Here is a 264,275-nt window from a genome sequence, read left to right as displayed (position 1 = left end):
ACATTTTCTTGACAGGTTTCGTGACAATCACCCTTTTATTTGGTCAGTTGACCACAAAAACAATTAAGGGTAATTAAATCCACCTCAGTCTGTTTATTGCATAAACACTTTTAAAAGTAAAAAAAAAAAAAAAGAAAAGCTAGACAGAATTCTTACGTTGGCTTTTCACACTACGCTAAACCCTGGGTTAATGCCACTTTTAACCCTGGGTAAAGCAAAGTATCATACTTGTAGTTTTTAAAGGGCGTTATCAAACTCTGCTTCAGGTGCTAACCCCGAATTGTGTTGCCAAAGGTATACAGTGTGAAACGATGCAGTGTTAGAATGTAACAGCCAGTTGTTCAGCAACAGATCAACAACCAATTAGAAACTGCAACATGCAAATATAACGTTAACTCAGGGTTTACATGCGTATAGTGTAATATCTCGAAATGTGAAAACCCATGATTAATTTCTAACCCAGGGTAAAGTATAAATATGGAACAAGATAACCCAGGATTACCTTAACAATTTAAGTGTTAAAAGCCCATATGTGGTTCTTTAGAGACTGATAAAGTAAAATTGATGTTACATTTCTAGGTTCTTCAGATTGCTTTTCCCCAGTGCATTATCTAAAGAACCAGAGATTATAATATTCTTTGTGGAATTTATAAAGGTACACATATGACATCCGGCTGCAAAACACTTTGGTTCTAATCAAGGCCCGTATTCACAAAACATCTTAAAGCTAAAAGTAGCTCTTAACTTGGATATTTAGGAGCAACTCATAAAAATTAGGGGCGTGTCACTCCTAATTTTAAGACTCATAACATTTTAATCTAAGAGTAATTCATGAAGCATTTTAACGCTAAAATTAGCTCCTAAATCTGAAGCACGACTGCTTGAGATGCAGTTACCTCTCCCACAAACCGAAACAACACAATTACACCGGAGATAAAGGATTTGGCAACTCTGTGCTCCCTGGCCACATCAAAATAAAACTGTGAAGCTTGGATGAATTGTGAATTTCTGCCATCCATCAGCAGAATAATCTATCAAACTATATATAATATGCTAAAAATAGGTTTTAAGCAAAAACTCCTAGCTAGGAACTCTTTGGAGAACTCCTAGTGGTAAGATAAAAATCGTTGTGAATACGGGCCCAGAACATTTATTTTAAAGTATATTGAATGTCTTAAGCTGCCTTCTGTCTTAGTTTTTCAACTGCCTCTTGTATAAGCGCATTCCATGGAGCTGTTTTCTAGGATAAAAGTTGTTTATATCATTAGAACAATATTTTGTGTGGATGTATCTACAGAAAATATATTGTTACATGTACAGAAATTATAGCTTCATTCTCTGACTAAAGCCGGTGCCACATTAGCTGATTTTTTTCAGCAATTTTCAAGTGTAATCTTCATTGACATAATCGCCAGCCAGTAGGTGAGAGATGGAGCGCGAATTAGTGTCTGTCAGCAGGAGGTCGGTATTCCCTTGACCGTCGGGTCTCTCTTCTGAGTTAATGGTTCCAGCATCTGGAAAAGCACATCAAAATGGTTAGAAAAAATTGGTCTGTTGCCGAGGCGGGCTCTTGTGTTCCCATCAAGTGACCAATGAACTCCTTATTTTATGGAAGAACTGACAAGACATCATGCTGATGATTTTCATCAGCGAACCCACTCAGCCACATATCGACACAAATGCAGATTGTAATCCAAAATGATTCTGTCTCCAAGCATTTTTCCTGGGGTTCTCCTAAACTAAAATGACTAATGAAATCAGAAAGCCGAGGCACTATAGTTTGTTTTTACATAACGTAATTTCTTTGTTTTATTTTATTTATTTTAAAATATTTTATTTATTTTAAAATATAAGTCATTTCTTTATTTCTGCATATGGACATGCGCATTCTATGGCAAGCCTCAAGGGGATAAATACACAATCACACACATTCACAAGGTAAAATTACTCCATGAATCGCACCCTAAATCAATCTATTACAATTGTTTATGTTCACGCGGTACTCCTGTTGTTATTTCGGCGAGCTCCACGTGACAGGGAATCAGAGAGAGAGAGAGTCGGGGGGAGTCGTTGTGTCTGTCACCCTTCCATCATTTTGTAGCGGCAAGTGTGTCATATCTCTGATTGAAGAGAGTGAGATCTCAGCAAAACAGTCTGTAAATGTGACACCCTCGGCCAAAATAGTGTTGTTTTTGATGTCTGCTAGTTTGGCGCTGGCTTAAATGAGTGAATGTTGTGTTTATTGATTGAACTTGCTGCAAATAAGAGTTGTGATTAATTAAAGAATTTTACAACAAAAACTACTGTTTGCTACAAGTATGTGAAACCACCTGGAATAATGTCCCATACATAATCACACCACACAGGAAGTCAGCATTTTGCTTTCTAATGACATCGGCCCCATAATGGTTGTCACAGACAAGAGCTATCTCCCGTCAGACATTTTTGCCTCAGTTAAAATTTTTTACTTTCTCTTATGGCGCAAATCTTAAATTGTATTTTGCCTCTAAGATTACATTTTTACTTCACTGACAGTTAGGTTTATTTATGGGCGTTTGGGGGTAGAGTTAATAAAATATGCATTCTTCTTCACTGTATTACATAATTTACAGCTAAAAACTACTCACTTTACAACTCTCTTTTGGCGCCCCTCTGTGGGCATTTCACCTGGAAACTGGAGCTCACATGTACCCTTGCATATAAAACACTTCTTGCTTTGGCCACTTGGGGCAGTGCTTCAAATTTTGGTAAGCACAAGAAACGTCAACATACACTGAAAAAAATGGTGTTGGATTTATTAAAATATATATGTAGCATTTTTGCATCACACTTTTTAAGTAAATTCAATTTACGGTCATTTTAAGTCAGTGTAACTAGAAAGCCTTTGTTATGTTTACACAAATGTATCAGTTCATTCAACTTCATTTAAAAAGTTCTGACACGTATAGGAATAAACATCTAATACTGTAACCAAGTTGTTTCAAATGAACATTTACTGTTTAACATTATTTATACTTCATAATTTAATTAATAAACTTGATTCTCCAAAGAAGTGCGCATAAAACTGCACTTTACAGTAGATTAGCACATTCACATGCGCAAGGAGAAAAGATGTGGTAAACGGTCCAACTTCACCAAATGGAACACAAATCACTCTAATGGTGACTTCACTTGAAACAACTAATTACAGTAAAACAACACCAATCATACTAAAAAGAGCTAAAACCTCTATGAATTCTTAGTAACAACTAATTCAATGCCCACATAAATTAATCATCTTGGACTTACACTGACACCTAGTGGCTTGGATGAGGCATCATTTAAAGTCAATAGTTTTCAGTTTCAGATGATAATGTAGAAATGTAGTATTCACAGTCAGTCATGATTACTTTAATCAATGAGTGAAAGTGTCCAATAACAGGATGGTTACTGAGATTAAGTGTGTAGTATTCGGCTGGTCATGTGATTCCAACATGGCAGCCCCCATGTGCGGACCCTCTCCATGTAGAATAAAACAGCTTTTATAATGTCACTGATATGACTGGAGTCTTCATTTTAATGTGGGTGATCATGATTTCTTACATATATTGTAAAATTACAATTAATGTCTTTAGAAGTTCAACTTTTGTAATGAGGAAAAAATTACTGAGTGCACCTTTAAACCATTGAAGCGAAAAGGCTTATGGGTATTTCCCACAATATCTATTTGTACTTGACTGTTTGAGTTATAAAAACTTAAAATCTTAATTTAATGTATTTTTAAGTCAAAGAAGTTCAAGGAACTTGACATGCAACTCACAATTATTCATTTACTTTATGCATCACTTGAGTTCACCTTATAATTGACATTTTGTGTTTTACTCATTAATGCAAATTACATTTACATTACATTTATTCATTTGGAAGACGCTTTTATCCAAAGCGACTTACAAAAGAGGAAAACATAAGTGAATCATCTTAAGGAGACAGTGGTATGAAAAGTTCCATACTACAAAGTTTCACTAGCATCAGAATAGTATTCAAAACAGATTAAAGTGCAACAGGCATTTTTTTTTTTTTTTTTTTTTTTTTTTTTTTTTTGACTGGTTAAGTGCTCATGGAAAAGATGTGTTAAATTAAGTTAGAGCTAAAGCTAAAACATTAAGTTAAAGCTAAAAAAAAAAAATGTATATGTACATTTTTGATTAGAAGCTATTTTCATACATTATGGTTGTTGAGACAAGTAATAATTTTTTTGTAGTGTACTATTTCTGAATTCACTGTGAGATCAGTCTGATTGTTAATGACTAAACCCTGTTTGTCATCTCAGTGGAAATCTCTGTAGCTCTGCATCAATCATTATACGAATTTTCTTAAAGGAATATTCCGGGTTCAATACAACTTAAGTTCAATCAACAGCATTTGTGGCATAATTTTGATTACCACAACAACAACAAAAATAATTTTTGACTCGTCCCTCATTTTCTTTAAAAAAAGGCAAAAATCCAGGTTCCAGTGAGGCACTTATAATGAAAGGGGCCAATTTTTGGAGGCTTTAAAGGCAGAAATGTGAAGCTTATAATGTTATAAAAGCACTTACATTTATTCTTCTGTTAAAACTCATGTATTATTTGAGCTGTAAAGTTGTTTAAATCGTAATTTTTACAGTCATTTTAGGGTTTGTTGACATTATATTGTCATGGCAACAAAGTTGTAAAATTGGCCATAACTTTACACAAAAAAGGTTAGCAAGTGATTTTTTTTACACTAAAATAGTTGACACATATTGTTTATGTCTTGTGTCTTCACTTTTGAAATAGTGAGTATTTTTAATATTTATGGATTGGCTCCATTTACTTTCATTGTAAGTGCCTCACTGTAATCCTGATTTTTGCTTTTTTTTTTTTTTTTGTTTTTTTTTTAAAGAGGGACGAGTTGAAATAAATTGTGGCAATCAACATTATGCCACAAATGCTGTCAACTGAGCTCAAAATGTATTGAAACCGGAATATTATTTTAATGAAAAACGGGTTTCATAGTGTTCAGTTGTGTTAGTGTCACCTGCTGGTCAAATCAGAATATATGGGTTTAACCTTTAGGAAAGTGCATCTAGTATGGTAGTTGATATGGCAAGCGGTGACAGCAGTGTTATGAACCCGTCTAGGGTGAGGTCATAACATAAACTCGTGACACAGATAATAATCTTTTTACAAGTTTTATTTACAACACCACAAATGGAAGAACAACTTCAGGGGTGAGCAAAACAACAAACAAACACCAAACTAACTCTCAGCAGAAAATGAATTAACATAACAAACAAAAAGAGAAATAAAATAAATTCAATAACCTAACTCCCTAACTAACAAGACACAAAAGAAAAAGATTATATATACACAAAAGAAATGGCACCCACCCCCTACAACTTCCCAAGAGGCTTAACCATTTACCATATTTACGAAATGTACAAAAATGAAATATGATTGATAACAATCAACACACAAAGTAACAGTAACAACAATACTAACAGCAAGCAGGCAATCAGGCCAACAAGCAAAAGCAAAAAGCAAATCTAACAACAGGTTTTTGCACAAGCATTGGCGACAGGAAATCACAGAATTGTGCAGAGCTCTCTCTACTGGTGCAGCAGACTCTTTTATACTCTGGGTCTCCTGGGTCACACCAATCACAGGTGGAGATCAATCATGGATGGTTCAATCCTGTGAAAGGTGGAGAGACAATCTAGGAGAAAAACACAACATGTACAAACTTACGTCACTGGACATAACATACAGTATGGATGCTATACTTCATCTAAACAACAGTTTTCTAATTATTTTATTACTGGGGTAAAATGGGACTAAAAGCAGCCCTTAAGGGTCACAGAGTTAAGATTGAAAAAATAAATGTCTCTTTATTGAATATTTATGACGCAACATAATTTGTGTGAAAAGAAATAATTAAGGAAGGTTGTTTCAATTAAAATTATTATTTTATTATATTTTAAAGTGGCTTGGGAGCCTTTTACCCCACACTTGGGCGAATTATAGTGATATAGTATACATACAGAGGCAATATGTACAGGGCAAATGTATGCAAATACTTTTGAGACATCAAGATGCTTTTTGAGTAACAAACTAAGATCATGCTTATTCAAAATATCCACTTAAGAAACGGGTGCTCAATATCCTGTTAATTTCATTCACATTTGGCATTTCATAACATCTCAATTATTCTGTAAACAAATGAATCTTAACTGTGATCGGATCAGTCAATGTGAGCCTACTTTGAACAACATTATTAACAAATCTTTTCTTTTTATGGGGGCATTTTTACCCCAAAAACTATCCTTTCACTTATTGGACAGTTATTAAAAATGTTTGATTTATCAGGATTTTGTCTCATAATAAAAGTAATAATTTCAGGGATTTTCATTAGCAACATAACTTTGCAAAAAAGTTATTTTTATTTTTGGATTTTCTCCCCTTTTCTCCCCAATTTGTAATGCCCAATTCCCAATGCTCTCTAAGTCCTCGTGGTGGCGTAGTGACTCGCCTCAATCCGGGTGGTGGAGGACGACTCTCAGTTGCCTCCGCATCTGAGACCGTCAATCCGCTCATCTTATCACGTGGCTTGTTCAGCGCGTTACCGCATAGACGTAGCGCGTGTGGAGGCCCACGCTATTCTCCACAGCATCCATGCACAATTCACCACACGCCCCATGGAGAGCGAGAACCACATTATAGTGACCACGAGGAGGTTACCCCATGTGACTCTACCCTCCCTAGCAACCGGGCCAATTTGGTTGCTTAGGAGACCTGGCTGAAGTCACTCAGCACCATGGATTCCAACTTGCGACTCCAGGGGTGGTAGTCAGCGTCTTTAATTGCTGAGCTACCCATGCCCCCACTTTGCAAAAAAATGTAAGTTATTAAATATTAGATCAAATTACCTCAAACTCAATCTTCAGAGATTGCACACAATGATCTCATAGATCAAGATATTTGTGCAGTGCATAGTGACAAACAGGTGTTCAGGAAAATGCTGTGGTGTTTTTTTTTTTGCTATTTAGTGTTTTAGTATCTGTAGGTGTTTTGTTCACTTTGTGGAGGTAGAGTTTCTCTAAAAAGGTAGCATAGTTTAACCATGTGCCATGACAATAGGAAGGTTTTTGTTTTGTTTTGTTTTTTTGGACGTGCACCATGGTAGTACCATGTTATTCAAGTACCTTGTGAACACATGTAAACATCAAGGTACATGAATATGGTAATCACTCATTATATACAGTACCAGTCAGAAGTTTGGATATGCCTGACTGAATGTTTCTCATGATGTTAAAGACCTATAGGCTTTTATCTCAAGGCATGCGCTTAATTGCTTGAAATTCGCAAGACAACTGTAAATCGTATGAATGAATTGTGTGAATTGTGTTTATTTATGAAGGGATGTAGAGTGTGCAGCGCTGTAATCTACACATAGTTTTGATTATAATTACAATTGGTCGCTGCATCATTTCCATACTTTCATTTGTGTTGTTTCATTTTGATGACTTAAATGTTATTCTAAAATAAAAAAGTCAAGTAATAAATTAAAAAAAGTTCAGATATGGGCCAAGTCTAAATAGGACAGGGCAAAATCTAAATAGGCTATGTCTAAAGATCTGTTAGTGGTTAGGGTGGAGTAATTAATTTATCAAGAACAATGGATGTGGAAGTGGATGTGAAAGTCCTCACAAGGAATTATATATATATATATATATATATATATATATATATATATATATATATATATTTCTTTTTTTTTTTTTTTTTTTTTTTTTTATATTGTGGGAACCAGCCAACTGTCCCCAAGAGTACAACAGCATGTTTTAAATCTAAACATGCAGAAAGGTTTCTGTGAAGGTTTAGGTGTAGCCGATAGAACATTTTATTAGCTCTATATAAAAACAACAGAAGCCAATGGAAAGTCCCCGCCACAGTGCGTGTGTTTGCGCGTGTTAAAAGTCATTTGTAATGGCGGTCTGCTGCTTTCCGTGGTGATTGGTGATGTTGCGGCACTACCTGACTTGTAAAATGAGCGTTTCGCGAGCTCTGAATCACGGCGACGCATGACCATATGTTGCAGTAGAATGGGATGAAAGGCCTCACGATGCGTGTTAAGACACCCATGCTCAATAGTTTTTATGATAATTAAAAATAAAATAAACAATACAAAAAACTGATGGATGTTGCCAAGCATTGTAGCATCTTGAAGCAACCATAATATAGAATGTTCGGTCACAGCTGTGCGTTTTGTGACATTTTACAACGGCCTCAAATGCGGCTCATCCAATCAGAAGAGAAAACTATCCGTTTTCTAAATATTTGTTTTAGACGGGAGAATAGAATAGAATAGAATACTGAGAGCTGATGTCATTCTGTTGTGTGCACCTGCTGTCCCACTTCCACAGAGAAAGCACCTGCCTACAGCACCGGACACTTGCTGCATGCTTCCCTCCCCAACACCGGCCGGGTCACTCTCATTAGCCGCGGGTCAATGAGCGGTTTTGTCCGGTGGAGTTTCCCACGTCTGTGTGCTCTGCTGGCAGTCGCGTGGCTCCAGTCAAACAGATCACAGATGAATTCACAGACATCTGCCCATGGCCGAGAGCACTCTTTTATCAGCCCACATCAGTACACTAGTGCTGAAGTACATTTTAATTTATTTATTTATACTGCAGCAGAAATTGGGAGTGACCCTCTATTGTTTTTCCACCTTTGTGTAGATCAATACTTGTTTAAGTGAAAATATAGTAAAAGTGTGTATCTCTCTGATTCTGAAATATGTAGGATAATGTGCAATAGACTTTAGGGGAGACAGGGCTTGTTGTTCCATCCGTCTATCTCTCTGTCTGTCGGTCTTTCAGTCGGTCTGTCTGTCTGTCAGTCTTTCCTTACATCCATCCATCCTTCTATCTATCTGTCCATCTATCTGTCCATTCATTTATCTATCATCTAACTGACTATCTATCTATTTATCTATCTATCTGTATGTTGGTCTGTCTGTCTGTCCATCTGTCTGTCTGTCCATCCATCCATCTGTCCTTCTATCTTTCCATCCATCTGTCTATCTGTCCATCCATCTATTTATCTATCCATCTATTTATTTGTCTGTCTGTCTGTCTGTCTGTCTACCTTTCTATCTGTCCATCTATCATCTGTCTTTCTATCTGTCCATCTGTCTATCATCTATTTTTCTGTTTGTCTATCTATCTGTCTATCCGTCTGTCTGTCTATAACCTTCAAACTATCTGTCTACCTTCAAACTTCAATTTGACATGATTTTGTCAAACAACATCAAAATTTGTATTAACAAACTTCCACAAAAAAATACAATAAATAAATCTTCCACTCAAATCAGTCCATAATCAGAAGGTTTCCATTGTTCCCATATAGTGAGACACTCAGGGACTAAAAACGGTTCAAGGAATGAAAATTAAAACCGAAAACGAATGAACGTTTTTGCAGAACACAACCGAAAACGGGAACAAAGTGATTTTCAATTGTTCAGGAGTGAAAACTTTATTTTTAAATGCTGGTAATCGGTTTATACACTGCTGGTATACGCTGGTTAATTTCATCCAATAATTTTTTCATGAAACCAAAGGCCAAAGGGTTTATCACCGTAATTTTTTGGAACTACACCACTTCATGTTGCCCGGAAAAATAAAACATACTTTGATCTAGAAGGAAACTGCTACATCACACATTTCTTTGCATAATTGCCTTTTGTGGATGCATTTTTTCATCCCCTTTTTCTCCTAATTTGGAATGCCCAATTCCTACTACTTAGTAGGGCCTCGTGGTAGTGCGGTTACTCACCTCAATCCGGGTGGCAGAGGACATGTCTCAGTTGCCTCCGCTTCTGAGACCATCAATCTGCACATCTTATCACGTGGCTCATTGTGCATGACACCGCGGAGACTCACAGCATGTGGAGGTTCATGTTACTCTCTGCGATCCACTCACAATTTACCACGTGCCCCATTGAGAGCAAGAACCACTAATTGCGACCACGAGGAGGTTACCCCATGTGACTCTACCCTCCCTAGCAACCAGGCCAATTTGGTTGCTTAGGAGACCTGGCTGGAGTCATTCAGCACGCCCTGGATTCGAACTCGCAACTCCAGGGGTGGTAGTCAACGTCAATACTCGCTGAGCTACTCAGGCCCCCAAATGAAGACCTTTTTTCACAACTATGTATAATTACCACATACTGTAAACTGTACATGCACAGCTAATCCAGATACAAAGAAAACATTATTAGAGGCAAAAAGTACATTTCTCCTAATTGTTATATATGATGCCTTAACACAGATTTGATATTGCTGGGTTTTGACTGTAGATCTGTAATTAAAATTATACTTAACTGCTAATTAACTGTATGCTTGTTATGATTTCTATGCTGATAAATCCACCACACAGGAAAAAATGTAATTGCTTTTTGCTTTTTTAATTTTCACTTAATTTGGTTAGGCAAGTAGCTTATTTTGGGCTTGCTCTTCCACACTAGGTTGCTTGTTTCTCTTGCGAGATCTGGCAACACTGCAATTGGTATTTCACCCACCCCTTAGTGCAGAGTACTGTCATTTTAAAAAGAACGTTATTAACCGTTCTTTTATTTTTGGAAGGGAGTCCGCGGAACTTCTGAACCGGATCGAAAAAATACAGTTTTTACTCAGAACGAACCGAAATGAAAACATTCCCTGGTAACTCTTGTGGGTATTGTCAGAAAACGTAAATATTTGTTATATAATGGTGGAAATGTACCTGTAGCTTTTTTGTGACCTTAGTTATACTAAGGTATTTGTTTACTGTACTTAAGGTGTCTGTCTGTCCTGCTCTATTATTTGCTCTCTTGCGATTTTCGTCGCGGGCATATTACCTGTAGACAATGGCCCAGAGTGTATTTTCGATACCTTTGGTACTGGATTTGGTTTCGCTTGGATCTATTAAGGACAGGGCGTGAATGCGCACTGTGTCTCAGGTGGGTTGACTGTAACCAAACACTCTTATTAGATCCTGGGAATTTCGAACTGCATTGGAGAACCAGCTTGGGTTTTCACGAGCACGGACAGAATGTGTAGTTTCTGTGTGCAGAACGCTTCTAGGCTGGACATCTGTCGCTTGCTTTGAGTAGGCCAATATGTGTGTGTGTGTGTGTGTGTGTGTGTGTGTGTGTGTGTGTTTGGAGGTTCATACACTGAATAGAGGGGTTGACCTGTCATTTGTGAGTGATGGGAGCCAGTGTGTGGGAAAATATCTCAGCCAAAGAGCTCATGCATTCAGATGCTAATGTCCCTCCTATAAATACAGGCCGTGCGCGGCGCGGAGGACCTTAGAAACACCCAACACCCAGAGAGGAGTGAGTGAAAGTGTATACTGAACAGAAGACACCAGAGATGACTGCTACCAACCTCCAGCAGAACACAGGTCAAAGGCACATCAGCGCCAAAGAGGAGAGGAAGGTATTCTACAAAATCTCTGCAAGATCTCTGGGAGGATGCTTTCGAGTGCAGTTACTTTACCAACTTTCCTTTCATTGACTTCCTTTGTCTGTCTTTTCAGCTACGGAAACCCCTCATTGAGAGAAAGAGGAGGGAGAGAATAAATCACTGTCTGGATCAACTGAGAGAGACTGTAGTCGGAGCATTCAGGCTTGATGTAAGTAGCATATTTGCTCAGCTTTGAAATTAAATTACATCCTTGGTCAGCTATATTAGGTTTGAATTCATTGTTTAGGTTGTAAAAGTGTGTCAAACTGCTTTAGACCAGGTCATCTTTTGTAAATACCATGAGACTGATCAAAACAATTTTTTTTAAACATTATACAGCAGTCTAAGTTGGAGAAAGCAGATATTCTGGAGATGACGGTTAAACACTTGCAGAATATCCAGAGCACAAAGGTTTCTGGTAAGTAAAAGTAATGCACAGATACAAACTTTGCCATGGACATACCAAAACAATCCTTTTAACATAGTTTTAGTTTGTTTATTTTGTTTGGTTACAATTTAATGAAACTGACCAATTCCAGAGACAACTTTAGCCTGTTCTTGAGTACTTTAGAGGAAAGGATATAGTATGTGGGTCAATGACCTGATGCTAATCTTTTTTTTTTCAGATCTTTTAAAGGTGCACTCAGTCATTTTTTCCCATTAAAAAAGTTTAACTCCAGTCATATTAGTGACATTATGAAAGCTGTTTTATTCTACATGGAGAGGGTCCGCACATGGGGGCTGCCATGTTAGAATCACATGACCAGCTGAATACTACTCACTTAATCTCAGTAACCATCCTGTTATTAGACACTTTCACTCAGTGATTAAAGTAATCATGACTGACTGTGAATACTACATTTCTACAATGACATCTGAAACTGAAAACTATTGATTTTAAATGATGCTGCATCCAAGCCGCTAGGTGTCAGTGTAAGTCCAAGATGACACAAAGACAAAAGTTACTGAGTGCACCTTTATATTATTCAAAAATACATTACAAATGCAATTCACACACACAATTACTCTATGATGACATTTTTTTTCATTTACTGAGTTCAAAGTCATTTTTACATTTTTAAAGTCCAAAATGTCATGTGGTTTAACCATTTGGAAACAGAATAGTTAGAATAATCTTTTATTATTTTTTCTTTATAAAACTAAGCAATGAAACAAATTATTTTAAAATATGATTAATATTTTAAAAACTTTTTTCCACCAAATCAAAGTCACGTGGTGTAACCAACATGCAGGCAGCCATTTTGTTGTCATGTGACATAAAACGTAAAACAGAGGACCCCTTTAGTCCTTCATGAGAAGTAAAAAAATAAAATAAAATAAAAATTTTATTGAAAATAAAAAAAAAGAAAAGAGAAAAATATAAATATAATTTTGTGCTGTCATAAAATATTTATATTTTGAAATTTTTATGAAAATGGTCATTTGGTGTAACCCTAAGAAAACAGAAAATCATGATATTTGTACGAATTTATTTTCACCGTGAAAAATAAGTTTGAAAACTATTTTTGAAGTCAATGATTAATGAATTTGAGTATTTTAATAATTTCACTTAAGTATTTTAATAGCTTTTATTTTTATGGTTAAACCACATTACATTTTTAAAGTCATTGAATCATTTTTTTTTTTTTTAATTTTTTTAGAAAATGTAATAAATATATATTTTTTTATTTGTGAAACCAACATGGACTCAAAGATTACACTTCTATGAACTTGTCACGTGCGTTTTCAACTACATTTTTAAAAGATTTATCTTTTAAAGAGATTATCATCTCAGACAACCTTATTTGTCTCATATAATGAGCAGTGTTGGGTGTAATCTGATTAAATGTAATGAATTACTGTAATCAAATAACTTTTTAGTCAAAGAGTAATGTAACGCATTATATTTTAAATCATTGTAAGTTACTGACTTACAATTAAGTACATTACTTGGGTTACACTTATTTCCAAAACAATATTTGTGTAGAACACTTAAAAAATGAAGCATTTTCATATGTTTGTTTGCATTTCTGTGAGAGAAGAAGAGTCACTAATGAGTCAATGTAAAGGAGAAATAAGAGGTGTGCTGAGTGTATGAACAAGGAGGAAATATAGACATTATTTTGAATTCGTTGAGTGGGGGGAAACAAAAACTTAAAGTGTTTTAGAAAGTAACTTAAAAGTAAATGAATAAAAAATGTGATTACTTTTTCATTTAAGTATTCAGTAAAGTAGTTTGATTACAATAGTAATTTGATTACAATGTGTAAAAGTAATTGACTTTTTTGAGTAACTTACCCAACACTGATAATATGACTATATAGTTGTCAAAACCAACATGGAGATATAACCCTAAAGATTTTTCTCATTGATTTTCATTGTTTGTGTATTCACATAATCCTCTTGTCTCCATACAGACACTGTGCTGGACACAGAGGCCCAACAGAGGTACAGTACTGGGTACATCCAGTGCATGCAGGAAGTTCACAATCTTCTTCTCTCCTGTGACTGGATGGACAAAACCCTTGGGTCCCGCCTACTCAACCATTTGCTCAAATCTCTCCCAAGAACAGCCAAGGACTGCCCTCAGCAACTCAAGAACTGCCTGACAAGTATTTCTTCTAACCATAGTGACACTGTTGGTTTTCATGCCGATGAGTTGGAGAGCCCAAGAACCTGCCCTCCTTCTCCTGTCATGCACGGGAGGGCCGCCCTGCCTCCTCAGAGTCAGTGCTCAACTCCCATTCTTGACATGTGGAGGCCCTGGTGAAATATCTGTTGGTGTACGTGATTGTGTGTATGTTTATGTAATATATGTTACTGAATGTATCGATGTATGCTGCCAGTCTGAGTGTGGATGTGCATTGGTGTGCGTCCACACACAGTGCATAAGGGTGTATGTACACCCAGTGTGCTGTCTGCGGTAGAGCCTCCTCTGATATGTATCTTATAGATATGCTTCTTTGCAAGCGTGTTTGAGGTGGATCTAGTCCAGAATAGCTCTCATTACAGACCCTGTCTACTTCCTCTCTGAAGTAAAACTAATGTAGCCTGCATTGTAGAAGGCCCCTATTAATCACCTTATTTATTTAATATTAAAAATTATTTTTAGCTACTACTATTGTATACCTTTTCATTTCCTATCACTTTTCTATGTACACTTTTTAACCATTATTAATAAAGGAGTGTTTTGGTTGCAACAGTCATGATTAGTTACCTATTCACATACATACAAAAACAAAATAATGATTTTAACTCTAGAATGTATATGTGACTTTACCAGTGGCGGGCCATTCATTTTAAATCTAGGCCTTCAGTGTTATTCATGCCATTAAGAAAACACAGTTTCACAATGAATAAGACACCCTATGCCTTTGGGCATCATACATTATGTCACAGCTAACTAGTAATACCAATTGACATTTTAAAAACATGTCCACCCATGGAAGACAGAACTTGAAACTACATTTAATGCTCAAGAAAGCCTAATTTTAACTGCAGCATGACTGTTTTGTGAAATGAACATCTCCCGAACAGACATTCAAAAATCCTAATTTTTCATATGAATCTAACAAGGAGTCTATAATACCTGGAAAAAAATCTATCTAATAATATTTGCGATTTAAATGTTGCTTGCAATAAATTTTATTTCATCAGGGTACACCCTTATGCTGCGTTCCATTCAAGTTGGATGTGGGATATTCCTACTTGATATCTCCGACCATAAATGCATTCCATTCCCTGATATTCGGAACTACAACGCTCCCGTTAGCTTAGCAGGGGTTTGACTCTCATTAGAGATGTGTCCTAGCAACCCACCTGATAAACATTGCTGCAGCGCAAGCATTTGTGCTTCAGGTGTACCATTATCAAAAGAGATTATGATGTTTTATACACCTGTTTCTGCAGCAGGCATTTGTTAAACAAGCTTTAATAACATGTAATGTGGACACGAACTCATTTATCGATATTGCTTAATAAAGTGAATGTTTATCATTTACTTTTTATATCTCCCCGAGTGTTGACATGTTTATGTGACATCATGCCATCAGAGTTGAGAATTTCTGCACGAGCCTACAAGTTGTAATTCTGACTTCAAGATGCATTCCATTGCACTTTTCCTAGTAGGAAGTTGTAAAATCTGACTTTCCGAGTTGAATGGAATGCAGCACTACTTTTCAAGCAGCCTAATTTACACTTAGAAAACTCCTGGTGTTGCTATAACAATGCAAAAAGCACTTACCAATTTACTTGAAGTGAAAATCAGTCCTCCTTTCCTGTTTAATAAATTAAGCAATCACACAGTCATACAGAACATCTCAGGTTTTTAAATCCATAAGGATCTCTTTCTCAACGGCAATACCAGCAGTGATGACAGCCGACTTATCAGACAGATCTCGTGCTCTTCGCTCTTATCACTCAACCAGGACATATCCTAAAGATCACACCCACCAAGAACAAATAAATCAATCTGATTGGCTGATGAATATGACAATCTGACTTTAGTTGCTCATTCATTTGCACTGTTGAGGGATTCTGTGGAAATTCTGAAGGCCTGAGAGGGTGGAGCTCTGACTCACTCGCTGCTTCTGCTTCAGGCTTCGGGCATGTGATTTGGGAAACAGTTGTCACACTTTGCTTGTAAGCATCAAGGAATAAATTCTGATTGGATAAACTTTTCGATTTTCTCTATTTGTTTGTCGATTAATTAAGAGTGGAAAGCGACTAAAAATGCATAGGCAAAAAGGTGATTGAGAATGAAAGGATGAAAAATATTTATTTATTTGGCAAAGGGTTTCTGAATCTTAATGCTGCACCTTTAAAGCTAAAGTGTATAATTTTTTTCCCACTAGTTCCACCCAATGTAATTACAAAAAACAAACTCACAACAGGGGTGGACTGAGACTAAAAAGTGGCCCTGGACTATCTGGCCCAGAGCGGCCCACCAAACCCGGCCTGCAACACACCACACCATAACACACCGGTTCATTGATTTCATTTTCTGACTCAATTTCAAAAAAATGTTGTTAAATTTTTTTTTCTATTGACTGCTAATCATGACATCGGGCCCCACCGGTGCAACAATTGTCATAATTTTAAAACATATAAAACTGGATTTAAGCCTCAAAGACTGAAATTGCCACAAAGTAATCTTATTTTCTGCATTTTTATCAGGCGTGAGCAATATTCAGCAAGCTGCACTTCAGCTCCCTGCATCATGAATAAATTATGCAAATGACCATGTGCAGATTTTGCTGTTATTTTAGTTGTTGTAATTTGCATTTTTATTTTTTTTTTTTGTCATTTTGTGATTATTCAGAGCTCATCTGATACTTAATATGTTGTCTTTGATTGTACCATTATTGTGATTTGTATGTCAAAAAATCAGTTCCACAGGAGGTACAGAGTTAATGCGATCAAATGGAAATGCACTACAATGTGTAAGTAATTTTAAAATAAAAAATCAAATAAATTTTTTTTTTATAAATAAAACCATTGTACCCACATTGTATCCAGTTATTGCACCATCTGCGTCCTATTATATAATCCATTCCCTGTCAAGCACCAGTGATATAAACAAAGACAGCACATTCATTAAAAGTTGGTAGTGTAAATGGACTGTATGCAGTGAATTAAAAGAATAGAAATATGGACTTAAGTTCTTTTGTGCATTAACTGCGTCCTTGAATGTCAGCCATATTTCTATGACAGTGACACGCTCCTTTGTATATGCATGGAAAATGTGGTTCTCCTCAGGATTTGGATGTAGGCTCCGTTAAATTATATTAATCAGTTTCATCTACTAACACACAAATCATGGCTAGTATTAACAGTGTTTGTATCAGCCTTCCAGGTTAGGCTGTGGATCGAGGGATTTTAACACGCACTTCTCTCCTACCGGTCAATTTTGATTAAATTGTTTTTTAAATTCATTTATAATATTCATTCAAAAATATTTCTAAATTCAAATTACACTTTAAACGAAACTAAAATATAATCAAAATAATGAAGTGGTTAAAAAAAAAATCATACCAAATCCAAACCTTTTACTTTCTCCAGCTTCTTCCACCGGCCCCTTTTGAGTGACTTAAAAATGAATCTATGACAACAGGTGAAAAAATACCAATAAAAATTTGATCATAAATACAATTGGAAACATAAATAGCCTAAACATAATACTAATAATAAAAAAAAACTAAACCATGACCTGTTGAAAGTTTAACACAAATCTCATAAATATTTACATAAAACAATATTGATGGTCATGGACATAATTTAATGTTCCACTATATTTTCAGAGTTTGGACATGAACTTTATTAACACCTACTGGTGGAATCTTCAAACTGCAAATTCAGAAATTGATTTTAGATTTGTGCTCTAAGCAGACATGCTGCTGAAACGTCTTGGTGTAATGACCTTTTTCTCAGGAAAATAGCAGATTGGGTCTTTATTAATATGTCTTTATTAACATAATACACCCACAGTTTGCACGCATACACCCACAGATAGCGCAAACACTCCCACCCACATCCACTTGCACTGGCAAAAAAATTGCACTTATAATTAGCGCTCTCACGGAAATTGGCAACCTGATCTCATGAAATTTACGTGAGCATTGCAACATTTTTGCAAAACTTAAATTGCGTGCTTCATAACACGTTAGCTGCACTTTTCAAGTGAGATGTCCAGCAGGGGGTGCCAAAACCGAGTAAAATGAGGTTGTAATCAGATAAGGTTTTAATGGTGAATTTTAGAAGGAGGTTTTAATAAAATGTATCTCCCTAGCATAAAACTTTATCCTAAACTTAATAGTGTCGGAAAAGAAAAGTAAGACTTCAACAAAACAGACATCCTTACCATTAACCAACACCTAACTTTAACTGATAGTGTTTTAAAATGCAGAAGTGAAATGAAAAGCAAATTTTCTGAAGTAACCACGTCAATTCATGTTGCTTCTATGTCTCTGTTGTGTCACGTGTCAGCTTGAGTTCTTCTCTGGTTTTGAACCATGGTCCTCTGAATCCAAAGACCAATGCGTTATGAGGTGTGCTACCACACAATCTAATCATATTGAAATAAGTGTATATACAGTGCATCCGGAAAGTATTCACAGCACTTCATTTTCCTCAAAATTCTACAAATAATACCCCATAATGACAACGTGAAAGTAGTTTGTTTGAAATCTTTGCAAATGTATTAAAAAAAAAAAAAAAAACGAAAAAAAAACAAAAAAAAAACACATGTACATAAGTATTCACAGCCTTTGCTCAATACTTTGTTGAAGCACCTTTGGCACCAATTACAGCCTCAAGTCTTTTTGAGTATGATGCTACCAGCTTGGCACACCTATTTTTGGGCAGTTTCTCCCATTCTTCTTTGCAAGACCTCTCAAGCTCCATCAGGTTGGATGGGGAGCGTCGGTGCACAGCCATTTTCAGATCTTTCCAGAGATGTTCAATCGGGTTCAAGTCTGGGCTCTGGCTGGGCCACTCAAGGACATTCACAGAGTTGTCACGGAGCCACTCCTTTGTTATCTTGGCTGTGTGCTTAGGGTCGTTGTCCTGTTGGAAGATAAACCTTCACCCCAGTCTGAGGTCCAGAGCGCTCTGGAGCAGGTTTTCATCAAGGATGTCTCTGTACATTGCTGCATCCATCTTTCCCTCGATTCTGACTAGTCTCCCAGTTCCTGCCGCTGAAAAACATCCCCACAGTATGATGCTGCCACCACCATGCTTCACTGTAGGGATGGTATTGGCCAGGTGATGATCGGTGCCTGGTTTCCTCCAGACATGACGCTTGCCATTCAGGCCAAAGAGTTCAATCTTTGTTTCTCATGGTCTGAGAGTCCTTCAGGTGCCTTTTGACAAACTCCAGGCGGGCTGTCATGTGCCTTTTACTGAGGAGTAGCTTCCGTCTGGCCACTCTACCATACAGGCCTGATTGGTGGAGTGCTGCAGAGATGATTGTTCTTCTGGAAGTTTCTCCTCTCTCCACAGAGAAATGCTGGAGCTCTGTCAGAGTGACCATCGGGTTCTTGGTCACCTCCCTGACTAAGGCCCTTCTCCCCCGATCGCTCAGTTTGGTCGGGCGGCCAGCTCTAGGAAGAGTCCTGGTGGTTCCAAACTTCTTCCATTTACGGATGATGGAGGCCACTGTGCTCATTGGGACCTTCAATGCTGCAGAAATTTTTCTGTAACCTTCCCCAGAGCTGTGTCTCAATACAATCCTGTCTCGGAGGTCTACAGACAATTCCTTGGACTTCATGGCTTGGTTTGTGCTCTGACATGCACTGTTAACTGTGGGACCTTATATAGACAGGTGTGTGCCTTTCCAAATCATGTCCAATCAACTGAATTTACCACAGGTGGACTCCAATCAAGTTGTAGAAAGTGGAAACAGGATGCACCTGAGCTCAATTTTGAGTGTCATGGCAAAGGCTGTGAATACTTATGTACATTTATTTTTAATAAATTTGCAAAGACTTCAAACAAACTTCTTTCACGTTGTCATTATGGGGTATTGTTTGTAGAATGTTGAGGAAAATAATTAATTTAATCCATTTTGGAAGGCTGTAAAATAACAAAATGTGAAAAAAGTGAAGCGCTGTAAATACTTTCCAGATGCACTGTATGTAGGTGGGTCTGTAATACAAGCATTAAAATGTATAATTTTTCAAAAGATGTGAGTAAAAGTGTCTCGATATCATAACATAGCAGAGTCTGAGTAATAGAGAGAAAAATAAGTGTTTATAAAGTCATAATCAGCCATTGAAGTCATGATTTGAGTGAAAGTAAATAAAACACACAGTTGTTGTGGCACCTCTAGTGTACATTTCACCTGGAAACTGCAGAGAATTGTACCTGGAGACACATATAACAAGTTTTGCAAAATGTATATAGAGTCACGTTTTCACTATGAGACCAGGCTGGAAATTGGATAGGACGTAGCGCACGGTTGTTGCAGTAGCGCTGCACTTAGCGTCATGAAAATACAACCTGATTTCTCAAAAATGAAGATGAAATAACAGACTGATGGCTTCAGCAGAAGCATATACCATTTTTTAACAACCTCAGATCACATAGTAGGTGTGTATTAAAAGGTTTATAAGTTATTGTTAAAAATTAATTAGCCTATGGAAAAAATAAATGGGATTTTTACTTCTGGAACCCGCCGTTGCACTCTATAGCTCCTGGACAACTTCTTAGTGTGTTCTAACCTGCCACTTTTTTTTAATACACATCGCCACACCGAACAACAAACTACACAGAGTAATATAGCAATATAGAGAAGTATAGCAATAAAAAGTACAAAAGGTTGTCATTATACAAGTTTATATCTAAAGATTTTTTTTTGTTAAAAAAGAAACTCCTAGTCCTAGATCCCAGTCCATTGTAATTAAATGTCTATATTTGTGTGGATAGGGTTAAGACATTTCTTATGTTACCACCAAACATTGAAATTGCCCGTTTTCAATCTGTGTGAAACTCTTCAGATTTTAACAAAAGATATCTCAACCATTTAAATTATTAATAAAATGATCATTACAGTTTATTTTCTTTGGAAAATAATATGTTGTTTTATAAAGAAAAAGCATCTAGATTTTACCAGGGTTTTGTTTTTGTTTTTTTGACCCACATATTCATTTTAGGGGGGGGGGTCATTCTTCAATTGGGGTGGCAAACGAGAAGCAGAATTTGTAAAAATGCTTGTATTTTTTTTTTTTTTAATTATACAATTTATTGCTATGCATTTAACATTTGTTTAATATGCTATATCCAGTAAAATGTAAGCTTAAGGACATTTAGATTTTTAAATCATTTAAATCAAATACTGGTGACACAACCACATATGTCTATGGTGTTACCAGTATTTTAAGTAAAATTCTGGTTTGTTCTAAAATGAGCAGGAATATGCAACTTTAGGGAATAATTAAAAAAATAAATAAATAAATAACTTTAAGGATTCAATTTCATTTCATTTAAATTTCAGCTTTTAAAAGAAATATGTTTAATTGTTCATCTTGGCCCCTATTTCTGCCAAAGGAGAATAGTTTTCTTTTTTAAATTTTGAAATAAATCAAAAAAAGACATGTAAAATGGTCTGTGGTACCTTTATAGTTTTTATTCTAAAAGATTAAAATCACTTTACAGTCTAAAAACTTTAAATTACAAGATTAAATGGCTCTGAAGGAAAGAAATTCTTGATACGTTTTGAAGTAACACCACAGACTTCATATTGCATAAAAGGTGTAATAATTAAAAGTTTATTGAGTAAAATAATGAAATTAATCATGAGTAAGATTACAAGAAGAATCTACTCTGATAAAGCAACAACATTTAGAGAAAACCAGTATTAAAAAATAAAAATGAAAACAATATTGAACAATCGTGAAATTTATCCGGAGTAAGATTACAATCGAAAAGTTTATGTTGCAGTTTTTCAGTTGTCTGTAGCATTGCCTTCTCTCTCGGTGGATTTTCTTTTTTCCATGGATTTTTTGCCTGCAATATGTCAAAATACGATTAAGCCATGTGTCATCACTTACAAATGGTTAAGTACATCATTTGAATTATTTACATACAAAATATGATTTACAGTTACAGTCCCTTTTATTTGTCCTAAAACCTGACCTGGATGTGCTGGGTATCCCCCTGGGACTATCTGAACTTGATGGGGTTTCTGGTGGAGTCAAGGCTCTCTGCTCTTTCTTGCCCTGTATTCTGCCTTATATACTTACCTGTTCTTCCCTGCTGCTCTCTTTCCCTCTCTGAGAGATCTCCTATTCTCAGTCTTTTTTTGCACTCAGTGTTTTTTTTAATAATTATGCTGTTTCTTTTGCAGGTACTCTGCTCTTCAAACTGTCTATAAAGATGCTGCTTTTCAGCAGCAGTTAATCTTGCCATACCTGACAAGAGTGATAAAATTACATGATTATGAATGTCCTAAGGTAAAATGTATGCTTTTTATTAAAAATACAACATTTCTGGTTGTATATTGTCAGTGGAGTTACTATGGAGGAAAGACAGTAACACCACAGACAAATTAGCACAAATCCAGACTTTTCTAAAATGGAGGCTGCCATCATGATGATTTCAAGATCAGGGGACATTTTGGAAATATTAATAGGACTCTATTTATCAAAATTTTGATTAAAATATGTGAGATCTGCAAGTTATCAACATAACACCACAGACGCTAATAAAGTGCGACACATGAAATTGTCAGAAATGTAGCTAACTTTAAGAAAGAATGTACTCACCATGCACCCCTCAGATCAACCAGCACCTGCAATGACCTTTACACACAGGAAGTAGTCCAAATAGAATTCCCCCTTTTCTTAAAGGGGCTACGTCCATTGTTGTAACACCACAGACATGAATTTGGGGGACACAACTTTTTCTTTAAATATAACAAAATATGTATTTTTTAAAATGTTAAATAAAATCTATATTTACAATATAACCACTTTATTTGTGTTAAAAATTTTATGTTGCAATTACATTCCATGATACCTCTCTGAGGTATGGCAGGAACATGCACATTTTGTTACACACGCAATCTCAAACTCAATTAAATATGTATTTTAAAACAAAAATGTAACTTTTAACAGTGCACAAATTGTGTTTACCCTACAGAATAAAAACATGCAAACATTTTATGATTTACTGGTATTTAAAGTTTATTTCAACTGTTGCAAAGTAGAGCTACACCACTTGCCACCGCAAATGAAGGGCCAGCAAAGCCTTCTCTGCTGACACTTGTGGCCGTTAAGTGAACTGCAGCCTGTTGCTCGTGATCATGCGCACACACTCCATAGGGACGCGAGCATCGAGCAAAACAAAGACTGAACGTGATTCACCAGTATCATGCTGACAAATTACACAGTTATGATTGTTTTACTACAGACTTTGAGACTGTATATTATATTTGACTCTCCAATGCTGGAACGGCTAAAACAAAGTGTGGATATAGGTCTGGCTATGCAAGACTGTAGTTTAAAGTAATCACTTTTCTTTGCATGATACATTGACTGCATTTATACGATAGCCTATGTCTGCATTAGCTAGCTAGCCAGCTTTATCAATAGCTGTTTGCTAAATTTGGTGGATGATGACAGTTGCTGTTTGTAAAATAGACTGTACATTATAAATATGTTGACACAATTCAGTATTAATGTGTTTCCATCACAACTGTCATTTTGATATATCGATGCGCTATTGTTTTATAATAATAGAATGTATATATTTTCTGTAAAACCAAGTTACGTTACACTAATGAATGGATCTTTTTGCATTATCTTGAGCATTGTCTAGCATTCATTTCATGTGTTATTGTAGTTTAGCTAAAATTACACAGATCAGTCCTTATGGCACTATATTTCACATGCTTTGCAGTTATGTAAGCTTACCTGTCCAATAAGAAGAACGCCAATTCAGGGACGGTTTTGATCCCCAAAACCAAACAAAGGTCCCTCCAGGAATCAAATGCCCTGCCGATGTTTACTCTAGTTTTCGCTCTACCACAAATCACGTTTCCACTTGGCCAGATGGATTTTTTTTTTTTTTTTTTTTTGGCTTACTCTGAGTTTATGGAGGAGTCGGTGTTGTGCTGGGAGCCGGACATTTGCTGGATTCCATCTCTAAGATAACGTTACCTATTGTTGCAGACTGTCTGTTGACATTGTTAAATAGCGGAAGCACTGAGGCAAGGCTCTCGGAAGCGCGCAAAATATCACATCCTTTGGATATTCCCGGCAAAACCGACCCGCTCCCTTCGCATGAAAATCAGTCTACAGGCTTTAATAAGCAACCTAGGAAGTCCGGGAAGGACTACTTTTTAAGTTGCGTTACAAGCCGTTCACACAATGGCAAAAAAAAAAAATGCGAATATTACATGAAGAATTTTACATATTGCACCTTTAAATAACAGCTTTACATTTTTGCAAATGTAATACTGTATTTTTTGCATACGAAATAGGCTACTGCATTTTTTGTTTACACAATGAAAACAAAAAGCTTCTTGATATGAATTGATACTGAAATGAAATTGTATATTTCGTGTTACTTTGAGGACAAGTGTACCCAAAATCTAAAGAAACTTTTTTAAATTGCTGAAATCTGTCTGTGGGAAGGAATCAAAATGCAAGTACTTTATAGATCACCAGAGATGTTTGTCCAAATTCAAACTTTATTCTCAAATGTTGTAAGTATGTGTTAGGATAGACAGTTGTAACGCTGTGAATAGGCCTTTTTTCCTTGTCAGTTACAATCATCCATGCGTTTATCTAATCAGCCAATCATGTGGCAGCAGTGCAGTGCATAAAATCATGCAGATACGGGTCAGGTGCTTCAGTTAATGTTCACATTAACCATCAGAATGGGGAAAATTTTAATCTCAGTGATTTGGACCATGGCATGATTGTTGGTGCCAGACGGGCAGGTTTGAGTATTTCTGTAACTGCTGATCTCCTGGGATTTTCACACAACGGTCTCTAGAATTTACTCCGAATGGTGCTAAAAACAAAAAACATCCAGTGAGCACCAGTTTTGTGGACGGAAACACCTTGTTGATGAGAGAGGTCAACAGAGAATGGTCAGACTGGTTTGAACTGACAAAGTCTATGGTAACTCAGATAACCGCTCTGTACAATTGTGGTGAGAAGAATATAATCTCAGAATACTATTCTGAGATGCGGGTTGGTGCTGTTTTGGCGGCACGAGGGGGACCTACACAATATTAGGCAGGTGGTTTTAATGTTGTGGCTAATCGGTGTACACTACACTTAAAGCTACACTATGTAACTTTTGGCCCTCTAGCAGTTGAAGCATAAAACTGCAAGTTAATTGTGGAGGAACATTGTTTTGGTAATTACGTGAGTTGTGCTTCGGCTCTTCTGCGTGGAGGATGAATCTGATGGTTAGAGGAGTAACCATGGTTACAGGTGATTATCTTATCAGAGCGAATGTCACAAACGAAAACAAAACTTGCCCCCTCCCCTCAAAAAATGAATAAATAAATAACAAAAGGAAGAAAGAGACGGATATCCGAAAATATGTCTTATGAGCAGGTAAGTAGCATATCTAACAGTTGTTTTAAAATAAATAGCATTACAAAAGTTAGGCAACAATAACATAATACGTACGATTGCTAGTCATATCAGATAAAAACGGTGGAAACTATTATAACTTAGCTATCAGCCAAACAGACCAAGGTAGTAGTAACTGGTTTAGAGATTGGCATTGTTACCAGAATAAAAGTAAAATTTTCTTTCATTGTCCTTCCTTCCTCGAAAATGAAAGTATCACAATCCATAATAAAATGCTCCATTAGAGTCGCTAACGCTATCTAACGAACTACCGCGCTAAGAGAGCTACCTGGCTCACTGTCGGTCTAGTAAAATACCTTACCTGTCCAGCAAGAAAAACCCAAGAAAAAACATCTCTGGGTCGGTTTTAAATCCTTTATGTTCTCAAAGTTGTCGCCACCTCTGAAAAGCAAATCCGATGTTGTTTCGTGTTGTATTATGGGTTCTGTCACTTTTCCTTTTTGCTTGCAGACTCTTCTTGGTTGGAGGTTTCTATATTTTTTTAAACGGGTAATTCCCCAGAGGGTTGTCTTTTTGAATGATCCATGGTCAACGTTGCTCATTTGTTGTGGGAAAAGATTTCAGCTTAAAACTGCTACAACTCCAATCACCGCACATACACACGTTGTTGTAACCGGATCTTGTTTTCTTTACGGACATGACGTAAACACGCATGGACGAATGAAGGAAGTATGCAATTTCCTGCCAAATTCGTTCCGACAGCTCTAAAATATAAATAATTATTATAGGCTTTACCATAGTGAATCGGGGTAAGGTAAAAACATGGTTTGGAAGCAGTGGCAGTTCTGGCTTACTTGGTGCCCTAGGCGAGATCCAACGTGGCGCCCCCCTTAACTTCCCACTTCCCTTTACAGAACATTGACGCTCCAAAAAGCACATAAAGGCAGCATAAAATAATCCATAAAACTCCAGTGGTTAAATCTGTTTTCAGAAGCAACATAATAGGTGTGGGTGAGAAACAGATCAATATAAATATTTAAGTAATTTTTTTCCTCTATATCTCCACTTTCACATCTTAAAGTCACATGTGATGCCTGTTTAGTTTCACTTTCAGATCTGAAAGTGTAAATGGAGATTTAGAGTAAAAAGGGATTATCGATCTATTTCTCACCCACACCTATCATATCACTTCTGAAGACATAGATTTATCCACTGGAGTCTTATGGATTACTTTTATGCTGCCTTTATGTGCTTTTTGAAGATTCAAGTTTCTGGCCAACATTCACTTGCATTGTATGGACCTTCAGAGCTGAGATATTCTTCAAAACTCTTTGTTTGTGTTCTGAAGAAAGAAAGCCATGTTTCTGGAATGCATGAGGGTGAGTAAATGATGAGAGAATTTTCATTTTTGGGTATAATTAGACAATGAATATACAAATGAAGTAACTATATATATATATATATATATATATATATATATATATATATATATATATATATATATATATATATTGGCAAATTATATTAACATGTACATTATATATACAGAACTTAGTGCACAATTAAATTATAGAGTCAATAAATAAAGAAAATGGCAGAATACTTACAGATTGCTGCTTGTGCTATTACACATAATTCCTCGTTTCAAATTTAACCCTCCCATCCTAGTTTTCCTTGATGCAAAATCATCAGTGACTTTGTCAAATCTGCCCAGCAATCACATGGTTGCTACTTATTTTCTCAAGACCACTGAGGCGATCCTGTGTCACAGTGTACCTATCCTGTTGATTATGGTTATATTATGTTTGTTCAGAATGTAAGAATGCATTATGAACATCTATAATCCTAACCATTTAGAGCCTTTAGGCTGAGTAGCCTGTCAGGAACAACTCGGGGCACCTTTCCCCCATCGCGATCTTGCGAGGTGTAATGCTTTGTGGCGCGTCTCTCCCATCCTGATATTGCGAGGGGTGGCACGATTTGTGGCACCTGTCACCCATGACGAGCCAGCGGGATGGCACAATTTGGGGCACCTTTCTCCCATCGCGATCTTGTGAGCTCTGTGCAGGGACGATCTGTCTGTCGTGCCGCCTCAGACAGCGTTGCCTATTATATATCGCCTATGCCAGGATCCACTACTGTTTGGAAGACGGATTGTTGGTGTACTTGCTCTTTAATGAAATTGTGTTCATTTCTAACAAAAAACCTACATAGTGTAGCTTTAACATATTGGCTGGGGCCATTCGTTTTAAAATGTAATCGAACAAAAGTAGAGTCAGAGAGACAAAGACGTTTTTAGAATTGCATTTATATTATTGCACTGTCGCTCGCACATGCTTAATAATGGAAAAGTAACCTTTACACATGGAATCTTGTCAATGAGAAGCGCTCGCGGCTGCCAGCTGCTCTCGGAGAGAGAAAGAGTGACGTGTCTCGAGCTAGTCGCGAGGATGGCGTGCTGCCAAACAGCATGCTTCAGTTCAAAGAACAATCACACAAGTACGCACGCACGCGCACACAAAATCCCTAACATAAAATCACCGATATATGGCCCCATTTAGGAACATATATATTTATACAATTATAGTTCATATTTTTGAGGGGAAACATATCAGCAACATATTATAAACGGGGGAGTGTCATATTTACATTCAGCACATGACCCTCATCTTCATTACCATGAAGCAAGAGAAAAAAAAAACGTTTATTTTAATATTAATGTGGTAATGTTCGGAGTGTTGTTGATTTAAAAGATAATGTCATAACGCATACAATTAATGTTCCTAAGACCAGGCCAGGCGTCATTTTCTTATGTAGGTTTTCTTGAGATCACCCAGACAGTGTTCAGTTGAATGCTGCCTTTTCTTCAGCCAGTAGAGAGGCCCATCGGGCGCCATTAGAACAGTTGAACACCTGTCGCTCCCCCTCCTCCCCCAATTTGGTCTTTTCTATTCAACCCTGACCGCCGCGTGCAGCTGCTAACTGACGGCATTACGTTACATCCGAGTGACCCCTCGACCTCTGTAAGCACAGCTCAACAGGCACAATGAGAATCGAGTGTGTTTCACTGTAAGGCCTTATTTTGGTTAAATAATAATAATAGTAATATTGTATTATTTGTGCCTACGTATGAATAGAGCCAGCAAACATTGGAACTCAATACTGTTCAAGAGGATCTCAGGATGCACCTTATAAAGAGCTGAAATCTAGGCAAAGGTTGGCTACTTTGGAGAAGCTAAAATATAAGATAGTTTTTTATTTTGGTACCTATAATTCCCATATATCCATTTTTATTATTTCATAGTTTTGATTAATTTATTATTGTAATATGTGGAAAATAGTAGGGCTAATACTATAGAATACATAGGTGTGTCCAAACGTTTGACTGGTAGTTTATACAAATAAATATAATAATTATATAAAGAAGAAATAGCTACAATACGAAAGAAAAACAGAGATGTGCGTGTTAACCAGTACCAGTTCTAGTCTACATCTAGAAGAAAAATACTGTTAAATGTACGGTGAAAAAACTGGCAGCTGTTATTGCCAGACATTCACTTTAAACAATACAGTGACCATGTTTCAGGCATTATGGGATGTCATTTTGGTGCCTATATTTTACAGTTCACTACTGTATATACTGTATGTCATTAAATGATATGATGTGAATAAACCAACCTTCTGGGACTATAAATATCTGTGTTGCACTTAAAAATGTACTGTTAACCATCATAGTAACACAGATGGTGAAACTGAAGTCCACATGATGACTTCAATTTCATCCCTTTTAGGAGCAATAACAAATAAATATGTATAGACACTGCACAGTGTCACTCACACGAACACAAAACACTATCAGGGTAACACATTTGACCCTAAAATAATGCAATAGACATTAACTAAACAATATAAAATGTACATTATTGATATAAAAAATAAAACGAAACATCAATATTTCATTAAAATATAATCAAATGTAATTTTAACAATAGTTTGCTGCAAAAGTGAATGTGTTGTCTTCAGAAAATAAAATTTAGTTTTTCACCAATTAATTAAAAAAAAGTTTGTTTGTTTGTTTGTTTGTTTGTTTTTTACTGTAGCATTTTAGCATTCTTCTTTTTTCTTTTTTTTTCTTTCTTTTTTTACAGTGAATGTAGTGCTGCTGAGGGACGGAAATTTTTTGGGGGGGAAATGGGATCATGTTATGAAATTCATTCATGCTCTCGAGACTCAAATCAGCGTTTGCCGATGGGAAAGTACAGTATATCTACATATACAACAAATAAATCAATTCGGCAACCTCGCGTATGTGCGCTCTCAGAGACAAAAGCGCGCGCGATGATTGGCTGGAGCGAGCTCAGACTACTGCACGCGAATCTTTCATTCATATGCAAATGAGCCTGTATAAAATCCTCACTGGAGCCCCTCACAGATGAACTGCCAGACCCGTTTGGTGTGAGTGGACGCTATACATAATAAAGGAATCCAAACACTTCATCTTTACTGTCTGCGGTTTCACGTCCCGAGTGAGCGCTTCCGAATCGTGGGTCGCTGGCCAAGCAACTGATCCGTAATGGCTCCCGTCGCTCGTCTCTGTAAAAACGGTTTGGGCATGGAGGAGGAAGAATTGTATGCCATTAAAAGTGATAGAAAGGTAAGACCCTTTTTTGTTGTCATTAAACGACGTATAGGAAATAGACGGCCACGTATGTTTATTGTATGTATTAAACGCATATACATCGCATGTTTTGTTGTTCTAGACGCGAAAACCTTTAGTGGAGAAGAAGAGACGAGCGCGCATCAATGAAAGCCTGCAGGAGCTGCGGACACTGCTCGCAGATAACGATGTAAGTGAAGCCTCTTCTATCTAATGCCTCGATAGATAGATAGATAGATAGATAGATAGACAGACGGATGACGATGATTGATAGATAGAAAGAAAGACAGAGAGACAGACAGAAAGATAGACAGACAGACAGATAGATAGACAGACAGACAAATATAGATAGATAGATAGCTAGACAGATAGACAGACTGACAGAAAGAGATAGACAGACAGACAGACAGATTATGATTGATAGATAGACAAACAGATGGATGATGATGATTGATAGAAAGAAAGACAGACAGACAGACAGACATATAGACAGACAGAAAGATAGATAGACAGACCGACAGAAAGAGATAGATAGATAGACAGACAGACCAAAAGAAAGAGATAGATAGATTGATAGATAGATAGACAGACCGACAGAAAGAGATAGACAGATAGATAGATAGATAGACAGACCGACAGAAAGAGATAGATAGATAGATAGGCAGATAGATAGATAGATAGATAGATAGATAGACAGACAGACAGATGGATGACGATGATTGATAGATAGAAAGAAAGACAGAGAGACAGACAGAAAGATAGATAGACAGACAGACAGATAGATAGACAGACAGACAGACAAATATAGATAGATAGATAGATAGACAGACTGACAGAAAGAGATAGACAGACAGACAGACAGATTATGATTGATAGATAGACAAACAGATGGATGATGATGATTGATAGAAAGAAAGACAGCCAGACAGACAGAAAGATAGATAGACAGACCAACAGAAAGAGATAGATAGATTGATAGATAGATAGACAGACCGACAGAAAGAGATAGACAGATAGATAGATAGATAGACAGACCGACAGAAAGAGATAGATAGATAGATAGACAGATAGATAGACAGATAGGCTATTTACCTCTTCTCTTTTGCTGCAGACAAAGATCGAGAACGCAGAAGTGCTTGATATGACAGTGAAACGAGTTGAAAACATCCTACAGAACCGTTCTCAGGGTAAGATGGTCCAAAATCTAGTGAGCTGCCTTAATGTCTCCTGCCTACATAGGCAACTGTCTTCTATAGCAGCATCCTCATAAGAGACCCATTGAAAGGCTCTACATAGACAGCAACTCCACCCGTCATTCAAATAGTGCTTCTCACGCGCACCGCACAGAAGACTCGACTCGCAACTGATTTCAGTACATGTGACGCGAGAGGAACAATGTGTTGAAGTGAACATTCTAAATGACGTGCAGACAGCATGGACTAATCATCTATGATGGTTAAATGGGAAAATAACCTGTAGCCTACTTTATTTTCAACGGAAATTCACTGGCATTAACATTTACTTACAGTTTTAGCAATAATAGCAAATAATAATTCTGTAATAAAATGTAGTGTCTAAATGTGGTTAGAAACAAAAGATTATTTAAATTCCCTGCTGAAAAGACCAGCACTGTGTCAGAATATCCATACTTCCCAACTATTTAGTATGCCAAAAACAGTATGCCAATGGAGTAGTAGGTCCGAACCAATCACTCTGGGATTACCTACTCTACCTTAAAGGAATATTCCAGATTTAATACAAGTTAAGCTTAATCGACAGAATTTGTGGCATAATGTTGATTATTACCACAAAAACTCATTTCGATTCGTCCCTCCTTTTCTTTACAAAACAGCAAAAATTGAGGTTACATTGTGGCACTTACAATGGAAGTGAATGGGGCAAATTTTTGTAGGGTTTAAAGGCAGAAATGTGAAGCTTATAATTGTATAAAAGCACTTACTGTACATTAATACTTTTGTTAAAAAGTTGTTTAAATCGTTGTTCTTACGGTCGTTCTTACGTTACATTTTCATGGCAACAAAGTTGTAAAATTGGTTATAACTTTACACAGAAAATGTTAGTAAGTGATTTTATCACACTAAAATCATTTTAACACACATATTGTTTATGTCCTGGGCTATACTTTTGAAACATTGAAAGTATTTAAATGTTTACATATTGTCCCCCATTCAGATTTTTGCTTCTTTTAAGGAAATGACAACGAGGCTGTGAGGGATAGACTTACAGTCTCTTTAATAGCTTTTACAGTTGTTTTGGATCGTTTGGCTTATGTACCTTCCAAGCAATTTCAGTTGACAAAAAACTTGCATGCTTAGTTAATTGGTTGCAGTAAAGATAATTGTGTATCTGACTTTCCAGAGGCTGAAGCTATGAACCGTGAGGCCAGTGAGAGATTCGCCGCAGGTTATATCCAGTGCATGCATGAGGTGCACACCTTTGTGTCAACGTGCTCAGGGATCGATGCCAATGTGGCAGCTGAGCTGCTCAATCACCTGCTCGAGTGCATGCCGTTAAACGAGGACAAACTTCAAGAGATGATCATGGATCTCATATCAGAGCCTCACTCTTCCAGTGAATCATGGCCAGCTGGAGAAGCATTGAGTCCAGGAGGCCACAGTGTGTCCGACCTGTCCTCAGTACATTCCCCATCCCTGTCAAACCCTTCCAGTGTGGATATCTGCTCCGATCTTGAGGAGACAGAGCCAGAAGCGAGCCCAGCATCAGCCGAGGATAGCCTGAACTCCACCATCACACAATCCAAGTTCATGTGGAGGCCATGGTAGAGACACTTCTCAAAGGACCATTCATTTTCAATATTTTCCTTCATACTTTACTTAGTCCTGAATTGGAACATGGTGGAATTGTGCTCTCATCAGATTCTCACGTGGATTTTACATGCACAGGTTGATATAGTGGGAAATGGCATCGTCTCATTGATCAATATGGAGTGACTGAAATATTCCTTGAATAACTGCATATTCACGCAAACATGATGGACTTGGTCAGGTTTTCTCCAGAAATTGATGTTTAACAGCTCTTTCAGAAACTGAATTCCGGATTTTATTGCCTTATTAAGCCAACTGTAATAGCTTATACTATAGAGAAAAGTGAAAAAGTTTGGTTTTGGTAGGAGAAAAAGATGTTTTGTGTCTTTGTAGACCTAGTTAAGAGTACTAGAATGTCACAGTTTGAGAGATTGTCACAGATTAAGCCTATTGTAAATATGGTTTTCATGGCTACCATGTAGTAATTATAATAATTTTTTTTTTTTTTTTTTAAGATTATGTACTGTAGGGTTTTGAAATAATAAAAAAATATTTAATTTTACCATCATTAAGTGCCAAGTCACGGTTTGTAAACCAAGTTCATGCAGTTTGCATGATTATTGACAAAAACGTTCTTGCTCTATATTATTGATTAGATGTATAAGCATAAATTCAATGCTCAGAATTGGTGGCTAGAAGGTCAATCAGTTGTTTAATAGAGTTTATTTCACTATAAATAGGTTTTTTGTTAATACATTTAGCAACAGTAATAGTGTCATATGATCCGCATATTCCACAAGTCTTCAAGCTTCTGCATTATCGATATTCAGTTGGAGAAATCTTTATATATTTAGGGGTCCGAGCACCGAAGGTGCTGGAACCCTATTGTATTTGTACTGATTTTCTTGTTTTTCTTCTTATTATTATTCTGTCCTAAAAGCATATTAGCAGCCAAAACCGTAAGTCCTAGGGACACCAGACTTGGCAAGATGGTCCCAAATGCCCCCCACTACTCGGGCGCATACACACACCCCTGTCTGACTCTAGGTGGCGCTATAATTAGCACCTTTACGTTTTGGCTCGTATCTTCACAACCGTAAGGGATAGAATCAAAATTCTGTTTTCCTCTGATTCCTTGGGTCAAGACGAACAAAACATACATCTCGTATATTTTATTTCAGTCTATAAAAATTTTCTGCCATTTTGAATTTTCTGAAAAACCTATTTTTGCAAACTCCTCCTAGGCCGTTTGTCAGATTTGCTCAAAATTTTGCATGCATCATCTAGGGACCGTCCTCAAAAAAAAATTATGGATTTTTTATTTGTCAAATCGTTTCGAAGATATAAGCTAATTAATTCTTTGAGCATGGCCCAAAATTACTCAATGGCCTATATCTTCTGAACGCAAAGGCCAAACTTTACGAAACTTGGAATACTTTGATATCGGAATATTTTGAGGATGCTTGCAAAGTTTCGTCCAATTCTGCCAATAGTGGGCTCTAGAGTTAAAAATTCCTTATAACGCCGCAATCATTTGAGTGAAAAATGTGAAAATTGGCATGCACCATCTTTGGGTCATGTGCTAACATATCCTTACAAAAACTATTCGACAAATCAACAAAAATGGCCACCAGCAGCCAATCAAAATTCAGCAGCTAATAACTTAAGTTGCGAATAGCCTATCGTTATGAAATTTACAGTGTGTTATGAAATTTTGTACACAAAATTTGGTGAAAATAGTCCACAAGGTGGCGCTATAATGATTTAATTTGTGTTTTTGATAATAACTTCTTATCTATAAGGGCTAGAATCAAAATTCTTTTTCGAACTCCTCCTAGGCTGTTGTCCGATTGGCTCGAAAATGTGTACTTATCATCTAGGGACTGTCCTGACAAAAAACTGTTTTCGTATTTTTGATATGTCAAATCGTTTAGAAGATATAAGCCAATGAATTCTTTGGGTTTGAACTGTAAGAACCAGTATGCCTTTATTTGTGTCCAAACATGACAAAACTTAAATTTAGCACATGTCTTCAGACTGTCCTGGTGTGTATATGCTTTAATCAATTTCCTCTTGTCAACAGCAAATAAAAATATTATTTATTTAAATTGTAATTGACAGATGAAGGATGTACTACCGATTTTGTTCACTAGATGGAGCAGCAAGTTATTGAATTCCATTAAATCCTCCTGACTTTGAGTTATTGCTCTTTTAATGTAATATCTGTGCAGTAAAAATAGTAACAGCTATCCAAAAAATGAAGAGCCTTGAAATCTTGAGTTTTTCTTAAGTTCAGTTTTTCCTGATTTAATTGTCCAGCAATCCAAAATCTCATTTTTGCATGGTAAATCAATAATGTAGTACTGATTTTGTCCACTAGATGGACCGCCAAGACTAAAAATCCTTGAAATTCCTCTTTGACTTAGCTTTTTGCTCTTGTAATTTGCTGATGTCCAGCAATCCAAAATCTCCAGTGATTGCTGCTTGCGGCTGTATTTATGTTTGAAATTAGATCTCATTTGACAGTATTTGTGGCATAATGTTGATTATCACAAATTTATTTTGACTCGTTCCTCCTTTTCTTAAAAAAAAAGCAAAAACTGAGATTACAGGGGCCTGGGTAGCTCAGCGAGTAAAGACGCTGACTACCACCCCTGGAGTCATGAGTTTGAATCCAGGGTGTGCTGAGTGACTCCAGCCAGGTCTCCTAAGCAAACAAATTGGCCCGGTTGCTAGGGAGGGTAGAGTCACATGGGGTTAACTCCTCATGGTCGCTATAATGTGGTTCGCTCTCGGTGGGGCACGTGGTGAGTTGTGCGAGGATAGTGTGAAGCCTCCACATGTGCTATGTCTCCGTGGTAACATGCAACAAGCCACGTGATAAGATGTGCGGATTGATGGTCTCAGACACGGAGGCAACTGAGATTCGTCCTCCGCCACCCGGATTGAGGTGAGTCACTAAACCACCATGAGGATTTACAGCATATTGGGAATTGAGCATTCCAAATTGGGGAGAAAAAAAAATAAAAAATTGAGATTACAGTGTGGCTCTTACAATGGAAGTGAATGGGGCCAGTCGGTAAACGTTAAAATACTCACTGTTTCAAAAGTATAGCCACAAGATGTGAACAATGTGTGTGTTAAAAAAATTCTGTGTGATAAAATAGCTTACTAACCTTTTCGCCGTAAATTTATATCTAGTTTTGTTGCCATGATGACGTAATGCCATAAACCCCAAAACGACCAAATAAATGACCAAATGACATCAAGTTTTAACAGAAGCTTTTATAAAGTTATAAGCGTCACATTTCTGCCTTTAAACCCTCCAAGAATTTTTCCCATTCACTTCCACTGTAAGTGTCTCACTTTAACCTTGATTTTTGCTTTTATTTAATTTTTTTAAGAAAAGGAGGGATGAGTCAAACATTTTTTTGTGGTAATCAACAGTTAGTCACAAATGCTGTCAATTGAGCTTAACTTGTATTGAACACAGAATATTCCTTTAGCATCTATATGTTTTGTTGTAAAACGTAACGCCTCTACTTACGTTTTGCGTCATGAATTTAAAGGAAATGGTTGGTCTTACAGCCTATAGAGGCAATTGATTATTCCCCCAACAATTGTGTAAAAAGAACTGAATTTAATATGTTTATCTTTGTGTTAAGTTCACCAAATGTGTCGCACAATAATGTGGGAAAATTTAACCTAAATTAACTTTTTTTCTGTCTAGAAATATTCACAGATGTGAGAAGACTGCAGCCCAACCTCTTGTATAAGTAGGCCTCTAGTGAACAAAAAAATCCTGATGGTCCTTGTGCCCTTTGCATGGCCAGGTGTGACATCTGACACGTCTTTCACCGAGGGGGTGAACCTTTCTGTGTGAAATCCTGTCTGTGTGGCCACTGTTTTAATAAAAAAAGAGATGCTAGGGTGTCACACAGCAGGGCATGGCCTTGGTTTTCTGCTTCAAACAGGACGTGAGTGTCGAATCTCAAGAGTGGGATTGTGTGTCCAGGATTAAGGACTGAAGGAATGGGATCATCCATGTAACCATTCACACCTTTTACTGGCAACCTAAAAGATCAAAGCTGGGGATGTTGAAGGGACGAAAGCGTATGTATGGATGTAACTTCAACTTGAATATTGCATCATATTAAAGCATAATTAAATATTTTGGTTGTATGGAATGTTTTCAATCGGTAACATGTCTTTAATTTTATTAATAACCATGACTAAACCTATTAAACTATATGTAACGTCATTATGTTAAATATCACAGATAACTTAATGTTCCAACAGCAATCAGATGAATGAACAGTTCACTGTTGAGCGGGGTGAGGGGTCAGCTAACCGTCTGCTCGCTGTGAGAACAGATGGTGACGAAACAGATCCCACGGGACAAAGATGCTTTACGTGTGGAGCAGCTGGTTTATTTGTGAGAAAAAATACATTGTGATCAGTTTCACTCTGCCTTACAAAGTTAACACAAAACAAACACTAACCATCATTTTTTTTATAAGTAGTCCAATGAGGCATGTTTGAATCCACCTAACACATATATAAAGCATCAGTATGCTTATTAACACTTTATTTTAAGGGTCCAAAATAATGAAGAGTATTGCTATCTTAGCCATAATTTACAAATTATTAAATGTCTTGTTTTTGTGTAGAATGTCATGTAATTAATGCTCTACTTCAGGGATCCATCATTTATCGAGTTTACTAAATAAACAATATAAAGTGAGTAATTACAAATAAATTATTAAAATCTTCTATTAAAAACCACTGGACCCCCTGTTCTGAAGTGAATTGTTATCTTTTCAAGTTTTTGGATTGTTTTGCCTTTATTTGGTGGTATTCAAGTTTATTTAAAAACATAAAGACATTTTATATTTTACTATTTTGTTACTAATAAATTGCTAAAATCTAAAAAGACAACGACTCCCTGTTCTAAAGTTAAAGTTTAACTTACTTGGTTTGTTTAGCATTTTATATGTTTTATTTTAAACGATATTAAGCCACACTAAAAAAGGATTTTTGCTGCTTGTTCAATTTACTGTTACAATTTAAAATGAACTAAAGCAACACACTTCTAGAACATTTTGTCACAGCTTGATTTCATTGTGTTCCATCCATTTTTTAAAATGGAAGTTTACTTAACCCATTTGAGCTGGGACTACATGAATATTTTTGTGGTGTTAACAGAGGTGGGTAGAGTAGCCAAAATCTGTACTCAAGTAAAAGTACAATTACTTAAAAAAATAAAAAATAAATTATTCAAGTAGAAGTAAAAGTACTAACATTCTCCGGACTAAATTTCACCAACTCTCTGTTCCCATGTCTATCTGTCAGAGGAATACCAGCTTTCTGACAGGCAGCAGCTTGTGAGACAGGGGAAATTCACTTCCAGCACCTGTACAATCAGCACTGGTGCCCCCCAGGTATGTGTGCTCTCCCCACTACTCTTCTCCCTCTACACCAAGACTGCATCGCCAAGGACCCCTCTGTCAAGCTCCTGAAGTTTGCAGACAACACCAGTGTCATCGGCCTCATCCGAGATGACGATGAGTCTGCATACAGAAGGGAGGTCTCTCTGGTGCAGTCAAAACAACCTTGAGCTGAACATGCTCAAAACAGTGGAGATGATTGTGGACTTTAGGAGGAACACCCCAACACTGACCCCCCTCACCCTTCCTGGACACTACCATCTCACAGGACCTGAAGTGGGAGACCCACATTGACTCCATTGTGAAAAAGGCCCAGCAGAGGTTGTACTTCCTTCGCCAGCTGAGGAAGTTCAACCTGCCACAGGTGCTGCTGATACAGTTCTACTCAGCAGTCATTGAGTCTGTCCTCTTCACTTCTATAACTGTCTGGTTTGGTTCAGCTACGAAATCGGATATCAGAATACTACAAAAGAAAATTCGGACGGCTTAGCGGAGTATTGGTTGCCCCCTGCCCTCCCTTCAAGAACTATACACTTCCAGAGTGAGGAAAAAGGCTGGAAAAATCATTCTGGACCCCACTCACACTGCCCACCCCTGTGTGTGTATGTATGTGTATATATATATATATATATATATATATATATATATATATATGTATGTGTATGTGTGTGTGTATGTATGTATGCATGTATATATAAATATATATATATATACAGGTGCATCTCAATAAATTAGAATGTCGTGGAAAAGTTCATTTATTTCAGTAATTCAACTCAAATTGTGAAACTTGTGTGTTAAATAAATTCAATGCACACAGACTGAAGTAGTTTAAGTCTTTGGTTCTTTTAATTGTGATGATTTTGGCTCACATTTAACAAAAACCCACCAATTCACTAGGTAATATATATAAGATATATATATATATATATATATATATGTGTGTGTGTATATGTATGTATATGTGTATGTATGTGTGTGTGTGTATATATATATATATATATATATATATATATATATATATATATATATATATATATATATATATATATATATATATATCTATTGTGTATTCTATATATACTTTTTTCTTTTCAATATTTGTCTATTTTTTATTCAATTTTAAAAGTCTTGTTGTTGTTTTGAATTGTTGTGTACTGGAAGCTCCTGTCACCAAGACAAATTCCTTGTATGTGTAAGCATACTTGGCAATAAAGCTCATTCTGATTCTGATTCTGATTAATAATTACTTGAGTAAGAGTAAGGAAGTATCCAATTAAAAGAGTACTCAAGTAGTGAGTAACTCGTTACTTTCACAAATGACATAATAGATGTTTACTCCCCTATATTCCATTACATAATACACATTGAACATGTACTACAGAATTTGTATTATTGTTAATGGAAATTCTGTCATCATTCACCATCATGTTGTTCCAAACCCGTATGACTTTCTTTCTTCCATGCAACACAATAAGGAGATTTTAGACAGAATGTTTGCCTGAGTCACTATTTACTTTCAGTGAATGTTTTTTTTCTCTATATTTTGAAAGTGAATGATGACCGAGACTGTCAGTCCCTAACATTCTGTCTAACATATTTTGTGTTCCACAGAATACAGAGTCGCACGGGGGTTGTTCCAAACCCGTGTGACCTTCTGTATGAGGGTAAGGAAATTATGACAGAATATTAAATTATGGCTGAGCTATAACTTTAAAGAGATAGTTTACCCAAAAATGAAAATTCTCTCATAATTTACTCACCCTCATGCCATCCTAGATGTGTATGACTTACTTTCTTCTGCAGAACACAAATTAAGATTAAGAATATTTTAGCTCTGTTGGCCAAAATGTTGATGCTCCAAAAAGCACATAAAGGTAGCATAAAAGTAATCCATAAGACTCCAGTGGTTAAATCCATATCTCCTGAAGTGATATGATAGGTGTGGGTGAGAAACAGATCAATATTTGTCATTTTTTGCTAGACAGCAGGGGGCGATATGCAGAGAAGAATGTGAATCACCAAAAACACAAGAAGAAGAATGTAAAAGTGATCTATTTCTCTGTTTCTTATCCACACATTCTCATATCACATCACTTCTGAAGATACTGATTTATCCACTGGAGTCTTATGGATTACTTTTATGCTGACTTATGTGATTTTGTTTAGCTTTAAAATGTTGCCACCCATTCACTTGCATTGTATGGACCAAAAGAGCTGAGAAATTCTTCTAAAAATCTTCATTTGAGTTCAGCAGATGAAAGAAAGTCATACACATCTGGGGTGGCATGAGGGTGAGTAAATAATGAGAATTGTAATTTTTGGGTGAACTATCCCTTTAAGGGCTCTTGTCAGATCTGGATGAATTTGTCAATAAGAGAGGTTTGGAAACATTTCTAGTAATTATTACAGTGAAAATGTGAAAATGTCCCACAAGGACATTATATATAATGCTGAAATATAAACCAAAGCAAGATCATGCTTTATTAATGCCTTCTTTCGCTGTTTCAAAGCTTTTAAAGTCCTGCGTGGATTCTTATTTCAGTGTAGTTACAGTTTTCAGAGTCGAAAGAATTTAGATCATTAGTTCTGTACACAGTACCGCCGCTCTCTAAATGCAGAGCATCCAGCCTGCATAGGGCACCAACCCTGGTCACGGAACACAAGCTGTGTCTGAAACCGCCCCCATCCACTATAAAGTGCACTATTTCGGGTGTCCACTATTTTGTAGGAGTGTCTGAATTCTGAGTGAGCCACTCATTCCCTACTTTTGTTCACTCATTCTTACCCACAGTGCACTCTAATTTCAAGTGTACATCAAATGTCCGGTTAATTGCCCACAATCCACCACAGGGAAGACGTATGAGCTGGGAGTTTACTGCTTCCTTCACTCCTGCAATGTTTTATTTCATGCTGAATGTATTAAATTACTTTTTGACAAATCATTACTTGATTAAAATAACATAATAACATACAGAGAGGCAAAACATACAGATACATTTTAAAATGTACTCTTTATTTGATCAAATGTGTTTACTCTTTATATTAACACGCAGTATATATTAAAAATGACAAACAGAATGAAGATTTATTGAATTAATATATTATTTAATAAGAATAACAAGTAAGGCCCAAGTATTTTAAAAGTTCATATGTGATGTGAATATGAACTTTTGAACTCTTGATCTCCCACGATCAAAATACATCAGCACTGCACTTTATTACCCTTACTCTTATATCTCACACCAGACTGTCATAAATTATATTATTATTATTATATTATGTCTCTCTTAACAACTGACTATCAACCGACAGCCTGAATGTCAATACAGTACAATACTATACATTATATATATACATATATACTTTTTATATATTTTTATTTTTTATTTTTATTGAATAATGTGTATCTATATAGTGCGTATTGTATACTGTACAGTGTATGTTATTATTTCTATATTGTTGAGTGTAATTATGTGTATAACAGATGTTTAAATTGTGTTGTGTTAATTTGATGTTATTGTAAATTGGTATATGTCTCATCACTGTCACGACTGCTATGTTGATCGGAACTGCACCCAAGAATTTCACACACCATTGCACTTGTGTATATGGCTGTGTGACAATAAAGTGATTTGATTTGATTGATTTGATGTTGTTTCTGTGACGGCCCCAGAGCTGCGACACTTGGTGTATACGTCAGCGTCTGAATTCACTCACTCATTTCGTTCACTCACTGCTGAGATATAGTCCACTAACTGCAATTCACTATATAGGAAATAGTGAATGAGTGAATGATTTCGGACACAGCCACTCTCTTCGCCGTATGATCGCCTCGTGCCCGCACATGTGACACGCGCGCGTCCCGCGCACCTCGCTGTGCACGCGCAGAAATGCTGTCTGTTCGCGCTCCATCTGTCAATCAGAAGTTGTCAAAGAATGGCAGAGCAAAAGACATTTATTTACATTTAACTTGGATGTTTACATGGATTTAAACAGTTAATCCACCTGAAGTAGCTGCGCTAGACAATCAGCACTGGTGCCCCCAGGTATGTGTGCTCTCCCCACTACTCTTTTCCCTCCACACAAATGACTGCATCGCCAAGGACCCCTCTGTCAAGCTCCTGAAGTTTGCAGACGACACTACTGTCATCGGCCTCATCCGAGATGACGATGAGTCTGCATACAGAAGGGAGGTTGAACAGCTGGCTGTCTGGTGCTGTCAAAAGAACCTTGAGCTGAACACGCTCAAAACGGTGGAGATGATTGTGGACTTTAGGAGGAACACCCCAACATTGACCCTGCTCACCATTCTAAACAGCACTGTGGCAGCAGTGGAGTCATTCAGGTTCCTGGGCACTACCATCTCACAGGACCTGCAGTGGGAGACACACATTGACTCCATTGTGAAAAAGGCCCAGGAGAGGTTGTACTTCCTTCGCCAGTTGAGGAAGTTCAACCTGCCACAGGTGCTGCTGATACAGTTCTACTCAGCAGTCACTGAGTCTGTCCTCTGCACTTCAGTAACTGTCTGGTTTGGTTCAGCTGTGAAATCAGACATCAGAATACTACAAAGGACAGTTCGGACTGCTGAGAGGATTATTGGTTGCCCCCTGCACCCCCTTCAAGAACTATACACTTCCAAATGCCAATTTTTTATATCAACAACTGAATTCCAACTAGTAAAAATGCTCATATTTGATATCAGATATTCAGTTTTCACTAATGAAAATTTTAATTTCTGATATCTGTAATGTAATTGTTACTAGTAAGAACTTCTTTTTAGATATCATTTATTACACTCCAAATTATTGATATCAGAAATCCCAAAGAATTACTGTGAAAAAATAAATAAAAATAGTCTCTCAGTTCCTTCCTGAGCCTAAGTCTTAATTTTTTTTCTCTCTTCCTAAAAATTTGTTCTCTCTTCACAAAATGTTTTCTCTCTTCAAAAAATTTTTTTTTCTCTCTTCAAAAAAATTTTTTTTTTCCTCTTCCAAATTTTTTTTTCTCTCTTCAAAAAAATGCATGCGGTACCAACCTTGGCCACCAGGTGCCACTATCAGTAAACATGTAATCTTATTCTTTTAATGCTTTCTCTGTTGCTATATAGCTCAATAATACATTTATTATTTATTTAAGGGTTTGCAAAGCATAATCAAGACAAAATCAGGTTATATATGTTTGATAGGGCATTCATTGTCGTGTAACAACTGGTCCAATAAAATCTATTAAATTGCATAAGGCGACCCTTGCATCTCTAGATACAGACTTGACATTTTTAAGAATCTTAGTCCACACTCCATCCTCCAATACCAAATTCAAATCTTTTTCCCATACTCTCTTGAGAGAAGTCAAGGCTCCATCCCCCAGACTCTGAATTAGCAGGGAGTAATACACTGATGCCTCATGACCTTTTCCAAAAGCAGTATTCACCCCTCCCAAAGCACCTGCCACTTTAGGGGGGTGCGTGCCACTCCCAAAAATAGTGCAGAGTAGGTGGTGAAGCTGTAAATACCTATAAAATTGAGATCTGGGAATGCCAAAATGTTGAACCAAATTTTCAAAAGGTCTCAATACTCCACCCTCATATAGGTCACCAAGTGCATTAACCCCCTCACAATCCAATCTGACCAACAAAAAGGGGACTTATTAATACATAGTTTAGGGTTCAGCCATATGCTCAAGGCTGTGTTTAAATAAATATCCGAATTAAACACTCTGGACACTTTTGTCCATATCGAGTGCAAATGCAAAATAACGGGGTGCGACTTAACCTCTCCGGCTAGTTTGATCGAAAGGCTTTGCAGTGGCGAGATGGGGCAAGAACTTCCTTTTCAATACAAAACCAGGGAGGGGCTCTCTCAGGTGGAAGCGACCAATGGGCCAAATGTCTAAGACCGAACGCATAATAATAAAACAAAATCTTGGGTAGGCCTAGCCCAACTTTGTCAATTGGCCTATGTAGCTTATTGAAATTTAACCTGGGGTGCTTACCATTCCAAATAAAGGACTGCGCTATGCTATCAAATTGCTTGAAATAAGAGCGGGGGACATCTACAGGGAGAGACTGAAGCAGGTAGTTGAATTTTGGAATACAATTCATTTTAATAACATTAACCTTTCCAATTATCAATAAATGTAATGAAGCCCACCTGCCCACATCGCTCGAAAACCTTTTTATTAAAGGGTCAAAATTAACACTAACTAAATCAGACAAATTTGCTGGGAATAAAATCCCCAAATACTTAATGCTCTGTTTGGGCCACTGGAAGGTGCCCGGCTGGAAAGCCATTTCTGGGCAGTACGCTGTCAGCGCCAAAGCTTCGGATTTTTGACCAATTGACTTTCTATCCTGAGAACTTAGAAAAGGAATTAATAATTCTGTGGAGGCAAGGCATAGATCTAGTAGGTTCAGAGACAAATAATAAAATGTAATTTGCGTAAAGCAGAAGCTTATGTGCCACACCTCCCGCTGTCACCCCTGGAAAATCATCCTCCTTTCTTATTGCAGCTGCTAATGGTTCCAGGGCAAGACAGAACAATAATGGGGAAAGAGGGCAACCCTTTCGAGTGCCCCTATCCAGAGTAAAATAATCAGAAATTAATCCATTTGTTTGTACCGCCGCTACAGGGTGTTTATAAAGTAACTTAATCCAACCAATAAATGTACTCCCGAACCCATACATTTCCAAAATCTTAAAAAGATAATCCCATTCTACCATATCAAAAGCCTTTTCGGCATCAAGTGAGATGGCAGCGAACGAAGATTGTTCATTCACCACTGACCACATGATATTGATGAGACGCCTGATGTTATCAGAAGAGTTACGGCCCCGAATAAACCCCACCTGATCTATATGTATAAGAGATGTCATAACTGTACTTAATCGGTTAGCCAGAATTTTTGACAATATTTTTACATCTAGTTGGATCAGGGAAATTGGATGGTAACTTTTACACTCGCTTGGATCTTTGTCCTTTTTAAGAATCAGATTGATCCGGGCTTGTGTCATGGTTGGAGGAAGTTTTCCATTCTTTAATGATTCAGTATAAACTTCTAACAAAAGTGGAGCCAGTTCTGTAGCATAGGATCTAAAAAATTCTGCGGCAAAACTATCTGGCCCCGGAGCTTTGCCAGTAGGTAAGGACTTAATTACCTCGTCAAGCTCCTCCAAGGTTATCTCAGAATCAAGAGAGTTTTTTTGCTCAATCGTCAATTTAGGAAGATCTAATGGTTCCACAAAGTTTCTAGTATCTTCATCAGTAGACGAAGATGTGGAACTATAAAGATCAATATAGAATTCTTTAAAGGCATTATTAATATCAATGGCTGAGGTAAATATTTCACCACCAGCAGATTTCACTGAGGGAATGGTAGAAAAAGACTCTCTCTGCTTTATATATCTAGCCAAAAGCTTCCCTCTTTTCTCCCCCGACTCAAAGTATGACTGTCTTGCCCTGAATAACCAAAACTCCACTTTTCGCGACAAAATAGTATTATATCTATATTTCAATCGGGTCAATTCTCTGAGGCCATCAGCTGACATACGGCGTTTCAGCTCTGCCTCAGCACTTTTAATATTTCCTTCCAACTCCACAAGTTCTCGTGCTTTGGATTTTTTAATGAATGAGGCATACTGTATGATCCGGCCCCTAAGAACCGCCTTAAGTGCCTCCCAAGCCACGCCCACAGAAGATACTGAGGACCAGTTAGTCTCCATATAAACACTGATTTCAGTCTTTAACATTTGTTGGAAATCAGGATTTTGCAAAAGGGACACATTAAGGCGCCAACTATATGATTTATTTTTCTGTATATGTGGCAACATCTCTAAACTCACCAGGACGTGATCCGAGACTAAAATGTTTCCAATTGAGCAATCAACAACAGATGAAATGAGGGATTTGGATATAAAAAAAAAATCTATTCTAGAATAAATCTTATGGGCTGATGAAATTTATAGTCCCTACCAGATGGGTTCAAAAATCTCCAAATATCCATAAGACCAAAATTTTTACACATCCTGTGAAGTGTCAATGTTGCTCTAGGGGGTTTACACACTTTTGCTTCACTATGATCAAGGACTGAGTCCATCAAAATATTAAAGTCTCCTCCCAATATTATATCATGAGGGGTGCCAGCAGTTTGCAGCATCCCTTCAAGATCTATAAAAAAAGCCCTGATCATCAGCATTAGGTGCGTAAATATTAGCCAAAATCAGACTTTGTCCTTGAATTTCAGCTAAAACAATAATAACTCTCCCTAATTTATCTTTAGTCTGTTTGAGACATTTGAATTGTAAATGTTTATTAATCAATATAATGACTCCCTTGCTCTTACTTGAGCCAGCACAAAAAAAAAATGTCCACCCCATATCTTCCCAAATTTTTCAGCTTCCTGCAGGGAGAGATGTGTTTCTTGAAGAAACACTATATAATATTTCTTACGTTTAAAAAAGTAATAACCTTCCTTCTTTTTATGGGGTGCCCCAACCCATTTACATTCCATGTGGAGAGAGATAGTATACTCATATTAACAACTGACATATTGATATAATAAAAAAAAAACATTGTGTGTGAAAAACAAAATTATACAGACCACATTCCCCATTAGTGAAACAATCAACCCCCGAACACCCCCCCCCCCCGAATAAAACAAACAGAAAAAAGAGAAAGATGCACATTAACCCCGCGCACGAAAGCGCCAACCGGCGACAATCCCTCTAAACTCAAAAGGTCCATGAACGCCCACGATCCCCCACGAAAACGTTGCCATCGGATTGCTCAATTTTGCCTCACAAATTTGTGAAGCAAAATTACATAACAGAAAATACTTTGTAAAATAAACCCAGTCAATAGGAAGAATGAACACAAAGAATGTGTAGATTCATTCACAGAACTGTCTCAAAGGTGTGATCTTCCACAAAACAAATTCCAGCTGATATAAAACCGTTCAGATTCCTCGGACAGACAAACGAATGTTCAGTGAGCCAGCTGTTATGGGTTCAGAGGATGACATATTCATTCCAATGTCCCGTAAAAATACTCAACAAAACATACTCCAACCAGCAGTAGGAATAAGCACGAAGAATGAACAGATTAATCCACAGCTGTTCCAAATGAGTGTTATTCAATAGAACAAGCTCCAGCCGCAAGGCGGAACCAATACAAAAAGAAACAAAATTGGCATCCTGGTTCCCCAGATGATCAAGTCAATTCACTCGGAGGCCTCGTTAAAGTATATACCATGACTTACACAATCCATCAACTTTATAAAAGACATCCTTTGTGTGAGCTTGTAGATATTTTGCGGTCATCCGTAGTGTCCACTCTCAATCTTTCTGGGAACTTCAATGCAAAAATAATCTTTCATCAATGCAAAAGTTTCTTTAAGGAAAAGTATTATTCACAAAACAGCCGCTCGGCAGAGCCAACGCAAAAAACCCAAAATGTCGCCCAGCTTCCTCAAGAGTAAGTACAGTGAGTCAGACCCACTCACATGAGAAACATCCAATCGTTTACTCAGACATTGATTCTATAAAAGATATTGCCTGATTTGGACATGTAAATACTTTGCGACCGAACTTCGTTTCTATTCTCAGTTTGGCCGGAAACCTCAGAGCGAATGAGATCTTTTTCTGATGTAAGAGTTTCTTACATTCCTTGAACCGATCGCGTTTCTCTATTGTCGAACTCGCAAAGTCCGGGAACAAGAAAATATTATGGTTCTTCCAAGAAAGCTTCCCTTTACTCCTCGCCTGGCGCAACACAAGATCTTTATCGGATGATCTCAGAAATCTGGCCAGAATTGGTCGGGGCCTGTCTCCCTCAGCAGATCTGTGAGCTGGGACTCTGTGACCTCGCTCGATTTCCAGCTTGTGGCCTGTTATGTCAAGCAGACTCAGAAAAACTCGTCTAGGAATTTCACCATATCTCTGCCCTCCTCATGCTCAGAAATTCCAACAATTTGAACGTTATTCCTGCGGCTTCTATTCTCAAGATCTTCAAGCTTTTCAAAAGATGCTCCAAATCAACTTTGGTCGTGGGTTAATTCCCTCTCCGAAGATTCCAGAAAATCATGTTTTTCAACATCAGTCACTCTTGTTACTAAATCAGAGAATTTTGTTTCCATCGCCGTAATCGATCGACGTATTACAGCGAGATCCTCCAAGTCAGCAAAAACCTTCGTCAACATCACCGACATGTTGGACAACTGACGCTGGATCTCCTCTCCTGCCGCGCCATCCACATCGAGTCCCCGGTCTGTAGGCCTGTCGGGGCTTTCATCCTGAACACGTAAGTGTCTCTTAATGTCTCCAGAGCCCGAGGATTTTGACTTCTTTGCCATGTTTTGCAACAAAGGGCAAATGTGTATCAAAATTCACCAGATTATAACATGAGAATAATCGAAAATTCAGCAAAGTGCGCAGAGCTCGTCGCTCACACGTCTGCTCCTTGCATGGCGTCACCCAACCCTCCAAGATAATAATTTGTAAGACTTAGGCTCAGGAAGGAACTGAGACACTATTTTTTATTTATTTAAATTTTTTTTTTTTTTTCACCGTAATTTAATTTTTTTTCCACCTTGCAGTTCAGGGCTTCCATAGAAATGCATTTACAGATATCAAGAATTAAAATTTTACCTAGTGAAAATTAATTTCTTGATATCAGGAATTTATATTTTTACTAGTAACAATGTAATTGTTGATATAAAAATGATATTTTTACTAGTAAGAAGTACAATCTTGATATCAAGAATTAGCATTTTAACTAGTGAAAATTGAATTGTTGGAATCGGTCTTTACCTTTACATAGTTTTGGCGCCCTTTTAACTTTTAATCACATGTAGGATATGAATTGTTGATATCAACAATTCAATTTTCACTAGTTAAAATGCTAATTCTTGATATCAGGAATGTATTTTCTACTAGTGAAAATGCCAATTGTTGATATCAATAATTATATTTCCACTAGTAAAAACGTGAATTATTGATATCAACAATGATGTAATCACTCACGGAAATACATTCTTGATATCAAAAATGGAATTTCAACTAGTAAAAACTATAATTCTTGATGTCTGTAACTGAATTCTTTCATGTAAAAAAGGAATTGCTTCATGTTGAAATGTAATATTTACTAGTTAAAATGGTCATTTCAGATATCATAAATTCCTTTTTGGATATGTGCATAATAATGAGGAGTACTTACGAGTTCCTTACGTACCTTATGAATATTTAAAAAAGAAAGGTGTGGAACCTGGCAGGGGATACGCAAGCGGAAAAGAGAACCGCTAATTCATCCCCACGATCTGTTTCCTCTGTCCTTTATAAACCACACTTTTTTTTTTCACATCAACACCACAAGGTGTATATTATTTTTATATGTAATAACATTGTATGATTTTGTAAAGTGTATCGAGATATGTCCATCTGCAGAGCCTCAGCAGTCTCAGGACCAATGCAGTGTTAGTGCCATCTGTAGTTTGGAGCATCATTTCTTACGTTTGTTTGCTTTTTTTAGATTTAAAATGTGCTGTTTTACATCGATTTTGATTTGATTACTATCTAAAACATTTAATGGTAGCCTTTTCAACACTTTTCAAAAAGGTTCCATGTGTAGTTAATGCAGTAGGTTTCATGAATTAACAAAGAACATGTTTTTTAACATAATTTATTAATCTCTGTTAATGTTAATGGATTAAACATTGTTCTTTGTTCATTTATATTTTATGAACTAATGTTAACATTTACAACTTCTATAATTTTAAAAATATTTTAGTAAGTGTTGAAATTAACATTAACCAAGATTAACAAATGCTGTTACAGTATTGCTCATTGTTTTTCAAGTTAACAAATGAAACTTTATTGTAAGATGTTACCCATTTGACTATATTATATGTGATCATTTGATTTCCTTCCTGTTCATAAAGTTACAAAGAGTACTTAAAAAAGACACAAAGAATGGGCATTTAATGTCATATGTATTTCATCATATCAAATTCAAAATAAACATTCAGTTACAAAGTCTAACAAAACATGTACACTACAAAATAAAATAAAAATCAATTACATCATTGATAAGAAATTGAAATAATAATAAATTAAACTAAAATAATTATTTAAACAACAAAAGCTTGAGTGATTCAAAACCAAATCATTTTTAAAAAACACAACCCGATCGACAATCGAACTGTTTCCAGAATACTGTTTGTTATGAAATACATGTATACAGATCCAGTAGTTAGCAGATAAATACTTAGCTTAATAAAGTAATTGTTTACCAGAAATGCTAGATTTAATAAAACTTTACACAGACAACAACTTACCGTGCTCTCCGGCATGATTGTTCTGTCATTAGCTCCACCCGTAACATCAGTCCGGAGACTGCGGGCCTGAAACTGCTGTGACTTAAGGCCGATTTATACTTCTGTGTCAAACCTACAGCTCTGCAGCTCAGCAGATGGATATTATTGTGTCTAATGTATCTGTGTGCTGTTGATAAATGTATGAAAATGTGTTCCATCGCTTTGCATAAAATCGTAGGCTAAATTAATTTTTGTGTATTAGGAGGAACAAGGACGAGTAGATATAAAAATCTAACAAACGTGTGTAAAGAGGCTGTAAAAATAATGGTTTTCACGTTTTACTTTTTACTTAACCTTTGAGAAAATACATTTTTATTATTATTATTTTATGAAATTTAGTTTAAAATGAAATGCATTAATTTAACAGCCTGGGCCTCGTTTCCCAATAACGACTGACCTTAGCTTTTAAGAGCATTTTCTACGAGTGATTTTACAAATGTTAGTTATTTTTAACGTGCATTTCCCAAAACTGCACTTAACATGAAAGTGCGAGGACGTGCTTTAAGTGCTACTTAAGAGAGACGCTGTCCATAAACATTATTTGTATTTTTTACAGTTCTCTGCAACAATCATGCCACCACTCTGTTGTTACCAACTAGTCCACAAATAACTTTTATTTGTTTACTTATTAATTTATCTGTTCATCCAATATTGACTAACCATTTTCTGCATTTATTATTGTTATTATTATTATTAGCCTTGTCGGTTAATAAAAATAAAATAAAAGGTATATTTACTGATATTAAAAGAGCATAAAGTGTAGCTATAGGTATTTAAATTGTAATTAGGTGTAAAAAAAGGTCCTGCAGGGGTCTACATAAGTCTGTGTCCTTACGATGTTCTTAGCGCTGTACGATTACTCCAGAGCACTCGTTAATCTATGAGCATTTTCAAGTACTACTTAAGTTACGATGCTGTTGGGAAATGGGCCGCAAGATTAAGATGAATCTTAAGATGGATTCTATGATCTACTTAGGCTTACGATGCTTTTTGGAAACGAGGCCCAGGAATGTTCTTTTCAATAATAACACAGTGCTTTTGAGTTTATCTGTCTAGTTGCGCCATCTTGTGGACTTAGGAAACAACATGCACATCAACAGGTTAAGGTAAAAATGATCATTTAGTCTCTTAGCCCTGTTGACAGCACTAACAATGACCTTGGCTATCTAACCTGCTGTCACAGAAACAACGTTACATATGAACTTTTAAAATACTTGGGCCTTAATTGTTATTCTTATTAAATAATATTTTAATACAATAAATCTTCATTCTGTTTGTCATTTTTAATATATATTGCTTATATTTAAGAGTTACACATTTCAATTTCATAACATAATAATTGTGTGATCTTTAGCTAATATTAATACAACTTAAATGTATTCAATTTTTATTGATTTAATATTCTTAAAGACTGCTAACTATAATTTGATTAAATTTTGTTATGAAATTAAAATGTGTAATTATAATACATATAACACTTTCCATAAAAATAACTGAGAATTTTCTTAGCAGCTAAGAAGACTTTTTCCTTGGGCAGACAGCAGCAGATGTGGGAGGAGTTTAGTGCAGGCAGTGATTTTTGTTTTTTTGTTACTGGTTTCTCATGTCAGTTTTAAACGCTCATTTAAAACCATCAAATTATAGCTAAGGCTAATTATTCGGACAAAAGGCATCCCGACTGTAACTCCGTCGGCACGCAGGACTGCACAACGACCCTTATTTATGAATAATGAGCAATATATTGCAGTTGGAATGAATAAAATTTACACCTGCTCCTTCTGTACTCCCTTAATCCCATTCGCCTTTACATTTATTAAAATGCCATGAAAACAAATGTATTACAAAATCATAAAATTTATTCATTATAAAAATAATATATTATATATATGAGCTTATGATGTGGCTTGCGATCTCTTGCATCGTCCATTAGAGACAACACCTCGCAACAGCACCAGTTTTGTGTCCAGCAACAAGATTTTTCTGCGTATGGCATGTGTAGTTTACAGTGAGTGGTAGTTCGGGACAATATTTAATTAAAATTGAGCCAAATATGCAGAGTGGTACGAACTGTTATTCTGGCTAAAAGGATTAAGGCAGTAGAAGACGGCGCGGGTTGGCCAATCAGTTGAAAGTGGCGTTGCAGTGCCGCCCACATAAGCAAATCTAATATTTTTATTTTATTTTTTTAACAATGGACAAAAAATAAACATTTAAATGAATTCTCATTTTCGGTTTCTGAAGCATAAAAATAAAACTTAATAAAACAAACAAAAAAAAAAAAAGCTGTTTTTACCCACATGGAATGTCCCCCTCCATTTTTTAACCTGCTACTATTGGCTCCAAAAGTGGATTCATGGAAAACCAGGTCTCATTAATATTCATAAAGTCATTACCATAGCTATTCTTACCTGTTAAAATCACATTTAAGATATCAGTAATTCTATTTTCATGAGTTGCAAAGGCTATTTTAGATATCAAGGCAATAATCGTTACAAGTAGAGCTCCCTTTACTGATATCAATAATTACATTGTTACTAGTAAAATGTTCATACTTGATATCAACAATTGAATTACAACTAGTGAAAATGGTAATTTTTGATATCAGTAATTTAATTTCAAACTGTTACATTTGGTATTTCTGATATCTGGAAGTGGATTTCAGATATCAATAATTTGGAGTGTAATTAATTATATCTAACAAGAAGTTCTTACTAGTAACAATTACATTACAGATATCAGAAATTAAAATTGTCACTATAGTGAATTACTGATATCAAAAATGAGCATTTCTGTTCGTTGGAATGCAATTGTTGATATCAAAAATTGGCATTTCCACAGGTAGAAATTACTTTCTTGATATCACAAATTCTATTTTTACTAGTAAGAAAATAATTGTTGATATGTGAAATTGGACTTTCAACTAGTAAGAAACAAATTTTTGATATCAATAATTGCGTTTTGAATAAGAGTGAATGACATATCGGTGTGAAACTTTACTAGTGAAAATTCAATTATAGATATCAAAAATTACGATTTTTACTAGTTGAAATCCCATTTTTGATACCAAGACTGTGATTTCTGCGAGTGATGACATTTTTGATATCAAGAATTCACATTTTTACTAGTGGAAATGTAATTACCGATATCAACAATTGGCATTTCCACTTGTGAAAATGACATTCTTGATAACAAGAATTAGAATTTTAACTAGTAAAATTGAATTGTTGATATCAACAATTCATATCCTGCGAATGAATTAAAGCTAAAACGGCTTGCCATACGTGTTAGGATTAGAGCCAAAACTTACCTCAGTGTGCTGCCTTAAATTGGAGCTGTGATTTTAATCTTGAAATATCTGCTTGTCTTGGTGTTAAATGAAGGCATTGCATGACGAAACTATTGTTTTTTTCACTGTGAGGAGCGAAGATGGTGTTTCACTTTGAAGAGTTTGATGCTGCTACAGTGACTGAGTTACAGTCTGTGACACTGGCTCAGTGCACGCCTCTGTGTGAACTTCCGCTCTGGTAAAAGTCCCATTCAATAATCTCTCAATAAATTACACATTAATTAAAATTAAACCCAGTAATGTAATGACAGGAACGCCGCCTATTGTAAAGAAGTAAAAGTAAAAAAAATTCATTAGAAATTTACTTGAGTAACTCAAGTAAATGTAACAGAGTAAATGTAGCGCATTACTACCCACCTCTGGGTGTTAATGTAGCATTGATGATCCTGGGCTGGGTATTTCTATTTCCCAGCATGCTTTGCATGGGACTCGATAGGGAGAGTAAATGTTAAATTTAAATGTTATTTTATGTATTTTTGTGCAAGATGAATATAAAGGCGGATAATTGTTAGGGTTTCATGTTTTGTTATGATGGAGTTTTGCTGGTTACCATTACGGTGAAGAGTGGAGCTTGAGCTAACCATTAGGACATGTACAAGTCACTAATGAAATGTATTGCTTACGTCACAGAACAAATGCTAATTCTAGTTAGTATAAAAAGATACAGTATAAAAGAGAGTTGCACTGCTGTGTCTAATTTTGTTGGGTTTACCCAATTCAACTAGGTTCTTTCTACACAAAATGTTTGTGTTGAGATTACATAGTAATTTTAAATTAAGAAAACTCATTTCAAATACGTGGAACCACTTTCCACAGCTGAATCAAGTTCAGCAAAAGAGCTTTTTTTTTTTTTTTTTAGTGCAGTAAATATGGCTAATTAGTATTGTCTTTAAAAATTATATTTTTAGCTAATGAAGCTAATAAATTACTATGACAATTCAACCCCCTATTCTAAAACATTTACTTACACAAGTGATTAATTAAAAAAAATATGTTATTTTTATTGTAATTTAAACATGTGCACAACAAACCAATAACTTGAGTAGATTAAACTTGCTCCTTAGAACAGAGGGTCCAGTTGTCATTAATAGACGATTTTAGTGATTTATTAGTAACAGCTTTTTAAAGCCAATACTAATAGCCTTAATTACGGACTTAATAAGAGCTCAAAAAAAAAAAGAAGAAAAAAAAGGCAGTTGCTCCAAACCACCAGCAAAGATTTAGGGAGCCCCAACCTAACCCTTTCTGACACCCCCATTTGGAATATCCCCACCCCTTTCTGGAGAAACCCCACGCTCTTTTGGAGATTCTGCCCCCATCTGGATATCTCTGGCCTGCTGCTATACCTAATTGTCATGACCAGCAGTTTCCCTCTTATGTCAAACTCTGGGATTCCCCCAGTGTAATTGAGCACATTTACACGGACGTGAGGGACAGTAGTCAATATTTTAAATTGGTGTGTATAAATTGGCATAGTTTACAGTGTGTATGTGTTTTTCCCTTTTCCCACTGTACTTCCAGAAATGTTGAATTCTTTCAGCTGTGTTGACTTGTTGATATGATGTTGGAATCAGTCCTATGACGTTAGTTATCCAGTCTGTTCACACTTATGTGCACTTTTCAAACACCCATCAGAACGCTGCTTGTGTTTACATGGCCACATAAGCCACGTTCTTCGGGAGAAACCCAGGTGTGTTAAACCTGAAGGTTGTGGATTTTCAAATCATTTTATTTATTTTTACAAGTTATACCTTATCTTTTATTGTCCTCATTTATTTATTTTAATATATTAATCAATGTTCTGTTCTCTTTTCCTAAAAGGTACAAGTAATATGTATGTGATCTGAGGGGTGACTGAGGGTCTGGCCTATGCCAGGAGTGCAGTAACAGTGATTACACATTTAGCCTGGCTTCTGGAGAATATGAATTTACTGTATCTTGTATTTATTCACAAACATATGTATATTGTCAAACTCTGGGATATTGGGAACTCTGGGTGATATTCTATCACCATTTGATTCTATTTTATTCAATCATTATTAATTGTATGAGAGAGAGAGAGAGAGAGAGAGAGAGAGAGAGATTTTAGTTTCTTTAATGTGATATTATACTGTTTCGTTTGGCCTTGTGTATGCTTTCTGTGTTTTCTCCTGCTCTCTGTCCTAATGTTCCACAGATGATGAGGCCTGACATTCCAGCAAGTCTTAGGAGAGGCCTCTATTCCAGAGGAGAAGATAGCACCGATACATTGAATGTCTAGATAACTTATGTCTCTGAATTATTTACGGTTATTGTACCCTCTCAAACATGACTTTGCCATAGTTGAAAACAACTTTCAAGGATTTTAGTTGCTCTCCTTGGTACCCCTTTGACAAAGAAATAAGTAGCCATAACTGATAGCTAACCTCTGATGTCTGATCATAAGTTTGTCTCAACCAAGGATGGTACCTCGATTCATGTTGTGGCTAACAATTATTGTTTGCACAAAGGTGGAAGCAGTCCATATTTGGAATATGTTAAAATGTTTGAAGTAGTTGACCTACCAGAATGCTAGAAATTGTGGTACGATGACACCATTTCATCGTATTTGCATATGACTATAATTGCTTTGGAAAGTTTGTAAAACTGCACTTTGACTTCCTGTCTTTCTGTTGTATCTCATCGACTCGTGAGGCCTACTGAACCTGCAGAGAACAATCAGGGTAAACGCTCTCATTTGATTATTGCAAAACCTGACTCAGAGTTTTATTCTTCAATACACATATTGAGGACCCAGCTGTTACTCCCAACAAAGCACTTTGTCTTAATCCCGTAAGGAAAACGGCATTCTCGTTTGCATGACCTTTCACACTTTCTGAAAAAACACTGGAATAAAGCATTTAAGAGTATGTAAAATTGATGCTTCAGTTTATGAATATAATTAAATATGCAGGCCAACATCTCCCCTACATCTCAAATGCTTAAAACACTTTACTGAATTAAGCTGAATTTGATGCCATCTGAATTATTGAGCAGTAAATTGTTCTTCTGAAAAGAGGTCAGAGGACTTTGACATGGTTATCCTGTATAATAAATTAAATCCACAAGTGGACAACATGAAATATCTTTTTATTACAAGGTAAGAATAAAGTGACATTTGTTTTACTACATTTATGAAGAAAAAAAAAAAAAAACTGAAAGAGGGTGACAAAGACAATCGGACATATCTAAATATTTCTCGATAGCAACCATTATAGGCAGTTGCTGTCACTTTACAGCTTGTATCATACTGTCATTTACTTTTCAACACTTGAGAGTCTGAAACTGAGATGTAGAGGGCCAGTTCCAATTTTCATACTTCCAACACCCCTAGCTGCAAAGTACACTCGATAATGCACCGAATCTCATAGAATAGAGGTAAGCATTTTGAGGTACGGTCAGAGAGTTTGTGTCTGTTTAATGCTGTTAAATAAGCCTCCACTCAGAGCACTGGCGCCATGACATCTTTCTTGATTGACTGCAATGTAACATTTCAATGAGCAAAAAACAAAAGATAATAAGAGAAGAAATCAGGTCAGTTTGTAATTTTTTATGACCTACAAAACAAATCTACAAATATATTCCCTCGATTGCATGGCCCTGAACAACTACAATCAATATACTTCCTATGCATGTTCTGGAAAGAAGACATGAGACTGGGCTGGTCTTGTATTGTTAGCAGTAGCTTATTTGGCTTAAATGGTCCCTAAAACAACAGTATGGTGTAATTTCCTGATTTGTAATGCACTGGTATTGGCCTATATATTGTTCTGTGTTCATAATAGGTCTGCTGCGTCTTTCAGTTATGCATACTGTAGACAAATGCTCTTCATCTCATTTTACGTAAATAAAAACATACTCTGGTATGCACAGAACATCCTGGAGAAAAAACATTGCTGTAGCTACATATTGAAACAGACTGAGAGATCTGCAGATAGAACAATAAAGAGACAGAATCACACAAGTGTTTGATCAGAGAGTGAAAGCAGTTCCAACCAATCAGAGCCCAGATATTTGAACAGCACCTTTGGGCTAAACATTAAGCTATCTGGCACACTGTAATCTTTACACACACACATAAATAAACACATATTCATATTCACACACATTCTTTAACAAATGACAAAGGATAATGGTGAACATTAGATCCCCCTCTCCCAAATAAAAAAAGCCATTCAAGGCCCCTAGAAAGAAGTCTGAAACAGTTGTACAACGGTTTACTATTTCTGAACATTCAGACATCGTCCACACCACTGGGTGAGGCGTTTAGGGGAACATTTATATATGACGACGCACAAGACTACATGTAAAACATCAACTAATGTGACATTAAAATGTGTTATTAATGACTTTATGCCTCATTCTATGGGTAGAGTTCACATGAGGTCAGTAAAAGAAGCTGTTTTAAACACTCAAAGATGATTTAAAGTAATGTATATGCAGTAGATAATATGTTCAATATTTTGTCATGTTTTTTTGTTGTTTTTTTTAATGATGAAGACATAATGGTTGAAACATTGCAAAAGCCAAAAAAAAAAAAAAAAAATAGACTTTTTGGGGAATAAATCAGTGCATGCCTTTTTTCTTAATAATTTGTCTTGTTTACATCCTGCATTCATGATGCTAATGCGCTAACACTATACGCTGCCATAATATGCACTGGTTATACTCTGTCATTAGCCACGTTTACACTATCGGGCCAAATGAGGGATTGCTAGTGCATGTCAGGGCCCCTGCGTTCCCACTGTAACTTCTGGGGTTTCATCGTGCCTCCTTGGGGCTTTCTCGGGGTCAATGGCCTCTGGCCCGATGATTACCCTTGGCGGGGTCAGTGTCAAAGGCGGAGTTTTGCCGAATTTGCCAGGTTACGTATGCAGGGCACAACGATACAGGTTCGGGAAATCTTAAAAAAATTGTAGGTTCAGTATAAATCCGTTAAAATGCCCGACAGTGGAAAAGCGGCTATTGTATTTTATTATGACTTGATATTACTGTATGGGGCATACATGACCAAAGACCAAAGAATGTTAATGTGTGAATGGCTTTCTGCTGCAGACAGCACATGAATGAAGCAGAATATCAAACAACAGAGTGAATGGGCACTTAAGATTATTTGAGTAGATTTGGTTCCTTTCGTAGACTAAAGTTAAAAAAAAAATTCACGAAAATGGAAAATGCCTCTACACAAATGTTCATATTTCTGTTGCCAAGTTTGCACCAGCTCGTGCAAACTTACCTACACACCAGTGTGTTCATGTTGACTGATCTTGACTGAGTGTACAACTTAATCAGTATTAGCTGTTGGCCTCAATGTAGGTGGAGCTCTGGGTCACACACCGAATACGTGGACCAATGGCAGTATGAAGGCACAGTTTATCCAATGGTTCTGCCAAGTGTGAACCTAGAAGGCCATTTCGCCACATTGGAGATTAGTGGATTGTCATAGAACAGTTTATCCACTGGGTTGCTCAATCTCTTTCTATCTCCGAGAGCCTCCTCCATCTTGTCCCACCTCCGCTCCTAAACTGCCCAACTCCATATCAGGCATGTCCTCTTCTAGCGGAGCAGAGGGGTTATCTTCACAGTACATGCACTCCTACAAAAACACATACAGTTATGGTTGTAAAATGGTACTGCAGGTATACTTACAAGGGATGCACCGATCCGATACCTGGATCAGTATCGGCACCGATACTGAAGCTTTAAGACGGATCGGGTATCGGTCCGACGAGCCCGATCAGAATCCGATACTGTGTGTTAGTCATGTTAGTTACTGTCAAGCTCCAAAAATGACATAAAAGAACCATAAAAACACCATTAAAGCAGTTCATATGACTCGTGCATTTTATTCAAAGCCACTTGAAGATGTGCGATAGCTCTGTGAATCACAAAAGGCTGTGTTTAATATATTTAAGTAAATATATAGTACACGCAGTGCCAGCCCGTTAGTGAATGGCGCTGCTCTGTTGACACAAACTCACGCACAGGATGGTGATGCACTCGCGGCTATTTTTAGCCTTCATAGCGGTGCCCAATATTTGAGCGCTACTCAAGAACAGCATCTCAGATGTAGATGCTCAATAGTTCGGTTCACTTATAATATGCATTTAGAACGGCACCGGAGGTGCATTTTACCAGAATTTGACTAAGAAGCGATTTAAACTACTGTGAACTTGCCTACAAACAGACACATACAGGACGTCCTGGAGAGTTTAGAATGTCAAAATAAAAGCCAGAGGGTTTTAAAGTTAAAGGTGCACGATTGAAATATATTACTATTGTATTTAAAATTCTAAAAGTCAATAATAATAATAATAATGTATTATTATTTATTTACAAATTATAACAATATTTAAACTGAATGGGTTCCAAAAAATTACTGTGAATGAAAAGTGAACATATCTTACAACTAAATTGAACAAAAAAAGAGATCTGAATCCTGAAGTCCAGATACAAATTTTTTGCAAAAAAAAAAAAAAAAAAAAACTGCCTTTTTTCGACTGAACACTTAGACTGGATTAACTGTTAATTTTGCTGCTACACTATCCAGTAGACTAGTTAACAATAAAGTTTTTCTTAATAGGTTATACATTTCTATAGAAATAATGTGTAGTTAGAGGTTTGTGTTTCTTTACATATAAAAGAGTACCCCCAATTAGTTCCACACAATAATGTAAACATATTCTAAACTGATTATGCAAAAAACAACAACACTGGTATCGGATCGGTATCGGCCGATACTGAGATTTCAGATATCAGAATTCGAAGAGAAAAAGTGGTATCGGTGCATCCCTACTATACACTAGTCACTTTTATGCATTAATAGCTCTTCTGCACCTATCTCTCTTAGATGAACAAGGTATCACAACATACCCCTCTCATTAAGTCGGTCAGTACATGTACCAGGTCATTGAACTGTATACAAATCAGAAGTTTCACGAGTACCGCTTCTTCAGAGCCATTCACGCTTCATTCCTGTCAGACGCAGAATCACTGTGCACACGCTGCTGTAGTAGCCCTTATTCACGGCAGCGCCTTGATTTCTGACGGGAATGACAACAAGGCTGTGAGGGATAGACGTACAGTTTCTTCAATGGGTTGTACAGTTACGTGTTTTTGGATCATTCCACTGATGAAACATTGAAAAAAATACTACTTTCCAAGACATTTCAGTTGACAAAAAACTCCAGACAACATGAGATGTGGCAATTTAGATGTGATCTAGGAGCTTTTTGATAGCTTTATACAGTGCATGTCACCGAAGAGACGGTAAGTCTATCCCTCACAGCGTCATTTTCATTCCTGTCAAAATCTAATTTGCCGGTACTGTGAATAAGGCCTATTGGCCGCTGCTGTAATCAATCACGCCTCCCGAGATTAAGAGTGCTGGGAATAGTTTATTCAGTGTTGTTTAATTATTGCATTGAGTGCTTTGCAATTCCCTGTGCATTTTAATTCATTTTGAGGAATGAATTTTCTTTCCCCAAAATGGAAATGATTATGTTTATCGTTTGACAGTCCTAGATTTATTTAATAAAAAGGTAATTTGGTACAAAGGGGAAAATATGCAAATGTAAGAGATTTTTTGTATTTGTAAGAGATTTGTTCAGTTGAATTGTTGTAGGTAGGTGTAAAAATACATTTAAAAATAGACACAAAGGAATACTGATGGGGATAAATTGTACGTCTCGCACAAAGAAGAAGTTTCAATGCTTGTTGAATGTTTACATATTACACTTTCCAAAATACTTGAGTTTTAAAACTCTTTTGCTTTTAATTCTGATTCTTCATCTGTTGGTGTTTAATGCCAGTTGATATAATGGTATCTGATGCATTAGCACCCTCAAGTGTGCTCATATGTGTACAACAACAGCTCAAAGTCACCCAAAACAAATTGACACACTCCAAAGACTCCATAGGCATCCATTGTTTCTGTTCAAAATCTTCATCTCAGCAAGTAATTGCACCGAAAATTCGCATTTAGTGTGAAAGGGAATCCTACTTTAATGGAACCTCAATAGTGAATGACGGATCTGAGACAAGCTTCATTGACAGGAACTGTTAACATACACTCAAGTCCTCAAATTATGCAAATAGATCTCCTCGTGAGAACTGCATGAGGATGCTGTACAATATGATGCCTAAAATGCTATCTAGTTAGGCAGCTCACTAGGGTTTGCAAAACAGCTGTACGTACCTTGATGTTGATGGCGTTGGGTAAGCCACCTTTCCTTATCCAGGGGTGCTGATCGATTAGTTCTCTACGCTGTTCTGAGGAGAAACAGGGCTGGTTCTTCTGCATACGTCTCAAACGCACTTGATCTTCTCTCAGAACCTTTTCCATGTCCCTATTCCACAATTAATGCAGTCTTTAAAGCATTTTGGTGGTGTAAGTATGCATAAGGTCAAAGGCAACTAAGAGTTGTTGCTCACCTTGATGGCACCTGATAGGTCATCATGACATGGTCATTTGCATCAGCCATAAGCCTCCATACAGGTTCCTGAAGAACATACTTAGCAAAACTCGGCTCCTGCCCCTTGATTGTCTCTTGGCTCTTGTGATTGTTCTCTGAGGAATCCACACTGCCAAAGTACTTGCTTGTGTTGCTTCCTGCTCAGAGACAGATAAGACTATGAGAAAATAAAGTTTAGTTTTGAAAGCTAAAGCTAAAAATTGCTAAGAATTAAGAATAATTAGTACTTCATTAATTGTTTGTCATTTCAGGGACAAACTGAAAAATGTCTTAATATAAAAACATACACATGTGGTAACAATGGTATTAGAGGTCAACCTATATATCGGTTTTGCAGATTAATCAGTGCCAATAGCTAGTTTTGGAACTATCGTTTATTGGCAGAAGTTGATAGTTCGCCGATAGTTTTTTCCCCCCATGGCGGCGTTTGAGGATTCTGGAGTACGATCGTAACCTCTGGAGAGGCAATATAAACAATCCCTGACACCTCGAGGTGATTTGCTGTGTCTAAATCTATCTTCATTGACTATATTCATCCATGTTTCCCAATGTATTTCAGTCTTATTTATTGTTAAAAGTCCTGCGTTATGCAACAAATCTTTGGACTCATGTGACCTCTGTGTGCCCGTCACAGTAAGGGAAGATTAAGAAAATTTGCTTAGAAACAAAAAACTATTGGCTGATTAATCGGTTATCTGCTTTTTTCACCACCTTAGTTATCGTATCGATAAAAATACAATATTGGTCAACCTCAACATGGTATAAGAGGAATAACTGACTTCAGAACAACTGCTTTGTGCCATTACCACTCCATTATTGGATGAAATTTTCAATAATTCAATGGTTCGTTGTCAATTATTCCATAATGTAACAGTGTCTGACACTTAATCTGTTAAGTGCTTTCAAACTGTTCAGGTTAAATGTTAATGTTAAGCATTAAATGTTAAATGTTGAGCATTAGCTTGGTGGTGACCTGTGCCACTGTTGGAGGTATTGCAGTCATTGGATGTAGAGCCAGTAGATGCTGATGTGGCCGAGTCCGTGCCGGAATGAGAGTCTTCCTGTAACAACAGTTCCAAAACACTGCTGGATGAGGAGTGGTCACTGTACTGGCCGCCATCACCTGAGCAAAATGTCTGGAAGAGCAACCGGAGAAAATCATGAAAAAACCTGAAGTCATCAAGTCCAAGATTCGCTGATGTGCAAGGTTTGTAACACTTTACCTGCTGCAAATCATCTGGTGCAGAAGATTTGCTGTTAATAGAAGTGTTGATCCTGTCCTGTGCAGAGCTACAGTTCCCCTGGGTGTTTGATGGGGGTGCTGTGCTTTGAGAGTCCTGCTTTTCCTCCATCTGAAGCAGGTCCAGCTGCAGTGGAGAACTAGAGCGGGACCCAAACAGTGGGGGGGAGTGAGGGGGTGGCAAGGAAAAATTACACTCTGCAGATTCAATGATGGAAGGTTTGGGTTCAGGTGTTCCAGCGTACTGGAAGGCTGTCTGAGGTGGAAATGGAAGTTGCTGGGGATTGAAGGTGTGGGTCTGAAAGGACTGTGGGGGACTGCAGCCTTGGGGGTTTTGAAGACACTGCAGGGTTGAACAGGTTTGCTGGGTGGTGTAGACTTGTTGAGGCTGCAAGGGTTGCTGGATGTTGTAGGCTTGCTGGGGCTGAAAGGGTTGCTGGGCATTGAAGGGCTGTTGGAGATTGAAGGGCTGTTGGGCATTGATGGATTGCTGGGGATTGAAGGGCTGTTGGGCACTGAAGGATTGCTGGGGATTGAAGGGCTGTTGGGCATTGAAGGGTTGCTGGACGTTGAAGGGCTTTTGTGCATTGAAGGATTGTTGGGAATTGAAGGACTGCTGGGCGCTTAAGGGTTTCTGGGGCTGAAAGAGGCCATTAGATTCTGTGCCTATCTGTGGCAATATAAAATTTGGCAAAACTAATGCCACAACTGGTGTGACTAATGGGGTAGGATAAGCAGGAGCAGTGGGCGTGGCCTGAGTGGTTTGGGACTCTGCTATTCCAGTAGGGGCTTGGGGAGGAACAGTGGATGGAACTACAGGGAAGAGAGGGTACCCTGGAACCACGGTGGAAAATGGAACCGAAAGCCCAGACTGTGATGTCTCGGAGGGGGACCAGGATGTCTGATTCAAACCCTGCAGGGGTGGTAGAGATCTGTGCTGAGATGCAGCATTATCTGATGAATCGGCATGTTTTGTGCGTGGTTTCTTTGACTTTTTGGTGCGCCAATTTTTCTTGGTTGTTGGCTCTCTACCAGGCGCACCTTGTCCTGCCTTGAATCCACAAACTCCTGAAGGAACCACAACAGAAAGGGGCAGAGAAAGGGACCAAGAAAGAGTGAAGAGTTTGTGATGGAGAGAGAATTCTATTGACTAAGCATGTTCATGTTTTCAGGTATTTGTCTGGCCTTGTCCCAAATGGCACTCTATTGTAAGGTATCCCATTTGCCATTTTATAATTTAGACAGGAGCTCGCAAGTGCCCTCAATGCTCTCCTTTTGTGATGCCCACACTGGGGTGAATTTACAGTGGACTACAACACACAGTCTATGCGCATTACATAATCAAACATGTACATGACCAAATGTGTTTTTGAGTGTGTCTGTGCTGTTTTTAAATTGTTTTTTGATGTAAATGGACATCATTGACCATTCTGCTGCATCTCGCTGTTTTTTTTTTAAGCGTCATGCACAGGATTCCAGCATTTTTGAGTGTGTCAAGTTAAAAATAACTTACATTTTTAAAAATGCACCTGCATTCTGTTTTATTCGTTGTGCAGCATGAAGAATTTCAGGTTGCAAAGAGGACATCATGTGACTGATACACATGATTCTAGATGAGTTTTCACCCAGCAAAATTTCTGCACTTCATAAACAGTAAGTCAATGTTTTTTTCCTTCTACTCTGGTGTGCCTTGTTGAAACGGTGTATGATTACTGTGACCATACTGTTATGAATGTTGCCAACAATGCTTAAATACACTAAAGTCTATTGTAACAAATTTTCTTGCTTGAAGCAAAAATTATAAAATTTGGCTTAAATTTGATGGTAACAGTCTGGTCGAGTCAAATGATTTTGGGTATGGGCCTAGTTCAGGTTTCAACTTAATTCCATGCAGACCTTTACCAAATACTGGATGCAGAAGAGAACCACAAGGGAGGTGGGGGCTTTTTCTAGTGTGAATAGGGCAAATGTGGTCCACTAGATGTGTTTGATATCTCAATGCCTGTGATACCATGTATCAGCTCTGTGTGTTTTAATGTTTACATACCTTCAGCAGCCTGTCCTCTGTTTCTTTGTGTGCTAGAAAGGTAATTCTTCTGGAGGGACTGACCATGCAGGAGTTCCCTGCAACGACTGAGGAATGCTTGCTCTTCCTTCTGCGTGTGTGCGGCCAGCACCTGCTTTGTAAGTCCCAGCTTCCTATAGGCTTCCTGCTCCACTGTGGGTGGGGAAACCACACTGACAGGTGCGGAAAAGGCGGGGCTTTCTGCAGCATCCTCAATTATCTCTGCAAACAACAGTTAAATGCCATTTGGTAAAATAATTCTAACACAGTATAATTTGATCATTCTCTTTTGTACATGCAAACAAATGATACAAAATTTGAATAATTCCCACACAATGTTGCAAATTTGCAAATATTTCAAATGAGATGGAAACGTTTTAGTCATTACTGAGAGCAGGCAGTACAAAATGAGTAAGGAGCCTTTCACACATGATGTGTTTTTGCATTCAAAGACAGCTGGATGGAGCGCAACAAAATACAGGGGTTTCAAGATGTGCTTTTCAAAGTTCCAAACTACTCTTAAATTGACACAGTATTTTGAAAATGTGGCATTTGGCATGAGATGCTGGAAAGACGCAATGCAACCAAAGTGAAACACTCCAAAGGCATCTGTGTAATGCATGTGTTGGTTACATTGACCAAAATTAAAAGTAGCACAGACGAAATGCGAGATTGTGTCCTGCTCTATGTCTACCTCCGAAAAGGACTGCTGTGGACTGCTATAGACTCATGTTCAATATGAAAGTCAAAAATATATTGACAATATACAAGGCGTTTTTTGTAATGCCTGTTTAATGCTTTACTTGTCTGACTGCCACAGTAACGTTATGTGTTTGAATTACCTATATTTGGGGGCTTTTCTAGGCAAATTCATGAGAAAATTAAAATATGCAATTAATTGTGTTTAATTTGATTAATATTAATAAATATCAGCTAACCATATCAAATATCAAACATCCATTCTTTCCACAATATTGTTCTTGAATTCATTTATTAAATATTAACTCAAAAGTATGAAGTATTTTGTGATACTGTATGTTTTGATGCAAGTTAGTACCTGATTCTGGCTGTGTTTTCTTGTCCCCCGGGTGTACAATAGTGCTGCTGTAGGAACACTGAGACACCACACTGTCTGCTTTGCTGGGCAAGTCCAAAGGAGATAAAGGGCCTCCCACAACAGGGGTGGGACCTGATGGAGGCTTTTCATTGGTCTTTAAAGACACAGAGGATGGCACCTCCATACCTAGAGGATCTAAAACCCCCCCAAAAATGACATGATCAGATGTACTGAAACCGAAGTGTGTTTGATTTAAATTATCTTGAAATAACATTCCCTTATGTTGTTTGAAAAACCTGAAAAACAAATATCAGAAGACTTCTAAAACCACTGAGCTAAGAGTTCATTTCATGGTATTAACAATTTTGACATCATATTACCCTCTGTTTGCTGTAGACTGGCATCGGAGGTGTTCTTGTCCTCGTCAGAGTTTGAGGAGGTGGTGTTCGAGGAGAACTGGTATTTTCGTTTTACTCTGTTCAGGACGTTGCAGGTCTCCAAATATCTGAGAAACACGATTCACTTATGTATAAATATTCACTAATACACTGACAAATCAAACCATTACATCTGAAATGTCTCATAAAGCAAATAAAGTGAATGACAAATACCACAAAAAGTTAACTGGTGTTCAATATAGATCAATGAACATACTGTTTTAACAGTATACAAAACACACAAACCTGATGACGCTGTCCAGGCAGCTTATTTGCTGGTACGAGTACATTGTGTGGTCCTTCCGTTCCTCCATTGCAGAAGGTCCATCTCTGACGAACAAAGGCCTGAACCCTGCTTAATACACAGGGTCAATACTCAAATACGCAAAAACATAGTGGGGTTCCTAGACATAGAACAGGCTTTCCCTAAGGGTTCATGATGGGATATTGTGGGGGTTCATGACATTGTAAAATACACTTAAAAAAGGACCATGTGATGATTTATATCACTGAACAATAACCACATTCATATTCCATGGTATGCACATAAAGAATACACAAAAACATAGTATAACCATGGTGCTTTTTGTTAGTGTCAATTTAACAAAACTGAATAAGTTTCACATTAAATGTGTATTATAAATTAAATGTGTCAAAAGAACTCACTGTCTATGCTCTTCCTCTGCTCTGGTTTGGTAGAGGAGCTCTGATGGTCCTGAACCTTCATCATTTGAACCCCTTTACAAATCTCCTGAAATGACCTCTGAAAAATAACAAAACAAAAAGTAAACACACACCCTGTGTTAGATTAAAACTGGTTATAGATAATGTGATTGTAGTGTGGAGGAGGGCCGGGCCGGGCCGGAATGACGCACACACGGACCCCAATCAGCCTGATGAGGCGAGCAAGGGATAAAGGCGACCGGAGCGGCCGTTCGAGAGAGAGAACTACAGGCAGCTGTCCTGTATGCGTTTATGTTTGTGTGTTTTTGTTAAGTTTATCATTAAACGTTATTTATACTGTCAAGCCGGTTCTCGCCTCCTCCTTTCCCTTATAACTCCTTTACAGTGATGTGGAGTGAGAGGCTTTGGGGTGGTGTAATCTAGTGGGAACTAATAGGAGCCTTTATAATAAAACTGGTAGTTCCAGCTGTTTTAAAATAGCTGACACATTCAGATCTTTGAATGCACATTGTTGGGCTGCATGTTACAGAGAAAAAAATTTGATATAACCTAAGATGACATATCCAAGAAACTGCAAATCTAGACAAAGGGTTGACTTAATTAAAAAAATATACATGTGTAAAATGACATCTTAAGATATTTGGGGGGGGGGAGGGGGGGCTGAATTGAGCTTTGGAGCTTTTACCTTCACTTTCCATTTTTCCCGCTTTCTGCTTTCAAACGTCTCTCACTCCCAAATTTAATCTTTCCTCATATACACTATATTGCCAAAAGTATTCGCTCACCCATCCAAATAATTGAATTCAGGTGTTCCAATCACTTCCATGGTCACAGGTGTATAAAATGAAGCACCTAGGCATGCAGACTGCTTCTACAAACATTTGTGAAAGAATGGGCCGCTCTCAGGAGCTCAGTGAATTCCAGCGTGGTACTGTGATTGGATGCCACCTGTGCAACAAGTCCAGTCGTGAAATTTCCTCGCTACTAAATATTCCACAGTCAACTGTCAGTGGTATTATAACAAAGTGGAAGCAATTGGGAATGACAGCAACTCAGCCACGAAGTGGTAGGCCACGTAAAATGACAGAGCGGGGTCAGCGGATGCTGAGGCGCATAGTGCGCAGAGGTCGCCAACTTTCTGCAGAGTCAATCGCTACAGACCTCCAAAGTTCATGTGGCCATCAGATTAGCTCAAGAACAGTGCGTAGAGAGCTTCATGGAATGGGTTTCCATGGCCGAGCAGCTGCATCCAAGCCATACATCACCAAGTGCAATGCAAAGCGTCAGATGCAGTGGTGTAAAGCACGCCGCCACTGGACTCTAGAGCAGTGGAGACGCGTTCTCTGGAGTGACGAATCACGCTTCTCCATCTGGCAATCTGATGGACGAGTCTGGGTTTGGTGGTTGCCAGGAGAACGGTACTTGTCTGACTGCATTGTGCCAACTGTGAAGTTTGCTGGAGGGGGGATTATGGTGTGGGGTTGTTTTTCAGGAGCTGGGCTTGGCCCCTTAGTTCCAGTGAAAGGAACTCTGAATGCTTCAGCATACCAAGAGATTTTGGACAATTCCATGCTCCCAACTTTGTGGGAAAAGTTTGGGGATGGCCCCTTCCTGTTCCAACATGACTGCGCACCAGTGCACAAAGCAAGGTCCATAAAGACATGGATGAGCCAGTTTGGTGTGGAAGAACTTGACTGGCCTGCACAGAGTCCTGACCTCAACCCGATAGAGCACCTTTGGGATGAATTAGAGCGAAGACTGCGAGCCAGGCCTTCTCGTCCAACATCAGTGTCTGACCTCACAAATGCACTTCTGGAAGAATGGTCAAAAATTCCCATAAACACACTCCTAAACCTTGTGGAAAGCCTTCCCAGAAGAGCTGAAGCTGTTATAGCTGCAAAGGGTGGGCCGACGTAATATTAAACCCTATGGATTAAGAATGGGATGTCACTTAAGTTCATATGCGTCTAAAGGCAGATGAGCGAATACTTTTGGCAATATAGTGTAATATTGCTTACTTATCTGTAGTTACATAAAATCTGAAAAAGTCTGGCTTCTGAACAAAGGGTAGGCTTTAGGGTTGCAACTAACCACTATTGTGATCAAGATCAGTCAGCTGATAATTTAATGAATTAATCAAATAAAGGCCTACTTTTATTTCCTGTATTTTACTGACAAAACCAATATAAAATGTATGAATTTACAGTACGATATACAGACACTGTGTACCAAAAATATAAAACTTTAGTTTAAAATACAAAAGTTTCACAAGCTTTTCATGTTATTAAAAATTAAACAACTGCTTGTCCACAGTTTGGAAGCAGCAAGACAATTTATCATTTTAATTCATTATAAACAGGACTGTTAATGGATTACAGTTTTTAATTGAATTAATTGATGATGAACATGATATGCTGATTAATTAATCGTATTAATCGCAATTGATCAATATTTGTCAAGAGACAATAGATAAGAGATAAAGAGATAAAAAAATAATTCAATATGATTAAATAATTATAAATATAATAATTCAGATAATTCAAAAATATAACATTATTGTGGCAGACGAGTAAAGCATTGATTAGAGTAAGCAATACAAGTGGCGGCTTAAGAAAGCAATATATTGTTTATTTTCATATCACTGAACATAAGACCATCATTAGCCAACAGTCCACAGCAATCCATTTTGCAACTGAATTAGTCAACATGTCTGAGGGGCTTTCCTTAAGGCCCCGATATACTTCCAGAGAAGTTCTTCTTCATTCTTCGTTCAGGGGTAAAAAGAAGTTCTAAACAGCCGAGCAACAGTACACTGTTTGCGAACATTCAGACACCTGCCACACCGCTGTGGGAAGCATTTAGATGTACATTTAAATATGAGGACGCTCAGTACAACCTTAATGTGACATTAAAATGTGTTATCAGTGACTTTATGCCTCATTCTAGGAGTAGAATTCACATGATGTCAGTACAAGAAGCTGTTTTAAACACTTGATGATGATTTATAGCAATATATATATATGCAGTAAAAAAGAAATTGTCTTGTTTACATTTTGAATTCATGACGCTAATGCGCTAAAACGTGGCCATAATATGCGCCAACTGCACTCTGTTATTGTAATTTACGATGACACTGATACTACTGCAAAGACGGGTGTATAAAAGAGTAATGATAGGAAAAATACAGACAAAGATTGACGATAAGAGAGGCATATCTTATTTTGGGCAGATGTGTGAATGGCTTTTGCAGATGGCACGAGTGAATGGGCACTTGAGAGTATTTGAATAGATTTAATTCCTTTTGTAGACTAATTAAACAAAACAAAAAAATCCAATGACATGGTCTTGTAAAATTTATCTACATGAATGATCGTACAGATATTGGTAAATCTGCAGCAGCTCACTAATAACTCTACATGCCGGTGTGTTCTTATTGACTGATTTTGACTGACTGAACAACGTAAACAGAATGGCTGTCGGTGTCAAAGTAGGTGGAGCTCCAGGTCACACCTACCGATGACATGGTCTCGTGTGTTCACAATGAATACTGACTAAAAACGTAAACAAAGTAGTAGGTGGAGCTTCAGGTCACACCTACCGTTGATGTGGGCCAGTGGTCTCAAGAAGGTGTTTAGCAGCCGGATAGAAGTTTTCCTAAAAGTTCGCCCAGGCCAGCTGTTACGAACCAGCAAAGCTAATGCAAAAACACCTTCTTTTTGGCCAGATTTTATTCGAAATGATGTCACATCCTTTCGTTCTTCGATTTCATATGAAGTATATTTGGGCCTTAAGGGCGCATCTATGAACACCTTTTAGAGCGTCTCACTTTGGTTGCTTTGTGTCATAAACCCAGCGTTTTAAGGATGCTGTGTCGAGTTAAACATAGTTTGAAACTTGGAAAAATCTAGAGAACCCTGTATTCAGAGTTGTGTTTGTTACCTGTGCAGCTGGAGTTGTGCTTACTGCCACCTGCTGAATGGGACTCAAACATTAAGGGGGTACTTTAAGCTTGAACTGCTCTGATGGTAGGAAACTTCCTTATTATGCTGCAGGGGCATGATTAATTGTGTTATTTTGTATAGAATTAATCGCAATGAATTAGCATGTTAAACTGACAGCCCCCTAGCATGGCTCGATCTATGATTACACGGATGGATGGTCAGAGTTCATCTGGAGTACTCACGTAATGCAATAACACTGGAGAATGAGATGCCGCATTCATGGCATTTCTATATTCACTTAAAGGGGTCATGTCATGAGGAATCAAATTTTCCTTGATCTTTTGACATATGAGAGTTCATTGAACTATAAAACATACTGTAAGTTTCAGAACTCAGAACTTCCTTCCCAGTCCAAAAAGAGGATTTATTGACACCAAACTTCAGAAACGCCTCATTTTCTATATCCGTATACTTGTGATGTCACAAAATGTACTCATTAGTGCATGACCGCTTCCAAGACAGCACAACATCAACGCCTCGAGTGAGTGACAAGGAGAGAGCTGGACAGGTACAGCCATTCCTATACACATAGAGGAACTATTGCTGTAGTTGTTATTGAACTATCAAAAAGACTGCAATGCCAGGGAAGAGTCGAAAATGTTGGGATGTTCCTGGCTGCGGAAATTTAGCATCTCTGCATAGCCTTTTGAAGGATGACAACATTTGTTTTTGTATAATGACTGTGTTTGTGTAAAATCCTTTACTGACATTATAAGAGAACCTCAAGAAAATTAAGTAAAAAAAAAAAAAAAGAGCATGACATGACCCCTTTAAATGACCTTATTTGGACAGTAAAATGTGATTTGAATTTGAAGAGCAAAATAATTGCCGTTATTTCAAATAATCGCAATCATGGCAAACAGCCCCCTTAGCCATGTGATTGCAGCTTAAAGCCAAGGAGGTGTACGAACTTCAACCTTATGTTGGACATTATACATGATTCTATATATTTCATGTGGTGGGTGAGAGTACTGGAAAGTGTGTGTGTGTGTGTGTGTGTGTGTGTGTGTGTGTGTGTGTGTGAAATACCGGTTTGCTCTTGTTCCCCTCCTCCTTTCTGGTGTTCCCATTGCTCCTGCTGCCACTGTTGACCACGTTTCCGTTTCCATTACTGTCACTAGAGGATGCTATGCTCAGCAGGTGCTCATGGGAACCATTGCTGCCATGACTACCATAACCACTGGAGCCCATGCTGTGGACCGGCTACAAGACAAGAGATTGACACAATGTATTTCAATGGGAAAAAGACCATTTTATTACAAAAGCTGTGCTATTATTATTATTATTGACAGCACGCTTCTATTATTGTGATATAGTCTTATATCACGCTATCACTTTATTTTACTTTCTTTGTTCGTTTTTCCAGTGACAATATGGAAATTCCCCTCATGCCGCTAAAACAGCGCCAACCCGCAGAATAGCATTCTAAGATTATATTCTTCTCACCACAATTGTACAGAGTGGTTATCTGAGTTACCGTAGACTTTGTCAGTTCGAACCAGTCTGGCCATTCTCTGTTGACCTCTCTCATTAGCAAGGCGTTTCCATCCACAGAACTGCCGCTCATTGGATGTTTTTTGTTTTTGGCACCATTCGGAGTAAATTCTAGTGACTGTTGTGTGTGAAAATCCCAGGAGATCAGCAGTTATAAAAATACACAAACCAGCCCATCTGGCACCAACAATCATGCAACGGTCGAAATCACTGAGATCACATTTTTTCCCCATTCTGATGGTTGATGTGAACATTAATTAAATTGAAGTGCCTGACCCGTATCTGCATGATTTTCTGCACTGCTGCCACACGATTGGCTGATTAGATAATTGGATGGATGATTGTTGGTGCCAGACGGGCTGGTTTGAGTATTTCTGTAACTGCTGATGTCCTGGGATTTTCTAGAATTTACTCCGAATGGTGCCAAAAACAAAAAACATCCAGTGAGTGGCAGTTCTGTGGACGTAAATGCCGTGTTGACAAGAGAGGTCAACAGAGAATGGCCAGACTGGTTTGAACTGACAAAGTCTACGGTAACTCAGATAACCACTCTGTACAATTGTGGTGAGAAGAATATCATCTCTGAATGCTATTCTGAGATGTGGGTTGGCGCTGTTTTGGTGGCATGAGGGGGACCTACACAATATTAGGCAGGTGGGTTTAATGTTGTGGCTGATATATACTGTATATTTACATTGTAATGTTGGGTTTTATTCTGCATTAAAGCAATAAAAATGTGTATTGTATTTTGTTTTAAAGCACATGAATGACCTGAACACAATCCACTTTATTTCAAGTATGTGAACTTTTTGCAGAACCCCATGATAATTTACATCGCAAGCAGTGTATAGGATTTTAGTGAATGTGTGTATGAGAACATACATGAGTGAATGTTTGATGCAGAAAGCATTTTCCAGTTTATGTTGCTAAGACATGCCAGAATGTTTATTGTGTGTATATGTGTATAAAAGAGTTTGCACCTGCAGAAGTAGTCTATGAATCTGTTCTGTGATCTCCTGCATATCTGAATCCATGATCTTTTCCTCTGTGAGTGCCGGAGCTGAAAACACATCCTCGTTCATTGGACCCCTGCGTGCACACAAAAAACATAGAACATTACATATTAAACATTTGATCTATCTTAACTTTTAGCAAAATAAGTGACCTTTTGGGTGAAGACTTACATACGGACTTTGTGCCGCCCGATAACAAAGGACACCTTGCGACTCCAGGGGTTCACGAAGCTACACCAGCTGGTGTCTAAAGTAACGTATTCTCCATTCCTCACAAAGAACCGGATCGAGGGCTGATCAAACGGCTGCCCAACATACTGCAGAACTGCAGGAGAGAGAATTATGTAATTGGATGAGGTTGAAAAAGTGTTTACAGTTTTTTTGGAATACTTTCATCAGGCTTATATAAACTTGCATGGTTTATAACTTGAGTCTCCTCTATTGCAGTGGAGGGGCAAAAGATGGCAGTAGTGATAATACATAAACGGATGAAAACCGATGATTCAGTTCGTACCCTTTCATCAGTTAGCATACAAAAGAGGGATCAGAAAATGCGTGAGTCTTTGTGGATGTTGTTTCTAATTGGTCAGGATGTCTATATCATTATTCTGTTGGCGTCACAAGGCTAAAATACTGTTATTCAACAAACTTGATTTAGGGTGTTTTTTTGTTTTTTTTTAAATCAAAGCTTTCAAGATTCATTCACCAAACTAGGCACAGATCTTCATACTGTTCTGGAAAAACGTGCTTAGTTCTTTCTTTCGATCTGTCTGTCTGTCTATCAATCACTTTTATAAAGTGGGTCCTCTGTAACTATACCTATCTGGTTCTCTTGTTGTACCTGTTATATATTACAACAGGCCCTTTTCCACCTACAGTACTGGTACTTTTCCTTTAGTAACTTTCTAGATGAGAACTCTTACAAGGAATGGAATCTCCATGGAGACTTTTCCCGTTGCATTCGCATTGCCAAAAATGACCACTGTAGTGACGTCATCTAGTATCAACCATTTTTCTTCTGACATGGTTAGAACGTGAAATTCAATAGCAACAACAACAACATCAACAAAACCGAAATCAACAACACTGAAGGAGGATGCCGGGATCGGAGTTACACTTTTGTTAGGGCTGTTTTACACGAGCTTTGGCTGCATCCAAAAACGTAGGCAGCTGCCTAATCAGTTAATGGTTTAAACGACAGCGCTTTTGGATGAATGGAACTCAAAAGGAAACTGGTCTCTGAACAGTTTAAAAAGCAACTTATTTCATCATACCTCCTTATACAGCCCCCGAAGGGAGAATTTTCCCATTTTCGGACGCAGTCTATGTCTTATAGTTACAGTTTAAACTGTGTGTGAGAGCTGAGCGTGCTGCAGCCGCAGTGAGAGATGAGACGAGCGGTCACACTACCACGCAGCACGTGCTGAATTTAGTGGACATGTTGAAAGCACTATAAACCTATTTATCAACACAAACTTTTACAATAAAGGCTTTTATGACTCAACATAAATTACTGTACTGAAATACTCATCAACTGACTTACAGTGCATCCGGAAAGTATTCACAGCGCTTCACTTTTTCCACATTTTGTTATGTTACACCCTTATTCCAAAATGGATTAAATTCATTATTTTCCTCAAAATTCTACAAACAATACCCCATAATGACAATGTGAAAGAAGTTTGTTTGAAATCTTTGCAAATTTATTAAAAAAAACAAAACAAAAAAAAAACACATGTACATAAGTATTCACAGCCTTTGCTCAATACTTTGTTGAAGCACCTTTGGCACCAATTACAGCCTCAAGTCTTTTTGAGTATGATGCTACAAGCTTGGCACACCTATTTTTGGGCAGTTTCTCCCATTCTTCTTTGCAGGACCTCTCAAGCTCCATCAGGTTGGATGGGGAGCGTCGGTGCACAGCCATTTTCAGATCTCTCCAGAGATGTTCAATCGGGTTCAAGTCTGGGCTCTGGCTGGGCCACTCAAGGACATTCACAGAGTTGTCCCGTAGCCACTCCTTTGTTATCTTGCCTGTGTGCTTAGGGTCGTTGTCCTGATGGAAGATGAACCTTCGCCCCAGTCTGAGGTCCAGAGCGCTCTGGAGCAGGTTTTCATCAAGGATGTCTCTGTACATTGCTGCATTCATCTTTCCCTCAATCCTGACTAGTCTCCCAGTTCCTGCCGCTGAAAAACATCCCCACAGCATGATGCTGCCACCACCATGCTTCACTGTAGGGATGGTATTGGCCAGGTGATGAGCGGTGCCTGGTTTCCTCCAGACATGACGCTTGCCATTCAGGCCAAAGAGTTCAATCTTTGTTTCTCATGGTCTGAGAGTCCTTCAGGTGCCTTTTGACAAACTCCAGGTGGGCTGTCATGTGCCTTTTACTGAGGAGTGGCTTCCGTCTGGCCACTCTACCATACAGGCCTGATTGGTGGAGTGCTGCAGAGATGGTTGTTCTTCTGGAAGGTTCTCCTCTCTCCGCAGAGAAACGCTGGAGCTCTGTCAGAGTGACCATCGGGTTCTTGGTCACCTCCCTGACTAAGGCCATCTCCCGTCGATCGCTCAGTTTGGTCGGGTGGCCAGCTCTAGGAAGAGTCCTGGTGGTTCCAAACTTCTTCCATTTACAGATGATGGAGGCCACTGTGCTCATTGGGACCTTCAATGCTGCAGGAATTTTTCTGTACCCTTCCCCAGATCTGTGCCTCGATACAATTCTGTCTCGGAGGTCTACAGACAATTCCTTGGACTTCATGGCTTGGTTTGTGCTCTGACATGCACTGTTAACTGTGGGACCTTATATAGACAGGTGTGTGCCTTTCCAAATCATGTCCAATCAACTGAATTTACCACAGGTGGACTCCAATCAAGTTGTAGGAACATCTCAAGGATGATCAGTGGAAACAGGATGCACCTGAGCTCAATTTTGAGTGTCATGGCACAGGCTGTGAATACTTATGTACATGTGATTTTTTTCATTTTTTATTTTTAATAAATTTGCAAAGATTTCAAACAAACTTCTTTCACGTTGTCATTATGGGGTATTGTTTGTAGAATTTTGAGGAAAATAATGAATTGAATCCATTTTGGAATAAGAGTGTAACATAACAAAATGTGGAAAAAGTGAAGCGCTGTGAATACTTTCCGGATGCACCGTAAAAAATATGTCTTGATGCAATTTAACCACACAGTAACAGGCACACAATACTTCCCTCATGTAAACTAGATTTCATGATGGTTTAGTGTATAATAGAGTTAAATTACCCACTCTGCATAAACGATTATTTACATCCGTCATCACAGGAAAAATTAAATGTAGTAATCCAGAAATCACTTTCTTTTCTGTATAGTCACACAGTACAAACAGTACAGATACGATGAAAACTCAAAGAGTGTCTCCCGATGAAGTTACACACACACATATGTGAAACGGGAGATCCTCTTTGTATACTTTGTTGGTTTTATTTTATTTCTGTTACGGGAATTGTAAAATCCTCTGAGTAGCAGGCAAGCAGCTAGTTGTTTACAAATGGAGGTTGTAGACTCCTCTCCTTTCTCAATGCTTTGTGCATCATAGGTTTTTGACCAATCACAGGCTGCAGCACCTCCCACAATCTGCCACAGTCCTTATATGCCCCCAAAGAACCTTCTTCAGAGTAGGAGTTAAAAATCCCCCAAAAACAGCTCAGAGGAACTATAGTTCGTTAGATGCGAAAGCGACGGAAAGTACTAGTCCCGGGGGAAAGTCCCTAAAACAGGCTTTAGTACTTCCAGTGGGAAAGGGAAAAAAAAATTTCTCCATGCCATAATAGAATTGTAAATTATTGTTTAGACCGCTGCTAAAAAGACTGCTTTTTTTCAGCCCTGGTCAGGATGGAACAATCACTGCTGTTTGTGATTACCATGTAATCCTTTTTTTTAAATGTATATATTTCATATTACCGGTATCTTTAGAATTAATGGATTCAAACTTGTTAGCATACAATAAAAAAAAGAAGTCCTGAGACTTTGCCGCTCAAATGCTGATTCGGTTTTCTGAGTGTCAAGCACCCCCTGGTAGAAGACCCCTTTGTGTCTCATAGGAAACAGATATTGTTGACTTTCCATCAAAATGTGGAACACCATGAATGTTTATAAAATAAATTGTTCACTTTTTTTCCCAATTTTGAGTTTGTATCTTACTTTTCCGGTGCACTGCCAGCATTAGAGGTCTGTCATTGGGGTGTAGATGTAACAGAAGAGGTGTCCCAATCAGGTCCTGAGGCAGATATCCTAACAAAGGCACCGCCCTGTAATGCATGCAAAACTATTAGATATGCTTAAAATACATGTAATATCTACAGTAATATCTATCTGCAACCACTAATTAACAGGGTCTCAAAGGTGCCCTTAGAAAAATAAAAATAATAATATACTTGCATATTACGTAAAAAAAACGCAAGTATATTGCACGCTAGAGCACAGAGATATAATATAAATATGTAAAGATAATTTATTCTTATTCACTGCCGTAAGCAAATAGTGTTTAAGCAATCTTGCAAGATATTATTGCAGGTGAGCAATTGAACTGTCAACTAACTAAACAGAACCTTATATTTTTGTGACGAGGAGGAAGGCGGGGCAGGGCCGTGACTATGCATGCCCGGCCCCCAATCGGGTTAATCAGCCGAGGAGAGGGATAAGTGCAGCGGGCTGCAGCAGTTCGAGAGAGGGCGAGTCACACGCAGCTGCCGTGTGTGCATTTGTGTTCTGTGTCTTTTGTTTAAGTTTTCATTAAATCATTATTTTGACCGTTCAGCCGGTTCCCACCTCCTCCTTTCCCCAATTTTTTTTTTTGTAGTTTTCCCCTTTTTCTCCCAATTTGGAATGCCCAATTCCCAATGTGCTCTAAGTCCTCATGGTCGCATAGTGATTCGCCTCAATCCGGGTGGTGGAGGACGAATCCCAGTTGCCTCCGCGTCTGAGACCGTCAACCCGCGCATCTTATCACGTGGCTTGTTGAACACGTTGCCACGGAGACATTGCGTGTGTGGAGGCTTCACGCCATCCACCGCGGCATCCACGCTCAACTCACCACGTGCCCCACCGAGAACGAACCACATTATAGCGACCACGAGGAGTTTGCCCCATGTGACTCTACCCTCCCTAGCAACCGGGCCAATTTGGTTGCTTAGGAGACCTGGCTGGAGTCACTCAGCACGCCCTAGGATTCAAATTAGCGAGCTAGCGAAGTCCAGGGGTGGTAGCCAGCATATTTTACCACTGAGCTGCCCAGGCCCCTCCCTCCATTCCCATTTTAACCTTGTTACATTGGTGCCGAAACCCGGGAAGGAGGAGGGATGCGCTGTCATGGAGTCCTCGCCACTACCAGCCAGCCGAGGAGCAGCCGCGGCCATCCGCCAGGGGACGGAGACATCACCACCAGCCGCTGATGATCTGAGGCACGCTGCCGTTTCCCCCCATAGAAAAAAAGACACAGAACACAAACGCACACACTGCAGCTGCGTGTGGCTCTCTCTCTCCCGAACTGCCGCATCCCGCTACACTTATCCCTCTCCTCATCTGATTAGCCCGATTGGGGGCCGGGCATGCGTAGTCACGGCCCGGCCCGGCCCGGCCCCGCCCTCCTCCTCATCTCAATTTTCTTCAGTCATAATTAAGCTGTGAGTATTTATAGTAATGCAAAAAAACTGCTAACAGATACATAGGATGCACAAACCTCTCATCAACATCCTGAAACACACAGTTGGGTGTGTGTGTTGTAGTGAAGATCCTCTTATCAAGTGGAATTCTTGGTGCTGCAAATTAAAAAATCATGTCATAAAGACTCAATAGTTGTTGTAATATATCTTCATGAATCCACCAAAAATTACATCTTGAAATAAGATCACATCAACCACAAGAGTGACACTTGTACAGTGTATGCCACTCTTGCATTAACAGTGTGAGTGTGTGTTTACCTTCATATCCAGAGTGAACTCTCTCAGCCAGTATGAGGCAGCAGAAATGTTCTTCAGAGAGCTCCGGGTCCTGAACCTTCATGAGATACGGGGTCATCCTGAAGGGATAGTACTGAAGATCTCCTTCCTTCTCTTTGCCACCACTGTACGCACACACATAAGCATATTTCAAGACTATTGCAAACCTATCACATGTATTTAAATGTCTCTAAAATGTATTATTAAATGTGTTCCAGATGTGCTAAAATTCAATATATAGTCACAGCTATCGTGTGAAACACCTGTTCACCACATCACTGCGCAGCATCCATAGAGACCAGCTATTAACCTTAGTTTACATGTCAAGAACTATATTTTCTAGTGGTAAGATGGCACTGAATGAATTTGCTTAAAAAAAAGTTTTGAAAATCTGAGGCAAAATATTTGTATTATCTAGTGACTGTTTTATATTCATTCCTGTATTAATGGATTGATTGAGTTGAGCTTCTCTCACCTGATGCGACAGAAGAAAGATTTCTCTTGCATAAACTCAGTGGATGAAGACTCTGAAAGAGACATATGGGACAAGAATAGAATAAGTCGTACTTATTTTAGAGTAACAAAAATGAAGTGCATTATAGCATGATCTAGTGTTGCGCGTTATGGGACAGGAAAGGATCTCAAGACACACTTTTCTTAATAGTAATCCTTTCAAATTGACATTTTAAAATGCAATGCCTATGACGCGAGACGCTAATGGGAGAGCAAGACAATACGGACAAAGACAGTTTATTGTGCCCTGATATACTAAGATCCTAAATAACAGGTACGTGGACGCATTGCGAGTGATTTACCGTACTAAGAAAACTGTGTGAATAAGCAAACTTGCAAATATGTTGGACAAACCCTCCAAAAAGGGACTATTGCATGCGGTAAATGTACCAAATGACCATACACCACACTTACGGCTCTCACTAAATAAAATACATTTTTTTTATTATATATTATGTAGGATATGGCATTTATCATAAATGTAATTTATAACTGTTATGAATTTATTTTAGGGCTGTCGATGTAACACGTTAATTCAGTGTGATTAATTCTATAAAAAATAACATTTTATAAATATTAATGCAATTAATCACGTCCCCGGACCGTAAAAAGGAATATTCCTACCATCTGAGCAATTCAAGCTTGAAGTACCGTGTGTTTTCAGCAGGGGGCAGTAAGAGAAACTCCAGCTGTATAGGCAACACGCAGCTGTACAGAGAACAAACTACACTCAGGCTTCCTTGACACTAGCGACAGCACAAGATGAGGACGCGTTCTTGCGTTCAAACACAGCTGGACGGAGCGCAATTCGGAATGCAGGGATCTCGAGACTGGTTTTTCTACATTTCAAACTACGTTTAACTTGACACAGTTTCCTAAAAACTATTTATAACACACCGCAATCAAAGTGAGATGCACCAAAAGCGTCCATCTGACGCATGTGCACATTAGGGCTGGGTATCGATACAGATTTCCCGATTCACAAGCTCTCGATTCGATATCGATTCATATGGGCATATTCCAGTTATAATGTCCCTTTTGCTTACATATGAAATAAATTCTCTCCCAGCTAATGCTGTTAATTACACAGGCGACCTTCTAACTAGGTACAATACGATTTTTGACTAATTATATATTTTTTAGTTTGTCATCATTTTAACATTTTAGTAAAAAAAAAAAAATGAAAAACTCAATGTATTTAATCATTAAATATGCATATATTATATTTTGTTACATTTTTATTGTTTACTGCATAATTTGAACTATTTCCAGGTATTTACATTGATTTGTTAAAAGTGCTAAAACCAGTACTGTCTCTTTAATGAAATCTGGCATTTCTGTAAACAGCGTCTTAAAATTAGCACGTTAACGAGAGAGACTCGAATGGCTTTATCTCATCTGTGCTATGCCTGATTACAACTAAATGTATATTTTTTGTTGTTTTTGATCAACAACTGACTGTAAAGAACAGAACAGTATTAAAAGAGACATTATTCAATGACAAATCGGTTGCGTGGATCTCGTCTTTGGACACGGAACAACTTTTACTCTCAACACGCAGTGAAAAGATCTCGCTGCTGAGTAATCCACCACTATAATACACAATCACTGGTGAGTGAAATCTAAACATTTACCAGCCAGTTGCCAAATATATACCTTTTTAGTTGCATGGTGCAAATTTGGTTGTAAATGCAAGTGAGTTCCTCTCATTGTAGTGGAGGGTTGCACATAGAGTAAAAGATCGATCCATGGCTTTTGAGAATCAATATCGAATCGACCAATTGGAGAGAAAAGACGGCTTATGTGTCCATGTTAACGCATAAGTAGGTTTTTGAAGAGTGCTCATGTGCGTATGTTCCCAAGTGCATCGGGGGAATCCCGAAGTCTGATGTAAAGGGAAACCCCACTATTGCAGAACAATGTATCTGTCACATACACAGTGCACGCAGCTTTCATGTCTTCAACGGCTTTCGAGCATTAAACAGCTTTCTGGAAAACGTGTAAATAAGCAATTATAATTTGATATCCGCAGAAGTTATTACTCCACCCCCTGCGTAGCGTCATTAACGACAGCTCTATATTGTTGAACCAAAGTGGTTCGAACGATGGATGTACGTTACTACGGTTTCGGGAAACAGTCGTGACTAGCTAGATAATTTATCCAACGATGCATCGAACTATGGTGGTTAAGCAGTGAGGTACGTCGTTGTACAGGAAACACCCCAGAATGATTGCGTAGCCTCAATTCATGATTTTCCAAGAAAATACAGTATTATGTACAAATTAAGACATTGCATGTCAAAACAAAATCTGAATTTTGAACCACAAATATCTTTACCAAGGTAAAGCAAGCTGTTCTTGAGAGACACGGGAGAGAACCACCAGTTAAAAGCAAAATTTCGCCAGTTTAAAACATTTAAATACACTATAATTTGGACATGTATTGTTAGTAGACTACTTTTTTTTTTTAAATGATACGACTTGTATGAAACCACATCAGTTAGATTATAGTTATGATTTTGTTTTCTAAAATAACCAAATAAAACATATTTTTTTATTTTTATGAGAGATCATTTAATATCAAATAATATCAATGGGTGTCTATGTACTCTCTGTTCTCTTTCTGTTTTACAAAGACAGCATGATGCACAGCGCAAATCAATTATCACTTTCCATTCATTCGTAATTATTTGCTCTCGCAGATACCATGTCTGAAATGACTTTCAGACTTGATAAATCACTGTGCGGGTGCAATTTAATCCATTTGCATTGACAACACCATACATTCTGCGCATGCTGGAGGTACACCTTAAACTGCATATTCATTAAGGCAAACCGTGCTCTTTTGCGCATTTGAAAGACGCAATCCTCAGTAAACTACATTAGTAGATCTGCTCTGACATTTTTTGCGCGTGCTTTTAAATTTACACGTGTTTTTATACGGGCAAATTTTTAGTAAGTCAGGGCCTGAGTGTCAGACCACTGGACTAGTGATTTCGTTTCAAAATAGTGCATAGAGACTTCAAAAATGTCCGGTACATGTGCAGTGCGTGTTGGTAGACTGACCTGTTCCAGTGCACATGCTCCAGGATGGAAGCCTGTACGGCGTGGTGAAGCTGTAGAACACACTAACGTCGCGAGGTGTCAGAAACTCCACAAACTTCCGGTCTTTGAACTCCTCCTTTCTGCAGTTCAGGATTCCTGCAGCCTGCTCTGAAATGTACACGATCTTTCCCGTGATCAGGGACACCGCAACAGCAAAAATATCCTTCACAAACAAAGACACATTTGCATTTTCAGACATTGCATTTCTTTTGCTTTTGCATTTCACGTTGTTTTCAATTTTAATGCACTTTACTTATTTGAAACAGTCTAGTACGCATTCAAAAACACAAAGTTTTACTTTATCAAAAAGTAATCTGATCACAAATTAAACCCAAGATGTTTGTAAAGAATATATGTTCAGTGTCTTCACCTTGCTGTTTTAAAGCTGTGTGTTACTTACAGCATTTTTGAGGGTATATTCTGAGGTAATACTGTTGATTTCTTCAATTGTGTACGAGGACACGTCCAGACCTGATGGCTGACTGTCGTTGATCATAAGCATCTGGTAGTACTCTTCATTGGCTGGAAAAACAAAGACAAAACCGTTTAGCTTACACATTTCTTCTTTTCCACACAGTTTACATTTATTTATGCATACACATGTTTGAGGCTGTCTGACCTTTGACCTGTTTGACGCAGCGCAGGGCGTATTTGAGTGTGTTAAGCGTACTAGCCCGTCCCTTGCTGCGTTTGTCAGGTGGCAGGTGATATTTCAGCTCCTTCAGTGTCTTGAAAATCTCCTTCTGAGTTTTTGCCTTTGCTGACTGTTCACTACTGTGGAGACAAAACACACTGGAGTGGAATGGCATTCTGGCACCTTCGATTAAAAAAAATAATTCCAGTTTGTTTGTCAATCCATTCCATTCCCCGCATGTTCCAGTCCAGTTTATGTATTCCGTTTCCATTTAGCGAGTGTTCTCGCTTAAAAACAACTTTCAGGTTCTTTCGAATTCTTTACGTTTGAACCCGAGAAGACAAAATCATATCACTGCAGCAACACTTGCTCTAACACGTGCTGTTATATTTACTGTATCTGTGTGTATTTCATTTTAGGTGGATCAAAGATATGAGGGAATGACTGGACTGTATTATAGCTATGTAATGATTGTAGGTGGTTACCTGCAGCCGCTGGTCGAAGGGTTGTCTTGCTCCGAACCGACCATGCTGAAAGCATTGTTGCTGCTGGGAGGGGAAAGGCTTTGAGAGTTTGAGCTACAGAAGAAACATAAGAAGTGAACAGAACGACAAATTTAATTGAGACCCAAACACTGACTGGAGAGTTTCTGAAAATAGGTCAGACCATTGTTTTATTTTTAAAGACAGCTTAGTTTTGACAAGTGTCTCAGACTGAGGTGAGAGACAGAGAGAACTAACAAAACCTTCCTGGCCTTTCTGAATTGCTACCTCTTTTTTTGCCATCTCCCAGGTAGCTCAGACACACACACACAGGTACAGTTTACACTCAGTATAAACATCTGTCAGTGCTTAACTTCTTCCCCACTATATAGGGAAACTTTTTCAAAGTTGTATTTTTTCCATTAATTTTTTTCTGAATTCCATGTTTTAAAGTTTAATTAAATTGTATCATCAAAAATACTGTCTAATTAAAATAAATGTAAAGAATTTTTATTTTTAATTTTAATTATTTTTCAACATACCATTACATTATTTTGTACTTTTATTCAGTACAGCATTCTTGCTTGAAATATTGTTTAAATATAATGTCATTATTATTTATTTATTACTATGTTGAATATTACATTTTACTATACAGTAGTAATATATTTCTGTCGTAATTTCATTCATTTCACGTGTGTAGTTACATTTAGCTTTTATTTTGGCAGAAAGCCGAATGAAGCTATTTGAGTTTGTTTGTTTTTAACGACAGCTTTACACCTCTGCATAAGTAGTTCCCTATATGGCTTAAATGTTCTTATTAAACCGCAAAAGGCTGCGCTTTAATTATATAAAAATATAGTCTGCATGTGCTGCACGCTTTGAAGGTTAATGTGCACTCTGCTGTCTGTCATCTTTTACAAACACAGAGCGCAAGTGAAGATTATGCTTATGATGAGGTGTTATCAGTGAGTGTGTTTATGCATTTTAAAAGTGTGATTTCAGTCGGATTAATGCAATAATTCATCTTTTTAAAATGTCATGTTTTTTTGCCACATCAAACTAACAGACCTAGATAATGCGATTGTGGTTCAGTTCCATCCAGCATGTATACACGTCAATCGGACCGTAATAGGCCTCAGTGTTATGCACATGCTCTGAGAAACAGAGGTTCCCCGAGACGTGTATTTAACCCTGAAGTCGAAGGCAGCACAAAGCAAAGACGAAGAGCAACAACAACAACAAATGTGTGCATTTCATTCAGAAGTGATCACCCCATGCCCTATTCCCTTCTGTGATATTCCGCATTTAATAGTTAATTCTGTTTTCATGACTGGATTCCATGATTCCATCTGTGTTTTCCACATCGCGGAAGTATATCATCCGGGAATCTATTTTCAACATACAACATACTATGATTTGGGACGACTAATACTAAGCCCATGTACTATGAGATGATATTATGCTAACTGGGACATATACTTGCAGCCCTTCCACCGACACAGCTGAATGGTTGCGCAGAAAACTCTGTCAGAGTATCTCAGCACAGTGCTGCATCTATATCGGTGGAATAATGCATGTTGAGAGTACCATTATTGGAACTGAAAGTCAAGAAAATCATTCAGTTCTGTTTTTTTTAAATGGACGGTTGGGTGAACCTCACCTTTTGTTACTCCCTGACGATGTCATGATGGCAGAATCTTTTCCGATTCCACTGGAACTCCCCATAGACTCGTTTCCATGGGACTCGTTACTGTGTGACTCATTACTGTGAGATTCCGTGCCACTTCCACTGGAGCCATTTCCGCCCATCTCCATATCCTCGTGCATCTGGGTTTGGGGTCGTGGGTCATGACTGCTGTCACTGCCCTCAGAGGCCCCGCCCATGTGGTGCAGGTGAGACATGGAGCCACACGGGTACTCTGGCTCCTCCTCCTCAGACACACCCCTGTACAGGTAAGCCTCTGGTTTTGTCTCACCCGTCATGGGCAAGGTCAGGTGTTACATTTGAGCTCAAAAGTCACCAAACCCCATCACATGTTGTAGCTGTAAAAAGAAACTAGTGTTAATATTACATGCTGATAACACAACAAACTGTCAGACTTTTTGCTTCTTTTTTAAAAAGAAGACGTGCATTTTAATTATTTGAAATGAGTTCTGTCCTTTTCATTCACATATATTGATCTGCAGCTAAATAGTCCATAGAGGCACAGTATTTACACACTCAACCTATGAATGGTTGACTCAAACACATCAGCTTTAACACAGCAAAAGAAAAATACTGGACATTCCAAAAATCCCTTTTAGACCTATGTTTTTTTTTCTCACAGAGTGAAACGAACACACTACTTTAACTCATGCAGAGAGAGAACTCTTACAGGCATGTGCTGAATAAGTGTTATCACTGTAACAAATCTTTGATTGTAGAAATGTAGAGTGTTACAGTCATGAAAGCATGCTTGCATCAAGTATCAGAATATAATGCTTGGGTTATCACTGGAAATACTCAGGGGCAAACTGTCACATCTGTAACACAAAATATGCATCCACATTTACTGTGGCAGAGATGTGAAAATCAGCCAAAACCAACACATGAATGGACCTATGAATTTGATTTAGAGATGGGCATTTTTATAGTAATTTTGTAGTCGAGTACTCTAACCCACAAAAGAACGAGTAATCAATTACTTGTAAATTAAAATTTAAGTTAACTGTTTCAAAATAAGCTAACTTCATCAAACTATTATTTTCTTTATGGGAAAAATAATATGCATTAATAAAAATGGAAAAAAAAATATATATACTGTATATAAAAAAATTAACAGTAAAAAACATTTGGACTCATTCAGAGCTTACATAGAAACCAATGTTGACGGCATTAGTGTCATGTATAGCCTATATAAACTCTGAGTCTACATAAAGGCTACCACATTTTTATGATTACATGTTATTATTTAGAAAAATGAGTGGTGAAAGTTGGCTTTTTATCAAATACGCTCTGCCCGTGTTCAAAGATTTAACACACAAACAAACAAACATACTGGTCTGATAAGCTTCAGAGTTTCTCGTACCGCTTCACGGTTTCTTTCCGCCATAAAAGCAGATCCTCGTCCGTTGGTAAGCATGACTCCAACAAGAACCGAATGTTGTGTAAAGTTGAAACGGCTGTAAATATGTTGATTTAAATAACTTTAAAGCACCAACAATAGCCTACGTGAGTTAATTAATGTAAGAGCTTTGATAAAATTATAAGCTTCACATTTCAGCCTTTTAAACTCTCCAAAAATGAGCCCCATTCACTTCCACTGTAAGTGCATTTTTGCTTTTTTAAAGAAAAGGAGGGACGGGTCGAAAATATTTTTGAGGTAATCATAATCAACATTATGCTACAAATGCTGTCAATTAATCTTAACTTGTTTAGGAACCAGGAATATTTCCTTAATGATATAGAAACTCTTTTTTACACTTATTTAACAATATTAATAAAAAAATTAAACAAAATAATAAAACATTTGAAAACAGAAAATGTGAACAATTAATTGACAAAGTTGCTGGTAGATCAGACAATTGGGCAGTTATCAGCTGATGCTAATAATCCCAAAATTGCTAAATATCAACCGATTAATTGACCTGACCAGTCTTACAGCCCTACGTTCCATCAAATTTTACAACCCATGTTTTCCAGAGTTTTTGTCCTCTGGAATTGTTTTGGGGAAATACGTATTTTCAATGTTTTGTTAGCTAAACAAACAACATCAGGGTACACAATAGTCCGACTCCAACCCATTGAACAGACTGTGCATCTATTGCTCACAGCCTTTACAATATTTCTCAGTTTATATGATATGGAGACTGTGGGAACTTCCCTTTCTCATCCCCTCCCCCAAATACCACAGCCCTTCCTTCTTCTGCAGCAATAACCTAATACCCCATTTAAAGATTTGCAAGAATTCCTGTAAGCTTTGCGAGAACAAGTAGAGAAGCAAAGAAGGAATAATATGTGTGTGTGTGGCTAGGTGTTTAAAGGGATATTTTTTTAACTGAAAAATAGTTATTTTGCATATAACTTGACACTGACTGTGAACTCACTGAACCTAGTGAAGGCAATGATCCCCGCGCATGCGCATTTCCGCTTACATTCCTCACTCTAGACTCAGGGACGTGCTCGCCACCTCTTCACACCCTCGATACAATTATTTTACACGAACTACACCAAAACAGAAACTCTGAATTTAAATTAAATAAACTTTGAATAAAAACGGATCAGAAATAGAGGGGAAAGAAGAAAAGGGCATTTATCGACTATTCCAATGCCACATGTACAAATCTACATCAACATACAGAGCCGTATTTAGTCTGCTACTATATACATCATTAAAAATATTAAAACCGCCACATATTTATATACAAAACGGCGTTTATTGTCTCGTCGCCATTTAAATAGAACGCTGGTCACGTATCTGCGAGGTTATACAACGCCGCAAAGACACATGGGAAATGTAGTTGGGTGCACACATATGACTCTTTTATTGGAGGAAGTATTTCAGAATAACTCACATGTACAGGTAAACTGGCGAAATGGTCCTTGATGTGTGACCTGTTAGGCTAATGTTTCTGACAGATGCATGACATATTCCAACGGCACTACATATATTACTAAATGGCAGCTCTCGGAGCAAGAGTTACACATTTTTTCCAATTAACAAAATTTAGATCGACTAAGATTGCTATAAGATTGAGGTGAGATGATAACAATAAAGGTATGTAGGGAAAATTAAGTCAGAATGAATCATTTAACCATAAAGAAATAAGACAGCAAAAAGTAGGCTACAAGAACAAACTAATCTCCATCACTGTCACACAAGGGCGTAGATTTGGCTTGAAAATTGGAGGGTTGCAGCGTGAATCATCTACATATTTCCATTGATCATGGTATAAATATTGGGGGGGTTGTACTTGCTTCAGGAATATGTCTTTGTTTTATAGGTTTCAATACCTTACAATTAATGTGGACTAGACCAAAGAATGCAATAAATAACATTAACTGAATATAAAGACTAGTCTTTAGGAAAACCATAAATAGGACTAATACCGATGTCAATCTGAAGAAATGTTAAGGAAATGTAACCTATTTGTTCCCCAGTCCGCCTCTCTACACACACACATGTTGACCTGTAATGCACTGCACGGTACACTGACACAGTTATGTAAAGTAGTGCTACCACCGACACAGCTCGTTTTAAAATGCTTCTGAATTGACATACAGGTAGAAAACACGGAAACATAATATAATATCGTATTTACAATGCGTTATCGTCGTTAAAACTCCAAAATATTAAAATACTGTTCTAAATCGAACAATCGGAAATGGTCGCGCATGCGCAGTACGCGATACATTATGCAACAGTTTCTGAACGCTTAAAGTAAAGAAAAAATAATAATACAACAACAACGTAGTCTAATGTCACAAACCTGCAAGCGCACGCTTAATCCACATTTTTGTTCAGATCGGTGTTAGTATCGATATTTTCCCCAGTTAATTTAGTCAGGCTAGCAGGATTCAGGACATACTGTACCCGGTAATCACTTGTCTAGTTGATGCAGCGGCGGCCGCCGATCACGCTCTGACCTCAATTTGAGCTCCTCCCCCTCTACTTCTAATTGGCTGCCGCACAGGGGTTTCCATGGAAAACCCTATTGAATGACGTCAATCTACGCTCATTGGTGGATGTCTCCGCCTGTCTCTTTATATAAATTGTAAACGCGCCTCACGTGGAATTCCATGCCGTTATTACAGTAGCAGTAAGAGGAGAGTAAAAAAACTACATTACATAAATAAGGAACGTGATCGCTCGTCATTCAAAGGAATTAAGTAGTTTGAGAAGGAAAAGTTTTTCAACATTAGAATAAAAACTAAAAACACAGTTTGCTTGATTTATTAGATACGCGAACAGATCAGTTATTTGGTAGCTGGTCTGTCAAACTGCACAATAACTTGTATGCTTGTTCTTTAAGTGACCGATTTAGAGCATTAGATGAAGCTTCTTTGCCGTTTTTTAGTGACGAACTAAAGCTACAGTATTGTGCAAACGGTTTTTTGTGTAGGTGCCTAAGACTTGGCAGACAGCAGAGAGCCCATGTCTGTGTGAGAAAGGAATATATAGGGTTTAATACCAGTTAAAGGGATACTTCACCCAAAAATGGAAAATTCTCTCTTTAATTACTCACCCTCATGCCATTCCGGATGTGTATGACTTTCTTTCTTCTGCAGAACACAAAGATTTTTTTAGAAGAATATCTTAGCTTTGTAGGTGCATACAATGCAAGTGAATGGTGACCAGAACTTTGAAGGTCCAAAAAGCACATAAAGGCAGCATAAAAGTAATCCATAAGACTCCAATGGTTTAATCCATATCTTCAGAAGTGATATGATAGGTGTGGGTGAGAAACAGATCAATATTTAGGTCTTTTTTTATTAAAAAATATCCACTTTCACTTTAACATCCTTTTTATTTCGGCAATTTGCATTCTTCGTGCATATCACCACCTACTGGACTGGGAGGAGAATTTATGGTTAAAAAAAAAAAGGTCTTATCAAGGTTACAGTAAGGCACTTACAATACACACCCAGCATCTTGTGAGACAAGACTAATCCAAACCCCAACCCAGGGCTAGTCAGCCTCACCAACAAGTGGCCAAACTGAATTTTTTTTTAAGGCATTCAGCCCAAATATTTTGTCAACAGCTACTTAAGCAGATGACATTTATAGTATGATATAGTAAAACATTTGTTCACTACATAAAGTGTAAAACATAAGTGATACAATTAAAAATGAATTTTTTTTTTCACCATAAGAAAAGCAGTATGGGGAAAGTAAGCTACATTTACTGAATGCTGTCATTATTTTATTCTCAATTAGCTAATATGTCTGCTATACAAATTTATCTAATTTACATTATATTTTATGGTGAAAATTTCTTATTTCATTTACAGCAATCAAAAATCCCTATCACCAACATCTGTAGTCATGTACACACACCATGCCCATGACCAGGGGAAGGCTGAGGGCCCACAACAGGAATCAACCCACAACAACAGTTTAAAAGTAGCCCAATTCCACAGAGTGTTCTGTATTGTAATACACTGATCCCATTAATACTTGTTATTAATGGTTAATAATTCTGAAACTAGGTGGTCTGCGAGTGCACTAGTGTGTGTTTTGTCTTTCAGTAGTTTTGCTCAGTGCTGTGCTACAGTTGAATGCCCATTTGCTCTTAAATAAAACTTTGCCCCCCTTGATTTGCCTGGAGCCCCTTATAGCGAAACGATCAAGGTAGCACCCCCCCTAAACATACAAGTGCCCCACCACCAAACATCGCATCCTAGTACCGGCACTGCTGAAGCTTATTTTATTGAATTATTGAAAGAAAAATCATTCCAGAGTTACGACTAGTTCATCAATTTGATAACCCATGAATCAGTTCAGACTGCCACCCCCACTAGTCTTGCCTGGAAACATTGGAGAAAATAGGAGGAGATGGATACAACATTTTAATATATACATCAGTTTTCTTTCAATAGATTTTCTTGGGAAGATTTGACATTCTTAAGTGATTAGGAAACTAATCACTAACATATATCATATGTGAGCCTGTTAAATATTAAGAAGAGAATACTTTCCAGCATACTGTAGCTTGCAAAATTCCTTATACAGTGGCAAGAAAAAGTATGTGAACCCTTTGGAATTAGTTGGTTTTCTGCATTAATTGATCATAAATGTGATCTCATCTTCATTAAAGTCACAAGTACAGACAAACACAATGTGCTTAAACTAATAACACACAAACAATTATAATCTTTCATGTCTTTATTGAACACATCTCATTAAACATTCACAATGCTGTGGAAAAAGCAAGTGAACCCATAGATTTAATAACTGGTTGATCCTCCTTTGGCAGCAATAACCTCAACCAAGCGTTTCTGGTAGACCTGCACAACATTCAGAAGGAATTTTGGACTATTCTTCCTTACAGGAACTGCTTCAGTTCAGCCATATTCTTTGGATGTCTGGTGTGAATGACTCTCTTGAGGTCATTCCGCAGCATCTCTATTGGATTAAGGTCTGAGCTCTGACTAGGACACTCCAAAAGATGAATTTTCTTTCTTTGAAGTCATTCTGTAGTGGATTTACTTCAATGTTTAGGGTCATTGTCCTGCTGCTTCACCCAACTTCTACTGAGCTTCAGCTGGTGCACAGCCACACTGATATTATCCTGTAGGATATCTTGATAAACTTGGGAATTCATTTTTCCCTCAATGATGGCAAGCCATCCAGGCCCCGAAGCAGCAAATCATGATGCTTCCTCCACCATACTTCACCACTGGGATGATGTTTTCATGTTGGTATGCGGTGCCCTTTTGTACACCATACATAGTACTGCATGTTTGTCCCAAACAATTCAACCTTAGTTTCTTCAGTCCACAAAACATTTTCCCAGTAGCATTGTGAAGTGTCAAGATGGTCTTTGACAAACTTCAGGCATGCAGCAATGCTTTTATTGGAAAGCTATGGCTTCCTTTGCCTGTTTAAAGTTTTCCGTATAGTAAACTCATGAACAGAGATCTTAACCAGTTCCAATGATTCCTTCAAGTCTTAAGCTGTCACTCTTGGGTTCTTTTTAACTCACTGAGCATTCTGCGGTGTGCCCTTTGAGTCATCTTGGCTGGACGGCCACTTCTAGGGAGAGTACCAACAGTACTAAATCATCTCCATTTATAGAAAATTTGTCTAACTGTGGGTACATGAATATTTAAGCTCTTTGAGGTAACTTTGTAACCCTTTCCAGCTTAATGCAAAGCAACAATTCTTGATTGTAGGTCTTTTGAGATCTCTTTTTTGTGAGGCATGGTCCACATCAGCAGATACTTCTTGTGAATAGCAAACTCAAAATGTTTGAGTGCTTTTTATAAGTCAAAGTAGCTCTAACCCACATCTCCAATCTGGTTTCATTAATTAGATGCCACGTTTGCCAACTCCTGACTTTAATTAGCTTTTGTCAATGTCATTAGCCTGGGAGTTCACATACTTTTTCCAACCTACACTGTGACTGTTTGAATGATGTATTCAATATGTACAAGAGCAATAGAATAATTTGTGTGTTATTAGTTAAAATAGATTGTGTTCGTTCATTATTGTAACTTAGAAGAATATTGAATCAGATTTTAAGACAAATTTATACATAAATGCAGGTAATTCCAAAGTGTTCACATCCTTTTTTTTTTTTTTTTTTTTGCCACTGTATACATTTTAATAGCAATGCTACCAGCGATATACCCTTTCTGCCTGAAGAAGCATGCTTGTGCATGTGTCGGCCCTACATACAGTACAAATAAAAAAATTTGTGAGCTAAAGATATTTCAAAAGTTTAGGTTTTTCAGAGGTTCTTGATTAAATTGGTAATGTTTTATTATCAATGTTTTGCTTGGAATTATTTAATAAAAGCAGACATTCAAGCATGAGTTTAAAGTATGTTCCTTTGCCTCATCAAGAGCATGACTTTTGCTTATAATGATTTGTAAAAAAAAAAGTGTGTATATGAAAAAATAATATTTAAACTGATTAAATTATTGAAGTCTGTGCCAAATGCACGGTATTATAACTCATGCACCCTCATGGACTTGCTGACTAGCACCCCCATCGTCTGCACCAGGGGTTCAGGAATTTGCTAATTAGCAACCATGTCCTTGCAAGCCCCTGCTGGCAGATGCTGAAACTGCACTAGAGATTATTTTATGTCAGAGATACCAACTAGTTCACCCAAAAATGAAGATTCTCTCATCGTTTAATCACATGCCATTCCAGATGTGTATGTCTTTCTTCTGCAGAACACAAAGATTTTTAGAAGAATATCTCAGCTCATTTGGTCCTTACAACGCAAGTGAATGGTGACCAGACTTTTGAAGCTTGAAAAATCACATAAAGGCCACATAAAAGTAATCCATAAGGCTCCAGTGGTCAAATACATATCTTCAGAAGTGATATGATAAGTGTGGGTTTAGAAACAGATCAATATTTAAGTCATTTTGATTTTACCATAAAGCTTCACTTTCACTATCACTTTCAAACTGTGAAAGAATGTGAAAGTAGAGATTTATAGTAAAAAGGACTTAAATATTGGTATTTTTCCAACCTACACCTATCATGTCGCTTCTGAAGATATGGATATAACCACTGGAGTCGTGTGGATTACTTTTATGCTGCCTTTATGTGATTTGTGGAGCTTGAAAGGCCTGGTCACCATTCACTTGCATTGTATGGATTTACAGAGTTGAGATAATAATTAGAAGAATATATATCTAAGCATGATTAAGCCAATGTATTCCATAGCTCCATTTTTTATTGTGAGAGGAAACAGGGATTGTTATGAAACCATGGCAGCAAACACAAAGGGATACTCCACATTTCAACCACAGTGAATCTCTCCACCCACAGCTGGAATGCAGTATAGCTGGTTTCCATGCTTTGAGAAGCTGTTCTGCTCTACTCTCCTGAACAGATATGGATATGGATATAAAAATTGAGTTTTTTGGCTTTGGGCTGGCCTGTGCAGGGTGGTTTAGTGCTATCCTCACAAGATTTCTGCCCATGTGGAACGTAAGTGGAACGGTAGACAACACCACAACAACACTTCCATTATACTGGGATGGAGTGTGGCTAAACTGGCAACACCACCGGACTGGCAGCCTCCAATGCACCTTCTATCAGACTCTACTACCTCTAACTGAGCATTTCACCACCTGGAAAATCCTCCTCATCACGTCCATAGGAATGGGATTTATCGCAACGGCAGTTTACCCTGTAGGATGGATAAGATATCCTAAGAATGTACGGTTTAAAGCAGCTTCTGGGCCGGCGTTTGTAATTTGTGGGCTGCTGTTACTGGTGGTGATCTCCTGGGCTACACATTTAACGGAGGGGGATTTGGAGATTGGTGTCTCCCTGACACGGGAATGGGCAGCAGCAATCTTCATTGGCTGGGTGGGCACGGCACTGCTTATGGTGGGTGGTGGAGTGCTGAGCATTATTTGCTTTAAAGCAGTATGGAAGCAAAGAGAGGAAAGGAGACCAGCAACTTTAGAGCCAGGGGTACAGGATCCACTCCACACCATAAACAGTTCTGCATTTATACAAACCCCACTTACTGGATGAATATATTCATTTGATTTTGTTAGACAATGAACGTCAGAATGTTGGTGCTTTTATTCAAGGAATTATTTTGACATTTTAAGGAATCGATGTTCAAAGAACCTCAATTGGTCATGTTGAATCGCTCTGATTTTAGGCAAAAATGTAAGGCAATTTAGGCAATTGGCATTTTGACAAATAGTGATCTTTACGATTACTGTATAATTAGTGATAGGCCGAAATATCGGCCTGGCCAATTAATCGGCAGGTATTTGGCCATTTAGAGGTTACCGGCATCAGCCAATTGGCCAATTAGAAATAGTAATTCCATATTTTTTCAAAGAATCTTGAGTAAATATTGTGTAAATTTGCTATCGTTCAATTGTATATACACTCACTGAGCACTTTATTAGGAACACCTACTTATAAATGCGATTATCTAATCAGCCAATCGTGTGGCAGCAGTGCAGTGCATAAAATCATGCAGATATGGGCCAGGAGCTTCAGTTAATTTTCACATCAACCATCAGAATGGGGAAAAAATATGATCTCAGTGATTTGGACAGTGGCATGATTGTTGGTGCCAGACAGGTTGGTTTGAGTATTTCTGTAACTGCTGATCTCCTGGGATTTTCACACACAACAGTCTCTAGAATTTACTCAGAATGGTGCTAAAAACAAAAATACATCCAGTGAGTGGCAGTTCTGCAGACAGAAACACCATGTTGATGAGAGAGGTCTACATAGATTGGCCAGACTGGTTTGAGCTGACAGAAAGTCTACGGTAACTCAGATAACCGCTCTGTACAATTGTAGTTAGCAGAACTTGCTTTGCATCAAACCTTGAGGCGGACACTTTATTAGCACCATAGTGTTCCTAATAAAGTGCTCAGTGAGTGTGTGTATATATATATATATATATTATGATATAGATAATAATATATAGATATTGATATTAGCATTGACAATTAAAAAACTCATATTGGTCCACTACTGCTTGTAATTAACCATTACCAACCATTCAAAATGTTGCCATTTCATCTGCCAATGAAACCCCTGAAACAACTACTTTGAAAAACTTTTTTAATTGTTTTTATTGACACATTATTTGTTTAAAGTTGATTAAAGAATATCTGGCCATATTCCTGTTTAAAGGTTCATTATTTAAAATATATATTTTTAAATGTGTACAAATATCAAGAAGCAATCTATTATTCACCCATAGCATCCATCTAACAAAACAATTTTCACAGAAAACAAAATCCCTTATTGCTTAACCTAAACTATTTTTTGGGATTATTTATTTTGCACAATTGGCAGATTTCTGCCTATTTTGTCTTTCTTTTTAAGAACTTTTATCAAAGCTGCAATACAGTATATTTTCTGGTTAAAAATTAACAAAATTTTAATGCTAAGTACAAGAAAAAAAAATATGTTCAAAACCCTGTTTTTACCTCAATACAGTTAGCCTACAATAATGACTTATATTTTGAGAAGGGCTGTCAATTGAATTAAATACGTGGTATGCAAATTCATCAAATTAATCGCATACATATTTGCTGAGAAAGCCTTCAAATAACAATAATTTCATTTATAATTATTAAATAATATATTATAAATTGGTTGCGTCATAAACATCCCGTTGTTAGGTCGCTGTGTCAAGTCAAATGAAGTTTGAAACGTAGAAAAACACGTGAGTTCTGATTTGCTCTCCATCAAGCTGTAGCTGGGTTTCCATCAAATTGGTTTGCATTTTTAATGTGCATTTCTGAAAATTCTACTGAAGAAAATGCTAAACATTGCATGTTTCCATGAACTGTAAATGCGCATTATCTTGAGGGAGCCCGCCTTTTTGTCATGGAGCAGCTGAACGACCTCTATACCATCCGACGAGTGCATTGCTATCGCACTTTACAAATGGTCATGACACGTCATCATTGATGCAAATAAGCCGTTTACATCACTTAAATGCAAATTTTGAGAGTTTACTCGTATATCAAGCATTTTCAAAATGCGCATTAAAAACAGTTGAATGGAAACACAGTTTGAACGCAAGAACATGTTCTCGTCTTGTGCTGTCTGCTCTCGGTGAGTGTGGTTTGTTCTCTTTATAAGCTGCGCATTTCCTATACAGCTGGAGTTTCGCTTACTGCCCCCTGGAGAAAACAGCTGGTACTCCATGCTTGAATTGCTCATTAGGAAGGAATATTCCTAATTACGGTCCAGGGACATAATTAATTGCGTTATTGTGTAATTATTTAACTGTTATTTTATATTTAATTAATCGCACAGAATAAACACGTTAAAATGACAGCCCTAATTTTAAGCGGTTGGGTCGGATTAGGCGCAAAATGGCAGGTTTATGTCATTCGTCCTTGCGTGTTGTGAGAGATTTTCTGAAGGAATCATATTCACCAGTATAATTTTATATCTTAATATGCTTATAAGATGGAGAAATGTTTGAACAAGCATTATACTGTGCTTATGCTCATAAATGGGAAGATGTGTTTTCAAATTCTGCCTCAAGACTGAGATGCACAGGCGGGTCACTGCCAGGACAGTGTGCACATGCTGTGTTTCTTGGTGCTGATAAATCCAAGGTCGAGGGTTCTCCCTGCAGTGCCAACAGGTGTGGGAGGGGCAGGCAGAAACGGGGAGATGGAAAACACACTCTTTCATTGTTCTTGTACTTTTTATTCAATTACAATAAATATTCTAGTTTAAGGCTTAGCTACCTTATAGGGCTGAAAGGATGGTGTGATATGAAAGGGTGGGTAACGTAGAAATATAAGCCTAAAATGTGTTGAAGTAATGATTCAGGAGGTCTTCTGCTCACTCTGCTGAATTACTCCGTTTCCTGCATTGAAGAATAAAATAATTAACAAGAGAGAAGAGAAACAGGCCTGGCTGTCATTTATTTTGGATAAGTAAATAAGTTAAAAGTAATAGACAAGGGTCTTTTACAGGTAAAGCCCACCCAGGGAAGCATGGTGGGGCTGTTCAGCCGGGAAGGTGGCTGAGACCGAACAGGTTGGGGAAACTGATTCCTAGGAAGTAAAAAATATTTTCCACCAAAGTGTATACGTCATGTCCTAAAGCACAGAAAAGGGCCAGCTAATGTGTTACGTGTGTGTTGGCTGGGGAATCTGCAGCAATTTCAGCAGCGTCACGACAGCAGTCTGGATATATGTTTAACTCTTAACTGTTTGGCAAAATTGTTTACTTGCTGTAATGCTTGGATGATTTCTGGTATGATTGTTGTAGCTTATATAGGTCGTCATGCTTAAATGATTAGAACATTACTTGAGGGATATTGTGTTTTGAGATCCCGAAGTTTTTAATAGGCTACATTTTCCTGTGAAGTTACTGTAACATGTTTATTAATATTTATGACTTCTGAGTATTTATTAACATTGTTGCAGTTTTGAGGTTCCCCAAGTATGTGTTCCATTGTTTTCTCATTTATTTGACCCCAGTCACAGAAATGCACAAGTTGCTGTGTCACTTTCCATTGCCCTTTTAGCAGATAGTCTTAAAATCCACAATACAGTAGTACAGTGTACTACAAGGTAGTTCCCCATAAATGTAATCTCATTTCAAGTTGTTAATTATGTACATATTAATATGTTTAGTGTGTAACCATCTCACTATTATAACTTTACTGCCAAAAAAAATGATTAAGTAGACTGTTTAATATTGCAATTGTTGTTCTGCATATTTCTGCATGTTTAATAAGGTATATTTCATCCCCATCATTACTGAATCCTCTTTTTGGGTTTAAGTTTACAGTTTTATTGTGTGCAGTAGACCTATATTGTAGTATTACGGTTTACCTGCATTGTTCACTGAGGCTGTAGATAGTAATATAAAAATAATAAAAGGTCTTCCATTGAACTCATTTCAGCCAAGTTTCATTTCTTAAATTTGGGATACAGTATGTGTACAATACAAATATTAATGTGAGATGTATAAAACACTTGAATAATCATATTAAGATATGTAAATCAAGAGCATTGTTCATCTTCCTAAAAACAAGTAATACCTCAGTTATAAATATATTATAAATATCTCGATGACGCAATTTTTTTTCCGACATCGGCCATATTGCTTTTCCACCATTTTTTATTTAATTTTTTTATAAAGTATTATATCTTTTAAATGCCTTATCAGATTTATAAGAAAATTGGTATGCGTATTTCACATCATGTCCTGATGGTACCTGAGCATTTTCGAGACAGCGCCACATAGTGGTCGAAATACTTGGTCAATTTAAACAAAACAAAAAACAAAATTTCAGAAACAACAGCAGTATCTCAGCAAAAGTTTTGTGTGCTGATCAGTTGTTATATTTGGCATAGTGAAGAGCAGATTACCCAAAAACCTGCATATAAAACAAAACTTCAATCCATAGTATTATACAGCTCCAAAATGTAGCCAAGCTGACATTTAAAATACCATGCACTTACGTAATCAGTTAGAAATGTCATATAATGCATTCACCCAGATATTTTTGCAATTCACTTTTACAAAATGTAATTTCTTCACAGCAAAATTAAACAATAAAGTAGACATGAAAGCAGTGTTGTAGAACTTGAGATCCGTCTTGGTCTCGAGACCACTTTTTGAAGGTTTCAGTCTCATCTCGGAAACGACCACAGTTTTACTCGGTCTTGTCTCTGTCTTTATTTCAAGACCAGGCAAGACCTCAACTGCAGGGATATCAGTAAATTGCCTCTGCATCGTCTGATTTATTTGTTAGCATCATTACTGTGATTGGATGTTAAATTTCCTGCTTCAAATGCAAGCAATAACTTGACTCATTTGTAATTTGAAATTTTTGATACTGTTAACGGCTGTCACCCCTTCCCTTCACACGCACTCCAAGAAAGTGAATGCGGGAGACAGGAGAAGAAACTGTGGCTGAGAGATGTCAGACTAATATTCTGTAATTCAATTTGGCTTCCTAATCCAGTGTTTCCCAACCACTGTGCCCATTAGTGTGCCGTGAATGATTGTCAGGTGTGCCATGGAAAATGATAAAAATTCCTCAAAATAAATAAATACTGTTTTTTCCCCGGTATTTTAGTGAAGGCATAGAGACGGTAGAAGAGTTTTAAAGTTGCCAATTCAGTATATTTTATGCAACCAGTTTAAATATTTTTCCATCATAACATTATTGTTCTAACAAACTCTAGTCCGCTGTCAAACGCAACTCCTTTCATTATCCAATTAGCGCTCTTGGCATCTGTGACCTCATTATACAGTATACCTATGTTACTTGCATTGTTTGCATAGCTGAATTTAAAACATTACGAGTTCACACTACTCAGACAGACAGAAAACATGGACAAGTTCTTGAAAAGGAAAACTATCGACGATGGTTATGTGGGATAGTTGTGTACCATGGAAATTTTTAATCGTAAAAAGTGTGCCGTGGCAGAAAAAAGGTTGGGAAACACTGACCTAAACCACAAAGACTTCATCTGCAAAATAGCATCCAAAAGAAAATACATGGCTGGGACCACGTCACACTTAAGGTAAGCTAAGCTAAGTGATGCTAACAAAGCTAGCTAGCTAACATTAGCAATCTGCCTCTTGCTGATTTTCCAACTTCCTACTGGGAAAAGTGCAATGGAACACCACTTGAAGTCGTAATTACAACTTGGAAAGTCGTGCGTAAATTTTACATTGATTTCGCCAAGATGCAGGTGCGTGACATCACACAATCTTGTCGGCACCCAGGAAGATGTACAAAATAAGTTATATTTATTATTAAATAATATCGATAAATTAGTCAAAGTTCCTACTTTATATGATATTAAATCTTGTTTAACAAATGTAAGCAGAGTAGCAGGTGTTCAAAACATGGTAAATTATACTCTCTTTTGATAATCATACACCTGTAGCACAAATGCTAGCGTTGCAGATTGTTTATGAATTGGGTTGTTAGAAGACATCTCTGGTGACAGTCGAACACCTGCTAAGCTAACGGGAGCATCATCTTCCTTTAACGTCATTATCCAAGCATCTGGCCTTTAGTTAGAGGTTGGCGATATCAAGTGGAATATCCCACATCCGATCTGAACGGAACGCAGCATCTGTACCTAAACTCATCTTCATCCCTCACCCAAAAAGGTTTAGCGAGTATTAGCTATACATATTAGCTACCTGTGTATTTACTCTATTTGAGGGTGTTAGTTTCAGTTGCAGTTCAGCTATTTGCCACCTAGCTAGTTACGTTTTTGCTTGTGAGAATGACGAGACAGGCCACATAAAGCTATGAAGCTAATGTAAATAAAGTTACGTTACATCAACGTTACCTAATGTCAGCTCCGACATAAACACTATACGCCAAGGTAACGCTCCCTCACTTGGGTGAGAGAGCTAGAGATGTGACAGCAGAGAGTGGAGTAATGTGCCTCCACTAATATGAAAAATGTACATTTAAAATAGGCTGCTTTGCTTATGTTTGGCATTCTTTGTTGTATTTTCTAGATTTAGCTATGTGGTTAGCAAATTACACACATTTATACAAGGCTTGTTATGTTGGTTCAGAAACAACTTACTATATTGTTTAAGACAGAGAAAAGTGAAGACATAAAGGTGCTATATGTAAGATTGACAACAAGCGTTTGAAATGGGCACTGCAGTCCAAATTCAAAATATTGGAGAGTTGTCTGCCCCTCCCCATACTCGAAGCTCATGCAGGTTGCCAGAATGTTGACACACAACAGCATCCGCTTTAAAGGATTTCTGGGCTTTAAGCTGTCTCCATCTTCCAAAGGCTTCTCTAGTATTTATCCTTGTTTTACTATGCCTCTGGTCATGGTGGTTTTCAGACGGATGGCGAGGCTTTTTAGGTCAGGTGGAATCTGTTCTCTCTGATCCAGTTCATTTGCTGGCTTCCATGGCTGCAGCACGCAGTGTTGTTTGCCTACAAACTTGTTCAAATCTGGCAACCTGGCGGTGTCGAAATACTATTGGTGAGTGGCAGTGGGAGGGATCACACAGGTCAAAATATAAACAGAAATTCCGGGCCGGAATGGAAACTTCAAAGTAGAATATACTGGCTGTAGCACTGTTATCGGAGAAGACAGTATTTCAACTTAGCATGTTTCCTAATTCTCTAATATTATGGTCGTTTTATGATTTAGTACAGTACAAATATTACATATAGCACCTTTAAGTATTGAATAATTGTTTGAAATATTCTGTACTTAATGATGTTTTCTAGGGGAAGAGTCACCCAGAAAACCTGATGCGATGCTTGCACAAGATTTTATTGTTTTAGGTGGATGGTAAAACTTTGAAAAGGAGTGTTGAATAAAGATGGTTAAGTTGATTTCAGCTCCTTAGTGTTTGTTTGTATTTGTTTGAAAATTCACCTGTGCAATGCCTTTTGAATATTTTATCAAGACATTTCTCATGGTACACTGACACACACACACACACACACACACACACACACACAGCAATAAAAAAAAAAAAAAAAAAAAAAAAGAGGTGAATGAAGAGGAATCTTCATTTGTTTTCTGTGTGTGTTTTTATGGGAATGTGGATCTTTCAGACCAATTTGAGGAGTGCCTATGGTTTGCATGTTCCACATTTTATCGTAAGTGTGTCATGCAGTGTGGGACTCGCACTGGTCTTGACTTGGTCTCAACCCCTTAAAGTCTTAGTCTTGTCTCGGTCTCGATACACTCTGGTCTTGGTCTCGGTTAAGGTGGTCTTGACTACAACACTGCATGAAAGTAAACAACTTTAATAGTTTTTCTATAAAATGGGCAAGACAGAGCAAAGCCTGTATTAGAAGTTTCAGTGAAATCAAAGGTCAGCAGTGTAACATACAGCAGCATGAGCGTGCGCACACACACTCATAGTAGTTTAAAGTTGTACATTACATTTGCATATTGCACCAGGTCAAAGAAAGGCATCAAAACATCCTATATAGCGGTGCCATAGACATTCGAATTTTACATACTCGATTATAAAATCTTTATCTTACAATCTCATATACCATCACAGCACAAGAAATGCATAAATAGTTCTCTGAATGTTGGTCCTAGAATCTTTGCATTGCTTTTAATAATCTCATTATATCACAGTACATCTTTTCATTCTCTCTCTCACAGACACACACACACACACACACACACACACACACACTCTCTCAGTGTCCAAATAACATGCACCGTGCATCTATACATCTCCAGTTACACTGCCAAAAATACAAGCAGCAATAGAGGCACAAAGCATGTTATCAGTAGTAGAAAGCTATGATTATTACTGTATGTTCTTTAAAATACAGGCAAACATCAGTGATTACTATCAGTAGACTCGGACACGACAGCTAGACTTTTAGACCTCCACCACATTTTTGGTCATCTATGTCTTTTGTGTTGACTTTTTAACTGAATGGGCAGCTTAAAATCACAAGTTTTGATACGTGTGGGTAAAACCCATATCAAAAAGGCAACAGAATTTGCGATTTCTGTGCAAAATACCATTAAATTAAAGGTTTAACTATGATGCAGTACAATGGCTTGCTCTGAAGAGAGGAGAGGGGAGACATTGGGGAAGACCCTCTATGTTGACAGTGTTTGTTCAATAATGATCCTTAGTGACGATCTGTGTGCACCCTCCCTATAATTTTTGATTACAGCAATATGTACTTTAATAATAAGTAGCACTATGGTGTTTAGGAACAGTGCTTTACCATTAAAACATTTTAAACCCATAAAATATTTATATCTATAGCATGATTCCAGTGTTTCGAAGATTATTTCTCAAAATAAAGTAGTATGGCACATACAGTTACAAACAATACAGAAAGTCAAAATGTTTCTTGAGCAGTGAGGCACAAGTTAACCCCAAGTCAGATTGGTCAGATAAGATGCACTTCCTCTGAGAATGAGCTCTGATTGGTATAAGTTTGTGAGTCCCAGTACATCAACAAGGCTGTACATCGATATCTCATCAATTCTGGAAAGCCAAAACTGCCTTGTCCTATCAGTGAACAGACTGAATCACGTGGTTCAAAACTTCCCTGGTTTCTCTCAGTAAGGGCAGGCTTGAGTTAAATATTGTTTACAGATTTTTAGTAGAGGATAAAAAGGAATAAGTTCTCTACTTTGTTCCCACCTTTAAGGCCATAACATCTGATTCCACCAGGATTTTGTATGGTCCCATGGTGATCAAAAGCAGTTTATATATTCAACAAAACGTAGAAGCTGAGTTTTAGGTTCCAACTGTCGATCTCTACAACTTTGAAGATGTTTCCAATCAATCAGATCCATCGGTTTTGACCGAATATTGTTGTATATTGTAGAACATAAATAAGCTGTTTCACATTTTCTGGTGTACCCTGACTTCAGTTCGGAGCCAAATGTGTGTGTTTGGTTGGGTTAGGAAGGGTGAGCCACGTTGTGAGCCATCCAGTTGACTTTTGTCGTCCAACTTTCCCTCAGAGCCTCATCAAACTTCTGCCGGAACTGTTTGAGGGCCTCCTCGTCAGTTTTACCTAATGCCAGAGAGTCCTGGAGAACACACAAAGAGCTGGTGTTATTCCTTACTGGCTAGTACCATTTAAAGCCCTTTTTCAATTTACGATGCTGTCACTTTTACCTTTGCCAGGTGAAATTTTGCGGCCGAAGAAGGTGTGGCTGAAACCAGCAAAAAAGCGAATTGCCAAGCAGCCTCTTTTTAATGTTGCACTTTATACTTTGTGAAAGTGAAGTTAAAAAGAAACTCGCTGCTAAAATGATATCCTTGTCCATTGTGAATATTCAATGTAGCTGTGTATGAAGCACCGTCCACACATTGGTCACTGCCAAACCAAGAAACGTATTGTTCAACGTGGTGAATTCGCCTGTCAAAGTTCACCAAGCTTGAACTTTGAAATCCGCAAAGGGAAATTCAAGATTGCGTGGATTCCCATCGAGATGACTATATTTTGCCCGTGGAACTTCTGTAAATGTGGTAATTCAGGTAAATTTGACCGCACCTTTAATCACATGCAGAATATGAATTATAGACATTTACAATTCAATTTCCACTGGTAATGCTATTTGTTAATATCAGCAATGAAATTACTAGTGAAAAACATTATTGACATCTGTAACTGCATTTTCACTAGCAGAATTTCACAATTAATAATAAGTTATTCACTCCTGTTAAAAACACAATTATCAATATCTATAATTCATTTCTATAAAATGTTCTTACTAGTGATATATATATATATATATATATATATTAAAAAAAGTTGTAAATGTTAACATTAGTTAATGCTCTATGAACAAACATGAATTAACAATGAACAACTGTATTTTTATTAACTAACATTAACTAAAATTAATAAATGCTGTAAAAAGTATATTGTCCATTGTTAGTTCATTACTTCTAATGGATTTACGAATATTATCAAACGGAATCATTTTGTAAAGTGTTACTATTGTTTTTTACTAGTTGAAATTCCATTTTTTATATTAAGAATGTGTATTTCTGTGAGTTATGACAAACCCAATTACTGAGATAAAAATGAGCATTTTCACTAGTGGAAACTGAATTATAGATTTCTATCATTTATATCCTGCATTAAGTTATTAAATGTCGAAAGGGCTTGCAATACTAGCACACTGCTTAAGATTAATATGAGTGAGTGTTTAAGATGCTCGTAATGGGTGTTTCACTTTCCACAAAAGCACAGTGTAAGAAAATTGAAGTAGTGTACACAACTAGTGCGCTGTACTCCAAGACATATGATAGCTTTGTGTCAGGAATAGTTTGAGAGTTGTTTTGTTATTCACTGAAAACCTTGCCTTGTGTACTAGCTCTCAAATCTCATTCACACTTCCACATGTTCAAACTTGGCATGTTCATATTACGCAATTACGTATGGCTTCAGAAGACTTGGAATATGGAACACTTTTATGGTACTTATCTGTCCTTTTTGTTCAGTTCATTTAATTTCAGTTACAGGCACTTTTATAGCATGGAAAATAGCAGCTTGGACATTCTTCAAAACATCTCCTTTTGTGTTCCACAGGAGTCACACAAGGGTAAACAAAACCTTGTATGTCTGTTTACCTTTAAATACTGGATATCCTTTACAGATGTGAGCTCTGGCAGGCCTGCTGTGAGCATGAGAGCAAACAGTGTGATGAACAGATTTCCATTCCTCCTCAGAATCAGATAGGCCTCCTCACAGTACTGCCGGAAACTATACACAGATACACACAGATTAAGAGAATTATGTTAGATCAATGGCCTGTAACATTAAAAATGACAAAAAAATAAAAATAAGGTATGAATAGTACATTAACGATTAGGGAGAGAGTTAAAATACAGATAAAGTCAAATTAACATCCATCACTAACTTTCCAAATTTCTCAGTATTGCCAGTTTTGCCCTGTTGAATCACATGGATAAAGTCGTGAGTGAGGATGAAAGGAACGCGCTCACGCTTGATTCCAAACTTGGACTTGAAATTTCCCAGGATATGTCCAAAGTCTATGTGGAAGAGCTGCATTACACATAAACAGGCACACACGCACATTAGTATTCAGTAAAATGAACGTTTCTATCAACAGAAGTGACAGTAGTATGAGTTAGCATAACACTGTGTGGCTTCACATTTAGAATAGTTCCAATACCTACCTGACCTGTACTGCGAACCATGATGTTGTCACTATGGCGATCACCAATGCCCAAGACGTAGGTGGCGACACAATAACCAGCACACGATAGCGTGAACTCCTCAATGGCTTTGTCCAAAGCATCGCTATGTCAACACATCACATCACCAATCAGTTTTGAATCATATAGCAGCTATATTTAAACAAGACTATGACACTAGCTGATATTATTATAAATCTAAACCCGTAGTATTACATTTTTACATCAATCAAGAACTCCAGGGATGCCTGAACTAAAGGAACCGACTACAGCAGTATTAGATCTAGCAGTAAAATCAAGCAACAGTACCTGCCCACTTTTTCAGCCATCTTGGTTCTGGAAGTATTTTTCCTATTTATTTTTTCCATAGGGATTTCATATAATAAGCCATGAACCAAACCAACCAGCTCCGAGATGAATCACAACATTACAAACTTTGATTTGAAGCAAAAAAGTATTTGAAAATCAGACAAAAAGACAAAGACTGTGTACTTAAGGTCTTTAATAAGGGAATGAACTACAATCCCATGAAGCATTGCGAAAGATGTAATTGGGAAAAAAAATATTGATTGTTGTTGATTATAGGTATAGAAACAGTGTATTTCAAGTTTATTGCAAAATATTCAGATGTATACAATTATATCAGTATTTTAAGAGTGTAGGGAGACCAACTCAATTGCGCCGTTTTACTTCGGGACTATGGGTAGTGTAGTTCTTCCCCAGAAATTACACTTTTAAACATGCTTTTTAAATAATTGTGGACTGATGGCTTCAACAGAAGTATACAGCGTTGTATAAAGTACCAAATTGTCATACTTAAGTAAAAGTAAAGATAACTTTAAGTAGCTCATGACAAAAGTACTCAAGTAAAAGCATTAAAGTAACTGATTAATGTATTTAAAAGGAATATTCCAGGTCCAATACAAGTAAAGGTCAATCAACAGCATTTGTGGCGTGGTGTTGATTACTACAAAAACTTATTTTGACTTGTCCCTCCTTTTCTTTAAAAAAGCAAAAATCTGTGTTACAGTGAGACACTTCCAATGGAAGTGAATGGGGCCAATTCATAAACGTTAAAATACTCACTGTTTCAAAAGTATAGCCAACGATATAAACAATATGTGTGTTAACATGATTTTAGTGTGATAAAATCGCTTATTAACCTTTTCTGTGTAACGTTTACGAGCCACATAAAAGTTCCATTTACAGTTGTGTTATTTTTTGCTTTGTTCATAAAGTAACAAAAGTGTCTGGAAAAATATATCAGAGTAAAAGTATAAATTTACTCCTCAAAATGTTGTGCAGTAAAAGAGAAAGTCATCAGATATATTTATAATCAAATAAACCATGAAACCCTTAAAGTATTAGATTAATGTTAGTATTATGGAACACCATTCGTAAGAGACTTAAAAGTATAGTGTAACTCACCCAGAGTTTTTGTCTTTGAGCCAGTTCAACAGAGCGTCTTTATTGAAGGCGGCCGCGGCGGCCATGTTGCTGCTCGTTTTTTGGATGTTAGCGATTGTATCGGCTGAAGAGACCACCTCAATCAGACCTGAATGATCTCCTGTTGCCAAGCAACCATAAGGCACAATTCTACAAAAGATAAAATATGAGGGAAAGTCATTATTTGAAAAATGACTACTTACTTTAAATTGATATTTCAGGTTCAATACAATTTAAGCTCAATCAACAGCATTTATGTAATTAAGCCACAAATGCTGTCGATTGAGCTTAATTTGTATTGAACCTAGAATATTCCTTTAAGAGCACTTAAAGGTGGAGTAAGTGATTCCTGAGAGAGACTGTTGATATTTGAACTCAACAGCCAAACAAACACACCCCTCCCTTCAGTGCTCCTTCAGAAGCTCCGCCCCCCAAATACATGCATGCGCAATAGTGTTGTGTGGATCGGTCCAAACCATTTACAGAGCCCGGGCTGTGTACAAACACTGGATTTTTTTTCAGCGCACACACAGAACGGACAGCTAGCAGACCATGAAGAGATATTTGTGTAATTTGACAAAAAAGTGAATTGGATTAAAATGACTTACTCCACCTTTAAACACTAGAGGGAGGCAGTTCTATATTTTACTCTTTAAAGGAATAGTTCACCCAAAAAAAAGAATATTCTCTCATTATTTACCCTCATGCCATCCTAGATGTGCAGGAACACAAATGAAGATTTTAAAAGAATATTTCAACTCTGTAGGTCCATACAATGCAAGAGAATGGTGACCAGAACTTTAAAGCTCCAAAAAGCACATAAAGGAGCATACAAGTAATCCATCAGACATCAGTGATTTAATCAATGTCTTCAGAAGCGAACCAATCAGTTTTGGGTGAGAATAGACCAAAATATAACTCCATTTTCACTGGAAATCTTGACAGCAGTCTCCTTGGCGATCATGATTTCAAGCTCGATTCCTAGTGCTTGATGCATGCATTGAAATAATGATTGTGCCAAGAGACTCCAATGGCGCTATATTTTGGTGTGTTCTCACCCAAAATCAGTGCTTGAAGTGGAAGAAAAAAAGTGCAGGTACATGTATGTTTATTTAAAAATGATGAATACATTTGGGGGTTTATACTCTATGGCTACTTTCTTGCAAAGGCTAGATTACCCAGATGAAATTTAACAGGGGCCAAACTTTTTTTTTTTTACATATTTATCTTACCTAACACTTTCAATTGTTACTGACATGCTAACATAAAAAAAAATAATAATAATAAAAAAAATAAAAAAAAACACTTAATAATGTGCATTTACATTTAAACAGTTAGAGGTATTTAATTAACATTTTTCAGGTCTGGCCATATATTCCTTCATAAGATCTGGCTGAAGAACAAACATAACCTCAAACCCTCAATTAATAAATAGGTTTTGTTTGTTTTGTTTATTTTTTACGCCATGCCAGCTTCTATGGCTATATTCATGGCGGGAGCCAGGTTTAGTTATTTAAAAATAGAGTTAAATAAGGTGTTTAAGATTCATTTTTCCTAAAAACCTTAAAAATAAATTTGGATTCACTTGATTGAAAACCTTTTCAAAAGCATCAACTGAATAATACAGGTTCCTCAGATGTGTAGAGGTATGACAGTCCAGTAAAATATGTTTAATGGATAGTGGGTTCTGACAAGATGAGCACTTTGGTGAATTTTCTCCTGATAGTAAAAAATTGGTGTGTGAGTCTTGTATGTCCTATCCGGCATCGTGTATAAATGACTTGATCCCAGTGATTATTAAAAGGGAACACATATCTTGTTCCAACAACAAGATTTATTTCTCGTAATTTGTTGTTTAAACATCGATCCCACTCCGACTGCCATTTGTTTTTGATATATACATTCAGAGTTGGTTTCAGATCTGTGGAAGGTATAGGGCATTTTACTGGTTCAGTAGATAATGCTTCTCTGGCAGCTCTGTCTGCTTGTTCATTACCGGAGATTCCTGAGTGTCCAGGTACCCAGCAGGAAATAATATTAAAACTCTTTGCTTCAAGAGATGACAGTTTGATTAAAATCTTTACGATTGTTGGTTGATCAGTTTTAGTAGCTTCAAGACATGATTTTGAATCAGTTATTATTAAAAAAGGTTTTTGTGGAGCAGTCTCAATAAACTTAAGTGCCAGTAATAGAGCGTTTGCCTCTGCAGTGAAAACTGAACTTTGGTCAGGGATGCGGATACCCTGACACAGCTGGTTTGTTGCAAAAGCTGCTGCCACTTTATTTCCAGATTTAGATCCATCTGTGTATATTGGGATATGTTGTGCGTATACTGCTCTTATGTCCAGAAATTGTTGATGGAAATCTTTCGGATGCATTTTGGATTTTTGGTTCCTTGTTACATCCAGATGGATTTTAGGCTTTTTGAGATCCCATGGAGGAATTTTGCAGAAATGTGTCTGATCCACACTGTTTAGATCCACTTTCAGATTCTCCAGATGGGTTTTTATACGTAGGCCAAATGGACGAATTAAACTTGTTTTTTTTTTTTTTTTCATATATTGTTGAATGCTGAAGTGGGAAAATTGCTGAATAGGCTGGGTTTTCTTTATTTGTTTTAAGTTTGGTTGCGTATTGTACGGCCAACTTTAGGTGTCTGATTTCCAAGGAAGGTTCATTGGCTTCCGCATAGAGACATTGGATGGGTGATGTTCTGTAAGCTCCCAAAGCTAATTGTATACCTTGGTGGTGTACAGTGTCCAAAAGTCGTATGTATGACTTCCTAGCTGATCCATAAATGAGACTTCCATAGTCCAGCTTTGAGCGTACCGTGGTTTTGTACAAGTTTATTAGAGTTGAGCTGTCTGCTCCCCATTTGGTTTTGGATAAAACCTTTAAAACATTTATTTTTCAGTGATTTAATGTGAGGAATAAAAGATAGTTTGTTGTCAAAAGTGATACCAAGAAACCTGTTCTCTTTAACAACTTTAATGGGGACTCCATCCATAAACAGCTCTGGTTCATTGTGTAGCGAATGAAGCCGACAATAATGCATACAGATGGTTTTTGTTTGTGAGAATTAGAAACCATTCTGTGCTGAGCAGGAGTGGATTGTGTTTATCTTCAATTGGATTTTTTGCTCGATAGTATTCATGTACTTGCTCTTGTAGCAAATGCAGATATCATCTTCATATAAACTACAAAGGACATCAGAGCCAATGACTTTTGCAATGCTATTTATTTTAATACTGAAGAGGGTTACTGATAGGATACTTCCTTTATGAACTCCAAGTCCTTGTTTATGTAGGTTAGACAAGGTGTTTGCTATTTTAACTCTAAAAAGTCTGTTCAATAAAAAACTTTTAATGAAGATTGGCAGTCAACCTCTAAAATTAATTTGGTACAGATCCTTTCAAATGCCATGTTTCCAGGTCGTGACATAGGCGTTCTCCAAATCAAAGAAGACAGCTACAACGTGTTCTTTTCTGGTAATGGCGCATATATATATATATATATATATATATATATATATATATATATATATAGCTTTCAAGACAAATAAGGTGATCTGTAGTGCTTCAACCTTTCCTGAAACCACATTGGGCGTTACTTATGTGGTGATTAGATTCCAGTATCCAGACCAGACGATCACTGACCATCCTCTCCATTGTTTTGCATAAACAACTGGTTAAAGCTATAGGGCGGTAGTTTATGAGGTCGTTATGGTCTTTTCCTGGCTTTGGAATAGGCATTATTTCTGCTTCATGCTAGGCGGATGGGATTTTTCCCGATATCCAGATGGAGTTAAAAATTCTAAGGAGCATTTTCAGGGAAAGGTGGGGTAGATTCTTTAAAAATTGATAGTGGATATTATCCGGTCCAACAGCTGTGTTGTGGGATTTTTTTTATTGGCTCACTGTAGTTCTTCCATAGAAAAAGGTTGGTTGTATGGCTCTGTGTTACTGGAGCTGAAGTTAATCTTTTCTTTTGCTTGTTGAGCAAGAAAAGTTCGAAAAGCAGGAAGATTGAATTCTCAATAGATGAATTTTTTTTCGAAATTTTTACTAGAATGTTTGCAATTTCTTGTTTTTAAGTCAAGAGTGTGCCGTGCTGTTTGATATGTTGTATTTGAGGACCGTTGTTTTTTCCCTTCATTTTCCATATCAGGTTCCATATTTTGTATGATGGAGTACTTGTTGTCATGCTGGAAACGAATCTTCTTGCTTGTTCTCTACTCATCTTGAGTTTGATAAGATTTTCAGTTGATGGATGTCTGAAGAACAGTCTTTCAGTTTTTTTCCTCTCTTTTATAGCTTCCTTACATGTATCAAACCATGGAAGTTGTCTATGTTTTATATTTAAAGATGTTCTTGAGACTGTATCATTAGCTATAGCTATGAGCGTTTCAGTGAAATTCTGCATAGCATCTGGGCTGTCTTCTGGAAACCGTGTCAGTTCCTCATGACAGAGGGTTTGAAATTGATACCAATTTGCCTTTTTAATTTGCCATCTTTGTACATTTGTTTCTTCCTCTCTGCCTTTGATGGTTACATTGATTGGGAAATGGTCACTTCCACAGAGGTCATGCCAAACTTTCCATGATAGGTCTAAAAATAATTCAGGCTGACAAATTGTTAGGTCGATTGCAGAGTACGTTCCATGTCCTGGATGTAAATAGGTATTCAATGCATTATTTAAAAGACATAAGGTGTGGTTATCTATAAAATCTTCAATCTTCTTTCCTTTTGTGTTACTGTGATTACTGCCCCACAAAGTGTTATGACTATTAAAATCTCCCATGAGAATAAAAGGAGATGGGAGCTGAGCAATAAGGTGATCTAGGTCCATATGCGTCAAGTTTAAATTTGGAGGAATGTAGATAGAGACGACTGTAATGGTTTTCTGCAAAGTCAGGCATTGCCTGTATGTTGCTATTAATATTTATATGACTATGGATCACATCTTTTCTTATTAAAATGGTTGTATCACCGGAAGTCTGCTTGTTATTGGGACTGAAAGTGTTAAAACTTGTACAATTTTTAAAAGAGAGAGTACCGTCTGGTGGTAATTGTGTTGCTTGAAAACATATGGCTAGAGGGTTAAAAATTAACCCTGATACCATGACAGTTCCATTGGATGATAGAATTTTCCATTACCTATTAGGGAGAATAGGGACAGTTTTCTAGATTCTGCCTTTAGGGGATGGACTTCTACTATGGTGTTCATTCCCTTTCATTTCCACATCTTTTGTTTGTTTTGTCTTTGGGGCTTTGTCTTGGGATACTTTTGATTGTGAAGAACTTGCCTTACCATTGTTTTTATTTGCCTTTTGGTTTCCTGTTATTGAGCTCTGACTGGAGTGAATGTCATTTAGAAGAGTTTCGCTCTGGGTTCCTGTGTTCTTCATCTTTGGGGGAATATTACTATGGTTAACAGTTTGGGGTTTGTCTTTATGCATCCAGGCGATATCTGTCTGGCAGTCTATTGTTCTCACAGCTTTTTTTGCAACAGAGGCAAAGGTTTTATTCAGCATAAAAACAGGGATGACATCCACCATTTTCTTTGCTTCGAGGAAACTGATTCTCTTAGTACACCTGATCTTCTGTATTTCCTTTTCTTTGATCCACATGGGACACTGTTTTGATGCAGCTGAATGGTCACCTGAGCAATTACAACATTTTGATGGTTTTTCACAGCTCCCTTTGTCACGGCCTACCTCCCCACAGTTACAACAGGTATGTTGTCGCAGCCATTAGATCCATGGCTGTATTTTTGATAGTTGAAACACCGCAGAGGGTTGGGTACAAATAAGTCCACTGGAACACTTAAGATTCCAATCTGAAGTTTATCTGGGATTAGCGGTTTATTAAATGTGAGGATGTACGTTGCAGTTTTAATCGTTCGCTCTTCTCTCTTGATTATTATTCTTTTGACGTTTATTACTCCTTGGGGCATGCGTTATTTCTTCTTCATCCACATCATCCAACTCTCTAGTTCGGATTACTCCTTTACTGTAGTTCAAGGTTGGATGAGAAGATGTCTTTATTTGAACTCCAGCTAACATGCTGGCATGTAGTAGATTTTCAGCATTGGCTATTTTACTGCATTCCACAAGAATCTGTCCAGATCGCAGTTTTTTCACTTCCTTTACTGTTCCCGCTGTTCCTGCAATACCTTTTTGTATAGCGAAAGGGGAAAGCTTGATGATTGGAGAATCTGGAGCAGCAGCTTCAATGATGATGAATTTTGGCCAGTCATCATTACACTGCACAAGAGCACATTTATTTTCTGAGGTATTGTCGGTATCCAGGTCCAAGAAACAATTTTTTTTTAGGTGTGTTTTGTAGCCATGTTTTGGGTTTTTAGTTTCGTCATCTCTGCCCCCACCCACCTTGGAGCCCAAAAGTAAGGGATGCACAGCGCTGCGGACCTCCAGCAGATTATGCATCAGGGATACAGGGATGATATACTCAAGCAAAATGTTCAGCTATCACAGAGTATTCTCAGGGCATGTCTTGACCAGCCGATTGATTGGATCGAGCCATTCCAACCTCCCACCTAGGTAAAGTAGGAGCCAAAGTACCGTGTTGAAATAGTGGAAGCCACAGCGAACCACATTTCTCAGAGACCAGGATCTCTTCCTCCACCAACACGGGTCACAACTCATGGCAAACGAGTCATCCTTTTCTTTATTTCTTATAACGGAAATTAGATAATAAGGATCTATTTTACTCCATGTCTTTACAGAGTGATGGAAAAAACTTCTTGCTGTAACCCTAGCAGGGGGGCTCGAGGGATGTTCTCTCTTGCCCAAGGAGATGACCCTAGCACTACGGAGGGAAGGAGCATGCCACTGTTACTTTCATGGCTACCATCATAAAGATGGGTCCTGAGCCGTACCCGGAATAAATAGGTTTTGACTAACTTTACCTCGAAAATAAAAACATACAATGTAGGGTTATTTTTTATTAAAAGTGAGGAAGAACATTTAGATCTGCTTAAGTCTATATCTTTGGCAATATCAACCCACATCAGAAAACTATGGCAATCTAAGGTAGAACTGTCTTTTTACATAAAATAAATGTAAAACTGAGAAAATGTCTGTTCTTCCTTTTTCTCTATTATCCTCCCATTTAATGAGGAGAAAATTCATCTTTCCTTGTTCTTCGCATATGATGAATTTGTGCAAATGCCAGACACTTGTGCAGATAATCATTAGTAAATGGAGAACAAACTGATTTGATGATGTTCACTGACACAGTTATACACTGATACACATCTGTATATTAAATCAAAAATATTCAGGATATATGCATATATGCAGGTTCAGTGATGCTTCACGTTATCACTTTTAATGAGCACTACAGATGCTGAACAGATGGGACACGCCCGTTAAACACTTGAAGAATGGAGAATCAAAGCAATCTATTCTGTGTATTTTCTTTGAAGGTTAATTTTTCATCATCGATTTAACTTTTGTTTAAAAAGGTTGTAAATATGAACTGACATCACTTCTGTAACAGCGGCGACTTATTTTTTTTTTTTGAATGGAGTACTCGGAAATCAAACAGAAACATAGAGGAGGCTACAGGCAGCCACAGTCACACTGTGTCCTAACCTGACAGCAAGAAACATGCGATAAAAGGTATATTTTCTATGGTAATCAGAGTTTTTGTCCTAACCCCCAATGATGAGCGATAGTACATTCTATCGATCGCTTGTTTTCTATTTTCGGCATTGTGCTGATAACTCTGTCCAATGTGAACTGGCACTGGTCCAAAAACTTAAAAAAAAGAAAAATAAGGCTGGGCACAGAAATGCATAAATTCTTCGACTACAAATTCATCAGACATGTTTAGTAAGTTCTGTTCTCTGTTTCATGTGCAGCTGTGTTGTGTTCTGTTGTCACTATCGCCGTGGTGGACCTGTTTTTAGATAAACATAACGGGTTTTCGCTTGAACGGCCCAATGTCATGAAGAGCTGCGTGAAATATTGCTTTCGTGCCCTATCATGAATGTGCACAGGAGATCATTGGTCAATGAACATTTTCACTAAATAATACATTAGATTTTTCACCAAACCTTATCGTATGCTTTCATAACAATCATGAGTCTCATGGAATAATTTATTAGACTTCTAAATTATACTTTTGTGTTCTTTTGAAGCTTGAAGATGTGGTCACCATAAACTGCCACTGTATGACATCACTGACCACAACATTTTTTCACAATTTCTCCCTTTGTTTTAAGAAGAAAGAAAGAAAGTCATGTAGGATTATAACAACATGGGGGTGAGTAAACAATGACTGAATTTTCATTTTTGGGTGAACTATCCCTTTAATAATTTTTCTGAAGAAAGATAAACATAAATGATGATGAAAGCCAAAATATTAACTGCCGTGGATCAATATGTATTCAGCGGTCCATTATTTTATAGGAGTGTCAATATGACAAATTTTCACCTCACTCACTCACTCACTCACTCACTCACTCACTCACTCACTCACTCACTCACTCACTCACTCACTCACTCTACCTGAGGTCCAGATTGGCCTCCTTCCACAGTAGATCCATCAACCTCAAGATCTGTAGAGTCAACATGTCCTGCCTCAGGTCTGAGAAAGATTTTTAAGTTATTTTTATTAACTCAAACTTTTATGAACTCATTTTCCTCTCATTCCAACCCATCTGTCTCTCACCATCTCCATTTTTGAAGATGATCCCCAGTGTATCTCCTCCCAGAAGCTTGTTATTGTAAACAATCCAGAGGGGTTTCATTTTAGAGTCCATATACCTGCATCTCTCCACACTGCCAAAGACAGAGAAATAGAGCTTGAAAATGCATATCATTATGCTGTTTTAAATGAATAAGCAATGAGAGGCTATGTGTTACAGTGATTTTACCCCTTAACCATGGTGAAATCAATGTAATGTGACAGGTTTGAATGGCTTTTATAAAATGGCAGCAACAGCACTATGATAAAAGACACCAATGTTCAAAACATAGTTACATTTATTGAAGTCAAAAGTAAATAAATATTTACTCCATTTACTTTTTTAATCCTAGTCTTAAGGCCTGTTCACATCAAACCCATTTTTTCGGTGCGAATGTTCATTCCGAACGAGCTTTTGAACGGTAACAATGGATTCCTATGGCGCTTTTCACATTGGGTCTAACAAATCGTCCGCTGACAATCAGAAGGTGTTTTTTCCAGAGAGTGGTCCGATTGTTTTTTTCTGGACAGTGATGAAAACTGACTGATCAGTGAGAAAAGAGCTTTTTGTCATTTTGTCCCCAGAGTCGCTGCAAACACCGGCACTGATGTGCTGCTGATACACACCACAAAAATTATATACTTAAAAATAAATTGTTGCAGTTCATGAACCCTTTGCACTGCAAACATAAACCCAGTCTGTTTTTGTGAGTGGTGAATGATTTCCACCTGTGCTTAACACCTGTCTTGTGTTGCAATGAGGAGTGACGGGGCTTTTAAGGAGAGGAGACAGCAGCAGTGGAGAGAGAGAAAACCCAGTTGACAAGCTTTGCGTGTGTTGGCCGCTGCCGTTATTGTTATTAAAAAACCGTGAGTTCTTTTGGGTGTGAGCTGTACTGTTGCGCACTGAATAAAAGAGACTTTCCTGTGCTGGAATTGCCATCTCCCACTTCTTCATTCCCTGAAACTCAGGATCTTGCTACAACCATGAGCATTGTTTTCTTTTATATTATTTTTAATGTATGCATCATATTTTATCCTATACTGTTATTCTCAATGTACATTATTCCACATGTAATTATATCACTGTACCTTGTGTTATATTATCCAGGCATTAATCCAGGCATTATAAAAAGAGAAGTTGAGTTTGGGAGTCTGGAATATAGACCTACTTGTAGCAAAATACATGTGCAAATAAATATCCAACAGTGCTCTTTACTCATCTCACTCGCATAAAAAACACAGATTATATACTCCTCAAAATGCATAAACATCATGGAAAGAACATACATATACATATATATACATATATATACATATACATACATACATATATATATATATATATAAAACAGCTGAAGGGTGTGGACAGGAGACTGGTATAACAACAGCACTGCAACAGCACCATCTACTGTACAGGAGCGAAATAGTTTTTAGTTTCATCTTTTTACGTACTCCGTGTCAATAGGCCTTCCGTCAGAGGTTTGTCTCGCAAAATCGTCACGGATTTGGTGTGAACAGGCCTTTACTGTGAACGATTCATTTTAACAGCAACAACAATATTACAATAATCAATAAATCATTTTCCACCAGTTTATAAAGTTCATTAGCCCAATATGGCATAATAATACAGAATTTTACTGATTTTTAGTGGTCACAGCTCCTGTGTGAGTATTGTAGGGCTGCAATGGTACACAACATTTAGAGTTTGGTAAGTACAGTACCTTAGTTTTAGAATCACGATTCAGTACAATTTCGGTCTTGAAATTATGTATTTTTAGGGCTGTTGATTTACAGCATTATTTCAGTGCGAGAAAAAAGGTGAAAATAATTAACACAATTAATCATATCCCCGGACCGTAATGAACATTCCTACCTAAAGCAATTCAAGTTTGAAGTACCACCTGTTTTCTCCAGGGGGCAGTAAGTGAAACTTCAGCTGTATAGGCAAGACACAGCTTATACAGAAAACAAACCACAATCAGGCTAGTTGATCATGTCTAGAAGGGATCCCTCTCTCCTCAACTTCTCGCGAATGCGCATCATGTTAAGATGCTTTCGCCTGTGCTTTTGTGCTCGCATATCAGAGTATTAATGATGGAAAGCATTAGAAACTTCAATAATATCAATAATATTGTTTTTAGCATTTTTCATACTGTCACAAATTTTCGGAATTGGGGTTGTACAACATGTGAGTAAGGGCAGCTGGAGCAATTCTTGAGGAGGGTCTCAAAAAGCGATGTTGTGTTTTCTGTTGTTAATATCACTGGTGGTCGTGTTGAAGCAAAACAAACCCAGTTTTCGCTTGAGCGCCCCATCTCGTGTGTTGCGTAACTACTGCTGCTCTCGTGCAAAGTAGGGCTGTTCGATTCCAGAAATTTGGGAATTGACTCAGATTCCTGGTTTTGGAATCGATGGAATCAGGGACTATATGCACATACCAAAACGTGATGCTTCAATCCCATGAGATAAATTTGAGGGAAGTTTGAGTAGATGCGCCTGTATTTTGAAGAACTACTGCATATAATCTTAAAAGCACCATTTAACCTACACTGAAATTGTCTGTTATCAAGCACGAGTTTTTGTTTAGAAAGAGGTTTATATATTAGAATACACAGTAATTGTCCACTGAATAAAATGTCCAAACAATACACACTTCAGTTTTAATCCAGGTTGTTGTACTGGTTTATTTTATACAATCTAAAAATATATACATTTTATAACGTGTATTAACTTTTTTATAATCATAAAATAATTGTAATATAAAATGGGGTAAAATGTAGGCTAACTAAAAAAAAAATATATATAAAAAAACATTGATTTTAAAACACTGTAAAAATGTAGAGAATGAGAAGCGTTAGATTCTCGCTTTTATAAGTGCAGCACACTGATCAATTAAACTTGAACATACCAATTTATTGATGTGAACTGGGACACTAACTCAACTCTGCCATCTCCTTGTTGCAGACTTGTGTTGTAATATCGGGGAAGTTGTTATTGTATCCCAAATTAGTCACAAATTTGGCACGATGATTAAAAGTTTAATCCAAAGTAAAATACCGGTAGACTATACAGGTCTGGAAAGCAGATGTAATTAATAATAATTTATAATTTTCTTTATTTATCACACATTATACATTTGCACATATACGGTGAAATTCTTCTTTTTTCACATATCCCAGCTAGGCTGGGGTCAGAGTGCAGGGTCAGCCATGATACGGCGCCCCTGGAGCAGATAGGGTTAAGGGCCTTGCTCAAGGGCCCAACAGTGGCATCTTGGCAGTGCTGGGGCTTGAACCCCCGACCTTCTGATCAGTAACCCAGAGCCTTAACCGCTGAGCTACCACTGCCCTTATGTGGTGAAGGGCTTGTGTGACTGCTTTATACAGATGAACAAATGGAGTGGATTTACAGATGCTGACGACTACAAAAGACTCAAGACTCAAGAGTCAGGTTGATGATCGTTAAGATGCAATCATTTATAATCCTTTCGTAAACTGTATTAGTGCTGTTAGGCTTCTGAAATGTGTTGTTCAGTGGTCAAGGAAATAAACACAGTCCGAAAATATCAACCGGTTTCCCCCAAAAACGTTTAGAGTCGATTTTCGATTACCGACGCCTCGGAATCGATTCCCAGCCATAGTGCAAAGAGCTGCATATTAATGAACGTGCACAGGAGGCCAACGGTCAGTGAACATTTTCACTAAATAATACATTAGATTTCAGTTTGTTATTGTACGCTTTCATAACAATCATGAGTCTCATGGAATAATTTATTAGACTTCTGAATTATACTTTTGTGTTTTTTTGAAGCTTGAAGAGGTGGTCACTATAAACTGCCATTGTATGACATCACTGACCACACATTTTTTTCACAATTTCTCCCTTTGTGTTAAGAAAAAGAAAGAAAGTCATTTAGGGTTATAACAACAGTGAGTAAACAATGACTGAATTTTCATTTTTGGGTGAACAATCTCTTTAAGACACTGTTTATGACATGATGCAACCAAAGTGAGTTGCTCCAAAAGCATCCGTCTGACGCATGTGTACATTGTCTTAGAAAGGCCCTTATAATAAATCTCGGACTGATTGACGAATTCAATTGCAAAATGGATTGCTGTGAACTGTAGGCCAATGATGGGCTTATGTTCAATAATATGGAAATAAACAATATTATGCCTTCTAAAGCCACTTTTTGTATTGTCTTATCAATGCTTTACTTGTGTGCCACAATAATGTAATATATTTTAATTATCTGAATTATATATATATATAATTATTTAATCATTATATATTGAATTATTGTTATTTAAAGGCCTTGCTCAGCAAATATTTATATATGTGATCAATTGAGATTAAATTACATTAAAAAAAAAATAATCGGCATATGTAATTTGATTTAAAATTTTAATCCATTGACCCTATTTATTTTACAAACTGAGTGGCAGCAACAATTCTTATTTGTGTATAATTAAACTATGCAAATTATTTCTCCAACAAAATGACAAAAATGAGAGTTTTTTTTTTAAATCTGCAAATTGTATAAAATAATAATTTAAAATAAGACTATATCATAATAATTGTAATAAACCCAAGACATTAGCAGTGCATATTTTTGTTTGTTTAGCCATTCAGCTCAGCACTCCATTCTCACCTTTTTGTTTCAGGAAAATTAGAATTAAAATGTAATTTGCATATCTGCAGCAACAAGTAATCATGGCGTTCATTAATGCTTGTGCTTGGTATGAACCTGTCTCAATTTTAGTTTTGAGTTGCTCTGAAATATTTTTTTATTCTGTGCAGGCCAAGCAGGGTTGGGTGTAATCGGATTACAAATAAATAAATTAGTTACTGTAGTATAATTACTTTTTTAGTCAAAATAGCAGTGTAACATTACATTTCAAATTCTTGTAATCAGATTACAGTTACAGACTTTCAAAGAGGTCATTTATCTTTTAAGAATATTAATGGTTAACATATTTTCAGATAATATTTATATAAAATACAGAAAACATGATTTTAAAAATATTTTTCATATTCTATTATTTTTTACTAAGGACAAAAACAAAAAGGACATACACCAATCAAACATTTAAAGACACTCAATGAAATAAAATGCACACAGGATGCCATTTGTTTAATAATTATAATCCTTTTTTTACCCATCCCATTTATTGACATACAAAAATAATTTTACAAGTTATATATCATTTTAAAAGAGAGAGGCCTGAAACTGTCATATAATGTCAAGTGAAGCATCACATCTTCATCTCATATTTTTAACCAATTAATTTTAAAGATCAAAGAGCAAAGTCATCTGTTCATCTTATAGTATCATTTTTTTGAGCAATTCCCATCCATGTTCACATTCCAAACTTTGGTTTCTAATTTTAAATGTTACTTTCTCTTTCGATTCTCTCAATCTTTGAAAGTTTTAGTGATCTGTTTCAAAATTTTAAAACATGATTATGTTCATGTGTACATCTGTTTGCGTTTCTATGGCAGCTGAAAGGCATGTACAGACAATATCATATAGACATTATTTTGAATTCGCTGAGCGGGAAAACCTTGCTATGCAGAGTTGTTTGGAGTTACGTATAAGTAATTAGTCTTATTACTTTTTAGATGAAGTAATCAGAAAAGTAATCTGATTTCAATTTATGAGAAATAATGAGTAATCTATAGTGAATTACTCTGAATAACTTCCAAACACTGATGCTAATCAAGATATGTGAATGCACTGTACTGAAAGCCCTGCATTCGTTCGGTTCGGCATGGATACATGTACCGTTGCAGCCCTAACATACTGGACGTTTTAAAACATCTTCAAACATGGCTTATCCAATTAGATTTTAAAGCAAACACTGAAAACACTCTATACACACAACATAAACAAACACAAAGATCTTACTTGACTCCAGCGAGCAGTATGTTTGGATTGAGGGGAGAGTACAGGTCAGAAAGTGTCTCAATAAAACCCGTCTGCCTAAGGCACGTCATCATGGCCTCTTTAAGATGAGCTTCTTTTGTCTTGTTCTTTGTTTTTATGGTGCCCAGTTTAATCAGCTCATTCACTGCTTTCAGCTTACTGACAGCTTCAACCTATAAAATACCAATCACACAACATTGTGTAAGGTTAAATTCCAGCTAACACATCAGATTGTAAAGGCCGCTCAAGTCCTTTAACTGCTGTTATTACAAGTCCTGAAGTGTGTTAAGAAGAAAAGCCTCTGAACTAAGTCTTCATCCTGATGTCTGTGAAACTACTCTTGAATTGATTGTTTATGGAGGACTTGTCATATCGGTAAATGGCAACATCATGAAGGAGCAGTGTTTATATCTCATCACTGAAGTCCATGTCAGAAATTTGCCCTAATTATTTTGCGACCGTTTCCCCACTTAAAGCTGAAGTATGTAATTTCTGTGACACTATAGCGTCACCAAACGGAATTGCAAAAATAATGTTTTCAAAACATATTTCCGAATACGCCCCTCGTCTGCGTTGTCCCACCCCAAACTTACACTGTTGGTTTAAATAATTGAATGGCTTACTATTAGTTGTCTCTGCATATTAAGCTGGGATAGGAAAAATATTTTAACACTGAAAAAGTTACATAAACTTTAAAATTGTTCCAAGAGAAAAAAATGGAATATCCTCCTTTTAGACTTTGTTTGGATTTTAGATTGGAAACTGTATAGGTTATTTCGGAATGAAATGGTCACATCAAAAAAAAAAATACAACTTTTTGAATTTTCTGAAAAACCTACTTTTTTCAAACTTGGTTTAATTCGCTCAAAATTTGGCATGCATCATAGAGACACTTCTGTTAAAGTGGGAATTTTAAATAATGAAATTCTTTAACAGATATCAGCCAATTACATGTTTGGGTGTGGCCCATATTAAACTATATCATCTATATCTGTAAACTTAAAAGAATATTCCGGGTTCAATACAAGTCGAGCTCACTTGACAGCATTTGTGGCATAATGTTGATTACCACAAAACATATATTTTGACTTGTCCCACCTTTTCTTAAAAAAACAAAAACAAAAAACAAATCTGGGTTCCGGTGAGGCACTTACAATGGAAGTGAATGGGGCCAATCTGTACACATTAAGATACTCACTTTTTCAAAAGTATAGCCATGTATCTTAAAGACGTAAACAATATGCGTGTTAACATGATTTTAGTGTGATAAAATCGCTTACTAACCTTTTCTATGTAGTTATATCCAATATTACAACTTCGTTGCCATGACGACATAACACCGTTAACCCTAAAAAAAACTAAAATAAAATGATGATTTAAACAACTTTACAGCTAAAATAATACACACGTTTTAACAGAAGAATATGTGCTTTTATAAAATTACAAGCTTCACATTTCTGTCTTTAAACGTTCCAAAAATTGGCTCCATTCAGTTCCATTGTAAACGCCTCACTGTAACCTTGATTTTTTTATTTTTTTTTAAAAAAAGAAAATGAGGGAGTCAAAATGATGTTTTGTTGTAATCAACATCATGCCACAAATGCTGTCAAGTGAGCTTGACTTATATTGAACCCGGAATATTCCTTTAATGAAACCTGGTACACGTACAACAGGTCAACCGATATATCGAGTTTACCGTTTAATAGGGGGCGATAGTTGCGTTTAAATATTGGCTATCAGAAAAAAAATTAACTCCGATAGTTTCCGATAGTTATTTTTGGTTTCATTTCTCTGTGGCTAGCACTAGAGGGTTCTACGGTCTGAACTCCTCGGTTCAACAATATAACTGCGCCCTCTAGAGGTTAAATAAAAACAATCACTGACTCCGCGTGGAGTTTGTTGTGCAACGTGACAAGGCTATTTATAGAGATGAATGCTTTAAAAGCAGGTTTAAAACACTGACAGAGAAAAGCCCAGTATGTATACAATACATGTTATTAGGGGGCCCACCATCAAAGGTGCTGGAACCCTATTGTATTTGTACTGATTTTCTTCTTTTTCATCTTATTATTATTTTCTGCCCTAAAAGCATATAGGCAGCAAAAACCATAATTCCTACAGACACCAAACTTGGCAGGATGGTCCCAACCCCCCCCCCCCACTGCTCATGTGCATAGACACACCCCCATCTGACTCTAGGTGGCGCTATAATAGTCACTTTTACGTTTCGGCTCATATCTCTGCAACCGTAACAGCTGGAATCAAAATTAAATTTTCCTCCGATTTCTTGAATCAAGTTCTACAAAACGTATATCTCTAATTTCATTTCAGTCTATAAATTTTTTTTTTCACTTTTCAAAATACTCCTAGGCCGTTTATCCGATTCACACAAAAATGTGTATACATCATCTACAGACCTTCCTGACAAAAAGTTATCAATAGAATTTTGATACATCAAATCGTTCAGAAGATATTAACGCTACAATTCCTTCAGGTGAATGCAATTTCATTCAATGATCAATATCTACTCAAACTCCAAGCGTAACCAAACCTGGTATACATAGTCAACACAACATTTTGAAGATGTATGTAAATTTTTGTGCAATTCAGCCCATAGGGGGCGTTTCATCTAACAAAACTGTCATAACTCTGCAGCCATCTGTGTGAAGCAGTATATATAATTTAGTGAGAATCGGCCGCAAGGTGGTGCTATAATTAGGTAATTAGCTTTTTTGCTAATAACTCTGGAACAGTCTAGGTTAAAATAACATTTTGTAGCTTCTCTGAAACCATCAGCACCCCCAAATAATATGGTCACATGAATTTCCTTTTCCAAAAGAAATGTTTTCTACCACTTCGATTTATTTGAAAAACCTACTTTTTCTAATTTGTCCTAGGCCGTTAGCCCAATTCTCACGAAACTTAGTGTACATTATCTACAGACCCTCCTGACAAAGCATTATTAAAATAATTTTGATATGTCAAATCGTTCCAAAGATATAAGCAAATATGTTTTGGGCAGTAGCCTATAATGACTAATTGACCCATATCTTGTGAGCACATATTTTAAACTTAACAAAACTTAGTATACATGCACAAAAGAAAATTTCTGAGGTAACATGCAAAATTTCATCAATTTAGCATGGCTGAAACATAATTTCTTAACTGTATTTAAGGCCTTCATAGGCATAAAAGGCAGTATTGTTTGTCCACCAGAGGGAGCCACATAACTATAAATAATTCAAAGGGTCTTCAAAGAGTAAAGGTAGACTAAGGGTGGGATGTACCAACCAGGATTAATCTTAAATTTAGATTAAATCAAGGTTTACCAGAAAATTCTGTTGCACCAAACTTTGCTTAAAAATAATCAGGGTTACATTTAAATAATCGTTTTGATCCTGATTTAAATTTTACAATAAATCAGAATGAACCTTTATCCTGTTCCTCTATTACTTTAAACTCTGATTTAAATCTCAGTTATGGATTAACTTTAAACTTGCAGCTGAGGTGGTTTAAATATTAAATTGACCTACAATAAAACATGAATAACTTTGTAAGAGAACACTGAATATGCCGTCAGCCCTCTGAAGGCAGTTAGGGTTAGAGTTTGGCTTAGAGTTAGGGTTCCACAGGATCTTTCTTGTCAAATCAGATTATTTTTGTCATTTTTCCAAATGTGCTTGGCCCACGATAATTGACGCTTGCGGCTATATTTATTATTATTATTCTTTTTCTGACCTAAGAGTATATGGGCAGCAAAAACCGTAAGCCCTAGAGACAACAAATGTGGCAGGATAGTCCCAAATCCCCCCACTACTCAGGCATCCGTACACACACCTGTCCGCCATGTAGGTGGCACTATAATAAGTACTGCGTTTTTGCTAATATCTCAGCAACCGTAAGGGCTAGAATCAAAATGATCTATAGAATTTTTCTGCTATTTCAAATTTTTTTAACTCCTCCTAGGCAGATTGATAGATTCGCAAGCAAATTTGTATACATAATCTACAGACCCACCTGACAAAAAGTTATCAAAAGAATGTTGATACGCCAAATCGTCATGAAGATATTAGTGATACAATTTCTTTGGTAGAACACAATTTGATTCACTGATCAATATCTACTCAACGTGAAGGCCAAACTTAAAACCCGGTACATATAGTCAACAGGCCATGTTGAGGATGCACACATATTTTCGTTCAATTCTGCCCATATGGGGCGCTACAACTAAAAACTGTCATAACTCCACAGTCGTTTGATCGACAAAGTTTAAATTAACTATGCACCTTCTTTAGTTTAAGTGCAAACATATTCTTAAAATATTGAGTCGACAAATCAACAAAAATGGCCACCAGCAGCCAATCAAATTTCAGCACCTAATAACTTGAATTGTGAATGGCTGATGGTCATGAAACTTATTATACTTCTGTATACGAAGCTATGTATAAAATTTTGTGAGAATTGGCCACACGGTGGCACTATAATCAGTTAATTCACATTTTTGCTAATAACTCCAGAACCGTATAAGCTAGAATAAAATTTCTGTTTTTAGTTTTTTCAAATTGTAGTTTATCTGAATCCTTCAGTGCCCCCTAATGATATGGTCACAAGTATTTTCATTTTCGCAAGAAAACTTTATCACATATATTTTAAAAAGAATTGTGATACACTATATTGCCAAAAGTATTCGCTCACCCATCCAAATAATTGAATTCAGGTGTTCCAATCACTTCCATGACCACATGTGTATAAAATGAAGCACCTAGGCATGCAGACTGCTTCTACAAACATTTGTGAAAGAATGGGCCGCTCTCAGGAGCTCAGTGAATTCCAGCGTGGTACTGTGATAGGATGCCACCTGTGCAACAAGTCCAGTCGTGAAATTTCCTCGCTACTAAATATTCCACAGTCAACTGTCAGTGGTATTATAACAAAGTGGAAGCGATTGGGAATGACAGCAACTCAGCCACGAAGTGGTAGGCCACGTAAAATGACAGAGCGGGGTCAGCGGATGCTGAGGCGCATAGTGCGCAGAGGTCGGCAACTTTCTGCAGAGTCAATCGCTACAGACCTCCAAAGTTCATGTGGCCTTCAGATTAGCTCAAGAACAGTGCGTAGAGAGCTTCATGGAATGGGTTTCCATGGCCGAGCAGCTGCATCCAAGCCATACATCACCAAGTGCAATGCAAAGCGTCGGATGCAGTGGTGTAAAGCACGCCACCACTGGACTCTAGAGCAGTGGAGACGCGTTCTCTGGAGTGACGAATCACGCTTCTCCATCTGGCAATCTGATGGACGAGTCTGGGTTTGGCGGTTACCAGGAGAACGGTACTTGTCTGACTGCATTGTGCCAACTGTGAAGTTTGGTGGAGGGGGGATTATGGTGTGGGGTTGTTTTTCAGGAGCTGGGCTTGGCCCCTTAGTTCCAGTGAAAGGAACTCTGAATGCTTCAGCATACCAAGAGATTTTGGACAATTCCATGCTCCCAACTTTGTGGGAACAGTTTGGGGATGGCCCCTTCCTGTTCCAACATGACTGCGCACCAGTGCACAAAGCAAGGTCCATAATGACATGGATGAGCGAGTTTGGTGTGGAAGAACTTGACTGGCCTGCACAGAGTCCTGACCTCAACCCGATAGAGCACCTTTGGGATGAATTAGAGCGAAGACTGCGAGCCAGGCCTTCCCTTCCAACATCAGTGTCTGACCTCACAAATGCGCTTCTGGAAGAATGGTCAAAAATTCCCATAAACCACTCCTAAACCTTGTGGAAAGCCTTCCCAGAAGAGTTGAAGCTGTTATAGCTGCAAAGGGTGGGCCGACATCATATTAAACCCTATGGATTAAGAATGGGATGTCACTTAAGTTCATATGCGTCTAAAGGCAGATGAGCGAATACTTTTGGCAATATAGTGTATGTTAAATCATTCAGAAGATACAAGCAAATACACTTTTGGGTGTGGCCTATAATGACTAATTAGCCTGTATCTTGTGAACGAAATTCTCAAACTTAATAAAACTTAAAATACATGGACAAAATAATTTGTGGTCGTGTGCAAAATGTCATCAATTTGTGATACTAGGTGGCGCTATAACTTACAAAAATCTTATTTGTGCTATGGTTAATGCAGTTAGGGTGAAGGTTAGGGTTCGAGTTCGGGGTAGGTTTTTTATCACAAATTTGTGATGCTAGGGGGTGCTATAACTTAAAAAATCCTATTTGTCTTACTGTGATTAAGGTAGTTATCTTAGGGTTATGGTTTGAATTGAGGTTAGGATTTGAGTTAGGGTTTGAATACACTTCGTTTCCTGCGTTCCGGGTTGGATCAGCCTGTCGTGCAAAATTTGATACATTTATGATGCTAGGAGTCGCTATATCTTAAGAAAATACTATTTTTTGACAGTGACAAAAGCAGTTGAAATTTTACTTCAAAACAAATGTGTCCACAGCATCCACAGGATCTATTCTGTCAAATTTGGTCATTTTTGTCATGCTCACTAGGAATGTCTGATGACATGTGTGAAGTTTCACCAACTTCTGTTTTCAGCAACACTTTAAAATGCTCAGGTAACTCAACAGTGGAGGACAGTTCAGGATGTAGTACCAATTTTGTCCATAGAGGGAGACACGAGATAGGTAATCCTTGAGTCTTTAAACCTGTCAAGGTGTTTCCTTTACTCTGCTGTGCGTAATGTGTCAGAGTGTGCATAAATGATAACCGAAATAACATCAAGCCAATGCCAGTCATTGTGAATCAGAAAAATCAGACAAAATAATGTACTTACTGCTATGTTAATCTAATTTGCCAGATGCACTCCAATAGTCGAAGCACAACATTGTGATGACCTAATAGCCTGTATTAGCCATAGACGTCATTCACAGTAGCGGTATATTCGATTTTTGATGGGAATGAAAACGAGGCTGTGATATAGACTGCATACGCTGTATGACGCCATTTCAAGTTTTAGGTCACATTTAATATTCACAACTTGTACTTTGTGGAGTTTCTTGTCTCCTGATTTTTTTATTTTTTATATTTTGTTTTTTATTTGGAAAGATTGTTTTTTCAATGTTTTGTCTGCATAATGATCCAAAATGCTTTAAACAACAGCACAACCCATTGAAGAAACTGTAAGTTTGTTCCTCACTCTCATTTTCATCTTGTCAAAAATGGTACTACTGTGAATAAGGTCCATGTTCACCTGGCCCCCGATGATAGCTGCTTGCGGCTATATTTATTATTGTCATGGTACAATAAATCAGTCATTTAAGACAACCAAAGGTGGTTTGATAATTAATGTGTTTATAACTAATCAATGCATTGGAGAATTGCATTGCTGACAAGGTGGAGAGCATGCTAACATTAAGGCTAATTAATTATTAGATGTTCGAATGGTTAAAACAATGTTACAAAGTCAAGGATAGAAACTGCTTAGCTTTTCTCTTAAAGCGCTGTTTAAAAAAAGTCACTTATAGATTCGTGCAGATCTATTGAGTTTTTTTTTGTTATATGTTCCAATATGTTGCAGTCAGGTTACAAACATGAGCGCTCTGAAGAGGTTCTGTTTCTAAGTGTATTAATAAGTGAATTACCAGTAGTAAATCAATCTTTAATGGCAACTTTATATGAATATGCTGCCTGAGTTTTTGCTTTTGCTTGGCCGTTTGCTTGCTTCAGAAGACCAAGCACTAGCAAATTACACTGCGTAAATGCATGTGCAGAGGAACAGTTTTATAGTTTTACGTTTTATAGTTTTGACTATTAAGTTTCCCAAACTTTTCTCCATTCTGACAAAATGAACTTCTGTCCAAGCTTCCTAATTTTATAATGTAGTTATGTATATAAAAAAACTAAACTAAAAGCATGGTAATATATATATATATATACGTCTGAAATATTCACATTGAGAGCACATTGTTATATAATACAATTTGTTCATGTGAGGGCACATATAATATATACAATGCCATTCTAAAATTACGACGAGTTGATTTTATTTATTTCTTGTACATTATTCATATATTTAATGACAATAAAATAAAATAATAAATATTGTCAGTAGTGATGAAGCGTACAGTCGCTATTTGGCTTTGTAAGGCAGTGTTTTATGTTACTGCTGAACAACAAACCTGTAACAAATTTGATCTTTAATATTTTCATTAATATTTTCATTAATTTCAGATGGCAAAGGTTTTGAAGATGGTACCAGTATGGAAGAAATGTATAAAGTATCACCATTAAAAGTGATACAAACTAAAGTTCAACAGTATTTTACATTGAGTGGAAAGTTTTCATTCATATTATACATTTTAAAAACTATCGGCTGTTCAACCTCTAATATGGACACCAGAACATTTTATAGGATATGCACCAAATTTCTTCATATTCCAATGAGGAAATCTTGAAAACTCCTCAACTATTTGATCAAAGTTTAAATTTACCATCCATATCTAGACCAGCCGACACAGCAACATTGACTTAACCAGTGGCATTATATTGGGGCAGGTTTATCTTTCAAGAGATTTAAGAGATCAAGAGATTTTATATTGCTATCTCTGACTGAAGTAGATCCTACTAAAAGAGTACCTGTTTTTTGAGAACTTCTATGTGTGGGATGCTGCCTCGGCAGTATGCTTCCAAAATAAGAGCGAAATGAACAGATACGGCTGACATGTGCATCTCAGACCTGTAACATACAAAAACAACTATGCATAAGCTTGATGAAATACCAGGTGAACTGATATATTTATATAGTCACGCTTCTCCACATGCATACACTTGCCTGAGATGCCAGAAGAGGAAATGGCCGATCTTGCGGCTGTTCTGAGCACGCTCCAGGAGGAAACGGCTGAGGGCACAGTCATAGTACGGCTCATAGCGCAACACCTGCACAAGCTGCAGCAAATACTGCAACAGCTCGTCATCACTAACACACAAAGAAACAAACATTCAGGGTTTCAGCTTTCACTGAGCACAGTGCCCGGTCTAGAGCAGTGCTTCTCAAACTCATACCACATCTTAACAAATCTGAACTTACAAGTATCACCTAGTCACCACCAATGTAGTGTTGCATGGTATACCTGTGCCACTGTACTATCGCAGTACTCAAGCTTCAAAATACCAGTGTTACCACAATGTTTTTCAAAAGGTAGGACCGTATGTAATTATTGTTGGCCCTGTTTACACCCAATATTAAGTTGTACTTCAGGTGACCCAATCACAATTGAACAGTGCTAAATCCAGCTGTAAACGGGGTCCAAGCGCTTTGTGATCCCTCAAGCCACATTTGGAGGTTTATGGAATTTAGAACACGTGACCACATAATATTTGTAGTGTAAATGTAAATCCGTCTGTGAGATGCTTAATACCATGTGTGAACAGGATAACAAGCAAAAGAACTGTGAGAAACAGACACACAATGCCTTCTGTGAATTATATTAATACTCATGTATTTAAAATAAAGCATGGTTTTGAATCCAGTGTTCCTAAATCAAAAACATTTTATGCTTGCCTTCAGGAAATTGAGCATCTAGATCAGTGATTCTCAACTGGCAGGCGCATTTCTGTTCTGATAAGATTGCAAAACATTGCGAAATGCAAATAATAAAATGCAACTAACCATATAATTAGGGCTGGATATTAATACAGATTTACCAATTCGATTGCAATTCACAAGCTCTCAATTCATATGGGTTTATTTCAGTTATGTTCTTTTGCTTAATTGATTTCATATGTATTTTCCAGCTAATGATGTTACTTATATCTTACTAGATACATTACTAAAATATTAATTTTGCTTTTTATTTTTATACATTTTCATCACTTTGGTCACATTTTAGCTTCTTAAAAATAAGCAAAACCATGTATTCCACCAATAAATATGATATTATATGGCATATATCATATTTTGTTACATGATTATGGTTTACATGGATAATTTGTACCATATACAACTATTTACACTGATTTGTCAGACATGTGCTAAAAACCAGTAATGTCTCTTTAAGAAAACCGTCAGTTCTGTAAAGAGCGTCTGTAAATGAGCACATATTAACACGAGGACTCGAATGGCTTTACCTCATCCATGCTGTGTGTGATTAGAATTCAAATTTATTTTTGTTGTTTTTGACCAACAATTGACTAGGGATGCATCAATACCACTTTTTTCTCTTCCGATTCCGATATCTGAAATCTCAGTATCAGCTGATACCGATCCGATACCAGTGTTGTTGTTTTTTGCATAATCAGTTTAGAATATGTTTACATTATTGTGTGGAACTAATTGGGGGTACTCTTTTATATGTAAAGAAACACAAACCTCTAACTACACCTTATTTCAATATACAGTTATGCTCAAAAGTTTACATACCCTGGCAGAAATTGTGGAAATTTTGGCATTGATTTTGAAAATATGACTGATCATGCAAAAAAACTGTCTTTTATTTAAGGATAATGATCATATGAAGCCATTTATTATCACATAGTTGTTTGGCTCCTTTTTAAATCATAATGATAACAGAAATCACCCAAATGGCCCTGATCAAAAGTTTACATACCCTTGAATGTTTGGCCTTGTTACAGACACACAAGGTGACACACACAGGTTTAAATGGCAATTAAAGGTTAATTTCCCACACCTGTGGCTTTTAAAATTGCAATTAGTGTCTGTGTATAAATAGTCAATGAGTTTGTTAGCTCTCACATTGATGCACTGAGCAGGCTAGATACTGAGCCATGGGGAGCAGAAAAGAACTGTCAAAAGACCTGTGTAACAAGGTAATGGAACTTTATAAAGATGGAAAAGGATATAAAAAGATATCCAAAGCCTTGAAAATGCCAGTCAGTACTGTTCAATCACTTATTAACAAGTGGAAAATTCGGGGATCTCTTGATACCAAGCCAAGGTCAGGTAGACCAAGAAAGATTTCAGCCACAACTGCCAGAAGAATTGTTTGGGATACAAAGAAAAACCCACAGGTAACCTCAGGAGAAATACAGGCTGCTCTAGAAAAAAGATGGTGTGGTTGTTTCAAGGAGCACAATACGACGATACTTGAACAAAAATGAGCTGCATGGTCAAGTTGCCAGAAAGAAGCCAATGCCACAAAAAAGCCCGGTTACAATATGCCCGACAACACCTTGACACACCTCACAGCTTGTGGCACACTGTAATTTGGAGTGACGAGACCGAAAAAGAGCTTTATGGTCACAACCATAAGTGCCATGTTTGGAGAGGGGTCAACAAGTATTGTGCTCCTTGAAACAACCACACCGTCTTTTTCCAGAGCAGCCTGTATTTCTCCTGAGGTTACCTGTTAATATCATAAACGTGCGACAACTAGTTGACTAATGGCTTAAACTAACGACTTCTAGTCGACTAGGAAATTCTTTGGACGGGGGCAGAACTAACTGTATCCACACATTCACAAGTGCTCACATTTGCAGTGCGCCGCTCATGCAAACTATATACTTATATCATTAAATCACAGCTTTTGCTGTAAAATAATCTCACTAGGACATAATGTGATTTTAATTTGTGCGCTGAATGTTTATGTAATGACATTAATATGTCAGATGGTATCTGTTTTTGGTATCGGAGCATTTTTATGAGTATAAGTACATGAGTGTGGTATCGAGACATCACTAGTTATGGATAAATCGTACTTGTGCTGTTGTACATTTACAAAACTGTAATTGATTTTCCAATTCAGCCTTTGTCATGTAAATAATTTTGGATATTATTGGGCCTATCTAGTTCATGGTAGTATTAAACAATTTTTGGTAGTGTGTTGGGTCGCCACTTGGGTTTGGTCTTTAAATCTTAAAACCTGGGTGCAGAAGCAAAATCAGTTGAGAACCACTGATCTAGATGATCAAAGTCTTTAATAAAAAACAAAAACAAACAAAAAAACTCTCACCTCTACAACTCATTTTTTTGCCACTATCTTTTTTTTTTTTTTTTTTTTTGGCAGGCCAGAAAATTGTGGGAAACCATGGAATTTAAAATGATCACTCCACGTAACAGTTTGAGAGCTGGTCTAGGGTGTATAGTGTGGACTCCTCACCTCATATCTCTAAGGCATTTCACCGCAAATTCTCTGACGTACTGGTCAGGATAGTTGAAGTCCAGCAGTTCTAGAGCATCTCGAGGGCTCAGCTTGGGCCAAATCTGCAGCAGAGCCTGCAGCTGCAGAACATGAGAGAGAGAAGTAATATAATGTGTGTTCATACACATCTGGTTTAAAGTGTGTTTAATTTTACATGCATACTTGAGCCATGTCTTCATGTTTGCTCCATTTGACGGACAGCAGCAGTTTGGGAAGAGACTGAGGGAAGTTTTCTCTACAGTCATACCGGAGCGTCCAGATCAGATCTTTCTCATTCTCACACAACTGAGAGAGAGGGTCTCGCTCCATGATCTCCTTTAGCTCGATGTAAAACTTTTTGCCCCCACGACCCTACACAAACACACACAAACGCCTTATAAACATGTCCAATCCAATGCACAGATGAACAAAATGTTATACAAATTGTTCACAATAAGCTGGGGCATTGCTTAAATTTGTTGTGTTTACCATTGTCATGGAGTCATTGGCTCCAACGATTTCTGCAGCTTTTTCCAGGATCTATGGATGAAGAAAAATGTATTTGCAAAACAGCCATGCAACATTTCTTCTGTGAGTCAAACTGCTGTCAATTTAACCCTTAAATGCTTACCTCAGTCCAAAACTTTGAAGTTCATAAAGTACATAAAGGCAGCAGAAAAGTAATCCATATGACTCCAGTGGTTAAATCTATATCTTCAGAAGCAACATTATAGGTGTGGATGAGAAACAGATCAATATTTAAGGCCTTCTTAATACTATAAATTCTCCTCTCTGCCCAGTAGGTGGCGATATGCACTAAGAATGCAAATTGCCAAAAACAGAAGAGGAACTCTTAGAGAGAAGATTTATAGTTAAAAAAATACTTACTTTTTAACCTATCATAGGCCTATTCAACTTCATGGACAAGTGGGCCAGATGAAAAAAAATCTCAAGGGCATGCGGGCTAAGCCAGAATATTTTGTTAACGAAAAGCTTCTATCAGTTATTATATGTTATAATAGGCCTATAATATTTGTTCACTATATAAATAAAACATTGAGAATTGTATTTTTTTTTTTCCAAGCAGGAAATTTCTAATTTTTCCAAAAAATCGAATTTCTTGACCCGATTTCTGTTTCTCAAAACTCACGCTTGTCAGTGATCCATGATTTTAGTACTTTAATCTTCCCATTTTTTTCAAAATTACAGATTATTATTTTTAGCGCAACCTCTGAAAGCTTCTAAAAATGTGCTGTTCCTGCACGAGACACTGCAAAAACATAGAGATTGGCCACAACTTCCGTTTAGCTCAAGTGTGGAAAAACAGTGTGATCGGACACAAAAAGGCGTTCGGTGTGAACAGACCCCAAGACAACCTCATGCAGACCACTGAAAATTTTAAATCGGGGCCACCAGTTGAATAGGCCTGAACTATCATATCGCTTCAGAAGACATGGATTTAATCACTGGAGTCGTATGGATTACTTTTATGCTGCCTTTATATGCTTTTTGAGCTTTAAAGTTTTGGACTTTGTTGACTTGTATTGTTTGGACCTACAGAGCTGAGATATTTTTCTAAATATCTTCATTCAGCAGGAGGAGGAATGTCATACACATCTGGGATGGCATGATGGTGAGTAAATGATGAGAGAATTTTATTTCTAGATGAACTATTCCTTTAAGATATGTAATAGTGTCAAAATATGTATTTGCGTTTCCATAAATCATATTTTTGTGCTTATTTTATATATGTTTACTATCACAGGATATCTATTTTATTGTTTATTACAAGACAAATGAGTACTATACTCATACAAATTAAAATTTCAGCGTTGAAATAATTAATCCCGTTCTTTCATTTGTTTCATCATCTCTTTAATATATGAAAAATATAATGGAATATGGTCTATACTAATATTTTATAATTGTCTTAAAAATGCTTTGACAATGTTACACTATCTAGGCTACACTATTCCTTTAAGTAATTTGTTCCTGGCCTGAATAAGCTGCAAAGTGGACCAGACTTTATTCTGAAGCCCAAAGTAAACTTCGGTTTTGAGGCAAATGCTTAGCGTCTGTGTACAGTCGAATGCTCAGCCTTTCAAAGTACACTCAAATTGACTTTGCGCATACACAGCATGTGTGCTACGACTGCAGTGAGATCCTGGATTATTCCTCTTCAGAAGTTTAGACCCATAAAGATGTCATAATCCTTCAGACTCGAGTTATACAAATATAGGTACCTACTCATACACGCGCTCTTGTATTCCACATTCATTTCCTTTTGTTTAGCGGAGATTACATCTTCTTGCACTTTTTTGTGAAAGCAACGGGTACATTTTGAGTGTTGCCACCTTGTGAACCCACTAATTAGTGCAAATAATTCCAAGCGCACGCATTAGAAAAATCGTGTCAAACATGTTCAGTGCTCAAGCACTCTGCTGATGATGAAATTTGCATCACGCGTCCTGTACTCTAACCGAAGTATACTTTTGGCTTAATGCATTACTCATGAGTATATGTATACCTTGTCAAAAGGGGGAAATACAACTGGTTGTGTTGAGTATTCTGGGAAGCTTATGTGTAGTTCTGTGGCGTTCTCTGTGTAGGGATTGGTTTGAATCGTCCCAATTGGGTTCAACATCTCTTCCAGCTCATCTGCAACACACATAAAAAAAACACATTTAAATATAGCTGCAAGCAGCGATGACAGGCCCAAGCACCACGGGTCCATCCCCACTTGTTGGCTTTCGGAAAACAATGCAAGGTGGACACATGCATTTGGCATTTGACATTATTCTAAAAAATTCTGAAGCAATCTGGGTAAATATAAGATAACTATTTTAAAGTCTGTTGTATTAGCCACACTTCCTGCTGCCAGGAGGTGGTGCTATATCCGTGACACAAAATAGTAAAATCCATGTGATTATCCTCAAATCAAATCAAAGCACTTTTATTCTCACACAACCATATACACAAGTGCAATAGTGTGTGAAATTCTTGGGTGCAGTTCCGAGCAACATAGTAGTCGTGACAGTGATGAGACATATACCAATTTACAATAACATCAAATTAACACAACACAATTTAAACATCTGTTATACACATAATTACACTCAACAATATACAAATAATAACATACAATGTACAGTATACAATACACACAATATAGAATACACATTATACAATAAAAAAGTATATATAGTATATATAAAATGTACAGTAGGTTGTATTGTACTGTATTGACATTCAGCTGATAGTAAGTTGCCAGTGTGTTGTTAAGAGAGAATATAATATAATAATAATATAATTTATGGCAGTCCGGTGTGAGATATAAGAGTAATAAAGTGCAATGCTGAGGTATTTTGATCGTGGGAGATCAAGAGTTCAAAAGTCTGATTGCTTGGGGGAAGAAGCTGTCATGAAGTTGGCTGGTGCGGGTCCTGATGCTGCAGTACTGCCTGCCTGATGGTAGCAGTGAGAACAGCCTATGGCCCGGGTGGCTGGAGTCTCTAATGATCCTCCTAGCTTTTCACACACCGCCTTGTATATATTTCCTGGAGGGAGGTAAGCTCACCTCCAATGATGTGTCTGGCAATTCGCACCACCCTTTGCAGTGCTTTGCGGTTGTGGGCGGTGCTATTGCCATACCAGGCGGAGATGCAGCCAGTCAAGATGCTCTCTACAGTGCAGGTGTAGAACCGTGTGAGGATGTGGCAGTTCATTCCAAACTTCCTCAGCCGTCTTAGGAAGAAGAGGCGCTGATGAGCCTTCTTCACAACGGCCTCAGTGTGGATGGACCATGTGAGTTCCTCAGTGATGTGGACACCCAGGAACTTGAAGCTGCTGACTCTCTCCACTGGTGCTCCATTGATGGTGATGGGACTGTGTTCTCTATCTCTTCTCCTGAAGTCCACCACAAGCTCCTTTGTCTTACTGACGTTGAGGGAGAGGTTGTGCTCCTGACACCAGTGTGTCAGAGTGTGCACCTCCTCTCTGTAGGCTGTTTCATCATTGTAAGTGATCAGACCTACCACCGTCGTATCATCAGCAAACTTAATGATGGCATTAGAGCTGTGTGTTGCCACACAGTCATGTGTTGCCACACAGTCATGTGTGTACAGAGAATACAGGAGTGGGCTGAGAACACAGCCCTGCGGGGCTCCAGTGTTGAGCGTCTGCTTGACAGGAAGTCCAGGATCCAGCTGCACAGCGAGCTGTTTAAGCCCAGAGCCCGAAGTTTCTCATCAAGTTTGGAGGGCACTATGGAGTTGAATGCTGAGATGTGGTCTACAAACAATATTCTCACATAAGTGTCCTTTTTTTCCAGATGGGAGAGAGCAGTGTGTATTGTAGATGCAATGTAGAGCATTGTAGATGCTCATCAGTGGAGCGGTTGTTGCGGTAAGCAAACTGCAATGAGTCTAGTGATGGAGGCAGCACAGAGCAGATGTAATCTTTGATTAGTCTCAAAGCTTTTGCTGATGATGGGGGTCAGGGCAACAGGACGCCAGTCATTTAAGCAAGTGATTTAGGATTGCTTTGGAACAGGCACAAGTTTTTCAGAGGGCATAACTGGCTCGTTTATGCTCCTCCGCGTTCCCGGAATTAAAAGCGGAGGTCCGCACATCAAGTGCTGCGCGAACATCGCTATTAATCCAAGGTTTCTGGCTCGGGTAGATCCGTATTGTTCTGGTTGGAACGACGTCCTCTACGCACTTTCTGATGAAACACATTACGCTATCAGCGTAAAGCTCCATGTCGTCATCAGAGGTGGACCAGAACATCTCCCAGTCCACGTGATCAAAACAGTCTTGTAGCATAGAGTCTGATTGGTCCGACCAGCACTGGATCGTTCTGAGGGTGGGTGATTCCCGTTTCAGTTTCTGCCTGTAAGCGGGCAGAAGCAGAATGGAAGAGTGGTCCGATTTGCCAAATGGTGGGCAGGGGAGGGATTTGTAGCCATCCCGGAAGGGAGAGTAGCAATGGTCCAAAACCCGGTCCCCTCGTGTGTTAAAACTAATGTGTTGGTGGTATTTTGGTGCAATTTATTTAAAATTGGCTTTGTTAAAGTCCCCGGTCACAATGAACGCGGCCTCAGGGTGCACGGTTTCCTGCTCACTTATACTCCCATACAGTTCCTTGAGTGCCCGGTCTGTGTCGGCTTGTTGCGGGATGTACACAGCAGTGATAATGATCGCTGTGAATTCCCTCGGTAGCCAGAATGGTCGACACAGAAGCATGGGAAATTCCAGTTCAGGAGAGCAGAAAGACTTGATAGAATGTACGTTCCTCTGATCACACCAGGATTTGTTGATCATAAAACATACACCACCACCTCTGCTTTTACCTGAGAGGTCTTTCGCTCTGTCTGCTCGGTGCACGGAGAACCCCGCGGGTTCAATGGCTGAATCTGGAATCTCAGCAGACATCCAAGTTTCCGTAAGGCAGATAATGCAGCAGTCCCTCGTCTCTCGTTGGAAAGAAATCCGCACTCTCAGCTTGCAGAGCTTGTTGTCCAGAGACTGAACATTTGCCAGTAGAATACTGGGTAGCGGGGGTCGATTTGCACGACGTCTTACTCTGATGAGAACGCCGGCTCTGTTTCCCCTTTTCCTTTTGCGTTTTTGTGGCCGGGCTGCCCAGACAAAGGGCTCCGCTGGTGTGTTTGTAAACAGCGGGTCGGCATTGAGGAATTTGAAGTCCTCCAACATACATCTCAATTTTGATCTAAATCACACAGGGCACATAGAAGATTTAAGGCACCTCCTGTTTTCCATTTTTCACCTTAAATGCATTGCTTCGCCATGGCGACACTGTTCAAAATATCAAAAATCCATTAGCAATTTAGCATCTACAATGTCTTGGCATGATGTTGCACAAATTTGGTGCCAGTCACATGAATCCCCTAGGAGGAGAATTTAAAAGTTCAGAGCTTGTGATTTTCAGAAAATCCAAAATGGCCGACTTCCTGCTGGGCACAGCTAATGACTGTGAGGATGAAAGTTATTCAGCTTTGTGAGAATTATTTATGTAGGCAAGGCAAGTTTATTTATATTGCTTTACAATTCAAAGTGCTTTACACACAAATTTTAAATAAAATACAAGATACATAAAAAAACATAAAAACCAATTAAGAACATTAAATAAGAATAAAAAGTAATACACCCATTGAGAAAAATTTAGATAAAAATAAAATATAAATAATAAAATAGCATAAAAATCAGGAGAACAGGTATTAAGAGTACGACTTCAGCGAATTGAAAAAAGCAGAGAACATGAAGTGATCCAAATCATTATTGAATTTCTTTTCCTTTAATTTTAGTCTCAAAGGCAGATCTCAGTGTACCCATGATCAACCAATGCCTACACTAATAAAACAAGACAATAAGAGAAAAATGAATATCTAATCTGAACTAAAAGAATCTGCAATATATCTTTTCCTAAACTCGAGGCACCCCTGTCTGAGTGGAGACACCAAGAGAGATTAGGTTTTCCCATTCAAAGTCTGCAGACAATTATTTGCGCCATCCTTCTGCGGATGTCTCCGATGTCACAAGGACATCCTCACATTCTAATCAAGATACCACTACATCCGGGTGTGATATCTAGCCACTGCTAGACTTCTCCCCAATTTGGAATGCCCAATTCCCAATGCATTCTAAGTCCTCGTGGTGGCGTAGTGACTTGCCTCAATCCGGGTGGCAGAGGATGAATCTCAGTTGCCTCCGCGTCTGAGACGTCAGTCCGCAAATCTTATCACGTGGCTTGTTGAGCGCATTACCGCGGAGGCTTCACTCCATCCACGCACAACTCACCACGCGCCCCACCGAGAGCGAACCACATTACAGCAACCACGAGGAGGTTACCCCATGTGATTCTACCCTCCCTAGCAACCGGGCCAATTTGGTTGCTTAGGAGACCTGGCTGGAGTCACTCAGCACGCCCTGGGATTCGAACTTGCAGACTCCAGGGGTGGTAGTCAGCGTCTTTACTCGCTGAGCTACCCAGGACCCCCACTGCTAGATTCTTAAAAAAGACTCCAAGTGAGGACTAGAACATAAGCGTGGACTGTCAAAACCGGTACAGAGTGCAGGGTGTCTCAGGCCTCTTTTAATAAGGTACTAACAGCAGCGCCTCACTCAATCTCTCCACCTGACAGTCCCTAACAAAATAATAAAATCTATCTCACACCTACAATCGACAGAAGGTCTACTGTGGCACAAGTCATAGAAAATGTTAATGAAGTTTACGGGAGGAATGTGTCAACACAGTGCATCGCACCCTGCTGTGTATGGAGCAGCGTGGCCGCAGACCGGTCAGAGTGCCCATGATAACCCCTGTCCACTGTCGAAAATGCCTACAATGGGCATACTAGCATCGGAACTGGACCTTGGAGCAGTGGAAGAAAGTTGTCTGGTCCAATGAGTCACATTTTCTTTTACATCACATGGACGGCCATGTACGTGTACGTCATTTACCTAGGAAAGAGATGGCAGTAGGATGCACTGTGGCAAAACAACAAGCTGGTGAAGGGAGTGTGATGCTCTGGGCAATGTTCTGCTGGGAAACCTTGGGTCCGGTCATTCATGTGGATGTCAATTTGACATGTGCCTCCTACCTAAACATCATTGCAGGCCAGGTACACCCCTTCATGGCAATGGTATTCCCTGATGGCAGTGGCCTCTTTCAGCAGGATAATGCACCCTTCCACACTGCACACATTTTTCGTGAATAGTTTAAGGAACATGATGAAGAGTTCAAGGTGTTGCCCTGGCCTCCAAATTCCCCACATCTCAGTCCGATTGCGCATCTGTGGGATGTGCTGGACCAACAAGTCCGATCCACTGCAGCTCCACCTCGCAACTTACAGGATGCACGGTTAAAAAAGTGTGTCTGCGCGCATTCAAGCACTGGAGAACTCTGCTGATGATTAAATTTTGGTCACGTGTTCTGTTCCCGGATGCTCAGCGTTCGCATCTGACCGAAGTATACTTTTGCAGCTGCCTTTCATTTTCACAGATTTCATTTTTTTTTTTTTAATCCCTGTACAAATGTGTGACTATAAAAAAACATCACATCACCACAATGCAAACAAAAAAACAAAAACAACACATTTCTACATGTAGGTTTCATTTTCTACAGTTTATGCAAAATATAATTTCATAATTTTTGGTATTGATTTAGAGTTAAATATGACAAGGACAGGTTTTGTGAGAATCACCCTAATACTGATTTATTTATTTTTAACCTAAAAATGCAAGATTTCTTTTCATTGTTTAGGTTTAGTCTGTAGTCATTCTAATTAGCTTTATATAAAAACAATATAACTCTATGGTGTCACCATTTAGATAGCTTAGTCAATGTGTATGTGTATGTGTGTTCTCACCAGGGAAAGAGGACCAGCAGTGCAGGATAATGTCACCAGTCTTCAGTTGTCCTCTGTAGTTAAACACCATTGTGTTCACCCATGCTATTGGATAGTGCTAGACAGAGAAACATGCGAAACACTTAAGGAATAATGTACAGTCAGTCATTATCACAGAATAAACCCCGACAGGGACCCTGATGCATTGACAACTTACCAAATAATAAATGGATATGAAATATTGATTCAAGTAGAAATTATTTTATTATGTGAGAATAAAGAGAGCATGGACTGAAACAAAAGACATGAAACTAGCACAGCTATTTAGACACAACTGACCAATCACATATAAGATAGATATTTTCAACTTTTGTCTGCAATATTTTTCAATCTCGTCTTCTTGTTCTGACTATGCATGTATGTGACTTTAAGAGAGTGTGCTATGAATAAAGTTAGTGTGTGTGTGTGTTGGTCTTACCACTTTCCCTGCCTTGCGGATGGTCTGGTATTTGTTCAGGTGTGTGTTTTTGGTGGATCTCTGTTTCTTCACTTTGTCCATTACAGCATAAATTGCGAAGCAGAGACGTGCCATACGTGGCAGGTCACAAACAGGGATTTCAAACTCCAGTGTTTTATTCCACACATGTTCAGATCGACTGCTGCTCTCACTGCTGACTGCCGTCTTACACAAGAGCTCTGTACCGTGAAACAGCCCAGCTCGAACCTGGATCTGCAATGTTCAACATTCATTTTAATATCTATTTACCACATTTTGACTAGTAATTCAGCAAAACCAATGGAAACATGTTTACGGTAACTATGCTTACAATTTAAGTTGTCTAGATCGTCCTTTAAAGGTGTATTCTGGTTATGCATTACTAATGTAATTCCTGTGGGTGGATTTTGCTCAAAGCATGTTGGGGTAACTAAAGTAGTGACACTTCTAACTGAAATAAATTTTTCAGTAGCATGAAAGTAGCTCAGCTATTTTTACATTAGTATACACTCACTGAGCACTTTACTAGGAACACTATTTTCCTAATAAAGTGCCCGACATGGTCTTCTGCTGTTGTAGCTCATCCACCTCAAGGTTTGACGTGTTCTGCATTCTGAGATGCTATTCTGCTCACTACAATTGTTTAGAGGTGTTGACCCGTATCTGCATGATTTTATACATTGCACTGCTGCCACACGATTGGCTGATTAGATAATCGCATGAATATGTGGGTGCACAGGTGTTCCTAATAAAGTGCTCAGTGAGTATAGGTTTTCCAGTAACAAGATACATTTTCCAACAAGTAGCACTGTGGCATCACAAAATTCTCCTTTTGCCACATTATTCTGTATACTGATTTTATGCATATTTTAGAGATTTTATTTGAATCTTAGTGTTTCCATCCAGCATTTTTTATGTGTTGTCCCAAAATTTGCATTAAAATACATGGATGGAAACCCAGCACATTTATTTGCACTGCTATGGTTGCCTGTTATAGGGATAGTTCACCGAAAAATGTAAAATTTTCACCCTCATGCCATCCTGGATGTGTATGACTTTCTTTCTTTTTAGAAGAATATCTCAGCTCTGTAGGCCCTCATAATTCAAGTCAACAGGGTACAAAACTCTGAAGCTCCAAAAAGCACATAAAGGCAGCATAAAAGTAATCCATATGACTCCAGTGATTAAATCCATATTTTCTGAAGCACTCTAAATAGTTTTGGGTGAGAACTGACTAGAATAGAACTCCTTTTTTAACTGAACATTTTGCCATTGCAGTCTCTAGGCATGATCATGATTTCAAGCTCAATTTCACTTCCTAGTGCCTGACATATGTGCAGAGTGCTAGATGGCATATGGATGCTGCCTTTGTGCTTTTTTGAGCATCAAAGTTTTGGACCCCATTCACTTGCATTGTATGGACATACAGAGCTGAAATATTCTTCTAAAAAATCTTCATTTGTGTGCTGAAGAAAGTAAGTCATACACATCTGTGATGGCATGAGGGTGAGTAAATGATGAGAGAATTTTAATTCTTGGGTGAACTATCCCTTTAAGCTTCTTTAGTGTATTTATTGTTCTTGTGTTGATGATGTTTACCTTAGCAGCATCTTCAGCATTCACCTTGATGCCTTTCACAAGATTAATTCTGAACAAAGATTGAACCTTCCAAACACACGTATGCAACTGCTGAAGACAGAGAGAGAGAGAGAGAGAGAGAGAGAGAGAGAGAGAGAGAGAGAACAAACCAGTCAAAACCTGTGGTTACTCTGCTCAGACATCTGTGTAAACTTGAGGAACTGACTTCATAAATCCAAAGTGTTGTAAAAGTGCAAAAACTTAGCACTATTCATTTGCAGATGCCACTTGCTTTGATATTTTAATATCTAATGCAATGAAATTCACACATTTGTAAGTGTGACTTAAGTGTCAAAATACTTTGAGAGCACTCTGTATACTAAATTTGTCTTTTGGTACAACACACATGCAACCTCTGACACTGTGACCTCAAACACACATTCAAACAAACACCCTCAGGGTTTAGTTTTACAAAAGCAGTTTTGCCGGGGTCAGCAATCTGACATCGGCAAAAACCCTCACATGATCAGTACTCACACATACACACACACACCCCTGACTCACTTCCTGGAACACATTTCTGAAACTCACTGTCCCGAAACTGTGTGCAAGGAAACTTAAGTGTGCACTGGACGGTACACATAACCACCTTATCTGTAAGAGACATAAATACACAACAACACTCGTCCACACACCAGCAAACACAGGCTGAACAACTCTTAGAAGTGCACACAGTAATTTTTTCCTCATTAAAAAAGTTTAACTCCAGGACTTCCGGTATGCAGTTGAGGGAGTAAGACACATCCGGGAGCTGCTCCGTAAACTTTACTCCATTTCTACACTAACGGGAACAATTGGCACTTTTAACACTTTCTGACACCACCTAAAATGTTAAACACCATTTGAATGTTTGTTGGAGTCTGTTTTGTATTGCTATTATGCCTAAATCCAAGCGTGCTTCTCCTGCTCCCGACGAAGCTGATGAGGTCGGCAACATGGCTGCGGCTGCTTCGGGATTGACTCCAGCTCTTTTTAAGAAATGCTCACCACAATCCATGAGGAAATAGCTTTGCTGAGGTCCAAGTTCCCCACTGAAATACGCACCTCTACAGCTGCTCTCCAAGCCACTATCTCCAGCCACGGTTCTAAAATTAAAGACATTGAAACTTCGATGAACAGCGTAGATGAAAGGATCGACATCTTAGAGCGCAAATGTCAGTTGACTGAAAGGGACAATGAGGCGCTAAAGAGCAAGGTGGATGATCTGGAAAACTGCTCACAGCGGAACAACTTCTGTATATTGGGTATCTCCAAAAATTTTGAAATGCCCAAGCCCTCTCATTTCATGGCATAGTTTTTCTCTGAACTTTTTGGGGACAAACTATCTCAGACGCCAGAGATTGAGCGTGCACATCGGTCCCTCGCACCCAAAACCGTGATCAGCCGCACCTCCGAAACCCATGATTGTACGCTTCCTTCGCTTTTGTACCAGGAAGGAAATCTTATGTCTGTCTCGGGAACATGGAGAGTTGCAATACAAGGAATCCAAGATTTTAATCTTTCCCGACTTCTCTGCGGAACTCAAGAAACGTCGGAATCAGTTTAAAGCAATCAAAGACGACCTGCACGAAGCTGGTATCACATTCAGGATGCTATATCCTTGCAGACTTCTCCTTTCATTCAATGGCAAGTCGCATAGCTTTGACACTCCCGACGCTGTTTCTGCGTTCCTCACCACTGTTATTAAACCCACGCAGTCTAGCGGGATACCTGCAGCGGATACAGTTAAACAGCAGAGTCTATTCGGACAATGTACGACCCGGGCAGTGAAGTAGCATAGGCAATATTCCTGTGTGCCCTGATTGGATGTAAATCTGTCATTAAAAGACTGTGCATACAATTGAACTTCCCTTTAAACATACTTTGTTTCAGACTTTATTAACACTTTACATTATAAATTCCTCTACAGTTGACACTATTTAGCTTGACTTTTTTGATTTTTGTATGTGGTTTGTAAGCTGTGCTTTGTTCCTTATAACTTGATTTTCTGTTATGGAGCTCTCTCCAAAGGTTCGGTGGAGAGAGATTTTGGGTTGTTTGACAATGAGTAATGTTTGCACTATTGGTGTATATGGGGTGTTTTTTCACTTTTTATCAACAATTATTATCAACAAGTACATTAAGTTTTCTCCCTCAAACACCCTAGTCGATCCCGGTGGTAGATACATTGTTGTTTCGTGCCTTCTATATGATATACCAGTGACTCTGTCTAATATATATGCCCCAAATTATGATGATTATAACTTTGTTCAGAAAATATTCTCTTTACTCCCTGACCTAAACTCTTATTATCTTATAATGGGAGGTGACTTTAATTGCTCCTTGAATCCTTCTCTAGATCGCTCGTCCACTAAACCCACCCCACCCTCTAAAACACACTTCAATCGCTTTTAAGCACCTGTAGCCAAGCTGACGTATGCCGTTTTTTCAACCCCACAGCACGACAATACTCTTTTTTTTTTGTCCCCATGTCCACCATAATTACTCTTGTATTGATTGATTACTTTTTTTTAAACAGGACATTCTTATCTAAAGTGAAGCTCTGTTCATATGGCAGTATTGTTACATCTTACCATGCGCCGCTTGCACACTCTCTTCAGTTTCAGGATAAAATGTTCGGCTCTAGAAGATTTATTCTCTGCTTCTCTCTGATAAAGAATTTAGTGATTCATTTCAAACTCAAATAAATACCTTTCTGGAAATAAATACCGTCCCTGAGACTTCACCCTCTACAATTTGGGAGTCTCTGAAGGCCTGTGCCCAGGGTCAAACCATCTCATATTCTACCTTTGTAAATAGCCAACGAAGGAGGAAACTACAGGAATTATCCCTTGGAATACTCCAGCTCAACACAGCTTATGCAGCTTCTCCGGATCCTGGAATTTACAAGAAGAGACTCAAACTTCCATCTGATTTTAATATGTTGTCAACTCATCATGCTGATAAGTTACTGCTGAAGACTAAACATGCATTTTCTGAACACAGAGACAAGCCGAGTAAACCAGTTAAAAGAAAAGTCAACTCAAAATTGTATTTCCCAGATTCGGTCCCTCAACGGCAACATGATTACAAACCCTGTTAGTATTACCTCATATTTAAAAGATTATTATTCTCTGTTATACCAGTCAGAACCCCCCCACTGACAGATCTCTCATGGAAGGCTTTTTCGAACATCTGCCCATACCTATGATAACAGCTAGAAGAGCTAGAATTTTTCTACAGAAGAGATAGTTCAAGCTATTGAATTTAAGAAGTTTTCCCAAACACTTAAAACATCTCTCCTAAACATGTTCTTGGACTCCTTTAATAATGGCTGCCTGCCTTCAACTCTCCGTCAATCATCTATCTCTTTGATCTCAAAAAAGGACAAAGATGCACATGAATGTGGCTCTTACATGCCAATTAGCCTCTTGAATGTAGACATAAAGATACTGGCAAAAGTGCTTGCAAGATGACCTGGAATCATACACAACGACCAAACTGGTTTTATTAAAAAAACAGACTGCTGTTTCATAATATAAGAAGAGCAATAAACAATTTATTCTTCTAATCCTAATCCACCGGAGGCTCTTCTCATGCTTGACACAGAGAAGGCCTTCGATCATGTGGAATGGGATTACCTTTTCTATGTGCTACAAAAATTTGGTTTGGCAACACATTCATTTCCTGGATCAAACTTCTATACTCCAGTATGCTCAGTCCGAGCCAATGAAGTATCCTCCTCTATTTTTCCTTCACACTGGAACCCCTGGTGATTGCCATTCATACTGATCGGGCTATACAGGGCATCAGAAGAGCTAGTATAGTTCACAAAATGTCATTATATGCTGATTATGTGTGACTCTATATCTCTGATCCTGTTGTCTCATTGCTCCAAATTCTGAAAATTATAAATTCCTTTAGACTCTTTTCCGGCTATAAACTGAATACAAGTAAGAGTGAGCTATACCCAATACATTTTCCAATATCTGATTTTCCAGTAAATGTTTCATTGTTTAGAACCGCTTCCCACAGCTTTAAATATTTGGGAGTAATAATCACATGTAGGTGCTCAGATCTCTTCAAAACTAATTTTACCCCACTCTTGCAATGGGTCCTGAAAGATTTTGCTTGCTGGTTGGCCCTCCCCTTTCATTGGCTGGATGTGTAAATTCGTTCAAGATGAATGTTTTAGACACATTTCTGTATTTATTTCAATGTATCCCAACTTTTATACCCAAATCTTTTTTTCAAGACTCTGAATCAACACATCTCCTCTTTTATTTGGAATAAAGGGCCAGTTAGAATCCGCAGGGAAATACTCCAGAAACCAAAGCTTTCAGGTGGACTTGCACTTCCTAATTTCCAATTTTACTACTGGGCAGCAAATATACACTGTACTTTATATTGGTTCCAGAGTAATTTTGGGCTCAGTACTGAAGAGAGTTCTTGCGCCCCAGCCTCACATGCCGCATTGCTATGTGGTCCTCTTATTGTTCTTGCGGTAATCCGAATGTCCTGCAATCGTTACGAATCTGGTATCAATTCCGGGCACATTTCGGCCTTCAACGTTTGCCAGTGGTTTCACCCATAAAACAAAACCCTTCATCCCCCCCCCCCCCCCCCCTCACTGAATGACAAAGCATTTATTACTTAGCAGAGAGAAGGGATATCAGTTATCAATAATATCTATATTGATAATGTTTTCCCCAGTTTTTCTCAGTTGACACAAAATTACCCCTTTCTAAAGTGCATTTCTTTAGATATTTGCAGCTTCGGAACTTTGTTAAAAATACATTCCCTAACATTCTGAATCTTCCCCCAAAATCCCATCAAGTCCTTGAGGTAGGCTTAGATAAAAGGGGTATAATATCTTCTCTATAAAGGCTAATTTCCTCCATTCCCACTCCCCCTCTCTCCTTTATCAAACAACAGTGGGAGTCGGACCTCCAGCTCACATTTGAAGATGAGACTTGGAACCAGATCCTGTCCAGTGTCCATACTACTTCTATTTGTGCGTGGCACAGTCTTATCCAATTAAAATGTATTCATCGTATTTACTGGACTAAAGTTGGCAAGTATCAAGCTTAGCGTTGGTCCTTTGTGTGATTGTTGCCATCAGGCCCTTGCAGACTTAATGCATATGTTTTGGCTATGCCCATCCATAGCTTCTTTTTGGCTATCAATCTTTAATTGTTTCTCATTAGTTACAAAGAAGCAGATTGAACTTTGCCCTCTGGTTGCACTTTTCGGACTTCCTCCAAATGTCATTGGCTTGCCTGGTCGCATTACAAACGCATTTGCTTTCTCTACATTATTAGCTAGAAAACGCATACTCCTGCTATGCAAACAGAATTCCCCTCTGTCTGGCTATGAGATGTAATGAGATTCATTAATTTGGAAAAGATTATGTATACTATAAAGGGCAACACTGGTATATTTTTTGAGATCTGGGACCCATTTATTACCTTTTTTCAGAATATATTAGTACTAATTCTATAGTTACCTCCATCTCATCCTAAACATTTATGTGTCATCATGACTGTGGTTTGAGTAAGTTTCATTCTGTGTAGGTATGTGTGCACATACTGTATGTGCATGCATGCGTCTATGCCTATGTATGTGTATACATGTATTTGTATGGTTTTGTATGTCAGTGTGTGTATGCACGTATACTGTATATTCCATTTTCATTTGGGCTCTACACTACTTATTAATTTTTAATTCAGATGATACAACATATATCTTGTGCATGTTTCTTATACTCTGTCTTACGCTCTAAGCATGTGTACTGAGTTAGGGGATCTTGTTTTTTGGGGGGGGAGAGCTTCTCCTTTCTTTATCCTGTTTATATTGTAAAAGTTCACTAAACAGATTAAGCAAAAAAAAATAAAATAAAATAAAAAAAAAAATGAATTGTAATTTTGCAATATATGTAGGAAATCATGACTCCAGTCATATCAGTGACATTATAAAAGCTGTTTTATTCTACATGGAGAGGGTCCGCACATGGGGGCTGCCATGTTAGAATCACATGACCAGCCGAATACTACTCACTTAATCTCAGTAACTGTCCTGTTATTGGACACTTTCACTCACTCATTAAAGTAATCATGGCTGACTGTGAATACTAACTTTCTACAATGGCTGAAACTGAAAACTATTGATTTTAAATGATGCTGCATCCAAGCCACTAGGTGTCAGTGTAAGTCCAAGATGACACAAAGACAAAAGTTAGTGAGTGCACCTTTAAGTCTTAATACCCACCAATACAACATCCTAGAAAGTATCATAATATTGTGAAGAAGCTGCATAACAAGAAGAGCAGAGTTTTAATGTTTCCTCTTCTGTCTGACATGTGCACGTGCTTGTGTACAGATGACTGGCATTTCTAATGACACGTGATGGGATAAATGTACTCCCAACAAAGACCAGAAGAGGCTATGTTTGCTTGTGGCATAATAATTGATTACCACAAAAAATTATTTTGACTTGTTCCTTGTCTTCTATATAAAAAAAGAAGCAAAATTCTGGGTTACAGTGAAGCACTTACAATGGAAGTGAATGGAGCCAATCCGTAAACGTTAAAATACTCAATGTTTCAAAATTATAGCCATAAGACATAAACAATATGCGTGTTAACATGATTTTAGTGTGATAAAATCGCTTTCTAACCTTTTCTGTGAAAAGTTATATCCAATATTACAATTTGTCATCATGACGACACAATGCTGTAACCCCTAAGACCCAAAAACAACCGTAAAAATGACGATTTAAACAACTTTACATCTCAGAAGACTTGATGTATGGGCTTTTATAAAATTAGAAGCTTCACATTTCTCCCTTTAAACCCTCAAAAATTGGCCCCATTCACTTCCATTGTAAGTGCCTCACTGTAACCACGAGTTTTGCTTTTTTTAAAGAAAGGGAGGGACGAGTCACAATCATTTTTGTGGTAATCAACATTATGCCAAAAATGCAGTCTATTAAGCTTAACCTGTATTAAACCCGGAATATTCCTTTAAGCAAACTGACACTCTTCTTTTGATGCTGCCAGTGGCACAGAAATTATACGGCTCACCTTTAATAATTTAAAGTGCAGGACATAAGCACACACAGTGTACTTACCATTGGGCCTCTCTTCTTCGGGGGTAGCGGTAGAGGAGGGTTCGACATCTTTCGTGCCAGCACTGATCCGATGGTGCAGATTTCCTTCTCAAACATGGCTTTCATGATCCTGCAGTGGACCATTGTCAAGTGAGGGATCTCATTGGCCAACAAACAAGTCCTAATGTACTACACACACACACACACACACACACAAACATGTATACATCAGTGCTACATTTTAGTTTACAGATACAGTGTCCACAGTGTTCCACATTACTGCAAAGCAATGAATCGGTACCATGGTATAGTGATTCAATCAGATGGTAATACCATGGTACTTTTGCTATATAACATGGTACTGAATAACACATTCATGTACCATGGTATTTACATGGACCTCCAATGTACTCCAAAAATACCATAATATTTCCATGTAACAATTTCCAATATAGTAATACCATACAATTTTGAACCAATCCTTCAATAATGATGTAATGATTTTGGTAGTGACTGGAGCTCAGCTGGTACAGCAGATACCATGGGGACACATATAGCTATCGCTACAGATAAATATTTACCTTGATAAAAGTGTCTACCAAATGCATAAATGTAAATAGGGCTGTCACGATTATGAAACTTGACTGACGCTTAATTGTCGAACAATTGCGATTATGGCAATTAATTGTCTGTTTTGGGGCTTTCATGGCTATGACCATATTAATCATCCAATAACTGTCATATTTCTTAAGGTGTATGTGTGTTTCATACACCTTAACCCCTTAAACTCTGGTTCATTTTTGGGCACACAATTTTTGGCAGTAAGCACTACACATTTTCTCTATCACATTCCATCACAATATACAGATGTGAAATGTAGGTGGCGCTCTAACGCATTTTAGTCCTCACAGATGTGCTCATCCACAGACATTCAGTCTAATTTTCAGTTCAAGCACCACCCTCATTGTTTCATTGAATATCTTAGCCTCTGAGTAGACTAGAAGCTCAATCTAGGTGTCATTAGAAAGCTGAGATCCTCCCCTTTGCGACAATATATAACATATTATAATTAATAGTCAAACATATTTTCTGATGATTTGTTTTGCATGATTTTTGGCTACTTGGGGCTTACAGCAGCAGTTATCGTAGCATAAAAGAGACATATGTATTTGATGATTACAGAAATCATATTTTACTTTGTGATTCTTTTGATAATCTTTCGAACTGTAGTATTACCCATACAGTCACATTCTGAGAATGAGAGCTTTCATTTGATATATGACTTGACCATTTGTGCGCTATGTGAAGGACTTTTATTTTCATGTAAATATTTCTACCCCATCACATCTAGGGGATGCTAATTTTCAACGCGAATGTTTTGAGGCCTTATTTTGTTATTTTAAGTAACATAAATGCAGAAGAATTAGCTTTATGTGAAAAGCTCAGATTCTAAGCTTTCAAATGATACATCATATGCCTGACTTATGTATACGGAGACTTTAATGTTTTAAGCGTAAACTTTTTTCACGATATAGCACCCCCCTTTTATATTTAACTTGGAATCATATAACAAATACAATTTGAAAGTGCACAATAATCGCAGTTATCTCAAACAATCACGATCAGATGATTATTTAATAATCGTGGCAGGCCTAAATGTAAATGTAATTATATGAGCGAATTCTTGCATGGCACCGGAACAATTTTTTCTTCCGCTCATCTTGGCGCGCAGAAATGCTAAAATATACTAGCAGTCAGACAGTGCTCACCCTTTCAGTCATAGCGCTCGTTCAAAGAGGGAGCAGTGCTTTCCTGAGGTAATGACAGAAAAACAGCATCTGTTTTATTCACACTGTAATGACACACCTAGACGTGGCATTTATTAGAATGGGCTTGTGTGACCATTTTAACAGGTTTATTTAAATTCAGAGTTGTTAAAACATTGATAATGATCTGTAATCCTCGTTAATAAATGATACAAATATGAAAATATGGATTAACTGTAGTAATATTGTATTAACCATGTTTTTTTTTTCTTTTCTTTTTGGCAGAAAGCAAGGTTTTGATACAATTAACCATGGTTCAAGCTACTAATTTTATCCAAAGAATTCGTAAAAATTCAATTTAGTAGAGGAATCGGTATCGGCGATATTGACCTAAAAGTACTTATATCAGATCGAAAAGAAAATAAGTGGAATCGCCCATCCCTACACAACAAACGTGTGTTTAATGGACTGTTGCCGATCACTCACCTGACTGGTTTCTGGCTCTTACCAAACTGAACTGCTGTGTTAATTAAAAATACACATGATATAAAACAAACACACACACTTTTTTGGTTTCGATCTCTGAACATGATTCACCACTCAGATCTAAACATTCCACTGGCAGAATTCTTGTTGTTGCAATGTGATCTCATTCTCAGAATTTTCTGCATGTTTATGAACTGCACTGAAGCTAATTGCGGTAATTTGATGCATACGAGGTTGCTGCAGAATTTTAAAATCAAATGTATGACTTTTAAGACCTTTTTTCAGTCCTGAACAAATAAAATGATTACCGAATGTCCATACAAGAACAAATCCACATGTATCACAGATTCTTTTACTTAAACAGGCTGGTGCACACATTCAACAAGGCTTTAACACTGCTAATCGGCAAAACACGGTATCTGCAAGTATAAAATCCTAAATTAATGTTTTCCACACACACACACACACTCCACTAAAATTGGTCACATATATTACACTTTATGTACCAAAATATCAATACATACGAATTAGAGGTAGCAAGATATTGGATAAAATTGTTAGACTATGGGCCGAGCGATGAGGGACAGCTGGGGGAGAATGATCACAATCAGCTGGGAGAGGAATAAGGTGGAGCCAGAGCTGCAGTTCAAGAGAGATAGAGATGCACGAAGTCTGTCTGTGTGTGTGTGTGTGTGTGTGTGTCTTTATGTTTAAAAGCAGTACATGCTTCTGTTTTGTTATACACTGAACAGTGTTCATCAAATGTCTGACGTGGATTGTTCACCCAGTCCCTGCTTCCTCTTTTCTACACTGAGAACCTAATTTGCCACAGTCTGCTATGTCTTTTCTAAGCAATCACAAATCCTTAAAATCCCACAGACTTACATTGACAGAATGTTTAAACAGATTAAGACTATAAATGAAGTTACTGTTTACAAATACACCGGGGACTCTACATTCTGGCATAATACATGTTTATCTGACTAATAAATAGTTAAACTTGATTCTATTTTGACTTATTCTGAAATTATTGGCTTTAGTAGATGACATTAAATTCACATTACCAGAAATCTGTGATCAGGGTTAGTACATACTAAGGCCCAGAGTTTGATGGAGCATGAAGCACGTCAGCTGGGATCTTAACTTTCTGACTAACCATTTGGCTTTAGTTAAAGGGGTCATGACATGCCTTTTTTATTATTTGAATATGTTTGCTAAGGTTCACTTATAATATTAGAAAAGTTTTTTGCACACAAAGTTGAATTTTCCACCCTCATTCTGAACCCCTGTCAGTAACGCTCGGTTTTAGTGCTCCTTCTCCTTTAAGACTTGACAGTGCATGCCCACTGTTATGATTGGCTCTTTTTTTTTTTTTCTCCCCTTTTCTCCCCAATTTGGAATGCCCAAATTCCAATGCGCTCTAAGTCCTCGTGGTGGTGTAGTGACTCGCATCAATCCAGATGGTGGAGGACGAATCTCAGTTGCCTCCGCGTCTGAGACAGTCAATCCGCGCATCTTATCACACGGCTTGTTGAGCGCATTACCACGGAGACGTAGCGTGTGTGGAGGCCCTCGCTATTCTCCGCAGCATACGCACAACACACCACGCACCCCACCGAGAGCGAGAACCATATTATAGCGACCAAGAGGAGGTTACCCCATGTGACTCTACCCTCCCTAGCAACCGGGCCAATTTGGTTGCTTAAGAGACCTGGCTGGAGTCACTCAGCATGCCCTGGATTCAAACTCGTGACTCCAAGGGTGGTAGTCAGCATCAATACTCGCTGAGCTACCCAGGCCCCCGGCTCTCTACTCTTAACTGACTTGCTCTCTCCATGCCATCTCACTACTCACCGCTACTGGGTGGGGTTACAGAAATGATCAAATGTATAGCCACTGATGTGTTGTTGAGGCAGTCAGATGCAAATGTCTACAACATTGTGACATCACAATGTGGAGGAAGTAGAGAACGAGTCATTTTGGCAGAATGGTTCCAAAAATTGCTGTTTTTGCAGTGAGGAGAAAGTTTTGAGTTCTGAAACTTACAGTATGTTTTTATAGTACAATAACCTTGTATATATGTTAAACGATCATGGAAAATTTGATTCATCATGTCATGACCCCTTTTAGTGTAATAGACTGTAAAGGCTCATAGAAAGTACTATTTGGAACAATATAATGTTGATTGACCAGTTCAAATAGTATTAGATTTGACCTCTGATTAATGCTAATATTACTCTAGTTAAGTGTAATAGGAAACTATAGAATTAAGCAAAACTACAATTTGGGTAATGGTATGTTGGTCGGCCTTATCCGAATAATATTAGTCATTTACCTCTGTCTAGTGATCATTTTATGTTAATTATGTGTATCCAGATCTATAAAACTAAGCAAAACTACTGTTTAGAAATAGATAAACCGTAGTAGTAATCATTCTAAATAGTATTAGTCATTTACCTCTGGCTGACCCAAAACTGACGAGTTTGTGGTGTAGAATCCATGTAAACAGCCAGCACGAGACCCTCAGTGACCTGATTCCGAATGAACGACCGCAATTAGAAGTATAGAATTAACTAGGATAATCAAGTGTCTGAGGTCCAGATAAATTCTAAAGACAATGATCAATAACAAAGGGAATCTCAACCTAAATTCGAGGTCTAATACAACTGGAGTTAGATTAAATTAATAATGGTGTCAGATTTAGTCTAAACTAGGGCGTTAATTCAGTGCGATTAATAATATAAAAATTACGTGTTAAAAAATTAATGCAATTAATCATGTCCCCGGACCGTAATAAGGAAGATTCTTGAACAATTCAATCTTGAAGTACCACCTGTTTTCTTCAGGGGGCAGTAAGTGAAACTCCAGCTGTATAGGCAACACGCAGCTGTACAGAGAACAAAGCACACTTACAGACAGCAGGCAGCACAAGATGAGGACATGCTCTAGTGTTCAAAACACAGCTTGATGGAGTGCAAATCTGAACTTAGGAATCTCAAGACGTGTTTTTCTAATATTAAACTTCGTTTAACTTGACACAGTAACCTAAAAATGTAATGTTTATGACGTGACGCAACCAAAGTGAGATGCTCCAAAAGTGTCCATCTGACGCAGGCGTACACTGATGGATCCTTAGACAAGCCCTCATAATAAATCTCGGACTGACTGACGAATTCAATTGCAAAATGGATTGCTGTGAACTGTAGGCCAATGAATGGCTTATGTTCAGTAATATGCAAATAAACGATAAATTGGATTCTAAAGCCACTTTTTGTATTGTCTTATCAATGCTTAACTCTTCTGCCACAAAAATGTAATACATTTAAATAATGTACATATTTTATTTTTATAATATTGTCTAAACTAAACCAAATAGTTTAAGATGCTACAAATACACACACCAGAAAACCTGAACGCACACCAGTGGGGTGGCTCTTGGTGTTAAACTTAGGAAAAATCGAAATAACACAATTCGTGGTTCATTTATTTTTCTCTTTGGGAGTAAAAGTTGTACATTTTTGTATGCGGCAACTCAAACTGTTATTTCGACTTGTCATGAGATCAGGTTGTTTTTATTGAGTCTTAGATTTTTTTTCTTTCATTAATTATATATTGACTTTTTTTGTCCTTGTTGGAGCTTGACAGCCCCAGTCTTCATCGACTTTCACTTTGTTCCAGAAGAACACAAAAAGAAAGTCATACAAGTATGGAATAACACGACTGTGAGTAAAAATGACGATTTACATTTTTGGGTGAACTACTCCTTTATGGTTCAAATACCAGTTGAAATTCTTTTACAGTCGCAGCAATCCATGAAACTTTGAATTCAGCTTCCTTAACCACATTATGACACAATACACTAAAAACAGTTTGTATTTTGTTAAATTAACAATAGTGAACGTTGGGAAACACAGTTTGACCTTTGCAAGCCCTTTCTGGCATTGTATCTTACTTTGTACTGATTGAGAGGGAGATCTTCGAACAGGAACTCAAGTATGCCGCTGACACGCAACACATAATCGCTCCGGGGGCCAATGTCTTCCTCTGGGCTGTGAGTGGTCTGCCATTTCTTGAGAGCCTGATCCATTAGTTCAGTCACTCTACAATGCAATGACACTTTCAGACTGGCTGTGTCCTACAGAGAGAGAGAGAGAAAGAGAGAGAGAGAGAGAGAGCAAGAGAGAGGAGTTGTTTTTTCTATTCCAACTATGAAGATAAAAAGTTTTAGCTCATGTGTCAACCCTAATTCCCAAACGATCATGTATAAAATTAATTAGAACTTAAATTAAATTACATATTAATGTCAAGTGACAGTAGTTATTGATAGTTACTAAGACGCTATATAATTCGAGTATGTAAGACGTTCAGTGTTCAGTATTGTTGACACTTCTGTTCAGTTACACTGTTAGTGACAGAACAATATACTGTATTCTGGTTGATATTTGGCCATTTTGAAATTGTTTGCATCAGCTGATAACTGTGCCAGATTGGCCAATGTTCAGTTCCAAAATCAACCGCCAGCTTTGTCAATAATTAGAGCACGCTTTCTGTTTAACAATATTTTTGAGTAAATATTGTGTAAAATAAGAGTTAAATTAGTGAAGTATTTAAGTATTTCATTTAATATATACAATATATCTCTGTATATATACACTGGCAGCCAAAAGTTTGGAATAATGTACAGATTTTGCTCTTATGGAAAGAAATTGGTACTTTTGTTCACCAAAGTGGCATTCAACTGATCACAATGTAAGTCAGGACATTAATAACATGAAAAATTACTATTACACTTTAAAAAAATGTTCAGAACTTCTTAAACTACTTCAAAGAGTTCTCATCAAAAAATCCTCCACATGCAGCAATGACAGCTTTGCAGATCCTTGACATTCTAGCTGTCAGTTTGTCCAGATACTCAGGTGATATTTCACCCCACACTTCCTGTAGCACTTACCATAGATGTGACTGTCTTGTCGAGTACTTCTCACGCACCTTACAGTCTAGCTGATCCCACAAAAGCTCAATGGGGTTAAGATCCAGAACACTCTTTTCCAATTATCTGTTGTCCAATGTCTGTGTTTCTTTGCCCACTCTAACCTTTTCTTTTTGTTTTTCTGTTTCAAAAGTGGCTTTTTCTTTGTAATTCTTCCCATAAGGCCTGCACCCCTGAGTCTTCTCTTTACTGTTGTACATGAAACTGGTGTTGAGCGGGTAGAATTCAATGAAGCTGTCAGCTGAGGACATGTGAGGTGTCTATTTCTCAAACTAGAGACTCTGATGTACTTATCCTCTTGTTTAGTTGTACATCTGGTCTTCCACATCTCCTTCTGTCCTTGTTAGAGCCAGTTGTCCTTTGTCTTTGAAGACAGTAGTGTACTCCTTTGTATGAAATCTTCAGTTTTTTTGGCAATTTCAAGCATTGTATAACCTTCATTCCTCAAAACAATGATTGACTGATGTGTTTCTAGAGAAAGCTGTTTCTTTTTTGCCATTTTTGACCTAATATTGACCTTAAGACATGCCAGTCTATTGCATACTGTGGCAACTCAAAAACAAACACAAAGACAATGTTAAGCTTCATATAATGAACCAAATAGCTTTCGGCTGTGTTTGATATAATGGCAAGTGAATTTCTAGTACCAAATTAGCAATTTGTCATGATTACTCAAGGATAAGGTGTTGGTGTGATGGCTGCTGGAAATGGGACCTGTCTAGATTTGATCAAATATGACTTTTTTCAAATAGTGATGGTGCTGTTTTTCACATCAGTAATGTCCTGACTATACATTGTGATCAGTTGAATGCCACTTTGGTGAATTAAAGTACCAATTTCCTTCTGAAACAGCAAAATCTGAACATTATTCCAAACTTTTAAAATAAAAGTTATTGCTTCACAGCCCTAATATATATATATATATATATATATATATATATATATATATATATATATTTGGGCTGTGAAGCAATAAACAATTTTGACTAATTACCCAGTTTGTGATTAATCATTAATACAAACAAACATTGAAATACAATATAATAAATATATTTACTTTATACTTTGTCTTAAATAACTTTTATTTTAATTATTAAAATATATATAAAACTTTTTGCAGACAGAGATAATTAGACACATTTTAACAGGTTTACATGTATATGCATACATGCCATAAATTCAGTGGACATGCCGGACCCTTTTCTCATGTCCGCGTGCTGCGAAGCGAAAGTCATCATAGAATGAGAGCTAAACTTGAATGGCAGTGAATGGGGGACCACAGCAAATTTAATTTTTGCTTACCCATTTGCTCCACCAGCAAAAGAAAAAAAATAAATAAATCAACGATTACGCTTTCACAACTTTGCAAAAGAACATAAAAAAAATATATACACCTCTGGATAACAGCAGTAAGAAGAGAAAAAAACAGGTCAAATTTTCTGTCACTCCCTCAGCTACTGTGTTAGAAGCCTCATCGCAGCCGTGGTAACTGATTTTTTAAAACGTACTCCAGGGTAATATAATACAAAACAATAAACAATAATATAAAACAACGTTATCAATTTACATGAAATATTGGAAATATAAAAAAGTTTGCTATATTTACGTTAAAGAAGGCGGAAATGCGTCATAACAGGTCTGTGAAAAGGGTCCATTGCACAATATTTACTCTGTCTTCACATACCTGTGATTGGTCATAGTGCATAGTGATTTTGATCCCGCCCTCATGCTTGTCAATCAAATTCTCCAGTGACCCTGCCTCCACCTGCGGGGCGTAAAAGCTCCGAAGCCACTCCCCCCATGACATCATCTGCATGCGCTGCATTTTCTCTTCACTGATTCGCTTCATTTTGGACCGAAAGTCCTTCACTTCCTGTTCTTGCAGGGCGTCCAGCTCGTGTAGACCTGTGCAATGTAAAATAACACTATGATTTTGCACTCTATCCTATATCACAATATCCTCAGCACACACAAAGTTTATGCTATAAGTAATTAGACCTGAATTCACTTACAACCAGACATGAACTCAACAGTGGGAACTGCTCTTTCTGTCACAGATATTATGTTTTTTACACTTCAGTGATATTCTGTGATTTTGTGAATTTCTACTTTAAAGGACATATTTGGCACCCCAAAACACTTTGTGGTATTTTCCAGTAATCAATTTTTAAAGGAGAAGTGTGTAATTTCTGCACCACTAGTCGCACCTAATGGAATAGCAAAAACAATAACTGCTTTCAAACTGATTTCCTGAACACTTCCCCCCATCTGCCATTGATCACACAGATAGAGTAGCCCCGCCCCAAATCAATGCCATTTGTTGAGCCAATGTATCAGGCCCCAGACACAAACAAAACAATGCTTTGAATGTGCCACAGAGTCATAGCGTTTACACTTTTTAGGGGAATTAAAATTTTCTCTACACATTAAACTGTATTTGAACACAGAAAACACAACACACCCTTCACCTTTAAAATTAGAGAGGAAAACAATTTGTGCTACGTTAATATATGCATGTTTGTTAAAATGACGTTATTGTGTTTTGCTGCAATATTGAGCTCTGGGGAACAGGGAACAGGTTTCAAATGACTTTCCTGATAACACACATGATGACACAAAATGCATTAAATATTCATCTGATCCTCTGCCTAGATCTCATCAGTGTGTGTCAGTGCCTGTGAATGTGTATTGTGCTGTGCCTGACATCATCAGAAAATGATAAGATGTCAGGGACATGAAACATTTAATAGATACACATATGAATGTTCATACATTCTTTAGGCTGTATGCACTTGCTTTAGGATGTGCAAAAGTGAGAATAAAGCCTATTCAGACCAAATCCGACAGACAAGTTGTGTTTATATACACAAACAAACTTGGCTGAAACAAATAAAATTAAAATCAATATCACCCCTGCACTATAGGCTGCACTGTTCTTAGTGTTAATCTTGTCCACGAAATCGCAGACAAAAACATTAATTTACGCAGGGTTTTTTTTAGCTCGTTAACAAATACGAGACGAAAAAGACGCATCATGACGATAATTAAACGATTTTATTAAAAGGGATAGTTCACCCAAAAATGAAAATTCTCTGATCATTTACTCATACTCATGCCATCCCAAATGTGTATGACTTTCTGTCTTCTGCTGAACACAAATGAAGAATTTCTCAGCTCTGTAAAGCTGAGAAATTAGGGCAACTATTTAGCCTTTCTTGAGGGTTCTCGGGGAGGGGCAGTGGAGGGAGATTTGTAGTTTTAATTGTATGATTTATTTATTTTTTTCCCCTTTTTTCTCCCCAATTTGGAATGCCCAATTCCCAATGCGCTCCAAGTCCTCGTGATGGTATAATGACTCACCTCAATCCGGGTGGCGGAGGATGAATCTAAGTTGCCTCCGCATCTGAGACCGTCAACCCGTGCATCTTACCACGTGGCTTGTTGAGCGTGTTACCGCGGAGACGTAGCGCGTGTGGAGGCTTCATGCTATTCTCCGTGACATCCAAGCACAACTCACCACGCGCCCCACCGAGAGCGAACCACATTATAGCAACCATGAGGAGGTTACCCCATGTGACTCTACCCTCCCTTTGTGTGTAGCCTTTGTTTCATACGTTTGATACAAATTTAAATTAAGAAAATGTTTATACATTTTTTCTAAATGTTTAAAAATATAATTAAAGTTTGGTCAGTTACAGTTTGACATATTTTTGTCATTTTGGACATTATCTTCTAAAAGATTATTTTAAGTGACTAAAATTATACTCACTGAGCGCTTTATTAAGAACTCTATGGTCCTAATAAAGTGCCCGACGTGGTCTTCTGCTGTTGCAGCCCGTCCCGCCTCAAGGTTCGATGTGTTGTGCATTCTGAGATGCTATTCTGCTCACTATAATTGTACAGAGCGGTTATCTGAGTTACCGTAGACTTCCTGTCAGCTCGAACCAGTCTGGCCAATCTATGTAGACCTCTCTCAACAACAAGGCGTTTCCATCCACAGAACAGCCACTCACTGGATGTTTTTTTGTTTTTAGCACCATTCTGAGTAAATTCTAAAGACTGTTGTGTGTGAAAATCCCAGGAGATCAGCAGTTACAGAAATACTCAAACCTGCCCGTCTGGCACCAACAATCATGCAACGGTCGAAATCATTGAGATCAGATTTGTTTCCCCATTCTGATGGTTGATGTGAACATTAACTGAAGCTCCTGACCCGTATCTGCATGATTTTATGCACTGCACTGCTGCCACATGATTGGCTGATTAGATGAATAAATAGGTGTACAGGTGTTCCTAATAAAGTGCTCAGTGAGTGTATCTGCCCTTTTAGTCACAGTAAAACTAACTGGAATGAATGAAAATGACACATATTGTGAAATAAGTTTATGCTTAAAAATTAAAGTATGTGTGAATGGTGAGCTTTTAAATTTAAGCATGAAAATTTGCAGGCGGCAGCCCATAAATGCACCAGAGTTTAAGGGGTTATGCCAGAATAAAACAAGGTACGGTGATAAGAAATAATGTACATGAACTAAAAACATGCATAGTATAATAATGTGTTTAATTTACAAAGAAAACAGGTTTTAACAGCTTTTACATTAATTATTGCATATTTACATTGATTTCAGTATTTCTTATATGTGACAAGCGAAAGAGCACTGTAAGGAACACCTGTTCCGGAGTTGCAACATGTTGCATAAAAAGACCAGGTTTATGTCTGCACTAAGTAGGGTTCATAAACTGAATTTTGTTTGAAGTATGTCATTTTTCATGAATGTGTAAACTCATCGGCAGCTGCATGAACGGTTTGGTTAGCGCCACCAACATGCCGGATTGTTCAGCAGCAGCAGCGGCTCTGGAAACATGACCCAAATCTCATAACTTGTTGGTCAGTCGCTTTCTTCAAAAGACCAAAAGACATTTAAAAAAAAAAAAAAGCACTGCTATTTCCTTCAGAAAAATTCAAATCTATTTACTAATTAATTATTAGGCTGACACAGGTTCAGACCCCCTAAAGTAACCTGGTTCTGGTTAACAGCCCAGTTATTTAACCACTAGGCTACACCTTCCTGGTCTTAGACGGCATGTCTACAAACAGTTCAAAGTCCATCTGATGCATTAATTATGTTTTTGTTTTATTCATTTAGCAGACAGTTTTATCCAGAACTACTTTTACATTCTAAGGAGGCAATAATATGAGAAGCGCTGCGATACAAATGTTCCGAAATTTCTCAGGGGAGAACAAGCTAGAAAGTAGAAATTAAAGTAGACAGTAAATTGAGAGAAAGTAGTGAAAGAATGGATTTTTTTTTTTTTTTTTTTTTTTTTAATTAGTGCATTAACAGGTGCATATTGCACACAAAAATCTGATTTCCTGACTGCAATGTAACTTTGAGGAGTCAGAGAACATGGGTTTGTATCAGTCTACTGAGAAACATGGTAAGGTTTACAAGACATCGGGGCACTACAATAAGAGCTTATCAGGGATTCTTTTGATGCTTTGATACTTTAAAGAAAGAGTTATGTTTGGGGCACTTAGTAACAAGTAAACTAGATATCCAACTGCATGTTTTGCTTTCTGAGTTGTCTGTGAAATAAATGCACTTCCTACTTCTGGATTGACAGAAATTCTGATCACAAATTCTACACACATTTTATATTTATCTTATCTTGGACATTGTTACACATTATTTGAATGAGATACAGCCTCATTGCACGCGGGTCTGTTATTATAGTATCATTAATTTCAGATTTTCAACTGATGCTTTTTGCTTTATGTCAGTCACATGGTGTCTGAGCTGTAAAGTACACCAGACTTTATGGGAATAGTCAAAAGTCTGGCTCCAAGTATGCATACATGTGTGTGTGTACATTTGTGTCACCTTTCCCGATAAGTACTCCGATCTTAGAATCCAGCAGGCGTTCTGCACGTCCACAGTTGCGTGTGATCAGTTTGAGGACTGGCAGGAACGGCCGCACGTCACACAGTCGCCTGGTCTCGTCCTCCAACTCCTCGTGCACTGCTGCCTGGTTCACACACTCGAACATGTGACTCTCCATCTCCCCCAGGAGCGAGTAGAAAGGGTATGTCTGTGCCTCCTTCCATAACAGCTGCTCGCAAACACAAAAACATGTCACTAAAACAATAGAGTGAATGTTATAACCAAAAGTGATGTGTGATTCAATCACAAAAGATCTGCATGTTATTTTTCAAAACTAAATACAAACTATTCAAGTGCCTTTGCATTTCCGGCTTGTAATTGCTAAACTAGATTCTTGCATTTTCTGAAGAAAAAAAGTCATGCATGCCTGTGCACAATTGAGGTGCTCTGGGTGGTTGCCTGGGTGTTGCTATTTGGTTGCTAGGGTGTTCTGGGTGGTTGACTAAGGCAAAAGATCAGGAGTTTGCAGCTTAAACTGGCCAAGAACCGCCTACTTAAAAAGGAAGAGCCTCCTGACTGAGATGTCAAGTGATAAATCACAGTTCATATTGTTACTAAGTGCCATTTAGGGGTGGGCTTATCTGATATAATGTACCATAATAGAGCACTCTGAATTAGCTGGCGTTCTGCATTAATTGGTCATAAAATGTGATCTCGTCTTCAACAAAGTATAGACAAAACACAATGTGCTTAAGCTAACAACAGACACACAATTATAATCTTTCATGTCTTTATTGAACAAATCCCATTAAACATTCACAATGCTGTGGAAAAAGTAAGTGAACCCTTGGATTTAATAACTGGTCATTCCTCCTTTGGCAACAATAACCTAAACCAAATGTTTCCGGTTCAGAAGGAATTTTGGATCATTCTTCCTTACAGAACTGTTTCAGCTCAGCCATATTCTTAGGATGTCTGGTGTGAACAGCTCTCTTGAGGTCTTTCCACAGCTTCTCTATTGGGTTAAGGTCTGAGCTCTGACTGGGACACTCCAAAAGATGAATTTTCTTTCTTTGAAGTCATTCTGTAGTGGAGTTACTTCGATGTTTAGGGTCATTGTCCTGTTGCATCATCCAACTTCTACTGAGCTTCAGGTGACACACAGCCACCCTGATATCATCCTGTAGGATATCTTGATAAACATGGGAATTACATTTCTCTCTCGATGATGGCAAGCAGTCCAAGCGACGAAGCTGCAAACCAGCCCCAAATCATGATTCTCCCTCCACTGTACTTCACCGTTGGGATGATGTTTTCATGTTGGTGTGCAGTGCCCTTTTTACTAGTGGTCAACCGATATATCGCCAAGGACAATAAATCGGCCGTTATTCTGACTTTTTTTAATTATCGGCATTGGCTGATAAATGTTCAATTTTGGCCGATTGTTTTTCTTGAGGGCCCCGAAAATCACCTGCTTGCATGTGAAGCGACTGAGACATGTAAACGACCAGTCACGGTTCGTTTTGTTGTTACGTGCCATCGTGTTACTACAATAATAGTCTCGTGTGCAACACAGTGTCATTTAAACGGTTCGCATATAAGCTGCGGCAGACGCGTTCGAGCTCAATCTTAAAGTGTTCGCCTATTTCATTCTCCCTCTCTCTCCTGAAACAGTTCCCTGTAACTTTTTACTGTCTTGTCTAATGAGAAAAAGGCAAATATCAATAAAACTAATATCATATATACCGTCTGAAAATAGGCAGCCCAAGGTAAAAGCGCTTCTCGTGTGCTGTAAGTAAATGTCATATTCACTATGCACTGTATGTACAATTGACTTGATTAGATATTTTTTGAGTAAATGCGATTGCTAACATGGACATGCCATCCATGGTTGCTGGACTACTGTGTGTACTGTTATTTCCTTCTTAATATATGAATTTCTTCATGTGCAAATAAATTACTTAAATTTGATGACTAAACAGAAATCTGAACTGCTATCAACCATTTAAAATACAATATTATTTTTTAGTTTTGTGTGAAATTGAGTAAATATAGTGCTAAATAAAAGTTTATTATTATTTCTTTTTAGCCATTTTATGTTTGTTATTTGTTATATGTTTGTTACATATCTACATCGTAGGTCTTCTGAGATCTCTTTTTTTGCAAGCCATGGTCCACCTCAGCAGATGCTTCTTGTGAATAGCGAACTCAAAATGTTTGAGTGCTTTTTATAAGTCAAAGTAGCTCTCACCCACACCTCCAATCTAGTTTCATTAATTAGATGCCAGGTTTGCCAACTCCTGACTCTAATTAGCTTTTGTTGATGTCATTAGCCTAGGGGTTCACATACTTTTTCCAACCTACACTCTGAAAGTTTGAATGATGTATTCAATATTTACAAGAACAATACAATAATTTGTGTGTTATTAGTTAAAACAGATTGTGTTCGTTCATTATTGTAACTTAGATGAAGATCAAACCAGATTTTAAGACAAATTTATACATCAGTGCAGTTAATTCTAAAGGGTTCACATACTTTTTTCTTGCCACTGTACAACACATGGGAAATTAACCGAAAATGTTAAGAGTCTCTAAGTACAGAGTACAGACTATTTCACGAACATAACTTAGACAACAAAGCAGAATATCAAGTTATGCTCGTAGATAATCAATTTACTTTATACAAAGCAGTGCTGTGAAGTCATTAACTAAAAGTAGCAACGCTACTAACTATACAACATTTTTCAGTTGTGTGACAATAGCTCAGATATTTTCCCAATAGTGTAGCTTATCCTGCAACAATCTACATTTTCCAAAGAGTAGTGCTGCAGCGTCACAAAACGCTACATTTGTCACATTGTATTGAAAATGCAGTAATTGGAGCCGAGGGAGTAATCAAATCCTTTCTCTCGTAGCGGTGGGAAAACCAAATCATTGAATTGTTTCTTTCAGACAGTTCATGTAAATGAACGATTCTCTTTTATTAAGCGTTGGGAACTCCGATTCATTTTAATGAGTCGGTTCTTCCAGACGGTTCATGTAAATGAACTAGTTCACAAAAAATTATTCACTGATTTACTTGAGCCCTTAAAGGGACTTTTTTTTTTTTTAGTGAAGCCTCAACCAAACCAAACTTATTTAATTACTGCTGTTTATTTCTATATTTTGATTCATTTATATAAAATACGGTGTTTTCTAGTTTAATTAGCATATATTAAGTATACATTTATGCTCAAATGTTGTCAACCTATTTTGTAAACTTTATGAAAATTAACCATGGTTTTACTATATAATTTAATTTAGCAATTTTGTAGTAACCATGGTTCATTTTGTGGTAAGGTTTTTTCTACAAACACCATGGTAAAACTATAGTTAAATGTAGTAAAATCATGGCTAATATTTGTATAAGGGAATGTCATCCTAATTAAATAACTATCAGGTGATATTATTACATTTTTCAAACTGAGTATCTCATACTCGAAAGCGTGTATCAATCCAGAACATACTGGACTAATAACAAAGTGCTGTGTGCTTTTACTCTATGAAGCTGCATCAAACAAGCCAATAAGATTAGCGCCTATTAGTCTGAGAAAGTGTTTTCCAGACTGTGGGTTGTCTAATGCCCCTTTCATACCACCAGCAACACGATCCCATTCATTTTCAATGAGAGCATAGCGACTTCAGACGATAAGAGCTGCCACGACCGTTGGAGACAGAGATCGCCAACAAGCAGCACGACAAAGTTGAGAAAACATCAACTTTATGCAAATGATGAGCGACATTCACGAGCGACTACCAATGACAGTGAAGACGGCGGAGCTCACATAATCTGTCTCTTGGCAGACTGGGGTCAAGTGCAGACAAGACAGAGAAGTTTCAGCCTCGTGAGGGATTTTTATTGTTCTATATAATTTGTCTGTATCTACATGCATGTATATAATAAAACAATGATGACTGTCTGTTTGTACATAACACATGCACCTGTTTGATGTGTTGAATGGTGCTCTCTCGAGGAACCTCCATCTGGATGTAGACTCCAGTGGGCAACAGGAAGTCCACCATAACCTGGTCGTCTCCATCCAGCCCTGACTCCACCCACAAGTCTAGCTGATCTGTCTTGGCGGGAGGCATAGCAGAGAATGTGCTGAAGCCAAACCATGGGAACCTTGATGCAACCAAAACACAAATAGTTTGTTTCAATTATTCAAGTAGTATAAAATTTTAAAAACAAGAGGGGGGTAAATGATAGTAAACAAAAATACAATAATAACATGACATAAGAGGAAGAGCAACCACACTGTTCACTTTCTTCTTCCGGTCTTATTTCAAAGCATAAGTAAGTTTACTAATGCTAGACTATTATTTTTACCTCCTCAGCTTCTTTGCTCAAATACACCTATTACTGGAGATGATTCTTACACCAAATCAGCTCTCAGTGGAGTAATGACCTCCTTCCATTTGCCAACAGGTGAAAAATTGGGAAATGGTCAGCCTCTCCATCTAATATATGGTTTTGAACCATTCAGTTTAATTGTATGACATTTTTGGGTGCTTTATTTAGCATTAAAGTGAGGCTTTTTGTACTTTTTAGTAAGGGTGAAAATTTTAATTTCTATTTCTGTACGTTTATAACAAATAAATAAATAATATCTAAGAGGCAAAATTTCACCAATAGGGGGCATGCTTTGTGTGTCTATTTTAAGGCATACATTCCTTTCTCCACCTTCACAAACATACACTTGGTGAGCTTATTTTGAGAGCCGGTATTTCCCACGAAGAGCACAACGAGTCACTGAACCTCCTGACGCTTAATAAATCTCTGTGCTCTCATCTCACTAACTCAAATCCTCATGCGGATGACATCATCAAAGAGGGACCAGACATGTACAGAGACTTGAGTCACACAATGTCAACCTTTCAGACACTCGGAAAGAGACAAAAGGTGGGGGATGTGGTTAGCCAGTTCACTTCCACACTCTCTCACACAACTGAGAGAAGTAAGACAAACAAATATACCCACTTTGGGGGACAGAGGATGTGGGTTTTCATTTAGTGAACACTGATTAGCACACACAAACACACTATTGTTTAATGAGAGACACACTAACCCGCATCAACAGGAAAGAGTTAGACGTTGTGTCAATGTAGCTTTAAGTGCACTTTATCTGCTCTTAGAGGGGCCACAGTGCGCCACATCCATTACAGCTCATGTCTAGAGCTTCTAATGACCCTGTGCTGTGAAGTGCTTCAGGAAACCCATCCTCCACCACAGCTCAATATCACTGATAGTTCAAACCTCTGACCTCTCTCTGCTGATGGCACCATTTGTTAAGAGCTACAGTAAGGCAAGGTTTCACTTTTACCCTCCATGCATTCTTATCTAGGAAGCCACAGCATTACACTTTTGGGTGAAATAAACCAATGAAGGGCTTTATTCTTTAACATTGCAAAAAACAACAGACTTCAGCTTTAAGCGAGGGCTTTATGAACTACTGCTGTGAGGAATAGCCAGTGAGTTATCTGAAATTTTTCCACTGTTCTTAAAGAGGCAGTGTCCAAGCAAGTGACTTTGGCAATTACAAAAGACTAGACACTGTTATCAGTTTGTACAGAAGGTCTAGAATGAACAGCAAAATAATGGTTCATAAAGGTTAAGGCAGTAATTGCGATCAGAGTCACAAACTTCTGGCTCAACCAATGGTGTGAGTTTGGGGGCAGGACTAATTGTTCATGGTATTCCACAATGGTAGGCTGTAGAGAGTGGTTGCCAGGGCGTTCTTACGTGGTTCCTAAGATGCTGTAGGTGGTTGCTTGCTTACCCAAGCAGTGACACTAAACCCCAATTATTTTGTATCAGGGTGCTCATTAAACAGTGCTCTCCCTCTTTTTCAGCCATGTTGATATTTTTCAGATAAAATTTTTTCTATAGGGATATCACAAAATCCTTCATAAGAGTTCTCAGCCATGAACCAAACCAACCAGATCCGAGGTGAATCACAACATTAAAAAAAAACAACGTTGATTTGAAGCAAAAACTTATTTGAAAATTGGCCAAACAGGTAAAGGTTGTAGTTATAGTCCAACACATCCCATTGATGCTCAAACGGATTGAGATCTGGGGAATTTGGAGGCTAGGGCAACACCTTGAACTCTTCATCGTGTTCCTCAAACCATTCTCGAACAATGTGTGCAGTGTGGCAGGGTGTATTATCCTGCTGAAAGAGGCCAGTGCATCAGGGAGTACCACTGCCATGAAGTGGTGTGCCTGGTCTGCAACGATGTTTAGGTAGGCGGCACATTTCACATTGACGTCCACATGAATGAATGCATGGTTTCCCAGCAGAACATTGCCCAGAGACTCACACTCCCTCCACTGGATTGTTGTCTTCTCACAGAGCATCCTGGTACCATCACTTCCCCAGGTAAACGGCGCTAATGTACACGATTGTCCACATGATGTAAAAGAAAACAGGACTCATCGGACCAGGCGACATTCTTCCACTGCTCCAATGTCCATTTCAAACGCTTGCGTGCTCATTGTAGGGTCTGCTACGCAGCCCCATACGCATCAGGGTGCGATACATTGTATGTTGTGACACATTCCTCCCGTAACCATCATTAAAATATTCTGTGACTTGTGCCACAGTAGACCTTCTGTTGGTTCGGACTAGACGGGATAGCCTTCGCGAATCGATGAGCCTTGGGCGCCCAATACTTTGTTGCGGGTTTGTGGTTTGTCCCTCCTCGGACCACTGTCGGTAAGTACTCACCATTGCTGACCGGAAGCACCCCACAAACCTTGCCATTTCAGATACGCTCTGATCCAGTCATCTGGCCATATCAATTTGGCCCTTGTCAAAGTTGCTCAGGTCTTCTGCCCATTTCAATCCTTCATGCACTCCTGCATTCAACACGTTGACTACGAGAACTGATTGTTTGCTTATCTACCCAGACCTTGACATGTGGCCTTGTTAGAAGATGATCAACGTTATTTGCTTCACCTGTGAGTGGTCATAATTTTTAGGCTCATAGGTGAATAAAAGTAGTTGAGAGTGTAGAGAGAGCGACTCGATTGCATCATTCACAGTGCATCGTGGGAGTGGGCGGTCACTGTAGAGCTTGTTTGGTGCCCTTTGTTCACCACGATTCTCTGATTGGTTGATCTCGGAACTGTTGGTAGGTCTGTTTTAAAAGGTTTTTAAGTTATCGTTAAAAATCAATTCTCATGTGGAAAAAAGAACGGGATTTTTACTACCGGACTGTTGTACTCTATTGCTGATGATTTTTTGTTGATTAGGTTAAATCCTTCTCTCCTTATTTTACCTTTTCCATGCAGAAATATTTTCAGTTTATCTTTCTAGATTGCTGTCTTTTAGAAAGTGTAAATTTGATTGGATACAGCAAGTCTAAAGTGGGTTCATGCCGGAGATTTACATTTTGAACCACAGATGAGTGGTGTGGATGAGGAATGGATGAGCATTTACACTACGAGCCCAGTACAGTCACATGAGTTTTCAACCACATTCAACCACCTCCAAATTGTGCCTGAAGTGGACAAATCTCAAAAAGTTTTGGACCCACTTTACACTTGTCTTTAGCATTGTCCCGTTTCAAATGGATTGCCCAAAATGCATATTAATACCAGGTGTAAACCAGGTGTTTCACTGCAGCTTCGAGGCAGCGATAAACACTAAACCGTAAACTAAGGCCATGTCCACACTAATACGCTTTCATATGAAAAGGTATTAATTTCGCTACATTTTGGACTACCATCCACACTGAGATGGCATTTTAGACTGCAAAAACTGAGCTTTTCTAAACACTAAACACTCTCCCATTAATACGCCTTCATCAACTGGGAAAACAGGGAAAACAGAGATATTAGAAAACGATGATGTATTGGTTGTCATGTGATGCAGTCATGTTATCTATTCAACCCAACACAATCAAGATGGTGGCCCTCGTTATAGCAGCGTTGTTGTGCCTCCTATTTAAAAGGTAAAAAATTTAACTAAACTAAAATAAAGTTTTATAACTCCAAAACAAACTAATATAAAAATGATACTTTTGATACTTTTACAACCCACCTTTAATAAACATGAAAATGGCACTTGAAAATGCCACAGAAAAGTAACAAGATTTACATTTCATTTATTCAAATTATATCAATTAACAAATTAACTTTGGCAGCCCTAAAACACTAAAACTCCATTAAAAACACAATTTACTGAAAAAAAAAAACTAAACTAAAAATAGCAATCATAGAGTAAAAACTAAAAGTGTAAAAGGACAAATAGAAACACAATAGAAATACCAAAAATAATCAAATCTATAATAACTTTGATATACAGTGTAAAAACAGCTATAGGCTAAAACCTATTGAAATTCTGCGCAGGTATTAGGGCAAAATCTGTGGAATTTAGCAGAAAAGATTTAAACATGTATTAAAGAAAGCTGAGAGTACTCGTCTCATTTCAGTAGTTGAAAGCATGATAAAATTTGCCAAAATATTTAACAAACAAACACACAGGGAAGGGCTGGGCGATATATTGAACATTAACGATATAACCGCGATGATTTTGCTGACGATATAAAATTTCAGCAATATCATGAATATCGCAATGATTTTAATTTGATTTTAATTTGCCAAATTTAGTTTCATAAAGAGCATCAGTTGACTAATTTCACAATCCTTCAGGGCTGCACAATTAATCAAAATTACATCAAAATGGCGATATGGTCATATGTGATTATTAATCTGCAAAAGGCTGCAGTGAAAGAATGTCTGTGTGCGCATCAGAAGGTGCACTGTTCTGTGTATGCATGGGGCTTATGGGTGAATTGTGAAATAAAGTATTGCAGGTTTTAAGCATTCGCAATTCCAAACATTAGTAACTGCTACAAGTTATTATTCAAATCTACAAAGGTGGAACAGAATAACAGGAAAAGAGTATATGAAATAATTTCACCAGATGCGGAACATTGAGAATGACATACAACACTTTCCATGTCAAAATAAAAGCTCCAAGTGAAAGTGATGTCAAAATAAAAGCTCCACCTTGTTCATTCACAAAATTTTTTTTTTTAAATAAAAATATATGATGGTAAATAATACTTTTTATTAAGCTACTATGTATTATTGTATATAAAATATAAATGTACATATAAATGAAAATGATTACATCTCATTCTCCCTTAGTGAAAACTGTGAGGAAACATTAAATTAATTTTCATTCAATGCCTTGAATTCAATCTACTTGGCTACAGTGGCTGTTTTGATAAAAAGATGGTTCCTCTGATTTAAGAAAAACTATTAAAAATAACTTCAGAGCAAATACATATACAGTAATTATCAAGATATATATTGAATATAGTCAATAGGCCGAAAAATATAGAGATAAAATTATTTCACCATATCGCCCAGCCCTAACATAGGGTGATCGGTATTCCAATTCTGGGGAAATCTGCGGAGTTCTGCACGTGCAGATTCTGCCTTGGCCTGGCTATAAGCAATAGGCAAATTGAATAACAGCATGAGGCATTGCTACTCTTACCTCTTAAATATGATGCTACTCTAACTAAGGTCTGTAAGGTCATTAAACAGAGACCTGTAAGGCCTGTAATATTTGCCACAGATTAATCTTTTGATAACAACAGAACAGAACGTTCTCTCTACCTCATATATGCACAACAGTGTGCTTGTGACCTCTCTCTTTCAAAAGTATCATGACTAATAAATGACCTTATGACTCAGCCACAAACACTAAAAAAAAAAAAAAAAAAACTGGTGACCGTGTTTACACACTGCATCAAAATCCCCACACCCCCATATCCGAAAATACTGATGAATACACACATTAAGCGGATCAGAGCTATAAATACCAAAGACAAAATGTGCGGCAAACACGCTCAAATAGCCCTGACTCAACATTCCTGCACACCACTGAATCCAGACAGAGAGTTTCCGGATAGTGATGCTGAATCTATGGTCACAGTTCTGCTCATTAATCTCATTTGGAAGGATTGTAAAGCCCATGATCCTGCATCCTCCAAGTTCTTTACTACAGAAACATCACATGACTTGTCTATTTTGAGATTCACCATTCAGACTAGTTTTAACTTGGCATACCTGAAACATGATGTCATATCAGAAATACTGTACTATTCAGGCCTTTTCCATCATTTGTCTTTAGGAAATCACGCAGCTTTAAGTTTGTCTCTAAATCTTGTTCACACAGGTGTCTGAGCAGAGTAACCAAAAAGGTGGTTTATCACATTATGGATTAATAACCATTATCCACTAATATCTGACCACATACTAATATCAAAGTATTTTAAAGCAAAAAATTAGCACAATTGCATTTAAGAACTTTATAAGTATATTTAAGCAACAAGGTTCTCAAGGTTGTGCTATATTCCCCATATGGCAATTCTTAATTCCCTGAAAAATTGACCATGCAGTGCCTTTGACATCACATCTCTTTATCTCTGGCAAGCCAGATACTATATATGCAAAGAAGTGAAAGAATGCTGTTTTGGCCTCAGTACTGTTAAGGCGGTCGCACACCGGACGAGAAGCACCGCATCGTGGCTAGGACACAGCACAGGTATCAAACACCGGGAACCTTGATGCAGTTTACGTGGCAGACAGTACACACAAAAGTCACCAAGCTTTTCCCTTCTTAAAGAATGAACAAAGTAAATAATATATGTCCATCGATAATGATTTAGGTCGAATTTAATGGAAAATATTCAAGTTGCGCTCCATGGCACGGCAGACGTTTGAACAGCCTTCGGAGCTGTATGCAGTGTACGTACATTCATAGAAAACAATTGTTCGAATTTTAGAATGTGCCATGTTGTCCGCCAGACATGTCTGGTGTGTGGCCCTCTTTAGGCTTGTATTTAGAGTTTAGGTTAGGGTTAGGAGTATATACTGTAAATGGAATTATAACTTAAATGTTTCAACCTCCTGTCACTGATTCTTTGTGAGATTGGGAGTTTTGGAGGTGCCTGGGTAAAGATGGGCAGTCAAGGAGGGAGAAGACAGAGAGATCATCCACTTTAAACTAGATCTGCACAAATTGGACAAAAAGTCATATTGTGATTATTTAAAAAAAATATTGCAATTGCGATTTGACCTGCGATTATGACTTACAAAGAACGGTAATGTTTTTTACATGTTCAACTGCCAAAAGGCTACTGGGGTTTTCAGACTTGAGTCCTCTCAAAAAGAACCAAACTGAGACCTTTTTTTCAATTCACCCACAATATATATATATATATATATATATATATATATATATATATATATATATAAAAAAAATTCAAATTGTACCCATCCACCATGTACCTCTTTTTATCCATTTTGTGATAGGGTCTCGGCCCACTAATAATCATCATTAGTTTTTGAAACCCAGTCAAGGGATCTCCAATCAGGAATTTAACATCTGATACCAATCTCCAATTTTCTTTTCATCTAGTCATCCGATGCTGATCATTGAACTTTTTAATCAGCAGCTCTGTTCAAAACTGGTTATATGTAAGATTTCTGCTCAATGTCACTGTTAAATGAATTTCCCTGTTGGTAATACCAAAGTTGTTGCCTAGTTTTTGCTGTCAAAAATACTGTTGGTTGGTTGGTTGATTAATTAAATAAACACAAAATATTAAATTTTAATCTTTACTCTAGGCCTTAAAAACAAGTAGGCTTATACAAACTATTACAGTGCATCCGGAAAGTATTTACAGCGCTTCACTTTTTCCACATTTTAAAATAACCCAAACATAACATCTAGGGATTTGCAGACCTCTCTTGCTGCATCTGGGACACATGTGCATGCTTCCAAAATAAGAAGAAAACTCCAACATGGCTTTCATGGGAGGGTTGCTAGGAAGAAGCGTCTGCTCTCAAAAAAGAACAAAGCTGTCCTGTCTCAACTTTGCCAGAGAGTACCTGGAGAAACCTGAAGCTTTCTGGAAGTCCATTCTGTGGACAGATGAGTCCAAAACTGAACTGATTGGTCAACCAAAACCGCCACATTTGGCGAAAAGTCAACACTGCATCCCACCATAAGAACCTTCTCCCAACAGTGAAGCATGGTGGTGGGAACATTAAGATCTGGGCTTGCTTTTCGTCCTCGGGACCACAACTCCACATAGTCCAGAGAATCATGAATTCTGAGGAATATTGTAAAATCCTGGAACATATCCTCAAGCCGTCAGTTGTGAAGTTAAAGCTTGACCGAAAAATGGATCATGCAACGTGATAATGATCCATTTTCAGCAAAACAACCGAAGTATGGCTGAGGAAGAATAAGATTTGTGTTTTGGATTGGCCCAGTCAAAGTCCGGACCTGAATCCAATTGAAATGCTGTGGCGGGACCTGAAGTGGGCAGTTCATGCCAGACGCCCATCCAACTTCACTGGACTGGCTGCGTTCTGCAAGGAGGAGTGGGCAAAAATCCCCCAAAGCAGATGTGAGAGACTGATTAGTCGCTACAGAAACCGTTTGGTTGAGGTTATTGCTGCGAAAGGAGGTGCAATACCCTATTAACTGAAGGGGTTCACATATTTTTGCACCCATGAAATCTGAGTTTTTGTTAAATCAACCACTTGTGTTAAACAATGACAATATATCATTTTCTTTTGTTTGAATCCATTATTTGAAATGTCAGTATTATGAATTGGGATACAGATTAACATTTAATAAGGATATTTTAGTATTTTTTTACAAAAATACTGACTCTCTCTGTAGGGTTCACAAACTTTCGAGCAGCACTGTAGCTTTCAACTGTGTTTGATATAATGGCAAGTGATTTTCTAGTACCAAATTAGTAATTTGTCATGATTACTCAAGGATAAGGTGTTGGAGTGATGGCTGCTGGAAATGGGCCCTTTCTAGATTTGATCAAAAATGACTTTTTTCAAATAGTGATGGTGCTGTTTTTTCACATCAGTAATGTCCTGACTATACTTTATCATCAACTGAATGCCACTTTGGTGAATTAAAGTACCAATTTCCTTCTGAAACAGCAAAATCTGTACATTATTCCAAACCTTTGGCCACCGGTGTATATATTATAAAAAATAATAATACAGAACATTATAATGCATTATATTTATATTAAATTAAATTTAGGCACACAAGTTACACATTAAAAAAGACAACACAAAAAGTGGCTTTAGAAAGCGATATATTGTTTATTTCCATATTATTGAACATAAGCCCATCATTGGCCTACAGTTCACAGCAATCAATTTTGCATTTTGCTTTTGGAGTATCGCGGCTGCATCATAAAAATACGCTGTGTCAAGTTAAACAAAGTTTAAAACTTAGAAAAACACATATTGAGATCCCTGCCTTCAGATTTGCGCCCCATCAAGCTGTGTTTGTACGCAAGAACATGTTCTCATCTTGTGTTGTCTGCTCTCGTTGAGTGTGGTTTGTTCTCTGTATAAGCTGCATGTTGCCTATACAGCGAGTTTCGCTTACTGCCCCCTGGAGAAATCAGGTGGTACTCCATGCTTGAATTGCTCAAATGGAAGGAATATTACGGTCCAGGGACATAATTAATTGTGTAATTGAATTTTTTAACACGTTATATTTTAAATAATTAATCACACTGAATTAACGCGTTAAATCGACAACCCTAGTAAAAACGTAATGTCAGATGGAAAAATGCAACCTCCGAATTGCGCTCAATGATTATGCGAACCCGATTACTTCCAGGTTTCAATGCGGGATCCAAACCTGGGTCTCCCACACTGCTGACACAACATGCTTCAGGTCGCATCCCAAGGCAAGGTAAAACGCTGGACCCGATACAAAAATGTCTGATGGGAGATGGCGCTTGTAGGTGAGTCATCATAATGTGGTCTATATTAGGGTACAGGAACTCTCGGAAACAACATGCCGACTTTACATGTAATGTTGTTTATTTTCGCTATGACCTTGTCAGGTCTGTGCTCAAAAAGGGAGCCACCAGTTAAAGCAGTAGTACACCTAAATATCTAAAATTACATTTGTGACCTCAACACCTGCCACCCCCTAAAAGTATGCCTTGGATTAACTTTAAGTTGCTTAAAAGTTTAGGCTAAGTTCATTAGAGTTTACGCTTTAGGACAACAAACCATTGCTGAATTTCCCAGACTTCTAAGTGCAAACAAATAGTAGATCCTGACAGTAATTCAATGCATTTAGAACTGTCAGGCATGTTTCGTTCGTTGCTCTGTTGTAACTGACCGTGTTATTTCATAATGTCAAGAGTCGGAAATCCAGCAGAACATTTATGTGACACTTCCTCTTTAGATTTTAAAAGGCAGTGTGATGCTCTGGCAACATAAAACCTGCCATGTTGTGAAAGTGAATTGCTTATCAAAGGAGAGATAGATTGTGTCTTGCATTATTTATTTATTTTCCTACAGAGGCACTGTTTAACAAAAAGCTTGGTGGGTGCACACATACGAACACAAAGTGCTTTCAAAAGAGGTCAATGGGTTCAATAGATGTCACAGAAAGCAAGTCATTTTTAGCATATCAACACATTCACAATAGAAAATACATGAACTGTAAACTTTCTCTCGCTGTCTCATAGGCAAACAGGGGAAAACCACATGCAAATTGCCTTTTCTGATTCTACGAAGCAAGGCTGCCCTGCCTCTGTCTTACTCACTGCCGTTCTTTGAATCTCTTCAGTAAACTCTCTGTACACATCTCTACTTCTATCAATCAAACAGAGTGAAAGAAACAGCCAGAGTCATATTACTCTGTTGACATGTCAAGAGAGCACAAGCAAAACAAACTAATACGCAGACTACACACACACACACACACACCAGGGACAACAGACTCATAGATTTAAAAAGGGGGTGTCTGTCATCATAGAAACTATCCTTAATGCATTACAATCACAAACATATGAAATTATGAACTATATATTGTTATGAAATGAAATTATGACATTTATTTATAGGTCTTATATAATCTTATATATTCTGTTAATTCTAAATTAAACAATTTAATATTTGAAACTTATATAACAACCTGGAAAAGCAAACTTCTTTCCTGAACTCAGCACAGGTTAACCACAGTTTCATACAGCTAATCAGTAAGAAGTTTAAATTTAAAGTAGGGCTGTCGATTTAACACGTTATTTCAGTGCGATTACTTATATAAAACATAATGTGTTAAAAAAAAATTAACGCAATTAATCTTGTCCCTGGGAGGTAATAAGGAGTTTCCTTCCATATAAGCAATTCAAGCATGGAGTACCACCTGTTTTCTCCAGGGAGCTTTAAGCGAAACTCGCTGTACGGGCAACACGCAGCTTATACAGACAGAGAACAAACCACACTTACCGACAGCAGACAACACAAGTTAAGAACACACAGCTTGATGGAGCGCAAATCTGAAGGCAGGGATCTAAAAGACGTGTTTTTAAAGTTTCACTTTTTTTTTTCTCCCCAATTTGTAATGCCCAATTCCCAATGCACTCTAAGTCCTCATGGTGGCGTAGTGACTCACCTCAATCTGGGTGGTGGAGGACAAATCTCAGTTGCCTCTGCGTTTGAGGCCATAAATCTGCGCATCTTATCACGTGGCTTGTTGAGCGTGTTACCGTGGAGACATAGCGCGTGTGGAGGCTTCACGCCATCCACCGCGGCATCCACGCACAACTCACCACGTGCCCCACCGAGAGCAAACCACATTATAGCGACCACGAGGAGGTTATCCCATGTGACTCTACCCTCCCTAGCATCCGGGCCAATTTGGTTGCTTAGGAGACCTGGCTGGAGTCACTCAGCATTCGAATTCGAACTCAAACTCCAGGGGTGGTAGTCAGCATCTTTACCACTGAGCTATCCAGGCCCCCCTCAAACTTTGTTTAACTTGACACAGTGACCTAAAAACGGTATGTTTATGACACAAAGCAAGCAAGACGCTCCAAAAGCATCCGTCTGACGCAGGTGTACGTTGACGTGTCCTTAAACAAGCCCTTATAATACATTTCAGACTGATTGACGAATTCAATTGTAAAATGGATTGCTGTGAACTGTAGGCCAATGATGGGCTTATGTTCAATAATATTAAAATAATTTAAGCGCAAAATGCTGCAATTTAATTATATAAATATGTTCTACAGGCGCGGAGCATGATGATGCTCATAATATTGTGTTTTTAGCATATGAACGGCTTCACACATTCACTTTAAAGCGTGCAGCACAAATGAATTAAATCACACCCTTTTGCGGTTTAATAATAACACTAGGACATTATTTTGATTAACTGCGCATTCTATTTTTTACCCAAATGTGTCAAATTCATGCGTGAGCATTTCAAAGCAGTCATGTGTCAGTCAGACAGCACACGGGGATCGACTTGAGTTGGTACTACCAGTACTGCAGAAACACTGGTACCATGACATCTTTTCTATTTTTGTATCGACTTAGTACTGAAGTACCGAAGAGCACTTTTGACATTCATATATGTGACACAGATGTTAAAATTGGATGACAGTGTGAACAGTCACAAGGGCACTGAATCTGACATTTTTACATCCGATATGGGCCACTTTCACATGAAGAAATAAATCAGATTTGTATCTGATTTTTTTATAATGTGCCTTCAGTTAGAAAAGTCAGTTCCGATTTAATGTGAACTCAATATTCATCATTTGCATGCTTGATTCAACATGTGTATTGGCCTGTTATGGTGTCCTATCTTTTCGAGTTAATCAGTTCATTTTTAAAGAAATAAAATAGGCTTCAACATTTGGGTTCAGCAATTTTTTTGGATTATACTGTACGTAATAAAATATGCACACATGTAACAGGTTTCTTTACTTGTGTCACTCACGTAAATGTAAGCAGGTTAATGTACATCTGAAATAATTATAGAAAACAACTCATTTTACCTTATATACAGTGGCAAGAAAAATTATGTGAACCCTTTGGAATTAGTTGGTTTTCTGCATTAACTGATCATAAATGTGATCTCATCTTCATTAAAGTCACAAGTACAGACAAACACAATGTGCTTAAGCTAACAATTATAATCTTCCATGTCTTTATCAAACATCCCAATAAACATTCATAGGGCTGTGGAAAAAGTGAACTCTTTTAATAACTGGCCATTCCTTCTTTGGCAGCAATAACCTCAACCAAGAGTTTCCGGTAGCTGCAGATAAGACCAGCACAACATTCAGAAGGAATTTTGGACCATTCTTCCTTACAGAACTGCTTCAGTCCAGCCATATTCTAAGGATGTCTGGTGTGAACGGCTCTCGAGGTCATTCCGCAGCATCTCTATTGGATTAAGTTCTGGGCTCTGAGTGGGCCACTACAAAAGGTGGATTTTCTTTTTGTTATGAAGCCATTCTGTAGTGGATTTCCTTCAATGTTTAGGGTCATTGTCCTGCTTCATCACTCAACTTCTACTGAGCTTCAGGTGACACACAGCAACCCTGACATTATCCTGTAGGATATCTTGATAAACTTGGGAATTCATTTTTCCCTCGATGATGGCAAGCGGTTCAAGCCAAGAAGCAGCAAAGCAGCCCAAATTCATGATTCTCCCTCCACTGTACTTCACAATTAGGATGATGTTTTCATGTTGGTATGCGCTGCCCTTTTTATGCCATATGTAGTGCTGCGTGCTCTTCCCAAACAATTAAACCTTAGTTTTATCATTCCAAACATTTTCCCATTAGTGTTGTGGAGTGTCAAGGTGGTCTTTGGCAAACTTCAATGTTTTTGTTGGAAATCAGTGGTTTCCTTAATGGTGTCCTGCTAAGGACACAATGCCTGTATAATTTTTTCCATATAGTAGACTCAAGAACAGAAATGTTAACCAGCTCCAATGATGTGGTCTTTAGCTGTCATTTTAGACTCCTTTGACTTCTTTTTAACTCATTGAGTATTCATGGGAGTGTCCACTGAGTCATCTTGGCTGGGCGGCCACTTTTAAGGAGAGTAGCCACAGTACTAAATCGTCTCCATTTATAGACAGTTTGTCTATTTGTGCACAGATGAATATTTAAGCTCTTTGAGATAACTTTGTAACCCTTTCCAGCTTTATGAAAAGCAACAATTCTTGACCGTAGGTAATCTGTGATCTCTTTTTTGCGAGGCATGGTCCACATCAGCAGATACTTCTTGTGAATAGCAAACTCAAAATGTGAGTGCTTTTTATAAGTCAAAGTAACTCTAACCCACACCTCCAATCTAAGAGGAGAAGCTCTCTGTCATTCAGCTGTGTACAAACATGTCATGGACACGCTCTTTCGCCCATCTGCGCTATTTTTAGTGGCTGGTGTATGAAAAACATGAAGGAATGATACTGGAAACTGAATGTGGATGTGTCTTCAGCATATTTTTGAGTGGATTATATGTTCGGCTCATATCATACCACTCATACTACGATTCAAGCTTTGCAAAGGAACTGTTATTGAAGGATGGGGCAGTTAAAACACTTAGATTCGATCACAAAACCCGTGAGTAAACAGTTTAATTAATGAATATTTCATATGTCATGACTGTGTGATAGTTAATGGTGCTGCTGACATCCTGTTTACACCGGGCTCGACCGTTGACACGACGTGACGCAACGGCTTGAAGCTGTCTACACCGGGCGCGTCGACACATACTTTCTAAACCGTTTATTTGTGTTGTTGGCAGTAGTAGCACCACAAAATGGAATGGACATCTGTTTACTGTCGGCGCAACGTGACGCGCCGCAACGGATGCTTCAGTGGTAGACAGCATCATTGATTATAATGGGTTCTATTGCTTCTGACATGACATGACTCTCGCGTCCGGTGTAGACAGTGTGTGAGTGTTAACTGTTGTGCTTGAGATAAATTGAGTTTCAAAAATGGCTCTATTCGAGGGCTGCACAATGTTAGCCAATCATAACAGTGGGCATTTACGTTGATGTTTTAAGGAGGTGCTTAGGCCAAAACAGAGCATTTCAGACAGAGGGCCAAAAACAGGGTGGAAAATTATAATTTATTACTAAATTATGACGCAAAATTACAGTGGGCCTCAGGGAAGATAATAAACTATTAAAAAAAAAAGAGCATTTCATGACCCCTTTAAAGGTAGATTACCCTCTGGGGTTTACTTATAAACAAACATGTTATGTTTAATTCATTCTTGAGGTCCAACAAACATGTGGAATGCAGTTCTTCCCCCACTAATGGTATGAAATGTACACTGGAGGCCAGAAGTTTGGAATAATGTACAGATTTTGCTGTTTCGGAAGGAAATTGATACTTTAATTCACCAAAGTGGCATTACTGTATAGTCAGGACATTATTGATGTAAAAAACAGCAACATCACTATTTGAAAAAAAGTCATTTTTGATCAAATCTAGACAGGTCTCATTTCCAGCAGCCATCACTCCAACACCTTATCCATGAGTAATCATGCTAAATTACTAATTTGGTTCTAGAAAATCACTTGCCATTATATCAAACACAGCTGCAAGCTATTTGGTTCATTAAATGAAGCTTAACACTGTGTTTGTTTTTGAGGTACCACAGTATGCAATAGACTGGCATTTCATGGTCAAAAATGGCAAAAAAGAAACAGCTTTCTCTAGAAACTCATCAGTCAATCAATGTTTTGAGGAATGAAGGCTATACAATGCTTGAAATTGCCAAAAAACTGAAGATTTCATACAAAGGTGTACACTACAGTCTTCAAAGACAAAGGACAACTGGCTCTAACAAGAACAGAAAGAGATGTGGAAGGCCAGATGTACAACTAAACAAGAGGATAAGTACATCAGAGTCTCTAGTTTGAGAAATAGACACCTCACATGTCCTCAGCTGACAGCTTCATTGAATTCTACCTGCTCAACACCAGTTTCATGTACAACAGTATAGAGAAGACTCAGGCGTGCAGGCCTTAAGGGAAGAATTACAAAGAAAAAGCCACTTTTGAAACAGAAAAACAAAAAGAAAAGATTAGAGTTTTGAAAAGCTTTGAAGTAGTTTAAGAAGTTCTGAACATTTTTTTCAAACTGTAATAGTAATTTTTCATGTTATTAATGTCCTGACTATACATTGTGATCAGTTGAATGCCACTTTGGTGAATAAAATCACCAATTTCTTTCCATAAGAGCAAAATCTGTTCATTACTCCAAACTTTTGGCCGCCAGTGTATATCGTGATAAATATCGAAATCAAACAATATGAAAAAATAATTATATAAATAAATTCATGAAAATATTTTTGCCCATATCTCCCAGACCTACTATGAACTGTTGTAAAAGAGTTGCATTAATATTCTTCTAAATGTCTCCTTTTGTGTTCCACAGAAAGAATAATAGCATATGGTTGATACAGCATATGTGTGAGTAAAATATTACAACATTTTCATTTTGGATGAACTATCCCTTTAAGTTACTGCAATACTGAGAAAGAAAAAGAGAGTCAGGAATGTTTGGGCGCAGACAGTACCACCTCATGACCTCATCATTGCATCAGCATGCTGGGAAACATCAGCCCTAAGGCCTCACAGAACTGTGGCCTAATGTTGAAGAAATCTGAGTGAAAGCAGTGTCAGACCAACACAAGAGAATTTGTATAAGAGTGTGTTCATGTGCCAAAAGCCATGAGAAAAAGGACTAAAGGGTTGACTTGTGTCAAAACAGCCACTGTGCTGAGATATAAAACTATGCTCACAAGAACCTGCCCTCACTGGAGGTGTTAACCAACCGTCTGAATTAATCCGCTTACCAGATACCACATCCTATGGAAGTGCTAGCGCGCACACACACACACAAGATTTACGGACCTTTTCCACAATATGCTGAAAGATTATTTTATCCAAAGTACAAGGGAGCTAAAACGTGCACACACAACCACAGTACCTACACTACCAATACGCATATTACGCAGTCTGCGTAGGGCACCATCTTACCCTAGGGGGGCACCAGTAACTCAACCGACTGCCCGTCCTCCCACATTATACGTTACTCAAGGACCCAACAGCAGTTGCAGAAGACGATCGCCTCGCAGCTCGCAACACGCCTTGCTTTCGCGAGTCTCAGTCTCCAATAAACAGCTCCAGCTGTATGAGCAACAAACTGACAGCTGATCAAAGACAGCTGGATGGAGCAGAGTGCAGGGGTCTCACGTTTTTTAAGTTTTAAACTACATTTAACATGATACAGTGTCCTAAAAATGCTGCGTTTATGATAGAGATGCTAAAAACCAGTGAAACCCAACATAACCACAGTGACTGATAAAGTCATGTGCCACAAAAATGATATTATCTCAATTACATTTATAATTATATGCTGAAATATCTTAATTTAAGGGCCTTTTTCAGCAAATATTTTTATATGTGATTAATTAATTAATTAGACAGACACACATACACTCACCTGCTGTCTCCAGAGTATCTTATTTCTCAGTAGGCTCCATCATGGGAGGAAGAGGATGCTGCATCTGACAGAGAGACACAGAGATGAGTCAGGTGAGAATTCTGGAGATGAAGAGAGTCTGTCATAAAGGACAGTATATGTGTCCCCATAGTTAAGGATAGTTCAGCCAAAAATGAAAGTTCGGTCATCTTTTACTCACCCTTATTTTGTTCCAATCCTGTCTGACTAACTTTATTCCGTGGAACTCAAAAGGAGAGGTCAGGCAGGACGATAGTCACTATAAAGTTGCATCTTCTTTCCAGATGAAAGTGAATGGTCACTGAGGTTTACATTCTACCTAAAATCTCAGTTTTTGTTCCAAGAAAGAAACTCATTCAGGTTTGGGATAATATGAGGTTGAGTAAATGATGACAGAATTTGTTTTAATTTTGGGTGAACAACCCTTTAGGATGATCTTGTTTACGAGGTGCAATTAAGCAATTAGCCAATATAGCGAGAGACACCTGGACGCATCCATTTTAAAGTCACATAGATTACAGATGAATATAGTCCCTTCCTCATGTGAAAACGATCTCTGGCTAGGAACAATTGTTTCAAGGTTTGTGGGTACTTTAAGGGACATTTCACTTACAGTTGTATATTTTCACTTGTGTGTATGTGTGTTTGTGTAAAACTCACTGAAATACTTTGTAGTTATCATCTCTGTAGTGTACTCAATGTTTTACACATACCTAAAAAAAAACACATATTGACATTCTCATGTATTTTGTGTTGCATTTACTAACAAAAAGTGCCATGGCACGATGGTAATGCCATATTTTTTTTGCCACTACCATGTTTTTTTGGCACTTTTAAACATGGTAATACCAATTTTTTGGTCCTACCCCGGTTTTTTAGAGATGCACCATGGTAATACTATGTATTTTTGAACTGCACCATAGTTATACCATTTTTTTGGATATGCACAATGGTGATACCATGTTTTTGGTACTACCATGGTTTTTTTGGAGATGCACCATGGTACTTTCATATTTTTTGGAACTACACCCTGGTAATACCATGTTTTTTGGAACTACACCCTGGTAATACCATGTTTTCTGGAACCGCACCCTGGTAATACAATGTTTTTTGGAACTGCACCCTGGTAATACAATACCATGTTTTTTGGAACCGCACCAGGGTAATGTAATACCATGTTTTCTGGAACCGCACCCTGGTAATACCGTGTTTTCTGGAACCGCACCCTGGTAATACCACGTTTTCTGGAACCGCACCCTGGTAATACCGCGTTTTCTGGAACCGCACCCTGGTAATACCGTGTTTTCTGGAACCGCACCATGGTAATATCGTGTTTTCTGGAACCGCCCCATGGTAATACCATGTTTTCTGGAACCGCACCATGGTAATACCATGTTTTTTTTGGCACTTTGAAACATGGTAATAAGAGATGCAACAATACCAATTTTTGAAGACAGATACAAATACCAATTACCTAGTCTTAAATATTGCCTGATACAGAGTTTCGACACAAGTAGTTTTATGTTTGCATACGCATGCCATTCTATTTGTATATGTACATTTGATATGATGATATAGCCAATATTAGAGTTTTCAGTAAGTAAAAATTTAGAACCATTTTACCAGGGTGTAGCTTACCTTTAAGATGGATAAAATGAAAACTTGTGCACTGATTTTTAATGGTTATCTTTCTTTTTTTTAATCTGTCAAAATGATGGAAAACATTTGGAAAACATTATCCTTTAAAAAGTCATGGATGACTGATGAGCACCACTCGTGGAAGTGATCTCTCACACATGCACAAGCGGAGAGAGAGAGAGAGAGAGAGAGAGAGAGAGCGTGTGAAAGAAGCTGCTTTAATATCAGGTTAAAGATTAACCAAATAAAAACTGATATTCTAGGTTCAATTTGTTTAAACACAAAAATGTTTCTCAAGTTTTCAACCTGGTATCAGCATGTGCAAACACGTGATTATGTTAATCTACTGGTACTCTGTAATATTAAATAATGATACCAACAACCATGCCATGGTCCAAATCATTGAGACCACATTTTTTTCTCCATTCTGATTGTTGATGTGAACATTAACTGAAGCTCCTGACCCCATCTGAATGATTTTATGCACTGCACTGCTGCCACACGATTGGCTGATAAGATATATTAGATCTCCTGCGATTTTCACGCACATCAGTCTCTAGAGTTTACCCAGAATGGTGCCAAAAACAAAAAACATCCAGTGAGTGGCAGTTCTGTGGACGAAACGCCTTATTGATGAGAGAGGTCAACAGAGAATGGTTTGAACTGACAAAGCCTACAGTAACTCAGATAACCGCTCTGTACAATTGTGGTGAGAAGAATATCATCTCTGAATGCTATTCTGAGATGCGAGTTGGCGCTGATTTGGCGGCATGAGGGGGGCCTACACAATATTAGGCAGGCAGTTTTAATGTTGTGGCTGATCGGTGTATCTAAGTAACATGGTATTACCATCTGATATCATTACTATAGCATGATACCACCACAGTACTTTATTGTGATGGTAACTGGGTGTCAAGGGGGCCCAGAATGGCTGGTCTGTTTTTACAAGGGGGAAAATGGTCAATCCCTCTCCATCTCTCTGCCACACACACACACATACTTTCTCACTCCTATTGGCTCCAAGGAGACAATGCTAGCAGGACGTAACACACAATGCACAAAGCCCCCATCACTGACGTATGCACAAACGCACTGCAGAATGCTTTGAGCACCGCCACTTACGCACACAATCCACCCTCAGCCACATTCACACAAGAGTGTGTAACTATTACTCATGTGTACAAGCAGAAACACACACAACTACTGCGTCCTTATCTCAGGGCAAACAGAGGGAGATAGAGCGGTACAACCCACACGGCCATCCTACCCCGACATGTTCCTCTCTTTTCCTCATCTGCCCTGATCTGCCTCTCGCTCTTACTCTGGAATGTAAAGAATCCAGATTCCACATAGAGCTACATCCCCCTTCCCACAACACCTCTAACACACAGGATAAAATCTGGCCTTTGCTAAACCAGTTGTCAACCAGTTAAGAGTTGCCAGTTTTCCACCTTTAAGAAGTCAAGAACGAAACTTCAGGAAGCTTTCATTAGTAATGTTGACCTTGGGAATGATTGGAGAGGAAGTCATCAATGTAAAATATCAATGCTTTGACAAATCATTCTCAGACCTGACATCAAAAGGCACAAATTTAATAGCAGTGGGCAAGAACTCTTTTAGAACATGAAGGAAAAACTGCTTTTCTTGATCTTGTGACTTATAACACTATGCTGTAACTTTCAGAACTCAAAAATTCCATCTACTTTTCCCAATATTGGCCCTGATTTACTCAAGGCCCAATTCCCAAAGGAATTAATCAAAAACATACAGCGTGACCAGTGTAGCAAGATTAACCAACAAATGACTCTCTTGAGCTGGTTCTTTTAAGTGAATCAAAAAAAGACAGCACGAACACTGTAGCCGATTCACTAACACATGACACTTATGAGCCAGTTCTTTTAGTGAATCAAAAACATACAGTGTGAACAGTGTAGCACAATTCACTAACAAATGATTCTCGTGAGCTGGCTCTTTAAAGGGGGCTTTCACACTGGGCACGTTTGCTGCGGTCCGATTCAGAGTGTGATTGTTCCCGGTGCCCCCCGAAGCTTTGGTCTGGTTTCACACTCACTTGATTCTATCGAAACCCCGGTCCACTTGCGTTCATCTTACGCCATCACAAACATGCATGGAGAACACAACGCAACTCATAATATTTTTCCATTTTTTTTTTGGTGCCATTATGCACAGCAGAGTGAACAACTGCATATATGTGCGCTTCATGGAGTAACTCATCAGATGTCCAGGGGAAGGTGGCTTGCTACTGCTCGCAAACAGCGTTTTTTTTGAGGAGACAGCTGATTGCAAGGAATTCATTTGCATCTTTGTTTACACTGCACGCTTACTCACGCTCGTGTCCAAGGTGAAGTTATCACCACTGTCATCTCCTATTATACCCTATATTTATAACCTATAATAGTATTTATATATAGTATTTATAAGGTGTGTAGATAGATAGATAGATGCGGTCATCGGCTAAAACGCATGCGCAGGTTACTTTACTTCTTGAACGAGTGCGCACCCAGGTCAGAGTTGCTTTCACATTCACGCGAATCGTGCTACAGTTCCATTGCAACCGAACTCAGACCACCTCCTACAGGTAGTCTCGGGTTCGATATCGCGGTGCGCTCCCCGGTCTGCATGACAGCTTTCACATTACTGCCAGTGTGAAAGCACCTTAAGTGAATCAAAAAAAGACAGCATGAACACTGTAGCACGATTCACTAACAAATGACTCTCATGAGCCGGTACTTTTCAGTGAATCAAAAAAATACAGCATGACCATGTAGTTCAATTCCCGAAAGAATGACTCTTATGAGCCGGTACTTTTAAGTGAATTAAAAACATACAGCGTGACCAGTGAAATAAGATTCATTAACAAATGACTCTTATGAGCCGGTTCTTTTTGGTGAATCAAAAACATACAGCGTGAACAGTGTAGCACAATTCACTAATAAATGACTCTCATGAGCCGTCTTCTTTTTTTTTTTTGTGAATCAACAACATACAGCCAGACCAGAGAAGTCAGATTCACTAACAAATGACTCTTATGAGCTGGTTCTTTTTAGCGAGTCAAGAACATATAGCACAACCACAGTAGACCGATTAGCTGACAAATGACTCTCATGAGCTAGATCTTTTTTATGAATCAGTCGGAACAGTCATGGAATAAATTTGTTTGTGTGGTATTTTTGTGTGGCAGAAATGTTTTTGTTTTTTTTCTCATCAAAAAGTATTTAAAGGCTCATTAATGGAATAGTTAACCCTCTGGGGTCAATGGACGAGCCGGCGCGTCCTGCTGAATTTTTTCCTCATAACAGCGGAAACAACTTCAAATACTACGTCATTTTTGTGCATAGAGATAAGTGTAAGACATCATTAGAGACTATAAAGGGTCTACTTTTGTGTACACTCACAATAACAACAAAACCTTGTGCTTTTGTAAAATAAAGAAAATAAACAGGGTGCGCTTTCAGCCTTCACTGTCTCTGCGAGCATCTTTCTAAAACACGTCACAAAAATGAACTGAAACTCCGTGAATACTTATCAGACAAACATGAAACATATGTCTAAAGAAAGCTTAAAATGTCTACTTTTAAATAAAACCTTTCAAATTTAAAACAAATATGAAACAAAGCAATGTACAGTTTCTCCTGGCTCAGCTAATTATCGCTAATGTGATCCCACCCACCAGCAGAGCACGCTATTCATATGGTAATATGCTGAGGCGATCAATGCAAACGGTAAACGCCCCCAACAATGCCTTAAAAAGCATCAAGTTCATCATCAGATTCATTCACTTTCCTGCGCGTTTGGAAGATGGCACGCTACACAGGTGAGGAAGCTCTACAGATGGTCCTGGATAGTGATGAAGAGTTCACATTTTCCTCAGAAGAAGAGCAGGACTCTGACTATGAATGTTTACATTTTGAAGAGCGACTTGATCCAGCCAAGGATACAATTCCGGATAAGTCATTTAGTTTTACTTACATTAGTTGACATGCTATTTTATATAAACATGTACGTATTTTACTAGCTGGACTATTTCCAGACTTGCCAGCCAGTATTCAGAGTATTGACATTTGAAATATGTCCTAATAGGCAAGTTTTAGTTACATTTAAATGTTGTTTCGGCTAAAGCAGGTATTTAAATTGTATGCTGTATGATATAAATATGATATGTAATATGATATAAAAATAATATGAATGTTTAGATTATATTTTAACTAGTGTTTATGCTGCCTCATTATCATCAATGAAGCTTGTGCTTGCAAATATCTGTTCGGCTGTAAATGTGTAAAATGTGCTGTAAATATGCCCATATTAGAAAATCAGCATATTCGAATGATTTCTGAAGGATCATGTGACACTGAAGACTGCAGTAATGATGCTGAAAATTCAGCTTTGATCACAGGAATAAATTGCATTTTACAATATATTCAAATAGAAAACAATTCTTTTAAATTGTTAAAATATTTCACAATATTACTGTTTTTGCTGTATTTTGGATCAAATTAATGCAGCCTTGGTGAGCAGAAGAGACTTCTTTTAAAAACATTAAAAAATCTTACAGATCTAAAACTTTTAAATGGTAGTGTAGGTCTAAAGTAAAGTCTTTATGTAAAGACAATGTACCGGAACCGGAATCATTAAGAGGAATTGGAATCTGAACCAAAATCATCAAATTCATTATGATTCACATCCCTTGTTGGATTTGTGTGAAAGATTGTGTCATTCGGCTCAAAAAGGGGAATACACTTTGCTCAGAATAATGACACATTCAACATGTTTTCATGGGCATCATTATGATTTACAGGAACTCAAGATGATCTCAGTGTTGGCCACTTCTGTAATTATATTTGTAAAGCCTCTGACTAGCTTTTTCTGTAGTAAAGTTGTGATTATGATGTCAAATGGGTGTTTTGACAAGCCATAGCTCACACTGGTCTGGGCTTAAGGAACTGTACAAGATCTGCAAACACGCGTCAACATTATAAACCTCATCATAAACAAAGAGCACTATACTTTCTCACTTCATTTATAACTCATTTCAACAAAAACAAATAAAGATTTACACATTTTTTTATTTCAAATCATCATCCAATATGTGTTCACTCAAGTGTGTGTGCAATGAATGATGGTGCGCAAATAAAGCAACAGGATTTTTCCAGGGTCAAAAATGGGCTTCTGTAGTGGTGGACATACAGCACATGGTCATTCACATGCGCAAAGTTGGTTTATTACAAAACTGCAATTATCAAAAATGTAACATAATTATGCAGTTGCATATCATGTTTACACAGGTTTTACAAGCTATTTATATAAAATAAATTCTCAGCTAAAGCTGTAAATTATACAGGGGGGCTTCGAACTTGGTACATTATGAAATATTAATTTTACAAATGTTATTTTATTAGATTTTCATCATTTTGGTCATATTTTAGCTTTAAAATTTAACATTGAATTTGACGGTTTTTCTTCAAGGTACTGTGGGAAATCAAACTAACTTAATTTTAATAACATTGTATTTCTATAGGGCTAATAATAATATTTTTACTGTACTCATGAGTAGGTATCATTAAAAAGCTGAGATTCTTTGCGATGTATAACATTTTATAAAATGTCGATAACATATTTCTGATGATTTGTTTAGCATTCTTTTCCTGCGACACTGCATATATTGTTCTGGACATCTGAGATATAACATTGGATTATTCACACAAGCAAGCACACAGACAAATAAACAATGGCTCATTTTTTTAAAGAACTTCCTAAGGTAAAATCAGATATAAAGTTTTTAGCAATTTGGGGCAGTTATTGGTGCATAAAAGAGACGTTTGTATTTGATGTCTAACAAATATCATATTTCACTTGTGATTCTTTTGAAAATCTTTTAAACTGTTATATTAGTGCAACACAAACTATACAGTCTTGTTCCTGAGAATGAGAGCTTTCACTTGATATATGATTTGTCTAATTAAGTGACTTTTATATTCATAATCATATTTCTACCACATAACTACTTGGTGGCGCTTATTTGCTACGCGGATGTTTTAAGGCCTTATTTTGTTATTTTAAGTAACATAAATGCAGAAGTGATGGATATCTCTGAAAAGTTCAGATTCAAAGCTTTCGAATGATACCTCATATGCCTGACTTATGCATACGGGAACTTTAACGTTTTAAGCGTAAACTTTTTTTTGCAAGAATAGGTTAGTTATTTATTTTAATTATTTTAATATAAACATGTTAAAATGTTTTTTGGGGAATAGAGTTTACTTTTTAACAGATATAAATCTTTTAAACAAATATATGTATACATGCCATAAAATCAGCGAAAATGCTATAATTAAAAGTTGGGCAAAATCTTCTGCCGTTTTCCAGTGGACTTTTTTAAGAATAGGATCAAATGGGCAGATTCAATTTATATCAATCTTTATTGGCAAGACAAACTGAAGTGTACATTGCAAATGCATTATTAGACAAAATACATACACTTTAAAAAATGCAATTACATTTTATCCAGCATATGGCTTTTTTGAGTAACAGATAATATGATGTGAATTACTTTGCATCTACATAAAAACATGTTAGACCAACAATATTCCTCCAAATGTTGCCTGAACAAACAACTTTATATTGAACAATGTTGCTGATTTGCATGCATTGCAACATTAATAAATGATGCGTGTTATATGTTATTATTATAGGCATATTTTTTGCTTTTTATTGATTTTATTTGTGCTGTTGTTGTTGTCATTTCTGTTGCCACTGCTTGATAAATTATTGTTTGGTGATGTTCAGAAATAATCTTTTTACTTAGAAGTTTGTCACTGTTATTGAGGTTTGTGGGTAAAGGGTTGAGGTCTAACTGTGTCTGTACCAAAGTATTTCAGGAATTCTCTTACCTTACTTATTGAGTTAACTTCATATAAATGTAAAATAAAAACGTATATAAAAATGAAATGGTGATGGAATAAAAGTCCTTGTATTGATAACTGATAATTTACTGAACAAGAAATCTGTAGTTGTCTCGACAAAACTTTATTGGGTGAACAAATTATTTTGCATTTAGTGAACAAACTCAGTGACTAAAGAAAGCAATTATTAAGACAGTAGTTGAGAGAGAATGCAATGGTCTTACTGCATCATGTTGCCTTGATTTTTGAACTTTGCCCAACAATTCACTTTTTACAGTGTCAAGATAATAGTTTAATTTGATGAGGTTAAAAATCTCAAAACTATATTTTCCTCTGGCTGCGCTCAGTCTCTATTACACACATGCTGGGTCTCTCTCGTTCTGTGTTCGTCTCTCGCTATCAGTCTCACATGCAGCCAGGAGGACCGTCGCGCACACACATTTATTTACATACCGCGATATAGATGGTATAGAAAAATCTCTACCAGTTGACATTTTATTCCTTCTCCACGGTATATATTGCCATACCGCCCAGCCGTAAGCACGCAAAATCAGTTTCTGTACTAGGGATGTGCAGTCGAGTTGAGCGTGTACCTCTTGGAAATTAAAATATGCCAATTTTAGCCACAAGAAGTAGAGAAAAACATTAGTGAGGTTTCAGGAAGTGCAAAAAAGTTTTACTGCATTAACTGCGTTAATTTTAACGACCAACAGACAGACACAAAGACAGACAGACAACCATAAAGGCAGATTTATTCTTCTGTGTAAAACCTACGCCATAGGTTCTGGTTGGCATATAAAGTTCTGCGTTGTTGTGTCTGCATCGTTCTGCGAGTACAAAGCCAAAGTCTAGCGTATTGAGAGAAAATGCCATCATTTCTGAAATAATTATACATTTCATAAATAAACAAATGCAATGTAATTTGTGGATTCAAAAGTATTTTTAAAATTATTGTAGCATTTAAAATGAGTTCATCAAAAAAACATATGAAATATTATTTATTGTACACCATCCTGTCGAACATGCGGTCAAAACATCATAAAATAATGTACATACCAAACATACCAGTTGTTAACAGAGGTGTCTGTTTGTCTGTTTTTGCTTGTTACTTCATGAATCATTAACAGAATATAAAAACAGCAGATGTTCCCAATGAAAACAATGCTCCAAATACAATGTGATATGATGCATAGCTCTTAAAATAATCTTTAAGAAAATGGGATGGCTACTTAAGATGTATTTTTTATCATCCTGGGGGACAGTCTCTGGTCACAAAGTGGATCAATCATGTTCTGCATTGATGCGACAAGTTGTACATTTTTGGAGAGGTCCACGACAGGCTACAGCGTAGGCTACACCATCACTGCCATGGCTCTGCATAGCCTACGCTGTAGGTTCAACACATAAGTATAAATCAGCCATTCGTCTGATATATCACACTAAGTCAGAACAGTCTGAAGGTCTGAGCTTACTTAGTCTGGTGGATGTAGCTTGTAAGCTGTAGAAGGTAATAATTTTGGAAAAACCCTAAACCATATCTGTACAATAACAGTGTGATGGTTTTGTCAAGTCAAAATAATAATTTTGTGAATTCCATCTTCCAAACTAAAATTCCAATATCATTATCAATATTCATTATCATTATTTTTAACAGCAGTTTCAAGTAAACATTCGGAATGAAATGCAACATAAAACTACTACTGGTCTTTACTGTATGATTATAATACATTAATACTTTTTAAAGCTACTAACATTATTCAGTCAAGAGCAGTGTGTTTTCTCATTTTCTTGTTCTGGTTGTTTGATTATTATAATGACACACTAGACAGCAGCAGGTCTATTAACTTACATTTATACTTACAAGTCCGACATTTTAATACAAATCTGCTTTTTTCTCTGCTGTTTACGTTCACTTTAGACATCACTCTCTGTGTTTACATGAATACCTCACCAAGACGGGCATTTTGGTGGAATTTTGAAATGTATTTGACTGTTCAGGTGCGCATTAGCGCGAGCAGTTTCAGAACACACACATACAACGCTTGTCAATCTATATAGTTGGTTATTTTTTCATTATTGACATATTAATTGGTCAGGAAAGTTAAATTCTCTTTCACTTGCCCCTTCAAACATCCACTTGTCCCAGACAAGCATTAATGTCGAGCCCTGATTAAATATTTTATTCAACATTCTCTGATAACAATTTTTTCTTCTACAGTATAGCTCCTAAATTAAATGTACATTGTTTTAAAGGAGTTTTAGATATTATTTTGGAAAACAAGCCAAAAAAAGACTAATAAGTGTATAATGGGCTAACACTCCCACATTTATGTTCACTTCGATCCATCTTGAACTCACAAAAAACAAACATTCTCCTCTTAATAGAGCTGCGTATCACCAATTTTCTTCATGATAAGATACACACAGTGAATGTGACACATATATTATGATTCACTATGTCGCTAGCCATCACGTAATAATCTAGCTGCTGCAAACGCGCGTGAGTAACGCACGTCCCTGCGCCAGAGTGTGCATCAACCGGGAGAAGATTAAATATCTTCCCCGGTCATTTCATGCAACTCATGATCGCACAGAGAAATGCCAGTTTCGGAGTTTATTTTCATAACCCGCTTCCTTATTATTTGAACTTTAATAGAGGATGCTTTAAAGATATAAACGCTGGGGTGTTTCATTGCGAAACGGAATGTGGCACAATAATCATTTTATCTCACTCATCTTGTTTTCATAATCGTTTTCATAATCAAAATTGTAATTGAAAATAAAATGTGATTAATCGCCAAGCCCTAGCAGCAAAATTTCTATACTCACACACACAAACACACAGACTAAAAAGGCGTTAATCAGTTACCTACTGAGACCAGACTGAACAAAGGTCCAGTTTCAGCTGTGGGTGGAGCATGCTGGTGTCTCTCTCTCTCTTCCCTTTGGCGACATAAATAATTTTTCAAATGTTTTTATTCTAAAAAAAAAATGCAAAAAGTAGGTTTGGGTGATTCCATAGTGATTATAATTAGCTTTATATAAAAACAATAGAAGTCTATGTTTTTCCCACAGTTAGATAGCTAAGTATTAAGAAAATGTAAGGCAAGTCAGGTCACCAATATTTTGAAAACGATTGGTAAAGACTACGAGCAAATACCATATTTCAAACAAGCAATACATTCTGACAACAGTTGTATTATATTTTGTGCTGCTTTAGCTAAAAAAAAAAAAATTTATAAAAATAAATAAATAAAAACTGGTCCAGCTAATGTGTATTTTCGATGTAAACTGACAAGCAAATTTGACAAGGTTTATAGTAGATTAGTATCAAACTTGAAAATAACAACAACAAAAATTCAAGATAAACATCATATAAAAATAGAGCTACTAAACATTAGATTGCTTTCATACAAAGCACTAATTGTAAATGAATTTATTACAGACCATAGTTTATATTCGCTCTGTTTTTAATATTTTTTTCTTTTGTCCTTGATACAGTATATAGACCACCAGGGCCATATTCTGATTTCCTTAGAGAATTTGCAGATTTTTTGTCAAATCTAGTAATTACTGTGGATAGAGCTTTGTATACGATTAGTTGGTGATTTCAACATTCACATAGATAATGAAAATTATACAATGGGATTAGCATTTATCGATATTCTCAACTCTGTTGGGGTCAGACAAAATGTGACAGGATCAACTCATAATCATATGCTGGATTTAATTCTGTCATATGGAATTGATGTTGATAATATAGCAATTCTGGTGCAGAACGATGACATCTCAGATTATTACCTCGTCTCTTGTATGCTGTGCTTAGCCAAGGTCACTCAATCTATGCCGCATTATCGATCGGGTAGAACTATTCTTTCAAACACTAAAGATAGCTTCACTAATAACATTCCAGATTCTCAAATACTCAGTAAACCAAAAAATGTAGAAGAATTTGATGTAATCACAGAAAATATAGATACAGTCTTCTGTAGCACTCTTGATAGTGTCGCCCCCCTTCAATTAAAGAAAATTAAAGAGAAAAGCCCCACACCGTGGTACAATGAACACACTCATGTTCTCAAGAGAGCAGCTTGAAAAATGGAGCACAAGTAGAAGAGTACAAACTTCGAGGTCTTTCATGGTGCATGGAATGATAGTGTCTCTAGCTACAGGAAGGCTCTAAAAGTTGCCAGGTCTGGATATTTTAGCAAACTCATAGAAAATAACCACAATAATCCTCGGTGTCTATTCAGTCCTGTGGATAAATTAGTGAGGAATAAAGCTTCGACTGAACCAGAAATTCCATTGCAGCACAGTAGTAAAGGCTTTATGAATTTCTTTAATGATAAAATTGAAATCATCAAAAACAAAATTGGAATTATGCAACCATCAGCAATAGCACCTCTGAACACAGTGTCTCATATTATTCCCCGAGAGCAACTTCAATCCTTCGCTGTCAAAGGACAGGAAGAGCTAAACAAACTTAACAAAACATCAAAATCAACAACATGTATGTTAGATTCAATACTGACCAAGCTATTAAAAGAGGTGTTTCCTGTCATATCAGAATCTCTTCTTAATATTATTAACTCCTCATTTTCCTTAGGGCATGTCCCAAGAAAATGTAAGGTAGCAGTTATTAAACCACTTTTCAAGAAACCACAGCTTGATCCTTGAGAGTTGGCTAATTATAGACCGATCTCAAATCTCTAATTTATGTCGAAAACACTAGAAAAGGTACTGTCTTCCCAACTGTTAATTTTTACAGAACAAAACAAAATGTATATATGAAGAATTTAGGTCAGGATTTAGGCCCCATCATAGCACAGAGACTGCACTTATCAGAGTTTCAAATGACTTGCTCTTATCATCTGATCACGGCTGCATTTCTCTTCTAGTGCTTTTAGATCTTAGTGCAGTTTAGACACTCCGAATTCTCTTGGACAGGCTTGAGAATTATGTTGGCATTTGTGGACAGGCATTAGCTTGGTTTAGGTCATATTTATCTGACCGCTACTACTTTATCTGTGTAAATGAGGTATTGTCAGATCAAACTAAAGCAGGCAGTGCCACAGGGATTATTTTAGGGCCTCTCCTTTTCTCCTTATATATGCTTCACCTAAGAGACATCATAAGGAACCGTGGAATTAATTTTCCCTGTTATGCTGATGACACCCAACTTTATATTTCCTCAAAACCTGATGAAATTTTAACATTTCTCCAAGTCAGCAGAGTGTATCAATTATATAAAAAATTGGATGGCTAGAAATTTCCTTCTGCTCAATTCTGACAAAACAGAGGTACTAATTATTGGACCAAAAACCTCTTAAAATAAGATGCTAAAATATAATTTGACTCTTGATGGATGTACCGTCACGTCGTCTTCTACAGCAAAGAACTTAAGATGTTATATTTGATGGCAATCTGTCCTTTGAAAACCACATTTCCAATGTTTGTAGAACAGCATTCTTCCACCTCAGAAATATTGCTAAGTTATGCCTAGGGATGTAACGGTGTCCCGGTTTCACGGTATACCACGGTTTTAAAAAGAGACGGTTATCAAACCGTTGACATCTATAATTCATGGTACTGCATTCACAGTATTACTTGATTTGTTTTTCTAAAATCCAAAGAAATAAATAAGCTTCAATTGTAAATATCAGTTAAATTAAGAGAGAATCGGCTACATTTACACAGCATCATAAACGTGATCAAATAAAACTCTAACTTGCAACACCCTCCTGTTTCACTCAACTGCCACTTCTACCATTTTAAAGGTGCAGTATATAAGATTCAGAAACCCTTGTTATTAATGACACCTGTGGCTGTTAAGTGAACTGCAGCCAGCTACCTGTTGCTTGTGCACACACTCCACAGGGACGTAAGCATAGACCAAAACAATGATTAAACATTTATGATTGTTTTACTACAAACTTTGAGACTGTATATTATATTTGACTCTCCAGTGCTGGAATGGCTAAAACAAAGTGTGGATATAGGTCTGAATATGCGAGATTGTAGTTTGAAGTAATCGCTTTTCTTTGCATGACACATTGACTGCATTTATACGATAGCCTATGTCGGCATTAGCTAGCTAGCCATCTTTATCAATAGCTGTTTGCTAAATTTGGTGGATGATGACAGTAGCTGTTTATAAAATAGACTGTACATTATAAATGTTGACACAATTCAGTATTAATGTGTTTCCATCACAACTGTCATTTTGATATATCGATGCGCTATTGTTTTATAATAATAGAATGTATATATTTTCTGTAAAACCAAGTTACGTTACACTAATGAATGGATCTTTTTGCATTATCTTGAGCATTGTCTAGCATTCATTTCATGTGTTATTGTAGTTTAGCTAAAATTACACAGATCAGTCTTTATGGCACTATATTTCACATGCTTTGCAGTTATGTAAGCTTACCTGTCCAATAAGAAGAATGCCAATTCAGGGTCGGTTTTGATCCCCAAAACCAAACAAAGGTCCCTCCAGGAATCAAATGCCCTGCCGATGTTTACTCTAGTTTTCGCTCGACCACAAATCACGTTTCCACTTAGCCAGATGGATTCAGTAGATAAAGGTTTTTTTTTTGTTGTTTTTTTTGGCTTACTCCGAGTTTGAGTAGGACTCGGTGTTGTGCTGGGAGCCGGACGTTTGCTGGATTCCATCTCTAAGATAACATTACCTAGTGTTGCAGTTTGTTATTGCTGTTGAATAGCGGAAGAGAAGCTATTACTGTCGGAGCGTGCATAAACGTCACATCCTTTGGATTTTCCCAGCAAAACCAACCCGCTCCCTTCGCATGAAAATCAGTCTACAGGCTTTAATAGGCAACATAGGAAGTCCGGGAAGGGCTCATTTTTTTAAGTTGCGTTACAAACCGTTCACAGATTGGCAAAAATTTTTTTTTACATATTGCACCTTTAAAAGCCACACACGTGAACTGCACAGCCATTCAAACGCACGCACACCAAAGCACATATACTTACACTCAAACAGACGAAATCATCAGTCATAGAGATGGTAGAAGCGTTTTAAAGTGGACAATTCAAAATATTTTGCCTTTACAAAAGTACTTTATGCAACCAGTTTAAACATTCTGTGCATCAAAATATTATTTTTCTAAAAAATTCTAAGTTTCATGACACTCATAGTAAAAACATTCAGTCAGTGAACCGGATAAATAATGTGCAGCATAGAGGGTTCAAATATCAGAAATATCCACAGAAACAGTCCCTAATGTTAATGAATGAATAGAATACAAAAGTTATACTGTTTATCCAGACTAAAAGCTGTTTATTTGTATACAGCATAGAGTTACAAAGCATAGAGATCTGTATTTCCTGAAGTAATTTAATCTTCATAAAGGAACACATCTGACTTTTGAGCTGATGAAGTCGGGACTCGTGCGGCTACACCCGGGTCCTAGTGCCTGCTGAACTGAACCTCTGTCAGTGCGACTTATACATAGATGAGACTTATCTGTGTTTTTTCTCTCTCTGAACAATGTGATTTTGACCAGGTGCGAGTTATATTCAGGTATGACTTTATTTCCGGAAAATACAGTATATCATAAATAAATATTAGCACCTTAATACTGTGATACCGTAATACTGCTGTATTTTTTGTGAAGGTTATCATACTGTGAACATTTCCTACCGTTACATCCCTAGTTACGACACATGCACTCTGATTCTAACGCTGAAAAACGAATTCATATTCATGACCTCAAGACTAGATTATTGTAATGCATTACTGGGAGGATATTCTGTAAGTTCAATAAATAAACTTCAGTTAGTTTAAAATGCAGCTGCCAGAGTGCTGACTAGAACCAAGAAATCATTTCAGCCCAATCTTAGCGTCGCTACATTGGCTACCTGTTAAATTTCGTATTAATTTTAAAATACTTCTAACTACTTACAAAGTTTTGACTGGTCTTGCTCCACAGTACTTATGTGACCTCCTACCACGCTATATTCCATCACGTTCACTAAGATCGCAAAATTCTGGCCTGTTAATAATACCTAGAATATCAAAATCCACAAAGGAGGTAGATCCTTTTCCTATTTGGCTCCTAAACTATGGAATAGTCTTCCAAAGATGGTTCTGGACTACACACTCTCTCAGTTTAAGTCTAGACTAAAGACTCATCTTTTCAGCCAGGCATACACCTAATTTATCTACAGTATCAACTCATAGTTATGCTGCATTAGTTAGGTCTGCTGGAACCGGAAACACTTCTCATATTCTATAATCCTGTTTTAAAGTGAACGGCATCTACGCTAATATTATTAGGGGGCCAAGCACCGAAGGTGCTGGAACACTATTGTATCCGTTAGGACTTTCTTATTATTATTTTTTTTTCTGCCCTAAAAGCGAATGGGCAGCAAAGACCGTTAAGTCGTAGAGACACCAAACTTGGCAGGATGGTCTCAAATCCCGACTGCTACTCGGGTGCATACATGCACACCCATCTGACTCTAGGTGGCACTATAATAAGCACTTTTATGTTTTGGCTCATATCTCTGCATCCATGAGGGTTTCATTTTTTGATTTCATTTCCATCTATAAATTTTTTTCGCCACTTTGAATTTTTTGAAAAACGTACTTTTTCGAACTCCTCCTAGACCATTTGTCTGACTAGCACAGAATTTGATATATATGATCTACAGACCCCCTTGACAAAAAGTTGTTCAAAGAATTTCATTAACTTAAATCGTTCCAAAGATATTAGTGAAACAGTTCCTTCGGTTGAATGTGATTTGAGTAATTGATAAATATCTACTCAACGCAAACTCGAAACGTATTCAAACTTGGTATAAGTAGTCAGGAGGACATTTTGAAGATGTATGCATAGTTTCGTACAATTGCACCACTAGGGGGGGCGCTACAACTAAAAAACTGTCATAACTTCACAGCCATTTGAGTGACAAAATTCAAATTAAATATGCATTTTGTTTGGTTCAAGTGCTAAAATATTCTTAAAAAAATCAATTCGACAAATCAACAAATATGGCCGCCAGCGGCCAATCAATTTTCAGCACTGAACTCGTACTGGGAATGGCCGCCAGTCATGAAACTTACTTTACACAAGCAGGGTGTCTACACGAAGTGGTATCTCAAATTTTGTGGCAATCGGCCACATGGTGGCGCTATAATTAGCTAATTCGCATTTTTGTGAATATCTCCAGAACCGTATAGGCTAGAATAAAATTCTAAAGCTCTTCTGAACCCATCAGTGCCCCCAAATGATATGGTCACATGAATTTCCATTTCCACATCAAACATTTTCTGCGACTGTTTGAAAAACGTACTTTTTCAAACTTGTATTAGGCTGTTTGCACAATTCACATGAAACTTCGTGCACATTATCTACAGACATTCCTGACAAAAAAGTTATCAAAAGAATTTTGATATGTCAGATCATTCAGAGGATATTAGCTGATAGGTTTTTGCATGTGGCCTGTTATGACTAATTGACCCATATCTTGTGAGCACAATTTTAAAACTTAATATTCATGCACAAAAGAACATTTTGAGGTGACATGCAAAATTTCATCAATTTAACAGTGCTACAACAGAAGAAATAGCAATTTTTACAACTGCATTTTTAAGCAGTTCTCTGTCCACCAGAGGGAACCACAAGACGAAAAAATTTAAATGTCTGATTCCACAGAAATTCTAACATATCGTATTTTGCCACAGCCCCTGTAAATCAGATAATATTTTTAAGTCTATTATGCACTGCTGTCTGTCATTAAATTTTGCAGGGATTACATAATGGTTTAACATTCTGTACATCTTAATTTAGCTAGTTTTTAACATGCTTAGTGATTTAACACCGATTTAACATTTAAATCTCAGTAATGGATGAACTTGCAGCTGAGGTCATATAAATATTAAATTGACCTACAATTAAACATGAATAACTGAATAGTGAATATGCCGTCAGCCCTCTGAGAAACATTTATCACATTATTTATATTTATTATGGCCTGAAATTTTTGGCCATCAGCCGCAATGTATGCTTTCAAATCCAGGGTGCGAGAGCGATGGCTCATCTTGGTGTCGGCGTGATTACAGCTTCCCTGTATGCAGGGACATGGGACAAAGACAGTTCACTCGAGAAGAAATTAGAAAACAGCATTAATTCGGCACTTAATGAGAGCAGTTTCAAGCAACAGGTGATCGTCGCTTGTAATTGCAACAAAATTAATGCTCTTAACTATGTTTCTATGTTTCTTAAATAAGTCTCACGTACCTCAAGTGCACGTACTTGTCGCTGTTCATTTCAAGTTAGACATCTTAGTAAAGTAAAGATAACTTGAAAAAAAAAATATATTTTAGTCAAGAGTCAGATTATGTTTAACCACTGTGGATTCAGTGAAGAATTTGCTAGAATGACTCAAAATGACAACTGTTTGAGTCTTTCTGTACAATTCATTAAATGAACTGAAGATCAATACATTCGTGAACCAGACTGATGTGTTTATCATTGCGTGCACAGCAGTTGCGGATCGCACCAACGGAGCAGGTGCATAAATGATGACAGAATTTTCATTTTTGGTTGAACTATTCTTTTAAAGGCACCAATACCGTAAACATAAGGAAATATGTTTCTTTTGACCAATTGTGTTCAGATTTCAAGCAGAGGGTCTCTGATTTTTTTTTTTACTTTATACATCACTCATTACATAAGTGTGTTACTGCATGATTATTGTGTTGCTTAAAGCACAAGCAAAAAGTATTATAAAAAAAAGTGTGAAAAAAGCAGCACATCGATTCTGTGCTCAACAGTCACACAATACAAATATTTTAAAATGTCTGTTTTGATAAATAGTCATGGATGTCAAATAATAATAATAAAAGGGTTATGGTTTATATAAGCGGTCACCAATTAGCAGACCACGGTCAGGGTCCGGACCTCGGCTGGGTTCCATTCGGACTACGAGACATCATGACATCAGCTGACCCATCTCTCCGTTTCTGCACTTAAAGTGATCAGCACGACAAAACAACGGAGCTGTGTATAGCGCAAGCGCTTGGGCGTAGATAGCTCCGATCTTTCAGCACTGCATCCTCTAATATTTTTCTCTATTACAGAACACGCTTCATTTACACCCTTATGCGCTCCACGCGTGTTGCTGGATGTGGCGCCGCTCGCAGATTTGCAGACGTGGTTATTTTAATGACAGTAGGCAGGAGCAGAAAATTACAGTAAGCAACAATATAGATACTGGAATCTTTCACTAAAACATACTGCAGAAAACAAGAATAAAGCAAAGTGAACATTATGTGTCTGAAATAAATCCGACCGTTCAGCTAAACCAGGTTTGTGACGGGACAACGTGCCTCCAGAGCGCCTTTAAAACAATTACATATTTTTTTACGTCTAAAATTGCCTTTATTATGATCAGCATGTTTAAATTCTTTCACAAACTGAATATTTTTGTGAAAATGAATCAAAAATGTCATCATCTCTGGCATAGATGGCAAGGAAAAACAACAAGAAATTTGATATTACTAGTAGTATATTGGAGTTCTCATGAGCATGTTTCCATTATTTGATATATTCTGTATATTCTATTTATAGGCCTACTTAACTTTAGCTAACAGTATTTTTAGCTTTACTATTGTGATGTACATTGTTGTTGGTAGATTTTCACTTTATGGAAAATATAAAAACGGTCCATTCAGACTTTTACATTTTTCCACATTTTCTCTTGGGGGGTACCCTTGAACCTCATAATGTACCTTTCTTTAGTCACAAGGCCTGCTACGCCCCTTAGGTATCTAAAAATATTCAAACACAAACACTGGACTGTTGTCATTCAGCTTCAAAACAAACAGTTGATTTTATCTTTTAATATTCATCGAAGTGCACTCGGTTGATGAAATTATTGAAATAATTGAATCTTTTGGTAGAATATTCCCCAAACCCCACTACTTTGGCTTTGTCTCTGGGGCCCTATGTCATAATCCTTGCCTAATTTTGAAGAGACTGTTTTGACTTTGATTTTTTTTTTTCTTTGACAAAGTACTATTGCTGCCAACTTGTACATTTATAATAACTATTTTATAAAATTGATTAAGCATTCCTTGTGTCATTTCATAGCTACAGTATACTGACTACATGTAAGTTACTGTTCGGACCTTTGCTGGGAAGTAAATGTAGAGACCGGACCTCTTAGAACTTTAATTGAATACCCATGGTTTATATCAAATAAAGTTAATATTTATTGCATCAATAGATGAAATATCGTGTGCAGATGTAACCTGACACCAGTACTCGCTCGCACTGCAAAGCTTAATAAACAGATCCTATCTGATCATATCCTTATTTTTTTTGTCTCGGCTGTTTTCACTTATTTGACTGTGTTTACAGACTTTTTACAGAGTTTGTGTTCACATGCTGGTAAAAAAAAAAAAAAAAAATGCTGAGTGTTTTATCTACTTACTATAAAACCGCCCTGTAATAATTAACTTTAATTAATTGCTGTTTGTTATTTTTATTCATGCAGACCAAACTATCATAAATACCATAATAAAATAAATTAAAAATAAACAAATAATTCCACCTTCCTACTAGGAAAAGTGCAATGGCACACCACATGTTAGACTTCCAACTTGGAAATTCCTATAAAATATTGCACTCCTCTTTTGCCAAGACGCAGAGGCCTGTTGTCACACAAACATTCCAAAACCAGAAAGATACACAAACTTTGACTTTTATTAAAAAATATCACTCTGTGAAGCAAAGGTTCTGCAATACATGATGATAACACTTGTTTAAAAAACATTTGCAAAGACATGTGTTCTAATCATGCTACATTGTACTCTTTCTATAAGTACCTATAACGCAAATGCGAGCATTGCAGCATCACTTATAATATGGTTGCTCTGACATGTCTCTAATAACAGTCTAACACCTGCTAGGCTAACAGGATCGTTCCAATTTTGTTTTCTTATAATATTATGACCATCATGCAATGAAATGCCATTATGATCAAGCATCAAAGATATCAAGTAGAAATATCCCACATCCAAGTTTCATATAACACAACATAATGACTTGACTTTCATTCTGATAACAGTTACATCATGGCAACCAAAAAATACATCTCCAAAATATCACATTCGGTGACAATCCCAGTCCGTTAACATGACATACAGGGAACTTTGTTCAACAGAACTTGTCTATGGTTAACCAGTTTTTTAATTTTTGCATTTCATGATTATTCATATTCACTTATTGGCCCTAAGCAGCTTGAAGCCCTATAATTGCTGCTTGCATCTCTATTTCTATTTGTTTCCCTGTCTTAATCTTGGGATACATATCCTGAGGTTACCAGAGCCAGCCAGATCCAGCTCAGGTCCTGCTTGATGTTTGACTCCAATCCTGCCTGAGGTCCGACTCCCACTACTACATGTTGCTGAGTGATGACGACTAACTGCAGCCTGTGCCAGCCAGATATCACTTCAGTCTACTACGATGGACTTCACAAAGGATGGTGCTGGCATCAGCCAATTCCACCAAAGGAATGTCCCTTACCTCAGCTAGCATAGTCTTTCTCGGATGCCATGTTTGTTGTTTACAGAAGCGTCGCGGGGATTACATTGCAACGGGGATGCTGCTTTCTGACGAGTTGCACATATACGAGAGTAAAGTGTACACCACTTATCCAGTACATTTAAACAAGAAACCAGCTCTCGCTGTAAACCACATTCTCACAATAACCCCTTTTTTGGTGTCCATCTGAACGTACTAACAGAATGGTTTGCTTATCAAATGTGATCAACTCGTGTCCACACACAACAGCGCCACCCAGGGCATTCTGTTATAACTGCCAGTTTTAGTTTGTGTGTTCAGGATTTAACATGCATCTCACTATATATATGGCCAGCAAAGCAAAACTTCGCAAAATTCGAATAGTATTTTTACTATTCGAATAATTATTGCAGAACAAATATTCGAGTATTTGACTACTCGCGCACATCCCCACTGGACACTGCCTGGAACTTGGACTTAAGATGGACACCACATGAAATGAATCTGCCACAAGCTTACAGTCGAGCTACAGTGCACCTTACTAACTTCTGCCTGCATCACCTTGGTCAAAGGATGGACTACACTCTTAAAATTAAGAGTCAAATCTTTCAGCACGCAGTGAAAAGATCTCGTGCTGAACTTCTTCGCCACTAAACCACTCAAACACTGGTGAGTGAAATCTAAAAAATTTACCAGCCAGTGGCTAATCACAGAAATTTTTTGTAGCATATAGGAAGCATTTACGCACATATGATTGAAGGGGATTGCAGATAGAATGAAAGAGCGATCTTGGCATTTTAAGAATTGGCATAGGGATCTTACAAAAGAAGAATGCGTGAGAGAGGTCCAGCATGTCCGTGAGAGAAACTGTGAATCCTGCAGGATCAGTTTCAGTCTATTTAGTGCCTCATAGAAGCATCTCTGACTGCTCTGAAAATATCACAATATATCACGATCCATGGATCTAAGTATCGATACAATATTGTGAAAAAAAGTATCGCGATATATCGATATTTGATTGTATCGTTACAGCCCTAGTAATCACTCTGGTCAAGTTACAAAGATCAGCCTCTAACTTCAAACACATAGACACAACCATGATTCTATTAAGATGACAAAAACTAGCATTGCGAACTGATGAACTAACTAAAATAAGTGCTTGAATTTGCAAAAAACGATTGAAAAATTCATCTTCAACTATCAACTTTAGACTAGAGTATTGTATGTTAAAAAGAATCACCCAATTAGACAAGAAGAGGTTGTCTGAATGGCACGTGAAAACAACCAATCACTGTATGTTTGTGACATTTTCTGAGCTGTGTTGTGTATTATCATAGGCAGATTTGTGGAGCTATGATTTAAGTAGGGATATACACAAGTAATCGACTAATCGAGTACTCGTTCTGCACCAACTAGTCGACTATTAAAAATACTATAATTTTGCTAATTGATTTTTCTTTACGCATTCGCCAGCCATGAGCAGTGCTTAATTACACTATACTTTCCCTCTGAATCTCTCACCAAATCTCACAGTTACAACTGAGTCCACTGGGGGGAGCTGTGGAACAGTATGCCAATGGAGTAGTATGTCCTAATCCACAGTATTCATGAAGCATTAAGTGAAAAAAAAAAACAGATGACCTACTATTTCCGGCCAGATTTTGAAGTGTGGATCAACTGGACACTTAACGTCCCATAATCCCTCGGGAGCCGATACGATGTCACGTTCAAAACACTGGATTTAAGGAATGGCAGCAAATCATGAGTTGGACACCTCAACTGTAAGTGCTATATATACCAAGATAATTGTTCCTTGTTCTTGCTAAACAAAACCAAAGCAGATAGTATTTGTGGTTGTTGTTATTACGTCATATATTCAGGTCATGAGACGATGCCAGCGTCCCCGGATGAAGTATGTGCGAAATCTATTCATACTACTCGCATGCATACCTAAAAGAATGCACTGTTTTTCTGGCAGATAAGTGCATCCTTCATCACAGTACATACTGTGACAGTACACGGTTTCGGACATAGCATTAGTGTAGCAATACATGTAATATTTTGATTCTTATTTAATTCTAATCTATTGATATCCGGTTCTTGTTGGACTCATGCAAACCAACAGATGAGGATCTGTTTTTATGGTAGAAAGAAACTGTGAAGCGGTACGAGAAACTCGGAAGCTTATCAGACCAGTAAACGTGTATGTGCATTAAATCTCTTAACATGGGCAGAGTGCATTTTATAGAAAGCCAATATTTTAACCACTTATTTTTCTGAAAAACAATAAATATTTTATGGCAGTTTATTTATGTGCATTACCATAATGACTCATTGGTTTATATGTTTCTAAGTTCAGAGTGATAGCAAATGTTTTTTACTTTTAAATCTTTTTTCATTTTTAATGCATACTGTTCATTTAATTTTTTTTCCAAAAAAGAAAAAGCACAGTTTGTAGAACTTCCCATAACGTTTATGAATAAGACCAAATATACATTTCACATGCGTGTCATACTTTTAACTTGCATTTTAATTTACAAGTAATCGATTACTAATTTTTGTGGGTTGCAGTACTCGACTACAAAATTACTCGAAAATGCCCATCCCTAGTTATAAGGGATGAAAACTAAAAAAGATCCAGTCCATACATTATAAGCCAGGAATGGGCAACTGGCAGCCCGTGGACCATATACAGCCCTCTGTATCGTTGAATACGGCCTGTCGGACAAGACTGAGGATGGATTTTATTTCTTTGAAAAAGGATTATGTAAAGATTGCATTCAGTTTATGACATTATTACAACTATTGACCAGAAGGGGTCTCTTGTTCTTAGCAGACCTGCTAATCACTCTAGGATACTAACATGCAACATCTTACTTTTGCTCATCATTTATAAGGTAATTTGAGCTCAATTTGACCTCAAATTGTCAGCGACATATTTTTAATGTACACAGGTGGAACCCATGTCTTTTGTTTGCCTGGTGAACATTGTTAGAGTGCGGATTTGTAATCTGCCCCCTTGGCAGAATGGAGAAAAATGCTGGCCCTCGCCCCTTCAAAGTTGCCCATCCCTGTTATAAGCAAACAAAAGCTAAACTATTAATGAACAATTAAAGCTTAATAAAACTAAACATGAAAATCATAATACAAACAAAATAGAAATTAGTAGCTAACCTTCCACACACACAACTAATACTCCTTAACAACAAATGCTTGTAATCACATTCAACAGCATTTCAGATTATAAATATTCAACATATACTACCATCTACTCTCTTTATTTTTACTATTTTCCACATTTTAAAATAGTAGTAAAGTCATTAAAACTGTGAAATAACACAAATGGAGGTATGAGAATTATAGAGTGAATAATGTAAAACAAATTAAAACTTTTATTTGAGCTTCTTCAAAATAGCCATAGTATTCTCTCAACAAACTTCATGAGGTGCATCTTGTGATGCTTTTTAAACAGTATTCCTTTACTATACAGTCCAACTTAATAATTTATTTTTATTTTTTCCCTCCCTTTTTTCTCCCCAATTTGGAATGCCCAATTCCCAATGCATTCTAAGTCCTCACGGTGGCGCAGTGACTCACCTCAATCCTGGTGGCGGAGGATGAATCTCAGTTGCCTCTGCGTCTGAGACCGTCAATCCGCGCATCTTATCACGTGGCTTATTGAGCGCGTTACCGCAGAGGCATAGCGCGTGTGAAGGCTTCACGCCATCCACCGCAGCATCCACGCGCCCCACCGAGAGTGAACCACATTATAGCGACCAAGAGGAGGTTACTCCATGTGACTCTACCCTCCCTAGCAACCGGGCCAATTGGTTGCTTAGGAGACCTGGCTGGAGTCACTCAGCACGCTCTGGGATTCGAACTCGTGAACTCCAGGTGTGGTAGTCAGCGTCTTTACTCGCTGAGCTACCCAGGCCCCACCAAATTACTCATTTAAAAAAAAAACACATTTAATTAAAATTTTAGTTTTGTAAAATAATTTGTCTTTAGGATCATGATGACAAATTCAAGTATGTCCAAACTTTTGACTGGAAGTGTACAATCAGTACCATTTGCTCAAACTCACTTTCCCTCCTTGTCTACCTCTCTATCAGTTTCACTTCTTTCGCTCCTAGTTTCTCGATACTGAATTCCTCTGCATGTCCTGACTAGTACGCAGGGAAGTGGAGAATTCCAAGTGTGGGCACGCTCAGTGCTCTGTTCACAGGTGTGCATACAGGTGCTTTAATATGCATACGCATGGCAATCAGGCCTGTAGTTGAGAATGCTATTCATCTTTTATGCAGGTGCATAAAAGAGGAGAGACAATCAAACACTGCGAACACATTTAAATGAAAGCATGGTGTGGGAGAGAAGCCCAGTGTGACATAAATCAGAGGAAATGACCGCAGGTGTCGTTGACTCACTTACTGTCCTGACAGTAATTGATCAAATGATGGGTACACACCAAGAAAAGCAAGCAGAATTGATTATTTTGCTCATTAACCACCTTCTAACTGCATCATACCTTAGTAAAAACCAGTTTATACACCTTTATTAAAACTTATTTTTAAACATAAACCAAATATTAAATGCTTTTCATTTCAGTTCGTTGGATCAGAAACAGTATTTTTTTTTTTTGTTCCGGCTTCGGACTCCTTTCCAAATGGTACTGTTGTGAACAAAATATAAGAACAGCTAATATTGTTCTTTTAAAAGGATAGTACTCTGCGCTAAGGGTGGGTGATATACCAGACGCAGTGTTGCCAGATCCCACAAAAGAAAAGTTTGTGTTCCGCAGAAGAAAAAGTAATATGAGTTTGAGATGGCATAAGGATTAGTAAATGATGAGCGAATTATCATTTTTGGTAGTGGTGAACCGATCAGGAAATTTGAGGCAGATACCGATCTCCGATTTTTTATCACTAAGATCGGCCGATACACACTTTTGCAAGTTATATTATGCAGTTATATGTTTATGCCCCACACAGTTAAATTACGGTAACACTTTACAAAAAGTTTCCATTTGTTAACATTATTTAACAACATTACTGTAGTTAACATGAACTAATGCTAATGAACTTAACGTTAGTTACAGCATAAACTATTACATTTTTTAAATCAAAAGTTGTATTAGTTAACATTAGTTTATGCACTATGAACTAACTGAACTAACAATGAACAATTGTAATTTTACTAACTAACATTACAGTTAATGAAAGCGAGTCACGAGTTCGAATCCAGGTCACGAGTTCGAATTCCAATCTGGGAGCTGAGTGACTCCAGCCAGGTCTCCTAAGCAACCAAATTGGCCCGGTTGCTAGGGAAGGTAGAGTCACATGGGGTAACCTCCTTGTGGTCGCGATTAGTGGTTCTTGCTCTCAATGGGGCGTGTGGTAAATTGTGCGTGGATCGTGGAGAGTAGCATGAGCATCCACATGCTGTGAGTCTCGGCGGTGTCATGCACAACATGCCTCATGATAAGATGCGCGGATTGACGGTCTCAGAAGCGGAGGCAACTGAGACTTGTCCTCCGCCACCCAGATTGAGCTGAATAACCGCGCTACCACGAGGACCTACTAAGTAGTGGGAATTGGGCATTCCAATCTGGGGGAAAAGGGGATACAAATAAAAAAATATAATAAGAATAATAATAATTAAAAAAAAGAATTGCCAACAATTCACCCTCCAGAGGCCACACTGTCATGCATCAAGGGCTGAGAAAGCGCTCATTCATTAGAGTAGCAGTGTATGTGCGATTCCCTGCGTGCTACAAAAAAGATCGCCCCTGATTCTAGGCATGATCAGCCGATCGCCAATCGCAGACTTAAGACGGAGATCGGCCGATTTAGATCGGTGACAGATCGATCGGTGCACCCCTAATTTTTGGATGATCCATTCCTTGAAGGTTAAGGTGTTGTTCCCAACCCTAAAGACTTAGGAACACTTTTTTTCCAGTGCGCCATTCCGTCTCACGCACGGTTGAGTGCTCAGCCTTTCGTAGTATACTCTTTTGACTGTATGCACATACAGACGCATTTGACGCATGCACACTTTAGTACAGTAGTGGCAGGCACATGCGGCGACAACAATTGTCCGCATGTCTAGAAAAACTGGGCTACACGTGGACTGTGCTGATGATGAAGTTTGAGTCATGTACACTGTGTGTGAGACGTACCAGTATGCAGAAAACCGAAGTGCAGTATCCTTTAGACTTTAGTATGAGCAATAGCAACAGTTAGGGCTGGGTAAAAATATAGATTTTCCAATGCATCACAGTCTTCATTTGAACAATCTCGATATCGATTTTTAAATCCCTAGATCGATCTTTAACTCTATGCTGCAACCCTCTACCAATGTGAATAAATAATTCGCATATGCGACCAAATTTCACATTATGCGACAAAAAATGTTGGTGATTAGCCAAGGGCTGGTTACACTCGCTGAACTGCTGGTTTTCTTAAAGGGATAGTACCATTTTAGCACATGTTCTACAAATCAATGTAAATGGTCTATATATATTAGAGGTCGACCATTAGTGGATTTTGTCGAAACCGATAACAAAGGTGGTGGGAAAGTCCGATATCCGATTAATTGGCCAATTGTTTTTAAAATCGATTTATAGAATGTCAAAAAAATATATATTATTTTTTCTTTACTATGGCAGGCAAAGAGTCCAAAATTAATCAAATCCCAGATGCAGTTTTTTGTTCAACTAAAATCCCAATAATATAACCAGAAAAAATGAAGATCTGGTGCATAACGCAGGACTTTTTAGTATAAACAAGCTCAAAACACACCGGGGACACTTGTTTTGAAATGATGTAAAAACTATTGGCAGGGGCCTGGGTAGCTCAGCGAGTAAAGACGCTGACTACCACACCTGGAGCTGCGAGTTCGAATCCAGGGCATGCTGATTGGCCCAGTTGCTAAGGATGGTAGAGTCACATGGGGTAACTTCCTTGTGTTTGCTATAATGTGGTTCGCTCTCAGTGGGGCGCGTGGTGAGTTATGCGTGGATGCCGCAGAGAATAGCGTGAAGCCTCCACACACGCTACGTCTCCGCGGTAACCCGCTCAAGCCACGTGATAAGATGCGCGGATTGACGTCTCAGACACGGAAGTAACTGAGATTCATCCTCCGCCATCCGGATTGAGGCGAGTCACTACACAGCTACGAGGACTTAAAGCGCACTGGGAATTGGGCATTCCAAATAGGGAAGAAAAGGGGAGAAAATAAATAAATAAAATAAATATCAGCAACTATCGTCAAAACATTTTGCCGATAACCAAAAAAGCAACTATAGGTAACAATTAATCGGTAAAGCCGATATATCAGTCTACCTCTAATATATATAGTATGATAGTATATATTAGGGCTGGGAAATTTGACGCATTAATTTCTGCAATTAATAGTTGACCGTTTAACATGTTAAACAATGGGCAATTAATGCAGTTCCAGTTTTATTTCACTTCACTAATGTTTTTCCCCACTTCTTGTGGCTAAAATTTCCATATATACATTTCCAGGATGTACACCCTCAACTCAACTGCACATCCTATCACAGAAACTAATTGTGTGGAGCAGTAAACGTGTATTACACAGGACGCATGTCCTGGGCATTATAAACACGGGAGCAGATTTACTATATGGAGAATGGAGACTTCACTCGCAAGTGGTGAGCAGGTGTGGGAGAGATACGTGGAAGCTGCCGTTTCTTTTCACATCGCCCGAAAATGCTCACCGTCATTTGAACCAGTGTCAACAGCGAAACAGAGAGAGAGAGACTCAGCGTGTGTGTGATAGAGGCTGAACGGCAGCCAGAGAAAATAATAGTTTTGAGATTTTAAACTTTAGCAAATTAAACTTCAGCATTCAATTTGTTTTGTATTTGTATGTATAGTGTATAATAAGCATTGGCAGTGTACCCTTAAGTTTATCTTGCCAATAAACTTTGATATACATTGAATCTGCCCATTTGATCCTATTATTTAAAAAAGGAAACTAAAACACACTGAACATTTGAACAAACATAAAATAAATCATGACTAATCGATTTCTTGTAAGTTTCTTGTAAAGTATAAAGTAAATATATATTAATGATTACATTTTAATGTTTGTTTTAATGTACCATGTACCATGATTAATTGCAATTAATCACAGAAAACTGTGCGATTAATTAGTTTAAAAAAAAATGTAATCAATTCACAGCCCTATGTGATCAAAATGATGAAAAGCTAATGATAAAATATAATGTTTTCATAATGTACCTAGTTAGAAAGTCCCCTGTATAATTAACAGCATTAGCTGAGAGAGAATGTATTTCATATGTAAGCAAAATAGACATTACAACTGAAATATACCCATATGAATCGGAATCTAATCAAATCAAATCAAAATCTTGTGAATCTGAATATAAGTGAATCAGGAAATTTGTATCAACACCCAGCCCTAGCAATAGTGATGCTCGCCTTACCTGATGCTTCCTTTACTGGAACACTGTATATAGGCTCTTCTGGCAAGCAAGTCATCATTATGCGAGATAAAAGCAAACATTTAGAAAGGATATTTCTACATTTCTGTTTAATTTGAAAACATTTTTATACTTATTTTATACATATACTTATTACATCTTATAGAGAACAACTTTAAAGACGGGGTGTACTGTATGTATGTGTGCTTTTGCCTCCATTTCTGAGGAAAATGTTTTCCTGTGCCACTAACAAGCACACACAGTGCTCTCACATGACTAAGAGAATCAGCCCATTCATGGCCTCTGTCACCATAGTGACCTCTCTGACTGCAAGCAAGGGTGTGTGGGCACCCACTGTGTTTGTGTCCCCTGACTGATGACATCACAGTCTGCCATCAAAGTCTATCTGAAGTTCTTGTCAGATGTAGTTGGTCGAGGGCCAGGGAGCTTAACTTACAAAAAAGTGAAGCAGCAAGAAAAAAGACAGAAAGAAAAATCAGATGATCTTGTGGTAGTAACTTCCTCTTCCTGTTGTCTCTTATCTTTATGAATGGAGGAGAGAAAAGGCCATCTAGAATAACTTATGGCTCATAAGGGCAGAGAGTGATATAGACACTCACACAATCAAGCCTCGGACCTGGATTTGCCTTCATTAAGAGAGAGATAGTTCACCAAAAAATGAGAATTCTCTCATCGTTTACTCACCCTCATGCCATCCCTATGACTTTCCTTCTTCTGCAGAACACAAATGAGGATTTTTAATGAATATCTCAGCTCTGTTGGTCCATACAATGCAATTGCCTTTCAATCTCCAAAAAGCAGATAAAAGGAGCATAAAAGTAATCCATAAGACTTCAGTAATTTAATCCATGTCTTCTGAAGCGATCCAATTGGTTTTGGGTGAGAACAGACCAAAACATTTAAAACAATGTCACTATAAATCTTGACAGCAGTCTACTTGGTGATCATGATTTCAAGCTCAATTACACTTCCTATAACGTCATCTAGCACTCTGCACATGCATCAAGCACTAGGAAGTGTAATCGAGCATGAAATCATGATCTTGCCTAGAGACTACAATAGCAAGATATACAGTAAAAAAGAAGAAATATTTTGGTCTGTTCTCACCCAAAATCAATTAGATTGCTTTAGAAGACATTTGCTGCATCCAAAACCGTGTACTGTCACAGTATGTATTGTATTTGATAAAGGATGCACTTGTCTGCCGGTAAAACAGTACGTTCTTTTAGGTATGCATGCGAGTAGTATGAAGAGATTTCGCACATACTTCATCCGGGGACGTTGGCATCATCTCAAGACCCGAATATATGACGTAATAACAACAACCGTGAATACTATCTGCTTTGGTTTTGTTAAACAAGAACAAGGAACAATTATCTTGGTATATATAGCACTTACAGTTGAGGTGTCCGCCTCATGATTCACCGCCATTCCTTTAAATCCAATATTTTGAACGCGACGATGTCTCAGTTCCTGAGGGATTATGGGATCGTTAAGTATCCAGTTATCCACACTTCAAAATCTGTCCGGAAATAGTAGGTCAGCCGTGTTTTTCTCGCTTACTGCTTCATGAATACTGTGGATCAGGACATACTACTCCACTGGCATACTATTTTTGGCATGCTATATAGTAGAGAAATATGGTTACTCGAATGCAGCAATTTATTAAACAACAAAGTCTTATGGGTTACTTTTATGCTGACTTTGTGTGCTGTTTGGAGCTTCAAAGTTCTGGTCACCATTCATTTGCATTGTGTGGACCTACAGAGCTGAGATATTCTTCTAAAAATCTTAATTTGTGTTCTGCAGAAGAAAGTAAGTCATACACATCTGGAATGGCATTAATTTTTGGGTGAACTATCCCTTTAAGCTGTTGACCTCTCCCCATGAACACCAAGCACACACAACATCTTAATTGTATATTCTTGTTTAATATTAATTTGATGTCATTTACACCCATTGATATAGAAATCCATTGGAAGGTATTCAAAACACATTCTGTTTATTTTATTTTAATACAGAAATTTTCACTTTGGTGGTTCTGTGACTGATTACAGCTCCTAATTTCCATTAAAACTTTGGTTACCGTGGTATAAGTACATGTAGGGGATAGGTACTTTAGGCTTAAAGGAATATTCCGGGTTCAATACAAGTTAAGCTCAGTCGACAGCATTTGTGGCATAAAGTTGATTACCACAAAAATTACTTTCGACTTGTTCCTCCTTTTCTTTATATAAAAAAAAAAGCTGCAAAAATCTCTGTTATAGTGAGGCACTTACAATGGAAGTGAATGGGACCAATCCATAAACACTCAAATACTCACTATTTAAAAAGTATAGATGCAAGATATAAACAATATGCGTGTAAACATAATTTACTGTGATAAAATTGCTTTCTAACTGTTTCTGTTTAAAGTTATATCCAACAACTTCATGCCAAGGCGTAACACAGTAAACCCTAAAACAATCACAAAAACGACGATTTAAACAACTTTACAGCTCAAATAATACACACGTCTCAACAGAAGAATAAATGTAGTCTAAGTGCTTTTATTAAATTACAAGCTTCGCATTTCTGACTTTAAACCCTCAAAACATTCCAGAAAAGATCCCATTCACTTCCATTGTAAGTGTCCAACTTTAACCTCGATTTTTGCTTCTTTCTTTTCCTTTTTAAATGAAATGAGGGACGAGTGAAAAATATTTTTTGTGGTAATCAACATTATGCCACAAATGCTGTCCACTGAACTTAACTTGAATTCAATCTGGAATATTCCTTTAAGGTTTCAGGGTCACAGTCTGGGCAGCACAGGTGAGAAAAGGCTTCATTGCTGATCATGTCTATATGATGTTTGAGTCAGACCAGTATTCCAGTGTTATGCAGACATTAATCTACAATCCACTGACGTGGTACACATATAATCGACATCTGGTAGAAACACTGAAGCACCTTGAGATCGAATATTTTGGAGATTCAATTGAGAGCTTTGAACAAGTCCTAACGTCTGAAACTTTTAGATGGACCGTGTCATTTTTGATCAGCACAATCAGTATGTCGGTTTACAGCACTAAAACACTTGGTCCCACAATTTCTCAACGTGAATGAGAACACACCATTTTCAGTTTAAACATGGCAACCTATTTTACCAACAGCATCAGATTGAAAAACAAATACTGAGGGTGTCCACGCTTGACATCAAAGGAACCGCCCGAGAATCGATACAATGTACAAACCGACACCACTCAAAGTGATACACACAATATGAATTACAGTTCCATATGACGACATAAAGTATCAACCGAGCGCTCACCTTTACAGTTGATTTTTCCAACAAACCGGGATGGAATGTCGGACGCAGTCCTCGAATGTAGGCTTCACGGAAACCGATGAAGTGAAGAGTTTGTGTCTCAGGTTGAACTCCAAAAACACCGGGCAGGTTTCAGTCACGGTTACTTGGTAAAAACAGATCCTTTCCCTTCTGTGAACGTCCAGTGCAGTCTTCCATTCGGTACGGTTCAGGTGAGCAGCTCCAGTCCGCTTCCTGCTTCTTTAGCAAGCTGTGTGAAACAAGCGTTCGTTCGTGTTCCTCCGTTGGATTCGTGCAGCCCTCCCTGTCCACACGTAACCGCTTTTGTGCCTTCACTTCTCTCAGACACTTAAACTTATGTGCCGTGATTTAAGCCGGAAACATAGACATTTTTACCCGCCGCAGACCTGAAATGCGATGACACTGGACGCAGTCGTGCATGTGTTTACGTGGTGTAATATCTCCACACGCAGACTAGGCCCGATGACCTGCGTGACTCACGCAACTAACGCATTCCACTGAGATGCTGGTGCACAGGATAAACACATGGAATCAGCAGTGCGGTCTAACTGTTTTTCTCAGTTTTCTTAATGGTACTCGATTTTTGCGCATCGAGTTATTACTGTTTTGTTTGTTTAATTATTTATTTATTTGTTTTTCTGATGGGTACAGCTTACAGCCTACTGTATACGGTCTACTCTGCAATATGTAGCCTTTATAGAACAATGAGTGAAATTAGAAAACTCAATTTAAGTACTTTTATACCACTCATTTAAAGAACAAGACTTTCACCCACCCCTCCTGAAGTACCTTAAAAAGGACCTGTTACGCCAGACGGCCAGTTTGTAGTTTTCGAGGATTTACTGACCTCTAGTGGTAATGGAGCGCATTGCATGTTCTACGTCTACATCTTATTTCTGATAAACGGAGCCAGTAAAAGAGAAGGGCATAGATGCAGGCATAGCTCCAAAAAAGGGCGTGAGCTCCAAATCTCCATTAAAGATATATGGAGCCCCTAACCTTACACTTTCCCTAACATTAACCATGAGTGGAAGTGGCTCAACCCCCTTTTGGAGTAGCACCGCCCCCTTTTAGAATAGCCCCGCCCTATTTCGGAGATCCCGCCCTCATTTGGATATCTCCTGTAAGGAGCTATACCTACTTGAATAAAAAGTCAATCCTTCCGCCAAATGTGGAAAAAAAAAAAACACACACACACACACACACACACACACACACACACACACACACATATTTTGAAATGGTCTCCCTATATTTTAGAAACACCAATTTCATTTCAAGAAAGTGATGTGTGTAATTTTTTGTCCAATAGTCAATGATGTTAACCTGTTTTTAAAAAATGTTTGAACAATTCTTTATTCACAAGAAGAGGTGGTTGAGAAACAAACCTAATTTTCTTAAATCCATGCATCAATTTTCTATACAGGTGTTGTGTCAAAGTCTGTTCCCCCTATGTTTAATGTTTAACAGCAATACGGGGAACACTAACCGAGGAAACATAGGGGGTTGTGTCAAAGTCTGTTCCCCCTATGTTTCCCCTTTGTTGAAGTCTGTTCCCCCTTTATTTCCCCTTTGTCGAAGTCTGTTTCCCCTTATGTTTCCCCTTTGTCGAAGTCTGTTCCCCTTTGTCGAAGTCTGTTTCCCCTATGTTTGTCCTTTGTCGAAGTCTGTTCCCCCTATGTTTCCACTTTGTCAAAGTCTGTTCCCCCATGTTTCCCCTTTGTCAAAGTCTGTTTCCCCCTATGTTTCCCCTTTGTCAAAGTCTGTTCCCCCTATGTTTCCCCTTTGTCAAAGTCTGTTTCCCCCTATGTTTCCCCTTTGTCGAAGTCTGTTTCTCCCTATGTTTCCCCTATGTCGAAGTCTGTACCCCCTATGTTTCTCCTTTGTTGAAGTCTGTTCCCCCTATGTTTCCCCTTTGTCGAAGTCTGTACCCCCTATGTTTGTCCTTTGTTGAAGTCTGTTCCCCCTATGTTTCTCCTTTGTCAAAGTCTGTTCCCCTTATGTTTCCCCTATGTCAAAGTCTGTTCCCCCTATGTTTCCCCTTTGTCAAAGTCTGTTTCCCCTTTGTCGAAGTCTGTACCCCCTATGTTCCCCTTTGTCGAAGTCTGTACCCCCATGTTTCTCCTTTGTCGAAGTCTGTTCCCCTTTGTCGAAGTCTGTACCCCCTATGTTTCTCCTTTGTCGAAGTCTGTTCCCCTTTGTCGAAGTCTGTACCCCCATGTTTCTCCTTTGTTGAAGTCTGTTCCCCTTATGTTTCCCCTATGTCAAAGTCTGTTCCCCTTTGTCGAAGTCTGTTTCCCCTATGTTTGTCCTTTGTCGAAGTCTGTTCCCCCTATGTTTCCACTTTGTCAAAGTCTGTTCCCCCATGTTTCCCCTTTGTCAAAGTCTGTTTCCCCCTATGTTTCCCCTTTGTCAAAGTCTGTTCCCCCTATGTTTCCCCTTTGTCAAAGTCTGTATCCCCATGTTTCTCCTTTGTTGAAGTCTGTTCCCCTTATGTTTCCCCTATGTCAAAGTCTGTTCCCCCTATGTTTCCCCTTTGTTGAAGTCTGTTTTCCCCTTTGTCAAAGTCTGTACCCCCATGTTTGTCCTTTGTCGAAGTCTGTACCCCCTATGTTTCTCCTTTGTCAAAGTCTGTTCCCCCTATGTTTCCCCTTTGTCGAAGTCTGTTTCCCCTTTGTCAAAGTCTGTTCCCCCTATGTTTGTCCTTTGTCGAAGTCTGTACCCCCTATGTTTCTCCTTTGTTGAAGTCTGTTCCCCCTATATTTCCCTTTTGTCGAAGTCTGTTTCCCCTTTGTCAAAGTCTGTTTCCCCTTTGTCAAAGTCTGTTCCCCCTATGTTTGTCCTTTGTCGAAGTCTGTACCCCCTATGTTTCTCCTTTGTCAAAGTCTGTTCCCCCTATGTTTCCCCTTTGTCGAAGTCTGTTTCCCCTTTGTCAAAGTCTGTACCCCCTATGTTTGTCCTTTGTCGAAGTCTGTACCCCCTATGTTTCTCCTTTGTCAAAGTCTGTTCCCCTTATGTTTCCCCTATGTCAAAGTCTGTTTCCCCTATGTTTCTCCTTTGTCAAAGTCTGTTTCCCCTTTGTCAAAGTCTGTACCTCCTATGTTTGTCCTTTGTCGAAGTCTGTACCCCCTATGTTTCTCCTTTGTCGAAGACTGTTCCCCCTATATTTCCCCTTTGTCAAAGTCTGTTCCCCCTATGTTTCCCCTTTGTCGAAGTCTGTTCCCCCATGTTTAATGGCGCTAACCGGGGAAACAGGGGGAACAGACTTCGACACAACTCCGGCAGGGTCGCTAACACATGTAGACATACAGATTCACTCACACCTACAGCCAATTTAGAGATTCTTGTTCACCTAACTTGCATGTTTTTGGGCTGTGGGGGACATCGAAGCACCCACGCCAACACTGAGAACATGCAAACTCCACAAAGAAAGGCAGGGAATTGAACTTATAACCTTCTTGCTGTGACGTGACAGAGCTAACCACTGGGTCACCTAACTACCCCTTTTCTTAGTGGCCAGTAGTGGTTGCTATAGGATATGCGTGTCTTTTATCATGATGTTCTGTTCCATTCCAAAGTGATCATCCCAGGCTTTAAACTTCAGACGGTTCAGGTGTAGGGCTGAAAATTAATGATCATTTGGCAATCGGCACGCACTTCAATGCCATTTTCCAAGCCAATGGAGCCGCTGTTACAGTCGAACAAAGGTTGACACTAATGAACATCAGAGTCCGTGTATAGCATTTTGGGGGTCCTAAGCAGATACAGGTACACCTTACCAAACACACCCAACATCAATAACTAAACAAGCTAAAAATTGTGCAAATAAATCATTTTAATAATTATTATGAAATAATTCAATTATTTAAAAGTAAAAAGCTGAACAATCAGCTGTTGTTTTTCAGCACAGTAGTTCACATTTGGTCTCTTTACTAGTTAAAAAAAAAATCACATACTTGTGCATGTATATACACTCATTGAGAACTTTAAGAACACTATGATCCTAATAAAGTGCCTGACGTGGTCTTCTGCTGTTGTAGCCTATATGCTTTAAGGTTCGACATGTTGTGCATTCTGAGATTCTATTCTGCTCACTACAATTGTGCAGAGGGGTTATCTGAGTTACTGTAGCATTTTTGTCATCTCAAACCAGTCTTTCCATTCTCTGTTGACCTCTCTCATCAACAAGGTGTTTCCGTCCACAGAACTGCCACTCACTGGATGTATTTTTGTTTTTGTCACCATTCTGAGTAAACTCTAGAGACTGTTGTCTTTGAAAATCCCAGGAGATCAGCAGTTACAGAAATACTTAAACCTGCCCATCTGGCAACAATCATGCCATGGTCCAAATCACTGAGAACAATTTTTTTCCCCATTCTAATGGTTGATGTGAATATTAACTGAAGCTCCTGACCTGTATCTGCATGATTTTATGCATTGCACTGCTGCCAGACGATTGGCTGATTAGATAATCGCATGAATAAGTAGGTGTACAGGTTTTCCTAATAAAATGCTCAGTGAGTATGTATGTATGTGTATATATATATATATAGTACAGATTTAGCTGTTTTGGAAGGATAATGATACTTTAATTCACCAAAGTGGCATTTAACTGATCACAAAGTATAGTCAGGACATTACAGATGTAAAAAAAACCACCATCGCTATTTGAAAAAAGTCATTTTTGATCAAATCTAGACAGGTCCCATTTCCAGCAGCCACCACTCCAACACCTTATCCTTGAGTAATCATGACAAATTGCTAATTTGGTACTAGAAAATCACTTGCCATTATATCAAACACAGTTAAAAAGCTATTTGGTTCAATAAATGAAGCTTAACATTGTCTTTGTGTTTGTTTTTGAGTTGCCACAATATGTAATAGGATGTCTTAAGGAAAATATTAGGTCAAAAATGGCAAAAAAGAAACAGCTTTCTCTAGAAACTCGTTAGTCAATCAATGTTTTGAGGAATGAAGTCTATACAATGCTTAAAATTGCCAAAAACTGAAGATTTTTTACAAAGGTGTACACTACAGTCTTCAAAGACAAAGGACAACTGGCTCTAACAAGGACAGAAAGAGATGTGGAAGGCCAGATGTACAACTAAACAAGAGGATAAGTACATCAGAGGCTCTAGTTTGAGAAATAAATGCCTCACATGTCCTCAGCTGACAGCTTCATTGAATTCTACCCGCTCAACACCAGTTTCATGTACAACAGTAAAGAGAAGACAGGCGTGCAGGCCTTATGGGAAGAATTGCAAAGAAAAAGCCACTTTTGAAACTGAAAAAGAAAAAGAAAAGGTTAGAGTGGGCAAAGAAACACAGACATTGGACAACAGATAATTGGAAAAGAGTGTTATGGATCTTAACCCCATTGAGCTTTTGTGGGATCAGCTAGACTGTAAGGTGCGTGAGAAGTACTCGACAAGACAGCCACATCTATGGTAAGTGCTACAGGAAGTGTGGGGTGAAATGTCACCTGAGTATCTGGACAAACTGACAGCTAGAATGCCAAGGATCTGCAAAGCTGCACATGGAGGATTTTTTGATAAGAACTCTTTGAAGTAGTTTAAGAAGTTCTGAAAAAAAATTTCAAATTGTAATAGTAATTTTTCACATTATTAATGTCCTGACTATACATTGTGATCAGTTGAATGCCACTTTGGTACAAATTTCTTTCCATAAGAGCAAAATCTGTACATTATTCCAAACTTTTGGCCACCAGTGTGTATGTGTATATATATATATATATATATATATATATATATATATATATATATATATATATATATATATTATAACATTTTATATTGATTCAAAGAAAAAATACAACAGAGGAAAACAACATATACACACTGAATCAACATTTAACTTTTAACCCTCATTAACATTCCTCCCCAAACACCAACCCCACCCTACCCCAAGGAACACCCCTGTGGTCACAATAAAATAATACACACAGAAAAACAATAAAATAAAAAATAAATAAATAAAAATAAATAAATAATAAATAAAATATATAATAAACATGCATAATTCAACTAAACGTCTCCCTCCTCATCCCTTTACCTAGAGTCCTCCAAAACTGCCAAATACCAACCCCACTTCCTGAAAAATAAGTCCTCCAGCCCCAGCCTTCCATCTATCATCTTCTCATAAGCCGCCACTCTCCCCATCTCCGCACACCACTCTGGAAATGGTGGCGCTCCGTCTGACTTCCCCTTAAAATAATTTGTCTACCAATCATCACGCCAGTCAGAACCCAATTTTTTGTATATTTGTCCCCCGAATTTATAACTTCCCCATCGCCCAAAATGCAAAGTCTGGGGCAAAGTAAAATTTGAGTGCCCAGAATGTCACGCAAATAATTCTGAATCTTTAACCAAAAATCTTGGATCTTAACGCATCCCCAAAAAACATGGGTTGTGTCTCCAACATCTGATTGGCATCGCCAGCAGGTGGGTGTGTCTTTCAGTCCAAGCCTAAAGGGTCCAATAAAATCTTTGTAAAATCTTAAATTGCATAAGGCGAACCTTTGCATCTCTAGGTGCAGACTTGACATTTTTCAGAATCTTAGTCCACACTCCATCCTCCAATACCAAATTCAAATCTTTCTCCCATAATCTCTTAATAGAAGTTAAAGCTCCATCCCCCATACTCTGAATTAACAGGGAGTAGTACACTAATGCCTCATGACCTTTTCCAAAAGCCGCAATCACCTTCCCAAAGCATCTGCCTCCTTAGTGGGGTATGTGCTACTCCCAAAAATAGTACAAAGCAGGTGGCGCAATTGTAAATACCTATAAAACTGAGGTCTGGGGATCCCAAAATGTTGGACCAAGTTTTCAAAAGATCTCAACACTCCACTTTCATATAGGTCACCCCATGTAGCAACCCCCCTCACAATCCACTCTGGCCAGCAGAAAGGGGACTTACCAATACATAATCTTGGGTTCTGCCATATGCTCGAGGCAACATTTAAATAAGTGTCCAATTTAAACAATCTGGACACTTTAGTCCATACCGAGTGTAAATGCGAAATAACGGGGTGTAACTTAACTTTTCCGATTCGTTTGATAGAGATGCTTTGTAATGGCGAAATAGGGGCAAGAACTGCCTGTTCAATAACAAACCAGGGAGGGGCTCTCTCAGGTGGAAGTGACCAATGAGCCAAATGTCTGAGACTGAACGCATAGTAATAAAACAAAATCTTGGGTAGGCCTAGCCCTCCTTTGTCAGTCGGCCTGTGTAACTTATTAAAATGCAATCTGGGACGTTTACCATTCCAAATGAAGGACTTCGCTATGTTATCAAATTGCTTGAAATAAGAGAGGGGGACATCTACAGGGAGAGATTGTAGCAGGTAGATGAATTTTGGAATACAAATCATTTTAATAACATTAACCTTCCCACTCATCGATAAATGTAATGAAGCCCACCTGCCCACATCGCTCGAAAATCTTTTTATTAAAGGGTCAAAATTAACACTAACTAAATCAGACAAATTTGCTGGGAATAAAATCTCCAAATACTTAATGCCCTGTTTGGGTCATTGGAAGGTGCCCGGCTGGAAAGCATTACTGGACAGTATGCTGTCAGAGCCAAAGCTTTGGATTTAGACCAATTAACTTTGTATCCTGAGAACTTGGAAAAGGAATGAATAATTCTGTGGAGGCAAGGCATAGATCTAGTAGGTTCAGAGACAAATAATAAAATATCATCTGTGTAAAACAGAAGCTTATGCGCCACACCTCCTGCCATCACCCCTGGAAAATCATCCTCCCCCCTTATCATGGCTGCTAATGGTTCCAGGGCAAGACAGAACATTAAAGGGGAAAGAGGGCAGCCCTGCCGAGTGCCCCTATCCAGAGTAAAATAATCTGAAATTAATCCATTTGTTTGTACCGCTGCTAGAGGGTGTCTATAAAGTAACTTAATCCAACCAATAAATGTACTCCCGAACCCATACATTTCCAAAATCTTAAAAAGATAATCCCATTCTACCATATCAAATGCCTTTTCGGTGTCAAGTGAGATGGCAGCGACCGGAGATTGATCATTCGCTACTGACCAGATGATATTGATGAGGTGCCTGATGTTATCAGAAGAGCTAGGGCCTCGAATAAACCCCACCTGATCTGTATGTACAAGAGATATCATAACCTTACTTAATCGGTTAGCCAAAATTTTGGACAATATTTTTACATCTAGTTGGATCAGGGAGATTGGACGGTAACTTTTACACTCGCTTGGATCTTTGTCCTTTTTAAGAATCAGACTGATCCGGACTTGTGTTATGGTTGGAGGAAGCCTTCCATTCTTTAAGGATTCAGTATAAACTTCTGACAAAAGTGGAGCCAGTTCTGTTGCATAGGATCTAAAAAATTCTGAGGCAAAACCATCTTTCCCCGGAGCCTTGCCAGTAGGTAGGGACTTAATTACCTCGTCAAGCTCCTCCAAGGTTATCTCAGAATCAAGAGAGTTTTTTTGCTCAATCGTCAGTTTAGGAAGATCTTATGGTTCCACAACGTTTCTAATATCTTCATCAGTAGACGAAGACAAAGTCAGTATAGAAGAACTATAAAGATCAAAATAGAACTCTTTAAAGGCATTATTAATATCAATGGCTGAGGTAAAAATGTCACCACCAGCAGATTTCACTGATGGAATGATAGAAAGAGACTCTTTCTGCTTTATATATCTAGCTAAAAGCTTCCCTGCTTTGTCACCCGACTCAAAGTATGACTGTCTTGTCCTGAAAAACCAAAACTCCACTTTCCGCGACAAAATAGCATTATATCTATATTTCAATTGGGTCAATTCTCTAAGGCCATCAGCTGACGTACGGCGCTTCAGCTCTGCCTCTGCACTTTTAATATTCTCTTCCAACTCCACGAGTTCTCGTGCTTTGGATTTTTTGATGAATGAGGCATACTGTATGCTCCGACCCCTAAGAACTGCCTTAAGTGCCTCCCAAGCCACGCCCACAGAGGATACTGAGGACCAGTTGGTCTCCATATAAACACTGATTTCAGTCTTTAACATTTGTTGGAAATCAGGATTTTGCAAAAGGGACACATTAAGGCGCCAACTATATGATTTCTTTTTTCTGTATATGGCAACACCTCTAAAATCACCAGGGCATGATCTGAGACTAAGATATTTCCAATTGAGCAATAAACAACAGATGAAATGAGGGATTTGGATATAAAAAAAATAAAAAATCTATTCTAGAATAAATCTTATGGACTGATGAAAAAATGTATAATCCCTACCAGATGGGTTCAAAAGTCTCCAAATATCCATAAGACCAAGATTTTTACTCATCATGTGAAGCGTCAATGTTGCTCTAGGGGGTTTACACACTTTTGCTTCACTGTGATCTAGGACTGAGTCCATCAAAAGATTAAAGTCTCCTCCCAATATTATATCATAAGGGGTGCCAGCGGTTTGCAGCATCCCTTCAAAATCTATAAAAAAAAAAAGCCTTGATCATCAGCATTAGGTGCGTAAATATTAGCCAAAATCAACCTTTGCCCTTGAATTTCAGCTAAAACAATAATGACTCTCCCTAATTTATCTTTAGTCTGTTTGAGACATTTGAATTGTAGATGTTTATTAATCAATATAATGACTCCCTCCCTTACTTGAGCCAGCACTAAAAAAAAAACATGTCCACCCCATATCTTCCCAAATTTTTCAGCTTCCTGCAGGGAGAGATGTGTTTCTTGAAGAAAAACAATATCATATTTCTTATGTTTAAGAAAAGTAATAACCTTCCTTCTTTTTATGGGGTTCCCCAACCCATTTACATTCCATGTGGAGAGAGATAGTATACTCATATTAACATTTGACGTTTTGATATAGTAGAAAAAATTAATTGTGTGTCAAAAACAAAATTATACAGACCACATTCCCCATTAGTGAAACAATCAAACCCCGAACTTCCCCCCGAACAAAACAAACAGAAAAAAAAAACGTGCGTATTAACCCCCCGCACGAAAGCGCCAACTGGCGACAATCCCTCTAAACTCAAAAGGTCCATGAACGCCCATGAGCCCCCATGACAACTTTGCCATCGGATTGCTCAATTTTGCCTCACAAATTTGTGAGGCAAAATTACATAACAGAAAATACATTGTAAAAAAAACCCCAGCCAATAGGAAGAATGAACACAAAGAATGTGTAGATTCATTCACAGAACTGTCTCAAAGGTGTGATCTTCCACAAAACAAATTCCAGCTGATATAAAACCGTTCAGATTCCTCGGACAGACAAACGAATGTTCAGTGAGCCAGCTGTTATGGGTTCAGCGGATGACGTAATCATTCCAATGTCCTGTAAAAATACTCAACAAAACAAACTCCAACCAGCAGGAGGAATAAGCACGAAGAATGAACAGATTAATCCACAGCTGTTCCAAATGAGTGTTATTCAATAGAACAAGCTCCAGCCGCTAGGCAGAACCAATAAAAAAAGAAACAAAACCGGCATCCCGGTTCCACGGATGGTTGAGTCAATTCACTCGGAGGCCTCATAAAAGTATAAACCATGACTTACACAATCTGTCAACTTTATAAAAGACATCCTTTGTGTGAGCATGTAGATATTTTGCGGTCATCCGTAGTGTCCACTCTCAAACTGGCCAGGAACTTCAATGCAAATGTAATCTTTCGTCAATACAAAAGTTTCTTTAAGGAAAAGTGTTATTCACAAAACAAACTCCAGCCGCTCGGCAGAGCCAACGCAAAAAGAAAAAGAAATCAAAATGACACCCAGCTTCCTCAAAAGCCAGAGTAAGTACAGCGAGTCGACCCACTCACATGAGAAACACCCAATGGTTTACTCACCATTGATTCAATAAAAGACATTGCCTTATTGGGACATGTAAATACTTTGCGACCGTGCTTCGTTTCTATTCTCAGTTTGGCCGGAAACATCAGAGCAAAAGTGATCTTTCGCTGATGTAAGTTTCTTACATACTTTGAACCGATCGCTTTTCTCTATTGTCGAACTCGCAAAGTCCGGGAACAAGAAAATATTATGGTTCTTCCAAGAAAGCTTCCCTTTGCTCCTCGCCTGGCACAACACAAGATCTTTATCGGATGATCTCAGAAATCTGGCCAAAATCGATCGGGGCCTGTCTCCCTCAGCAGATCTGTGAGCTGGGACTCTGTGAGCTTGCTCAATTTCCAGCTTGTGGCCTGTTATGTCGAGCAGACTTGGGAAAACCTCAGTTTCACCATATCTCTGCCCTCCTCATGCTCAGGAATTCCAACAATTTGAACGTTATTCCTGCGGCTTCTATTCTCAAGATCTTCAAGCTTTTCAAGGAGATGTTCCAAATCAACTTTGGTTGCGGGCAGATTAGCGGTTAATTCACACTCCGAAGATTCCAGACAATCGATTCGTCTCTCAACATCAGTCACTCTTGTAACTAATTCAAAGAATTTTATTTCCATCGCCGTAATCGATCGATGTATTACAGCGAGATCCTCTAAGTCAGCAAGAATCTTTGTTAATATCACCGACATGTTGGACAACTGACGCTGGATCACCTCTCCTGCCGCGCCATCCGAATCGAGTCCCCGGTCTGTAGGCCTGTCGGGGCTTTAATCCTGAATACGTAAGTGTCTTTTAATGTCTCCAGAGCCATGTTTTTTTGCCATGTTTTGCCTCAAAGAGCAAATGTGTAACTGGGTGTATCAAATTTCACCAGATTATAACATGAAAATAATAAAAAATTTAGCAAAGTGTGCAGAGCTCGTCGCTCACACATCTGCTTCTTGTATGGCGTCACGTGACCCCCCCCCCCCGGCCAGGGCAACACCTTGGCTTGAGCTCTTCATCATGTTCCTCAAACCAGGTGGCACGTGTGAAATTGATGTCCACATGAATGGCCGGACCCAGGGTTTCCCAGCAGAACACTGCCCAGATCATCACACGCCCTCCACCGTCTTGTTGTATTCGTATAGTGCATTCTGGTACCATCACTTCCCCAGGTATACGGCACACACGTACACGGCCATCCACATGATGTAAAAGAAAATGGGACTCATCGGACCAGGCGGCCTTCTTCCACTGCTCCAAGGTCCAGTTCCGAAGCTCACGTGCCCATTGTAGGCGCTTTTGACAGTGGACAGGGGTCATCATGGGCACTCTGACCAGTCTGACCCCATACGTAGCAGGGTGCGATGCACTGTGTGTGGTAACACATTCCTGCTGTAACTATCATTAACATTTTCTGTGACTTGTGCTACAGTAGACCTTCTGTCGGTTCAGATCAGATGGGATTGCCTTCGTTGCCCTCGCGCATTGATAAGCATTGGGCGCCCAACACCCTGTCGCCGGTTTGTGGTTTGTCCCTCCTCGGACCACTGTTGTTAGGTACTCACCACTGCTGACCAGGAGCACCCCACAAGCCTTGCCGTTTCAGAGATGCTCTGACCCAGTCATCTGGCCATAACAATTTGGCCCTTGTCAAAGTCATTCAGGTCTTTATACCTGCCCATTTCTCCTGCAATTATATATATATATATATATATATATATATATATATATATATATATATATATATAGGAGTCACTGTTACCGTCGAACGAAGTCTGACACTAATGAACAGCCCCAGTGGGAACAAAATTATATCTGCCCCAGTGCTGAAATTGTTTAACCAGTTGTCATATGGTCATGTGTTTTTATTTTTTCCCCAGTTTGGCACATTATTTATTAATTTTACTTATAGTTAAAATGTAATGTACTGTATTTAGATAATAATTGTATTGCAACAAGACTTTTAACTTATTGTTATTAAAAGAATGTGGATTTATTCATTCTTATAGCTATTGCATTATGAATTAAGTTATTTATTGCTTGTGTCATAATGCAGACTTAAAAATATAAGATATATCATATATCATATTTTTTTACATATCTAAAATGTTCTGGTAATAAAACAAAAACGAAATTTTAAGATTCTTTTAAAATTATTTTAATAAAACCCTTAAAAAGGGTTCTTGTAGGGGTTCCAAATGTGAATCGACTGCTAAAACTAAAAGAGTGTACTTCAGCACGGTGTAATAAAATTAAATGTAACAGACAATACCTGTAGGCTACTCATTTTTATGTTTTTTCCATACCATGACATTGGACAGAAGAATTTATTTTCCAGTTTTAAAGTAACAAGTGCTGCTGGTTAAATAAAGGCTGTAGCTAGACTGCCATTTTCTACTCGAAAAAGTCTGACTGATGTGACGAATTGCAGTATGGTGTAAAATATGTCAATATTTTTGAAAATCACCGCTAGGGGGCAGCAGATGATAAATTGAGCAAAGTGTGTGTGTGTGTGTGTGTGTGTGTGTGTGTGTGTGTGTGTGTGTGTGTGTGTGTGTTTCAGCAATAATTTCTTCCATCACTTATTGCTTGTACCAATGATATACCAAAGTGCTCAAAGGAGATCCTCTTCCTCAATGCCTCATTGTTCCTTGGGCGATCTTTCTCAGTGTGCCTCCAGGTGTTTGGGCAAGCCAAAGTGTCCATAATGTACTTGATCTAAACCAGTTATTTTTGTGGTTGTGGTGCTGAAGTCATTTAAGTCCAGCAGGCCATGATGACCATTCAGTCATCATCTGTCATGTTTTAGTTAGTGATGATCAAATTGGAATGGTTCTGATAAGCATTTCCAAACATTCTCCAGTCATTCCTGCAGTGAACCGAGTCTGAAATAGGACTGCTGGAGGAGATCTAGTTTCAAAGCATCAACTCTCTTTCAGTCATCCCACAGATGGCTCTATAAATTTGAAAGTGTGTGCGCTTAAACATACACATGAAAGAATGTTTGAAATTTCACCAATTATTCTGTGTATTGTTATTTATCGTCATCCATTAAGATGTTACTTGCAGAATATGGTGCATTTACGCGCACGTGAGCTTCCTGAACGTTTTAGGCTGCAGTGCGCCCCACATTGGCTGATATTAAAAGGGGTGGACCCATAAGGAGCATGCTTCCATTATTCACCCATTCCATTCTTATTCCATTAAACGTTCCCTTAACAGGATCCATACCATCCTGACTCATAATCCACTCAGCTATAACCAAACACACATGACACTTGAAAGAAACCCCCATGCCTAGGCGTATAATTATGGGTATCAAAACATAATCGTTTGTTTAATTGTGAAACTTGGCCAAGAGGTATGTAATTGCCTGAAATGACATTTTTTGCTTCTAAATTAGATTTCAGACCTTTAAGATCTTGGTTTTAGAAAGGGTGGGGCAGATGTTGAAATCTAGGTGGGTAGTTGGAGTTGGAGAGACTGGGTTTGTTTAGGACAGTGTAAACAGAGAGTGGGAAGAAGCTGTTTGGCATATTTTTCATAAAGATTTTAAAGCCAGTACTCCTGGAGGTATTTTTTGTAATGCACTACAGTAATGGGTGCTAGTTCATCAAGTTGCTTGTTGCTATGGCATAATTTATCAAATTTGAATTATTTTACCAAATGTAACTGCAAGGGTGAAATACATGAAGATTTGCTTTAGTTGTCAGTTATAATTTTGTTTATAATTTTGGCTTCACACCTTTTTAAAATCATAAAGTAAATGATTAAATGCTCAGAATTTCATTTGCTCAGCACAAGAAGGATATGACTCATAGTTCCCTCATTGCTGGTTTAAAAAAGTTTATTAAACATAGATTTTTTTTTTCATATATTCATTTAATAAACATGATTGTGTTCGCAACAGAGGTGCTGACAATTCAGTTCTCATGATGAGGAAGATTTAACATCAATACATGGACAAAAAAAAAAAAGAAAAAAAATGTATAAATATTGTTATTATTCTATCACATGATGCCAAAAATCTCATGAACTGAAGAAAACAATTTAATGGAAAGTGTATGAGCTCAATGAATCATCCACCATTCTTCACACAAAACTTCACTCTAATGGTTGAACTTCCAAATACAGACACTAGGGCCAATCATTTATCATTTAAGGGCCAGGAACATAAGAACATTGTACACAAGACATTATATTTCCAAATTAACAAAGAAATATAAGTTTTATGCTCTTTTCAAATTAGGTTACGTTGCATTTAGGCTTGGAAACGAAAACAGAGGACTAGTTTTGTCAGACTGATTTCACAGCGAATTCGGAATCAGTTAGTTGATTTTTCTAGCGCTAAACTCGGTGTGAGAAGTGTTTTTGAACAAGCAACATTCTGACTTCCGGTGTCATCGTGTTGCGTTTACTTCATTTACAATGTAGGATTTCAATTAGTCCTAAATGGTGTTGGTCATCTGAAGCTAATAACTCTTGACACATTAGCTCTGCTAAATATTCTACAGTTGCATGATAACGCCCTTTACGACCTGAGGTCAGTCAGAGGTCCCTGCGTGATTTAGTACAAATCTCAAGCTTTTATTAACTTCCAAAAGGAAGATTACACATTGCTTATTTTTAGCTGACTATTTTTGAACCTCATTATGGACATCTGCATTTTCTTTCTCGGGTCAAGAGGTCACCGAAAACACACTTATGTGTACATTTCCTATTTATAAACGATCGTGGCATATCATAATAGACTTTAGTAATAATTCTGGCACAGGGATGCTTATTTCATGTCATCTATTGTTCATCAAAGATAACAGAAAACATCATGTGTGGGTGAATCACACTATGTCCAAAAGTAAAAAGAGGAAAATTACAAAATGAAACCAGTAAACTCCATTGACCAAATTATTTTGTATTCAGAAGAAAGAAAGAAAAAAATCATATGCTTTGTAACAATTGTCGGATTTTGTGCAAATCAAATCTTTGGCTATTTTCCTGTGTATACCAAACACTGCTGACCCCTCTCTCCTTTTCAATGGGCGCGGGGCCAGGTGCGCGGGGAGCTCGTGGAAACCATTGCTCTCCAGTTTAAAACTTTCCCAAGAATCCCGGGAATTCAATTGTGTACCCGAGCAACATGTGTGGTGACACCAAAGGCCGGGTCAGTCCGTGTAGCCTTCAGACCTGTCATCCTCACCATATTATGGGCGCAAGATCTCACACATAGCCTAACACACGAAAAGTGTGAATAAGTGACCTCATTCGTCTTGTTGATTTTAAGCATCATCAGTAATTCAGAAATGACTCAAATAGAGTAGGCTACCTGCAACATTCAGCTTATCTTCAGAATGAAATGAACAATCACACGCATGCACACAGCTAACCACCATAAACGGGTCAGAAAAGAAAACAGAAAAGGTAATCAATTAATCAAAGTCAACGTGGTATAATTAAACGAACGTCAACACCATTGAACGATTACGTCTTTATTTAGCATATAACGCATTGGTAAATGCGAAAATTCATGCAGCTCTAATTGGGGTGGCTCTGATTAATGCACGAGCAGTAGAAAACACTTTATAATAGCTGTTAACGTAATTAATCAACTAATTTCAACAAGCCAGTAGGCATATTTGCATACTCAAATTTGAACATGAAATATATAAAATATATTAAAATATATTTACCTACATCAACGAATGATTTGGGTCCAGTTTCCCGTTCAAGATTGGGGCTGGTTTTCTCAAAAACGTTGCAACTTAAGCTTTAACGATCATCTTAATTTACGTCACTCGTTATTTTAACTACCAGCACGTAGATCGCTCGTTGTAAAGTAGAACTTAAGTACTTCGTTACGGGAGCTATCTGGTCCAAAGGTGCTGATCACTTTGGCCAGTATGTCCAGGAGTTTGTCTTCTCAACATGAAAATAAGGTGGCAATACTGACAAACATGGAAATGTATTACCTAACTATTACAGAATTGAATTAAATAAATAATTATGGCTTTAGTAAGACAGAGTTTCAGATGTATTGATGCTCAATCATAGAGATTAATGAAAGTGACGCAATAAATGCATGTAATGTGAATGTACACGATGTGAATCATAAGGGGCTCTCACATAGTTTTTTGGCTGGAAACTGAACAAATGCACACAGAACAGGATATTAAAATGACAGGCATCAGTATTGAACTACTCATAGACCTACCTAAATATTAATAAATCATCTGGTTAGAGTTCAAGGTACTGTGTACTTGTAGCCTTACTGCCATTATGCATCATGCGATTTGTTACTGCCTTGTAAAATGACTAGAGCCTATGCGAGCAGATTTGAACCAGCCATCGGAGGAAGAAAGAAGAGGAGGAGGATGAAGTGAGAGAGAGAGAGAGAGAGGGAATCTCTCATTGCACATTCTCGCTCTAATCTCCTCTGTTAACCATATTTTAATAATTTATTAAGGCATATTTATATCAGTTTTAAACTTCTGTGTCTTCTTAAATAATATGTTTAATAAGAACATGTCCTCTTTCTATTGCCATTACAATTATGCTTAACAAAGAAGGCTAAAATAACGTGATACTTGTCTTTTAAATTTAGACCTATCCCGTCCCATGCGCAGACTGCGGAGACTGTCTATTGATTTCATAGCGATTTTTTCAACAATTTGTAATCCTCTGAAATAGATTACAATGGCTTTCCAATGATCAAAATATATTAATAAAATGTATTAAATGTCTCATTGTCTTTGATAAACTGTGAAAGATGCCAGAAAGATCATTTTTACAATCTTCTTAGATAACGATGCTTTAGGGAAAAGGGCTTCAGAGATTAAGTACTACTTAAGTGCTGCTAACTTAATACTTAGTGCTTCAGGAAACCCAGCCAAGTTTAGAAGCTATTTTTCCCTTTTAAACAAACAAATCCCACCACATTTTTTGTCACAACTATATGTTCGTTCACACAATAAGTGTAGGCTACTTTATTTATTTAATGTATATTTAATATTATTTTGAATTTATTCATACTATATTAAATAAATAATATTTGGGTTATTCACAAATAAGGATTATAAAATGCTTTTTTTTTTTTTTTTTTTTTTAATCAAGTTGACAACACGCGTGTCAAGTTTGTAGAAATGTGATCTTTGTGTCCGGTTGGTTCATACCTTTAAAAAAAACAAAAAAACATCTAAAACATTTTCTACAAGAAAATAATTTATTTACTTTAAAAATATCAAGTAGCCTAAAGAGTATTAACATAGGCCATCCGAGTGTATATATATATATTTCAAGGTATTTATTTATTTATTTAATTTTTCACATTATTTGATCAATAATAATAATATTAATAATAATTATTATTCTATATTTAATAATCAATCAATTAATTATTATTATTATTATTACTATTATTATTCTTTTCAAATTTCATGAGTTTTCGAGTAATGAATATCAAGACATTTTCTTAGGGTTACATTTGACCTGAACAAAACGTCTAAAAAAATCTAATAAAAAAGAAAAGAAAACGTGTCCTTTCTGCTTTATGGTTTTCTTGTCACATGACAACAAAATGGCTAGCTGCCTGTTAGTTACACCACACTGACTTTTGATTTGATGGACAAAAGTTTATCAAATTTTAATCATATTTTAAAACAAAATTGTTTCACTGCTTCTTTAAAAAGAATTCAAGATTATAAACCACTCATACCAAGATTTATTTTTTTTTTTTTCATAAATTCCAGCTTTTTATGAAACTTTTTATTTATTTATCATTTTTTACTTCCTCCGGACAGTTACATCACTTAAATATTTTTGACTTTAAGCCCCAGAAAAAAAAAATAAAAAATATCAAAATGACTTTAAACTCAGAATTGGAAAACATTTTCATCCTAAAAGAGGCATATTCAAGTAATTGTTTAGTGTGAACTGCATTTTTTATGCATTTTGCATTAACTTCATATAGGTCATTGACCAATATATAGAAGTAATGTATAAGTTAAATATAAATAAAAGTATATTTAAATCTGCATTATATGTAAGCATCATAAGTTGCCATAATAACTTTGTATAATTGTGCTGTTGTCCTGCAGATGACTACATGAGTCTGTCTCCTGTCTTCAGAACTCGAAGATCTACAACGATTTTCAAATACTACTGGAGTAAAGATGCTTTTGGGATAAAGCCCAGAATTTTAAGATGATTCGTTTCTACAGTCAATTTAGGCTTACGATGCATTTGGGAAAAGCGGCCCTGTTAAGCATTAGCCTACATTATTTAGCTAATCATGTTTTTTATGAGCTATTAATAAAACTTGTTATAAAGTTATTGTTAAGTTCTTATAAAGTAGGCGTTTAAGCCTAATGAAATAATCCTTATGTAAAAACAACTGGATTTATTATTATTATTATTATTATTATTATTATTATTACAGGTATTATACGTTATTTGCAGAGAGGGGAATCTAATGGATTGACTCATTAGACTACATTTATGTAGGCCTATGAAGTCTCTCTTTATGATCTGTAGCCTATAGATGAACTCAAACTGCCTTCAGGATGAACAACTCCGTCAGAAATATTTGAGGGGAGCAGGTTCTTTTATTATGGGACACCTTTACCTTTACTGTTCCGGGGCGTCCTTCATGCGGGCGCATTACATCATGTACACCTGGCACCTGAAAATGACTTTAGTGATCAGATGGGTGGCGGGGAGAGACATGAAAGAAACCATCTAATATTAAAATTAATATTAAAAGCCGATCTAAATATCTAACGACAAAAGGCATTACTGCAACGAAACGACTTAATATTATGCTTGATTTTGGATTGAATAATAGGCTATGTATGATTGTAAAACGAAAATCAGCTAATAATAATAATAATAATAATCTTATTGTTGTTCAATAATAGGCTCTTGTTAAAGGGACCGAGTTACACCTCGAGTGTTGCCCGAATGTTTTGCCTAATCTGTATGTTTAAATATTCAAACAATATTTTAAGGTACACACACACACACACACACACACACACAAGTGCCACTGCGCAATTGTTACCTTTAGGAGCTACTTACCTCTAACCCAGGTCAGGTTGACTCAGTCATTCCAAATTGCATTTTTACTTAAATAATACTAGTTCGTTTGATAAGTTAAAATATTAAGCACATTAAGTTAACAAAACATTTCACAGAGTAATAGGCTATACAGACTATCGTGTCGCCGTTAAATATTCTTCTCAAAGCACAAATAGCGGCCTTTGTTATCTTTAACTCAACTAATCTTTTGGCCATCAAAAGCAAAGTTGCAGTCTATGTATCTGAACCGCAAACACTCCTCATTCGCTTCTCAGGTGCTTTTTCATGAAGTAGCTCTCTTGATGGACATGATGACGTCAGAGCACACACGCTCAGGTTACAATTCTAATAAGTTTCATTATTAAGTCATTATGAGGCTATCATCAGCAGGCTAACTTCAAGTACACCAAAGATATACAGTATCAGTCTATTTTTAAGGTTTACACATTACACCAAACATATCTAACAATGTACATATTTTGAATCAAGCACACTTTGACGTATTTAATTCAACTTAAACACTTCACTTTTATGCTTAAATTATAGCCTAATAATGCAATGATGATTGTTTAAGGATTAATCAGTTCAGTTTTATGGAAATTAGTCGTGCAATTAAAATGCGTAAATCTTATAAATAGACTGAATTAGTTTCATGATATTTCTTATTTGAATATAGATAAACTAATGATTTGTTAAGCACTATATAATGTGATTAATGACGTACTGTATATATAAAGTGCTATCGAAAGTTATCATTTGTTTTCATTTTTTGCAAACATGTTTTGGTGTAAAAGAACAAAATGTGATCGTATTATTTTTGCAACATCGTTTAGCATTTTGTCTAGTTTTTCAAATATATCTTTAATATGTCCATTCCCATGCAAACAATCATTCATCTCCGGATGTATGGTAATGAAATATATATATTTTTAAAGGAAACGAATCATTTATTTGCCTCTATCACCTGAAAATGTAATCAGGTTTGAATAGTTTATCTAACCTCATGCTGCTGCTGCTTGACGTTGTAACTTGATTATTCTCTTGTAAAAAGGCGACACCCTGTCTGTACCACAGAAGAAACGACTTCTTCCATAAAACAACTCTGATTGTCAGTGATCCATGTGTGAAAAACAATGAGCTGTTGATCTGTATCAGTCGAGCGTGTATACTGCAGTTTACCTTTGAATTCAATTTGAATGGATTTTATGTCTGTCAATCATAGATCCATTGTATTATAGCTCTGAGACTGAGACAGGCCCGTGAACCCAGAAACAAAAAAAAAACAAAAAAAAAAAAAAAAAAAACACTGAATTTGTCACACTGTCTATGTAACACATCCATTACGTGGAGGAAACAACAATGAGCTCTACGATGCATATGACTTATTACAAAAATCTCTTTATATATATATATATATATTCGATATTCGTTTTTTTTCCATTATAGTACACATAAAGGCCAAAACATATTATCATATTACATTCTACTATTACATATTATATTATATATTACATATACATTGTATATAACTTTATATATACTTATATAAAACTATATTAAATAATGAAATATTATTAATGATATCCCTAAATCTAGATGCCCCAAGACTGGAACTATTGTGCCTTCTATTGTTGAAAAAATGTATTGACAACAATCCGAACAATCATTAGTTTATTATTAACCTAATCCTAGTCTTAATTATTTATTATTATACTATAAAACTGCGTCTCACGCTAGGAATAATAAATGAGAGGCCTAAATATTTACAGTTCACATTTCAGTACACATTTTCTCCCCTCCACATGCTCATATTTTCCTAATTTATTTAATATTTACTCATCTAAAATACTTTTGATAACGTTTATTAACGAATATTAACATATTTTTGATCAACAATGACATTTTACAAGCAACTAACAATTTTATGATGCAGAAATCGTTTTTAAAGTTTTTGTTTCTCGTGCTAATCCTATTTGATGCTGTGCTGTTCGTAGAATTGCTTTCATGCTGTCTCTCAACCTTATCTTAAATTAAGAACTTAAAATAAAATACAAATAAACTAAGAATGCAATGCGTAAATTAGTGGAAGGTTGTGTGAGACCCTCGTAGCACTGCTAACCCGTTTGTTATATATATATATATAGCCTACTAATAATAAGAAGAAGAAGAACAACAACAACAAATACAAGAAGACGAAGCATCGCTGAATTATGTCATATCAATTATAAAATCGACAACTGTTGGAAGAGTTTATTAAAGAATAAAAAAACTATTAAAAAAGAAAAAAATATCGAAAAGTGCTAGTTAGACATGGTCCCAATGTGTCGTAGACATTACAAATTATTTGATGTTTTATATATATAAAAATATGCATATAAAAACAGTCCAAACTCACAGGCACGCGCACTGATCCCTATTAAACCCTCCATCTCGGGCCCTTATGCGGAAACCAAAGTGTATCTCGACAGAGTTTCAGTTGATCTACCCATCCTAAACTCCGACATGTCTCCTTAAACACTGAAAAAGCAAAAAGCAAATATACTGTAGCCTATATGTTATTTGGGAAAGGGGTTCAGAACCCAATACTTCACTCCAGAGTCATTGACAGCTCGTTCATGTTGAGAACGGATTCAGGTAAACATAGTTTGTAATTCCACGGGGCCTTCAAATGAATTAGCCTATATGATACAATCGTTTTTGCACATTCACAACACAAATGTCCATAACAGTCTCCTGTGGAGGAAATGCTTTAGTCCGTGCGTCAGGGGCTCCACAATTCGAGGCTCCAGTGAAGGGTTTCCTCAATCACGCTTTTATGAAATGTCTTTATAGGGATTTTGAAATAAAAACATCGCCTTTCTGTAGCCTACTGTCTGAAAGCGAGTAAATGTTGGTCCCTTTTTGGTCTCGAGTCGAGCGCGCTATATATCAATCCGCGCGTGCAGTGCGGAGTGCTTGCTTTCGTGGTCCCAGTACGAGCAGTGCATCATGGAGAGTTCGGCGGGCTGGCGCGAGCAAGTGAACTGCAGACCCGTCCCATTACCGGCGGACACCGGAGGCGCTGCTGCCGCGGCGGGACTCAGCTGCTGCGCGTGTGGGAGCGCGTGGTGGTGGTGGTGGTGATGGTGGTGGTGGCTCATGCCGTTGTAAGAGTTCACCATGCCGGGGAGAGCCACGCTCTGCAGACGCGAGTATGGATTGTACGAGGACGGCGCGGACAAGCCTTTCACGTTAACGGGACTCGCGTTGCCGCTGCTCATCTGACAGGAGGTGTAAGGCATGGGCGCCGGAGACCAGGAGTTATTGATGAAGCCCGACTGCAGGTACTTGGGCGGGGAGAGGTAACCGTACCCATCTCCGGCGAATAGAGATTTACCGGGCTGGAAATGCGTCGGCGGAGGCCTGAACGGTCTCTTCATGCGTCGTCTCCGCCGGTAGTTCCCCTTCTCAAACATGTCCTCGCAGGCCGGGTCCAGGGTCCAGTAGTTGCCCTTTCGCTCGCCGCCGCCCTCCCGAGGCACCTTGATGAAGCACTCGTTGAGTGACAGGTTGTGTCTGATGCTGTTCTGCCATCCTTTCTTGTTCTTCTCGTAGAAAGGGAACTTGCTGATGATGAACTGGTAGATACCGGACAGCGTGAGCCGTTTCTCCGAGCTCTCGCGGATCGCCATGGCGATCAACGCCACGTAGGAGTACGGCGGTTTCTGGTCGGGTTCTGATTTGTCCGGGCCCTTCTCGGGCGGTGGGTCGTCTTTGGTCCGGTCTTTCTCCACCGAGCTCGAGTTGGTGTCCATGAGGATGATGGTGTTATCCTCCGGGCCTGGGTAGGTGGCCATCATTGCGCACGCGGACCTGCACCAAAACAACAGCTCTGACCAATGAAAACAAGAGATTTCTCAGTCAAAATAGCTGTCCCGTCCGACCTGAAACCGTTCTTTCTTTTGAAGGCCTGTGTCTGCAGCTGAATGTCAGCGTTAAAAGCTCTTGCGCCTCAAAGTTTTTTCTCAACTAGACACCCCTGGAGAAGAACGGCAAATTGTGCTTTGGTTTTTCCGTATAAGCCCGCCTCCTCTTTCGCTTACACACACACACACACTTCATGCGATAAGTGCGCAAAACTTCCTGATTCTTATGCCACGAAAGCGATCTATCTCTTTTGGTTCATCCCTTGCGAATTCAGATCACTGTCTCTGATCACACAAACTACTCAGTTTTAGGAGACATACCCTATTTGGTTTGTAGGCTATTACAGGTGCAGATATAGGCCTAGGCTAATAAAAATTACATTTAAACCTGAGGAACACAAACGTTATTATTATTATTATTATTATTATTATTATTATTATTATTATTATTATTATTATTTTAGTGTGATAAAATCGCTTCCTAAAATTTTCTGTAAAAAGTCATTCGATAAAACGCCCCAACCGGAAAAAAACGACAACTTTACAGCACAAATAAAACACAAGTTCTAACAGAAAAATTCATGTAAGCGCGTTTATAAAATTATAAGCTTTACATTTCTGATTTTCCAAAAACTGGCCCCATTCACTTCCATTGTAAGTGCCTCACTGTAACCTCAATTTTTACTTTTTTTTCCTCTTATCTTTTTTTAAAGAAAAGGAGAGACGAGTCGGCTTTTTTGTGGTAGATTTATGTAAAATCATTACTAAACTAATCTTTGGGAAGTAAACATTTAACTTACACCGGAATGTTTGGCGGAGCTCATTTCACGACCACCTGTCGGGTTGAAAATTTGAGGTAAGATTATAAAAAATTAAAAGTTGACTTAATGTTTGTAAATGTTACATAGGCTACTGTCTAATGATTTATGATTTATGTAAAAAGCAATTGCAAATAGTATATTTTTTCCTTTGTCCCACCTTACCAGAGGCATATTGGCAAGGTGGGACAGGGTGATTCTGGTAAATCAAGTATTACCCAGCATATCAAGACATTGAAAGAGGAATTATGAGGTTATGATTAATTTACATAGCAATAATAATGATTAAAATCGCAGATTAGTATTCACACAAAATGAAGGATAAATGAATCATTTCAATTTGTTCTCTTGATTATGTCATTTTTAGGTAAAAAGAATATGAAATATAAATGCCTATTTTATTTTTATTTTTATTTATTTATTTATTTACCATATATGATGATTTATTTTAGCTGATACTTTTTTACATTTGTGTTAGTGGTGCACCCGATCTCCGATTTTTTTAACATTAAGATGGCAGATAGGCCTACAGATTTTTTTTAAAGTGCCCTTTGCCACACTTTTGCAAGTTATATTATGCAGTTATATGTTTATGCCCCACACAGTTAAATTACGGTAACACTTTACAAAAAAGTTTCCATTTGTTAACATTATTTAACAACATTACTGTAGTTAACATGAACTAATGCTAATGAACTTAATGTTAGTTACAGCATAAACTATTACATTTTTTAAATCAAAAGTTGTATTAGTTAACATTAGTTAATGCACTATGAACTAACTGAACTAACAATGAACAATTGTAATTTTACTAACTAACATCACAGTTAATAAAGGCTGTAAAAATATTGTTCATTGTTTGTTCATGATACCTAATGCATTACCTAATGTTAACGAATGGAACCTTTTTATAAAGTTACCAAAATTACATTAAAATTACATTAATTGTGAATTGCTCAAATGTATTTCTGTTGTCAATATCAAAGGTCATTATGACATACTGGTAAGCAGTAAAAACCATGAAAGCATCACACACAGCAGAGATATGTTCAAAAATAAGAAAAATACATCCATTACAAGCACTAAAACTGCTCCAGTGAGAAATCATTAATATCTATGATTAATGGGGGCCTGGGTAACTCAGCGAGTAAAGATGCTGACTACCACCTCTGGAGTCGCGAGTTTGAATCCAGGGCGTGCTGAGTGACTCCAGGCAGGTCTCCTAAGCAACCAAATTGGCCCAGTTGCTAGGGAGGGTAGAGTCACATGGGGTAACCTCCTCATGGTCCCTATAATGTGGTTCGCTCTCGGTGGTGCACGGGGTGAGTTGTGCGTGGATGCCGCAGAGAATAGCGTGAAGCCTCCACACGCGCTATGTCTCTGCAGTAATACGCTCAAAAAGCCACATGATAAGATGCATGGATTGACGGTCTCAGACACGGAGGCAACTGAGATCTAGAGACTGTAGAAAATGGGCAACTTAATATTCATACATATGTAATTCTTACACATTTTTAAAAACAAACCTGGAGATTCATCTGAATAACAGCACGTCTGAAAGTTTAAATTCATGAATACTTAGAATTGCCAACAATTCACCCTCCAGAGGCCACATGTCATGCATCAAGGGCTGAGAAAGCACACATTAGAGTAGCAGTGTATGTGCGATTCCCTGCAAGCTGCAAAAAAGATCGGCCCTGATTCTAGGCACGATCGGCCGATTGGCATTCACAGACTTAAGACGAAGATCGGCTGATTTAGATCGGTGAACCTCTACTTTGTGGTGGATGTGCATGCTTTCAGAGGTTTTGTATTAATCTTTAAACAAATACACTGTTGTGAACAAAATTCTAATATATTCAAATAATGAACTGCGTTTATTTTTTTTATATGGATTGTTTTCCTGTGTTTACAAAAAGTTTACATTAACAATTAAAAGATTACAAATCTTCATGAATATTTGGAGAATAATTAATAACATATTTAAGTTGATTTAACAAGTGAATATTAACATTTGTATGTAAGCCTATGTTGCAAACAAAATACATCCTTATAATAAACTATATTCACGCACAGGCCCCTGTCTAGTTTGTTTAACAGGAAAAATATGAAGTGTCCCACATTACCAGTATGGCCTGAAAATAATTAATTATTATTATTATACTTTTGCCTAAAGTAGAAAACATTCTAAGCTTAATGTATAATATCAGTTTATATGACAGTTGGATCACAATTGAAAGTGTCCCACTTTGCTCATATTCACCCTAATCAACATTAGGCCACAAATGCTCAAACTTGGAATATTCCTTTAAAAATAACTATATATAAGATAATTCTGTGCATGTAATAGTATGTGATTTACTTGACAAAGTATCCATTTAGCATCTTGATCAAGAACATTTTGCAGTGTATATTGACAAACAGGTTTTTAGGAAAGTTCTGTGGTAGTTTTTGTTGCTCTTTAATGTTTTGGGAGAAAATAAAATCAAAAGTGACTTTTACCCAGGTGGGGATCAATTAGGCATCACTGTCTGATAACAGCTAATTGGTATATTTTTTGCTGAAAAATTACCAAAGTTCTTGTGTAATAATTAAAATAATAAAACCCGTCTTGAGCATCCGTGAATTAACAATTAAATTGAACACAGTGTCGAGCAAATGAACTGAGCAAAACAAACAATTTCTTATTCTCTTGAGGCGAGGTGTCTTATTTGTTCATTACAATATAGGCCTATAATATGATATAAAATACAGTATGATATAAAATAATGAAAAAAAAAATGGATGGTTAAATATAGCTACAGGAGAAAGAAATTGTTGTTAAAAGCAACTACACGTGACAGTGGCATATTTGGCACAGTTTTCAATAGATTTAAGGGGTATAATCGTATATTCTCACTGTATGCATAAACTGTAGTTAATCTTAAGATAGATCTGATTCTAAAAATACCCCAGAGCAAAGGACATATCCCACATTTTCCACCAAGAGAAAGAAAGACAGAACAGGTTTACTTCTAAAAAAAATACACACACCATTCTGATCCAAATAAAACGCATCAGGGTTCTTAGGACCCACCACAAGCCAAAGTTTTCAAGAAGGGCAATACCAATGCTCCTTTAGGTGTCAACAAGATCCATCATTGTTCACAGGCACAGTGAAGTAACTGACTGTGAATTTGTGGGGTAAGGGAGGAAGAGGAGAGGAATGTAGAAAGCAGTATTAGGTCAGCAGTGCGTGTTTATGTCTAATGGACTTTGAAAAACAGAAATTCCTGTTCCCCGAACTTCCTGAACTGGATTTGAGACATGAAGATGTTTATGATTAGGCACGCGGGAGGAGTGCACTGCATCATACAGGTCAGTGCTAGGAGCATGACAGTGCAACACACACACACACACACACACACACACACACACACTGTCAACTGCAGATCTTTACTGGATTGATATTAAATTTTTATATAAATGTTTTTGTGATTTCTAAACATAAGATTAATCAAATCAAATGAATTTACACTGATCACCTCCCCAGTGCTTTTATCTCAGTATGATTTTTCAAATGATTAAAAAGCCTACACCTTCAGTCTCAGTGTCTTGACACCTGTTTGTTCAGTTTAGTTCAATTTAACTCTTACAAATAAACCTGAACAGAACTATGTCCAAATGTATATGCATAGATATTTCTGTCCTTTGGGAGGAAGGACACCAGGGAGGAAAGAGTGCATGTGGAGATGTGAAGATAGAGGAACGGAAAGAGGGATTAAGAGAAAGGGATGTTGTCCTGCTCCTACTGTGAAACAGGTGGACCAACACCAAAGGACTCACACAGGCACATACAGTATGAGTCTCTCAATACATGTTGTTTTAATTGGTAAAACTCTACATATTCCCTCTAGTTCAATGCATCTACCTTATTAGTGAATTTATAATCATTGTATAAATGTTCTCTTATTTTGATACATGCTAGTTTTTAAAAGTGACATGCATCAAATAAGTGTTTTTGTGCATTCAGAACACCAGAGAACAGGGACTATGTGTTTCTAATGGTAATAAACTCACTTAAACAAACAAAAGGAAGTAGCTTAACCAGTGTTATGGAGTAGTTTAACTAAAAGTAGGAACGCTACTACATTTCATAACTACATTTTTTGGTAGTGTGACAGAAGCTTGGCTATTTTCACAATAGTGTAGCTTTTCCAGTAAAACTATATTTTCCTCAGAGTAGCGCTGCAGCATCACAAAACGCTATCTTTCGGACAGTTCACGTAACTGAACCAGTTAAAATAGACTCTGATTCATTTAAGTGAGTCGGTTCTTCTGGATGGTTCAAGTAAATGAATAAGTTCACATAAAGGATCCACTGATGCACTTGAGCCCCTTATAGCCTTAAATGGGATTTGCCTTCTTTTTTAGAATCAAAATATTTAGTTAATTGTTGTTGTTTATCACTTGTGGTGATGGGGGTGTGGTTGTGTATCTGTCTGCGGGAGAGAGAGAGAGCATTCATTATCTTTAACACCTGTTTCTTGTTGTAGTGATGATGGAGGGAGACGTAAAAAGGCGCATGAGGCGTCAGAGTGGCAGAGAGAGACCAGAGAGAGACTGTTCCTGTGTGTGTGTGACAAGAATTATTGTCTCATTTGTGTGTGATTACTTGGCCACTGAGTGTCCATTTTGTTTAAGTTTTGTGAACGACGCTGAAGAGTAATAAAAATACTCTCGTTGACAGTTCGTTGCCTCCTGACTCCTTCATTGCCCGGATTGTGAACGTGTTACATCACTATATGTTAATTCAGTTATATAAAACAGGGTGCTTTATTGTTTTATTAGTATATATGGTGTTTATAATTATGCTCCATTTAATGTTGTCACCCTATTTGTTTAACTTTTACGAAAATGGTAACCATGACAGCAGTAACCATTAATTTTCCTATGACAATATCACCCTAATGAAATATATAACCAAGGCTTGACAATAACACCCGTCCACCCGCCAAATGCAGGTAGAAATCAGCAGTGGCGGGTAACTCTGTCATTCTTACTAGCCACTTTGGCAGGTGATGGTTTCAGGGTTTATCCTGCATTGAAAATTCTGTGAATGTCAGGCCGACAAAACAAATTAATCTTGCGTTCAGAGCTTGGTTTCGCATGAACCACCACAGCGCATATCAGCGTGCTTCAGAGATAAGATCGCCAGAGCAGAGTGGAACTTGCGACTCAACTGGGCTTCACTCGATATCATGGCAGAGACCACAAAACTTATGTGAACCATTTGAATTCTACAGAGAATGTTCTAGTTTAAAGCGACTTTAAATACTCAATGGTTTGACAGCTGTGACATTATAAAAAGCAATGACGAGGTAAAGAGGAGACAACACTGTGTCTGCCATGCACCAACATCAATTATAAGGCTTTTTTAACCTTGTGCGACCCCACGTCCACATGCGTGGGCATTGTATTTTGGCATCGCTATACGCAACGCATAGTTTAAATGAATAAAAACTGACTGAATACTGTTCACAAGACTCTAGACTGTCATTTAAAGGTTAAACTTCTGCCGCACCGAATCACGTGACAACACCATGCCGTCAATTTCCGTGAAGCGCTCCTATGGACACAGTGCCAGCAAAAGTGCCTCTGGTAAGAAACCTCTTTATGTTTTTTCAAGAGTAGAGTCTCTAGTTTTGTTTGATATGCCTCTTTAAAAAATCAGTAAATGTTTCGCACCTCAGCATGCTGATAAACATAATGTCCACATAGGGTTCCCTCAAAAGTAGAAAAAAACATGTTAGTTATTTTGAATAACTTTCAACATTAACACATCTGTGGGTAATTTCACTTAATTTTAAAATATACTTTTTGTTATATTTTATTTTGTTATCACTGTGCAATATGATTCTATTAATTAACATTCCTAATTCTTATATAGTTACTGTACATTTTCACATTTAGAATAAATGAGTTCATCCAAAAGCTGAAAAATGTTGCTTTCAGAGGCTTTATATGGAGTTATGATGAAAATAAGGTGCATTTCAAACTGTTCTGAGATAATTGAAGACAGACAGCACACTGGAGGTTAAGTCATTCACTAAATAGGGAGCAAGGGAGCATCCTGTAGCTTTCTATGCTGCTAAGTGTATTCAATCCTAAAATTAGACAAAAAAATCAGTTTCAGGCTGCAGATGATGTTTGGATCACTCAGCATGTTTGACAGACATGGGACAATGATAATCAGTACATAGATTCAGAATTTATAATGTATCATTTTATTTTAACATGGTTGACAGTGACTGGATGATGCTGGACATTACTTTGAATCAGAATGATTTATTCAGCTTTATAGAAAATCAGTTGTATTGTCTGTAATGTCTCAAAAACTTGAATAACCAACACTTCTGGAAACATAATAAACAATTTGATGAAAAAATATGACTTTCTATAGCTTAGTGTTATTTAAAATTTCACAATGTGGTCCCGCTGTTCACGCTCAGGTCTCAGGAGCTTAAATACACATCGTCATCCTTACTAATGTTTTTTTATTTTTTATTTTTTTATGCAGTAACACTAACTGGTCACTGGTATACATTTATATCAAATCTATTAGGGTGAATATATAAGACTTTTATTACAACTGTAAAAATTGTAGTTAAAGGTTTCTAAATGTGTTTAGGTTATTATTATTATTATTATTATTTACATTAACTTTACCACAGTAATGTGGAGCCATCAATTGTCTTTTCTGTGGTTATGGCCTTATTATTACAAATGCCGCTGTTAAGCAATGGAAGATCAAAGAAAAACTTCCAAAAAAGGCAAGTGCAATTTAGAATGAAGGGGTTAAAATCTGGGATTATATGAATAATGGACAAACTACTGAAGTTTTCCTCCTGTTCTATCATACTCCTTCCTGTTCTAACTGGCCATTTTTTCCTTCAGATATTCTAAGAAGTGACTTACAGTAAATGCAGTCAGAACCAATTGTTATGTATCTAAAATATTTTAAAAACTTCTTTAAATAGCTTCTATATAGCATATTTTGTTAGCATATGTGATTCAGAGTTTTCATTTTTTCTTCTAAATTAACTGTATTCTTTACTGACTGTTAGGTTTAGGGTTGGGGTTTGGGGTTAGAGTAAATAAAATATGCATTGCTCTTCACTCTATTACATCCTTTACAGCTAAAAACAGCTCACTTTTTGCGCTCCTCTGTGACGATTTCACCTGGAAACTGGAGCTCACAACATGTGCCCTTACTTAAAAACATTTCCTGCTTCAGCCACTGGGGGTAGTGCTTTGAATTTTGGTAAGCGAAGACCAAGTTTAGCTCAAGAAAAGTCAACCTACTGTGTCCAAATTCACTGTGAAAGTCTCAGGTTTAATTCACGTGGACAAATTTAGGTTCAGTATGATGTGTTTGTGTGATAGGGGTAGGTCTTTACCTGACACCCCCATGCCCTGTGGTTGCTAAGCGACCAGAGATCATTCTTGGCACTCATTGGACTGTGGCACAAAAGGCGAAAACTACATGTGGGTGGCTGTGAATTGTGGGAGATCTTATCAGATCATGTCTCCACGACAATAACAGACGTTAATGCAGCCATGACACTGTGACTGCATCACCCAGCTGTTTGATTTTTGCTGCTCTCTTCATCTCCTCATCTCTCTAACACTCATGCATTTATTTTTTGTCCTTAATAATTCATGTAGCTCTTTTACCACTAAAAGTGTCGAGTTTTGGTCCTTGAAACACAAAAGACAGATGTGTGCCAATACAGATGTTACAATATAGGTGTAAAAAATATTGAATAGAATAAAAGTTTACATTTTTTCAGCAACAAAGCATCTGACGAAACTGTTTAGCGTGATAAAACTATTCACATCGTATAAGTGAGTAAAAATGTATTTTACAGTTTACATTTATGTTCCTTTGTTAAGAATTTATAAAGGAGTTCATTTATGACAAATAATTTATGTACAAATGTATTATAAATCCTTGGTATTAGGTTATAACAACATGATTAAAAAGGGTGACTGTCATGCAATACTTGCCATATAGTGAGCCATTTTACCTTACATGTTATAAATGCTTAGTAACACTTATTCAACATTAGTAACCTATGCATATGTACCTTTATGTAAAATGGACAAATATGAAGATGTTATAAAGGGGTTGCCAACATTAGAAACCTGTACATTAAGTTCAGTATGGTTTAATGGTCATCAATGGTCACCAGTCCTAGTTATCTAAAGTCCTTTAGGCAACTAGGACTAGGTAAGTTAGGATCTCACCCAGAGTAGCAATGTGACAATCTTTTAATCTAACTATAAAAATCAGTTTTTGCTGCATTGTTAAATAAATCACAAACTAGAGCATTTTATGTTTTTGTTTAAAATAAGTATGAATTATAAGTTAAGTATAAAGTGTATTTATAAAGCATTTATAACATGTTAGTTAAAATGTTCACTATTTGACAATTATTGCATGAAAGTGGCCCTTTTTATTAATGTTTTCATAACAGCATATCGATAATTTATAATGCACTTGTAAATAACTTATTAGTCATTAATGAACCCCTTTATAAACCCTTCACAAAGGAAACATTAATGTAAAGAGTTACCAAAATGAACAAGTGATGTGTGTTATAGTTCTGTTCATCTGGCTAAAAGTGTAATTATTTATTTGCACATGTGATTGAAATGCTGTGTGTGTTCGTGTGTGAGGTCTCTGCACACTGTGTGGAGTAGTTTCCTGCAGGAAAGGAAAAGTAAAACAGGACGTCTTCAAATCCGTAGGGAAAAGGGTCCAACACACTACTACCATCTTTTTCAGTACATCACTCAATCATTCTGTCCTCTGTTATATCTTAAAATTCTCGCTATGCTGATCAGAAAGATTCATTTCTCTTTTCAAACATGTCTGTTTTTTTAAGGCGTCTATTTCTCTATAGTTGTTCTTGTTCCTTTTTATCTATCACATATTTCTTGAATACATCACACTTTCTCTCATGATAAAGCTTTGTCCACTGATAGACTTTCACACTGTCCACATGTGTATACACGTTTGCCTACCTATTTAAGAGAGGACATACCATAGACCTCTGCTGTTTTTTATATAAAGCTATAATTATAAATACTAATGCCTAGCTCTAACCATACCCGTAAAAGAAAACTCTTCACCTTTTTGTTTTTTTTTAAAGTATCGCTAAGTAAACACACATCACTTGCTGTGTTGTTTTACACTGTGTATGTTTACATGTGCAGATTTAATCGAGCAGTAGCAGTCTTTTGTGTAGTTGAGATAGAGTCTTCATCATGTCTGTTCAAGTGTAGATAACACATTGCATAACTGAATATTTAAACGAAGGACGTCAAATACACGGTGTTCAATACATGCGCATCTCCTCTGGCCCGCAATTGCAGCATCATGGACGTGACATTTGCAGTGGAAACTTGAAATTTAACTTCTCATAGACAGTACTCATAATCAGTATATCTAACCATTTGTATGTATAATCATAAACCCCTGCAGACAGAGTCCGCACTTAAGAACATTTTTATTCTAGATAAGTTTGATCCAGTTTTGATCAGGAAATGAACTTTTTTTTTTACGAGCATGACAAAAATGTTTTGGGATACCAGATACTTAAAAACTCTGTAAATTGAAATGCACATTCCAGAAATAATAATAGAATGTATGTTTGGCACTCCTATAAGAAAAAATTTAGTCATTGTCATTTACACATTAATGAGGAAAAAGGAGTTTCGAACATGACAGATGTAAAAGCAACTACTACATGAGGAGGAAAAACTATCCAAAATGTTTTGAAACCTGCAGAGTTTGACATTTGAAAGATCGGTATGACGTCTATTAAGGCTGCACAATGCACTTTGATTTAATTAAAATTGAAGCATTAACCTTAAAAACCAAATCTGTTTTTGTAGTTTATTTAACTGTAGTTTAAATATAGAAAAGACTGACGCCCCTAACCTAAATCCTACTTCTAAACCTAACCAAAAGTGTCATAAAAGCAAATTTGAGATAAAAAAAAAAACACTATTGCTGAAGCAACAACGTCATTTCGTGGCGCTTCTATGACACTTTCGGCTCATGTGTCAACTTAAGGCCCGGGTATACTTAGTTTTTCCACGTTCTGGCTGACAGCGATGCCTTCCAAAGTATACTTTTCTGACCACAAGTGAACACAAATGCATTCGATGCATGCCCACTACAGCTGCACTGTGATACTCTTTTAGTACAGTGAATAGGCGGCGCACGCGCTGACGATGCGCACAGATGAGGACCATGTCCACGGGTCAAGAAAATATGGGTGGAGTGGGCCTGGGTAGCTCAGTGAGTAAAGATGCTGACTACCACCCCTGGAGTCGTGAGTTCGAATCTAGGGCATGCTGAGTGACTCCAGCCAGGTCTCCTAAGCAACCAAATTGCTAAGGAGAGTAGAGTCGCATGGGGTAACCTCCTCATGGTCGTTATAATGTGGTTTGTTCTCGGTGGGGCGCGTGGTGAGTTGTGCATGGATGCCGCGGAGAATAGCGTGAAGCCTCCACACGCGCTAAGTCTCCGCGGTAACGCGCTCAACAAGCCACGTGATAAGATGCGTGGAGTGACGGTCTCAGACGCGGAGGCAACTGAGATTCATCCTCACTATGAGGCACTATGCCACCACGAGGACTTAGAGTGCATTGGGAATTGGGCATTCCAGATTGGGGAGAAAAAATAAAATAAAAATATGGGTGGTGCGCGGTCAGGCCTCGCAGTATACTTTGGCCTTTACATGCATTGCTGGTCTCAAACCCTGTTCTTCCGTGTTCAAATCCTACACTCTCAGTTGCGCCACCACGCAATTTCGTCACACTTGAATGAACTTGTACTGTAAACATAGTTGTTTATGTGATGCAAGTGTAAAAATGTATCGTCTTTCAAATCATGCATTATAGTTAAAGTGTTTAGATGTCATAAGATAGCATTGTGTGAGTAACGGTGAAAAATAAGTGTTTATGAAGTGTTTAATCTGCTGTTTTACTTGTGATTTGTGTGAAAGTGAATAAAACTCGTTGTTGTTGCATTACAAAATCCAGTGATACGTAGAATGAGGCATGTAAAACTCATTTTGAAAATATAATTATAGTGATGTGGTTCAAAGGTTGCGGAAAACCGTAGTATACTCTGGCCTTTACTCCCGTATACATGCGGCTTGTTCAGTAAGCAGCATTCTCCACAGCAAATAGGATAAAACGGAATTTGACACAGGTGTAAAGAACTAAAATGGCATCTAAGGAAGACTTTGCATATTATTTTCTTAATCTGTTGCTTCGCTTTATTTCCCGGTGTAACACAGTTTCTGCTGTGTTTGTTTCCTTAACTTTCCATCGCAGCCTGCCGCAGCATTGTGGTGCAACAGTGGGGTTGCACTCTTATGCCATCCTCCAGGATTCCCCCTGCAGCGTATTTAAATGAATACGCAGAGGTGAGGGACAGTAATCGACATTTTAAATCGGTGTGTTCTAGTTGATTGTGTGTGTGAGAGTATGTCTATATGTGTGTTTGTGATCTTCCCTTTTCCCACTTTACTCCCCAAAAATGTTGTATTCCTGCCATGTTGACTTTTTTTATATGATGTATCACAACATCTGGTGGCATTACTTTGGTTAGCCTGTTTATTACACGCACATGCACACTTTAAAAACCTGTAAGAATGCCGTTGAGGTGTTTTCATGGCTACATAAGCTGCATACTCCAGCAGAAACCTAGGTGTGCGAAAAGGACTAAGCTGCAAATGCTGCTTCAAAATCAAGTTTAGCCGAGTGCTACTGCTATCTGGGAACATTACTACTGTACATACGTCATTAATAATTACAGGAATGCTGTTTATACAGGTACTACTGTTGGAAAAACACTGTGATACTGTACTGCTGGCTAAAATATTACCGTGCAACACTACTTAAAGTGTCTGTAGTGTGTACTAAGCAGAAAGTGACAAAGATGCAGCAACGTTTGTGATAGACAGTTCATGCCGTTTGCTTTGTTAAAGTCACACTTTGTGTTTACATGTGAGTGTGTTTATATGCATTATCAGGTCCAGATGAGAATTGTTTACTGTGGCCTCTTGGCAGATGAGAGCATTAACAGGTAATTGTTTAATCCCTGTCAGTCTCTTTGAAACAGGACTAAAGTTTCATCTGGTGCCGATAATCCTGCCAGGGTGTTTAACTTTAGAGCGCAGAAGCTGGAGGATCATGCAGATGATGACAATTCACATACCACAAACTTTTAAAGAGAAAGTTCTTTACATTTTCCCACATAAGGGCATTAATAATGCAATAAGCCACGAGAGGCTGTGCGTTACAGTGATTTTACCATGAGGGTAAAATGCTTTAATAAAAAGGCAGCAAAAGCTATTTAATAAACAATTTTCCTGCAAAGTAACATAATATATTCATTATCCTCATTGTAGGAGTTAGCAAATCAGCAACTTGGCACATTAATAAAGAAAGCGCAGTCAGAGATGTTTGTTTATAGTAATTTTATCCAATCATAATTTAGAGTCGGACTATCCGTTTCATAAAGTGAAATAGCATTCAGAACTGTGGAAGATGTCAAATTCATAAAGAATGTTGGGAAGTATTTAACTAAAGTTGCGATGCTACTAACGTAACTTCATTAATCAGTAGCGTGACTGTAGCTCATCTATTTGCACAATAGTGTTTCTTTTCCAGTAACAAGATACATTTTCCACCGAATAGCACTGTACCTTCACAAAACACTACATTTGTCACATTATATTGTGAACGCAGCAATGGAGTCGAGGGAGTAATCAAACACACTCACCTAACCCATCCTCTCTCATGTAGCACTGGGAAAACCAAATCTTTAAAGTGAATCTGTTCTTTCATACAGTTCATGTAAATAAACAATTTAAAATAAACGATTCCTTTATATCTATCATTGTGAACTCTGATTTTCATGACTCTGTTTTTTGGAAGGTTTATGTAAAGAACTACTTCACATAAATGATTCACTGATTCACTTTTAGAAGTGAAATATTTTGTTAATTTTCACAAGGGAAAAGTTATGAGTAGCTTTTAGCTTGAGAAGCTTTAGTTTCAAAGTAGCTTCCCCAACACTGATAGAGTTCTCATAGAGATCACATAGCAATGTGCTAAAAAACAGTCAGAACATCTTAGCAAGCCCATGGCATGCCCTAGCAACCACCCACAACACCCTAGCATTGTGGTGGCGAGTTTTGTATGGGCAAGAACCTCACAGTTTCTTCAGAAAATGTAAGAGTCCGGTTGCCTAAATACTGTTGTACCAAAAGTAATAGTCACCCCCAAACAATAATCACCCAAAAAGCTATTGTTGCACTTCAGAAGACGGAATATGGCATACACTGCAAAAATAATTTGGTAACACTTTACAATAAGGCTCCATTCATTAAAGGTGCACCCAGTAAGTTTTTGATACTGTATGTCATCTTGGACTTACAATGACACCTAGGGGTGTGGATGCAGAATCAATCAAACGCTATAGATTTCAGTCACTGATGCCATTAAAAAAATCACAAAAATCACAATTCACAGTCAGCCATGGTTAAATTAATCCATGAAAGATCCATTAAATCCATTAAATTAATCCATGAAAATTAATCCATGTATCCAAAAACAGGGTGGTTACTGGCATTAAGTGAATAGTTTACACTGGTCATGTGATCCTAAAATGGCACCCCCATGAGGAGACCCTCTCCATGTAGAATGTAGAATAAAACAGCTTTTATATACTAATATAACTGTCTTCATCTCATGTGAGTGCTCATGATTTTATACATATATTTCAAAATTTCAATTAATTTCTTTAGACGTAAAACTATTTTAAATGAGGAAAAAGTTACTGAGTGCACCTTTAACATTATCTAATGCATTCTGTACCATGAACTAACAATAAACAATATATTTTTTACAAAAATGTCACCACTGTTAATGCTAGTTAATAAAAATACAATGGTAAAACTCACAAAATTCACAAACTAAACAGCTTCAGAGATGTTTCTCTCTTAAAAAAGGTAACATTTTTCTTCTTCATTTTTATTTCCTCATATTATAGGCACAGAAGTCAACAGTGTAACATGCTACAGGGTGTGTCCTCTCTGTCAATTCCCTTCTTTCTCTTTCTCTTTCCCTCTCTTCAGAACACATACACATGCACACACCCAGCACACAGCCTTTGTTTTGTTTCTACTTTATTAGACTGCAGCTTGCTCAGAAAGTGCCTATGAAGACATGTGTGTTTGGATGTTTACTTCAAAGCCACACACGCACAAGCTGTGAGCGCTTTCCTGAGGGAAGTGTTTTTGTGTGTTTGTTTTTGGGACAAAGCTCAGAGGCTTTTTATTTTTTTAAACCTTTTAGTTTTCAGAACTAGAGCTGATTAAAGCAGGCGGGGGTCTGTCAAGCCGACGGCCATCAATCAGCACTCCTGCCTGACAGGAAAAGCCTATCAGAAGGTCAGGGTGGATCTGAATATGTGGCACGAAAGGCGACCTCACTACATATAGCATAGCAAACAATTACAGTAAAGTAGCATTCTCATCACCATGTTAAAACTGACATGATGTTCTCTGATGACACACTATATTTCATCTGTCTTTACTTCTGATGTCACCGTCATCATTATCATCATCATCTTCTCCATCAGTGCTGTTTTTACTTGTGCCATTGTTATTATTAAAAGCATATCAAGTTCTTCCAGAACAAACCACACAATTACACTTGAAATAACTACAAAACCACTCATTCTGTTTATGGTGATAATTACATATAAGAATTAAAAAATATATGTTATTTTTGAATAGAAATGTATGTACTGAGACCTACAACATTTGCCAAAATATGCACTAGGTACTCTAGCTATCTTTGTATCTAGTGTTGCCAACTTTTCACAAGCGAATAAGCTAATACAGGACAGTTGGCAACCCATACTGTTTTCCACAATGTAGTGCACTCAACTTGACCTTCCATTTCAAGACTGCTAAATGAACCACAAGAAATATCAGCCTAGATTTTTAGCATGCTTTTCTTGACTCATTACATAATTGGACTGCCAAGAGTTAAGAAATGTTTTATACAAAATAGGATTAAAAATATAAAATAAATGTTTTTTTTTCAATGATAAATGGATGTCACTTGCTGAATTAAAGATAAATGTAATGAGATCATGACTGAAATGTAACATACTGCAGTCTGTAACTTGCATTGTTACATACTGTAAAAATTATATGATATATACTGTATGCTGTGAACACAAAAAATATTTCAGTCTATTTTTAAGATTTACGATTTACACATTGAAATTGTGTAAATTAATAAAACAATTCAATTATAATGTATTAATTTAATTTTGTAATAGATCACTCAATTCAGTTTAATGGAAAGTTATTATTCAGTTAAAATGCGTTAAATCTTACAAAATAAGTATGAATACGTGTATTTATTAAGCATTTATAACATGTAAGTTAAAATGCTTCCTATTTGTCAAGTATTGGATAAGTGTTGCTCTTTTTATGTGTCTTGCTATAACTGCATATAAATGATTTATAATGAATTATATTTACATACAACACATTTGAAAATGACTGATTAGTCCTTAATGAACCTCTTTATAAACACTTAGCAAAGGAAACATAACTGTAAAGTGTTACCAAGAAGCTTTATATAACATCAGGTAAGCATTCTTAAAAACCTGCAAATAGCAGTATTGATCTAGGATCAGGTTATTGGTTGTCAATTCTTGTCAAAGTCACTTTTTTTCCACATACGAAACTGATCCATAAACAGCTCTCTCACCCTCAAATGTTTTGGTTATTGCATGTTCACATTGTACGATCGGCTGTCTGTCATGTTTTGAAAGCACACACCACTGAAGCAGAAATGCAGTTGTGCTTTATTAAAGAATAGTAGTGTAGCTGGAGAGAAGAGTCCAAATCTGACAGCCTCAAATCAGATACAGGTGCTTACACTTCCTGTTCTGCCAAACCCTTTCCTGTTCACCTTCCAATGCCTTGATGCAGGAAGACCCTTTGCTTCTAAAATAACCTATGCCTGTGGTATTCACCTCGTAACTGTTTCCGACACTGAACAGAAGGTTAGAATTGTGCATGGTGCAGCAGTCTCCAAAATGGTTGTAAAGAAATCATTGGATGAGTTAACGGAAAGTTTGCACAGACATTGTGATTAGAATGAACACTTTACATGAATGTTCCCTTTGTTAAGGGTTTATAAAGGGTTCATAAAGGGTTTATACAAGTTCATTATTGGCTAATAAGTCATTTACAAATGCATTATAAATCATTAATATGCAGTTATAACAACATGCACAAAAAGAGCGACTGTCATACAATACTTGCCAAAGAGTGAGCCATTTTACCTTACATGTTAAAAATACTTTACGCTCGAATGGACTCGCTGGCGTCAAAATGTCAATAACTACAGTCTTGACTAATACAAAATAGGTATTGGTTTGAAAGCTTAGAAGCTCTACTTTACAATGCATGTAAACATTATGACCAAAACTGAACAAGTGCTTTGAAATTTGCAGACAAATCAGAAGTGTTCTGTTTTGATAATTTATGAGAAAGTTTGCACTGTACATACGAATTATTGTAATCAGTAAAAACATCAAACTCATCAAATAGCCATGTGTCATATGTTGTTGGAAAGCTCTCTAATAGGAGAATACAACCAGCCTATGTGTTTTACTCACAGACAAAATATAGTGAGTAATAGCTAAGTATCCAATATGTATTTGACATTTATGTTTCATGTGAACAGATGATGCTCATAAGCTGCCTTTTCGCTTATAACTTCAAGAAAAATTAACAGAACATAAAATATCACATACCATTACTTACAGGAGGTGATTATCTTTCAAACGAGGTACACACAAGGTAATCGTATGCATAGATCATTTGATAATTGACATGAAGCACAATGTGCACACAGCATCTGGCTATCTAGCATCCTGCAATCTGGCTGAAAACACGTTAGCTTTCCTGGATCAGATGTCGTCATCGAAAATGATGTAGCATCATGGAACGCTAAACCAATCGGATTGGGTTGAGATCGGTGCAAAAAGTCATCCATATTTGGTCAGAGAGACATGTGATTGGTGACTGTTGCA

General features: G+C 37.6%; 6 protein-coding genes across 12 annotated transcripts; 3 read left to right on the top strand and 3 right to left on the bottom strand.

Annotated features, from left to right (window-relative positions):
- The first annotated feature begins 11,385 nt into the window (after positions 1-11,385).
- LOC127422305 (transcription cofactor HES-6-like) lies at positions 11,386-14,573 on the top strand. Its single transcript, XM_051665731.1, has 4 exons — positions 11,386-11,482; positions 11,583-11,678; positions 11,849-11,927; positions 13,927-14,573. Exons 1-4 carry the CDS (start codon positions 11,417-11,419, stop codon positions 14,277-14,279), a joined length of 594 nt encoding a protein of 197 aa, XP_051521691.1. The 5' UTR covers positions 11,386-11,416; the 3' UTR covers positions 14,280-14,573.
- Positions 14,574-29,975: 15,402 nt separating this feature from the next.
- On the top strand, positions 29,976-33,557 carry LOC127422297 (transcription cofactor HES-6-like). Its single transcript, XM_051665721.1, has 4 exons — positions 29,976-30,211; positions 30,318-30,404; positions 31,326-31,401; positions 32,594-33,557. Exons 1-4 carry the CDS (start codon positions 30,131-30,133, stop codon positions 33,016-33,018), a joined length of 669 nt encoding a protein of 222 aa, XP_051521681.1. The 5' UTR covers positions 29,976-30,130; the 3' UTR covers positions 33,019-33,557.
- Positions 33,558-57,254: 23,697 nt separating this feature from the next.
- Positions 57,255-91,004, bottom strand: LOC127422251 (period circadian protein homolog 2-like). 3 transcript variants are annotated; one of them, XM_051665626.1, is made up of 23 exons: positions 90,936-91,004; positions 87,023-87,405; positions 85,363-85,455; positions 84,863-85,017; positions 84,644-84,765; positions 84,205-84,406; positions 81,101-81,152; positions 80,608-80,750; positions 80,367-80,445; positions 78,830-78,936; positions 74,815-74,968; positions 74,611-74,719; positions 73,166-73,339; positions 68,118-68,214; positions 67,698-67,806; positions 67,395-67,519; positions 67,015-67,209; positions 65,940-66,179; positions 63,876-64,960; positions 63,626-63,788; positions 62,612-62,789; positions 62,376-62,526; positions 57,255-59,774 (listed from the first exon to the last, which is right to left on the bottom strand). In XM_051665626.1, the coding sequence occupies exons 2-23, from the start codon at positions 87,343-87,345 to the stop codon at positions 59,658-59,660; spliced, it is 4,173 nt and encodes a 1,390-aa protein (XP_051521586.1). In that variant the 5' UTR covers positions 87,346-87,405; positions 90,936-91,004; the 3' UTR covers positions 57,255-59,657. The 3 variants fall into 3 exon arrangements, with proteins under 3 accessions (XP_051521586.1, XP_051521585.1, XP_051521587.1); XM_051665625.1 differs by having other exon boundaries at positions 90,832-90,969; XM_051665627.1 differs by having other exon boundaries at positions 67,698-67,803; positions 90,832-90,969.
- Positions 91,005-95,878: 4,874 nt separating this feature from the next.
- LOC127422300 (claudin-4-like) lies at positions 95,879-104,044 on the top strand. Its single transcript, XM_051665724.1, has one exon. The coding sequence runs from the start codon at positions 95,919-95,921 to the stop codon at positions 96,567-96,569; it is 651 nt and encodes a 216-aa protein (XP_051521684.1). The 5' UTR covers positions 95,879-95,918; the 3' UTR covers positions 96,570-104,044.
- Positions 104,045-104,287: 243 nt separating this feature from the next.
- LOC127422253 (phosphatidylinositol 4,5-bisphosphate 3-kinase catalytic subunit beta isoform-like) lies at positions 104,288-223,263 on the bottom strand. 5 transcript variants are annotated; one of them, XM_051665635.1, is made up of 24 exons: positions 222,442-223,258; positions 188,506-188,569; positions 171,091-171,274; positions 167,110-167,338; positions 162,912-163,132; positions 160,190-160,372; positions 154,007-154,174; positions 146,861-146,947; positions 145,244-145,495; positions 144,787-144,883; positions 138,925-139,055; positions 136,887-136,937; positions 136,581-136,769; positions 136,377-136,498; positions 133,094-133,237; positions 132,898-132,997; positions 124,293-124,483; positions 118,367-118,476; positions 118,204-118,282; positions 109,650-109,817; positions 108,204-108,327; positions 107,924-108,069; positions 107,634-107,766; positions 104,288-106,081 (listed from the first exon to the last, which is right to left on the bottom strand). In XM_051665635.1, exons 3-24 carry the CDS (start codon positions 171,238-171,240, stop codon positions 105,950-105,952), a joined length of 3,207 nt encoding a protein of 1,068 aa, XP_051521595.1. In that variant the 5' UTR covers positions 171,241-171,274; positions 188,506-188,569; positions 222,442-223,258; the 3' UTR covers positions 104,288-105,949. The 5 variants fall into 5 exon arrangements, 4 of the variants coding, with proteins under 4 accessions (XP_051521595.1, XP_051521591.1, XP_051521593.1 ...); XM_051665631.1 differs by having other exon boundaries at positions 146,861-146,950; positions 222,442-223,257; XM_051665633.1 differs by having other exon boundaries at positions 146,861-146,950; positions 188,506-188,563; positions 222,442-223,257.
- Positions 223,264-244,509: 21,246 nt separating this feature from the next.
- On the bottom strand, positions 244,510-246,377 carry LOC127422286 (forkhead box protein L2-like). Its single transcript, XM_051665703.1, has one exon. The coding sequence runs from the start codon at positions 246,198-246,200 to the stop codon at positions 245,283-245,285; it is 918 nt and encodes a 305-aa protein (XP_051521663.1). The 5' UTR covers positions 246,201-246,377; the 3' UTR covers positions 244,510-245,282.
- Between the last annotated feature and the right edge of the window lie 17,898 nt (positions 246,378-264,275).

Source organism: Myxocyprinus asiaticus, chromosome 31 (assembly GCF_019703515.2).
Source record: "Myxocyprinus asiaticus isolate MX2 ecotype Aquarium Trade chromosome 31, UBuf_Myxa_2, whole genome shotgun sequence".
Classification (NCBI taxonomy): Eukaryota; Metazoa; Chordata; class Actinopteri; order Cypriniformes; family Catostomidae; genus Myxocyprinus; species Myxocyprinus asiaticus.
The sequence above is the reverse complement of the archived record's forward strand: the minus strand, read 5'-3'. Positions and strand labels throughout refer to the sequence as shown.

Excerpts from the sequence above, each read along its gene's own strand:
- LOC127422297 (XM_051665721.1), top strand. The coding sequence starts at position 30,131 with ATGGCTCCCGTCGCTCGTCTCTGTAAAAACGGTTTGGGCATGGAGGAG. Across the intron at positions 30,212-30,317 it reads CCATTAAAAGTGATAGAAAG|ACGCGAAAACCTTTAGTGGA; the intron begins GTAAGACCCTTT and ends TTGTTGTTCTAG. Across the intron at positions 31,402-32,593 it reads CCTACAGAACCGTTCTCAGG|AGGCTGAAGCTATGAACCGT; the intron begins GTAAGATGGTCC and ends CTGACTTTCCAG.
- LOC127422300 (XM_051665724.1), top strand. The coding sequence starts at position 95,919 with ATGGATATGGATATAAAAATTGAGTTTTTTGGCTTTGGGCTGGCCTGT.
- LOC127422251 (XM_051665626.1), bottom strand. The coding sequence starts at position 87,345 with ATGACGGGTGAGACAAAACCAGAGGCTTACCTGTACAGGGGTGTGTCT. Across the intron at positions 80,751-81,100 it reads TCTTTCTTCTGTCGCATCAG|TGGTGGCAAAGAGAAGGAAG; the intron begins GTGAGAGAAGCT and ends GTGTGCGTACAG. Across the intron at positions 59,775-62,375 it reads CCAACGCCATCAACATCAAG|GAGTGCATGTACTGTGAAGA; the intron begins GTACGTACAGCT and ends GTGTTTTTGTAG.
- LOC127422286 (XM_051665703.1), bottom strand. The coding sequence starts at position 246,200 with ATGATGGCCACCTACCCAGGCCCGGAGGATAACACCATCATCCTCATG.
- LOC127422305 (XM_051665731.1), top strand. The coding sequence starts at position 11,417 with ATGACTGCTACCAACCTCCAGCAGAACACAGGTCAAAGGCACATCAGC. Across the intron at positions 11,483-11,582 it reads GCGCCAAAGAGGAGAGGAAG|CTACGGAAACCCCTCATTGA; the intron begins GTATTCTACAAA and ends CTGTCTTTTCAG. Across the intron at positions 11,928-13,926 it reads CCAGAGCACAAAGGTTTCTG|ACACTGTGCTGGACACAGAG; the intron begins GTAAGTAAAAGT and ends GTCTCCATACAG.
- LOC127422253 (XM_051665631.1), bottom strand. The coding sequence starts at position 171,240 with ATGCCTCCCGCCAAGACAGATCAGCTAGACTTGTGGGTGGAGTCAGGG. Across the intron at positions 154,175-160,189 it reads TCCCTCTCAATCAGTACAAA|TACATTAGGACTTGTTTGTT; the intron begins GTAAGATACAAT and ends GTGTGTGTGTAG. Across the intron at positions 109,818-118,203 it reads GAGGCCAATCTGGACCTCAG|AATTGTGCCTTATGGTTGCT; the intron begins GTAGAGTGAGTG and ends TATCTTTTGTAG.